The 288358-nt window shown below is 35.0% G+C and overlaps 17 protein-coding genes and 5 pseudogenes across 21 annotated transcripts; 13 read left to right on the top strand and 9 right to left on the bottom strand.

Moving 5' to 3' along the window:
* Positions 1-16625: 16625 nt before the first annotated feature.
* LOC114285494 (protein trichome birefringence-like 19) lies at positions 16626-18202 on the bottom strand. The gene is made up of 2 exons (XM_028228536.2): positions 17620-18202; positions 16626-17533 (listed from the first exon to the last, which is right to left on the bottom strand). Exons 1-2 carry the CDS (start codon positions 18094-18096, stop codon positions 16748-16750), a joined length of 1263 nt encoding a protein of 420 aa, XP_028084337.2. The 5' UTR covers positions 18097-18202; the 3' UTR covers positions 16626-16747.
* A 2648-nt stretch (positions 18203-20850) lies between these two features.
* Positions 20851-23752, bottom strand: LOC114285493 (protein trichome birefringence-like 19). The gene is made up of 2 exons (XM_028228535.2): positions 23167-23752; positions 20851-21963 (listed from the first exon to the last, which is right to left on the bottom strand). The coding sequence occupies exons 1-2, from the start codon at positions 23662-23664 to the stop codon at positions 21193-21195; spliced, it is 1269 nt and encodes a 422-aa protein (XP_028084336.2). The 5' UTR covers positions 23665-23752; the 3' UTR covers positions 20851-21192.
* A 981-nt stretch (positions 23753-24733) lies between these two features.
* LOC114285492 (protein trichome birefringence-like 19) lies at positions 24734-27032 on the top strand. The gene is made up of 2 exons (XM_028228534.2): positions 24734-25895; positions 26081-27032. The coding sequence occupies exons 1-2, from the start codon at positions 25431-25433 to the stop codon at positions 26852-26854; spliced, it is 1239 nt and encodes a 412-aa protein (XP_028084335.2). The 5' UTR covers positions 24734-25430; the 3' UTR covers positions 26855-27032.
* A 2284-nt stretch (positions 27033-29316) lies between these two features.
* LOC114285491 (protein trichome birefringence-like 19) lies at positions 29317-31513 on the top strand. The gene is made up of 2 exons (XM_028228533.2): positions 29317-30039; positions 30475-31513. Exons 1-2 carry the CDS (start codon positions 29503-29505, stop codon positions 31240-31242), a joined length of 1305 nt encoding a protein of 434 aa, XP_028084334.2. The 5' UTR covers positions 29317-29502; the 3' UTR covers positions 31243-31513.
* Positions 31514-33581: 2068 nt separating this feature from the next.
* Positions 33582-37777, bottom strand: LOC114285519 (golgin family A protein). The gene is made up of 6 exons (XM_028228560.2): positions 37382-37777; positions 36759-36881; positions 36382-36570; positions 36188-36269; positions 34120-34184; positions 33582-34025 (listed from the first exon to the last, which is right to left on the bottom strand). Exons 1-6 carry the CDS (start codon positions 37667-37669, stop codon positions 33729-33731), a joined length of 1044 nt encoding a protein of 347 aa, XP_028084361.2. The 5' UTR covers positions 37670-37777; the 3' UTR covers positions 33582-33728.
* A 1176-nt stretch (positions 37778-38953) lies between these two features.
* Positions 38954-41702, top strand: LOC114285518 (glucan endo-1,3-beta-D-glucosidase). Its single transcript, XM_082897482.1, has one exon. The coding sequence runs from the start codon at positions 39258-39260 to the stop codon at positions 41430-41432; it is 2175 nt and encodes a 724-aa protein (XP_082753608.1). The 5' UTR covers positions 38954-39257; the 3' UTR covers positions 41433-41702.
* Positions 41703-51731: 10029 nt separating this feature from the next.
* LOC114285517 (glucan endo-1,3-beta-D-glucosidase) lies at positions 51732-54499 on the top strand. Its single transcript, XM_028228558.2, has one exon. It carries the CDS (start codon positions 52018-52020, stop codon positions 54241-54243), a length of 2226 nt encoding a protein of 741 aa, XP_028084359.2. The 5' UTR covers positions 51732-52017; the 3' UTR covers positions 54244-54499.
* A 6936-nt stretch (positions 54500-61435) lies between these two features.
* On the top strand, positions 61436-63677 carry LOC114285513 (glucan endo-1,3-beta-D-glucosidase-like; annotated as a pseudogene).
* A 15126-nt stretch (positions 63678-78803) lies between these two features.
* LOC114285477 (thylakoid ADP,ATP carrier protein, chloroplastic-like) lies at positions 78804-131009 on the bottom strand (annotated as a pseudogene).
* LOC114285476 (uncharacterized) lies at positions 88726-93826 on the bottom strand (annotated as a pseudogene). The gene is made up of 5 exons (XR_014330129.1): positions 93635-93826; positions 92883-93005; positions 92385-92466; positions 89268-89332; positions 88726-89169 (listed from the first exon to the last, which is right to left on the bottom strand). The product of XR_014330129.1 is annotated as an uncharacterized LOC114285476 (transcript).
* Positions 97858-104186, top strand: LOC114285488 (glucan endo-1,3-beta-D-glucosidase-like; annotated as a pseudogene).
* A 329-nt stretch (positions 131010-131338) lies between the features above and the next one.
* On the top strand, positions 131339-133529 carry LOC114285474 (glucan endo-1,3-beta-D-glucosidase-like; annotated as a pseudogene).
* Positions 133530-151664: 18135 nt separating this feature from the next.
* PERK8 (Protein kinase superfamily protein) lies at positions 151665-157899 on the top strand. Of its 3 annotated transcripts, none has more exons than XM_028228552.2 (8): positions 151665-153535; positions 154349-154756; positions 155518-155607; positions 155990-156060; positions 156270-156346; positions 156684-156831; positions 157119-157280; positions 157438-157899. In XM_028228552.2, exons 1-8 carry the CDS (start codon positions 152545-152547, stop codon positions 157624-157626), a joined length of 2136 nt encoding a protein of 711 aa, XP_028084353.2. In that variant the 5' UTR covers positions 151665-152544; the 3' UTR covers positions 157627-157899. The 3 variants fall into 3 exon arrangements, with proteins under 3 accessions (XP_028084353.2, XP_028084354.2, XP_028084355.2); XM_028228553.2 differs by having other exon boundaries at positions 151695-153535; positions 155521-155607; XM_028228554.2 differs by lacking the exon at positions 154349-154756 and having other exon boundaries at positions 151695-153535; positions 155521-155607.
* A 2620-nt stretch (positions 157900-160519) lies between these two features.
* On the top strand, positions 160520-165339 carry LOC114285511 (cinnamoyl-CoA reductase-like SNL6). The gene is made up of 5 exons (XM_028228550.2): positions 160520-160886; positions 163485-163657; positions 164000-164185; positions 164451-164604; positions 164843-165339. Exons 1-5 carry the CDS (start codon positions 160646-160648, stop codon positions 165151-165153), a joined length of 1065 nt encoding a protein of 354 aa, XP_028084351.2. The 5' UTR covers positions 160520-160645; the 3' UTR covers positions 165154-165339.
* A 12066-nt stretch (positions 165340-177405) lies between these two features.
* Positions 177406-192135, top strand: LOC114307097 (uncharacterized). Of its 2 annotated transcripts, none has more exons than XM_028252454.2 (9): positions 177406-177830; positions 178956-179067; positions 188128-188228; positions 189563-189688; positions 189792-189912; positions 190014-190098; positions 191241-191354; positions 191457-191496; positions 191721-192135. In XM_028252454.2, the coding sequence occupies exons 1-9, from the start codon at positions 177657-177659 to the stop codon at positions 191871-191873; spliced, it is 1026 nt and encodes a 341-aa protein (XP_028108255.2). In that variant the 5' UTR covers positions 177406-177656; the 3' UTR covers positions 191874-192135. The 2 variants fall into 2 exon arrangements, 1 of the variants encoding a protein (XP_028108255.2); XR_014345602.1 differs by having other exon boundaries at positions 177415-177830; positions 191457-191632.
* A 267-nt stretch (positions 192136-192402) lies between these two features.
* GEX3 (gamete-expressed 3) lies at positions 192403-200295 on the top strand. Its single transcript, XM_028252453.2, has 10 exons — positions 192403-193987; positions 194077-194255; positions 196068-196394; positions 196786-197032; positions 197521-197805; positions 197960-198052; positions 198805-198837; positions 198915-198974; positions 199123-199262; positions 199532-200295. The coding sequence occupies exons 1-10, from the start codon at positions 193873-193875 to the stop codon at positions 200129-200131; spliced, it is 2079 nt and encodes a 692-aa protein (XP_028108254.2). The 5' UTR covers positions 192403-193872; the 3' UTR covers positions 200132-200295.
* Positions 200296-202302: 2007 nt separating this feature from the next.
* LOC114307098 (histone acetyltransferase HAC12) lies at positions 202303-221504 on the top strand. The gene is made up of 17 exons (XM_082897446.1): positions 202303-202429; positions 203464-203651; positions 203801-203903; positions 204242-204482; positions 204567-204839; positions 205546-206951; positions 210461-210748; positions 210868-211146; positions 212779-212907; positions 213322-213522; positions 213653-213795; positions 214102-214405; positions 218319-218458; positions 219045-219123; positions 219277-219669; positions 220544-220770; positions 220854-221504. Exons 2-17 carry the CDS (start codon positions 203479-203481, stop codon positions 220888-220890), a joined length of 4416 nt encoding a protein of 1471 aa, XP_082753572.1. The 5' UTR covers positions 202303-202429; positions 203464-203478; the 3' UTR covers positions 220891-221504.
* A 1915-nt stretch (positions 221505-223419) lies between these two features.
* LOC114307099 (nuclear matrix constituent protein 1) lies at positions 223420-236828 on the bottom strand. Its single transcript, XM_082897442.1, has 7 exons — positions 236672-236828; positions 236313-236587; positions 229221-229430; positions 228176-228429; positions 226975-227245; positions 226768-226851; positions 223420-226215 (listed from the first exon to the last, which is right to left on the bottom strand). Exons 2-7 carry the CDS (start codon positions 236565-236567, stop codon positions 224125-224127), a joined length of 3165 nt encoding a protein of 1054 aa, XP_082753568.1. The 5' UTR covers positions 236568-236587; positions 236672-236828; the 3' UTR covers positions 223420-224124.
* Positions 236829-244194: 7366 nt separating this feature from the next.
* On the top strand, positions 244195-247141 carry CYB-1 (cytochrome B561-1). Its single transcript, XM_028252459.2, has 4 exons — positions 244195-244524; positions 245282-245330; positions 246380-246579; positions 246677-247141. Exons 1-4 carry the CDS (start codon positions 244378-244380, stop codon positions 246980-246982), a joined length of 702 nt encoding a protein of 233 aa, XP_028108260.2. The 5' UTR covers positions 244195-244377; the 3' UTR covers positions 246983-247141.
* Positions 247142-248232: 1091 nt separating this feature from the next.
* Positions 248233-253113, bottom strand: LOC114307101 (NagB/RpiA/CoA transferase-like superfamily protein). Its single transcript, XM_082897426.1, has 7 exons — positions 252430-253113; positions 251642-251815; positions 250279-250646; positions 249214-249958; positions 249035-249131; positions 248893-248947; positions 248233-248598 (listed from the first exon to the last, which is right to left on the bottom strand). The coding sequence occupies exons 1-7, from the start codon at positions 252926-252928 to the stop codon at positions 248536-248538; spliced, it is 2001 nt and encodes a 666-aa protein (XP_082753552.1). The 5' UTR covers positions 252929-253113; the 3' UTR covers positions 248233-248535.
* A 1467-nt stretch (positions 253114-254580) lies between these two features.
* Positions 254581-260300, bottom strand: LOC114307102 (Proteasome maturation factor UMP1). The gene is made up of 4 exons (XM_028252461.2): positions 259954-260300; positions 259742-259842; positions 255953-256050; positions 254581-254958 (listed from the first exon to the last, which is right to left on the bottom strand). The coding sequence occupies exons 1-4, from the start codon at positions 260086-260088 to the stop codon at positions 254858-254860; spliced, it is 435 nt and encodes a 144-aa protein (XP_028108262.2). The 5' UTR covers positions 260089-260300; the 3' UTR covers positions 254581-254857.
* Positions 260301-268690: 8390 nt separating this feature from the next.
* On the bottom strand, positions 268691-271820 carry LOC114257769 (transcription factor DICHOTOMA). The gene is made up of 2 exons (XM_028197566.2): positions 270784-271820; positions 268691-268987 (listed from the first exon to the last, which is right to left on the bottom strand). Exons 1-2 carry the CDS (start codon positions 271690-271692, stop codon positions 268973-268975), a joined length of 924 nt encoding a protein of 307 aa, XP_028053367.2. The 5' UTR covers positions 271693-271820; the 3' UTR covers positions 268691-268972.
* Between the last annotated feature and the right edge of the window lie 16538 nt (positions 271821-288358).

Below are 288358 nucleotides of genomic sequence, written 5' to 3'. Positions count from 1 at the left end.
AAAAGATGGTTTTGAGGTCCAAAATGGGAGGGGGTGGTCCCCTTTTCTCTTGTCTTACTTGCTTGCCTTGTAGGCCTCATACTTAAGCATGTTTTTCTACTCTTTTGTGACTTAGCTCAATCATATTTTTGTGACTTTTTGGACCCTCCATAACTTTTTTTTGATTGGTTTGGTCATTGGTTGCTTGCATCTCATACTTGTAGTGTAATCATGCTCGTTGGCCTAACATGCTTCATGCTTTAGTTCATCATTCTAGCATGTGTTAGCTTTGCTCCAGCACATTTTTGCCACTGATTTAACATGTTTGAGGTCTTTTTTAAGTGGTCTTGGTCATGTATGGCTTGCTTTGTATAGCTATGGCATAGTTGGCTTCACTAGTCTTGAGTTTTGAGGCCCTTAGCATGCTATATTTGTGATGTTTGTGTGATACGGCATCATTTGATATGTAATTTCAGAGCATAAACTTCTGTCATACTCTCATGTTTATCACTCTTTCATTGTGTTTAAGAGTTGTGCCCTTATGCCTTGTTTGTGAGCCATCAAATGAGCATATTTTTTTAGCCATCTCTGCTGCAGGTCTAGCATGTTTTTGCTACTATTTCGACCTGCCTTAGGTCTGTTTTGAGTGGTTAAGGTCATTTGAGCATTGCTTAGTATGATTGTAGTGTAAAGGGCCTTGACTAGCTTTGAGCTTTGGGGCCTTTAGCATGTTGTGCATGTGATGTTTGCATAGTATGGCACCATTTGGCATGTAATTTCAGTGCATATAGTGTAGTCACACTCTCATGTACTTCACTTCTTCATAGCTTTTAAGGGTTGCGTATCATGCCTTGTTTGTGGCCTAACATGTATGCATGCTTGTCTAGCCCTTTGAGCTTCAATTTCAGCATGTTGTAGCCTCTGATGTGGCATGTTTGAGCTCCGTCCAGAGCTAGTGTGGTTATTTAGGCTATGTATTGCATGCCTCTTGTATGATGTTCTTCACTAGCCTTAGTGTTTTGGGCCCTTAACATGTCATGCATGCATTGCTTACATGATTGAGTTTTGTGCATGCCGCTTTAGCATTGAAAAATACACATGTTATTTGTATTGCATGGTGTTCAATCAGACGTCATATTGAACACTAGGTGAATTGGTCCATTTCATACTCGAAGTGATGAAAATGGGTCAATTCCCTTTGTCTCCATTGCCTTTGATCCTCTAATGATAAGGTCGTGGTCTTAAAGCCTTGTTTGCATTGCATTTATTGAATTTGTGCAAGATTGGATCTTTGGCCGTCATGCATTGCATGCTTGATTGATGGTCTTGGATTCAATTATGCAACTCCTTTGATGTTTTGAGGTGATAAGGAGGGGCATGGTACACACATGCCCTAGGGAGATCCTCTATTTCCTCTGTTTTTGTGCTCTGTTGCAGAATGGTGTCACAGCATACCAGTGGCCGGCACCCTTCCATCCTTGGCTGGTAGAGGCCCACTTTTGGTCGGCAGATGGCCGGCAACCATCTTTCATGGCCGGCAAGCCACTGGTGCACTCCCCAGCCTTGATTTGGTAAGATTCAGCAGCAAGTTCTCAAGGACACCCTGCAAAAGAGCCTCAAGAGAGCAACCAGAGAGCTTTTCGGGGCGGCAACCGAGCATACATCCTCTTCTTCTTCGAACAGAGCTGGAGCAGCTTAGTTTTATGCTTACTTGTTAGTTAGCATTGAATTTGTAATTAATTAATTTGTTAATTAGTTAAGTGTTGTAATAATTAGTAATTAGTTTGCTAGTTATTTGTCTAATTTGTAGTGATTAGTCTAATTAGTTTAATTAGATTAGTTAGCTAGTTAGCTTAGCTTAGATTAGCTTAGCTTATTCGGACCCTCCTGCGAGAGGGCGTATTGTTGTAATAAGGGTGCGTGTGTGTGTGCATGTCTTCCAACTCCATTTCTTTCTCCCTTTTACTTATCAGCTTTTGATGGTTAGTTTAGGGCATATTTCGATTAGCATACCTTATGCTTTGCATGAGTGCATCATTCATTTGTCTTGCATGCACCGGGCTCGGCGCATCATTCAAACTACATTGTATTTCAATACACTTTCTTGAATACGTGTTTCAAAGCATGTTATCAAGTGTTGCATTCATATGCCATTCTAGATAGCCGAGCCTATTTTAGTTGCATTTGTGCATGTGTTGCATTAGGCATCTTAACATTGCTAGGATCATGCATGATTTCTAACTAGCTTCTGTTTTGGCTCGGAGTACACTGTAAGTGTTTACGCTTTAGCATCCTTGCATGAGTATAAGTGATTGCCATGACAACATGTTTGCCATGAGGCTATTTGCTTAAATGATTAACTGCATGAATGCCTGTGGATACAGGCTTCATTACTTTAATTGGAACAATTCATCAAAATGTGAGTTTTAAGCCCACTTGAAGTGGCAAATCATCATGTTTTAAGCCCACCTTGTTTGGTGGAAAATCTGCGTTTTAGCCTACTTGCGAGTAGTATCTTCAAACCACTTTCAAAAAACAAACATGAGATGTTTTGTTCCAAATCGAGCGATTTAGCCTATACTTGTGTGTTGTGCGCATCACAAAGTAAGTTAGCTAATAATCGGGTAAGAACACATGTGTTTTCAAAACAAAATATCATGCTTAGTAGAGGCCGATCCTTTGATCAGGCGAGCGGGGGTGCTCATTTCTGGACCTTCACCTCTCATACCCAAGTTCCCGAGCCGAGGCAACTTTGGTGATGATGGACACGTGGCCTTTGGCACGAATCAGGGTTTTTTAAATTTTCTAAAAACAAAATATTTAGGTAGCGACTCTGTAATCTGGCAAAGCAGTCCATGTGTGGCGCTTTTTGATTGAAAATTGATTTCTCAAAACCAATTGCCAGATTTGGACTCTTTGGCGATTTATCAGTCTTACATTGTACTTTGTGAGATTAGATTTAGAACCGTGACAGGAGTCCAAACTATAGTAGCTAGAATACAATTCGCGCCCTCGTGCGCGGAGAGAGTTTGGGGCAGTCTGTAGCATACTTGCATGAGTGTGATTGCCATATTATCATGTTTCGCATACTTTCCATGAGGCTATTTGCTTAAATGATTAACTGCATGAATGCTTGTGGATGAAGGCTTTGTTGTTTGAATTGGAACAATTCAACGAACGTGTATTTTAAGCCCACTTTGCGAAGTGACAAATCATGTTTTAAGCCCATCTTGTTTGATGGCAAATCTGCGTTTTAAGCCCACTTGAGGGTGACAAATTCAAACCATTTTCAAAAATAAAACATGACTTAAAATGTTCCAATTCTTGCGACTAGTCTATACTTGCTTGTGCGCGTCACATAGTAATGTCAGCTAATAATCGAAATAAAAACGTATAATGTTTATAAAATGACATATCATGGTTAGTAGAGGCTGATCTTTGATCGGACGAGCGGGGGTGCTCAATTCATGACCTTCCCTCCTCGTACCTAAGTTTCCGAGCCAAAGCAACTTTGGTGATGACGGACACGTGGCCTTTGGCACGAATCAAGGTTTCCTAAATTTTCCAAAAAAAAAATATTTAGGTGGCGACTCTGTATCTGGCAAAGCAGTCCAATTTTGGCATTATTTGATTTAAAATCGATTTTCCAAAAAGATTTACCGGATATGAATTCTTTGGTATTTATCAGTTTCACATTGCACTTGTAAGACTAGATTCAGAACCGCGGGGGTCCGAACTGTGAGGCCTTCTTTTTAAACCCTTTTAGAAAGGCGGGGAGCGAAAAAAGGCGAGTCCACGGTTTTTGGCAACTCTACTGGGGATGTGCGAGATTCAGGGGATGTGCAGATTAATTGGTTTGATCTGAATGGATCAGTAAACAATTCAGGGTGGCTCAGTGACGAGCTTGATGTGGATGGGAGATTTTAACCAAAGTTGGAATAGCTGGAAACAGGAACTGCTACAAGGGCTGGAATGGCCGTGGACAAGGGGAAGTTGCCGGAGAGCACCGGTATTAAGAATTTCGCTCAGGAAATGAGCATCATTAGTACCGCTGATACTGAACAAGAAGTCGCACTGAAGTAGTTTGAACAGGAAAGAGATGGGAATAGTTAGGAAGAGCCGAACCTCCTACGGGGGATGACTGTGATGTAAGAGTAATCACGACGGAACCAGACAATTGCCTATCGGTTGTCGGAGGAGTATGGTGGGAATATGATGATCTCCATCTTGCCCATACTGATGAAGATTGGGGCCAAAACCTGCCAAACGACACCTGGTATTTTGAGGAAGTAGATCACATGACTAAGAGCGGGCGGTACTTCAGACCCCCATACTTAGACCAACTTGAAGCATCCGAAAAGGATACAAATTTAATGTTTTGAATATATATTAGTTTCATAATTTTGAATTTCTAATAAATAAATAAAATTAAAAATTTAACCATTGGATTAGATTTTGTGATTGATAAGATAGTGATAACATAGTTTCTTATTCCTTTTTCATTTATGTATAAAAAAAATAAAGATAGGACATAAGTATCCTTATATGTTATTTGACATTCATTTCATGCCCACTCTCCATTAATTTCATGTATAGTGCGAATTTAATTTAAACTTTGATTTACAATTCAAATGTTATAGGTTATTGGCTAATGCAGAGAGATAAAAAAGTTATAATAATTCATTGGAGGCAATTACTACATCAAGTAAGCTTTGACTACATGTTAGGGCATTTTTAATTTATTTAGAAAATTTTGGCACTTTATATATATATATATATATATATATATTAAATTTGTGGCTGTTAGAAGCTTCACATTTTTTATCTAATGTTTTGAGCATTCATGATATGACAAACACTTAGATGGCTCAAAGAACTATTTGACAGACATTACAATTTTTTTTTCACCCTTTACTCTAAATTGCATATTCTACTTGAATAGTAATTCTTGTTTATCACTTACTATTGTGATGTATCATTTGGTTGTGAAAGGGATGTGGAACCATAATCTTGTGGGGAACCAAAAGATATGGAACCATAATCTTGTAAATTCTCTAATTCAAAGGAATTTCACATAACCATGGCTTTGTAGGTGACCAAATATGGATAAGAGTTGGATGTTACTTAAGAATAGGATGAGTTCCCAGTATCGAGATGGGGTGAAGGCTTTTGTTCAATTTGCAATGATGAATGTAGGGCCAAATGATAAGATTCGTTGCCCTTGTATGGACTGTTTGAATTGTGAATGACATACTAGTAAAATTGTGGAGTATCATTTAGTTGTGAAAGGGATGTCCTTTTGTTATAAGACTTAGGTGCATCACGAGGAATCTGTTCCCATGAATCCATCTCATGCATTGAATGACTTTGGAAGTGTTGGGGATAGAATAAAAGCAGAGACAGGCGAAGATCTAGATGAAATCCTAAATTTGTTAGAAGATATTTACATGGGGACTATCATAAATGATGATGAAAATGAAGAGGATAAGGAGAATGATGATAATGACAATGACGATGATGCGGCTAACAATGTTGAAAAAAAGGGCGTGTCCAACTTTAACAAATCGTTGAATGATGCTCAAAGAGAGTTGTACCCTGGGTGTTGTAAGTTTTCTCTTTTATTATTTGTTGTTAAGATGCTTTATGTGAAGGTGTTGAATAAGTGGAGCAATAAGTCTTTCAACATGTTGTTGGGGATATTAAAGGACCTTATACTGGTAAGTGATCAAGTGATTCCATGGACTCTTTATGAAGCCAAAAAAATTCTTACATGACTTAGGTTTTGGATATGTGTTGATTCATGCATGCAAGTATGATTGTGCACTTTTCTGGAAAGAGAATGCAAATTTAAAGAATTGTCCGATTTGTCAAGAGTCCAGATACAAGTTGAATGATGAAAAAGGTAGAAAAATTCCTCACAAGATCTTAAGATACTTCCTATTGACATCAAGGTTGCAGAGATTATATATGTTGAGAAAAACAACAATAGATATAAGATGGCACAAAGAGAAACGAGTAGATGATGAGATATTGAGACACCCGGCTGATGGTGAGGCGTGGAAATATTTTGATAGGCAATATCCTTTGTTTTCCCAAGATACTCAAAATGTGAGGTTAGGGTTGGTCACTGATGGTTTCAATCCTTTTGGAAACATGAGTAACTCGTACAGTATGTGGCCTGTGATTGTTATGCCTTATAACTTGCCTCCTTGGAAATGTATGAAACAATTATTTAGTATGCTGTCATTGTTTATCCCTAGACCACAAGCACCAGGGAGAGATATCGATGTTTACATGCGACCATTAATTGATGAGTTGAAGGAGTTGTGGGAAGATGGTGTGCATACTTATGATGCCTCAACTGAATTAAGTTTTCAAATGCATGCAGCTGTTACGTGGACAATTAATGACTTTCCTGCATATAGAAACTTGTTAGGATGGAGTACGAAAGGTTATTTGGCTTGTCCCACCTGTAACAAAAATGTTTCCTCACAACGGTTGAGAGGTAAGATAGGGTACACAGACGCTCGTCGTTACTTGCCTGATGACCACCCTTGGCGAAGGAGTCAACTTTATAATGGTAAGACTGAGTTTGTGTCAAGACCTTTAGAGTTATCAAGGAAACAAATCTTAGAACAATTGGATTCAGGGACACTCAAACCATTTGGAAAGCATCCAACCAATAAGAAAAGAAAAAGGGAAAATCCAGTATTGAACTAGACAAAAAAAAACATCTTCTTTGAGTTGCCATATTGGAAAACACTTAAACTCCGACACAACCTCGATGTTATGCACATAGAGAAGAATATATGTTATAGTTTGCTTGGAACATTACTGAGTATAGATGGAAAGAACAAAGACACAGAAAAAGCACGCATGGATTTGGAAGATATGAAAATAAGGAAGGAGTTGCACTTAAAAAGCGTGCCGATGGGTCTTTTGAAAAGCCCCCAGCATTGTACACTTTATCCTCAAATGAAAGACATGGTTTTCTGTGAGTTTTTAAAGTCAATTAAGTATACTGATGGTTATGCAGCAAACATCTCAAGGTGTGTGAACACAAAAGGTGATAAGTTAACAAGCCCAAAAAATCATGATTGTTATGTCCTTATACAGCGACTTCTTCCCAGTGGAATGCGTGGATATCTTCACAATGATATTTGTGTCGCATTATTTGAGTTGGGAAATTTCTTCCAAGATCTTTGTTCGAAGACATTGAAGATGAAGAATTTGGAAAAATTAGAAGATCGCATAATACTCATACTATGCAAGTTAGAGAAAAAAATTTCACTAGCATTCTTTGATGTGATGGTCCATTTGGCGATTCATTTGCCGCGTGAAGCCATTCTTGGTGGGCTTGTGCAATATCGGTGGATGTACCCCATTGAAAGGCACTTACTAACTTATTAAAACACTATAATACTTAAATTGTAGCACAACCTGTATATATATTTATAAAAATATGAATGTGTGTGTAATAAGATTATTCTATTGTTTGTTTTATAGGCTACTTGGAACTTTAAAAGGATATGTTGCAAATCGAGCTCATCCAGAAGGTTCGATCATAGAAGCTTATGTTGTCAAGGAGTGTCTCACAATTTTCTCAATGTATCTGGGTGAGATTGAAATTGTATTTAATCGAGAGGAACGAAATGTTGATGTTAGTGTGCATGAGTCGGGGTTAGAGCTGTTCACACAAAATGTTTGTCCTTTTGGGCTAATTACAAGGGTTTCTAACGTGTCTCAGAAAGAACGTGAAATGGATCATTGGTTTATCTTGAATAATAGCCTCGAACTGGACCATTATCTAGAGTACGTTCTTAATATTGTTTTTTTTGTAGAATTATGTTTTCAATATAATATGTTACTTATGAATCATATGTTTGTAAGTAGGCAAACACAAGAATCTTTTAGAAAATCAAGGTACACGTGACATCACAAAGAGATAGAAAAAGGAATTCCCCAAGTGGTTCAAAGAACATGGAAGATATAATCCCAAACTATATTCAACTATACTTATATGAATACTAACCTAATGATTGAAATTGATGTCGTTGTGTAGATGAACCAATTACGAGCTCAAGGATTACCAGAAGCAACTGATGATTTGTGGTCATTAGCAAATGGTCCTAGTGTGAATGTTAATTTGTATTCAGCTTGCATTTCTAATGGTGTTCGATTGCATAGTAAGGATTGTGATAGTAGTCATAAATGCCAAAATAGTGGGTTAGTTGTGGAAGAAGAGCATGAGGGACAAACAATTGACTTTGATGGGTACTTGAATAGAATGTGGGAGATCCATTACATACTTGGATATCGAGTTGTTTTATTCCAATGTGAATGATTTAATACTGGTAGCAATAGAACATTACATATCGATACACATTGCACAAATATTGATGTAAGAAGTCGATGGTATAAAGATGATCAATTTGTTTTACCAAGTCATGTAAAACAAGTTTTCTACGTTGATGATACAAAGTTAAGTGAACATTGAAAAGTTGTAGAAAGACTACAACATCGAGGAATATGGGATGTACCAGAACAAGATGGCTTTGAACCTGATAATGTATTGCAACAAAATGAAACAACCGATGTTGTCCCAGTATGCGTTGAAAACCCCGTGACAATCTCACTTCATAGGAATGACATTGATCCTCAAATTATCCCAAGTGAGGTGGTTTTACAATCAATTAGTCGAGCACACAACGATGGTGTTGATGAGGAAGAGGGGTGCGATAATGAAAATGATTACTATGAGCATTGACTATTCAAGAAGATGAGTTACATAGTAATTTTGATTCTAATATAGATTTTGACATAGAACTTTAATTGTTATGCCACTGATGATTTTTATGACACTGTTGTTTAAGTGCCTCTGAGTTTGAGTACAATGATAATTCAAAAAGATTTTTTTTTTGTATGTGTGTTTGTGTGTGTCCCCCTCTCTCTGTGTGTGTGTGTGTGTGTGTCTATTTTTTTGTTTTGTTTTTTATGTCATGTTATTGTTTAGTTATCACTTATATTTTGATATTAATTCTATTATATAGACGTTGATGTTAATGTAATTGCTTATTTTACATATGTTTCACAAATGTAATTGTTGAGTTGTTGTGCTAGATGGCAAGCCCTGGTAAAGTTTGACATGTAGTATCATCCAAAGTTCCTTTACCTTCCCAACAAGCTGCAGCTAGAATTGCTGCCCCTACTCTGCATGCACCACCTAATTTAACCCCATCTACTCAGAGTGTACCATCTACAAATGCTCTAAGTATCCAACATGCACCATCTACAAATGCAATTACTACCCAGGTTGCACCATCTACAAATGCAACTACTACCTAGGCTGCACCATCTACAAATGCAAGTACTACTCAGGCTGCAGTATCTATAAATGCAACTACTACCCAGGATACACCATCTACAACTAGTTTGCGTACTCGTTCTAGACAAGTCATGGGTCAGACTCGAGGGAAGAGCATAGCACATCTCATAGCTAACAATGGTGGTGAAAAACTTCCTGTTTGGATCCCTGCAGATGCAAAGGTGCCAGTAGGGCCTTATGCCACGCCATTTGCAAATGAACTTGCTTACAGATAAGGATGGCTGCTCCAATCATTGGCATAAAAAAGTGGGACAAGATTGATGAGATTCATAAAGCCCTAATCATTCAAGTAGTTTGGGTACATGTATTTGCTGTTTTTCAGATAATTAGATTATCACCATTACTAGCATTTTGATATTAATAAAAGCATTCATTATATTTGCAGGATAAATTTGACATTGTTAATTATGATAAGGATGAAGAGATTCGGAAAGGAGTCAATAAAAAGTGTAAAACTCTTTACAAAGTTGGCGTAACAAGATGAAGACTCATTATTCGAAGTTAGTAGACGTTGGTGTTCACCCTTATAATAAACCATACAAAAGGGTCGATTATGAGGCTTGGGTATACATGATAGGTCATGTATACATGATCGATCATGTATGTCTTGATGGTGATTATCAAGTAAAATTTCCTAATTTAAAGAATCATCTTGTAATTTCAATTTAATTTTACTAATCATTTAATTTTGCAGAACTTGGCTAAAAAAGCAACGGATAGTCGATCGAGGTTACCAAATAATCATACAATGGGCTCCAAGTCATTTCAAGCTGTAATGTATAAACAGGCAATGCATTTATTATATTTAAAAGTGTAAATTAATTATGTATGCTTACTTTTAAATGGAATTAGGGTACCAAGAAGACTGACTTTGTAGACTTCTACAAAGATTCCCATTGGAGCAAGAGAAAGTCGGATTGGGTAGCCCCAATATGTGGTCAATTACATGTAAGTATGGCAATTAATAAAGTTACATAATTACGTAAATGGTGGTATTTGTTGAAGTTGTTTACAAATTGATAGGAAGCTTTGAAAAAGCGACGTGAAGAGTCTTTAGAGCCTGGGGCAGTACCTTTAACTCAGGAGCGGCTGTCAATTGAGATTCTTGGAAAGAAATCGGGATACTTAAAAGGCTTTGGAGTTGGTCCAAAACCATCATCATCTAGATCTTCTGTTACTGCACAAGCACTAGAGTCATTGAAGAATTTGTCCAAGGTCCAGCAATAATAAATTGCAGCCCAGAACCTGGTAGCACAAGAGCAAGCTAAAATGATTGAAATGCAAAACAAAAGATTTGAAGAGATTGAGAAGTTTATGAGGATGAGCAAGGATCAGGCAAGCATGCAGGTTGATGAAGATGATTATCCATCAGAGGAATCTTATTGGCAAACACTTTTGTAAGTATATTTTTTAGAATTTACTTTTCAAATCACTACAAGCATTTCATTTAATATGTATGGTTGTGTTGAACAAACTACAAAATAGTTTCGTTCAGAAGACTTAAAAGCCCTGTTCGGGAGGCAAAATTACGAAATGACTACTGCAACCATCGAAACTTAGCACGGACAGTTTGCTCAAGCCTAAATATACTTGTAGGAACAAAATGGACCTCGTTTGGATTTCTGGTTAGAACATTATAAGGAAAATTGTAAAACACAAAACTTAAAAGGCCCGTTCGGGGGCTGAAATTACGAAATGACCACCAAAACCACCGAAACTTCGCATAGATAGCTTGGTCAAACCTAAATAGACTTGTAGGAACAAACAGGATCTCGATTGGATTTCCGGTTAGAAAATTACAAGGAAAAATGTAAAACATAAGACTTAAAAGGCTCGTTCGGGGGCCAAAATTGCGAAATGACCACCGAAACCATTGAAACTTGGCACGGACAACTTGTTCAAGTGTAAATAGACTTGTAGGAAGAAACGGGACCTCGATTGGATTTCCGGTTAAAAAATTAGAAGGAAAATTGTAAAACACAAGGCTTAAAAGGCTCGTTTGGGGGTCGAAATTGCGAAATGACCATCGAAACCACCGAAACTTGGCACGGACAGCTTGTTCAAACCTAAATAGACTTGTAGGAACAAACGGGACCTCGTTTGGATTTTCAGTTAGAAAATTACAAGGAAAAATGTAAAACATGAGACTTAAAGGCCCATTCGAGGGCCGAAATTGCGAAATGACCACCAAAATCACCGAAACTTGGCACGAACAGCTTGTTCAAGCCTAAATAGACTTGTAGGACCAACAAGACCTTGATTGGATTTCCAGTTAGAAAATTACCACGAAAAATGTAAAACACAAGACTTAAAAGGCCCGTTCGGGAGTCGAAATTGCGAAATGACCACCGAAACCACTGAAGCTTGGCACGGACAGCTTGTTCAAACCTGTATAAACTTGTAGGAACAAACGAGACCTCGATTGGATTTTCAATTAGAAAATTACAAGGAAAAATGTAAAACACAAGATTTAAAAGGCCTGTTCAGGGGCCGAAATTGTGAAATGACCACCGAAACCACCGAAACATGGCACGAACAACTTGTTCAATCCTAAATAGACTTGTAGGAACAAGCGAGACATCGATTGGATTTCCGGTTAGAAAATTAGAAGAAAAATTATAAAACACAAGACTTAAAAGGCCCGTTCAGGGGCCGAAATTGCGAAATGACCACCGAAACTTGGCACAGACAGCTTGTTCAAACCTAAATAGACTTGTAGGAACAAACGATATCTCAATTGGATTTCCGGTTAGAAAATTACAAGTAAAAATGTAAAACAAAAGACTTAAAATGTCCGTTCGAGGGGTCGAAATTGCAAAATAACCACTGAAACCATTGAAACTTAGCACAGACAGCTTGTTCAAGCCTAAATAGACTTGTATGAGCAAACAGCACCCGATTGAACTTCCCGTTATAAAATTAAAATCAAAATTGTGAAATTCATATCGAGGTTTTTTTTTTTTTTTTTTTTGTCAATCTAATATTGTTTTTTTCTTTTTTCATGTGACAGATTGGCAATGGTGAAAAATAGTTCGGGCTGCATCAGAAGATTTGATTTTGTGTTTTTAGAAATATTTTGACATAGGATTTTGGTAAATGATTTATGGATAAAATGTTTAGCATCAAAATATTTGGTGTTGTGTTTTTGCAAATATTTTGACCTAGGATTTTGGTAAATGACTTGTTGGTTAGTTGTTTAGCATCAAAATATTTGGTTTTGTGTTTTTAAAAATATTTTGACGTAGGATTTGGTAATGTATTTATGGGTTTGATGTTAATAGTTTGTAAGTACTTTGGTATGAATGTTTTAGATTGTCAGAGAATTGTAATTATGTTTATTGGAATGTTTAGTAGCTATTAATTTTGAATTATTATGAATGTTTTGAACATGTGTATTATTATTTACATTACATTTGTGTATATATTGTGCACAGAAAAACATGTGTTTTGGATTATTTTGAACAGGAAAATTATTAAAATCAAAATTTGTGTAGTGAATTTTTAGTGATAGGTGGTATTTTGGTCGCTGTTAATATATTTGGCGACAACATATTATTTTTGTCGCTAAAAGTTAGTGGTTATTCCAAGAACTTTTAGCAACCAAAACATATTCGTCGCTAAAACTTGATTTTTAGCGACCAAACTAATTTTATCGTTAGATAGTACTTTTGGCGACACATTTATTTGTCACTAAAACTACATAGCCTATCCAAATTTTAACCTTTTAGCGACAAATTAGAATTTTATAGTGACAAAATATATGATTTTTGGCGACCAATTTTGTTTGTCGCTAAATGTCTACATACGGTGACAATTTCTGATTTGGTCGCCAATACTTTTAGTGACAGGTTTTTGGTGACCAATTGTGTACTTGTCGCCGATTCTTTTGGCGGCAAAATTTGTACTTTTGGCAACTAATTGTTTGGTCGCCAAATGTGCTTTTTGTTGTAGTGGGCAGCAACACCAAACGGTAGGCAACCTCCCAATCCACTCAAAGATCTCAAAAGTGCCAATAACATCTCTTACCGACCACGAACAGCTATCAAAGGCCAGGTTGTCGCTGACTTCATCTTGGAATCCACAAATCATACCCCACTCCGCCTCCCTCTCTACCTGCCTTTTGGCCTTATACTGCTCTGCCAACTCCACTCCATCATCCTCTTCCAGTGCATCCACTCCCATGGCTGGCGGTTTGTGTTTTGCCATCTCCTTCACGTTTCTCACTATTGCTTCGGTTGCGGGAGCCAGAAAATTTATAATATACCAGACAGGCGAATCTCTTGTGATGAAGTCACTTAAATCTGGAATGCGCTGGTTTTTTGCAAGCAAGTAAGTAAAACGCACAAGTCCAAAAGCCCAAGGTTTACCAATCCTCCAAGGATCGCGGTTAAAATTCGCCAATTTGAAATTTCGCACAACAATTAAACCCCCGCCTTTTCAACAACCCACTTTCCCGAACCCTTCCCCTCTTACACCCTATTCGTCTCCCTCATCAGCAATCCTTGTTGTACTACGTATACGGCCATGATCTTTTCCTCGTCCCACTAATTTTCTTTTCTCTTCCCCGTCTATTTCACTTCACATCAGTACGTACTTTTACACCCTCGAGCCCCGCGCGCCGTCACTCTTTTCTGGGCCCTCCTCCCACTCGGTCACCTTCGCGGTCAGCCCTCCTCCCAATCGGCCATCTCACTCGGCCACCTTCGCGGTCGCCCCGCCTCCCGGTCGGCTATTCAGCTCGACCACCTTCGCGGTTGGCCCTTTTCCCGATCGGCCATCCAGCTCGGCCACTTTCACGGTCGGCCCTCCTTTTGATCAGTCATCCCGCTCAGCCACTTTCGCGGTCAGCCCATCTCTCGTTCGGCCATCCTGATGGCCACATTCACGGTTAGCCTTTCTCCTAATCGGCCATCCCGTTCACCCACCCTCGCGGTCGGCCCTCCCTACTGTCGGCAACCTCACCGCTTGATTGCTCTCCACTCACCCACCCCGCTCCACCCCCCAAGCTTGACAGACTTCCTCCACCTTTCTTATTTCCTTCGTTGGACTAAAGCTGCACTCGGGAGTGGGGTACTACTGATACCGATCGGTACCTAGGAGGGCCCAACCCATGGATCAAGGCCCAGTCCACATTCCAGTTATCAAAGCCCAATAAAATCAATATTAGGCCAGGACCAATAACATTCAAATACTTGCCAAACAGGGGCCTAGACACATAAGCAGACAAAGATCCTACAAAGTTATTGCATCACACATCAGCCATTAATGAGACTTTCACGGCATTAAATGCGACAACCCCCTCATGCCGGAATATACAAACTCACCATGAACAATGCAAGCTAGAACATAGACTTTTGGCCAACATAACAGACTGGAATAGACAAGGAAATGATGAGCAAAAGATATAAGGAAGTTTCCGAGGCACAACAAAGGTTAAGTTTTTCATTCCTCATTTTCTCTCTCTCTCTCTCTCTCTCTCTCTCTCTCTCTCTACACAGTCAATCTCTTCTATTATAACTCGATTGTCGGAGGGTCTGCCGGGGGATTACCGCCCCCATTGGACCTTTTTGCAGGGACATTCCATAGACTTCAGGGCCAACAAACCTATTGGAAGCTTGGACCAGCCCGACCCATCTCTCGTTGGGAAAACTACATCATCAAACGTAATCCCGGAAATAAATTTGATTTATATATTTTATTTTTTAATAAATTTTTAAAACTATGTGGCATTGATGAAATCCAAACATAGATGGAAGATAAATGTGTGATAAATAATGGAATGTTAATTGTGATTGTCTCCTAATACGGATAACGATGTCTGATTCCATAGCAACCACATTTTAAAGGAAAGATAACAAAAAATAGCAATCTCCTTTTGAAAAAGTTAGACGTGAAAATGTTAGAGATTTTGAAAAAAATTATCAAACATTTTACGTAATGCTTATATGAGCGTGGGTTTTATGTACTGTAAATCTTACATCTATATCAATATTGTATAAAATTTTTAATAAAATTATTATGATCCCTAACATTGCTCTAAATGATCTGGATGATTGATTAATTTGGTCCATTCCTTAGATGGAAATAAAATAATTCATAATTTATATATGGAACTTGGTTATGTAAATTTTTGGTATATATTATATATTTTTGTGATAAATGTTATATATATATTTTTTTGTAGAGTTGTGATAATTTATTATTCGAAAATCAAGTTTTGTACTTTTTTGATAAAGTTATGTATTTTAAAGATAATTTTACATGTTTTTTCATCGAAACATTTTTGTACTACAAAATGTGTAACATTACTGTAAAAATACGTGACATTACTACAAAAATATATAACTTTATTTTTAAACCACAAATTATTGAAACTCTATCAAAATATTAACATTTGTCAAAAAACTGTGCCTTTGTTTGCGATGTGGGTTGGTTTTTTTATTTTTTGGCTATTTTTGCCTGAGATTAAAAAGCGTCATTTGAGATAGACTTTTTGACTTTTTTAGAAGAAAAAAATGAAATGATTATAATACGAATATGACATTTTGTCATATTTCACTAGAATAACTAATTTTGTCCTATATGACTATTTTAGCTCAAATGAACATGCAAACATAACCGGTATAGCATACAAAAAAAAATTTGTAACAAGGAATTCCCTTGTTTTTTTAAAAAAACATTTTGATACAAATTTCAATGTTTTTTTTGCCCGTTACCAAACAAAAATGAAGTGCACATTTTTGAGAAAGTGGTAACTTTATTAGTAAGGAAGAAATATAATTCAATAGAAGACACCAAACAACAACATAAGACTAAAATGAATACTATCAAATTCACAAACTCTAGAAACGATGAGAACCACGGAAATCCAGAGAAATCTTCTGTCAACATCTGCGAGTACCTACACAATGGACACATTAAAACAAAAAATCATACCTTGAAGATCAAGTCACTAATACAGAACGCCACCTAAGAAGGACTCAAAAAAGGCTGGAGTCTGTCCAACTATCTTCAATATCATTCTCTCTTTTTCGTTTTTTCTGATGAGTATTTCTTTTTTAACAGTTTCTCATTACAAACTCAAAATATAGGTACACAAAAGAAAAAGAGTCCAAATTGAATGATCTATTGCTCTACATGTTATGTGAATTAAAATTTAAGAAAGAGTGGTGTAATTATGTTAAAAGTGTGAAACTAATTGTATTATCTGACAATGTTTTATATGAACCGGGATTTGCTGAAATTGGGATTGAATCCAACAATTTGTTAAAGAATGAAAGACTAGGATGAAAAAAGAAAGGGAGGAATTGTGTTCATAATTTGCTAACATTATATTGTAATCCAAAGTTTTATCTGGTATAATTTGATGCACAACACATTTTATCAGAGTGTTGCATCAACTGATTCTTGTCCTTCCATATTCAACATGTGAAGCAAAAATTCATTCCATGAATCAATAGGACCAGGCAAGCACCAATGGAGACAATCAGCTATATGTTTCTCCTTATTTGGTGGGTGGCCATAGTGGTACGGGTGACCATCTGGCCTCATAACCATGGCTTCAGTAATGTCCAACCACCTAAATTTCAACCCTCTCGTCCCCGCTTCTCTCTCTGCCACCCTAAACTCGTCCACCTGAGTCAAGTAGAACTCTAGATTACTCTCATCCGATTCCATTTCTTGTTGCGGAAATGGCCTTGTCTGCGAGCAATTCCCTCCTTTCACCCAATCCTCACCCCCAAAGTGTGTCGGAGAGAATGACCTTAGAAATGTCACCCCCTTGAAGTTTGGTAAGCTCAGAATGGCCTTGAAGGCGGTTCTCAAGGCCATCCTGTATCCATAGTACCTCGAAAGACTGGTGATGGACTCGTTTTTGCATACGTGACACCCAACAATCTTACCATTTTCATGGTATATTAATGGCCTAGAGAACCATTGTCCGGCTGAGATGATCACATAATCAAAATGTTCAATTTGAGCTGCCCATGCCTCGTCGACTTTGTCTAAGTATAGATTCAGGACACCCACGATGGAGGAACCATTTTGGTTGGGAACAGATAGCTTGACCAAATTTGGGGACCATATGATTGCTAGTTTAAAATTGTAATCGATGTAGAGCCAGCATCTGATTGCTCCTCCCACACTTGGTGCATCTACAGGACTGGCCATCTGATAGAAAAATTACAATTAGCAAAGGTAGCTCATCCATCTCATTTAACATTATAATTTTATTAACGAGTTAGAGAACACTTAACAGTAGCCAACAGGCACATCAATGATTCAACTTGATTTCTTCCCACAGAGTCCCCAACGAAAACCATGGACTTGCCTCTCACAAGCTCCAAGAACTGAGCCGCGTCGAAGCGAGGCAGCTCACAACCATCTGGTTTCCACCTCCATTTCATGTATCCACTGTCTGGCCTTCCAAACTTTATGCAATTTTGTCGATCATCGACCACACACTTGTTTGAATTTGTGTAGTAATAAGGCCCCTCGGCGTATGGAACCCAGTTTCCTTTAAATATGTTGCATCTATTATGCTTCAATGTAAGTCTTGCTGAACCATTAGCGGAAATTACAGGGAACTGCAAAGAAAATGTCGACCAGTTGTTACAGAGATGGAGATGGACGATGGTGAAAAGAACGAAGGTTAGTACCACTAGGATCGCCTTTCTGAGGTCCTTGAGATGTGTCTTCTTTGCATTGTGAAGCTCTAAAACACTGACCTTCATTTAGTAATGATGTGTTCTGTTGGTTTAATTTGCTGGAACACATTGTTGATATGAAAATTGAACAAAACCAACCATAGGTTACTCAATATCATTATGATATGTACAATTAAATAGGCTAATAAAGAGTAATTCTTTTATTGCATTATTTCATCTGTTTGTATAACACATTCATATATTTAATATATTGTTCTAACAGTCATTAAATTCATTTAAATTTGATGTATGTAACAGCTAAAGCTAATGAACATTTATTGCAGGGTTAATTTCTTTCTTGTTATAATAGCTGAACAGGACAAACTGTCTTCTTTATTGTATTGTAAACCCAATACAACAATGAGTTATTACATAATGCATACTTGGGACAATACCCAGGTCACATGCATCAACCCTTGGTTTGCTAATTGGATTTAAAGGGTAAAACTTCACTAAAACTAGGATATTTTTTATTATTATTTATTTATGGAAGAACAAGTAGAGCTTGTATCCATTAGATGGAGGTAGAAACCAGATTGTTGTGAGCAACCCATTTTCAAACTTGTTTAGTTCCTACAAACTTGGTGGCTGCTAATTAGTAGTCATTTATATGTTAGAAGAAATTAAATGGATATGTGACAACCCTGGTCCACATCCCAACGATGTTTGCACTTTTTTTTTTGACACATTTCATCGAACATCTAATGGGCATCAAAATAATTCGAAGTTTCAACCAATAAGTGCAAGAGTTCAATTCTTGTTTCAGAGTTTGATCTTGAATTGTTTACTCTAAGGGAGAGTTCGAATGGAGAGAGGGACGAAAGAGAAGAGAAGACGACGAAAGATTGAGAGGAGAGAGCCTCTGGTTTTGCCGCTGGAGATCTCTGGTTCGCCGGAGAGAGACGCTAGAGTCACTGTTCTGTGTTTCCTTTTATTTTTTGGGTTGATTATATCAAGCCCTCTCATCAGCTGAATATCACTTTTATCTCTGTAGATCATATTTAAAAAGATTGTATTGGTATAATTTTCATAATTAAAAGGGTTTACATGTACAAATTCATAAATGAGAGAGGTTCAAAATGATATTTATTAATAGTTGAGGGGTTTTGGTGTGATTAAATCTGTGTGTTTTTTTTTTTTTAATCTTCAATAAGGAATTTACCAATTAAAATAAATAAATTAATTATATTAACCTCCTCAAAATTAGAAGAAAATACATCAAAATACATTAGACTTGTTAATTTGTATAATATTTTTTTTAGGGACATTTACGTATAAATATTAATTTATGAACTTATATTCTATTAAGTCCTAATTAAAATATTTTAGACTTTCAAGTCCCATTAATTTTTTAATAGTCAGAATTATCCTTCAAATAATAATTATTCATCATTTATGATTATCTATAAAGGAACATGATGATTTGATATTTATTTTGATTTTCAAAATTTTAAAACATCAACTTTCAAATTGGAAAAACTAAAAAAAATTATGTGCAAAAAAAAAAAAAAAAAAACCTACTATGTTTGTTTCCAGTTTTTTGAAAACACTTTTCAGAAAATTCTACTTTCTTATTTTTCGTATTTTTTTTTGTTTTTACTAAATTTTTTTAATATTTGAAGCAATTTTTTTTTTTGAATTTTTAGACACACCTAACATAAATACACTTAAAAAGTATAATTTTTGTAAAAAAATATTTAAAAAATTCACTAAATACTAAAAATAAAAAAAATTCAATACATTTTTCATATTTTTGTGTATTTATTAATTTTTAAAAATATTTTTTCACTAAAATTTTACTTTTTAGATGCATCTAAGTAAGATGCATCTAAAAAAGTTAAAAAAAATGCTTAAAATTTTAAAAATATTCACTAAAAATAGAAAAATGAAAAACACAAAAAATTAATTTTCAAAAAACTAAATTCAGAAAATTGAAACCAAACGCATTGAATTCTTTTTTTTTTTTTTTTTTGAAAAAAATGGAAAAACAAAATTATTTTTTTGTGCAAAACTAAAAAATTTGTGTCTGTAAAGGAGTATGATGTTGGAACATTGATGTGAAAAAAAAAAAAAAACTTTAAAATGAAAAAGCTGATAATGTTCTCAGTTTTAAAATTGAAAAAAAAAATGATAATATTCTCAGTTTTATTGGATAATTAAATCAAACCAATAAGTAGAAGGCAAAAACGTTTAATCTCATGCTCTATTTTTTTCATCAGTTAGTGAAACAATTATCTGAAACATTGTTATGTAAAATTGATAATGTTTTTAGTTTCAAAAATTGGAAAAACTGATAATATTTTCAGTTTTACTAATGTTGTGTTTAGTTGAAAAATTTGAAAAGAGATTTGAAAAGGAAAAAAGAACAGATATGTTAAATGTGAATTAAATATACCTACATTTCACATAGTTTCATACACTTTTTATCTTTTGCTTTCCAAATCATTTTCCAAATCTCTCAATCAAACACATCGTAAATAGGACTTATTAGTTCAAAAAATCTTAGATAAGACCTGAGCGACCATAATATTTATAAATAAAACTTTTAGGTAATTAACTCTTTTATTTATTTATTATTATGTGCCTAAATTATAGCTAGGGGATTATTTTTCGAGTTACAATTAGGGTAACTAATTTCAAGTTTTCCATTACAATTTCTACAACTTTTAGTGAAGATTTCAAATTTTCCCTCTTTTCTTTTTGGCCCTTTTTATTTTCCAAGAATTTCCCATTAAACAAACAGCATTTCAGCCATTAGCGCAGTGGTGAACAAATTAATAAGGAGAAAACTGTTAAAGAACCAAGAAAATATATACCCCTGCTACAATAAATCAAAGAGTTTATGTACATTGTTATAAATTTATCCAACTATTTATCTGATATTATCACTCAAAACAAACAATTATACGAATGTATTTCTCCAACCATCTGGCTATAAACAGCCTCACATGAATTGTAATTTGGAAAGCTTCATAGATTTATCCAAAATTAATTTGATTTTCGCCACTATAAACTACTTTCCCAAATACCAAATGACGTCTTTGCCCTCATTCCTCATTTTGGAATGCTTCATAGATTTATCCAAACCGTGAAAAACTTTTTATTAAACTACCGTTCCGTGTATCAAATGACATCTTGGCCCTCTTTCCTCATCATTATTTGAATCAAAAGCTCATTCCACATATCAATGGGTCCGGGCAAGCACCAATGCAGACAATCAGAATAAAGCATAAACCTCTCTTCCAACACATGCCCATAATGGTTCGGGTGACCATCTGGCCTCGGAGACATGGCTTCAGTAATATCCAACAACTCGAACTTTTTCCCTATCTTCTCCGCCTCCCTCTTCGCCGCCCAAAACTCCTCCACTTGAATCAAATAATATTGCCAAATATTCCAATCCAATTTTACTTCATCTCTCCTATACGGCCTCGTCCTCACGCAATTCCCTCTCCCTTCCGAATCCTCTTTTTCAAAGTGGGTTGGAGTGATCGTCCTCAAAATCACCGTCCCCTTAAACTTTTGACTGTCCAAAAACATCCTAAACGCCGTTCGAAAGACCTTTCTGTATCCTAAGTACTTGCCTTGGACCCTCACAGCCTCTTCGCTACATGTGTTGCAGCCAATGAACTTGCCCTTTTCATAGTACATTAAAGGCCTCGAAAACCAATGTCCCGATGAGATTAGGACGTAGTCGAAATCTTCAACCGGGGATGCCCACTCCTCGTCGACCTCGTCTAAGTAGAGCTCTAAGTTCATGGAAGAAGATGAGACGCCAAGGGCTTTGACTAGATGAGTGGTCATTAGAAGTGCTAGTGTGAAATTGTATTCTGGGTAGAACCATCTTCTGGATTTTGGGTACTTTGCATATGGTTTTTCTACTGCAGTGGCAACCTGATTTACAAATGTACAATCACAAATTTTTATAAGCAATTCTTGAAAAATAAATCTAGAGAGTTTATATATGTATATATATATATATATAAAAGTGTCCAGAGATTCAGAATGTAGTGTTGTCACACTCCATGCTTATTTTTTTTGTGAAAAAAGAAGAAGATAATATAGACTTAGAAAAATTTCCAAAATTTTTCAGAGTGATATGTTGGCAGTGTTACATTCATTTTGGATGGACTCATTTGCATGAAATCATTATTGTGTTGCCGCAGTATATTTTGGACACTTTTCTGTAAATTTTTTTTTTTAAATCTATATCATTACCGTTTTGGGTAGAGAAAATCATATGGACCTAAAAACAATCCAAGGATGGTGTGCTGACAACACTATATTTAAATTGTGTGAGCCCAAATTCCACCAGAATGAATGCAGTGTTGATACCACACTGCATTTTGTACACTTTCTTCCTTTTTGGGGATAAATTACATTTTTAATCTTTATAGTTTGATTTAAATTTTACTTTGATCCTTATTATTGCAATTTAAATAATTTAATCCATACACTATAAATCTTGTTTTAATTTGGTCATTTCATCCAAATTACCGTAATTTTTTTTTTACGTGTACATATGTTACAAAATTGTAAATTTTAAAATCTAATTTGGACCGAATAACCAAATTAAAACTGAAGTTAAAGAGTATGAACTAAAATAAAATTTGAGTCAAACTATGAAAAATGTCATTTACTTTTTTTTTTGAAAAATGCTTGTGACACCTAATTTATTACCCCTAATGATGTGCGTGACAAGTGTCAAATTTTGATTTGTTAAATATTCTATCATGTGGAGTCTAATCTCAATGCCATATCATTAAGATGGTAAGGGGTGATAAATTAGGAGATGCAGCATTGTTGTTGCTACAGAGTCCCAACAAAGGCCATAGTGAAGTTGTGATCCTTGTAAAACCAATGTCTGAACCTTGGGTCTTTGGTCTCGGACACGTCTAAAGGATAGACCACCTTAAAAAGCCCATAGAAGAGTTAACATCGTGTCAAGTATGAATAATGGTATACAAATGCCATAGAGTTCCCTGTTTTAAATTAAAATGCCATTCTGAATGAATTATTTGTGTTTAAAAATTATTATGTTTTGAGGATGATAATTGAATACTAGTAGTTACATTGGGTTATTTATATGAAACTTACATTGGCTAGGAGGCACAACAAGGATTGAGCTTGATTTCTTGCCACAGAGTCCCCAACAAAGGCCATAGACTTCCCTCTTACAAGCTCCATGAACTGAGCTGCATCAAATAGAGGTAGCTCACAATCATCTGGCCTCCACCTCCACTTCATGAACTCAGTGTCTGGTCTCCCAAACTTCATACAATTCTGTCCATCTGTAATATAACATCTAGTGTTGTTTGTGTAGTAAGGCCCTTTTGGATATGGAACCCATTTCCCACTAAACATGTTGCATTTGTTCCCTACCCTTCTCATTCCAATTCCATTCACCTTATCATGTTGCAAAGCCGAGGATGACTTGTTATTGCCTCCATGGAGAGGTCCTGAAATACCAGCATTAATCTTTGATGAATTGTCATGAATATAGTGAAGAACAATCAGAATGGCGAGAATTAGAGTTAGGATGAGAAGGATTGCGTTTTTGTAGCCATTGGGCGGTATTGAAATGTTAGTCCTCATTTGAGGAAATTGTGACCACAAAAGAAATTTTGCATTTGTGTTTTACATATAAGATGATAGTGTATTGTCGATGAAAATGGGCCTGATAGAGCCGAAGGTTACAATTACTTGTAATGTTAATTAATATGCGACATATATACATGCAAGAGTTCAATAACATCCTCATATTTAATTGGAGTTATTTCAAATTTTTTTTTTTTTTAGTTTCATTTCTCAAAAGTTAAATCAGTTAGCTTCAAACATTTAACATAGAATTAATTTTCAACATTCAATTTGATCTTTTGAGAGTAACCCACATCACGCTAAAGTAAATAACATCATCTAACTTGGAGCATTTCTTGCTTCTCCCACGATTCCCTTCTATAAATGAGGAAAGCAAAATAAAAGTTAAAGTAAAATCTTTTCTTTTTTTTTTGCGCTTTGTTTTTCTCTTTCTCTCTCTCCATCAATCTTTTCACAAATTTAAAATTCTGCCTTAAAATTTGAGAAATAAAATATATAAGAGTTAATATTGAAAGTAAAGATCATACTACGTGACATTATTATATGATATGCATAATTTTAATTAAAATCAATCTCATCTATTTAGTTGTCTTATAAGATGGTGTCATCATTGCAATTTGCAATAAATATTTGTTCATCTCATCACCCTCACCCAAGGCGAGAGTTGAGGGTATCTTATCTTTTATTGTTAAGTTAAAGGAGATTAAAATGCATACTTGTACATAATTTTTAATAAAAAGTTTCTAAAAAAATTTAAAAGGTGACAAATTTTCTTTTCATGCTTTCCTGCGATGATTTCACATAATGATGATTTAGTAAACGTTACTCAAAGTTTTTTTTTTTTTTTTTTTTCCCCAAAAAAAGAGAGCGTAGATGACACTCCCATTTATTTATTTTATTCTATTTTTTATCACGTTTTGCTTCAATAAGACCTCACAATGCCATCATTTTGTCCGGAAGATATTATAAAATTTTTGTCAAAACTATATTGATTTTTTATTCCTTCTTCATGGTTCAAAAAATAAAAAATAAAAAACATAAACGGAATCTAATCTTAACCAAGTACAATCCTTGCAGTGAACTTCTGACAATTGGTCTATGCCATCAAAATTTGTGGTGCACTTGATGAACGAGAGTGGGTGAACAAACACACTTTATCAGTGGCTGAAACAATGAGGTAATCTACAAAAAGTGTAAAAATTGATCAATAATGGAGTGTGTTTTGTTTACACTATGTAAACAAATTTACACTCTCCTTGATGAATGAGGCATGTAACAAGGAAAAAAATTGATTTAAAAAAATACAAGAAATGTTTTTAATTGTTTTTTGTGGACATATTGATAGTATTTATATAGAGAAAATTCTGTCTATTACAATATTCGAATCTTTAACTTCTCAGTGATGTATAGGAATTGTAGCCACTATGAATATTTATTTTTAGACAACATTATAAGTTACGGACTCAAATTTCATCCATGAAAATTTACTATGAAAAAATATTATCATGTCCGCATTCAACTACTATTTTATGATGAGATCGTGTACCTAAAATAAGTTTAGAAAACACATTAATTTGTCGGATAAATTTCTATGTATGAATTCTGAGAGTAGCGCGTTGCTCTTATAAATGCCAACTTGCCAAGGCCACGAAAAGACAACCATCCATCCACTAGTATACAAATAGAATAATTGTATAGTTTCCTAGGCAATCCTCACCCTCATTCTTCTGCTACTGTTCATCTCATTTGAGTTCTTCCCATCCATGAGAGGAAACCAAAAAACAATTCACACCACCTGCATAATAGTTCTTCTATCAACCCTAACCCTATATCTCTTGATCACCCTTGTCCCCGTCAACCTGCTCGAGATCTCACCAACACCATGGTCATGTTGGTCTCTCACTCTTACTGATCATAACAATGTGAAGAAGAACACAGAGTCAGGAGAGAGATGCGACATGTTTCATGGGAAGTGGGTTCAGTACCCAAATGGACCTTACTACACCAATGAGTCTTGCAATGTGATCTTTGATCAGCAAAACTGCATGAAGTTTGGGAGACCAGACAGAGAGTTCTTGAAGTGGAGGTGGAAACCAGACAACCACTGCGAGCTACCCATCTTTGACGCAGTTGGGTTCTTGGAGCTTGTAAGAGGGAAGTCTATGGCATTTGTTGGGGACTCTGTGGCAAGAAACCAAGCTCAATCCTTGTTGTGCCTCCTAGCCACAGTAAGTTTCAAATAAATAACTCAATGTAACTACTAGTATTCAATAATCATCCTCAAAACATAATAATTTTTAAACACAAAAAATTCATTCAGAATGGCATTTTAATTTAAACAGGGAACTCTGTGGCATTTGTATATCATTATTCATACTTGACACAATGTCAACTGTTTTATTGGCTTTTTAAGGTGGTCTATCCTTTAGATGTGTCCGAGACCAAAGACCCAAGGTTCAGGCATTGGCTATACAAGGATCACAACTTCACCTTGGCAACTTTCTGGTCACCATACTTGGTCAAGGCCATCAACACCTATCCCACAGGCCCAACCTATGACCGCCTTGTGAACCTCTATCTAGACCAGCCCAACGAGGACTGGGCCAACGAGATCGAATCATATGACTACGTTATCTTGTCGGCTTCCCAGTGGTTCTTCGGTCCACAAATATACTACGAAAACCACCACGTCATTGGGTGCTACAACTGCCACGTCAACAACCTAACAAGCCTCACCAAGTTCTACGGATACAGAAAGGCCTTTAGAACAGCTTTCCAAGCCCTGTGGAACAGTCAAAACTTCAAGGGAGTAACTTTTCTGAGGACTCTGTCGCCTGCGCATTTTGAGAATGGGGAATGGAACAGAGGGGGGAGGTGTTCGAGGACGAGGCCTGCTACGGGCCGGGAAATGAGGTTGGAGGGTGATAGCTTGAAGTTCTACCTGATTCAAGTGGACGAGATGAAAAGGGCAGTAGAACAAGGAGCGAGAAGGGGGTTGAAATTTAGGTTGTTGGATACAACTGAAGCTATGGTGTTGAGGCCAGATGGGCATCCGAACCATTTTGGGCATTGGCCACATGAAAATGTGACTATTGCTGACTGTGTCCATTGGTGCTTGCCTGGCCCCATTGACACTTGGAATGAGTTCTTGTTTCAAATGTTGAAAATGGAAATGCTTTCTAACTAAATGAAAATCATGTAAAGTCCTAATTGAACATGTCACACTTGTTCTTTTGCTTCCTTTTTTTTTTTTCCCCTCCATAACTTGTGAATTGGACTGTAGAACAAATCCAGTTACTTGAACTCGACTCATGTTCAACTCATTAAGAACTCGTTCAATATCAATTCGTTAAAAACTCGTTCAATATTAGCTCTTCATATAAACAAGTCAAGCTAAGTTTAAACAAATTATTAATCGCCTCAATAAACTTATGCGCATATAAAAATCCAAGCTACATGGGCAATTGTTACACAAAAACAGATGAATCTGAAAATTGTCTTCTTCACCACAGAAATAATATGATCATCTGTGTTGAAAGGCAAGTTATACAAGTTTTTGTTAAGATGGCAACTTGAAAATGACATCTATTTATCACTTGCATAAATCAATATTAAAATAATACTGGAAAGCATATCAAAAAATTATTGCGTTTTCTAAGGAGAAACCTTACCTATAAGGCTGAAATAACACCTAAGCAATTAGTCCTCCAAATGGTTTCATGGCTAAATTTGGAATTGAATTGATTGAACATTGGCATGAATCATTCATAGTAAAACTTCAACCCAATTGATCTTTGCTTAATCCATGATAGGTCAAGTGTACCAGAAATTAATTGATTGAGCAATTTGAGTGAATTCTCTTTCACTCAAGATTAAAAATTTGGTAAAATATATATGAACCTATTGACGTAGGTATTAAGGCACTGCCTCACTAAATGGAGAACATTGTGCTACACATACATACATTCATTTATTTTTTTGATAACCGACACATATTTTTTTTGGTGGTTGGTGTTTATTACACATACATACATTTGTGACTCGCTGTGTACAAGGTCATAGAATTCACATTAATAATTAAGAATTCTACTGACAGAATTGAACACGAAAAATAATGGTGGCCATACACATTAGATAGTGGCGCTTGCCAAGGAAGAGCCCGTTCCACTCACAGTGCTCAACTTGTATTTTATTATTAGTTCTATGTAGAAATCCACCTATTTGTGCCTATTGAATGAGAAATGTAGATACATCTAGCCAACATTGAACTTGGTAGATAAAATGATTGAATAATTGAAAAATGAGATTATTCAAGAATACATATTGAATTTCTAGTAGTAGATCTACAATGAAAAAAGTGTATGTGATTATTCTAGAAAAAATAAATGGAGTTTAGACAGTTATTGTATGAGATCTACCCAATCCTAGGTGTAGAGGCTTCATATTCAAATGGTAACCATAGTGTTAAATTGATGCCAATTTGGCATGCTATAGCTTCATTGGACAAATCATGATTATATTAACATTAAAAATTAATGTCGTAACCTTTAAAAAAAATGGTGGCCGAGGCATTGTAATGATCAACTACTTTGCCACCAAGTTACGCTATGTAGACAACACCACCAAAAAAACACCTTCAGATTATAGGACACATTGGCAATTCTAGCCATGAGGTGGACACAAAAATGATTGATGTCTGTAATAACTGCACAACAAAAAAGATGGACACAAAAATCTTGACTAATAATTAGTAGGTACACACTTCCATCATAATTCACTGCATTCACAGAACCTTGTTGTTTAATAAGTAAGAAATTAGGGCTCTTCATCATACATGTTCATACCTTATGTTGGGGACATCTCACCTGATCAGTGATCATAGAGGTTTACATAAAATCACATGCAATATACCTAATATTAGAATTAGTAAGCATCCCACTGCTTCAAATCTTGCTTCAAGAAAAATTTGAGAAACATCTTTGTTTGATAGAAAAATGATAGATATTGAACTGCAACCAGTAATACATGTTGTACATATAATGAAACCACTCAAGTATATGAATATTTTAATTTAAATGTCAATGAATGGATCAAATATTGAAATATCCATTTAATGGTATCAAGTATCAACATTACATTTAATCTTCTAGAGCATGCAAAGGTTTCTCTAGTTGGTTTTAGGGTTTCTAGTTGTAACTGGTTAACCAATAAGAAGACAAACAAAAAGGGAAAAAGGGTTAGTCAGTAGTACAATATTATGATCAGTTGGTTAGGAAAATGAGAAGAGAATGAATAGAAATTTATCAAAAATCTTTTCTTATCTTTTTTCTTTTTTTTGTTGTTTGTTTTTGGTTTAATTATCCATGAAAGTCATATATAAATAAATTCATTTTTCTTTCCATTAATAAAATCCAAGATCCAAACAAAACATCCAAGTCATTTGCTACAACATGTTAAAAAAAGAGTGTCAATTACACATATAGAAGTTTACCTCAATTATTATGTATGAATGACCAAAAACATAGATGAGCAATTTGGTAAATTACCTAGCTCAGATCCTTGAAAAAACTATGAACATACTATAATAAATTTCTAATGAACAGTGGGAAAGGAAGATGATGTCCAACTTTGCCTTCAATGATATATCATGATGACAATTGTTTGCTTTCACTCCAAACCAGCCTTGGAAAAAAATTCCAGGAGCACTTAACTTCATAACCTAGATGACATTTCATATAAAATACATTCCAAATTTCAACCATATAAACTCATCTCAGACATTAGTAAACCTATACATAGACCAAATGTAAAGCTTCTACTTCATACTATTCTCAGATGAAGATCAACACCATGGAGCTTCCCAGTGGGAAGAGCACCGCTCTCTACAGCTCCAAAAAGGCTATCCTACCAATGCTAACCCTAATTCTTCTCACCACAATCCCTCTCTATCTATATAACAACTCACCCTTCATTACACGGTCAGTAGAGATTAGGATCAATAGCTCAGTCCCTCTCTTTCAGAAAAACAATTTGTCCTTGGCTTTGCATTCTCCCCAGAATACAACCAATGATTCAACAAATGTTGAGTTGGATCAGAAGTGTGACATATTTAATGGAAACTGGGTTCCATATCCCAAGGAACCTTACTACACAAATGAGACTAAATGTGTGATTGATGATCGACAAAACTGCATGAAGTTTGGGAGACCAGACACAGAATTTATGAAATGGAGGTGGAAACCAGATGAATGTGAGTTACCTCTCTTCAACGCAGTTCAGTTCTTGGAGCTTGGTAGAGGTAAGACTTTGGCCTTTGTTGGGGACTCAGTGGGAAGAAACCAAATGCAATCATTGACATGCCTCTTGGCTAGTGTAAGTGCTCAGTAACTCATTATAGCATTATGTATAGATAGATATACCAAGTAATATTTCAACTTCAAGTCTAACAACCACCCTTTTCAGTTTTTGATATTATGTAGGTGCTATGTTACACAAGATCTAGCATAATCAATGGGTTTATTGCAGTGTATATGTATGCATAATATAATAAGATACATTTACACACTGCCTTCCCATCATGAAATCTTAATGCAAATGGTATGCAAATAGAACCCATCAACTGATAAGAAGATTAAGGTACATCTTGAGAACCCAACAAAATCCCCTGCTTTTATTTGAACATTTCTAGAGCTCACAAGTCCCATAATGAATAGCTGATAGTAGATTTAAAAATATAATTGAGGTGTGTCGTATGGATCAGAAAGTATTCATATTAGCTGTTAATCTTTTCATCTGTACTTTTTTCAGGCAGCCTATCCAGTAGATGTTTCTGAAGTGCAAGATACAAAATTCAGACGTTGGCTCTACACTGACTACGACTTCACTATGAAAGCACTTTGGTCCCCACTCTTGGTTAGAACCCGTGACGCTGACCCCAATGGATATTCCCTCAATAGCCGCATGAACCTATACTTGGATGAGGCTGATGAAGCCTGGGCAACTCAGATTGAAAATGTTGATATTGTGATCATATCAGCAGGTCAATGGTTCTTTAGACCATTCATATATTATGAAAAAGGTAAGGTCGTTGGATGTCATGTCTGCCATAGAAGGAACATCACAGACCTGACTAGGTACTATGGATACAGAATGGCCTTCCGTGCTGCCTTTAGGACCATTTTGAACCATCAAAACTTTAAGGGGCTGACCATTTTGAGGACATTCTCACCTGCACACTTTGAGAATGGGTATTGGAATGAAGGGGGGAATTGTGTGAGAACAAGGCCCCTTACAAAAGAAGAAATGAAGTTGGATGGGTATAATTTGGAGTTCTATTTGACTCAAGTGGAGGAGCTCAGGGCAGCAGAAATTGAAGGGAGAAAGAAGGGCTTGAAATTTAGGATACTAGATACTACAGAAGCAATGGCGATGAGGCCAGATGGTCACCCAAACCATTATGGGCACGGGCCAAATGAGAATAAGACCCTAGCTGACTGTGTCCACTGGTGCATGCCAGGCCCCATTGACACTTGGAATGAATTTTTGCTTCAGATGTTGAAGATAGAAGAAGACTAAGGAAGAACTGTCCGTGGGAATCTTCAGAAATATGCTTAGCTAGGAACTCAGTGAGACAATCTTGGATAAGCATATTTTTAATTATAAAGATATAGTTATATAGCCAACATTTATATTTATTTCAACAGTCCGAGTGGTTTTTAAGAATTTTTGCAGAGTCAAAACTGTGGATGTAATATTCTTTATTTATCAAATAAAAATGTGGATGTAATATTTTTTTTATATAAGAAAAAAGAAAAAAGAAAAAAATAATAATTATACCATATGAAAGCAAATTACTGTACAAAAAATTATGTCCTTTAATTTTTATAAGAATGTTGCATTTGTTTAAATCTATCCTATTTCGAAAGGGCTTTATTTAATCTAACACCTGAAATCATTGATCAAAAGCTCAAATCCATAAGTTATTCATTTCATGGAGCACCCGGATTTTTATTGGCATAAAGTTGGAAAAAGCTGCCAAGTATATGTCCAAGAAGAAAACATCCTAAACAGCATAACTAATTACACTTGGAAGGAGAATAATAACTATTGAAAATAAAATGATTCAGGGCCTATGTTTGCACATTTGATATTTCAGAGGAAAGTGTTGAGTATACGTTGAAGCCCTATTTTTTTTGCAGTACAAGAATCTACACAGTTCACTTCAGCAGGTCTTGAGGACCGTGTTACGTGTCCCATGTACATGGTGAACACGAAGCTTCACCTTTGAAACATGGAATGAATATTCAATAATTTCTGACCATGCTAAAGTCCCGTGTACATTTCTTATGTCCATGCGTCAGAAATTACACCACAGCATGAAAAAAATTACATCAAACAATTTATTTTCCTAATGTAACCATATAGAATTCTTAGATAGATATGTGAATAAACCCATATTTAATTTTCTCACCACAAATAAGATGGGTGCAAGAATTGAGCAATCATTAAACCTTGTTTGTCTAAAATGTGGTAACAAGATTTTAAAAAGCAGCGCAACCATTACGTAACACCGTCACGTAACGATTGTGGTAGTTTCCGTCACTCGTTATAGCCATTATAACGGTGTGATAGAAATTCACATGTGTAACGACCATTTCGGTGTTACATAATGGTCGTAACGGTCTGTTACACGCCGTTACACCTTTTTATAATATTCTGAATAACTTCTTTTTCTAAAAAAATAAAAAAAAATAAAAGCTTACAAAAAAGAACAAATACTCAAGTGATCCAAACCCAAAGAAAAAAATCTTATATAAATTTATTTTCTTCATAATTTTTGTTTATGGCACAATTTTTATTTTTATAATCATTTCATTTAATAATTGTGAATATTTTTTATTCAATTAGTGTAGGTATTGGTCAAAAATAATTTATAGATATTTAAAATCAATTATTCTTAAAATCATTAACTATTAAAATAAAATGTAAAAAACTCTTTTTATAGTGATTTGAAAATAAGAAATACATTTGATCATACTTAAAAATCAATAAAAATTTATCAAAATCTATTTTAAATCCTAATATATGTGATTCTAGAAAGAAAAAAATATGCTTAAAAATTTCAAATTATGCGAAAAATTAAAAAAATCACGGTTCCGATTACTGCAACCGTTACATTATGGCTTTTATACCTCGCCACCGCAATCGTTATGACGACCACAACCACTTTTTGAAACCTTGGGTAAAACACTTAAAAATTTACTTTCAAACTGGAAGGATGAAGCTCCTCCCCAAATGACCACATAGATGGGATTTGAGAATTAAGCCTCGGTTGGGAACATATTTTTTTAGCAATTTTTTAATTTTTTGACTAAAATATAGTATAAAAAAACTAATATGTTTGAGATGACTTTTTGATTTTTTTATAAAAAGATGTGCAAAAAATAAAAAGAAAAAAGAATCTTTAACTTTTTTATATAAGTTGTTAACTTTTTGATTTTTATAGTGACTTTTGGACTTCTAGGTTAAAAAGTGATGTTTCCAAACAAAACCTCGCTACAAAACCTTAAAAGAGTTCAGTGTTTAGGATTATTTCAAAAATCTCAAGATGAAAACTTCTTATAGTAACAAGTTATGATTCAACAACGAAAATTCATGAGTTTGGAGTCTCAGACACTAGATGAAATTAACAGCTTGATAGTATATAATGATATGCCTCAACCAACAAAAATGTAAGTTTTAACACAAGTCTACAAATGCCACCGAAATTTAATTGCCTAACTACCACAACCTGCGATTTGTAAATTATTTGTCTTTTGTGCACTTTGTGATCTACTCTATTGCCTTCTCTTCTCTTAATGCTAAGAGAAATTTACTGTCGACATATTAAAATAAAGCAGCAACTCATCTCACAGTTTTGACACAGTAAAAATAAAGTATTTCATTATATATACATGAAACATGTTTCTGGTTAAACCTGAAGTACAATAGAATGAAAAATCATATATATCAGGTTCAGCAGGTGAAGACATATTACAATATTTAATGGAACCAATACATTTTTAGAATGAAATTCTGATGAAGACCAAGATGTGCAGAGCTAGAATGTAGAGCACGAAAGCCGACCTGAGTAGCATGAGATTTTCAGTTCGGCCACCCAAGTGATAAGAAGGCCTGTGATGAGGGTCAACAATGTAATCAGAGGAAAGAGATCCCTTCTCAGAATTGCTTCTTCCAAACCGATTCCTAGCTGCATTGACCTCCGCTGTGCTGGTTTCAAGACTCCTCCACAGCCCATTTAACCTCTCTAGTTCCATCTCCTTCAGATGGATTTCACTGACCAGCCCCTCTGCTTGGGCCTACAAGGACACAACAAGATAAAAGGAATTCCCTCTCAAAGTCACATCAGCAAAAATCTTCATATAAAGCAAATTCACAATAGCTAAAGCACACCTGCTTGGTGGCTAGTTGTTCAATTAGGCTGTGTAGCTGTCTATCCAATATTTTCTCTCTCTGAGCTGAAGAAAATTGCATCACGTTAGGACAGCTTAAACAACAGAGATGGCCAAAGTAAAATATCTGTTATTACAGTGAACAATCTATTTCACTACATCGAGCAGGAAGCAATAGGTCAGTTTTCCTTATGGAAAGGATTTTTTCCAAAAGTCAACAGATTGTCAATGCAATAAATAAAAATAAAAACAAAAGTTATTGAAGTGCCAATCAAAGGTAGGGATACCATTTCCCCAAAAGCACACTTTAAAAGTGAGTAGCACTACATTTCCAAAGTTGTAGGGGAAACTAGTTCATTCAGAAGAGCACAAATCATACTAATCATACCCTTTCTCTTTTGAGGGTTTATGCTTCCAATTAGTTACAAATATGTTGTCAGTATTCAGAAGCTCCTCAAATTATTGAACCTAATTTCTCTCATTCAAATTATTAGTCTTTGTTAAATTATTTATCATATACTGCAAAGATATAAAGAGGCAATGATTTTTACTAGTAACCAGTCAGTTACAAACTTACTGTGGATGGATGGTAGTGAGGAGTCCTAGTGGGACCTTCTGGGAAGATGGAGGACACTTAGACGATGGGAGGGCATTGGAGGTGGCAGAGGTGAGAGAGCTCAATCAATCTTAGTTAGAGAGCAAGTCTGGCAGTGGAGGTGCCTGATGCTTGTCATGAGTGAGGAAGTTGGCTGATGATGCCTCGACGTTGGCATCGAGATCCCTAATATAGGATGGTCAAACCATGGAAGCCATCTCATCCTTGGACAAGTGACTGATCCTACTCTGCATTCTAGGATCAGACCTTGGGATCTATAAGATGGGAGCCTATGAAGCACTGACACTTCAAAAACAAGTGCCATATCCATGTCAAACACACGGACACTTCGGGGATAGGCAGACACATCGGGGACACGTATGGGACACGCCACATGGCGTGTACTCTTATTTAATTAATTTATTTTCAAGAGACACATTGGGAAATAGAATTAGAATTAATTTATTTAATTTATTTATTTATTTATAGAATTTGAGTTAATTTTTGTTAATATTGATTGTTCGTGGATGTAATATTAATTTAGATAGCAAATAAAAATTTATGAAAATATATTTTATTGCCGTATTCCCGCCGTGTCCGTGTTTCCATTTTTTTGAAATCGTTGTGTCCCATGTCCCATATCCGCATCTGTGTTCGTACTTCTTAGATGCAGAGGTAGGTATGAGAATGGTATCAAGGAAGGCTCTCCCACAAAGTTATTATTCTCATATTGTTGTTCACAACACTAGAAAGATCCCTTCTTTAGCCCCAAAACCTAACATATATATTCCCAATCAATTCTAACCCCTTCCCCCTTCTATTGATCCTCAACTACCCTTAAACCCCTGATTTAGCAGCTATTCAAGCCCTCAAACAGGGTCAAATCTCAGTCCTTTACCACTTCAAAACCTAGATTGTTTCTTTCCCCCATTAGAACCCTAATCTTGAAAACTTTCCATACCCAAAACCCACCACAATTCCTATTGTAGGCAGCCTTAGGACTTGATTTCTTTTTCCGTCCTATAGCATCCAACTCCTAGAAAATTGACAATGCATGCTGAATCAAATAGTTGAGACATCTCTACAGAGGAGACATGTCCATATAAAAAATTGATGATTATGACAGTCTTTTACTATGTTTGATTGACCACAGGGCAGCCATGTCCCAGATATGTCTAGAATCCTTAATAGTTAATATAGAACAAGCACAGTATTGAAAACAAATAAGTAAAGGGAGGGGAGTACAAGAGGTAAAAAGTAGTTGCAGTAGTAGCAAAATGGGGAACAGGAGGGCCCCAAAATCCTTCTAATATCATGTCCCTTCCATGTCTTTCTTCTACTTTCTCATATTTTCCATGTCAACAGTATATTCGCAACCTATCCACTTACCCAATCCATCCTCATTGCCTATCAATTATACAATAAAAGTTCAAAAAAGTTACACAAGCAGAAGTAAATGGATGATGTACAATACCTGGAGAAGGCTGCTTCAGTGCATTCTCTTGGACCTGTGCCCATTTTTTCTCCAAGACTTCAACCATCTCTTCCATTAAACTCTAAGAAGATAATAAAACGTTTTCAGAAACTAAAAATAAAAATGGAAAAAAAAAAAGAAAGAGAACAAAAACGAAAAAAGAATATCTGGATGAGGAGAAATAAGCAACAGACCAGTTCCTGCTTCTTGTTCTCTAACTTGTCCAGTACATCAGATTTTGAAGCTTCTATAACGTCTTGAGCTTCAACTGTAGTTTCAGAATCAATAGACAATTCACCTAATTTTCCAGATTGTCTGGCATGAAATGCAGCTAGCGCATTTTCCAACTTGTCCTTCAGATTTTTCTCAGTCAAGTCCATTTCCTGTAATATTTTTCCTCAGTGAAGATGCCAAGGATTAAACAAAAACAACGCTTTAGAAAGAGTTGAATGCAGAAGAGTGAGGAATCCTCCAACAGAAGGCTATGAGAGCAGCACTTAAAAAATCTAAAATTCCTTTCTTATCCAAAAAAATAAAATAAAAAAATAAATTTTAGTTGCTTAACTCTAACCTGTAACTTAGTCCGAAATAGATCTGCTTCTTTCAACTTCTCATGTATTTTATTATCACAATTGGATATAGCCTTTTCATATGCAGCATTTTCTTCTTGCAATGTAACCTCTCTCAGTTGTGCCTGGCCAAAAAGATCAGTGCCAAAGTGGTCAGACTTTGGACCAAAACTCATCCAACAACCAATTGTAACCATAAAACCAATGATGCAGAGCATGTGAAAAAAGAAAAGGTAATCTTGAATCCTATACAGTAGGAGCCATGGCAGACTACAATAATTTTAATTTGAAACGACTATGATCATGGACCGAATTCTGATACTTTGAATAGTTATTTGTCCCCCCAGCACACACAGAGATAACTTTTTAGATCCTTTCTCCTTTCCCAAAATCAATCCATTTGTTGAAGAATAAGGGAACCCAACATGGAACAGCAAAAAAACTGCATTATTATTAAACATTCTCAAAAGACTCTTAACACTAAAACCTATAAATTGAAAGAATCACAGCAATATGTACAATAATAAAGAAGAAATTGCAATTGAATTGAAATCAAATCAAATACCCATGTGAAGAAAAGTTGCTTGAAATTGAAAAAGCCACGTGAGTGGGAAATGAGTAGAACCTGTTCCTTGGTGGTGGAGTGAGCGTTCAATTGGAGAGCGAGGGCAGCGTTGGAGGCGAGGGAGTGGGCGTGGAGGTGGGGAAGACGTTGGGAGATGTCAGGGGGAGGGAGTCTAAGCCGTAGATCTTGGATCGAACGGTTGAGAGAAGATGCTTTGAGATCCAACTGTCTCGCGTATTGTTGCTGCTCTGGAGTGAAGGCTACTGGGATTGCATTGATATCGTCTTCGTCGTTGCTCTGCCCACCACCTCCCACCACATCTGCTGCCCATGCGAACAACCCAGCCATCTCTCTCTCTCTCTCTCTCTACTCTCTCTCTAAAACTTGTCCAGATTTTGAGATTATGCCAGGGGGCCGTTTTCAGACACCTACCCACCCTCTCCGGCTCCTGGTGTCGACCCGCTGGCGGCCCAATTTAGACTTACATTTTTAGTTTTGGAAATAGTATTCGGCCTCGTAAATTGGGCTGGACTAATGATTTAAACCCGTTTGATAATGATTCAACTTAAAATTAGCATAGGGATCTCGGCCCATTTTAACCCGATCCTATTTATAATAGTATACGAGTAAAACTAATAATAGGTATTAATAGTTTGTTTTAATTTTTATCAAATTTAAATAAATTTAAAAATTGATAATTAATGATTTTTTTTGTCACTAAATATATTTAGACATAATTTTTTGTGATGATTTTATACATGTCCTTCTAAAAATTAACAATTAGTGATTTTTTTTGTTACGATTTTTTAAATTGTCACTAAAACTTATAATTATTGATGCTTTTCTGTGGCAAATTTTTCAAATTGTCGCTAAGTTGAAAATTAGTGTCTTTTTGTAACGATTTTTTTAAATTGTAACCAAAACTTATAATTTGTGACAATTTTCAAATTGTCGCTGAAAACTAACAATTAATGATATTTTTTAATAGCGTTTGATGAAAAACAACAATAATTATCATCTAGAACTTATTGGATAATAAATCTATTTTTTTTTATTCAAATAAATTCATTTATTAGAATCTACATATAAGTCTCCCATAATATATTTAAATATAATTACTTTCTTTTTTGCATTACTCGAAAATTCTTTAATGTTAAATTTACATTGTTTTGAAGAAAAGAATCAAAAAATTAAAAATACTCTTTATTTTTTATGAAAATAATTTTTCAAATTTTATAAATATTTTTTTTTGCCAATAATTTTTTAAAATTCTAAAAATAAATTCTAAAATTTCAAACAAACATAACCTTAATTATTTTTTAATATAATCACAAGAGAATAAAATGTTTTTTTTTTTTTTTTTTTTGGTATGTTTGTGTTACACTAGCCCGAACAGAATAGGAACCATGGGAAAACTTGCAAAGTATCATAAGGCATTTGGGAACCAAATGAGAGGAGAGAACAACGCATGAATCCAGCAATCCAAAGCTCCTAAACCTCAAAAAAGAACCTTCATTCTATGACTTTCTTGATTCCCCAAACATATTCCAAGACCCCCCACCTTGTTATCCCTTCCTTCACCATCTAACTTGCATGCCTTTGATATATAATACCCCCACCTTCCTATTCTCAAAATACATCAAACTTCACTTCCAAACTGCAACCTTGTGTTTCTCATCCATTTTTCCCTTCACCACTCACTCACCATCCGTCAACCCAAATCACTTAATCTCCTCTCGCTCTACACGTGTGTCAAAATTCATTGTCTATTATTGAATTTCATTGTGTATTTTTTAATCAAATTTCTTTCATCTTTCACACGTATCGAGTTTCAGTATACATATATGTTTATTTTTATTTTATAAGTAGCGAAACATTTTCTTGCCCCAAAAGAAATATATTGAGCTAGGTCATCGTGAGGAATATTGGCAGAGAAATGTCTTGGATTTTCAAAAAAAAACGCAGGCCTCCTCCTCCTCCTCGTTCTCGTCCTTCCCTTCCCTCTCCTCCTCCTCCACCACCACGTGAGCCATCTCCGCCACCGCCGCCACCGCCAGAACCCTACAGACGACCGACCCATCCCTTCCTCTTCCCAAAAACCCAATCCACAGTCCTTCCTGACCCATCCCTCTTCTTCTCTCCCCACCTCCTCTCATCCCCTCTACCCACCAATTCCTTCTTCCAAAACTTCGTCCTAAAAAATGGTGATCAACCTGAATACATCCACCCTTATCTCATCAAGTTTTCTCTCTCCTCTCTCACTCTCTGTTACCCATCTCAGTTCTCCAACTCTTCCTTCATCTACCAGGTTTTCAACTCTGACCTCACCATCTTTGCATCAAACAACCCCAACCCAAATTCAACCCACATTGTTTCTTCATTCAGTGATCTCAGTGTCACTCTTGACCTTCCTTCTAGCAATCTCAGGTTCTTCCTCGTCAGAGGAAGCCCTTATTTGACCTGTGTTGCCACCAATGGTGTATCGCTTTCGATTTCTACAGTTCATGCCATTCTTCAAATCTCTCCCAATAGTTCTCTCACTAAATACACCATTAAGCTCAACAACAATCAGACATGGCTTCTCTACGCTTCTTCACCAATTAATCTGAGTCAGGACGTTTCTTCCATAACTTCCAATGGGTTTTCCGGCATTATTCGGATTACTATCGTACCAAATTCCAACCCACGACATGAATCGATCCTTGATCGGTTCAGCCATTGTCATCCGGTATCGGGCCATGCCCTGTTTTCCAATCCATTTTGTTTGGAATATAAATGGGACAAGAGAGGTTGGGGGGATTTGCTTATGCTTGCCCACCCTCTCCATCTTCAGCTTCTTTCAAGCAGTGATTGTAAAATCACTGTTTTGGATGATTTCAAATACAGAAGCATTGATGGAGACCTTGTGGGTGTTGTTGGAGATTCATGGGTATTGAAATCCAGCCCTGTTTCTGTAACTTGGCACTCAATTGGAGGCATCAATGAAGAATCATACCCTGAAATTGTTGCTGCACTAATCAAAGATGTTGAGGCTCTCAATCCAGCAACAACATCAACAACAACATCATCTTATTTTTATGGGAAACAGATTACCAGAGCAGCAAGATTAGCATTGATTGCTGAAGAAGTCGGTTGTTTCGATGCAATCCCGGGTATTCGAAAGTTCTTGAAGGACACAATTGAGCCATGGCTAGATGGAACTTTTAGCACAAATGGTTTCTTGTATGACGGGAAGTGGGGTGGCATTGTGACTAAACAAGGATCTTTGGATTCCGGGGCTGATTTCGGGTTTGGAATATACAATGATCACCATTACCATTTGGGGCTTTTTCTTTATGCAATTGCAGTGCTTGCAAAGATTGATCCAACTTGGGGGAGAAACTATAGGCCGCAAGCTTACTCGTTAATGGCGGATTTCATGAACTTGGGCAAGCGAGAAAATTCAAAATATCCGCGTTTGCGGTGTTTTGATCTATGGAAACTTCACTCTTGGGCCGGAGGGCTGACTGAATTTGCAGACGGGCGAAACCAAGAGAGCACGAGTGAGGCTGTGAACGCATACTATGCGGCAGCATTGATGGGATTGGCTTATGGAGATACACACCTTGTGACGACTGCTTCGACAATTGCAGCAATGGAAATTCATTCAGCTCAGACATGGTGGCATGTGAGAGAGGGAGGGACTATATATGCAGAGGAATTTACTAGACAGAATAGAGTTGTGGGTGTTTTGTGGGCTAATAAGAGGGACAATGGACTTTGGTTTGCACCAGCTGAGTGGAGGGAGTGCAGGGTTGGGATTCAGTTGTTGCCATTGTCGCCAATCACTGAGGTTTTGTTTTGTGAAAGTGGTTTTGTGAGGGATCTTGTGGCATGGGCGTCGACAGCGTTGGGGAGGGAGGGAGTTTTAGAAGGATGGAAGGGGTTTTTGCATGCGTTGGAAGGGGTTTATGACAAAGAGAACGCTTTGCGTAAGATTAGGAATTTGAATGGGTTTGATGATGGGAATTCACTCACAAATCTGTTATGGTGGATTCACAGTAGAGTTGATGAAGAAAAAGGGTATGAGGGAGGAGGGAAGAATTGCTGGTTTGGTCACTATTGTCATTGAAAATAATGGTAATCACACATATCAACCATATCTTACTGAAAGAATTGCTCCACTACATTGCTTCACGGTCGGTTATGTGACTAGTTCTGTATAATTATTGAATGATATTTTGTGTTGGTTGTTTGGTTTTGTGTGGGTTGAGGATGGTCTTGAATGGATTGGTAGGTTCAAGGTCAAAACCATTCTTAATCTTATTCGTATGTAAAAACAAAAATTAAAAATTAAAAAATTGACATATATATATACATATATATGATTGGATTGCTTTGCTCATTGTTACAGCTACTTACTTGTATATGAAATTGTATACATATATTGAAACAAGATATTAGTTATATTGGATTTGTTCTTAAGCATGTTAATCCTTGTGCATCTCTCGGTGACAACATTTTTTCCCAATAGATATCCCTATTGGTATGTAACTATAAATTAGATTGATTCATAATAAGAGAAAATTTTGGTGAGGATGGATCACATCACATTATAAGAGAGTGAACTTTGAATAGAAGGACAACAAATTGCTTGCATAAAGTTGAAGAAATGCTTAATTGATCACATCACATTAACAAAGCCTTACTCGCGCGACAAGGATGGCGACTTCTCAAGTACCCCAATTCTTTTGTAGCACGGTTCTTGAAGGGCATTTACTTTCCTAATTCAAATTTTTAAATGCTTCGAAAGGTGCCCGAGCTTCTTGGGCTTGGGCTAGTCTCCTTGAAGGCCGCAAGATTCTGCAGCAAGGGATTTGGTGGCAAATTTCCAATGGGGCCTTAGTCAATTTCTGGGAGGATAAATGGATTCCAACGAATAAGGATTTCCGTATCAATTCTTGCAAGCCCACTAGGTGCCCCATTTTGAAAGTTATAGATGCTATTAATCCGATAACTATATCATGGAATGAGGGGCTGCTGACAAATTTGGTCTCACGCCTGGACGTCCGCAATATCTATGCCATTCCCATTTCGATTGACAACACGGATGACACTCTTATTTGGCACCATGACTCTAAGGGCCTGTACAAGGACAAATCTGGGTATCAAGAGGAGATCATGTTTCAGCAAGCACAACTTCTTGACAGACCATCCACTTCCTTCCATGTCCCTGAACCGGTTTGGAAAATGATCTGGGGCCTTCCAGTACCTCCAAAACTTAAACATTTCTGGTGGCGTTGCTGTCACAATTCTTTGGCAACAAAACAAAATATCTATAGACGTCGATGTACACAGGATGGTGTTTGCCCAGTCTGTCTTGGTGTGCCTGAATCTATTGACCATTTACTGTACGGGTGTGCGTGGACAAAAGCTGTTTGGTTTGGCAGTGATTTGGGTTTGTTTCTCCAGGATGGAATTTCGTCTATCTCCAAATGGATGTGTGACTTGTACATTGCCTTCTCCAATAACAAGGATCGGGTGCCTTTTTTTAGTAAGGTTATGTGGGTGAGTTGGCATATCTGGAAGTCCAGGAATGATCTAGTTTTTAATGGACTGCCTGTGGATCCCATATCTACCATTTTTCAAGCTGCTCGGGGTAATATGGAGTTCATGTCAGTGGCTTTCCGAAATCATTCTGGGGCTCATGTCAATCCTGCATCAGTGGCAGTTTCCATTGGGGGCTGGACGGCTCCTTCACCTGGATGTTTTAAAGCTAACTGTGATGTGGCTATGTCTCCTGATTCAACCTCAGCTGCTATAGCGGTTTTACTTCGGAATTGGAAAGGTGAGCTAGTAGATGGAGTTGTACAGCGGCTAAAGGTTCACTCTGCTTTGCAAAGGGAGGCGTTTGCGATCCGCAAGGCTTGTCTTATGGCCAAAACTCTTAATCTCTCTCACATCGAAATTGAAGGGGATAACAAATCAGTCATCTCGCTTTGTATTTCCGAGGACGCTCCTCCCTGGACATGTGCCCCTCTCATTGCGGACATTAGAGCATTAGCTCGACGTTCTAATTTATCCTTCCACTGGTCACCTCAGATGGCTAACAGGGCTGCTCACTGGACTGCGAGAGCATCTCTTTCTGGTTCTTTGCCTATTAATTGGGTGCTACATCCACCTAAGCCTTTGGTGCAAGCTTTGAGCTAAGCTTGTTTCTTTTGTTTGTTTGTTTCCCCTGTTTTTCTTTAGTTTCTGTGTTAAAAAAAAAAAAAAAAAAAAAGTCGAAGAAATCATGTGATGAATATGACCATCGATTGTAACTATGTTTATATTATTGGATGTATAAATGTATACCAGTTACATAGTTTTGCTGCTATAAATATTTTCTTCCTATTTTTAATAGATAAAATTTACGTACATAGATAGGCAATTGTTATAATTTCCAAGGTTTTTTTTTTTTTTTTTTTTTTTTTTTTGCATGCCCTGCTATTGTGCTTTATATTTTTTCTTTTAATCCCTTTTTAAGAATTTCATGATTCAAGAATTGCAAGGAAAAAATTTAGGAACATAGAATGTAGCGATCCCAGTTTTGCCACTTTGCTGAGTATGTCGCGGGTCGAGCTGCCCAGTCAACTCGCAGGAGTCCAGGGGGCAGCGCCCCTTAGCGGGTCCTAAGGCAGCGCCCTGGCGGGGTTGAGGGGCAGTGCCCCCAAAACAAAAATGCAAAATGCATTCGAAGTTGCTTGTCTGCTCGAACGGGAGAGCAAGCCGCGCGTATGGATTTTAGGGGAGAGCACAGCTTGCACACTGCTAAAAAGGCAGGTGCAGGAGTGAGGTGCGGTGGGTTGGTGAGATCTGAAAATTTTTCCCTTTTCTTCTCTCCTTGGGTTGAAATTGAATCACTTTTGTATATCTCTCTCTTTCTAAAAACATTTCCTCTCCCTTCTCTCTACATTTCCTACCAAAAACCTCACAAGATCTTTGATTTCTTCAAATCCTTTGGGATTTGGACCTAAGTTCTTCATCAAAGTTGGTTAGCTCCTCAAGGGTTTCGTTGTGTGCGGTGAAGATTGAGTTTGGACACTGTTGATTTTGGGGGTGCATCTCATTTTTTCTTCAAAACTTGAGGTAGGGATTTTCTTAGAGTTATATATATATTTTTGCAAGATCTAGATATTTTTGAAATCATCATTCGATAGCTTTGAAAATTGATTGTTAATTCAAGAAGTTGAGCGATTTTGAAAGTGTGTTCGTCTCTTGTTCTTTTAAAATGATCTTATGAGTTTTGATCTTTGTTGATTGAAGAAAAAATGATTTTGAAAAGTTGCTTTTCAAAAGATTTGAGTTGTATAGTTTTGATAAGAAAACCTAGAATTTGAATTTTTTTTTTAAAGAGATTGAAAATCCATGAATGATATTGTTATATTTATTTTGTGTGTCAAAATAAATAGATGTTTAGAAAATTTCTTATTTATATTTATATAAATGATGAATTTTAGGGAATATGAGAATTGTTGTTCATTTTGAAAATTATTGTTCAAAACATTGAAATAGTCTTGAAATGACTAATTATTGAGGATACTTGAGAAAGTGGAATTGTGTTATTCCTTGAATGATGAATTGGAATAAAGGTATTTATATTCATCTTGTGTTATTGGCATATCAATTCATTTGATTACATTAAATTTTGAAAGTTGATTTGAAAACTTGCTTTGAGAAAAGAATGTTGAGAAATAAGTTTCCATGAATTGGTTTTGAGGTAAATACGGTTGTAAATCTTGACAGGTGGTGTAAATGAAATTGAATAGGTGTCGAGCCTTCCAGTTAATACTGGTAAAAATGACAGATTATAGGTATCGAGCCTTCCAGTCAATGCTGGTAAAAATGACATATTGGTAGTACTTGTATAGTCTACTTGCAAACACCGACCTAGGTATTACCAGAATCGTATTTACCGCCCTTGAAATAAATTGTTAAGTTTTGAACAATTGAAAATGCATGATATCATTGAGCATGATGATTTTCAAAAGATGAAAATGTAATTTATCTTCAAAAAGGGCATAGCATGACATGTGCATTTCATCTCTTGAGACTTGTATAAAATGTATATACTTTGTTAAGAATTTTCTAATGGGCTTTATGCTCACCCTACAGGATTTTTGTGCAGGAAAAGATGTGGTGATTCCACCCAACTAGGGTATGTGTGTTGGGAGTACAATGCTCTCATTTTGCTGTGACTCTGTGTGTAAGCCAAGGGCTGTGTTTGTGTGATTTTGAATAATCATTTTGTGTAACCAGGCTCAAGCCTTGGAAACTTGTAAACCCCTTGGGGGTATTTATTTGTTTATTTACTTGTTGTTGGATTAATGTATTGTTGCATGAAGAACTATTGTATCATGTAATGTAAATTTGGAGATTTATATTCGGTTTTCCTTGAAAGAGTCATGATTGTTGTATTATCATTTGGGCTAGAAATTTGGGGCATTACATAGAAAATTTTGCACACCGAATCATTAACGTCTTGTTATATGCAAATATTTTGAATTACATTTATTTCTTATTTTGTAAAAATAAAAAAATAAAATTGTGCACATAGCATAGTTGACCACAAAGATTAGGCATTACTACAACATGTTTAAACATCTTGCGCCTGAATGCAATATATTACAATCCAATCCAACCCGGTCACCTAGCCTATTCCCTTCCATTTGCAAAGTGCAAGAACAAAAAAAAAAAAGGCTAAATTCCATCATTAGTTCAACAAACCTCCAGAGGAATCTCCTCAAACTAACATAATTTAGTTTAGACTTCAAGAACACTATGTGATGTTTAGGAAGTTGGCTATTTTAATAGACTATTTTAGTTTTTGGCTATTTTAATATATTAAAATAATTGTGTTTGGGAAAATAGTTAAATTTTTTTGTAATTGGATGTGATATTTGTAAGAGAAAAAATGAAATGATTATAGATTTAATATGACAATTTGTCTTATTGACTATTTTGCTTCTCTGGAGTGAAGGCTACTAAGATTGAATTGATATCATCTTCGTCGTCGCTCTGGCCTCCACCTCTCACCACATCTGCTGCCCATGCCAACAACTCAACCATCTCTCTCTCTCTCTCGAACTTGTCCAGGTTTTGAGATTTGATTATGGCAGGAGGTTATTTTCAGACACTGTAACAACCCTCACCACTATTTACCGATAAACTACCGATTACTGCTAAATTGTGACTGATTATAATTGGTAATTGAACTGATTGAAATACTGGACTGACTGACTGGAATCTGAAACTGAATTGATTAAGTATACCTGTTATATTGCATTTCTATCTATTGCCTGTTTGATTATCTGTTCATGTTTTTATGTTTAAACTGCAAATTGAAGGCCTTAACGGCGGCCGAACCGGAAATTGATTAGTAATTGGGATTTATATGATTTTATGGTGTATTTATCTGAAATTCGATTTGGTATGGTTAAATTGGATTAAATAACATTGTATTACAAAGTACATGTATTTACCAATTTGCCATCCTTGGTGGCCCACTACCTCAACATATTGAACCTTGTACACACTTAGACAAACATTTTTTCTTCAGCCATTTTGAGAGTTCTAGCCGACCAAGAGTGAGTGAGGAAGAGAATTGAATTGTTCTAGAGAATTGGCTTGGTAGACTTGAAGAGATTGTAGGAGATTTGCCTAATTGAACTTCTACACTTGTAATTGAAGATCTAGGTAAGGAATTCAACCTCTTAATTGTGTCTTTAAGTTGATTCTTGCATGGTTCATGTCTAATTGAGGAGCCAAGTCATGATTTAGTTCTAACATGTCGAATTATAGCTGAATTCATGCATGCATGCCTATATTATTGAATTTTGAGTTGATTCCATGGAAAATTGTCACATGCATGCTCATATTTATGTTAAGTCCATGAATTCATCTTGTCTTTGAAGATATTAGCTCAATAGAGCATGTATTTGAGGCTTGCAAGCTGTTTAACTTCATGTATGTTGCATGTTCATCTTGTTCATGAAAATTGGTTTGAAATTGGATTTATTTGAACCACCTTTGGGCTTTGATTTTTATAATTGAGCTTTGAATCATGTTAAACTATGAGTTTTGAAGTGTTTTCCAGGAAATGGGTCCAAAGGAATCGAATTTGATACATTTGTAGTTGAATTTGAGCTTGAGGTTCAAATCTGGGAATTCCAGATTTTGAACTCACGCTCGAGCGGGGTGACTGGCGCTCGAGCGTGGAAATCGTGCTTCCAGCATTTTGTTCTGTTTTTAGGTTAGCTCGAGTGGGGTAATTTACGCTCGAGCGAGACCTTGTGTTTTACGCTCGAGCGAGTGTCGAGCGCCCAATCGAGCGTGAATTTCACCTATCCAGCACTTTTGACTGTTTTGAAGTAAGCTCAAGCGGTTGAGTCTACGCTCGAGCGGAAACCTTTGTCTGCATGTCCGCTCAAGCGAATTAACCTACGCTCGAGCGGGACCCCTGTTTTCTGAAAATGCTTTTGAAGTGCATCTTTGCATCCTCATTTCATCCTAGGCATTCTTAGGCCTAGTTTAAGGCATCTTAATGAAGGTATAGATGTAGAACCATATCGAGGCAAATTAGGGATTAAATTATTATCTTTTCCAACTGTGTAGCTTAGTGTGTGTTTAATCTGTAAATTGTGTAGGGTTGGCGACTAGGGACGCGCTCTAGCCTAACTATAGCCCAGAACTCTGTGAGTAACAACTGTGTAAAGATATGTTCAAAAATGATTATCTTCTGAACAATTGAACTGTACTGTTTTTGAATTGATACTGTTAATAGAATGAATGCATGTCCTCTATTCTGAACTGTATTGTGGCATCCTTAGCAACTACTGTTACTGACTGTTACTGTTACAGAGATCTCTGTTGGTTCCCTTGTTGGAACCACTACTGTTTACTGATTGATGGCCATCATTGACTGTTCGGTCTTTCTAGACCTACTGTTTACTGTACTGTTATGCTAATGGATGTACCACATATGACTGTACTGACTGAACGACTGAAATACTGATTTAACGAACTATTTCATTACTGTAAGGGCATTCATTCTAAACCTCTTTACGCATTATGCTATTCACTGGGCTTTAGCTCACTGCTTATATATATGTAGGTGTACAGGCACCAGACCGCGGCTAGAAGCGTCGGGGTAAGCTCCAGTTTTGTCAAGCCAACCACTGTGCCTCACTACGAGGTTCCGAGCCTGTCAAGCTATGGCTTAGGGGTGTTTTAATTTCCCCCGTCTGTCTCTGTAACTGTTTTGTAGACTGTATAGGCGGTATAGACTGTTACTGTACTGTTTAATAGGGATTAGGTCCCTAATCTGAATGTTTATAAATGTTGTACATACTGTTCTGCACTGTGTATATGTGTATATGAAAAGTCTTTTTGGCATACAGACTGTCACGGCTCATTGGACATTGTTTATTTACTGTATTGGCATCCGCCAGGCCCATGTACTCTGTTTTACTGTATTACTGTTAAGCAGGCCTTCGGTAATCTTGGATTACTGGCCGATTACGGTGCTAAACCCATAGGGGCGGGTTTGGGTCGTGACAGACACCTACTATCTCTGGCTCTGGGCATCGACCTATTGGCGGCCCAATTTAGATGTACATTTTTAGGTTTGGAAATAGTGTTTGGGCCCGTAAGTTGGGCTAGATTAATATTTTAAACTATAAATGGATTGAACTTAAAATTTGCATAGGTATCTCAGTCCATTTTAACATGATCCTAAAATAATATATGGGTAAACTATCATAGGTGTTAATAGTTAGATTTAATTTCTATCAAGTCCAATTGAAAATAAGTTCTAATAAAATCATTACTAAAAAAAAAAATTGAATAATTTTTTACATATATCACTAAAAATTGACAATTTGTAACTTTTTTTGGTCCCGATTTTTATAAATTGTCGCTAAAACTCACAATTAGTGATGTTTTTTGTGACGAATTTTTCAAATTTTTGTCGAAAGTTGAAAGTTAGTGGCTTTTTTTGTGACGATTTTTTTAAAATGTAGCTAAAACTTGTAGTTAGTGACAATTTTTTTTTTTGACAAAATTTGTAAATTGTCACTGAAAATTAACAATTAGTGACATTTTTAAATAATGTTTAATGGAAAACGCCATTAATTATCATAGGACCTATTAGATAATAAGTCCACATATTAAGACTTACACGTAAGTTTCCCAAAAAAAAAAAAAGATTAACCAATAAGTCTTATATTTTGACTTGTAATCCATGTAGTCCCATATTTTTTCTTGTGATCTATTTAGTCCTTTTGAATGTGTAATGACTAAGGGTGGGCAACGGTTTATTCGAACCGCTCAAACCGCCCAGCCCGCATATAAATGGGCAGTTTCGCAAACATAATGCGGGTGGATGCGGTTTGAAATATAACAAATTTGCGGGTTGCAGGCGGGTCGCGGGTTAAACCCGCAACCCACAAAAATCGTCCGCACTTTAATTGTTATTATTATTTTTTTTTTATATACCAACTTTGTAACTTTAACAGGAGCACCATTATGTTCTCTATGACACTAGGATCCTTAGTTTTAAGTATTTCTTAACTTTCTTAATCTCGTAAAATTATCAAGTCCTAAACTTGGTTTCATTGGTGACTCATCCACTTTTTCCTAATAAAATTTTCCTTCTGATGGTTGATGGAGCTTCTAGTTTAATTATTGATTACTGAACTGACAATTCTAATTGAGTAAAACCTTTAATGCATTGATATACATTTTTTTCATGGCAAAAATGTTAGTGTAGGGTCTCTTTGTTTTGGGTACTTTCATTTAATGCGCATTGATATTCAATTTTTATTTGTAAACTCATCAGAAAATTATTGTCAAATGATCACAAATATATAAAATGAATCTGATGCCTAAATTCGATGGGAAAAAAAAAAAACTCAAAAATTAATTTTTAAAGAAAAAAGTGTAAACTGCAAACCGCTCGCACATCTGCAAATCCTATCCGCACAAACCGCAAACCGCACTGCGGGCGGTTGTGGATTGACTTTTTCCCAAACCGCATAGATGCGGGCGGGTCAAAACCGAATCGCAAACCGCACAAAACCGATCCGCGAGCACCCCTAGTAATGACTCATTTGCCAATCACATTAGAGTGTCACACTTAAAAAAATACACTAAGGAGTTTTTTAGTGCCACATTATACCTGCCACGTTGGAGTGTCATATTTGAAAAAAGTATACTAAAGAATTTTTAATTTTTTTAGAATGTCACATCATACACGCTACGTTGCAGTGTCGCATGTCACATTTAGAAAAAATACACTAAAAAGTTTTATTTTTTTGGACTATCACATCATACACGTCACGTTATCATATTTGGAAAAAGTACACTAAGAAGCTTTTATTTTTTTTAGAGTGTTTTATCATTGTCATATTTGGAAAAAGTACACTAAGAAGTTTCTATTTTTTTTAGAGTGTCATATCATACCCACTACATTGTCACATTTGGAAGAAGAAAAAAATACACGAAGGAGTTTTTAATTTTTTTAGAGTAAAAGTCTTGGGGTGTCACATCGTACCGGCCATGTTATCACATTTGAGAAAAGTACACTAAGGAGTTTTTAATTTTTTTGGAGTGTCACATTGTTAGAGTATCACATTAATACCTATCACAATAGAGTATCACATCATACCTATTACATTAATAAAAAGATATAGTTGTCTACCAAAACACAACCAAAATAAAAAATAAGACTACACAAAAAGAAATTCTCCACTAATATGACTTAGTAGATCAATAAAAAAAACTTAAAACTAATTGAAATACTTGTTTGTTTGATGAAATTTATTGATAAATATAATTACTCCTATTTTTGCATTACTTGAAAATCCTTAAATGTTAAATAAATACACAATGTTTTGAAGAAAAGAATCAAAAAATTAAAATTACTCTTTATTTTTTATGAAAATAATTTTATAAATTTTAAATATATATATATATATATATATTTTTCCAATAATTTTATTAAATTCAGAAAATAAATTTTAAAATTTCAAACAAACATAACCTTCGTTATTTTTTAATATAATCACAAGGGAATAAAATGTTTCTTGTGTGTGTGTGTTACACTATCCCCAAAAGAATCAGGGACCATGGGAAAACTTGCAAGATATCATAAGGCATTTGGGAACCAATTGAGAGAGAACAACTCATGAATCCACCAATCCAAGGCTCCTAAACCCCAAAAAAGATCCTTCATTGTAAGACTTTCTTGATTCCCCAAACATATTCCATGACCTTTGTTTTTTGGGTGAATAACAAATTCCAAGACCCCCCACCTTGTTATCCCTTCCTTCACTGTCTTCACTTGCATGGCTTTGATATATACTCCATCCACCTTCCTATCCTCAGAATACATTAAACTTCACTTCCAAAACCACAACCTTGTGTTTCTCGTCCATTTTCCCCTTCACCATTCACCATCATTCAACCCAGATAATCTCCTCTACCTGCACGTGTGTCGAATTTCATTGTATATTCTTGAGTTTCATTGTGTATTTTCTTATCAAATTTCTTTCATCTTCTACACGTGTCAAGTTTCAATATATATTTATATATATATATATATATGTTTATTTATTTATTTATTTATTTAGTAGTGAAACATTTTCTTGCCCCAAAAGAAATATATTTAGACTTGTATGAGCTGTGTAATCATGAAGAAAATTGGCAGAGATGTCTCGAGGATTTTCAAAAAAAAGCGCAGGCGTCCTCCTTCACCACCACCGCCTCCTCCTCCACCACCACCGCCTCCTCCTCCTCCTTCTCCTCCTCCTCCTCCTCCTCCACGTGAGCCATCTCCGCCGCCACCAGAACCCTACAGACGACCAACCCATCCCTTCCTTTTCCCTCAAACCCAATCCACAGTCCTTCCTGACCCATCCCTCTTCTTCTCTCCCCACCTACTCTCTTCCCCTCTACCCACCAATTCCTACTTCCAAAACTTTGTTCTAAAAAACGGTGATCAACCCGAATACATCCACCCTTATCTCATCAAATCTTCTCTTTCCTCTCTCACTCTCTGCTACCCATCTCAGTCCTCTAACTCTTCCTTCATCTACCAGGTTTTCAATCCTGACCTCACCATCTCTACATCAAACAACCCCAACCCATATGCAACCCACATTGTTTCTTCATTCAGTGATCTTAGTGTCACTCTTGACCTTCCTTCTAGCAATCTCAGGTTCTTCCTCGTCAGAGGAAGCCCTTATTTGACCTGTGTTGCTACCAATGGTGTCTCGCTTTCGATTTCTACAGTTCATGCCATTCTTCAAATCTCTCCCGATAGTTCTCTCACTAAATACTCCATTAAGCTCAACAACAACCAGACATGGCTTCTCTACGCTTCTTCACCAATTAATCTGAGTCAGGACGTTTCTTCTATAACTTCTAATGGGTTTTCCGGCATTATTCGAATTGCTATTGTACCAAATTCTGACCCACGATACGAATCAATCCTTGATCGGTTCAGCCATTGTTATCCGGTATGTGGTGATGCCCTATTTTCCAATCCATTTTCTTTGGAGTATAAATGGGATAAGAGAGGTTGGGGAGATTTGCTCATGCTTGCCCACCCTCTTCATCTTCAGCTTCTTTCAAGCAGTGATAGTAAAATCACTGTTTTGGATGATTTCAGGTATAAAAGCATTGATGGAGACCTTGTGGGTGTTGTTGGAGATTCATGGGTATTGAAATCCAGCCCTGTTTCTGTAACTTGGCACTCAATTGGAGGCATCAATGAAGAATCATACCCTGAAATTGTTGCTGCACTAATCAAAGATGTTGAGGCTCTCAATCCAGCAACAACATCAACAACATCATCATCTTATTCTTATGGAAAACAGATTGCCAGAGCAGCAAGATTAGCATTGATTGCTGAAGAAGTCGGTTGTTTTGATGCAATCCCAGGTATTCGAAAGTTCTTGAAGGACACGATTGAGCCATGGCTAGATGGAACTTTTAGCACAAATGGTTTCTTGTACGACGGGAAGTGGGGTGGCATTGTGACTAAACAAGGATCTTCGGATTCCGGGGCTGATTTCGGGTTTGGAATATACAATGATCACCATTACCATTTGGGGCTTTTTCTTTATGCAATTGCAGTGCTTGCAAAGATTGATCCAAGTTGGGGGAGAAACTATAGGCCACAAGCTTACTCGTTAATGGCGGATTTCATGAACTTGGGCAAGCGAGAAAATTCAAAATATCCGCGTTTGCGGTGTTTTGATCTATGGAAACTTCATTCTTGGGCTGGAGGGCTGACTGAATTTGCAGACGGGCGAAACCAAGAGAGCACGAGCGAGGCTGTGAACGCATACTATTCGGCTGCATTGATGGGATTGGCTTATGGGGACACACACCTTGTCGCGACTGCTTCTACAATTGCAGCAATGGAGATTCATTCAGCTCAGACATGGTGGCATGTGAGAGAGGGAGGGACTATGTATGCAGAGGAATTTACTAGAGAGAATAGAGTTGTGGGTGTTTTATGGGCTAATAAAAGGGACAGTGGACTTTGGTTTGCACCAGCTGAATGGAGGGAGTGCAGGGTTGGGATTCAGTTGTTGCCACTGTTGCCAATCACTGAGGTTTTGTTTTGTGAAAGTGGTTTTGTGAGGGATCTTGTGGCATGGGCGTCGGCAGCGTTGGGGAGGGAGGGAGTTTTAGAGGGATGGAAGGGGTTTTTGCATGCATTGGAAGGGGTTTATGACAAAGAGAGTGCATTGGGTAAGATTAGGAATTTGAATGGGTTTGATGATGGGAATTCACTCACAAATCTTTTATGGTGGATTCACAGTAGAGTTGATGAAGAAAAAGGGTATGAGGGAGGAGGGAAGAATTGCTGGTTTGGTCACTATTGTCATTGAAACAATGGTAATCATACATATCACGGTAAGACCTATTATTGAAAAGACTGCTCCACTTACATTGCTTTACGATCGGTTATGTGATTAGTTCTGTATAATTATAGGATGATAATTTGTGTTGGTTGTTTGGTTTTGTGTATGTTGAGGATGGTCTTGAATGGATTGGTGGGTTCAAGGTCAAAACCATTCTTAATCTAACTAGTATGTAAAAGAAAAAATTGATGTATTTATGATTGGATTGCTTTGCTCATTGTTATAGCTACGTATCTGTATATGAAATTGTCTACATGTATTAATTGAAAACAATATTTTAATTATATTGGATTTGTTCATCTTTATATTTCTGCATCTCGGCGATATATAGCATTTTTTCCCCAATAGATATCCCTATTGGTATGCAACTATAAATTAGATTGATTCATAATGAAAATTCTGGTGTGAGTGCTTCACATCACATCAAAAGAGAGAGAATTTTTAATAGAGAGAGAATTTTGAACACGAGAAAAACAGATGTATAAAGTCAAAGAAATCATGTGATAAATATGACCCTCGATTATAACTATGTTTGTATTATTAGATATATAAATGTTTACCAGTTACACATCTTTGCAACTATAAATATTTTGTTCCTATTTTTAATAGATAAAATTTAAATACATAGGCAATTGTTATAAATTTCCAAGGGTTTATTTTTTGGCATGCACTGCCACTGTGCTTCACATTTTTTCTTTTAATCTCTTTTTAAGAATTTCATGATTCAAGACCTACAAGGAAAAAGTTTAGGAACATAGAAAATTCTGCACACCGAATCATAGATGTGCTGTTATATAGGCAAATATTTTGAATTAAATCTATTTCTTATTTTCCAAAATAAAACCATCATTAGTTCATTCCCTTCCATTTGCAAAGTGAAAAAAAAATTTTAGTTTAAACTTCAAGAATTCTATGTAAAGTTGCAAGCTACACATATATACTAATATATATATAATTACGGAGTGTCATTCACACAATCTTTGTTTCTAATCACACTTTATAATTAGTCATCTATAAATTATATAAAGAAAATGAGATTTCTCATGAGAAACTTCCTAAAAGTTTCAAACTCTTATTCTAAAATTATTGATTTTTCAATTTATAAAATATATTTAAAAAATTTATTAACTGATTTATTTATTTGATTATTTTAGAAATAATAATTATTCCTTAATTTATAAATTTCAAATGGAAAGATAGCAAAAATATTTTATAATCTGTCCATTCTAATCTCTCTCACCTTAATTTATGGCTTTCAAAAGAAAAGATTACAAAAAAAATTCATAATCTCTCCTTCCTAATCTCTCTCACCAATTTTCAAAAGAAAATATTAAAACTTGTCTTCCTTCCCTCTCTGTCCCAAAAAATCAGCTAATATTTTTCATGAGAGTTGTGGTAATCTATCTATATCTTATATATTATATTATAACATAACATAAAAAATTAAAAATTAGTTATACAAACAGATAAAATTAATAAATTTGATTTTTATTGAATCAGTTAAAATCTTTTTTTGCCTTTCAATATTCAATTTTAAATTTTAAAATTATTTAAAAGTCTATCAAAACAAATCTAATTTGCAAATATCTCTCACTATCATTCTTTAAATCAATAAAACTCATATGTCTATCACATATCTAACTCATACCATAACTTACCTAAATAATAATAATTAAAAAGAAATAGAAACCACGGATAAATTAATTTTTTTTAAAAAAAAAAATAGAAACCCACCACATCATCTTAAATAATTGAAAAAAAAATAGAAATAAAAACCACACAAAAAATAAAGAAGATAAGAATTTAGATATGGATCTCAAAAAAATATGACAATATTTAAATTTGAATCATGATTTAGTAATATAATTATCTTTTTTTATGTATATCTATCAAAATTTTAAATCACTTAATGGGACAAATTAATAAATTTTCAAGTCTTATTTAAAGAATGATCTGAATAGTCATCCCAACTCCTTGATTTCGCGGGTACTGAAGGAGGAGCTGACGGATTGGTCTGGGCGAGGTCTGAGTTGTTGGAGGTAACATCCTATCACTCCATAAATTTATTTTTAATTTTATTTTTTTTCCCTGTGTGATTCTCTTTATCAACTATTGGTTTAGTTTTGGTTTTGGTTTTGGTTTTGGTGAGATTTATGTGTTTGTTTATAGGTTTTGCATGGTGGAGAAGAATTATTGATGATGATGGCTGCAATCAAAGTATCTATGTCCGTTTTGTGCCAATGATTTTGATTGAATTTTGTCTTCTTCTATCAAGACCATAAAATTGAAATTAAAAAAAAAGGGTATTGAATTTTTTATTTTTTCTTGTCATTTTGTTTTATAAAAAAATGTAAAAATTTATTGGGAATTCAAGATTTACTATAACATTAGATTTTGTATAACTAGGTAAATTTAAAACTTTTAAATATCATTATGTTCTTTATTTTTATCCCATTAAACCATAATTGTTATATGTTAGTTTGTTAATTATAATTCAATTAATTGAAAATAAAAGCTTAGTATAACTTTTCATAAATATTGTAGTTAATTTGTTACCGCTATAGTTGTATATAATAGCATACTATATAAGGATAATCTCTAAATATAATTTTTATTTTTTTACGTAATTAAAACGGTCCATCTTAAATAGTATATAGAGGAGTTTAGATGGCTTCTTTTATTTCTAAAAAACCCAATCTATTTTTCTTTTTTACTTTTTAATTTTTTAAATTGAAACATCAGTTGTTTATGTCCACAAAACAAAACTAATAAAAACATATCCAAAAGCTACACTTTTTTTTTTTTGTAATAGGTAAGATATTTTACAAATGGAAAATGTTTAACATCTCAAAATTTTTTCCATAATCTGACTTATAATGATGTAGTCATAAGAGCATCTCCAACGGTAGTAGGCATTTTACTTATCTAAATATTACTATAAAGTATATATTTTATTTTGCCTATCAACTGTTTTATGTTTTTACTCCAATCATGCTCTTTATTTTAGCTATTAATCCAAATACTATTAATTTTATAGAATGCCACGTCAACAACAAAGATGGAGGGAAATGATCCTAATGATTGAATACATTTTGCCTAGCGTTGAAGGCTAGCTACATGTAGCTAGTGAATATGAGTTGAGCCAAAATGCCTAATCATATGCCTAGTGCGTTGGAATTGAAAAAAGTGAATCACACTAGGCATTTTAACTAACAAGTATTATATGCCTAGTGCATTGGAGATGCTCATGAGAAGAGAATTAATCAAATTATAAATTTCAACCAACCATATACTCAAACTCTCACTATTTCAAGATATTATTTTACTATAATTCCAATTAAGAGCCTCTTCAACCCTTAATATATATTTTTTTATCAAATTATAATTTTTTAAATATTTAAAAAGATGAAGCGTTGAAAATTATTGTTTTTTCCATCAAAATTGATGAAAAGAAAAAAAAAAATTGGGATGAGAATGAAAGTTCTTTTAAAATTGATACAAATTTAATGAAAAAGTTAAAATAATTCATATCAAATCAAATTTTTTAGTCAAATTTAAAATCAAATTAGATAAAAAAAAAATTAAAAGAAAATGTTGAAAGGTTGGAAATATTCTAAAACTTTTTTATTCTTAAAAATTAGAAATCCGTGTGTGCATTATATTCATATTGTAATTTTAGTTAAGAAATTGAAATAAAAAAAAAATGTAACTTAAATTATTGGATTAATAATAAAAATATCATATCAATTAGCGATAAATATCACTTCACTTCACATTTAATAATAAAATTATATATTTGTCTTAATTATAACTTTTAAATTTATATATTTTCATAATAAAAAGAGGTATATCATAACCCATTTAATCAGGTTTAACTTTTTTTTATTGTACTAAATAGATTTATATGTATATATATATTTTATTGCATTTATACCCGTCATCGGCGACCGCAACTGCTTTTTAAAACCTTGGGTAAAGCACTAAAAACTTTACTTACAAACTGGAGGGACGGAGCTCCTCCCCCAAAAGACCACATAGATGGGATTTGAAAATTAGTCACTACTAAACCTTAAAAGAAGTCTGTTTTTTAAGAGACATTTAACCAAGGTTAGGATTATTTCAAAAATCGCAAGATGAAAACTTCTTACAGTCACAAGTTATGATTCAAAAACGGAAATTCACATGCGTTTGGAGTCCAGACATTAGATGAAATTAACAGCTTGATAATATATAATGATATGCCTCAACCAACAAAAATGTAGGTTTTAACACAAGTCTACAATGCCACCGAAATTTAATTGCCTAACTTCCACAACCTGCAATTTGTAAATTATTTGTCTTTTGTGCACTTTGTGATTTGCTCTACTGCCTTCTCTTCTCTTATTGCTAAGAGAAATTCACTGTCGACATATTAAAATAAAGCAGCAACTCATCTCACAGTTTTGACACAGTAAAAATAAAGTATTTCATTATATATACATGAAACATGTTTCTGGTTACAAATACTTCTCTATTAGAATTTTTTATTTAACAGAATTAATTGAAAATGTGAAATTTCTAACTGTTCACCTATACAATAATAAAATTATCTGAATTATTAATTGAAAATTTTTTTTAACATTATTAAAAATTGTTAATTAACTTAATGATTTATTAATAAAAGGACCTATTTGTTATGAAATTAAAAACCTTAGGGGACATAATGTAATTTCTAGAACCACATGCAGTAATTTGTAATTTAAGTAAATCTCAGGGAGTGTGTTTGTAATTTATCCTAAAATTTACATAGGTATCTCGGCCCATTTTAACCTGAGCCTAAAATAATATATGGGTAAACTATAATAGGTGCTAATAGTTTGATTTAATTTTTATCAAGTCCAATTGAAAATAAGTCCTAATAAAATCATAACTAAATATATTTTTTTTAATGACTTTTTACATATGTCACTAAAAATTGACAATTAGTAACTTTTTTTTATCCCAATTTTTATAAATTGTCGCTAAAACTTAAAATTGGTGATATTTTTCTGTGACAAATTTTTCAAATTTTTCCTAAAAGTTGAAAATTAGTGACTTTTTTTGTAACGATTTTTTTAAGCAATAACTAAAACTTATAGTTAGTGACATTGTTTGTGACAAAATTTGTAAATTGTCACCGAAAATTAACAGTTAGTGACTTTTTTAATAGTGTTTGATGAAAAACGCCATTAATCATAAGACCTATTGGATAATAACTCCATATATTAAGACTTACACGTAAGCCTCCCCGAAAAAACAAGATTGACCAATAAGTCTCATATTTTGGACTTGTAATCCATATATTCTCATATTTTTTCTTGTGATCCATTTAGTCCTTTTAGATGTGTAATGACTCATTTGCCAACCGTATTAGAGTGTCACATTTGAAAAAAATATATTAAGGAGTTTTTTAATGTCACATCATACCCGCTACGTTGAAATGTCATATTTGAAAAAATTACACTAAAGAGTTTTTAATTTGTTTAGAGTGTTACATTATACATGCTATGTTGGAGTGTCACATGTCACATTTGGAAAAAAAAATACACTGAGGAGTTTTTATTTTTCTTGAACTGTCATCATACCCGCAACGTTATCATATTTGGGAAAAGTACATTAAGGAGCTTTCATTTTTTTAGAGTGTTACATCATACCCATCACGTTGTCACATTTGAGAAAAGTACATTAAGGAGTTTTTATTTTTTTTAAGTGTCACATCATACCTACCACGTTGTCACATTTGAAAAAAATACACTAAGGAGTTTTTTGTTTTTTTAGAGTAAAAGTCTTGGAGTGTCACATCATACCCGCCACATTATCATATTTAGAAAAAGTACACTAAAGAGTTTTTAATTTTTTTGGAATGTCACATCGTTGGAGTATCACATTAATACCTATCACAATAGAATATCACATCACACCTGTCATATTAATAAAAGAGTATAGTTGTCCACCAAAACACAACCAAAATAAAAAATAGGACTACATGGAAAGAAATTCTCCACTAATATGACTCAATAGATCAATAGAAAAAACTTAAAACTAATTGAAGTATTTGTTTGTAAGATGAGATTTATTGATAAATATAATTACTACTATTTTTGCATTACTCAAAAATCCTTTAATGTTAAATATACAATGTTTTGAAGAAAAGAATCAAAAAATTAAAAATACTCTTTATTTTTTATGAAAATAATTTTATAAATTTTAAAAATATATATATATATTTATTTTTCCAATATTTTTTTTTAAATTCAAAATATAATTTTTAAAATTTCAAACAAACATAACCTTAGTTATTTTTTAATATAATCACATGACAATAAAATGGTTCTTGTTTTTGTGTGCGTTACACTAACCCCAAGAGAATCGGGAACCATGGGAAAACTTGCAAGATATCATAAGGCATTTGGGAACCAATTGAGAGAGAACAACTCATAAATCCACCAATGCAAAGCTCCTAAACCTCAAAAAAGAACCTTCATTATATGACTTTCTGGATTCCCCAAACATATTCCAAGACCTTTTTTTTTTTTTTTTTTTTGGGAGGGAGGAGGGGAATAACATATTCCAAAAACCCCCCACCTTGTTATCCCTTCCTTCACCATCTTCACTTGCATGCCTTTGATATATACTCCATCCACCTTCCTATCCTCAAAATACATTAAATTTCACTTCCAAGCCACAACCTTGTGTTTCTCATCCGTTTTCCCCTTCACCATTCACCATTCACCATCCTTCAACCCAGACAATCTCCTCTACCTACAGGCATGTCGAATTTCATTGTATATTCTTGAGTTTCATTGTGTATTTTCTTATCAAATTTCTTTCATCTTCTACACGTGTTGAGTTTTAATATATATATATATATATGTTTATTTATTTATTTTTTTGGTAGTGAAACATTTTCTTGCCCCAAAAGAAATATGGGCTTCTTTGGTCTGTTTGGCAGAGAAATCTTGTCGATTTTCGAAAAAATAATCCCGCGTCCTCCTTCACCACCACCACGTCCTCCTCCTCCTCCTCCACGTGAGCCATCACCGCCACCGCCACCGCTACTGCCACCGCCACCGCCAAAACCCTACAGACGACCAACCCATCCCTTCATCTTCCCTCAAACCCAATCCACAATCCTTCCTGACCCATCCCTCTTTTTCTCTCCCCACCTACTCTCTTCCCTCTACCTACCAATTCCTTCTTCCAAAACTTTGTTCTAAAAAATGGTGATCAACCCGAATACATCCACCCTTATCTCATCAAATCTTCTCTTTCCTCTCTCACTCTATGCTACCCATCTCAGTCCTCTAACTCTTCCTTCATCTACCAGATTTTCAATCCTGACCTCACCATCTCTACATTAAACAACCCCAACCCATATGCAACCCACATTGTTTCTTCATTCAGTGATCTTAGTGTCACTCTTGACCTTCCTTCTAGCAATCTCAGGTTCTTCCTCGTTAGAGGAAGCCCTTATTTGACCTGTGTTGCTACCAATGGTGTTTCCCTTTCGATTTCTACAGTTCATGCCATTCTTCAAATCTCTCCCAACAGTTCTCTCACTAAATGCACCATTAAGCTCAACAACTTCCAGACATGGCTTCTCTACGCTTCTTCACCAATTAATCTGAGTCAGGACGTTTCTTCTATAATTTCTAATGGGTTTTCTGGCATAATTCGGATTGCTATTGTACCAAATTCTGACCCACGATACGAATCAATCCTTGATCGGTTCAGCCGTTGTTATCCGGTATGTGGTGATGCCCTATTTTCCAATCCATTTTCTTTGGAGTATAAATGGGATAAGAGAGGTTGGGGAGATTTGCTCATGCTTGCCCACCCTCTTCATCTTTAGCTTCTTTCAAGCAGTGATAGTAAAATCACTGTTTTGGATGATTTCAGGTATAAAAGCATTGATGGAGACCTTGTGGGTGTTGTTGGAGATTCATGGGTATTGAAATCCAGCCCTGTTTCTGTAACTTGGCACTCACTTGGAGGCATCAATGAAGAATCATACCTTGAAATTGTTGCTGCACTAATCAAAGATGTTGAGGCTCTCAATCCAGCAACAACATCAACAACATCATCATCTTATTCTTATGGAAAACAGATTGCCAGAGCAGCAAGATTAGCATTGATTGCTGAAGAAGTCGGTTGTTTTGATGCAATCCCGGGTATTCGAAAGTTCTTGAAGGACACAATTGAGCCATGGCTAGATGGAACTTTTAGCACAAATGGTTTCTTGTACGACGGGAAGTGGGGTGGCATTGTGACTAAACAAGGATCTTCGGATTCCGGGGCTGATTTCGGGTTTGGAATATACAATGATCACCATTACCATTTGGGGCTTTTTCTTTATGCAATTGCAGTGCTTGCAAAGATTGATCCAACTTGGGGGAGAAACTATAGGCCGCAAGCTTACTCGTTAATGGCAGATTTCATGAACTTGGGCAAGCGAGAAAATTCAAAATATCCGCGTTTGCGGTGTTTTGATCTATGGAAACTTCATTCTTGGGCTGGAGGGCTGACTAAATTTGCAGATGGGCGAAACCAAGAGAGCACGAGCGAGGCTGTGAACGCATACTATTCGGCTGCATTGATGGGATTGGCTTATGGGGACACACACCTTGTCGCGACTGCTTCTACAATTGCAGCAATGGAGATTCATTCAGCTCAAACATGGTGGCATGTGAGAGAGGGAGGGACTATGTATGCAGAGGAATTTACTAGAGAGAATAGAGTTGTAGGTGTTTTATGGGCTAATAAAAGGGACAGTGGACTTTGGTTTGCACCAGCTGAATGGAGGGAGTGCAGGGTTGGGATTCAGTTGTTGCCACTGTTGCCAATCACTGAGGTTTTGTTTTGTGAAAGTGGTTTTGTGAGGGATCTTGTGGCATGGGTGTCGGCTGCGTTAGGGAGGGAGGGAGTTTTAGAGGGATGGAAGGGGTTTTTGCATGCATTGGAAGGGGTTTATGACAAAGAGAGTGCTTTGGGTAAGATTAGGAATTTGAATGGGTTTGATGATGGGAATTCACTCACAAATCTTTTATGGTGGATTCACAGTAGAGTTGATGAAGAAAAAGGGTATGAGGGAGGAGGGAAGAATTGCTGGTTTGGTCACTATTGTCATTGAAAATAATGGTAATCATACATATCAACGATGGGACCTAGTACTGAAAAAATTGCTCCACTACATTGCTTCAGGGTCGGTTATGGGACTAGTTCTGTATAATTATTCAATGATAATTTTCGTTGTTTGTTTGGTTTTGTGTGGGTTGAGGACGGTCTTGAATAGATTGGTGGGTTCGAGGTCAAAACCATTCTTTCTTACTCGTATGTAAAAACAAAAATTAAAAATTAAAAAAATTGACATATATATACATATATATGATTGGATTGCTTTGCTCATTGTTACAGCTAACTTGTATATTAAGCCTGTGTTTGGGAAGGAGAAGCCGGGCTAAAATAGCCACGTCGCGACAAGATTGGCTATTTCAGCCACGTCCCGACAAAATGGCCTTCACGGGTATCCAACAAACCCTTACGCCTGTAAATTGACTCAAATGCCCCGAAGACCCTCTTCATTCATCTCAATCTGTATTCATCAAACAGGCGTCTTGCGCAGCACATACCCTTTCGAGTCGACAAAGACGAAGAGAAGAACCACCGACGCATCGGAGGACAGCTGACCAGGGACCCCCGCAGAGATAATTGCCACCGGAGTACCCATCCGCGGCGGCGAACACGAACCAAGCCTCTCAAACTCAAACCGATCTGATTCAGGTAATGCTTTATGGCCTATTGATTGATCTTTTTCTTCTTCCGATCTGCATTGTGTGGGTTTATAACGGCATCGGTTCATGACCGATCTGTTCATTTCCGATCGTGAATGGGTTGATTACGCTTACATTACACACATTTGGGGCACCGATCTGTCTCTGTGACAAATCTGGGTTGCGGATCTGTTCTTATGTTCAAACTCTGTCCGATTATCACAAATTTGGGGCTGATTTGTATACATACACATATATATATATGTATATATGTATATAAAATATGTATGTTCTTATTCAAATATCTGTTCTTAGTTATGAACACATGATCTGTTGATCACAAACCGTTGTTAATATCCATCTTTTATTGCAAATCTGTTCTTATCAGATATGTTCATAACTCTGTTCTTATAAAATATAAATGTTCTTATTGCTCAATTACCAGGTCTTGTATAACTCTGTTCTGTTCGGTTATCACAAAGTTGGGCCAGATTTGTTTTATTTTTTTTTTTTGTTCATACTCTGAATTGTTGCTAATAGAAATGCTCAATTCCCATTTGTATGGTTACATATGAATTACATATATTAACAACAAATTACAAAATATATAAAACTTATAGTTCAAATATATTACAAAAATTAGGTTTCTTAACCAACATATTTAAAATATATCTGAAATATATCTGAAAAACTATATTATTAAACATATATGACAAAATTTAATTGTGAAATATATCTGAAAAACTATATTATTCAAAATTTAGGTACACATATATGACACAATTTAATTATGAAAAACTATATTATTAAACATATATGACAAAATTTAATTATTAAAAAACAGTGTACAAATATATTCAAAAATATTTTTAAAATATCATATAAAATATATTACAAAATAAATGAATATTCAAAAATATTTTGTAACGATCATATAAAATATATTTAAAATATATTACAAAATAGATTTATTAATTTCAATTTATTTTTTTACTCAATACGAATTGCTTAATTCTCATTTCTGCACAATATATTAATTGCATAAAAAATTATTTCAAACTAAATTTGGGAAGGAAGGTAGATATATATTATCCATATATATTAACAACAAATTACAAAATATATAAAATTTATAGTACAAATATATTACAAAAACTGGGTTTATTAAGCAATATATTTAAAATATATCTGAAATATATCTGAAATATATATTACAAATTTAGATTGCAAACGGAAAGAGTGTCAAAATTTAGGTACACATATATGACCCAATTTAATTATGAAAAACTATATTATTAAACATATATGAAAAAATTTAATTATAAAAAAACAGTGTACAAATATATTCAAAAATATTTTTAAAATATCATATAAAATATATTACAAAATAGTACTATATTCAAAAATATTTTATAACAATCATATAAAATATATTTAAAATATATTACAAAATAGATTTATTAATTTCAATTTTTTTTTACTCAATACGAATTGCTCAATTCTCATTTCTGCACAATATATTAATTACATAAAAAATATTTCAAACTAAGTTTGGGAAGGAAGGTAGATATATATTATCCATATGTATTAACAACAAATTTTATCGAAAATATATTACAATTATATTACAAATATAATTACAAAATATGGTTTACTAAGAAATATATTACAAAGATATTAAAAATATATTAACATATATATGACAATTTTTTATTTCAAAAGTAAAGAGCGTGCAAATTGCATTAAACATATATGACAACATTTAATTATTAAACAATATAGTACAAATATATTCAAAAATATTTTTAAAGTATCATACGAAATATATTTTAAATATGTTACACAATAGATTTATTCATTTCAATATATTTTTTACTGAATACGAATTGCTCAATTCTCATTTCTGAACAATATATTAGTTGCACAAAAACCATTGTACAATTATCTTAAACAAATTTTCTTCAAAAATATGTTCAACATATGTCAGTAAAATTTTCAGTAAACATATATTAATTTAATAAATTATTAGAAAATATATTAACCACATATTCACAAATCTAATAAAAAATAAATTTCAAAATATATTACCAATATACCTAAATTCATGATGCACAATACTTTTACAAACAACGTAGTGAGTTCATGGAATAAAATATAAACTTGCGTTAGTCTTTGTATGTGTTCATGTTGGTTCATGTAAATTTATTTGCAATTTAAAGCGTACCATGGCGTCGTTCACCTCTACTGCAACTTCCAGTACATGGCCACGACAAATGTGTGCCTGTGGACATGGCCCCTGTATTGTTAAGATTTCCAGGTCCACCAAAAATCCAGGGCGTCCCTACTTTGTCTGTCCCCGCCCTGTGGTGAGTGACCCAATCTTTACCGATCATAACTGTATGAACATTACCAACCCATGAAACTAATAGTTCCGTAATTTCCACTCATCAGCCCTGTGTCAGTTGGATTGGTTGGTGTGAAGAACCAAGGCGAGAGAACCAAGGCTATGCGTCTCCCGGAGATGAAATTGCCATGCAATTGGGGGCTGATGTCATAGACATTCAACAATCCTTGCGTGTCCTTAAGACCATTGTGTATGTGCTCTGCATTGTGGTTGTCATTTTGTTGTGCCGTATGTAAGCACCGGTACCATGTTTGGGGGTATGTACAAAGACGTTAGTATGTTGTCAGTATGTTGTTACTATGTACGAAGACGTTAGTATGTTGTCAGTATGTTGTTAGTATGTAGTTAGTACGTTCGTAGTATGTTGGTAGTATGTTCTCGCATACTAGAGCCATAATACTAACTATCATATTTTTTGTGGCCACTACTAACTTCCATGGAACCTGTTTACGTACGTTAGTAATTTCCAATGGGTATATGCAAATTTAACTTTAGCATCATATATGTCTGTTTGTTGTTAATAATGTGTCATGGCTTATGCGTGTGTATGTAACAACCAAATTTGTGATGGTAATCTTTTGTAACCGTACATTAGTAATGGCTTCCACACATACTTCGCCACGTAACCACTCGAAAAGCAAAGGCATTCTCAGTGACAAGTCAAGCAGCCTTGAAGAGACACAAAATCAGTTAAGCCACAAGGCCTCATGGGACAGTAACTCAGTCCGAGTTTTCCTCCAGTTGATCGCAAATGAGATTAGTAAAGGAAATCGCCCATTCTTAGTCCTCAGCCAGGCAGGGTACAAGTCGTTTATCGCCCATTCTTAGTCCTCAGCCAGGCAGGGTACAAGTCGTTGTCAAGGAAATTTGAGAGAAAAACTGGAAAAAAAAACATGGACTAAAACAGTTGAAGAATAAGTACATGAGCTTGAAAAAAGAGTGGCAGGCGTGGACAAAGTTGATGGATTCAAGTAAGGGACTGTCCGGGATAGGCTTTGACTATGACACCGGTTTGTTTCAGGCACCTGACGAGTGGTGGGACAAGATGGAATCAGTAAGTACATGTACAAACAAGTTTCATATCTATCATTTACAAGTACATTTTTTAGTTCTTCATTTAACTGCAATACAATTTATTTATATGAAATATAACGTCTGCCTCTTTTATACATCTACATTTCTGCAGATCAACAAGGTGTGTGCGAAGTTCAGGAAAAAAACTTTGGAACATCGTGACTTGATGGAGACGGTTTTCATGGGGGCATCAGCTACTGGGAAGCACCATTGGACCGCAGGAGAGATCCTCCCTGAAGCTGATGAGGCCTCATCTGATTCAGTGCGTAGTTTGGGAGCGCAGCCATTTGCTGATCCGATACCCGCATGAGTACAAGACGTGGATTCCGATTCTTTACTCGAGCATGTTCCGATTGAAAGCCAAAAAGGAGAAAGACGCCATCAACAAGTGTTTCAAAGTCGAAGAAGGCAACAAGTGGTGCGTCCGTTATTGCGGAAAGCATGGACAGAATGACAGATGTGGTTCGTTCGAAGAATCAGCAGGTCACGGTTAGGCACCTCACAGGCAACAAATCGCTGTACACTATTTCCGAGTGCATGCATAAGCTGAGCAGTATTCCATCCATGATTGGTACGCCGTTATTCCACTTCGCCTCCACACTTATGGATAACGCCGATTACCGGGAGATCATGATGTGCCAGCCTGATGACGACCACATCATTGGATGGCTTACACAGAAACAGCTCCAGTGTACTGCGTCGGCGCCTTTTGCAAACCTGTTTGGGGGTCGCCGGATGTGATGTAGCGGTGTTACGAGTGTTTAAGATACATCTCCTTGTCTTCTTTTTTAAAATGTTGACTTATGGTATTGTTGGCAACGTACTAAAACAGGATAGTGCTGTGTGAATGTTTTTATTATGTCGTTTTTGTTTTTTTCTTGCTAGCTATGGGCAGCAACAGGTTTTAGGTAAGTGTATGGGTTGACGGACCGGAAGCATGGTTGTGCTTCGTTTTTGGGAAATGAATGGGATGTTTGTGTTTTAATATTTTGTGTGTCTACGTTTGAGACAGGGAATTACGTTTTACTTGCATGCTTGTGAATGCCTATATGTCTGAAGTTCATTTGTTAGTGTAGTTTGCTGGCTACTTTTGTGGTTGTTACCACCATGACCCCCCTGTAAAGCATAAGTTGAACATCTTGATTTTTTGTGTAATTTATATGAGCATGCGTTCCATATGACATTTGTGACGGCATTGCTTTTAATAAAAGACATTCTCGGAATTTTTTAATTGCAAACTTCAATATAATTTTAAGTCAGTGATTCACGTGCCAACTGAATGAAAGGCTGCCACTTTTGTAGGTTTCGCATGAACGAAGACGCGATGAATCCCTGGGATGGAAGCAACCATGATGACTTAACGGAAATGCTTAATCAAATGGCGGTCCAGGTGCAACAAGAACAGAATTGCACATTTGTACAAGCATGTCAGTGGGCGACAGAATGGTACGAGAAACACATGAATAAAACGCCGTGTCGCACTTCTATACTAACCGGGAATGCATGGATATGCGAACTATATACGGGGCCGATTTGAGGAAAATGTTTGCATGCCGAAGGAAGTTTTTGCCGCATTGTGTGAGATATTAGTAAATGATTTTGGGTTACAAGTCCCGCAACGTCCACATGGCTTAGCTGTTGAAGAAAGCGTTGCGATGTTTATCCATGTGTTGAAAGGGAAGCAAAATCGGGAAATCCAAGAACGGTTCCAACATTCCGGGGAGACTGTGTCGAGGCACGTGCATAACGTATTAACTTCCATGAAAGAGTTCACTGTTGTTCATTGCCGGCCCACATACAGTCAGCATCGTATACATCCATACGTGCGGTCTAGACGGAAATACCTACCGTTCAAGGTACTTCTAGACGGAAATACCTGATTGACATATAAATCAAGAAAATATATTTTGTTTTTGTTATTAACTACACTTGACGCTTGGCAAGAAGGAAACACTTGTTATTAATTTACGCAACAAAACAATTTATCCATGTTTGCAGGACTGCATTGGCGCAATAGACGGAACACATGTCAGTGCATGGGTTACGGGGCCAGATGCGGCAACATATTTCGGTAGGAAATACTGTCACACGCAAAATATAATGGCCGCTGTCGATTTTGACATGTGTTTCATATTCATTTCTTGCGGATGAGAAGGAAGTATGCATGATTGTCGCATATTCAACGAGATACTAACAAATGACAATGTCTCCTTCCCACATCCTGACGAAGGTAACACATGGTCATATTATTAGGTTTGTTAACAAATACTTTTTTCCTGACAAAGCGTTATATGAAAATGACGCAGAATGTTCGTTTTGGTGTCATACATTGTCGTCATATCTGCAGGCAAATATTATCTTGTCGATTCTGACTATGCAAACCGGATTGGTTACTTAGCACCATTCAAAGGCCACCGTTACCACCAACAAGAATTCCGGCGTATTGCACGGAACACGATGGCAAACACGCCAAGGGAATTATTTAACAAAGTGCACTCGTCCTTACGTAGTGTGGTGGAACGCACTTTCGGTACCTGGAAAAATCGATGGGGGTTTATTCGAGACATGCCTCGGTATGACTTTGCAAATGTGCAAGTTCAGTTAGTAGGTGCGTCAATGGCATTACATAATTATATACGGCGAAACACAGGTAACCCAACAACTGTTCAGCCAATCTATGATGAGGAAGAGGCTATGACAATAGTAACTGCCATACCAGAAGTTGAGCATGACGAGGATGGTTTAATGGTTGGAGATGAGGACCCCCATATGGCATTGGTCCGCCTTCACATACGTGACAAATTATGTTACATGCGTAATAACGGAATGTTAAGAAATATTTAGTAGTCGAAATAATTTTCGTATGGTTGTCCCGTAATGACACATGTGGAACAGACCCAATTCAAATATATTATCATGTACAATATGTATGAGTTGCCACGGGAATGTAACCCCTTCCAGTTGCTGACGTGCCTAACTTTAAAAAACAACAATCCATACGAATTTTGCTTTTGGAAAAACAAAAAAAGGTGAAACAAATAAAAACAAATGAAAAAGAAAACTAATACACAAATTGTCATGGGCGACGTAAATTACAAATAAATGAAACACATAAATATATTAAAAAAAAGTTATTGTATACCAATAAAAAAAAACAAGACATAGTTAAAAATAAAAATCCAAGACAAAAAAAAAAAACATAGTTAAAAAAAACGTAGTTATAGTAAAAAACAAAAAAATACAAAAGACTAAAACATAAATTCCCAAATAAAAATCAAAAAATTTAAGCAGAAAACCCCAAATCCAAACCCAAAATGCAAAAAAGTAACAGGATAAAAAATTAAGCATAATATGAAAAATCCAAGCGCAAAATAAAAAAATTTGAAACAGAAAAAAAAGTTAACGCAAAATCCGCCAAACTCAAAAAAAAAATACAAAATTTGGATTTGCAAAATTCGGGAGATTGAAACACAACATACAAAAATTGTCAACAAAAAAACATAAAGCAAAAAAAGCCAAAGCGAAACCCCCCCCCCCAAAAAAAAAAAAAAAAAGGCAAAATCGAAACCCCAACATAAAAAAATTAAAATAAAAAAGAAGAACCAAAATATGACAAATTCAAACCAAAAATAAAAAAAATAAAAAATAAGCAAATTAAGCAAAAGTCGGCAGATCAACACCCAACATAAAAAAAAATAAATAAATAAACACAAAAAAAAAAGCCAAATCCAAACCCCCAAAAATAAAAAATAAATTGCAAAATACGCGAAATCGAAAGATAACATAAAAAAATTTAAAAAAAAAAACCAAAATATGCCAAATCCAAAAATAAATAAATAAATAAATTTAAACAAAAATCCAAAATTGAAAAAAAAAACCAAAAAAAAAAAAAAAAATTTTTTTTTCCCAACCAAAAGCCAAAATTGTAAAAAAAATAAAAAAAAATAAAAAAAACCGAAAATATGCCAAATCCAAACCCAAATAAAAAAATGGAAAAGGGCAATTTCGTCATTTAACAATATGACACCTCACCAAAAAGCCAAAAAAGCCAAAAAGCCCTTCACAAACCAGGCTTTTTAGCCCCAGGCTAAAATAGCCAAAAAAACCAAAAAGCTAACCCACTTCCCAAACGGAGGCTAAATTGTATACATAAATTGAAGCAAGATATTAGTTATATTGGATTTGTTCTTGAGCATGTTGATCCTTATGTTTTGCATCTCTCAGTGACGTAGCATTTTTCCCCAATAGATATTCCTATGCTATGGTACATTTAGATGTACCATGCATCAGTTACGAGAACATGTGATTTTATATTATAATAATATCATAGATCATAACCATTATCATATTAACACATAACTTATTTATATTTAGTTATTCATACATACTATATTATCTCATAACTACCACATAACTAAATTATTTTAATAATTTAATTTTGAATTGGCAACCGGTGTAAACGGTTACCAAAAAGAGGGGCAAAGGAAATCAGAGGAGTCCAGGGTTCTCAACATCACATATCTCATAGCCACTAGTCACATATTTCATAGCCAACACTTTTTTTTTTTTCATAACCAACATCACATATCTTATAACCATTAGTCACATATCTCATAACCAACACCATTTTGCTCATAACCACACCACTTTGTTCATGACCAATATCACATATCTCATAACTATCGATCACATATCTCCTAACTATTACCCACATGAATCATAACCATATCTCATAACCAACCCCTTTGAGTCATAACCAACATCACATATCTCATAACCACTAGTCATATATCTTACAACCAATAACTCTTTTGCTCAAAACTATACCACTTTGATCATAACCAACATCTCATATCTCATATCTCATAACCACTAACACATATAGCATGACCAAACACCGTTTGACACCACTTTACTCATAACCAAAATCACATATCTTATAATCACTAATCAAATATCTCATAACCATTATCCACATATCTCATAACCAACATCACATATATCATAACCACAAATCACATATCTCATAACCACACCACTTTGATCATAACCAACATTACATATTTCATAACCACTAATCACATATCTCATAACCAAACATCCTTTGACTTGTAACTACATCACTTTGTTCATAACCAAAAATCGCATATCTAATAATCACTAATCATATATCTCATAACCTTTACCCACTTATGTTATAACCACATCTCATAACCAATACCGTTTGCCTCATAAACAACATCACATATATCATAACTACCAATCACATATCTCATAACCATTACTCATATATAGAGGTGTAAATTTGGCCCACGAGCTCGCGACACACCCCAAGTCCAGAAATTAGTCTCTCTCTCTCTCTCTCTCTCTCTCTCTCTCTCTCTCGTTTGGGCTAAAGAAAGGGTCTAAGTATCTGTCAAAAACAATTAATGAGGGAATTTTGATTTTGACAAAATTTGGATGTTTGTTTCAAATTTTTGGAGAAAATGGGGTCGAAATTATGTAATAATCATTATAAAAAACAACATTAAAACATTTATGAATAGTCTTATAATAAAATAAATTATTAATTTATAATTTTGTCAATTTATACTTAAATTTATTTTAATTTATTTTTAATATAAATCCTTCATCTATTTTTATTATGTAAAATTAATTAAAAAAAAAAGACTATTTCACTCATCAACTACAAAATGTATAATCACACCATTAATTGGCATAATAAAAATATTTAAAATTTTAGAAACCACAAATATCATAATTAAGTCACAAAGTTTTGCAATATAAAACACAAAATACATAACGCCATCACTAATTAGCGTAACAAAACTTGTTTAAAATTATAAAAAATCACAAATGTCATAACTAATTCCTAAAATTTTGTAACATTAACCAAAAATTATGTAACTATCCACTAATTGGTGTAACAAAAACATCAAAAAAATTTAATAACCACAAATGTCATAACCAACTCACAAAATTTAATAACATCAATTACAAAATGCGTAATTGCACCACTAATTGCCATAATAAAAATAATCAAAATTTTTACAAATCCCAATTGTCATAACCAACCCAAAAAATTTCATAACATCAATCACAAAATGCGTAACAACACAACTAATTGATGTAGCAAAAATATCCAAATTTTTTTATAAACCACAAATATTATAATCAAGCAACAAAGTTTCATAACGATTATCATAAAATGACTAAACAAACCACTAAAAATCTTAGAATCACCAATCGGGATCTCTCATAATACAGAGAAAACAAAATGTAATGACAATCATTAAATAATTTAATCAACGACTTAAAGCCATGGAACAGAAAATGAGAGTTAAAGAAGATTAGCTAGTAGAGCAAGAGGAAAGGGAAAATGAGAAAGAGAGACTAAATGGGCTTATCGCTTATGAAAATGACGTCAAATGTGTTGTCGTTTCTGATGAGGAACATCAGAGATATCTACAATGACAATAAAGAATGAGAGAGATGCTTGAGGGATGAAGAGGACTGAGATAGTAGAACAGTACAACAAAATGTGTAATATTCATTTTTCAACAGTTCTATAACACACATACAAATTGATGATAATAAAACCTTTCAAATCATAACTACGACCAAAGTTTTGTGTATGTATGACATATTAATGTGAAAGAGCTAGAGTTTCGAGATAGATGCATTTACTAGATAGAGAAATATCACTAGAATAAATAGTGTTGAAATAAACAAAGAGAGTAATGACGAGTTCAAGGATCTATAACAGAGACACAGGAGTAGAGAGAGGAAGAATCCAGAGAGGAAGAATCCAGTGAGAAAGAACTATCAACAATGGTCATTCGATAATTTGAGCGAAATAGAGAAGTTTGAGTAAGAAATAGAGAGAGCTCAGGCATAACTAGGACAAATAAAGGGAAATAAAACAGAGTAGAGAAAAAAAAAACGAAGAAAAGTTAGGGGAAAAAATTTAGGAGAAAATTTATTTAGTAGAACAAAAAAATAAATCACGTCATAGATAATTTTTTTCAACATATTTTTTATTAAAATTTAGTTAAATTATATATATATATATATATATATATGTCTATAAGTGTATATAGATATTTTAAAAAGTACATCGTTTGTACATTACTATTTCTATTATATTTAATGAAGATACTATGACTAAAAATAAATTTAAAATAGAGATAGGTGATCAATTGCAATTGTCACTTAGGGATGACACTTCAAAATTAATTGAGAGAGTTGAGAGTTCAAAGATAATGAGAGTTTGAGAGACAGATTTGTTTGTGAGAAATAAAATGAGGGAGGGGTGGTATTTATAGGACTTGGGAGGGAGAGGTTAATTTATATATATAAAAATAATAAAAAAAAATTGGTTGTTTGTGGAATTAACAGTTATATGACTGTTTCAAAATTTATTTATTTTTTTTTAGTTTTTGACTGTTGCACTAACAGGGGGCAGAGAGCCGTTGGGATTGGGTCGGGCCAGATGGGGAAAAAAATTTTGGGTCACGAGATGGGGCACACTCCATAACACACCAGAGTTGGGCCGAGCTCTAGAACACATAACCCAGGGTCTTAGGTTGGACTTAGGCTCAGGCTTAGTTGGGCCCACCCAGGGTGCGACTGGACTTGGGGTACGTCGCGAGCTCGTGGGCCAAATTTACACCCCTATATGTGGGTAGTGGTTATTGTAACGCCCTCAAAATAATATATAGGTCCCATCAATTTAGACATGCATTGATATAAAAGAAACCAACCATATTTCCATTAATCAGAGTAGTTCTTACAAAAGTATTACATGTTAACAACAAAAGGCAAATGCCCTACGGGCTTACAGCTTTCCAAGCTAACACTTAGTTACAAAAAGAAGAGTACTAACTCAATACATATTAAGCCCTTGGCTTGAATTTACATGTAATACATCAAAAGAAAACAACAACAAAAGCAGTCTGTCTGCCTCTAGCCTCCCAAGCTATGTCCTTGGAGGTGGCATGCTACCTGTACCTGAAAATAATGTCCCATAAAGGGTGAGCCACAGCCCAGCAGAGATACGCTAAACCAGCTATGAACAATGACTAAAAGATTAGCAGTTGATACATGGTCAACACTGATACACTCACTTATATCACATTCCGGTTTCATGACATTTAAGTCCATGTTACATTTCATTTCTCATTTCCTTTTCACCCTTGAGTTTGATAACAAGGCACAAAACTTAGCCAAATAACTTGATGAGAATAAGACTCATCTTAAAAATACTTTCGAAATTCATGGTGGATACACATTTTGATGCTGTATCAATAACACATAAGCCACTCCCATACTATACGAACGATACACATTGTGGTGCTGTATCAACATGACATAGAAACACTTCTATACTTCACAATTGATAACGATATACATTTTAGTGCTATATCAAATCAATCTAAACACTTCCATAATCAACACTTGATACACATTGTAGTGTTGTATCAATGTCACACACAACCCGGCTTAGAGGTCCATCCCCTATCTTCCCCTAAACCGTGGAGTACATCCCATATCTCCTCCCACACACACAATGCATATAAACATAGATCATATACATAAACAATCAATACATAAAGTCGATGTATTATTCCAACCGCTATATTCGGTAGCATACTCAATCGATTAGTTTTAGTTTGCCTAATCATCATGCATTGTCTACAACAATCAAGGCTATCCTCCACCGATAGCCCAAAGCAGTTATTTCTAAACAGGAAATAAATGTACCAAATGGATATATTATCAACATTCAACCTGGGTGAGCGATTAAATGAATCCAACTACACCCGTTAATCCCATAATCTTTTCAATTTGAATACTCTCAATTCAATTCTTCATTTCTCAAAATTATTTATACAAATTAATTTATCTAACTAATTAGGTCATTTTCCCATAATTAACATAACCATCCCAAGGTTCCACTTTTATCCATAGTTCATCATCTATATCATTTCTCTATGCCAAACATGCCAATAGGTTTAATTATAAATAAAACCCCATCTTTTGTAAAATTACACAAGACCCAAACTTTCTCAAAATTACCCAACAACCCCAACATATCAAAACGCTAAAATTCAAAGACAAAGCTCATAAAGAGGAGTAGGGTATCCCTACATCAATAGATGACACCCAAAGAAGAAGATGACGAAAACGAAGTTGCTCCAAATCACAAGTTTCTCGGATCAAAATGTAGCCCTCGACGATCAACCCAACTTTTACAAAGACCAAATGGGAGGGAAGCACTCTAACTAGATCAAACCCTAGAGAGAAGGGAGTTTCTAGAGAGTGAAGCACTCAAATGGCGATTTGAAAAAGTAAGAGAGAGAGAGAGAAAGTGTAGAAAAATGATTCAAAAATGCCCAACTGTCCTCTGTTATACGACATTCCCACTCGAGTGGAAAACACAAAGCTCGAGCGTCAATAACAAAAAACTAGGTCCGCTCGAGCGTAAGAAATCCAGCTCGAGCGCCAAGACACAAGAATAAAGTACATCCGCTCGAGCGCAAAAACCAGTCCGCTCGAGCGTAGATTTCCCCCTCCCAGAACCTACACCAAAAATGTACCACCCGCTCGAGCTCCAGAGTACCCGCTCGAGCGCGACCGCTCGAGCGTAAAGAAAGCCACTCGAGCGTGAAAAACATGCTTGCAGAAGTTTCGCAGAGCACCAAAATACTGAGAGTGTGCAATCTCCGCTCGAGAGCAAGAATACCCGCTCGAGCGGACCTCTTAAAAACTGGGCAACAAGGAATTGAAACCAAAGTCTAACCAACCTATAACAACTCTGCCCAATACATCCTAAAACTCAATCAAGCGGAATTAAAGGATGACAACCAGGTATACAACCACCAACATCACAGAACCAAAGTTTGAAAAACAACAGATATAGAAAGGGAAAACCGGGATCGCTATAGTTATGAGATGTTATTAGTGGTTATGATATATGTGATGTTGGTTATGAGTCAAATGGTATTGGTTATGAGATGTGGTTATGACATAAGTGGGTAAAGGTTATGAGATATATGATTAGTGATTATTGGATAAGTGATTTTGGTTATGAGCAGAGTGGTGTAGTTATAAGTTAAAGTGTGTTTGGTTATGAGATATATGATTAGTGGTTATGAGATATGTAATGTTGGTTATGATCAAAGTGGTGTAGTTATGAGATATGTGATTAGTAGTTATGATATATGTGATGTTAGTTATGAGATATGTGGGTAATGGTTATGAGATATTTGATTAATAATTATAAGATATGTGATGTTGGTTATGAGCAAAGTGGTGTCAAAAGCTGTTTGGTTATGCTATATGTGTTAGTGGTTATGAGATATGAGATATTGATTATGATCAAAGTGGTGTGGTTATGAGCAAAAGGGTTGTTAGTTATGAGATATGTGATGTTGATTATGACTCAAAAGGGTTGGTTATGAGATATGGTTATGATTCATGTGGGTAATAGTTATGAGATATGTGATATTGGTTATGATCAAAGTGGTGTAGTTATGAGTAAAAGAGTGTTAGTTATCAGATATGTGATTAATGGTTATAAGATATGTGGTGTTTGTTATGAAAAAAAAAAAGAAGTGTTGGTTATGAAATATATGACAAGTAGTTATGAGATATGTGATGTTGGTTATGACTCAAAGGGGCTAGTTATGAGATGTGGTTATGAATATGTAATATTAGTTATGAACAAAATGGTGTTGGTTATGAGATATGGTTATGACTAAGTTATGATCAATTTGATTATAGTTATAAAGAAATATGATTTTGGCTCATAATTTAGCAGGTCACTTTTAATGATATGGCTCAATCTTAGCCATTGATTTTCTATGTACCGTACATTTTTTAACAAAATGTACTAGTTACACAACTTTGCTTCTATAAATATTTTCTTCCTATTCTTAATAGATAAAATTTACATACATAGATAGGCAATTGTTGTTGCTGTTATTATTATTATTATTATTATTATTATTATTATTATTATTATTATTATTTGCATGCCCTGCTATTGTGCTTCACATTTTTTCTTTTAATCTCTTTTTAAGAATTTCATGATTCAAGAATTGCAAGGAAAAAATTTAGGAACATAGAAAATTCTGCACACCAAATCATCAATGTGTTGTTATATGCAAATATTTTGAATTACATCTATTTCTTATTTTTTAAAAATAAAAAAATAAAATTGTGCACATAGCACAGTTGGCCTCAAAGATTAGGCATTACTAGAACATGTTTAAACATCTTGCACCCAAATGCAATACATTATAATCCAATCCATCCCGGTCCATACCTAGCCTATTCCCTTCCATTTGCAAAGTGCAAGAAAAAAAATGGATAAATTCCATCATTAGTTCAACAAACCTCTACAGAAATCTCCTCAAACTGACATAATTTTTAGACTTCAAGAACACTATGTGGGTGTTTAGGAAGTTGGCTACTTTAATAGACTATTTTAGTTTTTAGCTTTTTTAATATGCTAAAATAGTTGTGTTTAGGAAAATGGTTGATTTTTTTTTGTCATTGGATGTGATGTTTGCAAGAGAAAAAAATAAAATGATTATGGATTTGATATGATATTTTATCTTATTGACTATTTTGCTGCTCTGGAGTGAAGGCTACTAGGATTGCATTGATATCATCTTCATCATTACTCTGCCCTCCACCTCCCACCACATCTGCTGCACATGCCAACAACCTAGCCATCTCTCTCTCTCTCTCTCTCTCTCTCTCTCTCAAACTTGTCCAGGTTTTGGGATTTGATTATGGTAGGAGGTTGTTTTCAGACACCGACCCTCTCTGACTCTGGGTATCGAACTATTGGCGGCCCAATTTAGTCCTACATTTTTAGGTTTGGAAATAGTGTTTGGGCTTGTAAGTTGGGCTGGACTAATATTTTAAACTCGTTTGATAAATGGATTGAAATTAAAATTTGTGGGTCACTCTCTGAGATTTGCTTAAAATACGAATTGTCCCTTGTGGTTTAAAAAATTACAAATACTTTCCTATCAGAATTTTTTATTTAACAGAATTAATTGAAAATGTGAAATTTCTAACTATTCACCTATACAATAATAAAATTATCTAAATTATTAATTAAAATAAAATTTTAACATTATTAAAAACTATTAATTAACTCAATGATTTATTAATAAAATGACGTATTTGTTATGAAATTAAAAACCTTAGGGGGCGTAACGTAATTTCTAGAACCATAGGGGGTAATTTGTTATTTAAGTAAATCTCAGGGATTATGTTTGTAATTTATCCTAAAATTTGCATTGGTATCTCGGCCCATCTTAAATTGATCCTAAAATAATATATGGGTAACACTACAAGAAAAGGCAGTATAAAACATGAAACTTTTTGCAACGGCGCGTTTCCCATCGCAAAAAATGATCTTTTGCGACGGCAGTTTAAACCGTCGCAAATAAATAGCTTTGCGGCGGTAGTCATCCCATCGCTAATAAACATACATGAAAAGGTGTGATAAAGACCGAAGTATTCGTGACGCCTTTGTGTACCGTCGCAAAAAGAATTTTTTTGAGATGGGAGAAATTTGCTATCGCAAATAGTGGACAATTTGCGACGGAAAATGTCCATCACAAAAAAAAAAAAAAAAACGTTAGTAAAATGGCGTCGTTTTACCTATTTTTATTTATCAATTGTGACGGTTTAAATATACCGTCGCAAAAAGTAATAAATTTTTTTTGTCCCGCTTCTCCTATTGTTTGGCGCTCGATCATTTTGATCCAAAATCCCTAAATCTTCGAAACAAGATCTTTTCCTCCAAAATCCTCAAACAAGCTCGAGTGTTCACCGACGATTTCTCTCTCGACAAGCGACGACAGCGAGCAGGCTCAATCGTTGTCGACGACGGCTAGTGGTGGTGCGGCGACAGCGTATTACGGCTAACGGTGGTGCAGGGTCTCTATCTTTCTCTCGTGCGAGCTCAGCCAATCTCAAGCGCTCCTCTCTCACTCACTCAGCGAGTGATGCCTATATGCTCTCTCTCTCTCTCTCTCTCTCTCTCTATATATATATATATATATATGTATTATATATGTCTCCTTAGAAGATGCACTCGGATTGTTGAAAGTAGAACATGTAAATCAGAAAGAGTGGAAGTGAGAGGGATGAGTGAGAGGGGATAGGGATCATCTGAGATGAAAGTCGTGAGAGATCTCCTATTACGTTTAGTTTATTGATAGTAGCGAACTGAATGTGTGTGCATGGTACATAAATACTTTCTTTACGCAAAGAAATGACTTGATTTTTATATATGTATGTATGTATATCAAGATATGCACCATATGACCTTATTAAGTCTATTCCCAATGTTGAGAATAAAGGCTTCCTCTGCTTTACTAATGACATATGAAAGCATAAATGAAATGCTTACAACTTTGGATATGTTATAGATAGAATTAACCAAGATTTATTATGATACGATTTGCATTAGTTTCTGTTGGTTTACAACAGTTGATAATTAAAAGAATTGAGTTACCTGAAAAGGCATCCAAAACTATCTTGTAAGGTGTACCCTTCATTTGCATTTGCCTTCTCATTGTATCCAAAGGAAAGCACATAATCATGGAAAGAGTAGCTGACAGCAAAGCTGTTACCATAGATGTTTCAGTCCTCTTTCGATACTTCTCTGGCAAAGACTTCTTCATCCTAATATATAGATCCAAATTTAAGAAATACAAATATTATATTTTTATATCATTTAATAAACAATAGAGAAAAATATATTACTGAAAGAGTAAGCTCACAAGTCAAAAACGCAAAAGTTCACAGCAATATAAGGTGTTATTGCAATTAGAGAAGGTCCAAGGCCAGTATAAAATGACCCAACTTCCTCCTCTCTTAGAATGTTCAAGGCAACCTGAAAACAATCCAATAAGACCCATGATATGTGGAGAAACTCCTTCAGAAATACAATTCAAATTGGTCAGTCTTACCTCAGACATTGTTTTATACCCAGGCTCAACAGGTAATCTTAACCTAAAGACATCAAGAGGCTATGTTACCTATAAAGAAACAAATATCAACGATTATGGGCTTAAATATTTGTTAATAGACATATATATAGGGTACTAATATAGAAAATACAAGATCCAATACAGATAATCACCCATAAAGTTAAGGTCAGAAGTGATCTCATTTGCTATATTACTCACAAAAGTTGAAGTCATGCCAGTAAAAGCACCAACAGTGAGTCTTTCGATAATAGAGAGCTCACCGCCTAGGCACGAGAGACTTGTGGGAGAAGACAAAGCTCGAATCGGGTTCCCGGTTTGGGAGTTAGAGCCGGATTTCACTCTAGGCAAACTAGTTCCTTAAGAAACTTGAATTCGAGGCGTTGACACCCCAAAATCACCAAACGGGGTTCGGATAAGCACAAAACTTGGCACACATGACCGCCTAGGCACGAGAGACATGCAGGAGAAGACGGGACTCCAATCGAGTTCCCGGTTTGGGAGTTAGAGCCGAATTTCGGTCTAGGCAAACTAGTTCATTAAGAAATTTCAATTGGAGGTGTTGACGCCCCAAAATCACCAAACGGCGTCGGTTTAGCACGAAACTTGGCAAACACGACCGCCTAGGCACGAGAGACTTGTGGGAGAAGATAGGGCTCAAATCGGGTTCCCGGTTTGGGAGTTAGAGCCGGATTTCACTCTAGGCAAACTAGTTCCTTAAGAAACTTGAATTTGAGGCGTTGACACCCCAAAATCACCAAACGGGGTTCGGATTAGCACAAAACTTGGCACACATGACCGCCTAGGCATGAGAGACTTGCAAGAGAAGACGGGACTCCAATCGGGTTCTCGGTTTGGGAGTTAGAGCCGAATTTCGGTCTAGGCAAACTAGTTCATTAAGAAATTTGAATTTGAGGTGTTGACGCCCCAAAATCACCAAACGGCATCGGTTTAGCACGAAACTCGGCACACACGACCGCCTAGGCACGAGAGACTTGTGGGAGAAGACAGTGCTCGAATCGGGTTCCTGGTTTGGGAGTTTCAGCTGGATTTCACTCTAGGCAAACTGGTTCCTTAAGAAACTTAAATTCGAGGCGTTGATGTCCCAAAATCACCAAACGGGGTTCGGATTAGCAGAAAACTTGGCATACATGACCGCTTAGGCACGAGAGACTTGTGGGAGAAGACGGGACTCCAATCGAGTTCCCGGTTTGGGAGTTAGAGCCGGATTTCAGTCTAGGCAAACTAGTTCATTAAGAAATTTGAATTTGAGGTGTTGACGCTCCAAAATCTCCGAACAACATCGGTTTAGCACAAAACTTGGCACACACAACCGCCTTGGCACGAGTGACTTGTGGGAGAAGATAGGACTCCAATTGGGTTCCTGGTTTGGGAGTTAGAGTCAGATTTCACTCTAGGCAAACTAGTTCATTAAAAAACTTGAATTCGAGGTGTTGACGCCCCAAAATCACCAAACGGAGTCGAATTAGCACGAAACTTGGTACACATGACCGCCTAGGCACGAGAGACTTGTGGGAGAAGACAGTGCTAGAATTGGGTTCCCAGTTTGGGAGTTAGAGCCGAATTTCACTCTAGGCAAACTAGTTCCTTAAGAAACTTGAATTCGAGGCATTGACGCCCCAAAATCACCAAACGGGGTTCGGATTAGCACAAAACTTGGCACACATGACCGCCTAGGCACGAGAGACTTGTGGGAGAAGACAGGACTCCAATCGGGTTCCCGGTTTGGGAGTTAGAGCCGGATTTCAATCTAGGCAAACTAGTTCATTAAGAAATTTGAATTTGAGGTGTTGACGCCCCAAAATCTCCAAACAGGGTCAGATTAGCACAAAATTTGTCACAAGCAACTGCCTAGGCACGAGAGACTTGTGGGCGAAGACGGGATTCAAATCGGGTTCTCGGTTTGGGAGTTAGAGCCAAATTTTGGTCTAGGCAAACTAGGTCACTAAGAAATTTGAATTCAAGGTGTTAACGCCCCAAAATCACCAAACGGCATCGATTTGGCACGAAACTTGGCACACATGACCGCCTAGGCATGAGAAACTTGTGGAAGAAGACGGGGCTTGAATCAGGTTCTCGGTTTGGGAGTTAGAACCAGATTTCACTCTAGGCAAGCTAGTTCCTTAATAAACTTGAATTCGAGGCGTTGACGCCCCGAAATCACCAAACGGGGTCGGATTAACACAAAACTTGGCACACATGACAGCATAGGTACGAGAGACTTTTGGGAGAAGACGGGACTTCAATCGGGTTCCCAGTTCGGGAGTTAGAGCCGGATTTCGGTCTAGGCAAACTAGTTCATTAAGAAATTTCAATTCGAGGTGGGACGCCCCAAAATCTCCAAACGGCGTTGGATTAGCATGAAATTTGGCACACACGACCACCTAGGCACGAGAGACTTGTGGGAGAAAACGGAACTCCAATCGGGTTCCTAGTTTGGGAGTTAGAGCCAAATTTCGTTCTAGGCAAAGTAGGTCATTCAGAAATTTGAATTCAAGGTGTTGATGCCCCAAAATTACCAAACGGCATCGGTTTAGCATGAAACTTGGCACACACGACTGCCTAGGCGAGAGAGACTTGTGGGAGAAGACGGGGCTCGAATCAAGTTTCCGGTTTGAGAGTTAGAGCCAGATTTCACTCTAGGCACACTAGTTCCTTAAGAAACTTGAATTCGAGGCATTGACGCCCCATAATCACCAAACGGGGTCGAGTTAGCACAAAACTTGGCACACATGACCACCTAAGCACGAGAGACTTGTGGAAGAAGACGGGACTCCAATCGGGTTCCCAGTTTGGGAGTTAGAGCCGGATTTCGGTCTAGGCAAACTAGTTCATTAAGAAATTTCAATTCGAGGTGTTGACGTCCCAAAATCTCCAAACGGCGTCAGATTAGCATGAAATTTGGCACACATGACCGCCTAGGCACGAGAGACTTGTGGGAGAAGACGGGACTCCAATTGGGTTCCCGGTTTGGGAGTTAGAGCCGGATTTCGGTCTATGCAAACTAGTTTATTAAGAAATTTTAATTCGAGGTGTTGACGCCCCGAAATCTCCAAACGGCGTCAGATTAGCACGAAACTTGGCACACACGACCGCCTAGGCACGAGAGACTTGTGGGAGAATACAAGACTCTAATCGGGTTCCCGATTTGGGTGTTAGAGCCGGATTTCACTCTAGGCAAACTAGTTTCTTAAGAAACTTGAATTCGAGGTGTTGACGCCCTAAAATCTCCAAACAACGTTTGTTTAGCACGAAACTTGGCACACACGACCGCCTTGGCACAAGAGACTTGTGGGAGAAGACGGGACTCCAATCGGGTTCCCGGTTTGGGAGTTAGAGCCAGATTTCACTCTAGGCAAACTAGTTCATTAAAAAACTTGAATTCGAGGTGTTGACGCCCCAAAATCACCAAACGGAGTCGGATTAGCACGAAACTTGGCACACATGACCGCTTTGGCACGAGAGATTTGTGGGAGAAAACGGGACTCCAATCGGGTTCTCGATTTGGGAGTTAGAACCGGATTTCACTTTAGGCAAACTAGTTCATTAAAAAACTTGAATTCGTGGTGTTGACGCCCCAAAATCACCAAACGGGGTCGAATTAGCACAAAACTTGGCACACACGACCGCCTAGGCACGAGAGACTTGTGGGAGAAGAGAATTAATCAAATTATAAATTTCAACCAACCATATACTCAAACTTTCACTATTTCAAGATATTATTTTACTATAATTCCAATTAAGAGACTCTTCAACACTTAATATATATATTTTTATTAAATTATAATTTTTTAAAAATTTAAAGAGATGAAGCATTGAATGTAACGCCCTCAAAATAATACATAAAACCCATCATTCTTGACATGCACAATATAAGAGAAATAAACATCTTTCTATTTATCAGAGCAGTTCTTACAAAAGTATTACATGTTGACAACAAAAGTAAACGCCCTATGGACTTACAACTTTCCAAGTCAACACTTGGTTACAAGAAGTGAGTACTAACTCATATACATATTAAGCCCTTGGCTTGAATTTACATGCAATACATCAAAGGAAAGCAAAGCAACCAAAAAGTCTGACTGCCTCTAGCCTCCCAAGCTATGTCCTTGGAGGTGGCATGCTACCTGTACCTGAAAATGATGTCCCATATAGGGTGAGCCACAACCCAGTAGAAATATACCAAACCAACCATAAAAAATGACTAAAATAACAGCATTCGATAGATGGTCCATACTTATATTCCCACTTATAACACATCACAGTTTCATGACATTCAAGTCCATGTTACATTTCATTTCCCACTTCTTTTCAACTTTGAGTTTGAGAACAAGGCTCAGAACCTAGCCAAATAACTTTATGAGATTATGACCCATCTTTAAAACACTTTTCAAATTCATGATGGATACACATTTTGGTGCTGTATCAATAACACATAAACCACTTCCATACTTCATGAAGAATACACATTTTGATGCTGTATCAATATAACATAGAAATACTTCTATACTTCACAATTGGTAACGATATACATTTTAGTGCTATATCACATCAATTCAAACACTTCCATAATCCACACTTGATACACATTGTAGTGCTGTATCAATGTCACACAAAATCCGGTTTAGAGATCCATCCCCTATCTTCCCCTAAACCGTGGAGTACATCCCTTATCTTCTCCCACACACAATGTATATAAACATAGATCATATACATAATCAATCAATACATAAAGTTAATGTATTATTCCAACCGCTATACTCGATAGCATACTCAATCGATTAGTTTTAGTTTTAGTTTGCCTAATCATCATGCATTGTCTACAACAATCAAGGCTATCCTCCACCGATAGCCCAAAGCAATTATTTCTAAACAGAAAATAAATGCACCAAATGGATAAAATATCAACATTTCAACTAGGTGAGTGATAAATGATCCTACTACACCCTTTAATCCCATACGTTCCCAATTTCAACATTCTCAATTCAACTTCTCATTTCTCAAAATTAATTTCACAAATTAATTCATCAATGTAATTAGAGCATTTCCCATAATTAACAAAACAACCCTAAGGTTCCATTTCTATCAATAACCCAACATTTATCTCATTTCTCCATGCTAAACATGCATATAGGCTTATATAAATAAAACCCCATCTTTTGTAAAGTTACACAAAGACCCAAACTTTCTCAAAATTACCCAACAATCCCCAACATATCAAAATGCTAAAATTTAAAGACAAAGCTCATAAGGAGGAGTAGGATATCTCTATCTCGAAGTTAGAGCTCAATCGGAGAAGATGAAGAAAATGAAAATGCTCCAAACACCAAGATTCTCGGATCAAAACGTAGCTCTCAACGATCAACGCACTTTTTACAAAGGCCGAAGGATAGGGAGACACTCTAACTAGATCAAACCCTAGAGAGAAGGGAGATCCTAGAGAGAGAGGCTCTCAAAAAAACAATTTTGGGAAAGTAAGAGAGAGAAAGGAAATGTAAAAAGTGACTTAAAATTACCCAGCAGATGATTCATATACGTATGACCCGCTCAAGCGGAGAATAGAACGCTCGAGCGTCAAGCACAAAAATCTGGACACGCTCGAGCTCAAGAAGGCCCGCTCGAGCACCAAGACACAAGAATAAAATACATCCGCTCGAGCGTGAAAACCAGTCCGCTCGAGCGTAAATTTCCCCCTCCTAGAACTTTCACAGACAAAGCACTGCACACTCGAGTGTTACCCGCTCGAGCGTAGAAAACCCGCTCGAGCGTGAAAAACACACCTATAGAAGTTTTGCAGAGACACAAGACACTGGGAGTGTGTAAACCACGCTCGAGCGCAAGAAGGCCCACTCGAGCGGACAACCAAAAACCAAACTCCGCTTGAGCGCAGAATGATCCGCTCGAGCGTAACACCAAAAACCTGGGCAACTACACTTGAGACCAAAACTCAACCTACCTGTCCAAAACACGCCCAACACATCCTATAACTCAAACACAAAGTGTGAAAGGATGTAAATAAGATATAAACAACTGCTAACATCCACGGAACCAAGTCCGGATCACTGTACAACAAGGGGTAAAACCCGGAATCGCTATATTGAAAATTATTGTTTTTTCCATCAAAATTGATGAAAAGAAAGAAGAAAAAAAAATTGGGATGAGAATGAAAGTTCTTTTAAAATTGATACAAATTTAATGAAAAAGTTAAAATAATTCATATGAAATCAATTTTTTTAGTCAAATTTAAAATCAAATTAGATAAAAAAAATTAAAAGAAAATGATAAAGGTTGGAAATATTCTAAAACGTTTTTTTTCTTAAAAATTAGAAATGCGTGTATGTATTATATTCATATCATATGTTTAGTTAAGAAATTGAAATCAAAGAAAATGTAACTTAAATTATTGGATTAATAATAAAAATATCATATCAATTGATGATAAATATCACTTCACTTCGCATTTAATAATAAAATTATACATTTGTCTTAATTATAACTTTTAAATTTATATATTTTCATAATAAAAAGAGGTATATCATAACTCATTTAATCAGGCTTAGCTTTTTTTTATTGCACTAAATAGATTTATATGTGTATATATATATATATATATTATTGCCTTTATATCCCGCCACCGTAACTGTTACGGCGACTGCAACCGCTTTTTAAAACCTTGGGTAAAACACTAAAAACTTTACTTTCAAACTAGAGGGATGGAGCTCCTCCCCAAAAGACCACATCGATGGGATTGGAAAATTAGTCACTACAAAACCTTAAAAGAAGTCTGTTTTTTAAGAGACATTTAACCAAGGTTAGGATTATTTCAAAAATCGCAAGATGAAAACTTCTTACAGTCACAAGTTATGATTCAACAACGGAAATTCACATGCGTTTGGAGTCCAGACACTAGATGAAATTAACAGCTTGATAGTATATAATGATATGCCTCAACCAACAAAAATGTAGGTTTTAACACAAGTCTACAATGCCACCGAAATTTAATTGCTTAACTTCCATAACCTGCAATTTGTAAATTATTTGTCTTTTGTGCACTTTGTGATTTGCTCTACTGCCTTCTCTTCTCTTATTGCTAAGAGAAATTCACTGTCGACATATTAAAATAAAGCAGCAACTCATCTCACAGTTTTGACACAGTAAAAATAAAGTATTTCATTATATATACATGAAACATGTTTCTGGTTAAACCTGAAGTACAACAGAATGAAAAATCATATATATCAGGTTCAGCAGGAGAAGACATATTACAACATTTAATGGAACCAATACATTTTTAGAATGAAATTCTGATGAAGACCAAGATGTGCAGAGCCAGAATGTAGAGCATGAAAGCCGACCTGAGTGGCATGAGATTTTCAGTTCGGCCACCCAAGTGATAAGAAGGCCTATGATGAGGGTCAACAATGTAATCAGAGGAAAGAGATCCCTTCTCAGAGTTGCTTCTTCCAAACCGATTCCTAGCAGCATTGACCTCCACTGTGCTGGTTTCAAGACTCCTCCACAACCCATTTAACCTTTCTAGTTCCATCTCCTTCAGATAGATTTCACTGACCAGACCCTCTGCTTGGGCCTACAAGGAAGGACAGAACAAGATAAAAAGAATTCCCTCTCAAAGTCACATCAGCAAAACTTTTCATATAAAGCAAATTCACAACAGCTAAAGTACACCTGCTTGGTGGCTAGTTATTCAATTAGTCTGTGTAGCTGTCTATCCAATATTTTCTCTCTCTGAGCTGAAGAAAATTGCATCACATTAGAACAACTTAAACAACAGAGATGGCCAAAGTAGAATATCTGTTATTACAGTGAATAACTTTTCACATATCTATTTCACTACATCGAGCAGGAAGCAATATGTCAGTTTTCCATGTGGAAAGGATTTTTTTCCAAAAGTCAACAGATTGTCAATGCAATAAACAAAAATAAGTGCCAATCAAAGGTAGGGATACCATTTTCCCAAACGCACATTTTAAAAGTGAGTAGCACTACATTTCCAAAGTTGTAGGGGAAACTAGTTCATTCAAAAGAGCACAAATCATACTAATCATACCCTTTCTCTTTTAAGGGTTTATGCTTCAAATTAGTTACAAATACGTTGTCAGTATTCAGAAGCTCCTCAAATTATTGAACCTAATTTCATTCATTACAAATTATTAGTCTTTGTTAAATTATTTATCATATACTACAAAGATATAAAGAGGCAATGATTTTTACTAGTAACCAGTCAGTTACAAACTGTTGATGGATGGGAGTGAGGAGTCCTAGTGAGACCTTCTGAGAAGATGGAGGGCACTTAGACGACGTGAGGGCATTGGAGGTGACAGAGGTGAGAGAGCTCAATCAATCTTAGTGAGAGAGCAAGTCTGGCAGTGGAGGTGTCTGATGCTAATCATGAGTGAGGACGTTGGCTGATAATGCCTCGACGTTGGCATCGAGATCCCCAATATAGGATGGTCAAACCATGGAGGCTATCTCATCCTTGGACAAGTGACTGATCCTACTTGGTTCGAGAAAATGGAGCTATCTCAACTACCTCTGCATCCTAGGATCAGACCTTGGGATCTATAAGATGGGAGCCTATGAAGCACTGACACTTCAAAAACAAGTGCCATATCCGTGTCAGACACATGGACACTTTAGAGACAGGCAGACATAGTGGGGACACAAATGGGACACACCACATGGCGTGTCCTCTTATTTAATTAATTTATTTTCAGAAGACACACTAGGGACATATCAAGTTGTCTTTTTTCTCATTTTGTTTAGTACTTTTGATGAATGCTGAATGTTTATTATTTTTTTTCTTACATTTAAATACTTAAGAGATCATCCATAAAAAAAGATATAAATTTTAAGTGTTAATTTAAAAGTACTTTTTTTAAAAAAAAAAAAAAAGAAGAAGAAGATAGAATTAGAGTTAGTTTTTGTTAATATTGATTGTTTGTGAATGTAATATTAATCTATATAGCAAATATTCCTGCCGTGTCCAAGTCTCCATTTTTTCGAAATCACTGTGTCCAAGGTTCTGAAAAGCGGTTGCGGTCACCGTAACGGTGGCGGTGACGCGGTTGCGGTTGCGGGGTGTAAAGGCCGTAGTGTAACGGTTGCGGTAACCGGAACCGTGAATTTTTTTATTTTTTGCACAATTTGAAAAAAATTTACCGATACGCATATTTTTTTTCCATCATATTTATTGGGTTAAAAATAAATATTGATCAATTTTTATAAATTTTTAAGTATGATGCAATATATTTCATATTTTTAAATCACTATAAACTGAGTTTTTTACATTTTATTTTAATAATTAATGACTTTATATTATACAAAAAATCAATCACTAACTATTATACATAAGATAAACAATGACAAAAGTAAGAGAATAAATAAGAGGCTAAATATATATATATATATATATACATATACATATTTTAACCAAGCCAAATAGATAATGACCACACTTATTATTATTATTATTATTATTTTATTTTATTATTTTTTTTTTTTTCAAACAATATATAGATAGACACACACAAACAAAATGGTTTAGTAATAGCAGCTGAATAGAATAGCATAGGTCTTACAGTTTCAACAAATTAATAACATGTTCTTCATCTTCCCTCTTCTCTCTCTCTATCTCTTGCTCCTCCATTTTCTCTCTTTATCTTCTCTCCCCATTTTTAGCTTTTTTTTTGTGTATTTTTTCGGAAGAAACAGTTTGGCACCGTTACGTAACGGTGCGTAACAGGCCGTTACGGCTGTTACAGCACCGTTACGACCGCTACGGCAGCCGCTACGGCCGACACACCTGTGAATCTCAATCACACTGCAAAAGCGGCCGTAACGGGTGGCGGTAACCGCCAAAACCGTTACGTAACGGCGTTACGTAACGGTTGCGGCCGCTTTTTAAAACCTTGACTGTGTCCCATATCCTCATCTGTGTCCGTGTCCACATTCATTTCCGTGTCCGTACTTCTTAGATGCAAAGGTAGGTATGAGAATGGTATCAAGGAAGGCTCCAATTCTCCCCCACAAAGTTATTATTCTCATATTGTTGTTCACAACACTAGAAAGGTCCCTTCTTTAGCCCCAAAACCTAACATATGTATTCCCAATCAATTCTAACCCATTCCCCCTTCTATTGACCCTCAACTACCCTTAAACCCCTGATTTAGCCTCTATTCAAGCATTCAAACAGTGTCAAATCTCAGTCCTTTCCCACTTCAAAACCTAGATTGTTTCTTTCCCCCATTAGAACCCTAATCTTGAAAACTTTCCATACCCAAAACCCACCACAATTCCTATTGTAGGCAGCCTTCGGATTTGGTTTCTTTTTCTGTCCTATAGCATCCAACTCCTAGAAAATTGACAATGCATGCTGAATCAAATAGTTGAGACAACTCTATAGAGGAGACATGTCCATGTCAAAAATTGATGATTATGACAGTCTTTTGCTATGTTTGATTGACCACATGGCAGCCATGTCCCAGATATGTCTAGAATCCTTAATATAGAACAAGCATAGTATTGAAAACAAATAAGTAAAGGGAGGGGAGTACAAGAGGTAAAAAGTAGTTGCAGTAGTTGCAAAATGGGGAACAGGAGGGCCCCAAAATCCTTCTAATGTCATGTCCCTTCCATGTCTTTCTCCTACTTTCTCATATTTTCCATGTCAACAGTATATTCGCAACCTATCCACTTACCCAATCCATCCGCATTGCCTATCAATTATACAATAACAGTTCAAAAAAGTTACACAATCAGAAGTAAATGGATGATGTACAATACCTGGAGAAGGCTGCTTCAGTGCATTCTCTTGGACCTGTGCCCATTTTTTCTCCAAGACTTCAACCACCTCTTCCATTAAACTCTAAGAAGATAATAAAATGTTTTCAGAAACCAAAAATAAAAATGGAAAAATAAGAAAGAGAACAAAAACGAAAAAAGAATATTTGGATGAGAAGAAATAAGCAACAGACCAACTGTAGTTTCAGAATCAATAGACAATTCACCTAATTTTCCAGATGGTCAGGCATGAAATGCAGCTAACACATTTTCCAACTTGTCCTTCAGATTTTTCTCAGTCAAGTCCAGTTCCTGTAATATTTTTCCTCAGTGAAGATGCCAAGGATTAAACAAAAACAACGCTTTAGAAAGAGTTGAATGCAGAGGAGTGAGGAATCCTCCAACAGAAGGCTATGAGAGCAGCACTTAAAATATCTAAAGTTTCTTTCTTATCCAAAAAAATAAAAATAAAAAAATAAATTTTAGGTGTTTAACTCTCACTTGTAACTTAGTCCGAAATAGATCTGCTTCTTTCAACTTCTCATGTATTTTATTATCACAATTGGATATAGCCTTTTCATACGCATCATTTTCTTCTTGCAATGCAACCTCTCTCAGTTGTGCCTGGCCAAAAAGATCAGTGCCAAAATGGTCTGACTTTGGACCAAAACTCATCCAACAACCAATTGCAACAATAAAACCAATGATGCAGAGCATGTTAAAACCATGGATAGTCTATAATAATTTTAATTCCAAACGACTATGATCATGGACTGATACTTTGAATAGTTATTTCTCCTCCCAATACACACACAGATAAGTATTTAGATCCTTTCTCCTTTCCCAAAATCAATCCATTTGTTAAAGAATAATGGAACCCAACATGCAACAGTAATGCTGTGTTTGGTTAGGAGATTTGAGGAGGGATTTGAAAAGGGAAATGGAAATGATAGGTGAAATGTGAATAAAAGATACCTATATTTCACCTAGTTTCACACACCTTTTCCCTTTCCCTTTCCAAATCCCTCCCCAAATCCTCCAACCAAACACAGCGTAAAAAACTGCATTATTATTAAACATTCTAAAAAAACTCTTGACACTAAAACGTAAAAATTGAAAGAATCACAGCAATATGTACAATAATAAAGAAGAAATTGCAATTGAATTCAAATCAAATCGAATCAAATACCCATGTGAAGAAAAGTTGCTTGAAATTGAAAAGGCCATGTGAGTGGAAAATAAGTAGGGCCAACCTGTTCCTTGGTGGTGGAGTGAGCGTTCAATTGGAGAGCGAGGGTGGCGTTGAAGGCGAGGGAGTGGGCGTGGAGGTGGGGAAGGCGTTTGGGAGATGTGGGCGTGGAGTCGTTGTGCTTCACATTTTTTCTTAACAACAATGATTCATCCCCCTTTTCCTCCCACCCCCTTTGACCCTCTCTCTCTCTCATTAGTTATATTTTTTTTTTTTCTTTTTTTTCCTGCTCCTCCAATCACCACCCGCCATATGGCAAGGGGGGGTGAGGGGATGACCTCTAAAAAGGAGTCCCAAGCATTATTCTTTTCTTAAACGAATTACGCTACCAGTACCTATAATTTGGGATTTGTGTTGCCTTTTCAATTATGACACATTTAATTTTAAATTTTAAATTTTATTCTAAATAAGAACAATTAAATATACAATTATTCAATTTTAAGGAAATAATCGTTAATTTGATAAAATATAAATTAATTTGACAAAAATAAATGTTAAAAAAATACTTTTGAATTTTTAAAAATAATTTCTACCCACCAAAGATAAAATTTTATAAAATTGATAAATCTTTTATTTATTTATTTATTTTATCAAATTAATTTTTATTATATGTTTGGATGATGATTATGTAATGTGTGGTTATTAGACTTTTAATGTGTAATCAATATGTTTAATATATGAAATATTTTTAGTTTTGAATTTTTTGATTTAATGGATTAGTTTAATAATGATATCAAAGTGGTCTCTATATTTGAGTTTTGGAAAAATAGAAGCTAATTTAATGAAAATAAAAATAATCATCCATTACATGATCATCATCCAAACACATAGTAAAAATCAATTTGGTAAAATAAATAAATGTGCAAAAGATTTTTCAATTTTACATAATTTTATCTTTGATGCGTAGAAATAAATTTAAAAATTTCAAAAATATTTTTTTGACATTTATTTTTGTCAAATTAGTTTATATTTTATCAAATTGACAATTTTGCCCTTGAAATTGAGTAATGGTATTTTCAATTGTCCTTATTCGGAACAAAATTTAAAATTCAGGGTCAAATGTTTCACAATTAAAAAGTCATGGACCAAAGTAACACAAACTCCAAACTATAGGGACCGTTAGTGTGATTTTCCCTTTTTTCTTTTAATCTCTTTTTAAGAATTTCATGATTCAAGAACTGCAAGGAAAAAATTTAGGAACATAGAAAATTCCGCACACTGAATCATTAATGTGTTGTTATATGCAAATATTTTGAATTACATTTATTTCTTATTTTGTAAAAATAAAAAAATAAAATTGTGCACATAGCACAGTTGGCCACAAAGATTAGGCATTACTAGAACATGTTTAAACATCTTGCACCCGAATGCAATACATTACAATCCAATCCAACCCAGTCCATACCTAGCCTATTCCTTCCATTTGCAAAGTGCAAGAAAAAAAAGGGCTAAATTCCATCATTAGTTCAACAAACCTCTAGAGGAATCTCCTTCAACTAACCTTATTTAGTTTAGACTTCAAGAACACTCTGTGGTTGTTTAGGAAGTTGGCTATTTTAATAGATTATTTTAGTTTTTAACTATTTTAATATGTTAAAATAGTTGTGTTTGGAAAAATGATTGAATTTTTTTATTATTGGATGTAATGTTTGTAAGAGAAAAAGTGAAATGATTATGAGTTTGATATGACATTTTATCTTATGAACTGTTTTGCTGCTCTAGAGTGAAGGCTACTGGGATTGCATTGATATCATCTTCATCGTTGCTCTACCCTCTACCTCCTACCACATCTGCTGTCCATGCCAACAACCCAGCCATCTCTCTCTCTCTCTCTCTCTCTCTCTCTCTCTCTCTCTCTCTCTCTCTCTCTCTCTCTCTCAAACTTGTCTAGGTTTTGGGATTTGATTATGGCAGGAAGTTGTTTTTAGACACCTACCATTTCTAACTCTAGGTATCGAACTGTTGGCGAGCCAATTTAGACCTACATTTTTAGGTTTGGAAATAGTGTTTGGGCTCGTAAGTTGGGCTCGTTTGATAAATGGATTGAAATTAAAATTTGCAAGTCAAATACACTCCCTCGTATTTGCTTAAAATACGAATTGTCCCCTATAGTTTGAAAAATTACAAATACTTCCCTATTAGAATTTTTTATTTAACAGAATTAATTGAAAATGTGAAATTTCTAACTGTTCACCTATACAATAATAAAATTATCTGAATTATTAATTGAAATAAAATTTTAACATTATTAAAAACTGTTAATTAACTTAATGATTTATTAATAAAAGGACCTATTTGTTATGAAATTAAAAACTTTCGGGGACATAATGTAATTTCTAGAACCACAGGAGGCAATTTGTAATTAAGGAAATCTCAGGGAATGTGTTTGTAATTTATCCTAAAATTTACATAGGTATCTCGGCCCATTTTAACTTGATCCTAAAATAATATATGGGTAAACTATCATAGCTGCTAATAGTTTGATTTAATTTTTATCAAGTCCAATTTAAAATAAGTCCTAATAAAATCATCACTAATTTTTTTTTTTTAATGATTTTTTGCATATGTCGCTAAAAATTGACAATTAGTAACTTTTTTTTTTGTCCCGATTTTTATAAATTGTCACTAAAACTTATAATTAGTAATATTTTTCTGTGACAAATTTTTCAAATTTTCGCTAAAAGTTGAAAATTAGCGACTTTTTTGTAACGATTTTTTTAAGCAATAGCTAAAACTTATAGTTAGTGACATTGTTTGTGACAAAATTTGTAAATTGTCACTGAAAATTAACAATTAGTGACGTTTTTTAATAGTGTTTGATGAAAAACGCCATTAATTATCATAGGACCTATTGGATAATAAGTCCACATATTAAGACTTACACGTAAGCCAGTCGGAAAAAAAAGATTGACCAATAAGTCTCATATTTTGGACTTGTAATCCATATATTCTCATATTTTTTCTTGTGATCTATTTAGTCCTTTTAGATGTGTAATGACTCATTTGCCAACCGCATTAGAGTGTCACATTTGAAAAAAAGTATACTAAGGAGTTTTTTAATGTCATATCATACCCGCTACGTTTGAGTATCATATTTGAAAAAAGTACATTAAAGAGTTTTTAATCTGTTTAGAGTGTTACATCATACACGCTATGGTAGAGTGTCACATGTCACATTTGGAAAAAAAAATACATTGAAGAGTTTTTCTTTTTTTTGAACTGTCATCATACCCGTCACGTTATCATATTTGAAAAAAGTACATTAAGGAGCTTTTATTTTTTTAGAGTGTTACATCATACCCGTCACGTTGTCACATTTGAGAAAAATACACTAAGGAGTTTTTATTTTTTTTAAGTGTCACATCATACCCACCACGTTGTCACATTTGAAAAAAATACACTAAGGAGTTTTTAGCTTTTTTAGAGTAAAAGGCTTAGAGTGTCACATCATACCCGCTACATTATCATATTTGGAAAAAGTAGACTAAAGAGTTTTTAGTTTTTTTGGAGTGTCTCATCGTTGGAGTATCACATTAATACCTATTACAATGGAATATCACATCATACCTGTCACATTAATGAAAGAGTATAGTTGTCCACCAAAACACAACCAAAATAAAAAAATAGGACTACATGGAAAGAAATTCTCCACTAATAGGACTTAATAGATCAATAGAAAAAACTTAAAACTAATTGAAGTATTTTTTTTGTGAGATGAGATTTATTGGTAAATATAATTACTACTATTTTTGCATTACTCGAAAATCCTTTAATGTTAAATATACAATGTTTTGAAGAAAAGAATCAAAAAATTAAAAATACTCATTATTTTTTATGAAAATAATTTTATAAATTTTAAAAATATATTTTTTTTTTGCCAATAATTTTTTTTTAAATTCAAAATATAAATTTTAAAATTTCAAACAAACATAACCTTAGTTATTTTTTAATATAATCACAAGACAATAAAATGTTTCTTGTTTTTGTGTGCGTTACACTAACCGCAAAAAGAATCAGGAACCATGGGAAAACTTGCAAGATATCATAAGGCATTTGGGAACCAAATGCAAAGCTCCTAAACCTCAAAAAAGAACGTTCATTCTATGACTTTCTGGATTCCCCAAACATATTCCAAGACCCCCTTTTTTTGTTGGAGGGGGAGGGGGGGAGGGGAATAACATATTCCAAGACCCCCCACCTTGTTATCCCTTCCTTCACCATCTTCGCTTGCATGCCTTTGATATATACTCCATCCACCTTCCTATCCTCAAAATACATTAAATTTCACTTCCAAACCATAACCTTGTGTTTCTCATCCATTTTCCCCTTCACCATTCACCATCCTTCAACCCAGACAATCTCCTCTACCTACAGGCATGTCGAATTTCATTATATATTCTTGAGTTTCATTGTGTATTTTCTTATCAAATTTCTTTCATCTTCTACACGTGTCGAGTTTTAATATATATATATATATATATATATATGTTTATTTATTTATTTTTTTGGTAGTGAAACATTTTCTTGCCCCAAAAGAAATATGGACTTGTTTGGTCTGTTTGGCAGAGAAATCTTGTCGATTTTCGCAAAAAAAATTCTCACGCATCCTCCTTCACCACCACCACTACCTCCTCTCCCTCCTCCTCCACGTGAGCCATCTCCGCCAGAACCCTACAGACGACCAACTCATCCCTTCCTCTTCCCTCAAACCCAATCCACAGTCTTTCCTGACCCATCTCACTTTTTCTGTCCCCACCTACTCTCTTCCCCTCTACCCACCAATTCCTTCTTCCAAAACTTTGTTCTAAAAAATGGTGATCAACCCGAATACATCCACCCTTATCTCATCAAATCTTCTCTTTCCTCTTTCACTTTCTGCTACCCATCTCAGTCCTCTAACTCTTCCTTCATCTACCAGATTTTCAATCCTGACCTCACCATCTTTACATCAAACAACCCCAACCCATATGCAACCCACATTATTTCTTCATTCAGTGATCTTAGTGTCACTCTTGACCTTCCTTCTAGCAATCAGGTTCTTCCTCGTTAGAGGAAGCCCTTATTTGACCTGTGTTGCTACCAAAGGTGTTTCGCTTCGATTTCTACAGTTCATGCCATTTTTCAAATCTCTCCCAACAGTTCTCTCACTAAATACATCATTAAGCTCAACAACAACCAGACATGGCTTCTCTACACTTCTTCACCAATTAATCTGAGTCAGGATGTTTCTTCTATAATTTCTAATGGGTTTTCCGACATAATTCGAATTGCTATTGTACCAAATTCTGACCCACGATACAAATCAATCTTGATCGGTTCAGCCGTTGTTATCCGGTATGTGGTGATGCCCTATTTTCCAACCCATTTTCTTTGGAGTATAAATGGGATAAGAGAGATTTGGGAGATTTGTTCATGCTTGCCCACCCTCTTCATCTTCAGCTTCTTTCAAGCAGTGATTGTAGAATCACTGTTTTGGATGATTTCAAGTATAAAAGCATTGATGGAGACCTTGTGGGTGTTGTTGGAGATTCATGGGTATTGAAATCCAGCCCTGCTTCTGTAACTTGGCACTCAATTGGAGGCATCAATGAAGAATCATACCCTGAAATTGTTGCTGCACTAATCAAAGATGTTGAGGCTCTCAATCCAGCAACAACATTAACAACATCATCATCATCATCTTATTCTTACGGAAAACAAATTGCCAGAGCAGCAAGATTAGCATTGATTGCTGAAGAAATCGATTGTTTCGATGCAATCCCAGGTATTCGAAAGTTCTTGAAGGACACAATTGAGCCATGGCTAGATGGAACTTTTAGCACAAATGGTTTCTTGTATGACGGGAAGTGGGGTGGCATTGTGACTAAACAAGGATCTTTAGATTCCGGGGCTGATTTCGGGTTTGGAATATACAATGATCACCATTACCATTCGGGGCTTTTTCTTTATGCAATTGTAGTGTGTAGCTCGGCTTTTCGCGCTCCCTTTCAGAAGAATGAAATAGCCCCTACAGTTCGGACTCCACTTGTGTTGGTTCTGAATTTGATTTCACAAGTGCAATGTGAAATAATGAAAACACAAAAAGAGTCCAAATCTGACAATTACTTTTGAAAAATCGATGTTTTGAATCAAATGCCAAAAATGGACTGCTTTGCCAGATATTAGAGTCGCCACCTAAATATTTATTTTGAAAAATTTAGGAAACCCGTGACTCGTGCCAAAGGCCATCAGTGCTTCATCACCAAAGTGACTTGGTTCGGGAACTTAGGTATGAGAGGGGAAGGTCAATAATGAGCACCCCACTCACCCGATCAAAAATCGGCCTCTACTAATTATGATGTGATTCTTATGTACAGTATATGTTCTTATTTTATTTTTAACATACAAGTATAGACTAATTTCACTAGAAGTTGGAACGTTTGATTTCATGTTTGTTTTGAAAAAGTGTTTTGAATATGTACCACTTGAAAAAGTGATCTCATATATATACATTTAATCAAAGTATCCCAATTTCAGTGAATAGCCTTCATCCACAGGCATTCAAGCAGTTTAACAATTAAGCATTTAGCCTCATGGTAGTATGTTTGATACGACAACAATCACACTTATGCAATATGCTAAAACATAAAAACTTACCTCGTACTCCAAGCTAAAAAAGGAACTAGTTAGAAAAATGCATGATCCAACTATGTAATATGGCTAATGCAACACATACAATATGCAATTAATAAGCTCGACTACTATAATGGCATGCGATTCAATTCAAGGCATGTGATAGCGCACATATTCAAGTAAAGAGTTTGAATTTGACATTTGAATAATATGATGAGCCGAACTTTTATGCATGCAATACAAATGGATGCAAACATGAGTATGCTAAATTAAACATGATGTCCTTAAACTAACCATCATAAGCTGGTAAATAAAAGGGAGAAAGACGTGGGGTTAGAAGACATACACATTATTACATATTTGTCCTCGCGAAGGAGGGTCCGAATGTCCAAGTGTCCGAATAAATAAATATTACAAATCCGAATGAATCATAATGAAAAGGGGCTGTCTAATTTATTACAACAAATAATATGTAATGATCGCGCGATGCTCCTCAGGAATTACTCTGTCTGCCTTGTTGAGATTTGTTCTGTTTCACCTTATCATTGCTTTCGACCAAAAGTGTATATTTATTGGAGCCTTGCCGAATCAAAACAAGACTTAGTCGAGCCCCAAATAAATCCAAGCATACCTTGTTTTCTTTGCAGAAATCTGTTTTTTTTTTTTTTGTGCCTGAGGTGAAACAGTGCAAACATGCAGACAGGGTATTCCTGGCCATATTTGTCTCTTCTACTCTTCTCTATCATGGAAAATACTCAAGAGATGAGCGAACTCGGTTCCCAAACCATCTATGGTTGCAAGTTAGTTTGCAAGATGATTTTGGACACGATAGGACAAAGATCAATAAATGTAATGCATAATGACCACCCCTCCCTACTATCATGAAGCAAATTCAAGAAGGAAAGTAGAGACGCTTCAAGATTCATCAAAACATTATGGACTAATGTAAGATAAGCCTTGACACAATAAATTCGGTATAACGTCCGACCGAATTCAATCAATCATATTGGTTCTTTATGTTGGTTGATTCATTTTAAGCTCAATTTTATTAACCTCTTTTATATTACCTTTCCTTTTCTTTAATCCATTAAGTCCACGGTGATATTTACATCCACTAAGTCTGAAATGCAATAAAGGAAAATAAGTGTCAACTTAACCCGAGGAAATAAACCTTATTTTATTTGGAGAAATTACAAAGAAAGAGTCAAACTCATTTACAAGCGATAAGGGATTTCAAGTCAAACTCAAGATGCGCAACAAGGATTAGCCAAACTCAAAAGAGTGATAATGACTTAGAAAAACCCACTGTGAGTAATAATGACTTGAAATCCAAACTTGATAATAAGTGATAATGATAGTTTCCTTGGTGATTTCCAATGGTCAATTAATCCCTTAAAAGTAAACACATTGATGATAAATTCTTCGGGGAAAATTACAAAAGAAAAGTCAAACTCATTTACAAGCGATAAGGGGTTTCAAGTCAAACTCACAATGCACAACAAGGACTAGTCAAACTTAAAAGAGTAATAATGACTTAGAAAAACCCACAGTGAGTGATAATGACTTGAAATCCAAACTTGATAATAGTGATAATGACACTTTCCTTAGTGATTTCCAAGGGTCAATTAATCCCTTAAAAGTAAACACACTGATGATAAATTCTTCGGGGGAAATTACAAAAGAAGAGTTAAACTCATTTACAAGCGATAAAGGGTTTCAAGTCAAACTCACGATGCGCAACAAGGACTAGTCAAACTCAAAAAAGTAATAATGACTTAGAAAAACGCACAGTGAGTGATAATGACTTGAAATCCAAACTTGATACTAAGTGATAATGACACTTTCCTTAGTGATTTCCAAGGGTCAATTAATCCCTTAAAAGTAAACACGCTGATGATAAAGAGAACTGAAAAATAAATGATTGTGTTTTAGCATAAGAAAGTTTTTATGCCTTTGATAGTAAACCTTCGAAGAGATTAAACCATTAAGCATGAGAAAAATTTCTTTTTTGTACTTGAACCACAATCTTAATTTTTCACAACTCTTTAATCAAAATAATTAAAGAATGGTAGGAGGTTGCAGAGATGATTATGCAAAATTTATTAATTGGTTAATATAACACAACATAATATTTAAAACAAAATTATTGAAATAAATTAAACAACCCCCCCCCCCCCCTAAATAGCATAAAATAGTGCTGAAATTAAGCTAACAAAAGTGAACAACTATGAATAGATTAAAGCTAGTGAACAAGTTTAAGGAAGGGTGGCTAACCCCTCCACTTTTGGGACTTCTAAACCATATTTTAGCCTTTGAAAATAGTCCAAAAGCAGCCCCAGAACAGTGTATAAAACAAGAAAAAGAGAGGACAAGAGTAAGAGAAAATTGTACCTTTGAAAGAGAGGTAAGCTCTTAATTAACAAACTTGATTCCAACACCCTCAAGCTTCTTTGAAGGAAATGATGAACTCCTTAGTTTACAAACTCTCTCTTGATCACCCTCAAGTATAGAAAGTGTGTTCTCAAATCCTCAGTAGCTATGGAAGTTTGGAAGTATTTTGGCTCAAAATTGAAATGTAAACAAAATTAATCTCCTTTCTCTCTAACTCACTTGAATCCTCTCTTATCATCCAAAAAAAAAAAAAAAACCTCTCTTATAATCAAAAAACCTCCCTGCTGATTACCACCTCCCCCTCTTTATATAGCCAAAAATATAGAATATAATAATATATAATAGAATATAATAATATATTCTTAATATAATACTATTATAATATATAATAATATATATAATATATATGTATATAATAACATATATAATCCTAAGGTTTGATGTCGGCAGCCGAGGGCTGACCGACATCAAACAATTTTTTTGTTATTTTATTTTATAATATATATAATATAATATATATAAAATATAAAATTTATACCAATTTATATAAAAACACCAAAAAAATATATGAACAAACACATAAAATTATGCAAAATTTCAAAATACTAAACAATAGAAATATTTAGTAGTTTAAAATAATTTGGCTATAATGGTAAAGGTTGGTATTCAAGTTCAAATTTTATCTCTCTTACTAAGGATTATGTGAGAAACACATTCTAATTGTCATCATTGGGTAATCAAAAAAAAGCGCCCAAGTCTTAGGGCCGGTCAAAATGGGGTGTCTACACAGTGCTTGCAAAGATTGATCCAACTTGGGGGAGAAACTATAGGCCGCAAGCTTACTCGTTAATGGAAGATTTCATGAACTTGGGCAGGCGAGAAAATTCAAAATATTCGCGTTTGCGGTGTTTTGATCTATGGAAACTTCATTCTTGGGCTGGAGGGCTGACTGAATTTGCAGATGGGCGAAACCAAGAGAGCACGAGCGAGGCTGTGAACGCATACTATTCGGCAGCATTGATGGGATTGGCTTATGGGGACACATGCCTTGTCGCAACTGCTTCTACAATTGCAGCAATGGAGATTCATTCAACTCAGACATGGTGGCATGTGAGAGAGGGAGGGACTATGTATGCAGAGGAATTTACTAGAGATAATAGAGTTGTGGGTGTTTTATGGGCTAATAAAAGGGACAGTGGACTTTGGTTTGCACCAGCTAAATAGAGGGAGTGCAGGGTTGGGATTCAGTTGTTGCCACTGTTGCCAATCACTGAGGTTTTGTTTTGTGAAAGTGGTTTTGTGAGGGATCTTGTGGCATGGGCATCGGCAGCGTTGGGAAGAGAGGGAGTTTTAGTGGATGGAAGGGCTTTTTGCATGCATTGGAAGGGGTTTATGACAAAGAGAGTGCTTTGGGTAAGATTAGGAATTTGAATGGGTTTGATGATGGGAATTCACTGACAAATCTTTTATGATGGATTCACAGTAGAGTAGATGAAGAAAAAGGGTATGAGGGCAGAGGGAAGAATTGCTGGTTTGGTCACTATTGTCATTGAAAATAATGGTAATCATACATATCAACGATGGGACCTATTACTAAAAAAATTGCTCCACTACATTGCTTCACGGTCGGTTATGTGACTAGTTCTGTATAATTATTGAATGATAATTTTCGCTATTTGTTTGGTTTTGTGTGGGTTGAGGACGGTCTTGAATGGATTGGTGGGTTCAAGGTCAAAACCATTCTATCTTACTCGTAAGTAAAAACAAAAATTAAAAATTAAAAAAATTGACATGTATATATGGGTGATGCTATGGTACATTTGGATGTACCATACATCAGTTACGAGAATATGTGATTTTATATTATAACTAATATCATATAGATCATAACCATTATCATATTAACTCATAACTTATTTATATTTAGTTATTCATACATACTATATTATCTCATAACTACGACATAACTAAATTATTTTAATAATTTAATTTTGCATTGGCAGACAACCAGTGTAATCGGTTACCAAAAAGAGGGGCAAAGGAAATCAAAGGAGTCCAGGGGTCCCAACATCACATATCTCATAACCACTAGTCACATATTTCATAACCAACACTTCTTCTTTTTTTCATAACCAACATCACATATCTTATAACCATTAGTCACATATCTCATAACTAACATCATTTTGCTCATAACCACACCACTTTGTTCATAACCAATATCACATATCTCATAACTATTGATCACATATCTCCTAACTATTACCCACATGAATCATAACCATATCTCATAACCAACGCCTTTGAGTCATAACCAACATCACATATCTCATAACCACTAGTCATATATCTCATAACTAACAACTCTTTTGCTCATAACTACACCACTTTGATCATAACCAACACCTCATATCTCATATCTCATAACCACTAACACATATAGCATAACCAAACACCCTTTGACACCACTTTACTCATAACCAAAATCACATATCTTATAATCACTAATCAAATATCTCGTAGCAATTACCCACATATCTCATAACCAACATCATATATATCATAACTACAAATCACATATCTCATAACCACACCACTTTGATCATAACCAACATTACATATTTCATAACCACTAACCACGTATCTCATAACCAAACACCCTTTGACTTATAACTACATCACTCTGTTCATAACCAAAATCGCATAGCTAATAATCACCAATCATATATCTCATAACCTTTACCCACTTATGTTATAACCACATCTCATAACCAACACCATTTGCCTCATAAACAACATCACATATATCATAATTACTAATCACATATCTCATAACCATTACTCATATATAGAGGTGTAAATTTGGGCCACGAGCTCGCGACACACCCCAAGCCCATAAATTACTCTCTCTCTCTCTCTCTCTCTCTCTCTCTCTCTCTCTCTCTCGTTTGGGCTAAAGAAAGGGTCTAGGGATCTGTCAAAAACAATTAATGAGGAAATTTTGATTTTGACAAAATTTGGATGTTTGTTTCAAATTTTTGGAGAAAATGGGGTCGAAATTATGTAATAATCATTATAAAAAAACAACATTAAAACATTTATGAATAGTCTTATAATAAAATAAATTATTAATTTATAATTTTGTCAATTTATAATTTTTTTAATTTATTTTTAATATAAATCCTTCATCTATTTTTATTAAGTAAAATTAATAAAAAAAAAGACTATTTTACTCATCAACTACAAAATGTATAATCACATCATTAACTGGCATAATAAAAATATTTAAAATTTTAGAAACCACAAATATCATAATCAAGTCACAAAGTTTTGTAATATAAAACACAAAACACATAACGCCGTCACTAATTAGCGTAACAAAACTTGTTTAAAATTATAAAAAATCACAAATGTCGTAACTAATTCCTAAAATTTTGTAACATTAACCAAAAATTATGTAACTATCCACTAATTGGTGTAACAAAAACATCAAAAAAATTTAATAACCACAAATGTCATAACCAACTCACAAAATTTAATAACATCAATTACAAAATGCGTAATTACACTACTAATAGCCATAATAAAAATAATCAAAAATTTTACAAATCACAATTGTCATAACCAACCCAAAAAATTTCATAACATCAATCACAAAATGCGTAACAACACAACTAATTGATGTAGCAAAAATATCCAAATTTTTTTATAAACCACAAATATCGTAATCAAGGAACAAAGTTTCATAACGATTATCATAAAATGACTAAATAAATCACTAAAAATCTTAGAATCACCAATCGGGATCTCTCATAATACAGAGAAAACAAAATGTAATGACAATCATTAAATAATTTAATGAACCACTTAAAGCCATGGAACAGAAAATGAGAGTTAAAGAAGATTAGTTAGTAGAGCAAGAGGAAAGGAAAAATGAGAAAGAGAGACTGAACGGGTGTAGACGTCCCCCGAACGCCCCGGGAGGAACGAGTCCCCCGTTCCGTTCGATATTGGGCTCACTACAGTTCAGGACTCTCAAATTGTCACGGTTCTAAGTCTGAACCAAAGAGTCCAAATCCGGCAAATCGTTTTGAGAAAACAGATTTTTAGAAAAGAAGTGCCAAACATGAACTGCTTTGCCAGATACAGAGTCGCCACCTAAATATTTTATTTTGGGAAAATTTAGGAAACCCTGACTCGTTTGCCTAAGGCCACGTGTCCGTCATCACCAAAGTTGCCTCGGCTCGGGAACTTGGGTACGATTGGGGAAGGTCACTTCGTGAGCACCCCCGCTCGCCCGATCAAAGATCGGCCTCTACTAACCATGATATCTATTTTTGAAAACATTATGCGTTCTTATTCTGGTTGTTAGCCTAGATTTACTATGTGATGCGCACAGCATACAAGTATAGACTGGATCGTCTGAATTGGAACAAAACATTTCGTGTTTGTTTATTTGAAAGTGGTTTGCTACTCGCAAGTAGGCTTAAAATGCAGGTTTTGCCACCCTCGGGTGGGCTTAAGAAAAGATGGTTTTGCCACTATCTAGTGGGCTTAAAACTCACAATTGATGATTTGTTCCAATCCAAATAACCCAACCTTCACCCACAGGCATTCAGGCAGTTATATCACATAAGCAGATAGCCTCATGGTAAGCATGCTATTCATGGCAGTCACTCACACGCATGCAAGGATGCTAAAGCATAAAAACTCACCGAGTACTCCAAGCCAAAACAAAAGCTAATTAGAAATCCATGCATGATCCTAATTATACAGAAATGCCTAATGCAACACATGCAAAAATGCAACTATAGCAGGCTCGGCTATTCTAAACATGGCATATGAAATGCTACAGCTAACATGTATTCAATTTGGAATTGAAAATACAATACAGTTAGTATGATGCGCCGAGCCCGGTGCATGCAAAACAGATGAATGAATGCAAACATGCTATCATACTTTATGCTAATTGAAACATGCCCTAATCTAACCATCATAAGCAGGTAAATAAAAGGGAGAAAGACGTGGGGTTGGAAGACATACAACACACACACGCACACTTATTACAGTTGTGCCCTCGCGAGAGGGTCCGAATAAATATACAGTCCCAAATAAATAATTACAGTCCCGAATAAATACAAAAATCCTAATTAATTTACAAATTAATCTAGGAAAGCTATAAACTGGCATGCAAGCCAGGGACTGCCTTGACTCTGATGAATGATGTATGTTTGGGCTGCCTTGCGCGGAAATCCACTGGGATGCCCCAATTAGCCTCTGTTTGCAATTTATTCTTGGAAAACGCGCCAAGCCCCGGAAGACTATTGATTCTTGATTTGATGCAATGTATTTTCACAAATGTATGCATGCCTTGATCCTCGTGCCACCAATCACGCATCTCGATGCATGATGGCCGAGGAGTCGATTTGCATTACTCAATATAGAATGAATGCACATGAAAACTTAACTAAAACCTAACTCCATCATGGATAGTCCGGAGTGTCGGTGACTGGGAATTGAGACACGTTCCGTCATTCGGAATACGAAACGTACCTCGTTTTCCGTGCTCGGGCTAACTCCTATCCCAAGCACAATGCAATATGCATGACATGCATGAATGCAACTAATATACAACCTAGCATGCGCAATGCTATGAAATGGCATACACGATGCACGAGATAACATGGCATACACAATGCGCTAACATACAACCTAGCATACGCAATGCTATGAAATGGAATGGCATACACAATGCACAATGGACTTACACCAACATGAGTGGACCTCAGCCACACTCACATAAGAGGCCATAAGATGAAAATGAGACAACTCGGAATACGTTCACACATGCACGCAAACCGAGGACCGTACCTAAGGCACAAAATGCCACTCTAACAAGACATGGCAAGGCATGGGATATGGCATACAAGCATGCAAATTTCAGCGCTAAAATATAACCCAAAACAGTCCCGAATCATAAAAGCATGGCTCCCGATGCATGGAATGAAACCAAAATGCAAAACTAGGCCCATACAATGGCCTATAGCTATACAAAACATGCATTATTTGCTTATTACATGTGAATACAGATTCAAGGCAGTCCCAAAATAAGCATGTTTACAGTTTTAATCAAGGCCAAACAGTAAACACAAATAGGGCAAAACTAGCATGCAAAAATGGCCCTAAATGTGAGATAAAGAAGCAACTCACAGCTGCTGACCCCAAACAGATTAAGGACCTTCAATAATGTTTAACAGGGGCCAAAAATATTTCACTTTACAGTTGATGTCCGGACCCAAAACAGTATGCATGCAAGTCTAAAATACTACCCAAAATAAGGCCAAAAAGAGAGATATAACCCAAAGTGTATAAAGGATGCCTCAAACCATGAAATACCCTTAATGAAACATGAAGAGGGGGTCAAAATAAGGCCATTTGTAGTTCGGACCACAGCCCAAAAACAGAAGCAAAAGAGGCTAACAAATCATGCAAAAATATGGCCAAAAGAGAGATATAAAGGCAAGTAGCAAATGGAGGCTACAAACGGTGATGAGCCCTTCAAAAATGTTGAATAAGGGCTCAAAATAAGCAACTTTACAGTTTATGACATGCCTCAAAACAGTCTACACGTAGGCCAAAAATACTACACAAGGAATAGGCATACAAGAGGGATAATGAAGCAAGTGCAACAAGGAGGCCTCAAACAGTGAGAGGCCCTTAAACAAACATGAATAATGGCTCAAAATAAGCCTAGTTCCAGTTAGGGTCGGAGTCCAAAACATCAAGCACAAGGAGCTAGAATAGCATGCAAAATATAGACCAAAAGGAGGGAAATAGAACTTACCCTTGAAGACCACTCTTTTGGAAACTCTTGGACCAAAATGCAGCACTCTTAGTCTCTGGAGAACACCCTCAAACTGCTAGAATGGAGGATGGAAGGGTGGGGCTATGGGTTGATGAAGAAAGGGGTATAGAACTTAAGGGTTTTGAGCTTGGGATGGAGAGGAAGAGAGATATAATGCAAGGGCCTTAGAGGGAATTTTTTTTAACCCTAAAATCAGAGCTAGAGCCCCTGTTATAAAGGCAAAAAGGGGGGGGAAAGGGGGGAAAATGGAGGGAAAACAATCCAAGTTTTCCTCCAAAAATGCACCCCCCGGATACACAATCTGGGGGGGAAAGAGATGCATATTTGAGATGTACCTGTAGCAAGGAATATGGCCGGCCAGTTTTCTTGGGCTTAGGTGGCCGGCCGACCACCCCCTATGGCCGGCCGGCCAAGGGTCAAAAGGGTCAATCAACATTAGTAGCTGACCACCCCGGATTGGTGGCCTCCCATGTGTGCACAACACAACCATGTGGTCAAAAACTGGAGAAAGTAAACCAGGAGAGAGAAAAGCCCACTTTTTGGAGCGGTTCAAAAGGGTCAAACATAATTAGTAGCCGACCATATGATATTGGTGGCCTCCCAGGTGTGTACAACACAAATATGTGGTTTAGAGCTAGAAAAAGTGGCCTTAAGGTGGTCAACATTGGCTTTCAAGTAAGAAAAACGGGCGACGGAGGGCGATGAGGAAATATAACTGGTTGCCGGAACAATTACTGGCCTCCCACCCTTCTACGACCTTCCTAATGATGAAACAGAGGTCCCTGCCAAAAATGAACCAAAACCGATGCAAAATGAAGGTTTGAAGGCCGAAACGCGCAGTCTGGGGGCCCCGAAAACTGACTGTCAGGCACCGGGAGTGGTGTTCGACCACGAAGTTGGTCTCTCGAATCACAGTGTCCCTCAAAAGGGAGCAAATAGGATGTATGCAAGAAACCGGAGCAAACGGAGATGGTTAAGCAGTCCCGAACCGAGGCGAACCGAGGCGAACCGAGGCACACGGCCAACGGCTCCGAAAAACCGGAAACCGGACTCCAAATGGGCAAAATGGCCTACGACCACGAAACGTAGCCTACGGCCACTGAGAGATGATCTACAAGACCTCTCCCTACCTTTGGGAAAAGAAAACAGGGAAAACAGAGCCTGGTTCGCAAACCGAGGCAAAGCACAGAAGAGCCCGGAAGTCCGGAGGCAAGGCTCGCAGCCGAGACTCTGAAACTTCTGAGCAAGCACAATATGCAATATCACCGAGTGCTCAACTGGTGACGTCTGAGTCTCAAGGTCGGTCAAAAATGGGGTGTCTACAACGGGCTTATCGCATATGAAAATGACGTCAAATGTGCGGTCGTTTCTGATAAGGAACATCAGAGATATCTACAATGACAATAAAGAATGAGAGAGATGCTTGAGGGATGAAGAGGACTGAGATAGCAGAACAGTACAACAAAATGTGTAATATTTATTTTTCAATAGTTCTATAACTCATGTACAAATTGATGATAATAAAACCTTTCAAATCATAACTACGGCCAAAGTTTTGTGCATGTATGACATATTAATGTGAAAGAGCTAGAGTTTCGAGATAGATGCATTTACTAGATAGAGAAATATCACTAGAATAAATAGTGTTGAAATAAACAAAGAGAGTAATGACGAGTTCAAGGATCTATAACAGAGACACAAGAGTAGAGAGAGGAAGAATACAGTGACAAAGAACTATCAACAATGGTGGTTCGATAATTTGAGCGAAATAGAGAAGTCTGAGTAAGAAATAGAGAGAGCTCAGGCATAATTAGGACAAATCATGGGAAAGAAAACAGAGTAGAGAAAAAAAACGAAGAAAAGTTAGGGAAAAAAATTTAGGAGAAAATTTATTTAGTAGAACAAAATAAAATTACGTCATAGATAATTTTTTTCAACATATTTTTTTATTAAAATTTAGTTAAATTATATATATATATATATATATATATGTCTATAGGTGTATATAGATATTTTAAAAAGTACATCGTTTGTACATTACTATTTCTATTATATTTAATGAAGATACTATGACTAAAAATAAATTTAAAATAGAGATAGGTGATCAATTGTAATTGTCACTTAGGGATGACACTTCAAAATTAATTGAGAGAGTTGAGAGTCAGAGATAATGAGAGTTTGAGAGACAGATTTGTTTGTGAGAAATAAAATGAGGGAGGGGTGGTATTTATAGGACTTGGGAGGGAGGGGTTAATTTATATATATAAAAATAAAAAATAAATAAAATTTGTTGTTTGTGGAATTAACGGTTATATGACTGTTTCAGTTTTTTTTTTTTTTAATTTTTGACTGTTGCACTAACAGGAGGGCAGAGAGCCGTTGGGATTGGGTCAGGCTAGATGGGGAAAAAAATTTCGGGTCACGAGATGGGGCACACTCCATAACACACCAGAGTCGGGCCAAGCTCTAGAACACATAACCCAGGGTCTTAGGTTGGACTTAGGCTCAGGCCTGGTTGGGCCCACCCAGGGCGCGACTAGACTTGGGGTATGTCGCGAGCTCGTGGGCCAAATTTACACCCCTATATGTGGGTAATGGTTATGAGATATGTTATTAGTGGTTATGATATATGTGATGTTGGTTATGAGGCAAATGGTGGTTATGAGATGTGGTTATGACATAAGTGGGTAAAGGTTGTGAGATATATGATTAGTGATTATTAGATATGTGATTTTGGTTATGAGCAGAGTGGTGTAGTTACAAGTCAAAGTGTGTTTGGTTATGAGATATATGATTAGTGGTTATGAGATATGTAATGTTGGTTATGATCAAAGTGGTGTAGTTATGAGATATGTGATTAGTAGTTATGATATATGTGATGTTGGTTATGTGATATGTGGGTAATGGTTATGAGATATTTGATTAATGATTATAAGATATGTGTTATTGGTTATGAGCAAAGTGGTGTCAAAGGCTGTTTGGTTATACTATATGTGTTAGTAGTTATGAGATATGAGATATTGGTTATGATCAAAGTGGTGTGGTTATGAGCAAAAGGGTAGTTAGTTATGAGATATGTGGCTAGTGGTTATGAGATATGTGATGTTGGTTATGACTAAAGGGGTTGGTTATGAGATATGGTTATGATTCATGTGGGTAATAGTTATGAGATATGTGATATTGGTTATGATCAAAGTGGTGTAGTTATGAGCAAAAGAGTGTTAGTTATGAGATATGTGACTAATGGTTATAAGATATGTGATGTTGGTTATGAAAAGAAAAAAAAAAGTGTTGGTTATGAAATATGTGACTACGAGTTATGAGATATGTGATGTTAGTTATGACTCAAAGAGGTTGGTTATGAGATGTGGTTATGAATATGTGATATTAGTTATGAACAAAATGGTGTTGGTTATGAGATATGATTATGACTACGTTATGATCAATTTGATTATAGTTATGAAGAAATATGGTTTTGGCTCATAACTATAAAAAGTGACATGTTTAGCAGGTCATTTTTAATGATGTGGCTCAATCTTAGCCATCGATTTTCTATGTACCATACATTTTTTTACAAAATGTACTAGTTACACAACTTTGATTCTATAAATATTTTCTTTCTATTTTTAATAGATAAAAATTACATACATAGACAGGCAATTGTTATTATTTATTTATTTTTATTTTTTTGCATACCCTGCTATTGTGCTTCACATTTTTTTCTTTTAATCTCTTTTTAAGAATTTCATGATTCAAGAACTGCGAGGAAGAAATTTAGGAACATAGAAAATTATGCACACCAAATCATTAATGTGTTGTTATATGCAAATATTTTGAATTACATCTATTTCTTATTTTGTAAAAATAAAAAAATAAAATTGTGCACATAGCACAGTTGGCCTCAAAGATTAGGCATTACTAGAACATGTTTAAACATCTTGCACCCGAATGCAATACATTACAATCCAATCCAACCCGGTCCATACCTAGCCTATTCCCTTCCATTTGCAAAGTGCAAGAAAAAAAAGGGATAAATTCCATCATTAGTTCAACAAACCTCTACAGAAATCTCCTCCAACTAACATAATTTTTAGACTTCAAGAACACTATGTGGGTGTTTAGGAAGTTGGCTATTTTAATAGACTATTTTAGTTTTTAGCTTTTTTAATATGCTAAAATAGTTGTGTTTAGGAAAATGGTTGGATTTTTTTGTCACTGGAAGTGATGTTTGTAAGAGAAAAAGTGAAATGATTATGAATTTGATATGACATTTTATCTTATTGACTATTTTGCTGCTCTAGAGTGAAAGCTACTAGGATTGCATTGATATCATCTTCGTCGTTACTCTGCCCTCTACCTCCCACCACATCTGTTGCCCATGCCAACAACCCAGCCATCTCTCTCTCTCTCTCTCTCTCTCTCTCTCTCTCTCTCTCAAACTTGTCCAAGTTTTGGGATTTGATTATGGCAGGAGGTTGTTTTGAGACATCGACCCTCTCTGACTCTGGGTATCGAACTATTGGCGACCCCAATTTAGACCTACATTTTTAGGTTTGGAAATAGTGTTTGGGCCCGTAAGTTGGGCTGGACTAATATTTTAAACTCGTTTGATAAATGGATTGAAATTAAAATTTTCAAGTAAATTACAAATACACTCTCTGAGATTTATTTAAAATACAAATTGTCCCTTGTGGTTTAAAAAATTACAAATACTTTCCTATCAGAATTTTTTATTCAACAAAATTAATTGAAAATGTGAAATTTCTAACTATTCACCTATACAATAATAAAATTATCTGATTTTTTAATTAAAATAAAATTTTAACATTATTAAAAATTGTTAATTAACTTAATGATTTATTAATAAAATGACATATTTGTTATGAAATTAAAAACCTTAGGGGGCGTAATGTAATTTCTAGAACCATTGGGGGTAATTTGTGATTTAAGTAAATCTCAGGGGTTGTGTTTGTAATTTATCCTAAAATTTGCATTGGTATCTCGGCCCATCTTAACCTGATCCTAAAATAATATATGGCTAACACTACAAGAAAAGGCAATATAAAACACGAGACTTTTTGTGACGGCGCGTTTCCCTTCGCAAAAAATGATCTTTTGCGACGGCAGTTTAAACCGTCGCAAATAAATAGCTTTTGCGACGGTAGTCATCCCATCGCTAATAAACATACACGAAAAGGTGTGATAAAAATGGAAGTATTCGCGACGCCTTTGTGTACCGTCGCAAAAAGAATTTTTTTGAGACAGGAGAAATTTGCCATCACAAATAGTGGACAATTTGCGACGGCAAATGTCCATCACAAAAAAAACATTAGTAAAACGGCGTCGTTTTACCTATTTTTATTTATCATTTGTGACAGTTTAAATATACCGTCACAAAAAGTAATAAAAAAATTTTGTCCCGCTTCTCCTATTGTTTGGCGCTCGATTATTTTGATCCAAAATCCCTAAATCTTTGAAACAAGATCTTTTTCCCCCAAAATCCCCAAACAAGCTCGAGTGTTCACCGACGATTTCTCTCTCGACGAGCGACGACTGCGAGCAGGCTCAATCGCCCTCGACGACGGCAAATGGTGGTGCGGCGACGGCGCATTACGGCTAGCAGTGGTGCGGGGTCTCTATCTTTCTCTCGCGCGAGCTCAATCCATCTCAAGCGCTCCTCTCTCACTCACTCAGCGAGTGACGCCTGTATGCTCTCTCTCTATATATATATGTATTATATATGTCTCCTTAGAAGATGCACTTGGATTGTTGAAAGTTGAACATGTAAATCAGAAAGAGTGGAAGAGAGAGGGATGGGTGAGAGGGGATGGGGATCATTTGAGATGAAAGTCGTGAGGGATCTCCTATTATGTTCAGTTTATTGATAGTAGCTAACTAAATGTGTGTGCATGGTACATAAATACTTTCTTTACGCAAAGAAATGACTTGATTTTTATATATGTATGTATATCAAGATACGCACCATATGACCTTATTAAGTCTATTCCCAATGTTGAGAATAAAGGCTTCCTCTGCTTTACTAAAGACATATGAAAGCATAAATGAAATGCTTACAACTTTGGATATGTTATAGATAGAATTAACCAAGGTTTATTATGATACGATTTGCATTAATTTCTGTTAGTTTACAACAGTTGATAATTAAAAGAATTGAGTTACCTGAAAAGGCATCCAAAACTATCTTGAAGGTGTACCCTTCATTTGCATTTGCCTTCTCATTGTATTCAAAGGAAAGCACATAACCGTGGAAAGAGTAGATGGCAGCAAAGTTGTTACCATAGATTTTTCAGTCCTCTTTCGATACTTCTCTGGCAAAGACTTCTTCATCCTAATATATAGATCCAAATTTAAGATATACAAATATTATATTTGTATATCATTTAATAAACAATAGAGAAAAATATATTGCTGAAAGAGTAAGCTCACAAGTCAAAATGCAAAAGTTCACAGCAATATAAGGTGATATTGCAATAAGAGAAGGCCCAAGGCCAGTATAAAAAGACCCAACTCCCTCCTCTCTTAGCATGTTCAAGGCAACCTGAAAACAATCCAATAAAACCCATGATATGTAGAGAAACTCCTTCAGAAATACAATTCAAATTGGTCAGTCTTACCTCAAACATTGTTTTATACCCAGGCTCATCAACTAATCTTAACCTGAAGACATCAAGAGGGTATGTTACCTATAAAGAAACAAATAGCAAGGATTATAGGCTTTAATATTTGTTAATAGACATACATATAGGGTACTAATATAGAAAATACAAGATCCAATACAGATAATCACCGATAAAGTTGAGTTCAGAAGCGATCTCATTTGCTATATTACTCACAAAAGTTGAAGTCATGCCAACAAAAGCACCAATAGTGAGTCTTTCAATAATAGAGAGCTCACCATCCTTCCCCCTAAGAAGTTTCTAGAAATTCGTAGGTAAAATACTAATCAAATGTTTGAAACAGTAAAGACCATAGATACATATAAGATGGAGTGTTAGGAATTTTTATTAAATAGTTTTGCTATTACCTTGTAGGTTTCATATGCAAACAGTTGGACTACACTATAAGGTATGACATGTATCACCTGGAATTGAAAAGGTTTAGAAATTGAAACTCAACAAAAACCTACGGGAATAGATTAGTATAAGAAAAAACCTTATCCATAGGAAAGTAAATGTGATTGGCTAATTTCTTTTCCCCTCTTTTGGGGCTCGTGATTTCTGTAATTCTTTAGCATATCCTTGATGTTTTTTCTTTAATAAATTTTATTTATCGAAAAAAAAGAAAAGAAGGAGAAGGGTGCAAGGGACCTGAGGAAGGTTGCCTTTCCAGTACCCTTTAAGCCCTTCTTGCTTTCCTATCATTGTAAAGGCCTGTAATTTGTGTCTAGATAAGCACCATCACTAAATTAAATAAGTTACTAGATAAGATTACTACACGAAATAAGATACTTGCAAGGGACCTGAGTGGGGTACTGGTACAAAATTGGACATACAATTTGATGAAAATTACTGTCCAATAGGGGATAACGTATCTAAGTTAACTACTCAACTTGGCATTATTGTGCAGAATGGTAACATTGTTCCTCTTACTTTTCTTGACTGGAACATTGTGCCTGATGATATTCTTGATACTATCTGGAAGGATGTGAAGGTAAAAGTATATTTTTGTCCAAAAATTCAAATTCCAAAATTGTGTTATTATTATTTAAACTTTGAAATTGTGTTTTATAGGACAATTTGAATATATGTCCAGAGGAGTATCAGCCAATCTGCATGAAAGCCTGCAACAGCATATGGAAGGATCACAAGAATAAGATTAAGACTAAGTATTTCAAACCTAGAAGTTCTGATCCTAATCTGAAGGATGATGTTCCTTTGCACATTGTACCAAGCCAGTGGGAAAAACTTGTGGAGTATTGGCGTACTTCCGATGCTGAGGTATACAAATAAGTTATATGTATGATATTTAAACATACAAATCATATTTATATACTTACATTTGTTGAACCTGTTATAGAAAATTGCAACTAAGAACGCTAAAAATCGGCGAGCTCACAGCATAACTCATACCACAAGGCGTACTACTTTCGCTCAGATAGGGCATGAGGTTTATATTTTATTATTTTTGTATATAAATAAACATTGAATTTTTGCAAATTATTTGGATTCTAATTTTCATATTTCTAAAAAAATCTAGATGACCATAAAAGGAGAGTCTACTAATAAAATGAATGTTTGGCTTATGGCACGTAGAGCAGATGGCCCTGGGGTTATCCAGACCTTGGTAGTTTCCAAACACCAAACATTGTATTTAAAGTTTATTTTTTATTTTTTGTGTGTCAACCATCTTAATTTGACATATACTTGTATGTCTTATTCAATACAGGATGAGTTTAATCGTCAACTCTCCATTCTACCTGAGGATTGTCTATCACGACCCGCTCCCCGTAACCAAGTGTTAAGCATCGTGATGGCCAGTAACTGAGGTTACCTACGGCCATCACGATACTTAACCCCTGGGTACGAGGAGCGGGTCGTGACAAGTGGTATCAGAGCAATGGTTTGTCAAAAAAAAAAAATCATCATTGGAGCATAGGACACATGCACATTTAAGAAGTGGGATAGCGGGTAATTAGTACCTAAATATTATATTTTGTTAGTCGATTTAATTATATTATAATTTTAAATGATTTTATATATATATATATATTAATTTTTTTTGTGTATAATTTGTAAAGGATAATAGATATAATTTATATTTGTTATAGCAACAGAAGGAAAAGAAACAAAGGATGTCGGGCTCAAGGACCCACAAAAATTATAACATAATTAAATATATATAATTTTCAGTTCAGTATTCAAGAAAAAAAAATTTATTTCGACTTTTTAAAAGTGAGTTCAAATTATAAAGATACTAATTTTGAAACTATTTCCCATCAATGAAAAATTCACCTCAATTTTTTTTTCAACTCTTACATATGATTCTGTCATTGTGTTCTCATTTTTTTTTTTTTTATCGTAAACAAAATGAGTGAAATTTTTTTTAAAGTCACCCATAATTTCTCATTTTGGCCCAAATCAATTTTGACAACTAGACAGTGAGTTGTTTTTGGAAAAAAATTTTGAGGTAATATTTTCTATCAGATTAATCATCTAATATTTTATCAGAGTGCATAGCGGATAGTTTACACACATGACAAATTTCAAGGACGACATTTTAAAAGGAGGGAAGATTGTAACAATCCAGATTTTTAATTATTCTGTAAAATTTATACTAATATTATTTAATCACAGTTAGGAAAATATATGATTTATTTTGTATTGGTTTGTGTAATTTTATAAAATAATATAATTATTAAGAATTTAGGGGTCAAACTATAAATAAATAATAATAATAATAGGTGTGATAATAAAATAAATAATTAATTTTCTGTGGGTATACGATAAAGTATAATTTAATTATGGATGTTTATATAATTATATTAAGAATTTAGGTCAAAGTGTAATTATCTTAATTATTTATATAAGATAAGGATCAATCCATGACATTTATGAACGAATCTGAGAAGAAGGATTCGGACTGCTACGTGATTGGCTCAAGAGGCTTCTGCCTCCTTATAAATAGGTGATTCACCTGGGAAAGAAAAGAAAGAAATGAAAGAAAGAATGAGAGAAAAGAAGGAGAAAGAAAAGAGAGAAGGAAGGAAAAAATAATGGAAGCTAAGAAGGTTCTTGATAGTGAAAAGAAAGAGTGAGGTATTAAAGTTAAAGTGAGTTATATTATACTTTGAGTCACCATAATATATTTTACATATGTTTTGACTTACCATATTTATTTTATGCAAGTTATGTTTTATAAGTTATTATAAACTATATTAATATTTCAGTTACATGGATTAATTTCTGAACCCTATTTGCTTAAAATGAAATCAATGGATATGTTTGTTTATATTTTAAAGAATGTTTGACTATAACCTTATAAACATTTATGTTTTATAAATACCACCACGGGAGTCCCACGCCTTGGGGGACTTAAATAACCATTGGCTTCTATTTGGTCACCTTGTGGCCCTCTGTCTGTCATGGATCTATTGACCTCTGTTCTGTGCGGAGCAAAGTGCTGTGCAGAGATAAGTGCTACACTATTGTGGAAGCCACTTCTATAATTCGTACGAGCCACCTCTTGAATCTGTACCTCTGTATTGTTATGAATCCATTAACCCTCTGATTTCTAGTGTGGAGCAAAGTGCTGTGCAGAGATAAGTGCTACACTATTGTGGGAGCCACCTCTATAATCTGTACGAGCCACCTCTTGAATCCATACCTCTGTTCTGACTGTCACTCCTGTGACCTATGTTCTGTTCTGTTTGGTACCATGGTTATGGTTATTTATTTATATAATTTTTGAATTTCAGTTTCTGCCACTTAAATGATTTATTTACCAAACTGAGTTATGTAAATGTTTTAGCCTAACTAACTATCCATGGTTATTTCGTGTCCCTTATACTCTTGGTATAATATTTCTTACTCTACCATGTGCTTATAGTTGTTTACAAATTTTCAGGAAATAATACGATTCAGAAATAGCTTTTGGAAGGTCTTAGATGCGGGGCTGCGGAATAGACACACACAGCACTTTTATGATATTTTTATATGTAAATATCGGCCTTTTTGGTTAATACATTTTGTAATAAAAATAAAAGCTCCGATGATTATTTTGGTATCCTCATTTAAATATTACTTCCGCTCGCGTTTATTGATTTGTTTAAGAATTGGCCGAAGGTAACCTCAGTTACTGACCATTACAATGCTTAACCCTAGGGTACGGGGAGCGGGTCGTGACATTGCCAGACTTTGGAGGATAGAAATGCCATTTTCCATGAGTTGATTGGTCATGACGGACATGGATATTGTCGCACATATGGGAGAACTATGCCTCGGAGAGTGGTGTATAAAGACGGGACGGGGCCATCACAGTCAACACCGCAGCCATCGACTATTGTTCAAATCACCCAGCAGGTTCGTGCGGAGCTAAGGGATGAGTTGAGGGAGGAGATGAGGGAGGAGATGCGAGTAGAGTTCTCTACACATTTACAGCAGATGAAAGCTGAGATGATGGCCTTTGTGTCACAAGGGGCGAGTGTGGATCCTAACAGACAAGTTTGATATAAATTAAATTGTTTGATAGTTAAATTTACACACAACATAAGTGTATATATGTATAATAAAATTCGAATATGATTAACACATTATGTATTGACTATCATAGATTCCTAATGCATCGAGTGGCCACTGGGCATTTAGGGAATCTGTAGGAGACGAAAATTCATATACACCACCACCAGAAGATCAGGTATAAAATGTATCTTTGCATTTTAAGCTAAGAATAACCATAAATTAACTATACACAGCCCAAAAGGATAGAGGCTAGGCACGAAACTTCACACACACGACCGCCTAGGCACGAGAGACTTGTGGGAGAAGACGGGACTCCAATCGGGTTCCCGGTTTGGGAGTTAGAGCCGAATTCGGTCTAAGCAAACTAGTTCATTAAGAAATTTGAATTAGAGGTGTTGACGCCCCAAAATCACCAAACGGCGTCGCTTTAGCACGAAACTTGGCACACACGACCGCCTAGGCACGAGAGACTAGAGGGAGAAGACAGGGCTCGAATCAGGTTCACGGTTTGGGAGTTAGAGCCGGATTTCACTCTAGGCAAACTACTTCCTTAAGAAACTTGAATACGAGGCTTTGACGACCCAAAATCACCAAACGCGATCGGATTAGCACAAAACAAGGCACACATGACTGCCTAGGCACGAGACACTTGTGGGAGAAGACGGGACTCCAGTCGGGTTCCCGGTTTGGGAGTTAGAGCCGGATTTTGGTCTAGGCAAACTAGTTCATTAAGAAATTTGAATTTCAGGTGTTGACGCCCCAAAATCTCCAAACGGCGTCAGATTAGCACAAAATTTGGCACACAAGACCGCCTAGGCACGAGAGACTTGTAGGAGAAGACGGGACTCCAATCGGGTTCCCGGTTTGGGAATTAGAGCCAAATTTCGGTCTAAGCAAACTAGGTCATTAAGAAATTTGAATTCCAGGTGTTAACGCCCAAAAATCACCCAACGGTGTCGGTTTAGCACGAAACTTGACACACACGACCGCCTAGGCATGAGAGACTTGTGGGAGAAGACGGAACTCCAATCGGGTTCCTGGTTTGGGATTTAGAGCCAAATTTCAGTTTAGGCAAACTAGGTCATTAAGAAATTTGAATTCAAGGTGTTGACGCCCCAAAATCACCAAACGATGTCGGTTTAGCATGAAACTTGGCATACCCGATCGCCTAGGAATGAGAGACTTGTAGGAGAAGACAGGGCTCGAATCGAGTTCCCGGTTTGGGAGTTAGAGCCGGATTTCACTGTAGGCAAGCTAGTTCCTTAAGAAACTTGAATTCGAGGCGTTGACTCCCCAAAATCACCAAACAGGGTCGGATTAGCACAAAACTTGGCACACATGACTGCCTAGGCACGAGAGACTTGTGGGAGAAGACGGGACTCCAATCAGATTCTCGGTTTGGGAGTTAGAGCCGGATTTCGGTCTAGGCAAACTAGTTCATTAAGAAATTTCAATTCGAGGTGTTGACGCCCCAAAATCTCCAAACGGCGTCGGATTAGCACAAAATTTGGCACACATGACTGCCTAGGCACGAGAGACTTGTGGGAGAAGACGGGACTCCAATCGAGTTCCCGGTTTGGGAGTTAGAGCCGGATTTCTGTCTAGGCAAATTAGTTCATTAAGAAATTTCAATTCGAGGTGTTGACGCCCCAAAATCTCCAAATGGCATCGGATTAGCACGAAATTTGGCACACAAGACCGCCTAGGCACGAGAGACTTGTGGGAGAAGACGGGACTCCAATCGGGTTCCCGATTTGGGAGTTAGAGCCAAATTTCGGTCTAGGCAAACTAGGTCATTAAGAAATTTGAATTCCAGGTGTTGACGCCCCAAAATCACCAAACGATGGCGGTTTATCACGAAACTTGGCACACACGACCGCCTAGGCATGAGAGACTTGTGAGAGAAGACGGAACTCCAATCGGGTTCCCGATTTGGGAGTTAGAGCCAAATTTCAGTCTAGGCAAACTAGGTCATTAAGAAATTTGAATTCAAGGTGTTGACGCCCCAAAATCACCAAACGATGTCGGTTTAGCACAAAACTTAGCACACACAATCGCCTAGGAATGAGAGGACTTGTGGGAGAAGACATGGCTCAAATCGGGTTCCCGGTTTGGGAGGTAGAGCTGGATTTCACTGTAGGCAAGCTAGTTCCTTAAGAAACTTGAATTCGAGGCGTTGACTTCCCAAAATCACCAAACAGGGTCGGATTAGCACAAAACTTGGCACACATGACTGCCTAGGCACGAGAGACTTGTGGGAGAAGACGGGACTCCAATCGGGTTCTCGATTTGGGAGTTAGAGTCGGATTTCGGTCTAGGCAAACTAGTTCATTAAGAAATTTCAATTCGAGGTGTTGACGCCCCAAAATCTCCAAACGGCGTCGGATTACCACAAAACTTGGCACACACGACTGCCTAGGCACGAGAGACTTGTGGGAGAAGACAGGACTCGAATCGGGTTCTCGGTTTGAGAGTTAGAGCCGGATTTCACTATAGGCAAACTAGTTCCTTAAGAAACTTGAATTTGAGGCATTGATGCCCCATAGTCACCAAACGAGGTCGGATTAGCACAAAACTTCGCACACATGACTGCCTAAACACAAGAGACTTGTGGGAGAAGACAGGACTCCAATCGGGTTCCCGGTTTGGGAGTTAGAGCCAGATTTCGATCTAGGCAAACTAGTTCATTAAGAAATTTCAATTCGAGGTGGTGACGCCCCAAAATCTCCAAACGGCGTTAGATTAGCCCGAAATTTGGCACACACGACCGCCTAGGCACGAGAGACTTGTGGGAGAAGACGGAACTACAATTGGGTTCCCGGTTTGGGAGTTAGAGCCGAATTTCGGTCTAGGCAAACTTGTTCATTAAGAAATTTGAATTCGAGGTGTTGACGCTCCAAAATCTCCAAACAACGTCGGATTAGCACGAAACTTGGCACACACGACCGCCTAGGCACGAGAGACTTGTGGGACAAGACAGGACTCCAATCGGGTTCCCAATTTGCGAGTTAGAGCCGGATTTCACTCTAGGCAAACTAGTTCTTTAAGAAACTTGAATTCGAGGTGTTGACGCCCTAAAATCTCCAAACAACGTCAGTTTAGCACGAAACTTGGCACACACGACTGCCTAGGCATGAGAGACTTGTGGGAGAAGACGGGACTCCAATCGGGTTCCCAATTTGGGAGTTAGAGCCGGATTTCACTCTAGGCAAACTAGTTCATTAAAAAACTTGAATTCGAGGTGTTGACGCCCCAAAATCACCAAACGGCGTCGGATTAGTATGAAACTTGGCACACACGACCGCTTAGGCAAGAGGGACTTGTGGGAAAAGACAGGACTCCAATCGGGTTCCCGATTTGGGAGTTAGAGCCGGATTTCACCCTAGGCAAACTAGTTCATTAAAAAACTTGAATTCGAGGTGTTGACGTCCTAAAATCACCAAACGGGGTCGGATTAGCACAAAACTTGGCACACACGACCGCCTAGGCACGAGAGACTTGTGGGAGAAGACAGTGCTCGAATCGGGTTCCCAGTTTGGGAGTTAGAGCCGGATTTAACTCTAGGCAAACTAGTTCCTTAGGAAACTTGAATTCGAGGCGTTGACACCCCAAAATCACCAAATGGGGTTCGAATTAGCACAAAACTTGGCACACATGACCGCCTAGGCACGAGAGACTTGTGGGAGAAGACGGAACTCCAATCTGGTTCCCGGTTTGGGAGTTAGAACCGAATTTCCATCTAGCCAAAATTATTTACTTAATTATCTTTGTAATTATATAGTAGTCAATTTTTTATGTTTTTTTGTAATTAAAATATTAACACATAATTATATTGTCATTAATTATTTTTATTTTTTGTTTTCAGATATTTCCCGAGTAACAGTTTGCTTCTTGTGGAATGGAGGCGTGTGAATATTGCGATTAACTTTTGTTTTTGTTACCCACGGAAGAATCATTAGGGAAACTTTTGTGTTTGATTTACGTTATTTTGAATTGTGAACAACATTATGTATTTAAACATTGTATATGTATTATGCAATATTATGTAGTGGGATAATTTTGCTAATTTGTTGTTATGAATGCAGTCGCAAATGATATTGGCAGAGTTGAGACAAAAACCTTTCGTGATGGTATTCTTTGCCGTCGCAAATAATCTTTTGGCGACGGCATGTCGTGCTGTCTCAAATAATTTTTTAGCGATAGTAGGTATCCCGTCGTAATAAAAACACTTTCGCGACGGCATTTTTGCCGCCGCAAATAACACTTTTAGCGAGTGCAACACAGTGCCGTCTAAAAAAATCTCAGATTTGTACATATTAATGGCGACGGCAGAATTCCGTCGCAAAAAGGCAACTTTGCCATCGCAATAAAAAGACGACGGCATTGTGCCGTCGCTAAAACCTTTTAGCAACGCCCTTTGTTGCGACCCCCCACTTGCCGTCGCTAAAAGTCATCTGTCATCACAAAAAAGCTTTTGAGATGGCATTTTGAGTATTTGCGACGGCATTTTGCCGTCAGAAAAAACTAAAATTTTTGTAGTGTAAACTATCATAAGTGCTAATAGTTTGATTTAATTTTCATCAAGCCCAATTGAAAATAAATCCTAATAAAATCATCACTAAAAATATTTTTTTTTATGATTTTTTGCATATGTCGCTAAAAATTGACAATTAGTAACCTTTTTTTATCCTGATTTTTATAAATTGTCGCTAAAACTTACAATTACTAATATTTTTCTATGATGAATTTTTCAAATTTTCGCTGAAAGTTGAAAATTAGTGACTTTTTTTGCAATGATTTTTTTAAACAGTAGCTAAAACTTATAGTTAGTGATATTGTTTGTGACAAAATTTGTAAATTGTCACTGAAAATTAACAATTAGTGACGTTTTTTAATAGTGTTTGATAAAAAACACCATTAATTATCATAGGACCAATTGGATAGTAAGTCCACATATTAGAACTTATACGTAAGTCTCCCAAAAAAATAAAAAAAATAAAAAAATTAACCAATAAGTCCCATATTTTGGACTTGTAATCCATATAGTCTCATATTTTTTCTTGTGATCCATTTAGTCCTTTTGGATGTGTAATGACTCATTTACCAACCACATTAGAGTGTCACATTTGAAAAAAGTTGTAACAACCTCGACCCATGATTAGCGCTAATTCAAGTTTAAGTATGCCTAACAAGTAATTAAGAAAAAATCCAGAGTTAATCACATGTTTGGTAACACTTACGTTTTCAGTTTTCTGTTTATATTTACAAAAATTTAAAAAACTCAAATAAAAACTTGTTTGGTAAAATTTTTGATTTATAAATCAGTGGTCTCAGTTTATAAATTTGGCCAAAAAATGAAAACACAAAAAATGTGTTTCCATTTTGAGTTTTCAGTTTTTTTTTTTTTTTTACCACCCAACACTAGCCACCACTCGCCACCATTTTCCACCACCGTCTTCCGCCACCACTACCCACCACCCGCCACCATTTTCCACCACCACCCACCCCCCACCACCACCTGTCACCACCACTCACCACCCACCTGCCACCACCCGCCACTACCACCCACCTGCCACCCACTCGCCACCATCACCACCCACCCCTTGCCACCACCACCACCCACCACCCACCTGCCATCCACCACCCGCCACTACCATCCACCGCCCGCCACCACCACCCGCCACCTACTTGCCATCACCACTCACCACCCACCTACCACCACCACCAACCACCACCAACACCAACCACCCACCACCACCACCACCACAATCACCCACCCGCCACCTACCTACCACCACTACTCACCACCACCCACTCGCTACCACCCACCCACCCACCCACCTACCCACCACCACCCGCCATCCGCCACCCACTTGCCACCGCCACCACCCGCCGCCGCCGCCGCCACCGCCACCACTACACACTCGCTACCACCCACCACCCGCCACCGTCACCCACCCAACCACCGTCACCACCCACCACCCACCCGCCACCACCCGCCATCCGCCACCCACCTGCCATAACCACCACCACCACTGCCGCCGCCACCCACTCGCCACCACCCATCACCCGCCACCCGCCACCGTCACCCACCCACCCACTACCACCACCTGCCACCTACCTGCCACCACAACCTACCCGCCACCACCCACCACCACCCGTCATCCGCCACCCACCTGCCACCACCACCCACCACCTGCCACCGCCACCGCCACCACCACCACCACCATCCACTCGCTACCACCCGCCACCATCACCCACCCACCTGCTACCATCACCCACCACCAGCTACCCACCACCCACCGTCACCACTTTCCACCACCGTCTTTCGCCGCCACTTGCCACCACTTGCCCTTTTTCACTCTTTTTTATATTTTTTAAATTTTTTAAACATTTTGTCAATTACCAAACACGTTTGTAGTTTATGTTTTTCTAAAAATAAACAAAAAATAAACAAAAACCAGTTTATAAAATTTTTGTAAATATAAACTGAAAACGTAAACGTTACCAAACACACCATTTGTGTTTATATCTGTTTAACGTAGAAAGATCTATTTATGTTTTTATACGGTTTACGAATTGAAGGCCTTATCAGCATCCAATTTAGAAATTGACTTGATTTATGTGCTATTTGGAATTTTTAGAATTTTATGGTAGGTTTAATTGAAATTCGATTCAGAACGATTAAATTAGATTAATTTAATGCCCATTTGATTAACTTTAATCAATTACCACCAAGTGAGCCTTTATAAACTCCCTACATACTCCACTCATCTCTTTCTTAAATTGTCAACCCATTTTTGAGTTTCCTCACACACAAACGAGAGAGAGAGTGAGAGGGAAGTGGACTTGAATTCAACCAAAGTGGGACTTGCAAGAGAATTGAAAAGAATTAGGGAAGATGAGCTTGATTACTCAAGAATTGGTCTACATGGAGCTCATTTGAGAAGTTTAAGTGAGAACTCAAGCTTTTGATAATATGATTAAGTTAGCCAATTCATGAATTCAAAAGAAATCCTATAGGAAGACAAGAATTGAGCTTAGATAGTTGATTTTGGGAGTGTATCATGCATGCACGCACAATTCTCATAACTTGATAAGTTGATTTCAAGAATTACCCCATGCATGTCTTGAATTCACCTTAATTTTGAGAAACCATCAAGTTTCATGTTGTTTTGTAGCATTTGATTATGTTTTGAGAAGATTAAGTTCAAAGAAAGTACATGAATGACGTTCATGGATCATCCATAAGTTTTAAGTTGAATTTTGCATAATTGGCAAGCCATTGAGCCATAATTGCTTGAAATGATCCTTAAATCATGTTGTTTTATGAGTTTCTATGTGTTTCCTAAAGTTTTTGGCCCAAAATGTTGAGCTTTGAAGTGTTTAATTCGAGTTTGAAGCTTGGAGATCAAATCTGAAATTTTCAGAATTTGTATCTACGCTCGAGTGTAGGAGTTCACACTCGAACGGCCACTCTAACTGTGTGCACTTCCGCTCGAGCGTCCTGAAGCCCGCTCGAGCGTAAAATGCATGTACCCAGAAGTTCATATGCTTTGCAGCACGCTCGAGCGACAAAATTCATGCTCAAGCGAGGGTCTGAGTCTCACACTCGAGCGGGGATCGAATGTCCGTCGAGCGTGAAAAACAAATAACTAGTACTTTTGTCAAAATTTACAGACCGCTCGAGCGAGAGAAGTTACGCTCGAGCGGACCTTCAGATTTTGCATATCCTCTCGAGTGAGGGAAACCACGCTCGAGCGGGGACCCTATTTTAAGGAAGTTTGGAAAAGTGTTTTCAAGTACATTTTTGCATGCTTATTCCATCCTAGGCATTCCTAGGCCACGATTAAGACACCGTAATGAGGATAATGAAGTAGAAACACACCAAGACAAGTAAGGGACTAAGTTAACACTTTCGGGTGTGTAATTCAGTATATGTACGTTCTGTAACTGTGTAGGTCACGCGCCACAAGGAAACTGAATTTGCCTACTCTGTTTATCTACTTGCAGCACCTGTTATCAGTGAGTAATAACTTAGTAAAACTATGTTCAAGTAAATTATTTTCTGCATACGGATTAAGAACTGTTCTATGAAATGTCATGTTTTATACTATGAATGATTGTCCAAGTCTAATAAGCACTTATGACATTATGCTATGATTCAAGTAATGCTATGATTCAAGTAATGCCATGATTCAAGTATGTGCAAGTTCCTGGTACCGGAGGTTCCTTATGGAATTGGCAAGCCATCTGTACCCGACTAGAGGTTCCTAGGTGGAACTGACAAGTTATCTGTTCCCAGTCCAGAGGTTCCTTTAAGGAACTGACAAGTTATTCTTACTCGGCTAGAGGTTCTTCTATAGAACTGACAAGTATGATTAAGATATTTTGTGTGTGATCTGTCAGCGCTAACGGATGTATTATGTAAGATTAAGCATGAACTCTGAATTCTATATATACTCAGAATGAGAATACGAACGTGAACTTTGGGTCAGAAATGATTATGGGACATCATTCATTTACCCCTTTACTTTGTTATTATTCACTGGGCCTCCGCTCACTAGTTATTTATTATGTATATAGGTGAGCAGGTTCATGATCAGGCCTAAGATGATGCTTGAAGCGTTTTGTGTTGTCAGCCACCTTTTGCGCCTCACGAGGAGGTTCCAGATCAAGTCATGTTTTGTGGCTGTGTTAATATGGATGTATAAGACTGTTCTTTTGCTCTATGAACAAGTTTTCTTTTTATGTACATGAAGTGATGTGTAAATGTTGCACCTATGATGTCACTCGTATGTTTATAAAAGTTTAAGATTATCAGTCTTATGTATGTCTGCACAGCTCGATGGATTATGTATATTTTATGTATTTACTTCCACAGCCCCTAATTACAAGTCTAATTGATAAGAGACCTTCGATAATCCAAGGATTACTGGCCGGTTACGTCGCTAAACCTTTAGGGGCGGGTTTAGGTCGTGACAAAAGTATACTAAGGTGTTTTTTAGTGTCACATCATACCTGCTATGTTGGAGTGTCATATTTGAAAAAAGTACACTAAAGAGTTTTTAATTTATTTAGAGTGTCACATCATACACGCTATGTTGGAGTGTCACATGTTACATTTGGAAAAAAAATACACTAAAAAGTTTTTTTTTTTTTTTGAACTGTCACATCATACCTGCCACGTTATCATATTTGGGAAAAGTACATCATATTTGGGAAAAGTACACTAAGGAGCTTTTATTTTTATTTTATTTTTGAGTGTTACATCATACCCGTCACATTGTCACATTTGAGAAAAATACACTACGGAGTTTTTAGTATTTTTAGAGTAAAAGTCTTGGAGTGTCACATCATACCTGCTATTATCATATTTTAGAAAAATACACCCGTCACATTTGAGAAAAATACATCATACCCTTGTCGTTATCATATTTTATTTTATTTTTTTAAGTGTCACATCATACCCGTCACGTTGTCATATTTGAAAAAAATACATTAAAGAGTTTTTAGTATTTTTAGAGTAAAAGTCTTGGAGTGTCACATCACACCCGCTATGTTAACACATTTGGAAAAAGTACACTAAGGAGTTTTTAATTTTTTTGAAGTGTCACATCGTTAGAATATCGCATTAATACATGTCACAATCGAATATCACATCATACTTGTCATATTAATAAAAGGGTATAGTTGTCTACCATAACACCCAAAATAAAAAATAGGACTAGGACTTAATAGATCAATAGAAAAAACTTAGAACTAATTGAAGTACTTGTTTGTGAGATGAGATTTATTGGTAAATATAATTACACCTACTTTTGCATAACTCGAAAATCCTTTAACGTTAAATATAAAATGTTTTGAAGAAAAGAATCAAAAAATTAAAAATACTCCTTATTTTTTATGAAAATAATTTTATAAATTTTTAAAATGTATATATATATATTTTGCCAATAATTTTTTTTAAATTCAAAAAATAAATTTAAAATTTCAAACAAACATAACCATAGTTATTTTTTAATATAATCACAAGAGAAGAAAATTTTTCTTGTTTTTGTGTGTGTTACACTAACCCCAAAAGAACCAAAAACCATGGGAAAACTTGCAAGATATCACAAGGCATTTGGCAATCAATTGAGAGAGAACAACTCATAAATCCACCAATCCAAAGCTCCTAAACCTCAAAAAAGAACCTTCATTCTATGACTTTCTTGATTCCCAAAACATATTCCAAGACCCTTTTTTTTGGGGAGGGGGGGGGTGAATAACATATTCCAAGACCCCCACCTTGTTATCCCTTCCTTTACCATCTTCACTTGCATGCCTTTGATATATACTCCATCCACCTTCATATCCTCAAAATACATTAATAAACTTCACTTCCAAACCACAACCTTGTGTTTCTCATCCATTTTCCCCTTCACCATTCACCATCCTTCAACCCAGATAATCTCCATACACGTGTGTCAAACTTCTTTGTATATTCTTGAGTTCCATTGTATCTTTTCTTATCAAATTTCTTTCATCTTCTACACGTGTCGAGTTTTAATATATAGATATATATATATATATATGTTCATTTATATATTTTTTTAGTAGTGAAACATTTGCTTGCCCCAAAAGAAATATATGTGTCATTATGAAGAAAATTGGTAGAGAAGTCTCGAGGGTTTTCAAAAAAAAAAGCAGGCGTCCTCCTTCACCACCACCACCACCTCCTCCTCCTCCTCCACCACATGAGCCATCTCCGTCACCGCCACCGCCACCGCCACCGCCAGAACCCTACAGACGACCAACCCATCCCTTTCTCTTCCCTCAAACCCAATCCACAGTCCTTCCTGACCCAACCCTATTTTTCTCTCCCTACCTACTCTCTTCTCCTCTATCCAACAATTCCTTCTTCCAAAACTTTGTTCTAAAAATGGTAATCAACCCGAATACATCCACCCTTATCTCATCAAATCTTTTGTTTCCTCTCTCACTCTCTGCTACCCATCTCAGTCGTCTAACTCTTCCTTCACCTACCAGATTTTCAATCCTGACCTCACCATCTCTACATCAAACAACCCCAACCCATATGCAACCCACATTGTTTCTTCATTCAGTGATCGTAGTGTCACTCTTGACCTTCCTTCTAGCAATCTCAGGTTCTTCCTCGTTAGAGGAAGCCCTTATTTGACCTGTGTTGCTACCAATGGTGTTTCCCTTTCGATTTCTACAGTTCATGCCATTCTTCAAATCTCTCCCAACAGTTCTCTCACTAAATACACCATTAAGCTCAACAACAACCAGACATGGCTTCTCTACGCTTCTTCACCAATTAATCTGAGTCTGGGCGTTTCTTCTATAATTTCTATTGGGTTTTCCGGCATAATTCGAATTGCTATTGTACCAAATTCTGACCCACGATACGAATCAATCCTTGATCAGTTTAGCCATTGTTATCCGGCATGTGGTGATGCCCTATTTTCCAATCCATTTTCTTTGGGGTATAAATGGGATAAGAGAGGTTATGGAGATTTGCTCATGCTTGCCCACCCTCTTCATCTTCAACTTCTTTCAAGCAGTGATTGTAAAATCACTGTTTTAGATGATTTCGAATATAAAAGTATTGATGGAGACCCTGTGGGTGTTGTTGGAGATTCATGGGTATTGAAATCCGACCCTGTTTCTGTAACTTGGCACTCAATTGGAGGCATCAATGAAGAATCATACCCTGAAATTGTTGTTACACTAATCAAAGATGTTAAGGCTCTCAACGCAGCAACAACATCAACAACATCATCGTCTTATTCTTATGGGAAATAGATTGTCAGAGCAGCAAGATTAGCAATGATTGTTGAAGAAGTCAGTTGTTTCGATGCAATCCCCGGTATTTGAAAGTTCTTGAAGGACACAATTAAGCCATGGCTAGATGGAACTTTTAGCACAAATGGTTTCTTGTATGACGAGAAGTGGGGTGGCATTTTGACTAAACAAGGATCTTTGGATTCCGGGGCTGATTTTGGGTTTGGAATATACAATGATCACCATTACCATTTGGGGCTTTTTCTTTATGCAATTGCGGTGCTTGCAAAGATTGATCCAACATGGGAGAGAAACTATAGGCCGCAAGCTTACTCGTTAATGGCAGATTTCATGAACTTGGGCAGGCGAGAAAATTCAAAATATCTGCATTTGCGGTGTTTTGATCTATAGAAACTTCATTCTTGGGCTGGAGGACTGACTGAATTTGCAGACGGGCGAACCAAGAGAGCACTAGCGAGGCTGTAAACGCATACTATTCAGCAGCATTGATGGGATTGGCTTATGGGGACACACACCTTGTCGCGACTGCTTCTACAATTGCAGCAATGGAGATTCATTCAGCTCAGACATTGTGGCATGTGAGAGAGGGAGGGACTATGTATGTAGAGGAATTTACTAGAGAGAATAGAGTTGTGGGTGTTTTATGGGCTAATAAAAGGGATAGTGGACTTTGGTTTGCACCAGTTGAATGGAGGGAGTACAGGGTTGGAATTCAGTTGTTGCCACTGTTGCCAATCACTGAGGTTTTGTTTTGTGAAAGTGGTTTTGTGAGGGATCTTATGGCATGGACATCGGTAGCGTTGGGGAGGGAGGGAGTTTTAGAGGGATGGAAGGGGTTTTTGCATGCATTGGAAGGGGTTTATGACAAAGAGAGTGCTTTGGGTAAGATTAGGAATTTAAATGGGTTTGATGATGGGAATTCACTCACAAATCTTTTATGGGGAATTCACAATAGAGTTGATGAAGAAAAAGGGTATGAGGGCGGAGGAAAGAATTTCTGGTTTGGTCACTATTGTCATTGAAAACAATGGTAATCATACATATCTCGATAAGACCTATCATTGAAAAGACTACTCCACTTACATTGCTTTGCAGTCGGTTATGCGATTAGTTCCATACAATTGTAGGATGATAATTTGTGTTGGTTGTTTGGTTTTGTGTGTGTTGAGGATGGTCTTGAATGGATTGGTGGGTTCAAGGTCAAAACCATTCTTAATCTAACCAGTATGTAAAAGAAAAAATTAATGTATTTATGATTGGATTGCTTTGCTCATTGTTATAGCTACGTATCTGTATATGAAATTGTCTACATGTATTGAAAACAATATTTTAATTATATTGGATTTGTTCTTGAGCATGTTAATCTTTATATTTCTGCATCTCGGCTATATATAGCATTTTTTTCCCAATAGATATCCCTATTGGTATGCAACTATAAATTAGATTGATTCATAATGAAAAATTCTGGTGCGAGTGCTTCACATCACATCAAAAGAGAGAGAATTTTGAATACGAAGGCAACAGATTATCTGCATAAAGTCAAAGAAATCACGTCATAAATATGACCCTCAATTGTGACTATGTTTATATTATTTGTGGGGATACATTTTTAGAGTACCAACACGTGGCCAAGGTGATGCCGACGTGTCAGCCGAGGTGCCACGTGTCCGAGTCATGACGCCGAGGTGATCTCGGCTAAGCCGAGGTTATCTCTGAAGATATGGGAATCTGAGATAAGCAGATAAGGCACAAGAATCCTAGAATGATGAGGGGACTCAGCCAAGATAAAAATAAAGCTCTTAGGGAGTTTATCTCTATCTATTGAAGAGTCCTGGACAAGCACTGAGCTAAAATCCCTTGAAGCTAGGCTTCTGATGGGACAAGGATTGAGTTGACTATAAAAGAAAGGCACCCCCGATAGTTCTGAGGTACACAATTTATATTCTGAACAGTGAGTTTAGCACTATTGATTATCTTTGAGAGATATATTGACTTGATCGTCAGAGTGTCCCTGGGTGGACGAACCACCATCGGAATCTACTCTTTCTGTTACAGGTCAGCCAGGTGCCATCTATTCTGCCAGTGCTCTCCAGCTAAATACTAAGTTGGCAGTGTGGTCGGAAAATCACTCACACAATTTGGCGCCGTCTGTGCGAAAGAAAGGAGAATAGATGGCCAGTGACAGACAGAAGGATAAGGTTGGGGACGAAATCTCTGCTGGGAGTGGAAAACACGTTGACCCAAACATGGAAGAAGATGGTCGCAATGAGGAGACTCAGAACCAAAATCACGGCAAGAAAGATGTCGGCCAAGATGGCGACGTGCCAAAGAAACCAGATCGAAGCGGATACTACAACGAGGACGACCTCCAGGTATGGAAGGATAGATGTCTGCGGAGGGACGAAGAAGTGAAAGAGATGGCAAACAAGTTGGCAGACTTGCAATCGGTCGTCAATTTTATGATGCAAAATAACGTCATGCAGCTACTATTCCCGCTGCAGGACACGCCGATTCCAGCGGCCAATGCCTAGAAGGGAGGGCAGAAACCAATCCCAATAGCCCCTTAGCACACCAGAAGTGAGAAACACTCTCACCGGCCTTCCAGGGAGGTCGGGCGAGGAGAGTCAAGGAGAGAAGGGTCACGAAGGACACATCGCACTAAAGAAGCAGACCCAAGAGAACATCGGCACGTTCAAAGGCAGGAGCTGTGCTTTGACACAACTCATGGAGAAAGGTCGAAAAGGGCCCATAATGAAGCTAAGAGTAGTATGCCGATAAAACTAAAGTCTGGAGATAGCCGAGCTCCTGGGCAGAGTAAGGAAGACCTGAGAGATTACCTCAAGAGGAAACAACATAATGCTGATGCCGAAGTAACTTCACCTGTTAAACCGAGAACACCATTCTCGGTAAAATTAGACAAATTTGAGACGCTGAAAAGATTCAGTATGCCGAGGTTCCAAATATACAATGGTAAGTCAAACCCCAACTTCCACGTTGGATTATACTTGAACTCAATGGCATTGTATAGTGGAAACGAGCCGTTGCTCTGCAAAGTGTTCCCCTCATCTTTCAGGGAGATTGCATCAGATTGGTTTCACAAACTACCGAAGGGAAGTGTGAAGACCTAGGAAGGCCTGGCCGAGATGTTTGTGGCCAGGTTCGTGACAAACAAGCTGCAGCCACTAAGGGTGGACGCATTGATGGCTCTAAAGATCAGTAAGGAAAAAGGCCTTAGGGCCTATGCAAAAAGGTACTATGAGGTGTTCAACCGAATACCATAGTGTAATCAAGAGGTGGCGGTCGTATCTTCAAGAACGGCCTAAAAGACGACTGTCCGCTGCGAAAATCTTTGGCAAAGACATTGCCAAAAAGCATGGAGGAGCTCATGGCTAGAATCGAGAAGTATGCTAGAGCTGAGGAAGATACATCGGGGACTAAGGAGACAAAGCAAGAAAAAGGAAACGGCTCGCCGAAGCAAGGCCAAGGTAACAATGGATCCAGCAAGCAAGAGATAGGACTAAGGGCTACTCAGGCAGTTACGACTGTGTTCCGAATCCCAATTCACAAAGTCCTGGATAAGATTCGGAACCAACCCTATTTCAGAGCACCATCGAGGGCACCAGGAGAGTTTATGGGAAGAAACCTCGGTAGACATTATGCTTACCACAATGAAGATGGGCACATGACTCAGGGTTATAGAGCCCTGAAAACACACTTAGAAGACCTGGTGAGGCAAGGCCATCTGAGAGACCTTTTCGATGAGGCCAGGACAAGGGAAGAACAGGCAAAATTGCCTCAGGCACCAGTAGCCCCACCTCCCCTAGCACAGCAACCTCAGGCAGGAGGACCTCGGGTAATTAATGTAATTCACTCGAAGGTCAACGAAAATGAGATTCGGGGGGAGACCCAGAAGGTAAAACACTTACAGCATGTTTACCAAGTCGACGAGAAGAGACATCGGGCAGAAGAGTGCCAAGGACCAGTAGTGTCCTTTACTGAAGCCGACCTTGAGATGGTGCAGCATCCACATAACGATGCCTTGGTAGTATCCCTCCAGGTTGGAGAATGCCAAGTGAAGCGCATCTTAATCGACAAAGGTAGCTCTTGTGACATCATGTACGTCAAATGTTACAAGGAGCTTGGCCTTCACCCAGACAATATGGAGCAATCCAATAGCCCAATGATTAGGTTCAATGGAACGCCGACATAGCCACTGGGAACGACGAGCTTGGAGGTGCAGGCTGGCACCAAGAAGATAAAGACAGAGTTCACCATAATCGACACACCCTCCCCTTACAATATCATCTTGGGAAGGCCATAGTTGCATGCGATGGGGGCTGTTCCCTCAACATTGCATCAACTATTGCGGTTCCCAACAGAACATGGGATAGAGGAGATCAGAGGAGATCAGCTGCAGGCAAAGAATTGCTCCATGACAGCAATGAAATCCACCTGCAATATACGAGAACCAGAGAAGACAGAGATCGAAGGCGAGGACGTAGAGGTCCTAGAGGATGTCAGCAAGGAGCCAGCCGAGAAGAGTGAAGAAACACTGAAGAAAATCCTCGTCCAGGAAGGGGATGAAGAACGCTTCTTTCTTCTTGGCTCGGGCTTAGCTGAAGGAGAGGAAAAAGAGTTGGAAGCTTTTTTGAGAGCAAATATTGAGGTGTTTGCTTGGACGCCTTACGAAATGCCTGGCATTGACCCTGAGGTCACTTGCCAAAAACTGAATGTTGATAGATCGACAAAACCCGTAATCCAACAAACAAGAAGACCGACGTTGATACACGTCAAAGCAGTGGAAGAGGAAGTAGATAGACTTCTGGAGGCCAGGGCCATTCGAGAGGTAAATTACTCGACATGGCTATCAAACACAGTGGTGGTGAAGAAAAAGAATGGTAAATGGTGAGTCTGCGTAGACTTTACCAGCCTGAACAAAGCCTGTCCCAAAGACAGTTTTCCTCTACCCAAGATTGACCAGCTGGTAGATGCCACTTCGGGGCATAGAAAGATGAGCTTCCTGGATCCCTCAGATGAGGAGAAGACTGCGTTTATCACCCAAAAAGGTCTGTACTACTACAGAGTGATGCCTTTTGGGTTGAAAAACGCAGGAGCAACTTACCAAAGACTGGTAACCAGGATGTTCAAACACCTGATTGTCGGAACGGTGGAAGTTTACATCGATGACATGTTCGTGAAGACCAAGGAACCTAAAGGTCATCTGGCCGACCTGAAAGCAGTCTTTGACATCCTTAAAACATATCGGCTCCGACTCAATGCAGCGAAGTATGCATTTGAAGTGGGATCTGGTAAGTTTTTGGGATACCTGGTGACTAGAAAGGGCATTGAGGCCAGCCCAAATCAGATTAAGGCCATCCTGGAATTGAAGAGCCCAACGTCGGCAAAACAGGTACAAATGTTGACTGAAAGGGCCGCAGCCCTGAATAGGTTCATAAGCAGAAGCTCAGACAAGTGCAAACCTTTCTTCAACCTAGTGAAGAAAGCCACAAATTTTTTATAGACAGAAGAATGCGAGGTCGCCCTGGCCGACTTGAAGAAGTATTTGACCACAGCTTCAGTTCTTTCAAATCCAGAACCTGGGGAGGAGTTGTTTTTGTACTTAGCAGTCTCAGAACATGCAGTAAGCGCAGTGGTAATCCGAGAAGAAAAAGGGGAGCAAAGGGCTGTTTATTATGTAAGCAAAACCCTGGCCGATGCAGAAACAAGGTATCTACCCTTTAGAGAAATTAGCACTGGCTTTAGTAATGGCTTCAAAGAAACTGAACCATTATTTCCAGGCCCATAAAATTGTGGTGCTAACAGAACACCCCTTGAAGTCCTTGCTGCAACAAGGAGACCTGACAGAAAGAATAGCCAGATGAGCAGTGACCTTGGGACAGTATGACTTGGAGTACAGACCCATAACAGCAATCAAAGGCCAAGTTTTGGCCAACTTTGTGGCCGAGTTCACACCAGAATCCATCGTACATCGGGCTCCGTTGAGCCGAGGTGAACGATGTCCAAGCAAGCTAGGAGAAGCCCAGCCGAATGGAACAGAACAAAGGAAAAAGGAAAAACTCAGACCTTGCAGCATTTACATCAGCGACTCCTTTCGACTGTTTGTCGATGGGAGCTCAAACCGACAAGGAGCAGAGGCAGGAGTAGTACTGGTATCTCCAGATGGAGAGATATTGGAACAGTCCATTCGATTGGGGTTCAAGGCCTCAAATAATGATGCAGAGTATGAAGCATTGATTGCAGGACTAAAGCTGGCGGTAGCAGCAGAAACATATGAAGTGATAGTCTTCTGTGACTCCCAGCTCATAGTCAACCAGACAACGGGCGAGTTTGCAGCCCGAGATGAAAGGATGTCAGCATATGCAAAGGAAGTCAACAGGTTAGTGGCCTTGTTTCAGAATTGCCGACTACATCAGGTTAGCCGAGATGATAATAGTCACACCGATGCACTGGCCAATCTGGCTAGTGCAATACAACCTGGAAAAGCAAGGACGATAATGGTCGAATACCTATCGGGCCCGAGCATTGAACCACCGATCGCAGAGCACGAAGCAACGTGTGTGGATATGGGACCAAGCTAGATGGATGCAATTGTAGCATTCTTAACGGAAGGGAAGCTGCCAGATGACCACAAGGAGGCACACAAGATCAGATTGAAGTCGGCAAGATTCAATCTGACAGCAGAAGGACATCTTTATAGAAGATCCTTCACTGGACCCCTTTTAAGGTGTGTACATCCCTCACAAGTTGAAGATTTTTTATATGAAATACACGAAGGAGTTTGTGGAAGCCACGCTGGGGGCAGATCACTAGCTCATAGGGCCATCACCCAGGGATATTGGTGGCCCTACATGCAGAAGGACGCAGAGGCCTATGTCAAGAAGTGTGAAAAATGCCAAAGGTTTGCACCACTGATACACCAACCAGCAGCAGACCTGAACCCAGTATCTAGTCCTTGGTCGTTTGCCCAATGGGGCATGGATCTCGTTGGAAAACTGCCCCAAGATGACTTGAGAAAAGTTTACAAGTTGAAGTTAAACCGAGATGACGTTTAACACTTGTTAAGACTTGAGAAAAGTTTACAAGTTGAAGTTAAACCGAGATGACGTTTAACACTTGTTAAGACTTGAGAAAAGTTTACAAGTTGAAGTTAAACCGAGATGAAGTTTAACACTTGTTGACACTTGAGAAAAGTTTACAAGTTGAAGTTAAACCGAGATGACGTTTAACACTTGTTGACACTTGAGAAAAGTTTACAAGTTGAAGTTAAACCGAGATGACGTTTAACACTTGTTGAAACTTGAGAAAAGTTTACAAGTTGAAGTTAAACCGAGATGATGTTTAACACTTGTTGAAACTTGAGAAAAGTTTACAAGTTGAAGTTAAACCGAGATGAGGTTTAACACTTGCTGAAACTTGAGAAAAGTTTACAAGTTGAAGTTAAACCGAGATGAGGTTTAACACTTGCTGAAACTTGAGAAAAGTTTACAAGTTGAAGTTAAACCGAGATAACGTTTAACACTTGTTGAAACTTGATAAAAGTTTACAAGTTAAAGTTAAACCGAGGTGATGTTTAACACTTGTTGAAGCATGAGAAAAAGTTTACAAGTTGAAGTTAGACTAAGGTGAAACACTTGTTGAAATTTTATGAAAAAATTTACAAGCTGAAACCAAGGTTATGCTAAGAAAGGTGCTTAGGTACTTGCCGAGGTAAATCATCAGTTTGTATAACCGAGGTGTTCCACCCCGAGAAGGTTGCACAAAGAGTGAAGTGTATATTAAAGATATGCAAAATATTCTAAGTATGGAATAACACAAGAGTAATACAGAGAAGACAAAGATACAAGCATTCAGAAAAGAGAGTTATATTAAAAAGCTGACATATTGGCCAGAGCTTACACTATTTTAAAAGAAAAACAAAAGTACAGAGCACAGAAGAAAGAAAAAAAACATGAAATTAAGACTCTTCAGCATCATTAGCAGGCTGGGTTTGGACCTCGAAGGACTGCTGAGAAGACATCTCGGCAGCCTTCTCAGCCGTAAACTCAGCGTCAATTTCTTGAAGGGTTACATCAAGGCTCTTGTCGGTGAAAGACACGTCAGATAATGCTTTCTCAGGAGTGGCATCCTTGGGGACTTCCTCACCCTCCTCATCTTGAGTCAAGTCCAGGACTTGCTCATTCAGAGAAGGGGACTTGGTCCCAGCAGCCTCCTTTGATTTCCTCACCAAGGTCTCCTCCTCGGACTCAAATTCGCCGTCGGATTGAGTTGGAGTTAGAGGGAATGGAAGAAGAATGACGTCGGCATTCCTGAGGGGCGAGTCCTCGGGGACTTCAAGCTTTTTTAGAAGAGACATCCAACCAAGGGTGAAACCCTTGTTGCATGCCTGCTTCACCTGCTTTTCATAGTCAGCCGTGACATCGGCCACCCCCTCATTATAGCCATTCTCATCGGCTGTCTGGAGCTTGGCGTCCTTCATGGCCAAGGCTTCTTGCAGTTCTTTTTGGGCCTGGGTCGTCTTTTCCTCGACCTCCTTCTTTTCGACCTCAAGGACCTTCTTGATAGCCTCAGCGGATTCCGCCTTTTCTTCGGCGTCGTTTTGAGCTTTGATGGCAGCCCGGCCTGATCCTCCAAAGTCTTCATCTTTGACTGCAGATTTTTGTTAGTCTTTTGCAAACTAGAGACCTCCCTCTTCTTGTCGGCCAGCTCCTGCCGACTCTCAAAGGCTTGCACTGAGAAGGAATGAGCATGCTGGATGGCCTGAAAGTGAACAGAAGTTATTAGAAAATATTATAAGTATGTAATGAAGAGAAAGAAAGAAAGAAAAATTACCCAATAAAGAGACTTACCTGAACAGAGTGCTGGAGCATCAGAGCATAGTTCTCATATTCGCTCATCTCGGCGTTTCGATCGAGATCGCTGGGAAGGAGCAAAGCGGTACTAAGGGCAACGGCGACATTAATGTCGTCAACACTGTTGCTAGCCTTAACTGGCTTATCTTCCAGTGTGATTTGGGGGGCCCAGGGGGCATCGTGCTTTGAAGACCCCGAGGTGGTTGTAACGGATGACCTCGGCCTCTTTGATCGGGTAGACTCGGATGGTTGGGCCTCGGCAGGCCTCTTCTCCACGACAGAGTAGGACTTATCACTCTCAGCCAGTTTGGAGATCGGCAAGGTGTCCTCAGTGTCAACTTGAGTCACCTTTGCCTTTAGCTGAGCCTTTTTTATCCTTTTTTGCTTTGGCTTTGGAGGTTGAGTTGGAGCTGGTTGAGCATCAACAGAGGATGGAATGTTGGCCAAAAGATCCTTGGCGACTGCTTTTTGGCGGCCCATTTCAGCAGCAAAAACTATTCGGCATCGTCGACAGCGCTAGAATATCGGGATCAGATATGGAGCCGAGGTAGACGGCTGCTCAGCCGGATCAGAGGTCGATCCTTGATCTGGCCGAGATGAGGAGGCTGCTTAAGGAGTTGTAGCGGAAGGTAGAGAAAGGTTTTTCTTTTTCTTCTTGGGGACGTCGAGAAAGGCTGATTTGTAGGTAGGAATGAAATTGAGTAGAAGAGGGGCCTTCCGTTTGTGGACTGGCAGATCCAGTAACTTCTTCAAGTTTTTACTAGGAAAGAAAGACTGGCGGAAGCCCTTTGGTGGCTTAGGAAGAGCTGCAAGAAAAACAGACATTAGGGCAAATAAAGTATTGAAGACTTTAAAACTGAATAAATGCAAACGCTGGGCTCTTACCATTACCCTCTACAAAAACTGTTCGAGAAAGAGGGTAGAGGTAGAGGTCCTCGTCTGGAACAAACTCCCAATTCCCCGAGGTAATGAAATAATCATCCCCTGCTCCCTTGTTGGAGTTAGGGAGGTCGGCAACGATTTTGTATTCTGTGGACCTCGGCTTTAGGTAGTAAACATAGCCTGTATCTTTTTTTAGGCCACACATGGTGTAGCAATATTGGATATCGGTTAAGGTAATCCTAGTATTTTCTTGTTTGGCTAAGGCTATTACGCCATTGATGACTCGGTAGGAGTTGATGGCAAGCTGCATTGGGTTCAACTTATAATAGTGAATGATCTCACAAAAAATGATATTAAGTGGGAGCCGAAGTCCGCACTCGATGAAAGCTACAACAGAGAGGGGCATCGAATCGGCTGTGGGCATAATAGAGTCATCCTCCCCAGTCAACCTCAGATGAACGTCAGCAGGGATGGAAAACTCTCGCCTAAAGTATTCTAATTTTGTTGGGGTGTCTACCCTATGCTTCCACATACCCATGATATCGGCTTAACTGAAGGGGTTTTATGGACCTCGGCTAAAGCTTGAAGATACACAATATCTGTGGGGAATCGTTTCAATTTTCCCTAACAATTGTTTTGAGTTCTACAAACAAATCCCAAACCTAGATCTATGGAAACGAAGATTGAAGGCACGAATCTGGAAAACAGAAAAGCAAGAACGCGCTTCAGAATCAAGAACAAAGATGGACTATCAAGAACATTGTAAAGTACAAAGGGTATAAGGTCAAGACATAGGCAAAGAGCAAAGTCATGAAATAAACACACTCAGATACATGATTCATAAATCAAATACTTGAGTAAAACAGCAATGGCGATTAATAATGAAGCAAAACTCCATGGAGAGCAACAAAAAACTGAAAGCAAAAGGAACAGTGGCTTACCAGAGAATGTCAGACCGGTGTGGGGATCGCCAAATTCAGACAACGATTGCAAAAGTGGCAGAACGGCGAAAACCTCATCGGAGGAGAGGAATGAAACAGTTATAGAGCTTGTAAGACTGGAACAATGGCGTATTTAGAAGCTAGAGAGAGTTAAGAGCTTGGGGATACAAAAGTGAGAAGACGGAGAGAGAGGAATTGATTTTTGTTAAAACACAAAAACGGCAGCAAAGAGGCCATTAATGTGCCTAGAAGAACGTATGCGTCAGACGGCGCATGTAAAAATGATTTGATTTACAGGCGCGTATCTAGTACGATCTAGTGAGAGAAAGACGCGTGGCTGAAACGGTTGAGTTGTTATGCACGACAGCTCATACGCATGAAAAAGCACTTGGAAATTCTTGTTCTGTAAAAGACATGTCGGCCTGAATGACAATCTCAGCTGAGATATGTTAAGCCGACATAATGATAGGAAGTATCAATGTAGGTTCCATCACCTCAGAATGCCGAGGTAATAGAACCTAGGAGGCAGTTGTGGGGATACATTTTTAGAGTACCAACACGTGGCCAAGGTGATGCCAACGTGTCAGCCAAGTTGCCACGTGTCCGGGTCATGACGCCGAGGTGATCTCGGCTAAGCCGAGGTTATCTCGAAAGATATCGGAATCCGAGATAAGCAGATAAGGCACAAGAATCCTAGAATGATGAGGGGACTCAGCCTGGATAAAGATAAAGCTCTTAGGGAGTTTATCTCTATGTATTGAAGAGTCCTAGACAAGCACTGAGCTAAAATCCCTTGAAGCTAGGCTTCTGATGGGACAAGGATTGAGTTAACTATAAAAGAAAGGCACCCCCGATGGGTCTAAGGTACACAATTTATATTCTGAACAGTGAGTTTAGCACTATTGATTATCTTTAAGAGATATACTGACTTGATCGTCGAAGTGCCCCCGGGTGGACGAACCACCGCCGGAATCTACTCTTTCTGTTACAGGGTAGCCAGGTGCCATCTATTCTGCCAGTGTTCTCCAACTGAATACTGAGTTGGCAGTGTGGTCGGAAAATTACTCACACATTATTGGATGTATAAATGTATGGGAAAGGTTAGGGATCATGAAATTTTTTTCATGAAAATGATCATGAAAGAGTTATGATTCTTGGATTACCTTGATTAGTGTGTGGTGCTTTATTCTAAGTGTAATCCAAGAGTCACAAAACTTTCATGATTATTTTCATGAAAGGTTTTTCATGATACCTAGCATTGCTGTGAATGTATACCAGTTACACATCTTTGCAACTATAAATATTTTGTTCCTATTTTTAATAGATAAAATTTACATACATACGCAATTGTTATAAATTTCCAAGGGTTTATTTGTGGGCCAACCGTGTTGGGGACCCCCAATGGGGGGTTACCCCCAGCACCCCCAGTCCACTTGGAGAGCTGCAAATGGCAGGAAAAAAAAAAATTTGACCAATTAGACCCCGCTGGGGTCCTAGGGGTCCTGGGGGTCACCCTAGTGGGGGTCTGATGCATTTTTCTTTTTGGGCATGCCCTGCTACTGTGCTTCACATTTTTTCTTTTAATCTCTTTTTCTTTTTAAGAATTTCATGATTCAAGAACTACAAGGAAAAAGTTTAGGAACATAGAAAATTCTGCACACCGAATCATAGATGTGCTTTTATATATGCAAATATTTTGAATTAAATCTATTTCTTATTTTGTAAAATAAAACCATCATTAGTTCATTCCCATCCATTTGCAAAGTGCAAGGAAAAAAAGAAAAAAAAAAAAGAGAGACTAAATTCATTAACAAACCTCAAGAGGAATCTCCTCCAACTAACATAATTTAGTTTAGACTTCAAGAATTCTATGTAAAGTTGCAAGCTACACACATATATATATATATATATATATATATATATATATATATATATAAAAGGAGTGTTATTCGCACAACCTTTGTTTGTAATCACACTTTATAATTAGTCATCTATAAATGATATAAAGAAAATGAGGTTTCCAAGGAGAAACTTCTTAAAAGTTTCAAATTTTTATTCTAAAATTATTGATTTTTTAATTTATAAAATAGATTAAAAAAAGGTTATTAGTTGATTTATTTATTTAATTTTAATTTATAGATTTCAAATGGAAAGATAACAAAAATATTTCATAATCTTTCCATCCTAATCTCTCTCACCCTAATTTATAGCTTTCAAATGAAAAGAAAACAAAAATATTTCATATTCTCTCCTTCCTAATCTCTCTCACCAATTTTCAAAAGAAAATATTAAAACTTGTCTTCCTCCTCTATCTCCCAAAAAATTAGATAATATTTTTCATAAGAGTTGTGGGAATCTATCTATATCTTATATATTATATTATAACATAACATAAAAAATTAAAAATTAGTTATACAAACAAATAAAATTAATAAATTTGATTTTTATTTATTCAGTTAAAATCTTTTTTTGCCTCTCAATATTCAATTTTAAATTTTAAAAAATTTTAAAGTCTATCTAAACAAATCTAATTTGAAAATATCTCTTACCAATCTATCACATATCTAACTCATACCATATCTTACCTAAATAATAATAATTAAAAACAAATAGAAACCACAGATAAATTAAATTTAAAAAAAAATAGAAACCCACAACATCCTCTTAAATAAATTGAAAAAAAATAAAAATAAAAATCATACAAAAATAAAGAAAATAAGAATCTTGGTATGGATCTCAAAAAGATATGACAATATCTAAATTTGAATTATGATTTAGTAATATAATTATCTCTTTTTTTTATGTATATCTATCAAAATTTTAAATCACTTAATGGGACAAATTAATCAATTTTCAAGTCTTATATAAAGAATAATCTGAATAGTCATCCCAACTCCTTGATTTCGCGGGTACGAGCTAACGGATTGGCTTGGGTGAGGTCTAAGTTGTTAGAGGTAACATCCTATCACTTCATAAATTTATTTTTAATTTTATTTTTTTTCCCTGTGTCATTATCTTTATCTACTGTTGGTTTAGTTTTGATTTCGGTTTTAGTGAGATTTATGTGTTTATTTATAGGTTTGCATGGTGGAAAAGAATTATTGGTGATGATGATTGTAATCGAAATATCTATGTCCGTTTTGTGCCAATGATTTTGATCAAATTTTGTTTTCTTGAATGAAAGCCGTAAAAATGAAGTAAAAAAATGGGTATCGAATTTTTTATTTTTATTGACGTTTTATTTTATAGAAAATGTGAAAATTTATTGGGAATTTAAGATTTACTATAACATTAGATTTTGTATAATTAGGTAAATTTAAAACTTTTAAATATCATTGTGTTCTTTATTTTTATCTGATTAAACCATTATTGTTATTTGTTAGTTTGTTAATTATAATTCAATTATTTGAATATAAAAGCTCAGTATAACTTTTCATATATATTATAGTTAATTTGTTACCACTATAGTTATTTATAATAGCATACTATATATGTATAATCTCTAAATATAATTTTTATTTTTTTATGTGATTAAAATAATCCATCTTAAATAGTATATAGAGAATTAGATGGCTTCTTTTAACTCCAAAAAATCCAATCTATTTTTTTTTTTTAACTTTTTTAATTTTTTAAATTGAAACATCAGTTGTTTATGTCCACAAAACAAAACTGATAAACACATAACCAAAAGTTAAACATTTTTTTCCTTTTTTTTTTTAATAGGTAGGATATTTTACAAATGGAAAATGTTTGACATCTCAAAATTATAATGATGTGGTCATAAGTATCAATTTTTATACAAATATGAGAAAAGAATTAATCAAATTATACATTTCAACCAACCATATACTCAAACTTTCACTATTTCAAGATATTATTTTACTATAATTCTAATTAAGAGACTCTTCAACCCTTAATATTTTTTTTATCAAATTATAATTTGTTAAAAATTTAAAAAGATGAACCATTGAAAATTATTGTTTTTTCCATCAAAATTGATGAAAAGAAGAAAAAAAAATTGGGATGAGAATGAAAGTTTTTTAAAATTGATACAAATTTAATGAAAAAATTAAAATAATTCATATCAAATCAAATTTTTTATTCAAATTTAAAATCAAATTAGATTAAAAAATTAAAAGAAAATGATGAAAGGTTGGAAATATTCTAATACTTTCTTATTCATTGTGTGTATTATATTCATATTGTATTTTTAGTTAAGAAATTGAAATCAAAAGAAATGTAACTTAAATTATTGGATTAATAATAAAAATATCATATCAATTATTACTAAATATTACTTCATTTCACATTTAATAATAAAATTATATATTTGTCTTAATTATAACTTTTAAATTTATATATTTTCATAATAAGAACAGATATATCATAACTCATATAATCTCATTTAATCAGGTTTAACTTTTTTATTGCACTAAATAGATTTATATATATTTTTTTTAATTTTTTTAAACTAATAATTTAAAAAATTATAAATATAAAAATTAACTTATAAATTTCATGTATATCACAAGACAAAATATTAAATAATTTCAAGATATAATTTCTTTTTTTTGTAATTTATAAAGTCCCCTACGGATTACCACTAATTTAGTATATATTAAAAATAGTGACATAAGTAATTTTTCATATACAAGAGAAAATATTATACATATAAAGAATGGGAGTGCAAGTAGCACTACTGATAAAAATAAATAAATAAATAAATTTATACATATATGTTTTTTTGTTAAGCCAAATCAAAACATTATTTTGTTTTGACATTTAAACATGATCGTGGGAGGAAAAGAATCCCACCCCTACCCCCGCACCCGCAATACTGCTGGGACCCCCAGTAGGGGTGAACCCCAGCACCCCTACTTCCACGTGGGGAGTTGTGATAGCAGGACTTAAAAAAAAAAAATTCACCAATCATAAAACAGTGGGGGTGGTGGGGGGTCTGAGCCATTTTCCTATCTTTATCAACAGTGTTGGGACCCCAGCACCCCTCACCTCCAGGTGGGAGGTTGTGAAAACAAGACTAAAAAAAATAAAAAATAAAAAAATAATAATAATTTTGAACCAATCAAAAAACAGTGGGGGTAGTGAGGGTCACCCCACTAGGGTCTAAGTCTTTTTCCTATCTCTATTTATAAGATTTCATTTTTTGGCCTGATTCTTATTTGGTTGGTTACTACTTGACAATAATGAGGACATCAATTTTTTGGATCCTCACTCAATTTATTCTGTGTATGGTTGATTGATTGATAGAAGAAATGGGGATGTGTGTGTTTTTACTGGGCACAAAAGGGGCAAATAGAACAACAATTATCACTTACAGAGGGAATTAACAAAAAACTGACCATTCCTAGTGCTCTCTCGATCAACACAATCAGCACCAATGCCGCTAGAACTGAAAATCAAATCTCCAAACAGGGCTTGGCAAATGAGGAACCACTCCTTCTTCCAAGCGTTCATTTTCTCCTTGCCTCTTACATTTAGCCATTTCAATTAGTCTCATTGGGCGTGCCAAAAATATATATTGGCTTTTTTGGCTTTCGAAGGTTATTTTGTAATTGTGAGTGTGCCAGCAAGGATCAATCAGTCCTTACAGAATGTTAATTGTCAGCCAATTATCAGACGATTGTGTTTTAGTTCTTTCAGCCTCAATGAAGAGGACTTTTGATAAGTGAGGTAATGAGTGAAAAATAATCCATTCAAAAATATTAAAAATCTTAAAAATTTTATTAAAATTTTTATCAAATATCTCACATAGGTGTGGGTTCTATATGGAACCCACATGGTATGAGTAGAGGTGCAACTTAGGCGGGCTCAACCCGAGCAATCCTAGCCTAGTCCAAATTTTTTTAGGGCTTGGACAAAATATTTTTAAATTCGGTACGGGCTTGGGCAAAAATTCAAAAGCCCGAATTAAATTTGAATGGGTTTAGGCAAAGATGTCAAACAACCCGAGTAACTCGAAACCCGAATTATATATATATATATATATATAAATATTAAATATACATATAAATTATTAGTCATTACATGATATTAAAGTAATTTATATTATTAAATCATATTGAATGTATATTATATATACAAATAAATCTTAATTTTTTTCTTTTTATTTTCACTCATAAATTGTGGACTACTATAATGGTATCTCTCTTACATTATATAAATTATTTGTTTTGATGGTATTAATGACTTTCTATATAATAAAAAAAATTATAAATAGAGTCAAATTTTAATAATTTAATAATGTAGCTGGGAAAAAAAATTGAAATTCATTTATAATTCGGGCAACTCGGACAATTCAGGTTTAACTCGGGTTGGGCTTGGGCAGACAATCGCAAGTTACAATTCGGACTTGGGCAGGTCTCAGCACAACTTGGGCTGGATTTGAACAACCTCTCAACTCTGCTAAATCCGCTCGAGTTGCACCCCTAGGTATGAGCGTCACACCTATGTGAAATCTTTGGTAGAAATCTTAACAGAACTTTTGAAATCTCTACCATTACTCTAATCCATTCGCTCCCACCCACTCTATCCTCTACCAAAAATATTTTTAAAAAAACTGATACAATGTAAAAAGATACACTTCAATTATAATTTGCCTACAAATTTAAAAAAAAATTAAAATAATGTACTAATACCCACTATAAGACTCAAGAAAAATCTAAGAAAAATTAGAGGCACTCTTTATTATTTTAAAGTATTTTTTACAAATTGAGAATTTTTTAATCTTTTTTCTAATTTTTAAAAAACAATTTTCATTAATGCAAAGTGGAAAGTACTTAGTTTGGGGTACACTATATAAATATATTTTTTATTTTTTTATCTTTTTTGAGTTATATCATCTTTTTATTTTTCTGTTCATCTTTTTGTAAAAAAGTAAAAAGTATACTTATTTAAATCATTCTAAATATATTTTTTTTTAGAATTAAATAATCAAGATGCGTATATTCAGACCAACAGTCATCTTATTTGCTTTTGATTATTTTTTTAAATTTTAATTATTATAATATTAAAAATTTTGACTAAAAATAAAAAATAGGAAAAAAAATTATATTTGGTTTAGTTTTGAAATTTATTTTGAAAGATAAGTTTTTGAAAATTTAAAACTTGTTTGGTTATGAATTTTGAAACTCATTTTTGAGTTATATATTTTGAAAGTAGATTTTAGAATTTGAAAATTGAAAACTTATTTGGTTAGGAATTTTTAAAATTAGTTTTTAATTAGAATTTTTTTAGGTCATGTGTTTTTTTGTTTTTTTTTTTGTTTTTAATTATCTTGTAGTCAATTTTTTTTTACAATATTATAGCCAATTTTGTTTACTTCTTTTACAATATTATAATCAATCTTATTTTTATTTTTTATCATTATGTATTTTTATTTAAAACTTTAACATACGTAATCTAAATGTATTTAGATCTAATATAATGTATAGGGTAAAGTTTCATACATATATATTAGTTTGTAAGAATGTTTTCAAAATTTTAAAATTGATTTTCTAATTTACATTCACTCAATTTACATACATTTAAAATGTTTAATATTTCTTATATTTGTTTTTCATTTCCTCACATTTTGTTTACTGTTTACGTATATTTTTTGAATTGCCCATATATATATCTAAAAAATAACAAATTATTTGACCAATACTTTAAAAAAAAAATTAGAAAAAATTGTAAAATCACTTTTCTTTCTACTACATATCAATCAATCATTTTTTCTATCTCATCTCTCTTTCCAATCACTTTTTTCCCACACACATCTATTCAACTACAAAAAAAAATCAAAAATCATCCAAAACTCTAAAACTATTTTTAAAATATACAATCAAACAAATTTTTAAATTTTCTAAACTCTTTCCAAAAAATTATTTTGGAAATAATATCTCAAAACACAAACTAAACAAGACCAAATTTAAAATTTGTTTGGTTTAAATTTTAAAAAGAACTTGAAATTTTAAAATTTGTTTGATTGTAAATTTAAAAAATTTAATTATGAATTTTAAAAAGAATTTTTAAATAGTTGAATTGAATATAAGTTTAAAAATTTTAAATCAAATGAAATCTTAATTTTTTAAAAAGTGAGTCCAATTTTCTCAAACGAAAGGTGTGTAATTTATATCCAAAAACAAAAAAGACAAAACAGTGGTTATAAACTCTGACAAAAAGAATGTGATATTAAAAAAAATACAAAAGTATTTTCAAGAACATGTGTATGTATGATAAAAGGTAACAACCAGAACAGAACAGGAGCCCCAACTCCCAAACATGGCCTCTAAAATGAGCAAGAATCTTCTAGAGTGATTTTTTTTTAAAGTTTTCTAGAGTGTTTCATTGTGTGGTTGAGATTTATTGGCAAGTCTGATGTGACTTGCCAATAAATCTCAACCACACAATGAAACACTCTAAGAAACTTTAGGAAAATTTCACTCTAGAAGATCCTTGGTGCTCTAAAATATCAAATGTTTTCCTTGACTTCGCTTCCTCTTAACGCTCTTGGCACTAAACTTACCTCCACTACTTTCAGATTACTACTACTATTTTTAATACGCGTATTCATATATGTATTTGTTTGTTTTTGTGATACAAACAGCTAATTTCTTGCAACTCTGGTCATGCTGAGACTTCCGTGATTGATTCTATTTTATACTCTCTCTCTCTCTCTCTCTCTCCCAACACATCGTGAGGACTCTCGAAGTCGCCCCCACGTTCCCTTGCACATTTCTTGGGTACACCTCTACCATTTTCTCTGAAAAAGAAAAGCTTCTTGGAAAAATACTCTGTATTTCGGAGATTCCAACTCCAGAGAGTGAGAGAGAGAGAAAGAGACAGAGGTAAGACTATTTTTTGAGTGTTTTTTCCTTTTCTTTGTCTATTTTGGTGACCTGGGTATGTTGCATTTGCACATGAAAGTTTGGGATTGTGTAGTTAATTTGTGAATCTGGGTAAAGTAGAGAATTTGACATCAGTTTAGGAATTCTGGGTTTTGCTCTTAGTGGATTTTGTTGATCTGTTTTTGGTTCAGATTTTGAAATTGGTGATCTGGGTTTTGCTCATATTAGGGTTTTCTCAACTCTTTTTTGCTTGATTTGAGTAAAGTTGCCTTTTTCTAAGTGAAAATCGAAGTTCATTGGAGTTATGTTTGGAGAATTTGGGTATTGATAGTGAAATTCTTCGGATAATTGGGATTTGCTATTGGATTTCTGGAATTATTTGTGAAAATTAGAAATTTGTTGAGACAGTTGTTGTTTATAATGCAACATGGATTTTATGGATAGATAGCTAGTTAGATCCATAGTTCATTGATTGGTAAATATTCATAGAAAGAGATGGCTACAACATCACCTCTAAACCCTTCTGTTCCCATACCTCCACCAACTTCCAGTATTACCCCACCAGGACCTCCTTCAAATTCTTCACCCACTACAGTTCCTCCCACAGTTTCTCAACCCAGTCAGACTTCTAATACACCAGCTCCTTCATCCCCTTCCACCCCTTCCAACTCTTTGGCCCCACCTCCTCAATCTCCTCCACCAGCAGTTCCTGCTGCCCCTCCTCCGTCTCCACCGCTTTCACCTCCACCAACAGCAACACCGCCACCTACTTCTTCACCGCCACCATTGCCTCCAACATCACCAACTCCTCCTCTACCATCTCAACCTCCATCACTGCCTGCCACCTCTCCTCCTCCTGTTGCCAATTCACCACCCCCTCCAATTTTGTCTCCACCACCGCCATTAGCAGTTTCTCCCCCCCAGTCATCTCCACCTCCCCCTTCAGCTTCTCCACCTCCCCCAACAAAAGCTCCATTGCCGCCTTCTGCCAATTCTCCACCTCCACCAGTTGCAAAGCCACCGCAAAATTCTCCTCCACCTCCTAGGGTAACACCTCCTTCTCCACCTGGTTCTCCACCAGCTCCCCCGCCCCCAACAAGTTCCCCCCCACCCCCGGATTCCACATCATCTCCTCCTCCTCCTCCTGTACCCTCGTCATCTTCACCAACTCCTGTTTCTCCTCCTGCTCCAACTAATTCATCGGTCAGTACAATCCCCCCTATCTCACCATTACCCTCTCTTCCTACGCAAAAACCAACTGCAAGATCAACTACACCTGGTTCAGGTGCAGGGGCCAATACCATATCAACAGGTAGTGGCAGTAATAAGGCTGGAGGTACCATGGCAATCGGCATTATTGTTGGGCTTTTGGCACTTAGTCTAGTTGTGATGGGTGTGTGGTTCACACGGAAACGAAAGAGAAGGGCAACTGGATTGAATGGTGGCTACATTATGTCTTCTCCATTTGCTTCTTCCCAACATTCAGGTAATTCTTTGTATGATGTTCATCTAGTACTACATTGTTTTCCTTCTGACCTCATATTGGGAATCTTAGATATTGAATTGTCTTCATTTAGCTTATGCTTAGATTTTTCTGGAATGCTCTAATAAATATCTGGTAGAGAATTAATGTATCCCATCCTGATATGATTCTCTTCTTGTTACAATCATACAAATTGGATGCATAGAATCACCTGCAGAACAGGCATGCTCTGCTTAAAGCAATTACATAATTGTCTAGTGCTGAATGCATAGAATCACCTGCAGTACAGGCATGCTTTTGATCCATGTTAAATTGTACCTCAGATTCACATATTAGTTCAATTCACCTAGACTTGTCAAAAGTGCAAATGATACAGCATCTGCTAAACTAAGCAGGACACAAAGAAATCTATTCAATCCAATAGTATTACCTGCTTAGATTTTGTTCCTCATTGCACTTCATTTAGGGCTGTATCTTTTGCTAATCTGCTTGTTCATATGTTTTTTGAGCGAGGTGAAGTTGATGAAGCATAAATGTTCTTCTCTGATTCTCTTTGGAAAAGCTCTGTTTATGAAATCAAGGAACCGCATGCTGCTTTGAGTTTTTTTGTTTCTGTTATACGATTTCAAATTATCTTTTATTTTCTAATAATTTGTTTGCAACCAAATGAATTTTAAAGCCCATTATAAGAATGAGATTCCACAATGCAACATTTACCATGAGCCATATTTTGAAGTTGGTTAGCGAACTACAAGGGATATTATATGACAATGAGGGCATGACAATAACATGATTGAATTTTCCTGTGCTCTCCAGATTCATCATTTCTAAGGCCCCCAAATTCAGTTCACGTAGCCCAAAGTGCTTCTGGAAGCAATTTCATGTACTCGCCAGAGCCTGGTGGAGTAGGCAATTCAAAGTCCTGGTTCACTTATGAAGAGCTATCCAAGGCTACAAATGGGTTTTCAGCGCAGAATCTTTTGGGCGAAGGTGGATTTGGTTGTGTATACAAAGGGTTCCTTGTAGACGGAAGAGAAGTTGCTGTTAAACAGCTAAAGATAGGTGGTGGACAAGGGGAGCGTGAGTTTAGAGCAGAAGTCGAGATTATCAGTCGGGTACACCACCGTCATTTGGTTTCTCTTGTGGGTTACTGTATATCTGAGCATCAAAGATTGCTTGTCTATGATTTTGTCCCGAATGACACCCTTCATTATCATCTCTATGGTAAGATATTGTTTTGAGTATCAATAAAATGGACCTTGACCTTCAGTGCTTTGACATCAAAAAGCAAACTTTTGCGTGCTCGTGTGTATTTGTTTGTAAATGATTTCAGGATTGAAGTACGTCACAGATCTCGTATATACATAATTATTTGGCCAATACAATCCCTTAAAAATGTTCTTATTGCAATGCGTCTGCTGGTGTTAACATGTATACGTAACCAGCTAAGAAGTTTAAGAGTTGAATCAATCATGGTCTAAGAAGCACTGACATGGACACGGAAATGAATTGAACCTGAGGAACACAAATTTTTAAAAAATGCAGGACACAACACACGTGGGACTCATGCAAAATATATAATTTTATATATTTATTATTTGTCAAATATTATTCTCATAAAATCATCAATCCTGGTTATGCTACTTCGATGAAGAAATTTTATTTTAAAAAATTTGGACACCACATGTCCTCAGTGTGTTCCCAACGTATCCCCAATGTGTCCATTGTGTGTCTGACTAAAAGGGACACTCCCTTCAGTGTGTCCAACACATGTTGGACACCAGTATGTGACCTCGAAGAGGTGTCTGTGATTCATATATTATGGTTTATTTTGCATTGACAAACCCATAAAAGATGCTTATGTTGTGATGTGACTTCTGCTGTTAAACATGTTTACTAACCAGTGGTTTGATGTTCAACTGAAAATTACCTTTCAAAGAAAATACAATGTCACTAATCCCAGCCCGCACTTTTCTTATATTTAGCAGGTGAAGGTAGGGCAGTCATGGATTGGGCAACCCGGGTTAAAGTTGCTGCTGGTGCAGCTCGTGGAATAGCTTACCTGCATGAAGACTGTAATTTCTTGCTTTTGTTTCTAGACTTGCCTATTTTTATTTGTTTGTCCTGTGATGCCTGTAGATTGTACACGCATGCATAGCTATCAGCACTAATTCATTATTATTTGGATGTCACACACTTACGCTTATTTAATCATTATTTGCTATTTAATTAAACTTTAATTTATCCTATGTTGTGAAAATGCAAGACATGCATGCTTGGGGTCACAAATATTCAAGTAACCAGAACCTTCTTATTTTTATCTAATGTTTGCAACATACAAAGTTCATTGTGGCAAAATTAAATGTGTTATGCTGTCCTTGTTAGATAATTTTCTCGAAGTCATTTATATCACTCACGCTTTCTATGACGTGTTTTTCCTGTTACTTTGTTTATCAGGTCATCCCCGAATTATTCACAGGGATATCAAGTCGTCGAACATTCTATTAGACAAAAACTTTGAAGCTCAGGTATGCCTTTTTCTGTAGCTGATCTTCGATTAAACAACATTTTTTCTCTGAACTCCTGTCGCATAATGCCTTTGGCTAATCTTTGTAATATGGTGTCATGTGTTGTGATTTAGCAGCATACATCAACTATCACAAATTCGCAATTTGAATCCAATATTCCATTTTGTTTGTGCACTTGTGCTTAGCATGGTGATTTGTCTGACTGACAGGTGGCAGATTTTGGTCTTGCAAAATTAGCTGCGGATGCAAATACACATGTGACAACTCGTGTGATGGGAACTTTTGGGTAGGTAATCTATATATGGTTAGCATTGATAGCTAATGAAGAAAATAGTACAATATATGGCGGCAAGTAGATCTTTTGGTTTATATACGGTGCTATATAACCACAATCATGTGTCAATGTTAGAGAATAAAAGGTATATTTGATGGCTTTACCGTCACAGCAATTGGATTTTGTTGGGAGCACGTAATTACTAATAAAAAAATGTCATATCAAGTAGAAATGTGTTGCATATTTTGTTTGAAAATATGGCAAGAAGAAGGCCTGTGACAATGGAGTTGTGAATGTGTCATATTTTCCTTTTCTTATTTGTATTGAATGGTCTCGGGTAATTTTCCAGATACATGGCTCCGGAGTACGCATCAAGTGGCAAATTGACTGAAAAATCTGATGTATATTCATTTGGGGTCGTGCTTCTAGAGCTCATTACTGGTCGCAAGCCTGTGGATGCATCTCAACCACTAGGTGATGAGAGCCTGGTTGAATGGGTAAGCTTCATAACCACGAATTTTGGGTTAATCAGAAAGAAAATGTATCAGTAAAGACACAGCTTTTGAAGTAGATGTTGCAACATTTGATTTTGGCTAATTGGAATATGGACACAAGTCAATGATTGTTTTATGTTTTTATTCATGCGTTAATCGGAATTTGTAATGATTAAACCATACCATTTGTTGCCTTTACTGATGCTCCTGCTAGGCTTGTGTGTGTAGTCACAGTCTCCAACTAGTTGTCAGACCATATCGTTTCATCAATATTCCAACTTTTCTTGTAGGCTCGACCATTGCTTAATCAAGCACTTGAAAGTGAACGGTTTGAAGAGTTGGCAGATCCAAGGCTGGAAAACAACTATGTTGAAACTGAGATGTTCCGGATGATTGAAGCAGCTGCAGCTTGTATACGGCATTTAGCCTCGAAGAGACCACGAATGAGTCAGGTAGTCACCAAAACCTTGATTTTTTTTATTTTTATTTTTTTTGTGCATAATTTCCTCTCTTTTTTTTTTTTTCTTTTTTTTCTTTTTAAATTTTAAACTTCAAGTGGACTAAACTTAAAAATTAATATATGACTCTTGTTCTTTACCCTGTTCTCAGGTGGTAAGAGCTCTAGACTCCATAGGTGAGTTCACAGATCTAACCAATGGGATGAAACCTGGACAAAGTGAAATTTTCAATTCAAGGGAACAATCTGCACAGATCAGAATGTTTCAGAGGATGGCATTTGGAAGTCAAGAGTACAGTTCGGAATTTTTTGATCATTCTCAGAGTAGCTGGAGGAGTTGAGTGTGCATCGAACTAGTATGGAGTAATCAAAACAAGTATAGGCCTTACTAGGCATACTGAACCCACCAGTGAATTTCTCTGTATGCCCGGAAACAACATATTAAAAGGTTGCAATTCTTTTATTGACATCAGAATTATTTTCCAGACCCTCCATTGAGAGTTGAGTTCTTGTAATTAGGTCCCCTTTGTGCCTCACATGTATAATCTTATGCATTTTTTCTTTAAAATTTTCCTGTAATTCTGTTTTTCTGCTAACATGGTTGCTTCTACGCATGAATCTCTCTCTCTCTCTCTCTCTCTCTCTCTCTCTGTGTTTTGGTTTTATTCTGTGTCGATATTCATTGATACAACTGTCTGTGTATTTAATTAACATATTAAGCCTTCAGTTGTTTTATTGCATACCCTTTTCCTCGTGTGTCAGTGGTTTATCTTTCTTAGTACCTGTTGCGATTCTACATCACCTAACGATAGACTTGGTAGCCATGTGAATACAAGTCTCTTGGGCACTCTTTCCTTACAAGATAAGTCAATTTTCAAATTCTACCCTCAAGGTATTTGTATAATTTCACATCAAGCCAGCCATCATAAGAAAACAATATTTTGGTTACTATTGTTTCTATTTAAAAGTCAACTTAAACCACTTTAAAAAATCATTAGAAGAGTTAACAAAAGTCAAAAGTATGCCCAGCTAATTAGTTTGGGAAAATTAGTCTAAAGTCACTTTTTTATTTTTAGTAATAAAAGAGATCCACAATATTATTTTATAATGTTTAAGGTCCTTCAATCCCATACCTCTATATCGGAGAGAGATTTCTCTCACATCAACTCTCTCTCTATCTGTTAGAAACTTACCAAGTCCGCTCCCCCTCTCTCTCTCTCTCTCCTCTCTTCTCTTCATCTGCCCAAACCAAACCCTAGCCTACTCACAATCTAGATTTGTACACACTCTCTCTCCTTCTCTCTCTCTCTCACATCACCAATACACAGACATACCACTGACAGCGAAGTATTTGGGTTGTCATCCGTCAGGTCTCAAGCATAGGTAGCGTGCTAGCAGATGAGAACATGAAGCATCGCGATCTGAGCACGATCTGAGCTGCAATTTCTTGCTTTCTTCTTTCTCTCTCTAGCAATTTGTCTCTGTCTCTGTCTCTCTCTCTCTCTCTCTCTTGTTCTCTCTCTCTCTCTACGCCATGGTGGAAGGGTTTGGTGGTGGTGGTGTACATGACGGCCTACTGTAAGTTGCCGGTAGAATCCCTAGCTGTGGCCTCAGTCATATGGCCGTCACTCCTCAGCTATGAAGGTAACTATCACTACTACTTCTCTAATTTTAATACTATCTTTGTTTAAACATTAAATTCAATTTAGGGAAAAAAACAAAATTGTAAAAAGCGTGTCTTGGATTGGAAAGACTACATTCATCTATCTATTTAGGTGGAATGTCAGATTTTGAACAAATAGCTGTCTAAGAGAGATAGAGGTTGTTGATTTGCATAACAGAGAGCATGTGAAGAGTTCAAATGGTTGTCTAAGAGAGGTAGAGCCAATGATGGGGCTTTCATGTTGGTTTGGAGAGAATTTCTCTGGTTTTGTTGAAGGTAGAGAAAATGATAAAAAAATCAGAGAAAATTATAAGTAAATCAAAGAGAATTTCTCTGGTTTGGAGAGAATTTTTCTGGTTTGGATTTTTTTTTTTTTTTTTTTGGTTTGGAGATTGAATTTTCTCTGGTTTGATTTGAGAGATCTTAGACATTATGAAAATATTGAATGTCCTTTATATTATAAAATCTTAATACCAGGGATTTTAAAAAAAAAATTCCCCATTAGTTTTTTAAGCACTTCCATATTGAGGGTTTTAAACCAAAAGGCTAACTTTTGGAAGTTTGCTAAAATATGATAGGCTATTTTAAGTCAGCAAAAAATAAAAAAAAAAATAAATAAATAACGCTAAAAAAAATAGTTTGTATGACATATTCATAGTTTTTTTTGGTTTTACTATGGACTTTTAAAATAAAATTAGTTTTTTGGGAAAAAAAAAAAAAGATTTGTCAAATGACTTAAACAAAAAAAGAGAAAAAATTAACATAATTTTTTTTTTAAACCAATAAGCTGACTTAAAGCCAATAACACTTTAATTAACCACCCCTAAGAAAAAACTTCAAAGTCAATCTTAAGATTGCGTCCTTCTGATTGTTTGACTGCATGAAAGATATATAATTTCTTGAATAATGCTTGGGACCCCTTTTGGGGGTCACCCCTCACCCCCTTTGTCACATGGCGGGTGGTGATTGGAGGAGCAGGAAAAAAAAAAAAAAAAATGTAACCAATGAGAGAAAGTATAGGACCCCGTCTAATCTATATATATAAAAAATGTTTTAAGATCCTCAAAAACATCTCACAATTTGATTTAGGATTGGTTTGGGATGTGAGTTGATTTTTTGATTTTTTAATTTTTTTAGTCTGTGACTAAAAAGTCTGGTTTAGAATAAGCTTTTTGATTTTATTGATATTTATAAGAGAAAAAATGAAATAATTATAGTTTGGATGTGACATTTTATTTTATTAGGTTAAAAAACTTATTTTGTCTTTTTTTGACTGCTTTAACCATAAAAAACCTCATTTTAGCTTATATACCAAACAAAGGCTCATATTGATTAACAAGATATACAACTTTTGATTCGTCATATATTTAACTGCCTAGGATTTACTTCTGTTTGCACATCATTGTAAATAAATTTATAAGAGATTTTTGTGGATTTCTAAGCTTACTCGTATAAAAATCTTATAAGCCTTCTAGAAGAGTTGTCTGAGTGGAGTAGTGGGGACAAAACGTGTAGTTTTTGACTCATAGATGGGAGAACATAAAAGCATGCAGCAGCCTCGTGCATTTCCCATCTAATGTTCTCCATCTACCACACCATTTGTACATAACTTCTTCATATGCAGCCCCAGCCCACTTTGTGTTCAATTCAAAGTTCATTAATCTGAAGCACAGAGAGAGAAAGAGAGAGAGATTGTGATGGTGATGGATGGTTACAGAGATGAAGTGGTGGTGTCAAAGCCACCAGCAGCAACAGCTTTGAGTAATGATGAAGAAAGGTGCGTTGACAACAGGAGTAACGGTTTTAGCTGCAGTTTCAGTGCTATTAAGGAGAGGGAACTTCTCTGTGTCACCAGTGGGAACACTTGCTTGGGTTCTCATCTTGTCAAGAAGCTCTTGTCTCGTGGTTACTTCATAAGAGTCACCATTCAAAACCAAGGTACCCCTCTCTCTCCCTCTGTGTGTGTGTGTAGGATAGAGGCACCCCTACCCTTAATGGCTTAGCCTCATAATGAAGGGGTCCTTTATTTTTTTTGGCATAGTACATGAGTTGGGACATGGTGGATTTAAACCATGAGAACTGATTCTACTCAAACCCCACAGTGTCAGTGGTCTTGTATGTGCATTGAACTTCCCTACACTCTTTAATTGCTCACAAAGCCTCAAACTACTTCAAAAGGTGAGCTGGTGTAATTACCAGTTTTTTGCATAGGCATATGTAGGACTTGGGTGTCATGTATTTAAACCACAAAATCAGCTGACTGTCTTCAAACATCAAAGTGTCAGGAGTTTCATGCATCCTTTACTGTTGGTATTTTTTCATAATAATACAAGAAAAATATATAAAACAAATTAAATAGAAATGATAAAATAGTTTTTTTATTAAAGAATGAAATACAAAATAAACGACACAAATAAATACAAAAATAAATTAAATTAAATTATTAAAAGAACAAATTATTAACATGGATAACTAAATATTAGAACTTGTCGGGGTAAACTAAATTCTGAAAAATTAAAGAACAAATAATAAGAAAAGAAACCGAACCCTGTGTGATACTGTAGTTTTCTTAAAATAGATTTACCGCCTCTCGATGGGTGCTGGAGGTATGCCGACGTCTGCCTTCCAGGATACGACGGTCGAAACCAGCAAATGTAGAAACACCTTCTTAATAGTTTCAACGAACTTGATAATGGTTGCACTCTCTCTAACAAGAACCAAAGAAGAGGCCAACAAAAAAAAAAAAATAGGAAAATTTTTCTTTGGTTTAAAAAATCATCTTCAACTTTTTAGTTCAAAACATCATCTCATTTTCCATAACAAAACCTCTCTAAAAACTACCTACTAAGTTAGAGGAGAAAGACCTCTATTTATACTAATAGAGGAGAACCTTAGCGATGAAGGCTAACTTCAATGAGGTCATCAAATGCCATCAACTCTAGCCATTAGGACCAGAGTTGCAAATGTTCAAAACTCTAAAACCATTATATAACTCATAATGTGTGTATAATGTATAAATTTTGATAATTAAACTAGATGGGTTGCAAAATGATACGGGTGTTGGGTCACAACCCGATCCAAATCCAATCTCAAACACATACACAAACTAAGCCCAAAGCTCAAGACTAGGTCCAAGTCTAAGACCAACCCTAGCACATGCACAAATTCAAGTCTAGGCCCAGTCCGAACTAAGATTGAGTTCAAATCTAAACCCAACTTTATAGATACCCACTTTATGAGACAATTCTCATTCACAACTCAATAGTTTCAGCTCATTATTTTTGTATTGTAATTTTCTCACTTAAGAGAATATAAAATCACTCAGACCCTCCTCAATCGGTGACTGAGTCTCACTTTAATTTCTAATTAAAATTGCCAAAAAACCCATTATTTTCCAACACTAACAAGCAAGATATTTATTGAGTTCTTGAGGAAACTGCTTGTAGTCACTAACAATGCTTCAAAGCAGGCGGAGCCTCTAAGGGCCTAGGGGGTCACGTGCCCCCCGTGGCATTTCAACTCTTTTTTTTTTTTTTTAAACTAACACACAGCGCAGCTTCAAACCAAATACTGCTTATTTTAAAAAAATATATATAAAGAAAATATTTTAAATAAAAAAATTTATAAAAATATTATTTGAAGTGAAATGTCAATGGTATTTTTAAAATTATGAGAACAATAATAATTATTTTGATTGAAAATATAGAAGTTATATTAAGTTATATATATTATTATTTATGAAAATTTTAATATAATGGTTATGTCTTTCATTATTGGCATGCAAACATAATTAATTTCAATGAAAATATGAAATTTATTGAAATTTCAAACAATAATAAATATGAAAATATTATTTGAAGTGAAATGTCAATGGTATTTTTAAAATTATGAGAACAATAATAATTATTTTGATTGAAAATATAGAAGTTATATTAAGTTATATTATTATTTATGAAAATTTCAATATAATGGTTATGTCTCTCATTATTGGCATGCAAACATAATTAATTTCAATTTTATTGTATTGTTAGTTGCATTTAACATGTGGAGTTTATCCTCCATGTATTTCTTTTCATTTATAACTAAAATGACCGCTATATAAATTATAATCAAGCAACACATTTTCAATTATTAAAAAAAATTATAATAGGTCATAACTAATATTAGAATGAGTCATAACTAACTATTACTTGATATATAGTCATAACCAAAATAACAAGCATAAGAAGTTATAACTAAATTATATCTAACACTATAATGTGTTATAACTAAAGACCACGAATATCATAATTGCGACACATGATAGACACTTTTTTGCGGCATATTTTATAGAATTTCTCCACTAAACTATATCATTTCTATTTCAACTTATCTTCTTTTTAAATTTTTCAATCTACCTATAAAATAGTTGCTCCCCAATATTTGTATAAAATTTAATCTCAATTCCTTTAATTTAAAATTCACATTTATCCAAATGACCTCATAACTATATCAATTTATATATGTATATATATATGTTTTTTCCCCTTTGAGCAGAGGATTTTGAGGACATGAAGGAGCTAATAAAACAAGAAGAGATGAATCTACTAGAGAGTGTTGTAGTAGCAAAGATGGGAGATTTGGACAGTCTGTGTGAAGCTTTTAGAGGCTGCCATGCTATTTTTCACACCTCCTCCTTCACCGATCCACATGGTGTTGCCGGATATACGGTTAGTTGGCTATACTCTTTTCACTCCACAAAACCTCAAAAGACCAAACTACTAGTTACCTAGCTCATTGATCTTTACTTTTGATGGGCATTTGGAATTTGCGTTCCACAGCATTTGAACTGAGAATTTTTCAACTTAAAAAAAACAAAACGGATCATGAAACACAAGAGGTTTCATTTTTCTTTTCTTTTTTTTCTTTTTTGTGTGTGTGTGTGTGTGTGTGTTTCAATGTCTCGGGTTCAATTCGTGATATATATGCTTGAGCTTTAATCCAAATACAAATTACTAGTATCTGAAAAATAAACTAAAATTTGAAGTGACAAAATGAGAGATTAATTTCAGGAGCGAACGGCATTTCTTGAGACCGAGGCAGCAAAGAATGTAATTGAAGCTTGTGCCAGGGCAGCATATGTGAAGAGATGTATCTTCACCTCTTCTCTCCTTGCTTCCATCTGGAACATCAACAATGCAGACAGGATTGTCGATGAAAGTTGTTGGAGCAACGAGGCATTCTGTAGAGAAAACAAGGTACTCCAATTCATTTTATTACTTATACTTCATCCTCGATTTTCATCTGTTAAAGAATCAAACTTTTCATATTCTATACGCATTAGAATTATTAAAGAAAGTCTTTTTTCAATTTATTTTTTTGTTTTCCCTCTCTTTTGAGCACTCTCTAAATCCTGATCGAATTAGTTGGAAGACGTGTGATATCATCTTGACCTCTTGTTGACCATTCTGTTTTTTGTTTTGTTTTGTTTTTATTTTATTTTTTATTTTTTGGGAAAAACAGCTTTGGCTTGCTTTGGGTAAGACTACAGCAGAGAAGGCGGCTTGGAGGAAATCGAGGGAATTGAAGGTGAAGCTTATTACCATTTGCCCTGCCCTTCTCATGGCACCATCTTTCCCAAATGCACACATTGAAACCTCACTACCATATCTTAAAGGTAATTATACTTTGTAGTTTGTTTTTTTTTTTTTTTTTTTGGTAACATGATCTATACTATGCACATATTTTAATCCAAAACAAAATATTTAGAAACTCCAAAATGCCAACTTTTCTTCAACAACTTGTCACATGTACAATCTTGTTGATTTCATTGCAATGTTTGCAACTCTAGAGGCGCAGACATTGACAAATGCTTGTTGAATTGCGATTTACCACGCTAAGGACTTTTTGCGTAGGTGGCCAAGTGATGCTACAAAGAAGCATCCTAGCGACTCAAGATGTAGGAAAGGCAGCAGAGGTACACATTCATGCGTATGAAGCCATGGATTATGGAGCCGGGGGGCGGTATCTATGCTTTGACAGAGTAGTACAGAGATTGGATGAGGCTATTCAACTTGAAAATTGGTTGAAGATGAAAGGTTTATTGTCTGGAGGAGGAAATGTGATGTCAGTGGAAGATGATGATGAAACGCCAAGCAGGATTAATAATTCAAGGGTTGCTAAATTAGTGTTTTGTGCTTCTCAGCGGTTATCTTGTAAACAATGACACCCCTATTGCACAGCATGATGGAAGGGATGCCTATCTCATACTAACTTGAGAGAGAGAGAGAGAGAGAGAGAGAGAGAGAACAACATTGTCAATAGGGTCCTAAATGTTGTAGCAGTTGTTGTAGGCAGTTGTGGTACTAAGTTTCATGATTTTGCAGTAAGAGCTGCAGAGAGCATTTGAATCTTTTCACTTGTTTTAATTCAAATGTATTGCTTGGATTGGATTGGGATTTTTTTATTTTTTGTGAACTAGATTGGATTTGGTTGAGGCCTAAAAACATTGTTTGAGAACATTTTTGTTAGGGAAAAACGATGATTCCGCACAAGTAAATCAATCAATGGGAATAAAAACTAATGCAGAAAAATTAAATCAAAGGCAACACAAGAATTTTTACGTGGTTCCCTCAATGTGAGGTACGTCTACGGGATCGAAATCCAATTCTACTATCAACCAAATAATTCCAAACGATTACAAAAGAGATACTAATGGTCTCACAAAATCACCCTTAGGTGAATTCCAAATAATCACAAATAAATAAGAGGAAAGACCTCACCAAATAGATGAACCAAAATCTTCAAAACCAAAGTTGTAGAAGATCCAAAATAACAACCCAAATCAATTCCACCAAAACAGCCGAAACGACGTGAAGAAAATTCCACACGCCAGCCACCGAATAATAGTGCTTTTGAAAGAACAAAACTTGAATCAATTTGTAGCACATGTACAGAGATTGAATAAACAAAATAGCTGCTCCTCACGTCCTTCGGAAAAAGGTAAAGAACCAACAATATATATATTAGTTATATTATATATGTTGTGAATCTTGGATTTTTATAATTAAATCTTAATTGTATCCAAATTGAATTGGGTCTCTTCAAATATAATATATAAAAATATATTATACTAAACCAAGCCAAATTAAACCTCTTTTAATAAATCAACTGGGTCCCACACTCCAATAAGGAGGTATATCCCAACAATTCTCCCCCTACCGACTTAGGTGGAGACATCAACCATACCCGCTAAAGTTCGACACTTTAAATGTTTGTCCTTCGATAAAGTCTTTGTCAACATATCTGAAATATTATCATCTGTGTGAACCTTTTCGAGTTGTAACAACTTCGAATCTAACACATCACGAATCCAGTGGTATCTCACATCAATGTGTTTCGATCTCGAATGAAAAGTAGAATTTTTACTCAAGTGAATAGCACTTTGACTATCACAATAAAGCACATACTTTTCTTGCTTCAAACCCAATTCTTGCAAAAAATTCTTTAACCATAACTCTTCTTTGCAAGCTTCCGTAATGGCAATAAATTCAGCTTCGGTAGTTGAGAGAGCAATACATTTTTGTAATTTAGACTGCCATGCCACAGCTCCCCCTGCAAAAGTCATCAAATACCCCGAAGTAGATTTCCGAGAATCAACATCACCAGCCATGTCAGAATCTGTGAACCCATCAAGCATCGGCTTACCATCCCCAAAACACAAACACACCTTCGAAGTCCCTCGAAGATACCTTAGAATCCATTTTACCGCTACCCAATGTTCTTTACCCGGATTAGAGAGAAACCGACTCACCACACCAACTGCGTGAGCAATATCCGGCCTTGTACAAACCATGGCGTACATCAAAGAACCAACTGCTGAAGCATAAGGAACTTTCAACATCTCTTCTTTGTTTTTCTCACTTATAGGACATTGATTCGAACTAAGCTTGAAGTGACCCGCAAGTGGACAACCAACCGGCTTCGCTTTATCCATATTGAACCTCTCAAGAACTTTCTCAATGTAGCTTTCTTGAGACAACCAAATCAGCCCCTCTTTGCGATCACGAACAATTTTCATACCAAGAATTTGCTTTGCCGGTCCCAAATCTTTCATAGCAAAAGACTTACTCAACTCCAATTTCAACCTATTTATCATGGTAGAATCTTGACCCACAATTAACATGTCATCAACATAAAGCAAAAGAATAATAAATTTACCATCTGGAAAATTTTTCACAAACACACAATGGTCCGAAGTGGTTTTAGAAAAACCATTATTCATCATGAAAGAGTCAAATTTTTTGTACCATTGCCGCGGGGCTTGCTTGAGGCCATACAAACTTTTCTTCAATTTGCAAACAAATTTCTCTTTCCCTTTTTCCACAAAGCCTTCCGGTTGCTCCATGTAAATTTCTTCTTCAAGGTCACCATGAAGAAATGCGGTCTTCACATCAAGTTGCTCAACTTCAAGGTTCATACTTGCAGCCATGCCAAGTACAACCCGAATAGAAGACATCTTTATAACCGGTGAGAAAATTTCATCAAAATCAATACCTTTCTTTTGCCCAAAGCCTTTCACAACAAGACGTGCCTTGTACCTCAGATTCTTGCCATCATTCTTCAATTTGAAAACCCACTTATTTTTCAGAATTTTCCTCCCCTTAGGCAACTTCACTAAATCATAAGTGTGATTTTCAACTAAGGAATTCATATCCTCTTCCATGGCCTTTTTCCAATCGCCTTTCTTTGCATGCTCAATTGCTTCTTGGTAGCTCTCAGGCTCCCCTTGATCAGAAATCAACACAAATTCATTGGGAGGATACTTTCTTGAAGGTTGTCGGTCCCTTGTAGATTTTCTTAACTCAAGTTGTGGTGGCGATTCTTGAGTTGGATGCCCTTCCTCAATTTCTGGCTCAAGTTCATTAGGATTAGCATCATCCTCTAACTCTTCAATAGGTGGCTGCACATCTCCCCCATTTTCATCATCAACTGAAGATGAAGGAGATAGATCCATGTCAATGAGATCACTAGTTTTTGGCTCCGGTTGATCACCTTTGCCAAAGTCTTCAATTGTTTGGTCTTCAAGAAACACAACATCACGACTTCGAATGACTTTCTTGTCGACCGGATCCCACAATCTATACCCAAACTCATCACGTCCATAGCCAAGAAAAATACATTGTCTTGACTTGCTATCAAGCTTGGACCTCTCGTCTTTTGGAATGTGAACAAAGGCTCGGCAACCAAACACTCTCAAGTGCTCATAAGATACATCTTTATCGGTCCAAACTCTTTCTGGAACATCACCATTCAAAGGATAGGAGGGTGACAAATTGATCACGTCAACCGCTGTTTTCAATGCCTCACCCCAAAAGGATCTTGGCAATTTAGCTTGTGAAAGCAAACACCTTGTTCTTTCCACAATGGTGCGGTTCATCCTCTCGGCAACTCCATTTTGTTGAGGAGTCTTCTTAACTGTCTTTTGATGCCGAATACCTTGGCTACGACAATACTCATCAAATGGCCCAATGTATTCACCACCATTGTCTGATCGGATGCACTTCAATTTCTGCCCTGTTTCTCTTTCAACCATGGCCTGAAAATGCTTAAATACTTCTAGAACTTGATCTTTAGTTTTTAGTAGAAAAGCCCAAACTTTCCTTGAATAATCATCAATGAAAGTAACAAAATAAAGTGCACCACTATGTGTTCTAACTTTTAAAGGACCACAAACATCCGAATGAATCAACTCCAAAACATTTTCTTTTCTAGAAGCAACATTTTTATGAAAAGAAACTCTATGTTGTTTACCCGCCAAACAATGAACACAAGTTTTAAGATGTGTACCTTTCAAACCGGGTAGAAGCTCTTTCTTGAACAATACTTGCAGCCCCTTTTCACTCATATGGCCAAGCCGCTTGTGCCATAATTCAGTAGAAGTATCTTCTTCAAGTGCATTGACAACACCTTTACAAATTTTTCCTTGCATCGAATAAAGTGTATGAGTCTTCTTACACTTAGCCACCACCAAGGAACCCTTTGTGAGCTTCCATATTCCATCACCAAATTTGTTGTTGAAGCCTTTATCATCTAGCTTCCCAGTAGAGATCAAATTGAGGCGAATGTCGGGAACATGCCTCACGTCTTTAAGCAATAACTTGCAGCCCAAATTTGTTTCCAAGCAAACATCACCCATACCTATAATCTTGGACAAACCTTCATTACCCATTCGAACAAAACCATAATCTCCTTCGGTGTAGGTAGTGAAGAAATCAACTCGAGAAGTCACATGAAAAGAAGCACCGGAATCAATCACCCAATTGCTCTCTTGGCCCACAAAATTGATACAATCATCTTCACAAACGACCATGAGATCAGCATTGGTAGTAACTGCCGTTGTGTCTTCTTGCTTCTTGTCCACACTTTTGTCACGCCTTTTCTCCTTATTCTTGAGCTTTCGGCATTCCCGCTTCATGTGCCCTTTCTCATGGCAATAATAGCACTCAATGTCTTTCTTTGAAAAAAAACCATATTTCGATTTGTCACGGCTTTGATCACGACCATGAGGAGTCTTACTCCTCCCCCTTGTTTTGCTTCGACCTCTCACAACGAATGCTTCCGAATGAGAGGAACCTGCTGATTTTCTTCTAGTTTCTTCATTCAACAGGCTACTAGTGACTTGGCCCATTGTGACAACTCCATCGGGCGCTGAATTACTGACGGTCACAACCAAAGTCTCCCAACTTTCGGGCAAAGAACTAAGTAGCATCAAAGCCTGCAACTCATCATCAAAAACAATTTTCATAGAAGCAAGTTGGTTAACAATACTCTTTATTTCATTCAGATGTTCCGGAATAGGGCTGCCCTCTTTATATTTTAAATTAACCAACTTACGAAACAGAAAGGCTTTATTTGTGGCTGATTTCCTATCATAAAGGCCCTCTAATTTTTTCCATAAATCATGTGCTGAAGTTTCAGTAGCAACATGATGAAACACACTGTCATCAATCCATTGACGGATAACACCAACGGCTTTTCGATTAAGCCTATTCCATTCATCATCTTTCATACCCTCGGGTTTGCCACTAGCACCCTCAATGGGTCCATACAAATCTTTACAAAATAATAGGTCCTCCATTTTAGTTTTCCAAGTTACCCAATTACTTCCATTGAAGCTAGACATACGACCCACATTCCCCTCCATTGATTTACACAAATAACTAAACCCAAATAAATCGTAAGCTCTGATACCAGTTGTTAGGGCAAAACGATGATTCCCCACAAGTAAATCAATCAATGGGAATAAAAACTAATGCAGAAAAATTAAATCAAAGGCAACACAAGAATTTTTACGTGGTTCCCTCAATGTGAGGTACGTCCACGGGATCGAAATCCAATTCTACTATCAACCAAATAATTCCAAACGATTACAAAAGAGACACTAATGGTCTCACAAAATCACCCTTAAGTGAATTCCAAATAATCACAAATAAATAAGAGGAAAGACCTCACCAAATAGATGAACCAAAATCTTCAAAACCAAAGTTGTAGAAGATCCAAAATAACAACCCAAATCAATTCCACCAAAACAGCCGAAACAACGTGAAGAAAATTCCACACGCCAGCCACCGAATAATAGTGCTTTTGAAAGAACAAAACTTGAATCAATTTGTAGCACATGTACAGAGATTGAATAAACAAAATAGCTGCTCCTCACGTCCTTCGGAAAAAGGTAAAGAACCAACAATATATATATTAGTTATATTATATATGTTGTGAATCTTGGATTTTTATAATTAAATCTTAATTGTATCCAAATTGAATTGAGTCTCTTCAAATATAATATATAAAAATATATTATACTAAACCAAGCCAAATTAAACCTCTTTTAATAAATCAACTGGGTCCCACACTCCAATAAGGAGGTATATCCCAACAATTTTAAAGCAACTTTTTATTTGTTAGTGAATTTGCCTTGGGCTTGTGTGTTGTTTCCCAAGTAATAGGGGAATGCTATTTTAACCCAAAATATATCTCAATTCATCCAATTTAAAGAGTGGTGTTATTAGCAGTCTATAAATTATTTTGAATCCTCCATTTTTTTGGACCCCTACTTATAAATTTTGAAACCCTTAAAATTTCTTTTCTCCCCCCAAATAATACCAAAATTATCCTTAAACATTCCATCCATTGAATGCACACCCCACACCCCTAAAAAAACCTCACTTCCAAAAAAACGCTAACAAAACCTACTAAGAAGACGAGGAGTCACATCTTTTTCAAAACCCACGAAGAAGAAGAAGAAGAAAAAAAATATATATATATTGTCTTTGCCAATTTAACCAACTTATCATCTGATATTTTTCATTGTTCTCAAATCCAAGCTCTTGATTTGAGCCACAATAATTTTTCAGGGGATGTTCAAATACAAAATTTGTCTATGATTGTCACTAACCTTACTTTAACCTATCATACAATCATTTCTCGAAAATAAAAATCTCCAATTCCCAGTTCTTAAAACGGTTCAGCTCTTCGAGTTTTCTTCATTCGAGACTCATCCCAGATCACAAAAAGTTCAAAATCAATGTTCGGTTACCGGTTCCAAAACAAATAAACAATGTTCAGGCCTATATTCCTGAATTTCGGTCATATGTTCGGGAGTTCAGTCCGAAAAAAATGATGAACATATTTTATTATTTTTTGTCATTTTTTTCAAGAAACTTATCCTTACAAGGCCAATCTCCTCAGAGTTAAGAACAACATCAAAGTTATGAACCTCCTCTAAGTTTTAATTGTTGTACTCCTCTCGTCTTATGGAGTTATGGTTACTAGAAAAATTTTCACTCATTGTCATAGTCGAAAAAGTATAGGTAATCAAATGGTTGCCACTATTATCGCCGGAATATTGCCATTAAAGGATTTTCAAGGTTTTGAGAGTGGATAGGTTTTGAAGGTAGGATTTGGAAAAGATGGATGGGTGGTGATGGAGGTGGGTGCTCTCATAAATCCTAATTCATGATGTAGTGGGTGTGTAGGTTTAATTGTGAGATGGGGTGTCTCAAAATAAATGATGTCCTTTGTAGTAATTTTATTTAAGGTTATTATTGTAATAAAAAAAAAAGCTGAAAATTGGGGGTCCAAAATAATTTATGAGGTGCTAATAGCATCACTCAATTTAAATTCATAAATTTTAATTCATATTATATCCTAATATGAATTTACTAATAAGGATAACACATATTAAACCCTAAAATAAAATATATGTTTTTTTCATGATACACTCTAATCAGTTATTTCTATTCAAATCTCTGTATCTTCTTCCCCAAGAGATCAAATTTATTTCTTCTTCTTTTTCTTCTTCTTCTTCTTCTTCTTCTTCCAAAACTCCAATCCACCCTACCAAAACTCAAAATCATTGTTTTTTTATTATTTTAAAACCTTAACCCTAGAAGAAAGTTTGAACAAAATCAAATAATGAATGAGAGTGATAATCAAAATAGTTTTTTGAAACAACCCATCAAAAAGAAGGTAAGTATTCATATAAAGAGGTTTCACAATTTTTGTAGAGCACTATAAATTATTTTTTATATTGTTTTTTTTGACAAAAATTAAAGGGTTCAATAATTAGATTAACAATAACATATTATTGAAATTGTTCTTATTTTATTATTTAAATAGTATATTATTTGAGAACTACTCTTTCTTGTTAGTGCCTGATACTTATGTGCTTATAAGTTTGGTTTTTACTTTTCTACGATCATTCTTGTGGATAATTTATAATGTAAAAGTTTGATTTTTTTTTCTGTATTTATAATGTTTATGTATTTATAAGTTTGGTTTTTTTTTTTCTATATTTGAGAATTATTTTCTGTATTGAAAAGTTTTTGAAATAATTTAGTTTTTTTAGTTTTATTATTTATTATTTGGGTTTACCTTGAGGGTAATTTGAGAAAAATAATAAGTTGTAATGAGAGTTAAATAAAATTTTAAATAATTAAATAAGGTGTGCTTAAAAATAGAGAATACTTAATGATTTTTTGAGTATAAATAAAATCCCCCAAGTCATAGTGCCAAGGATGATGGAGCAATGAGCTGACCCAAGTTACTAAACTCTCCCTATCTAGGCCCAACTCGAATTTAATTTGTGTTTGTAAATTTTTACGTAAATCAAACTCTAAAATTTCAAACACTAGTCCAAACTCGAAAGTTTTTCTGACATTGTATTTGATTAAGAGATTTGAGAAGGGATTTAAAAAGAGAAATAGAAAAAGTAAGTAAAAAGTGAATAAAATATACTCATATATCATATAGTTTCATACACATTTTTCATTTCCTTTTTCGAATTCTTTCTTAAATCTTTCAACTAAACACAGTAGGATTGGGCTTAGGTTCAACCCGTTGAAGTTGCACTATTAAAATAGAGAAATGTGAGAGTAGTTTGAATGGAGAGAGAATATATAAAAGAGATTTTTTAAAAGCAAAATAAATATTTAAATGACAAATTGCAATGATTTTATTAAAGAAAATAACAGGATAGCAGGTGCGTAAAATATATAAGAGACATGTACGAAATTTCCTATGAAATTGTAATTTTTGATTGATTCCTTTATCATATTAATGGTAATTGCAATGTAACAACTCAAAAATTTAAGTTATCCTTTAAATTTTATATTAGTATTATTTAATTATAAATGAAAAAACTTTAAATGTTTAATTAAATATTTTGTAAGAGTAAAATAAAATAAAGTATAATTTATTTACAGCAGAGTCATTGTAAAAAATAAAAAAAAAAAAAAAAATTACTTAAATTTATTCATTTGAGGACAAGCTTGAGTTTAGGATATAATAATGGCAAGGCGCCGTGGCGTGACTACGTGTCACTCAAAACTTGCTGAGCAAATAGTGTACCCTGGTATATAAAGAGGGGTGATGCTATGGATTGAACATGGAGAAACAAACAGAGAAGGGGGAAGAAAATACCGGGAGTAAAGAAGGCCTTTGATAGTGGAAAGAAAGAGTGAGGTATTAAAGTTAAGGTGAGTTATATTATATCTTGAGTCACCATAATATATTTTATGTATGTTTTGGCTTACCATAATTTATTTTACGTAAATTATATTTTATATATTATATTAGCATTTTTAATTATGTTATTTATTTTATAAATCTTATTTTATATACTAAGGAAAACCCTTGGATATAACTGTTTATTAAAATATGTTTTGAGTAATTATTTTATAAGTACCACCACAGAGGTCCCATGTCTTGAGGGACTTAAATAACCATTGGCCCTCTGATTAGTCACTTTGTGACCCTCTGTCCATCATGGATCCACTGACATTCTGATTTCTGGTGTGGAGCAAAGTACTGTACGGAACTAAGTGCTACACTATAGTGGAAGCCACTTCTAGAGTTCGTACGAACCACCTCTTGAGTTCGTACGAACCGCCTCTTGAGTCCATACATTTGTTCTGTTCCGTTATGTACCGTGGTTATGATTATTTTGTTTATATGATTTCTGTATTATATGTCAAATGATCTCCGTATTATATACTCTGTATTTTAATATCAAGTTTTGTTTAGCCAATAATTATCCATGGTAAATTTTATGCCCTTATGCTCTTAGTATAATATTTTCTCACTCTGCCATGAGCTTATAGCTGTTTACCAATTTTCAGGAAACAACGCAATTCAGAAATAACTTTTGGAAAGTCTTAGACGCGGAACTGCAGAATAGACACATACAACACTTTTATGATATTTTTATATGTAAATATCGACCTTTTTGGTCACTAAATTTTGTAAAAAAAATAGAAACTCGAATAATTATTTTGGTACCATCACTTAAATATTATTTCCGCTCGCATTTATTAATTTGTTCAAGAATTGGCCGGAGGTAATTTCAATTATTGGCCATTACGATACTTAACTCTTAGGTACGGGGAGCGGATCGTGACATGTAACCCCAATAATATTTAGAAAGGTGGAATTTGATGGAATTAATGTTTAAAATTGGATTTGCAATGTTTGATAATATGGGTTCAACGGAATTTTTTTTTATTTTTATAAAAAAAACTTAAAATCCAATAAAATTGTGAAATTTAAAATAAATAAATATTATAAAACCATAATCTAATACAATTATCCACATTGTCTTCCATTCAAGTTTTTCAAATCATTTAGAGCATCTAATCAATTTTTGACGTAAAAATAGCTATACGCATGTTCCAATCATTTCATCAAACTTGCATTAAATCAACATTCCATTTGGATTGTGAGGGGAGATGAAAAAAGAAATGATTGTGATTTCTCATCTAGGTGAGAAAAAAAAAACAAAGAAAAAAAGAAATGATCATGATTCGCCATCATTATATTTGGATAAATAAAAGAAAAGATAATGTGATTTCTCGCATATCTTGTTCAGATAGAATCTAAAATAACCTTCCATATTAACAAGTTATGTTTTTTTATGAGGGTAATTTTGGTATTTTAAAAAAAATTATTAAGCCTAATTCTTTTGTTACCAAATCTCACCAATTTTGGTGAGAAACAAAACTCAAGTTTGGTGAAAGTCACTTTATCACCATCTTTCACTATTTCTCACGCTTTCTCACTCTACTTAATCATCCAAACAAGTGAAGGGCTTTCCATTCTCACCATTTCTTTCTTTTTCTTTTCTCACCAAACCCCTCCATCCAAACAAAGTGCAAGAGAATCAACTTTTTTTACCAAACCAGAAATCAACCAATTCCTTCACTAAATTTTCAACAATTATATTTTATCTACTCAAATTTAATAGAATTTTTAAAAAGTAAGATTTTTTTTTTTGATCAAATTAAATTTTCATTAAAGTAAGAAGGTCAAACGACACTTACAAGGAGATCAATCCAACACAAAGCTTACAAAAAAATAAAGAAATTCTTATTTCAAAAACAAAGGAAAAATCTTCAAAATAAGCACGAAGGAGAAGCAATGTATGTATCAAGACACAAAATTCGTACTACAGACATAAAAGTTAAACAATAGAATTAGTCTATGATAAATACATAGGCTACATCCACATAGGGGGGCATAAGCAACAGTCACACCAAGACAAAGACAGGAAAACAAAAATAAAAAATAAAAACCAACCCAAAACGCCGAGGCAAAAGTGGCGGCAGATCCAGCAGTCGGAGGAAGAGGAGAATGAGTGGAACCAGATCTAATGGGGTTGGGAATATGGCAAATCTGGTGGGTAGTGACCGATTAGGAGGTGGTGTGGTAGTGGCAGTGCCAGAGTGAGGTGGAGAAGAAGAGAGAAGACGGATTTGGTGAAGACCACGGCAGCGGGTAGAGAACACCTCACAAGGAGGGAGAGAGTTGGAAAGGCAAAACTTCCATATTTATTTGAACAAAAAGTAAGGAAAAAAAAGAAGAAGAAAGAGGAGACAGAAAAGGGAGAGAAGAGGCTGGAAGCCACCAGAACCTTTCACCCCCACCCCAACCACAACTCACAAGAAACCTAGGGAAAGAAAGTCCTAGAGAGAGAGACTCTCAAGTGTAGAGATAGCGTCTTTTTTTTTTTATTTATTTAAAAAAAAGTAAGAATTAGACATGATTTTTTTCATAAAATGTGGGTAAAACAAGTTTTAGGATAAATTTATAATTTTTTTTTTTAAAAAGTAATGAAAAGAAGGAGGATTGGAGTGTTTTTAATATCAATTTAAATTTTTAATCAAATTTCCACTTAAATTTAATGAAAAAAAAGTGAAAACTCAAGATTATTACAATATTAGGCTGTTAATTTAAAAAAAAAATTCAAATCAATGATAATTTCACAAAATATTTATAAATTTGTAAAAAAACTTTATAATCTTAATTATTAAAATTAATAAAATTTATCACTAATTTAAATATATTTTTAAAAACATAATTTACATTTTTTCTAATTATTTTATATTCTTCAAATTTTCATCAAATTTTATTGGAGAAAAAAAAAAAGAAGTAAGAATCTTTCCCTTTTGCAATGTCCAAACTGCTGTTATTCACCCAAAAGAAAGTCCAAACTGCAAAGAAATGAGACGACCAATAATACAAGGTCCTGCAAGTAGTCCACGAAACGACGACTATCCGTCCATAATAGACTTGGAGCGTCTGCTTTCCGCCCAGCACAAACAGTAAGTACTATTGTGCGATTTTATAGACTTATTTTGAGATTTATTTTGATAATTTGAATTATTTATATTTTAAAACACATTAAATAAAATATACTTATAAAAATTAAGTTAATCGGATATCGTTAATCCTTTCAATCATTTATTTATTTTAATACTTTAAATCATAATATCATTTATTTTTTAAAATACATATATGAATAGATAAAAAAATTAACGATATCCGATTAACTTAAATTTTTATAAATATATTTTACTCAATATATTTTAAAATATAAACGATTCAAATTATCAAAAAAATACTAAAATAAACCCTTTGCTGAGGGCACAGCACGCCCCAACTCCGTCCATAATTCTCATCAATTATCATTTCTCGCAACCCCAAAAATCATAACAAATCTCACTTTCTCCCCCATCCATACCACGTACCGTACATAACCGTACTCGAAACTACTGAATAATCCCCCTTTCTTTAATCGATCGCGCATAGATAGAGAGAGATACTCCTTGATATTCGAGTGTTGTCTTGTGTTGTGTTGTGTGGATAGAGAATTGAGAAGAGCAGAGAGAAATAATGGGGGAAGAAGAAGATCCACAGAGGCTGAAGAGAATAGGTGCTTCTGCGTACGACTACGACAACGACCCAAGATGGGCTGGGTACTGGTCCAACATCCTCATCCCTCCTCACATGGCTTCTCGCTCCGACGTCGTTGACCACTTCAAGCACAAGTTCTACCAGCGTTACATCGTATGTCTTTATTCATTCTTTATTGATTTTCTTGAAATTCAATGCTACCCAAGTTGATTTCCTAGTTGCTTTGTGGGTTTCAATCACTTAATTCAATTGGGTTTTGTTTGTTTGCTTTCATAAGTTTTCATTATTGGTCTTGTTCTGTTGATTCTTTTATTCTTCTTCGCGTCAGAACTGGTATTTTGGGTTTTCTTGGTTCTGTACAACTAGGGTTTTGTGATTTTTTTTTTTTTGAGGGGGGGTGGGGGGTTTAAAACTTATTGAGTTCATCTTTATTGACTGTGATTCTATTGGTATCGAAACTCATATTGTGTTTCTGCATTTGATTCTTGGGATTATATTAGCGTTATTTTTTTTGCATTCTTCTTGCTTGTACAGTTTTGTTGGACTTAGAATTGAGACCTAAGAACATCTCCAACCCTTCACTACTTTTTTTTCTTCATCTAATTTGATTTCAAATTTGAGTAAAAAACTTGATTTGATATGATAGACTACCCTTTTATCAAATTCTTATCACAATCTTTTTAATAATTCCACTCTTATCCCAAATTTCCCTTTTCATCAAATTTGACGAAGAATTGGAGATAGTTTTTGAGCAGTTAAGGATTGGAGATGCTTTAAAGGATCTTGTTCGATCCTGTGTCTATGTTGGGTTTTAATGGTTTGGTTGTGGGATTCTTTTAAAGTGCATGTTTATACACAAATATGTGTCTATAAATGTATATTTCTGCTTATGTTAGTCATACTTATTTTTATCACTCTCTTTGAGTTTGAGTTGCATCTAGTAAATTTCAACTGGTCTTCAAGTGTTTTATAGTGGTGGATGTATGGCTGGTCTTTCAGTTTCTAGTCTGCATTATTCAAGATTGTGAACATCTTTTTTGAAATTTTGGGAATCGTTTCTTCTACTGATTATTTAGTTATCCTTTTGTTTCCTATATTTAGTTTACGGATTATTCATAGTTGATATATGTACCAGATATTTATCTGTCTATGTTTTTTTTGGTTGAATTTTCTCAGGGTTAGAAGTATACGTCATGTAACTGGGATTTTGGGCTTGGAATTTAGAATCTTAGTGTTTGATTTTCGTTGGTAATTGGGATTTTTTTTTTTTATGAGCAGGATCCTGATCTTGTTGTTGAGGCAATGCCTTCTAGCAATTCCTCTCAATCAACAAGGTCAATGCCATCGTCATCTTCAACTTCAAATGACCAAGCACGATCACATAACTCAGGTAGAAAATTTTGGGTTATTTTGTTAACATGAAAAAGATTAATGAAGAATTGCACATCTCAGTTTAGATACAGAAACAGGCAATTTCATTTGCCTTTCACTAGCCAGGTCTGCTGAAGTACCAGAATATCTTTTGTACCATAAAATAGCCTAGGAATGGAGTTATCTACTGGATTATTCATTCCATCATTGTTTATGAAGGATATAGTTTCTAATTGAGTTACCAAATTGTTTATTTGGGTTTTTGCTTCTTTGTTTAAGTCAACAGTTATTGGGGGCGTTTGGTAGAACTTATAAGCAGCTTGTTTCAGCTTTTAACTTAATTTAAACTAAAAACTTATATTTGGTTTAGCTTATTTGACCAACTTATAGCTTAAATGAAGCTAATTTTCAACTTATTTGAAAAGTTGGTCAGGGGATGATTATTATTTTAGCTAAAGCGTGTAGTTGCTGTGTGGGGGGTGAAATGACTTAAATGTCCCTCCTAATCTCCAGTATTTACAAAAATGCCACTATATAAACAACAATGAAAACACTGTTCACTCCTCTCAAAGAGTGATTGGCGATTTCTGGCGTGTGGAGGCGATTTCCAGCGTTGTGCTCTCTCTCTCTCTCTCTCTCTCTCTCTCTCTCTTTATCGTCTAGGAACACAATGAGCTTAGCACTCATCCAAAGCTATTCCTCTGCCGAAGAAGAAGAAGAAGAAGAATCAGCAGCAGAGAACCATCTTCACGACTCTTCAGATGATGAAGAACATAACCACCACGTCTCTGATTACGCCTCCAAACCCTTGTTCCAAGTCCCAAAACCCTTGAAATTGAAAGAGATTTACTTCGGCGAAAACGGAGATTCTTCTTCTTCTTCTTTTTCTTGGGACTTGGAACAAGGGTTTCTGCTTTTTGTTTAGGTCAGGAAAACTAACATCTCGTTCGTTTCGAATTTCTGGTAAATTTTGGAGATTTGGGGGCCGCCGGAGTTTCTGAACAATTGCGTTGAAGAATTGGCTTCGGCTGTAGACCACCGGTGGCGTACAGATGGCTCAGGAAGGAGGAGAAGGGAAAAAAAAAATTAAATAAATTAAACAAAAATAATAATTAAAAACAAAATAATAAAAATAATATTGAACAAAATAAATTGAAATAAATAAATAAATATAGCAAAATAATAATAAAAATAATTTATTAATATTGAAATAAATTGTGCAATTTATATCCATTAAATAAATTACACAATTTAATTGTAATGAAAAAGATAATAAATTAAAAAAATAACAATTGTTATATTATTAATTGTAATAAATTTTTTTAATAAAAACAGAATCAGAAATGTCAAAAAAAATTAATATTGTATATTTTTGTAATGAATTAATTATGAATTGATACTAATTAATAACAATTGTTGATTGTTAATATTATTTGATACTAATAAAAATTAATTGTTAATATTAATTGATACTAATTAATAATTTTAGTATTAATTTAGATTAATTAAGCCATTAATTGATACTAATTAATAATTTTAGTATTAATTGATACTGATTAAGCAATTAATTGATACTAATTAATTTAGAATGGAAAAAATTTATTACAATAATAATTCCATTACATATTTATCAAGTGTATCAATTTTTATATTAGTTGATACTAATTAATACTAATTATATTAACTTTTATTAATGAAATAATTTTTTTAAATTAAAATTGAAAAAAAATTGACAATTATCATTTTTATCATATAAGGGCAAAAAAGTCAATTATACAGAAAAAGCTATTTTACAGTTTATTTGCCAAACACTATTCTGCTACTTAAATCTATAATCCCATAGTTACACCAAACAGGTTACCAGCTTATGCTCACAGCTGTAAGTTATAATCTGTTAAGCTATAATCTATAATCACTTTCCCACAAGTCTACCAAACGGGGCCATTATAGAAGAACCTAAATTGTCTATTTTAAATTCTATAGACTCAACTTTGGATTCTAGATAGTTTTGATTTATATTTTGATTTTTATCTAATTTAGAAAACCAAGAACACATAATATCAGTAATATTATTTAAACTAGAAAACACACTATTTATATTTGCAGACTCTTTAGTAATATGCAAACTATGGTCATATTTATTATTGACATTATCTTTTGTATTTCCAAAGCATATTATATCTTCAGAGTTAATTGTCATTATAGATTGGTGTTGGTACCTAATACTCTCCTAGTGTATTTATCTGGTGCCTAAAATCTCTCTTTATGATCTTAAAGACTTAAAAATGCCTAATTATGGCTAATAGTCAAAAAATCTTAATGAGTATATGGGCTTTGACATACACTAAGCATATAGGTTTTACAGCAACTATTAATGAAACAAATAATTATGAAGATATAAAATACAAAGGATACACAATTAAAGACTAAACTTGACTAATTTGATTTTTTATTTTATTTTATATCATGTCATTAAGCACACCATACACACTTATATATATGTCAAAATTAATACATAGATAGAATACTTACACAGCTTGATCTTGCTTTCAAAAGCTCTTCACCAAGCTTTAATACCAATTACAATAGGAAATGAGTTTTCTACTATTTTTATTTTACTATTTTATTGAGTTATGGAGTTGAGAGAAGTTGGGCAAAGAAGTAGGCAACAAAGAGATTGTGAGAATTTATATTGCTTCATTTGTTGGCTTAAATGTCAATTTATAGAATACATCTTATAGATACAAACAAAAATTAAAAAGCTATTCTAATCCACAAAGTCTATCTAGAGTTATGGCGTATCTAATTTGTTGAAATTTACAACACCAATATGTCCAAAAACTTTGCAACTTTGTACAAAAGTCTACCAGTCTAGGCATAAACTTACGCCAAGTTTCCACAAAAATAAATACAAAGACAAAAAAAGTCTTTTGAAGCACAAATGAAAAACTACAATTATTTGTCATCTTCTGACAAACTACAATTATATACATTGTTTATGGTATAGAAGATATTTTGGTACTTTAAACCAATACCTATAATAGGACTGAATATGAAAAATATTGTTGAAATATTAGATTATTAGAGAAAATTATATAGACCCAAATTTAAGTATTGATGAAAGAAATAGGCTATTAGATCAGATAAGAGAAACTTATCTAGAATATGAAGCCCTTTTACAACACTTTAATTATGATATTAATATGTCAACTAATGATGATCATAGTCAATTATCCTCATCTGAAGAAACAATAGATCAAGATGTTTCACCAGAAATAAATAAGGGAAAAAGAAAGGCAGAAGAGTCGATTGATCCCGAATTGTTTGGCACATGTGGGGAGATGAAGAAAATTTTGACTTTATTCAAACAAATAAAGTTAAAAATGATACTAACACTGGAAGTACCTCCAATCCTACACCTGAGCCAATAACATCTAGAAAAGATAATAATCATAAGTATCCAATAGTTCAAAATGGTATTTATTTAGACTTGTCTCATGTTCCATTTAAGGACTAGCCATAGGCGATTGATGATTGGGCAAAATCATTGTCTATCATTATTATCAATTTTAAAAATAGTTGGTCAAAGAAAAAATCCCTTCATTATATTGCAGTAACTCTCCAGGGAGATGTGTTGCAATGGTTAAAATAGTGAGAAAAATCTGAAATTGGAAAAAGTCAAAAAACAGCTTTGTTGGCAAATTTTCTCACACTTGATACAATATTACCTGAGTTTGCAAAAATCATAAAAAAAAAATTTATGTGGTTTTGCAAGAGATACTAATTTGCAAGCAGATGCAAATTATATTTTAATTAAATTAGAATTATATAACATTTGTCTTTTTGAAGACTATGTTCAAACTTTTAAAAAATATTATTATCTTATTGATCTATCAGCAAATCAACCTTGATTAGATTAATTTTTCGATTAACTCCCTAATCCATGAGATGAGTTGCGTATTAAAACATATCCCGACTTTCTCAAAAAAATGGAGAAAGAAGAATATGATAATCTTGATTTTCGCTTTAATTATGTTCTAAGACTGATAGCAGATCGATGTCTAGAAGCAAAGGCGAAAAAACAAATAAAAATCAAATTTTCAACTCACAATATGGTCAAAAATGTTGTGATAATATTTTGAAAGAAAATTGAAAAATTGGTTGTAATACATTTACCAAGCGAAAAGGATTTTCTAAAAAATGCATAAAATATAAATGAAAACTTTGGAAAAAGAACAAAACTTTTTCAAAAAAGAAAAAGTATATTCGAAAAAAGAAACCAACAAGTGTTTCAAAAACGAAAACTTGTAAATGTTATATTTGTAACGAAGAGGGTCACTATGCACGCGAATGCCCAAAAAGGGGAAAAAGTGCAAAGAAAATTATCAAAGTTCTTGAAGAGTAAGATTTTGAAATAATATATGACGAAGAAATTTCTAGTGACGAAGAAAGTTCAGATGAAGAACTAATCTTTATGATGACTAATATAGATATAGTCAAGAAATATCTCAAGAAGAATTACAAGCCATTCAACTGGAGATGTAATCGGAGAAGAAAAAACTTTTACCGAAGAAGAATTAGCAAAATTTGAAAAAAATGCAAGTTGTGCCAGAAATTTACAAACTTTCAAAATTCAACTTCTTTTCAGCAAGAATGTTTGAACAATACAGTGGTAACACACACTCAAGCAAAATGGTCAGAAGAAGGAAGTATTGATATTCCTTTTTTTAATAAGAAAAAGGTTGCAAGATGGAAAAAGAAATATCCTGAGATTCAATATATTCATATTGGATTAATGCAAGTAACCATAACAGTCTTATTCCACCAAGGGATAACCAAAGGATCAAAATTCTTTAGCAAATTTGATTGTAAGAATGGATTTTAGTACATTTAGAGGACATTACCACTAGAATGTTATGTCTTTTGGGTTAAATATAGCACCACAAGTATTCCAACGGTGGATGGATACAATTTTTAAAGATCTTAAGGATTGTTGTATAGTTTATATTGATGATATACTTGTTTTCTCCAAAACCCAGGAGGAGCATAAGAAACATTTAAAATTACTTTGTGAAAAATTTCAAAAATATGGAATTATTTTGTCACCATAAAAGATTGAATTAGAAAAAGAATCAATTGAATTTTTGGGAATAATTTTAGACCAGAAAGGTTTAAAATTACAGGAATATATTTTGTCCAAAGTACGAGATTTTCCTGATACTCTTAAAAACATAACACAATTACAGAGTTTATTTGGTATTTTAAATTATGGAAGAAATTTTATCAAAAATCTATCAAAAATAGAAATTCCTTAGTTAACCAAATTAAGGAAAAATGTTATTTTCGAATGGACAGTCGAGAATGTTGCTTTAATTAAACAAATTAAAGAAAATGTTAAAACTTTACCAGACGTTTATCTACCTAAAATAGGTGATAAATTAATTTTAGAAACAGATGCCTTAAAAGCATGCTGGGGATGTGTTCTTAAAATGATACCAAGTAAATTATGGCATGATAAAGAAATACCTTTATCAGAAAATGGGATTAGACCAAGAAAAAATCTAATACCCATAAAATTACAAATGAAGAGCTATTTGTTTTTTTGATAAATAAAAAAGAATTAATTTGTGGATATAATTCTGGAACATTTAAACCAAATGAACAAAAATATATTATTTTTGAAAAAGAATTATTTACAATAAAATTGTCAATAAAAAGTTTCCATATTTATTTAGCCCCTAGAAAATTTTATTGTACGAACTATAATAAAGCAGTTAGAGATTTCTGATCAATAAAAAACCTATGAAGGAAGAAGATTAGCCTGGTATAATAAGATTTCAGAATATACTTCTGAGGTAGAACATCTTAGAGGTACTAACAATTTTCTTGCATATTTTCTTACTAGGAATTGTTTTTAAAAAATTAAGTAATTTTAATTTCTGCAGAAGATCTCTAGACCAAGAGAAAAAAATGAATAAGGGTAAACAACTCGCATAAGGAGATTGCGTGACAATTGTTAAAAAAGCAATCCCCATACAAGAAAAAGTTTGTGTTGTGTTTGCAGGAAGACAACCTGGAATTTACACTGAGTGGAATGATTGCAATAAGCAAGTTTGCGAATTTCCAAGAGCTAGTTTTAAATCCTATGATAGCATGACCAAAGCTAAAAAAAAATTTTACAGTGCACCAGCTATGCCTGTTTATCAAAATATTTTTTGTCAAATGAGAACTAACCCAGTTCCAACTAATATTCGGACATCTAAACCAGATGAATGTGAAATAAAAGATTTTTTCAACCCTGGTATATCCAGAGAAATTTATACAAAACTCTATGGAGTTTGAAGAATTCACGTTGTAGAGAACAAAGTGAAATTTCGAAAACACATGAGAGTTGTGGCCAACAAATTAGCTAAGTAAATAGCTAAGTTAAAAGATTTACAAAATCTTTGTTTCAATATCCTTAAACAAATGAATTGGAATGAAGATTTTAATTTCGAAAAAATAAACAATTTTCTTCAACTATCAGACCTCATATCAGATGAGTATTCTGATCTAGTTTTTGAACAAATAAAAAGAATGTCTTTTTGAAAAAGTAAGGACTTTGCTTCCAAAAGAAAATTTTCTTTTAATAAAAAAATCAAGTTGAGGATCATCGTGATAAGATTAGACAAATCTTAGAATGATTTGATAAATTAAATTTTAAAGATGGAATTCTCAAAATAACCATCCTGGCAAATCATGACATGTGGCTTTTTGAAGATATAGATTGGGAAATAATTAATTAAGTTATTTTTCAAATTTTAGATCCAATCCAGTGGATAGAATATCCAATGATTATAAAAGCAATGCTCTCATGGCTAGTAAAAGGCTTCCGATGGAGTAAATATTTTACTTTTTGAATCTCCAACACAATTGGTTGGCGAGAACAAGAACATTTTTTCCAACAATATCAAATTTGGTATCTTAAAGAAACTGAAGATTTCAAATTTGAAGATGACTATTTGGATGAAGAGCGCCGAAGGGAGAGATTGGAAAATATTCAAAAACTTCCTTTAACAGAATATTGGATAGACAGTCTAATAATTGTTTCACAAACTTCTAATAACCATAGCTCAACAAAGTTGCCATTCATGGTCACAGATGGTATGATATTATTTGTAACTCATTTTTCCCATAACATATCAAAGGTCTCCTTAACTTGTTATTAAATCTTAAAAAGAGAAATAATTTAGATCTTCCGTTAGAACTAGCCATTACTGCAGATGATGTAGAATAATTTTGAAATGAGCAATACAGTTAGGATCCTGATTCCCCTCTATTAGAGACTGATGAAAAATATCACAATCTCGTAAACAGGATGGAAGCATAGTGGACCCTACTATCACATGCAATTGTCTCATGATCGACTCCGACCTTATCCAGGGCACGTGGAGCAACTTGCATTATTAAACGGAAAGTGGTCAAACAAATCCTTTCACCCGACACTACACGACAAATAGATCAACCAAATATTATCTATATCAGTCTATTTCTTTGAACCACGGGGAGGGTAGGCTGTGTATATAACTGTAGTTTGTGTGAAGATGGCAAATAATTGTAGTTTTTTATTTATGCTTCCAAAGATTTTTTTGTCGATGTATTTATTTTTGTGGAAACTGTGTAAGCCTATGCCTAGGCTTGTAGACTTTTGTACAAAGTTGCAAAGTTTTTAGACGTATTGGTGTTGTAAATTTCAACAAATTAGATATGTAATAACTCTAGATAGACTTTTTAGATTAGGATAGTTTTTTGGTTTTTGTTTGTATCTACAAGATGTATTCTATAAATTGGCATTCAAGCCAACAAATGAAGCAATGTAAATTCTCACCATCTCTTTGTTGCCTACTTCTTTGCCTAACTTCTCCTAACTCTATAATTCCATAAAATAGTAAAATAAAAATAGTTTTCCAACGAATGGCCAAATCATTAGAGTAAGTTGAATATCAAATCATTGGTTTTACTCTAATCATTAGGTCGTGAATTGTTTTCCAACGAATGGCCAAATCATGGGAATTCGATTTCATTCCTAATCTTTATGTTTTAATTCTTATTCTAACTGTGTCTTTAAGATTAGAATCATTTATGGAAATAAAGAAATTTGATTTAACATTAAACCAAACTACTCCATTAGCCAAATTAGATTGAATTCCTCCAATGATTGCTTTCATTGGGTCGGAAAATCTTTTATTAAAAATTACTGTCAAAATAGGAGTATCAATCCCTTGGCGAAATAAGGCTGTTTTGGTTACCTGTATTAATCTAATATGAATATATTGAATCTCAGGATATTTCTTTTTCCATTTTGCAACATTTTTCTTATAAAAAAACGGAATATCAATATTTCCTTCTTCTGACCATTTTGCTTGAGTGTTACCACTGTATTGTTCAAACACTCTTGCTGAAAAGAAGTTGAATTTTAAAAGTTTGTAAATTTCTGGCACAGTAACTTCTTGCATTTTTTTGAATTTTGCTAATTCCTCTTTGATAAAAGTTTTTTCTTCTCCAATTACATCTCCAAGTCGAATGGCTTGTTATTCTTCTTGAGATATATTGTCTGCTTCTTGAGATATTTCTTGACTCTCTATATTAGTCATCATGAAGATTAGTTCTTCATCTGAACTTTCTTCATCATTAGAAATTTCGTACAAGATTTCTTTTTGATTAGAAATTTCTTCGCCATATATTATTTCAAAATCTTGTTCTTCAAGAACATAAATAATTTTCTTTGCACTTTTTTCCTTTTTTGGGCATTCGGGTGCATAGTGACCCTTTTCGTTACAAATGTCACATTTATAAGTTTTCTTTTTTAAAACACTTGTTGATTTCTTTTTTTGAATATATTTTTTCTTTTTTAAAAAAGTTTTTGTTCTTTTTCCAAGGTTTTCATTTATATTTTCTGCGTTTTTTGGAAAATCATTTTCGCTTGAGAAATGTATTACAACCAATTTTTCAATTTTCTTTCAAAATTTTGTTACAACATTTTTTACTATATTATGAGTTGGAAGGTTTAATTGAAATTGAACTTAACTCTATGCTGTAGGATCAACTACTAGAACATCAGGGTCATCAACAACTGCAGCTCCAAATCCAACTTCTTTGCGCTGGGATGGACAAACGATTCAATTTTTGATCAATGCCTGGGTATGATTCATAGATGGTAATAGTATACATTAATGAATGTACATTTGCACACACCAATGTCTGAATGGATTCCTTGACAAACTTTACCCTGGCACGGAACTAATTAGAAAACAATTGTTGGTGGTGTCTTTTAAAAAATTACCTTACTTTTGAACAATTACAAGAAGCTGTATGGTGTGAGTAAATAAGCACTGATTTCTATCCATAGGTGGCATTTTTTACAAGATTTTGGTATACTGCATTCTGGGGCCTCGTTGTGGCCCAACACTTGCATTTATCATGGTTACACTTCTAGTGGCAGTTTGGGCAACATGATTTAGTTACTGTGATTCAAGATTCATTGCCTGGTGCATGGCTAGAGTTACCTCTTTTCTTCACAGCATCAACTTAATTTGATATTTGCCTTTTGCTCGAGTGCAAACCTAAATTTTCTCAGAACTGACTATTCATTTTTTTATTATCATTGGAATTTGGTATAAGGTATATACAACCTGCGATGGATGCCTTAAAGTTTTACAGTAACACATTGTAACATCTTGTAGATCGAATCATCAGATGATGTTCTCAACTCAGCCTACTTATTCCATAATTCCATGTTTGCCATCCTTGTTCATCTTAGTGAATTTTATCCTATGTGGTTCTAAACGAGGATATTCTATAGTCCTCTTGGAAGCTAATGTTTCTGCTATTTTTGATTTGAGGCTCGCCAAAGCTGTATATTTTTCCTTTATGATTCTGCATTTTTCATTTGTATCACAATTCTTTTCATCTACTAAGGGTGCCAAAAAGAAAAAGAAAATAAGAAAAGAAAAGAAATGGAACCGAACTAACAAGACTTGAAAACTTCTCGACAACGCTTTATGAACTACTCAGTTCTTGATTTTGTCTAAATATCACGTACATTCTTGGTATTATAGTTTGGGTTGTACATCAATATGACACCAGAAACATTTATTTGAACTTGGCACCTTTTTCCTTATTTCCATTAGATTTTAGTATTTTTTTTTTTATTTTTTGACAGAAAATATGTAAGAGTGTGGTGATTTCAATTTAATGATCCCAAGAAAATAGTTACACACTCTTTTCAAGTGGTGTGAGTGAGTATATTCTTTGTAGTTAAGTTCATGATCCTGCCATCTGATTCATTCCAAATATTCAAGTTATTGTTAATCAGTTTTTGTTTTGGGATTGAGAGCTGTATTCATGACTGTAACCTCTTTTGGTTTTTGTTGCCTGCAGGGTAACCATTGAAATATCTTCTGGGTATATCAATCTTCTTTTTGTTTTTCACCTTGTCATTTGTTAATACTGTTTTCATGTTCTTTCTCAATCAGGTATTCGCAGTGGCTGTGCTTGTGATAATTCCTTTTGCACCTAGAAATCTTTCAAATAGGGCATACGGGCTTGCCTTTATGGGTTTTGCATGTTCTTCTCTGTATTCCGTGTACTCTCTATATGGGGTAACCTTGCTGTTCCAGTCTGAGTCCTTTCTGATCCTTTACTCATTTTGAGTTGCAATGGTTTTTACTCTTTTACTAACCTGTCCTCGTCTGTACTCCATAGAAACCTAGAGCATGGAATTTGCAGGCAGTGCAAGTGTGGTTCCAATCTGTGATTGCAACCAAGGATTTTATTTACTTCATCTACTGCCTTACTTTTGTCGCTTCACGTCTTTACCTCAAATGTTAGTGTCACTTGGCCTCTTGTGCTATTCCTTGCATTTTTTATTGTAAGTCGGTTTCTTTCCCTTAACTCCTTTGTATACTGGTGCTAAATTTCTTGCAGTTGCTTTACTTCCCATTTTATGCTGGGCTCTGGAACATGTTGCCAAGTTCCTTAGACGTAATTTTAGTCGTTCTTCCTTGTACAGGTAGGAAATTTCTAATTTTTTGCTGAAATGAATTGATTGTTTCTTGCTTGCAGCTTTTAATTTTTCTAATTGCTAGGATTATTAATGGTGTTAACTTTATTTGTGATTCATCTTGAATAATTGGTCTGGAGTCTTAGTGGGGTTTGACATGTTTAGGTCCTTATTTTCTTCTTGGATTATGTTATATTGAAGGTTTTGGCCTTGAATGAAAGGGTGAAAAGAAAAGTCCAGTTTTTTTTTTTTTTTTTTTTTTTTCCTCTTTCCTGGGCAATGGGGCCTCAAAAAAGCTCCAAGACCCCCATTTGTGCCCCAAAAACCTCTAGAAGGCCTCTGATGGCCCCATTCATATTTCTGATGAGAACTTCAAGGTATCCATTTTATTATGATTTGATTGTTTGATTAGATCTTATTCTATTTAATTCTCATATCTATCACATTTTTATAAAAGCCAAGATTTGCTTTTGTTTGTTTGTTTGTTATTATATAGTTGTTGTAGTTGCTATTTGACTTGACCCAATAGAATATAAGAATTACATAGATATTGATAAGCATTGTGATGTCGTGAGAGAGTCATGGAGTTTATTTTTTTCCATTTTTGTTATATATTGGGTTATGCCGGAATTGTTGCTTTAGGTGTAAAAGTTGGTCTGGTTGTTGTCATGGGAAGAGGATTAGATGCTTGGATGGCAGCATCCTTGATGTCATGTATCTAGAGGGAAAAGAACCCTAGTCTACTCTCCAAATTCAGAGTCCTGCTCGAAGTAGAAAAGGATCGGGGGATCTATTGATGAGTAGACCAATATTGAGAATTATATGGAGAGAGATTGTAGTGGAGACTTGAAATAGAGGAGGCCATTCAAAGAAGAAGGTGGTGTAGGAGGTGATAGTGTGGAATTGGTTTTGGGGGAAGGAGGCAGATGATCAGAGACAATGGCTTTGTAATTTTTGGGAATTTGAAGCCTTAACTTCCAATTTGTTTATGAATAGAGTTTTCTAAAATAGATAGAATTTTTTTTTTTTATTGACACTCATTTTCCAATATTTAGAATGTGAAAAATGATTTATTTCTATTTTGATTTAATAAATCAATATATTTATAATGTTTAGTTCCGTATTTGTTACTTTTCTGGGGTTGTTGACAGGAAGTACTTGGAAGAGCCATGTGTGTGGATAGAGTCAAATACAACTACCATTAGCATTCTTTCTTCGCAGGCTGAGATCGGACTTGGATTTCTTCTAATTCTTTCCCTTTTCTCGTCAGTAATTCATTTCCTTTTTATACCTGTTATTTCTGTCGATTTTTGTTTTATTATTATTTTTTATATATAATAAATTCACCTCATCATTTGAACATACAGGTCGCAGCGCAACATAATACTGACATTCATGTATTGGCAGGTTTGCTTTGCTTCTTATTATTAGTCTATGAAATTTTGAACTTTTGTTTACATTTCAGGGCTCATCATTGAAAAAAAGAACTTGTAACAGAGGTGACCAATTATGAAGTAAAAAAAGAAAAAAGAAAAATTGCATGGTTAGGGTTCAGGAAAGATTAACAATTGTTTTATGGAATCACACATCTTGTTATTCCTCATTTTCTTTTGTGCAATTCTTTTGGGCAGCTATTGAAGCTCATGTATCATGCCCCTGTGACTGGTGGTTACCACCAAAGCGTGTGGGCTAAGATTGGGAGGACTGTTAATCCACCGATCCACCGTTATGCACCGTTTTTAAACACTCCGATTTCTGCTGTTCAGAGATGGTGGTTCAGGTAAATGCCCAGTAGGTGGACGAACAGGAAGAACAAGCATCTGATAGAGTGGCATCTCAATGCAGGATTGAGTTTTGGAAATTTTAATGGAAAAATATACTGGTTTGTATGATGAAGCAGTTGTAGAATTGGTTGATTAAAACCTCTGCTTTGTTTCTTATTTTCACGTGTACAAACAAGTTGATCAGAGAGCTGTCTTTCCCACTTTGTTGTACTTTGCAATTAAAAAACCAGCAGGGGAAATATAAGATGAGAACCTTCGATCATTTTTTGGATGGTAGAGGTTCGTGGCTGCTGCAATATTTTCTGTGATGTGCAACGTGGGGCATTTGTTGGTTTGATCCTTTTTGCCCATAAAAGTATCATTTAGGGTTTTTGACTTTGTCTTAATTTAGTTTAATTGATTTTAACATTATTTTATGAAAAATAAGGAAATGAACAGGCATGTATTATACTCTCGCTAGGTAGCTCGAAAAAGTCATGATTCGAGCGGCTAGAGTTGTCAAAAAGACATTGTTTTGGCACCATTTTTTTTTTTTTTTTTTTACTCTTGCTCTCTGTCTCTGTTGTTTGTTGTTTGTTGTTTGTTGTTCTGTCTCTAGAAAGAAGACGGCAATGCTAGTTTTATGAGACAAAATCAAAATGATGGATTCTCTCTCCTCTCTTCTTCCTACCCAAATTCAAAATCAAAATCCAAAATCAAATCAAAACTAAACCTACAAAACCAAACCCAAAATCAAAATCAAAACCAAAACCAAAACCAAACATTTGGCAAATTTTTTTTTTCCCCTCTCTAAAACTTGTAACAGAGAGGCGAAAGAAAGAAAAGGGAGGAAGAGATAAGAAGAAAAAAAGAGAGGGGAACTGAGGAGAAAACCATCGGTTGGCCAAAAAAAATGTCGATATACACAAATCTATATATATATACAGATTTATATATATATGTACACACAACATGGGTTAACATATTTAACACACCTTGGCTGTTTAGATCTGTATATACACAAATCCGTATATATATATATATAAATATAAGAGAGAGAGAGAGAGCCCACCGTTGCAAACCCTTTAGGCGCCGCCATCACCGTTGCAGTTCAGAAGGAAGAAGAAAAAAAAGAAGACCAATAGGAGGAGGAGGAGGAGAGAGAGAGGGGTCAGGCCATTCGAGCCCCATTTTTTTTGAACTACAAAGCTTTATTTTATACTTTTAGAGATAAAATTGTAAATTTTATTAACTCGGTGAGTTAATTTTAACAAATTTAGTGATCATTCTTTGTTAGATTAAATTGACATAATTTAAAATAAGCAGTTAATTGAGTCAATAAAAAATATAGGGATCAAATAGACATAAAATAGCAAAATACAAGAATTACCAAATGATGTTTGGATGTAATGATTTTTCATTGATTTTGATGAATTAAAAACATATCTTTTCAATTTTATTTATTTAGTTCATATATTTGTTTCGCGTGTTTTTAAAAAGAATTTGATCTCTTTAATTTGAAAATAACGTCTAAATAATTGCGACCAATGAGTCAAATAGATTTAGAAGAAAGAGAGGAAGGTTAATATTACTGAGTTAAATAGATTGGAAAAAAAGATATTAAAGTCAGGTTACTAACAAATGATTAATAAAGTGTTATAAAATTTATATTTTAAAATAAATTGTATATAATTATATTAAAATCGTTAGATAATTTATATTATATTTTATTTTATTTTTGACACCGAAAAGAATCTATACTATATAACCTACTACCAAGGGAGTGAGTTGAATACTGGGTCAACCGAACCGGGTCTAAGCCGGCCAAGTTTTGTGCAAAACGTACAAAACTCCGGTTTTAGATAGACCAAACGAAGCAGAAGTCTTCCCGCCAATTGCACAGAGCGGTTAAGTAACCGTTTCTTATTATTTTGAAACGGAGAGAGAACCAAACCCTAGAAAATATGCGTGATCCAGTCACATTTATCTGTGTTTCAAAAAGTTTTAATCTCTGGAATCTATGCCGATCCAATCCATTCTCATCTTCTTCTTCATCATCGCCCTCCGATCTGCTTTGGTTGCTTCTCAGCCGCCGCAATTCCCGGAATACCCTTCGAATCCCCACCTATTTTCAGGTCTCTCTCTGTTTTTTCTAACTCCTTATGTTTTGCAATTTTCTCTCGGGGGGGTTCTAATAATGCGATGCGATTCCTTCAATTTTCAGTTAAAGGGCAAACTGCTCGTAGGCTTTCCAAACCTCTAATTCGAGATGATGGAAAAATTTACAGTTGTTCAGAGAGGAACTTGTTTGCGTTTGAAAGTAATGGTTCCATTGCTTGGACTGTCAATCTGAATTATATATGTAATGTTGGAATAGCTCCAATTCATGGTGGTTCAAGGAAGGTGAGACAATTGTCTTTTTTTTTTCTTTTTCTTTTTTTTTTAAATTTTATTTTTAAAGCTTAAATTAGCAAAGTTGTTGTAATGAAGGTTAGGAGCAGCAGTGTAGTAATCTATCATCCTTTGACTGCTAGATCTCTGTTAGTATATAAAAATACAAGTTATCAATTTAAAATAGCTGTGACTTTGAATTAATCGAGTTTGGTTTACTGATATTTTCTTTGTGGAGTTTGCCTTACTGATATGCATCGGTATTTCTTTGTTGATGCTTAGCATATTTGTCCTTTTCGGACTATCAACCTTGAGGTTGTGGGTTTGCACCTTAGTGCAGCTATTTTGTGCAAATTATGCCAAAAGATGGGTTTTTATCCAATCTAGCCCTTGTAGACGCTCATTCAATGGGGACTATACTGATGTACATTTAATTCTATTTCTGGGTAAAGTTATGTAATTTCCCGGTTCATGTTGTTAGAACAATCTTCTGTGTATAATAGATAAATTAAAACAAATTAAACAAATAAAAATAAATTACTTACGGAATTTATTTTACCGAAATGAATAAGTAATAAAAACGATCAACTCGAGTGTGTGACACTTTGTCCTTAAGATAGATTCTCCCTGCTTCGGTGCTTATGAATGAATGGCATCTATCTCTCAGGATACAATGATTTACAGAAATTGTATTAGCACTAAAAACAATCTGTTTCGACGAACTAAAACCTATGTTTTATACTCTCAAATATTTCTCTAAAAACTAGAATGAAGAATAATACAAAAAGAGAGCAAAACCAGGAAGACAAATGAATTTTCTGGATGTGAAAATCTGCTGGAAATGATCTCTATTTATAGGCAAAAGGTGACTGCTGGGACAGACCCAAACAGGTAGGATTTCAAACCTGAACAGGTTTGATTTCAATTTGAACAGATAAGGTTTCAATTTGAACAGGTGCAGACCTGTTTGAACCTGCTGGACAGTTAATCTGTCCGGTTTAACCGGTTTGATCTTGCTGAAAATTGGACTGAACAAGGGCACTGTTTGGATAGAAAAAAATTTTGGCGCAAAATATTAAATTAATTTCATTTAGAAATTCAAATAATTTTCCTGCAAGAATTTGAAAAAAATCAAATAAATCTTGTCCAAAAAATTAATGTCAGAACCGACCCACGCTGTCTGGACGGGCAGCAGCGTGTGCGCATGTGGTGGTTTGGGCTAAAGCCCACTTTGTCCATAACTTCTCCCTTCTACAAACTTGGGGTGCCCCTTGGGGCCCAACCGAAGTGCTGCCACGTAGAGCTTATATACATACACAAGCTCTCTTAAAGTTTCAATGTAGGACAAGCCTTACAAGGAAACTCACATTTTATTTTTTAATTGTCCATTCCATGAACCCGAAAATGACGTCAACTTCTCATTCACTCATAAATGATTTTAACGAACCGTTTGCACTGTGTGACTTGCCATACAATAAGGAACACGTCACCTCTTTGGGAGTGACTTGCCATACAACAAGGAACACGTCACCTCTTTGGACTCACCCAAAAGACGTGTGGAACCTACTCAAAGTTGGCCTAAAATAAACCTATAAAACCATTATTTCCAACACACGTTTGATGGTGGCTGTTGGGGTTTATGAAATGCTGCAATATTTTTCCAAAACCCACAACTGGAAAGTAGGGCAATTCTTTCTTTACATTTGGATTTGCTGCCTTTTGTTGTTTTAGTCATGGCCTTTCTATAATATATATATATATATATATTTTTGTTATCTGCATCATTCTGTGTTTATTGACTTGTGCAAGGCCAATTATTGGCAGATTTTTTTGGTTGCAGAAAACAAAGTGCTGAGAATCAATCCATTGAATATTGGAACTTCTGAATCTGCTGTAGAAGTTTTCTTTGGTTCAGAGGCGGGGGATGAGGAGGGTGAAATTATTGGGCTCTCTGTAAGCATGTTGAGTTCATCTGTGTTTATCAATGTTAAAAACAAGGGAATCTTTGCATACAGGTTGCAGGGCCAATTGCTCTGGATTGCCGGACCTCTGCTCTATCAATCTGGTTATCGCCAAGGTTGCAGGAAAAATGACAAAGATTGTTATTTTACTTCAACACCCGTGATTGACCAGTGTGAAGCTACCATATATGTATGGTCCACTCATCTCTAATTAGTTTTTTTTTTTTAAGATTTTAATTGGAGTATGTTCAATATACTTCTTGGGATCCGAAGTACAATAATCAATTTTTATATGCCAAATGATTTTTCCAATGCAGTCTTGATGTAGTGTTGGAGATTAATTTAGCAATATGATCTCCAATTTGACCTTGTTCCTCATTCCCTCTATAAATATTTCTTTAGCAAAGTCAGTTATTTTTGTCTTTTTATCCATTTGAAGAGTGTATCTTTAGATTCTCTTCCTAAAAGCTATTTTGAAGCTTTTCTTATAAGGTTAAACTATCTATGCTCACTGGGGTAGACCTTCTTCTTTCATTTTTGGTACACTTGATTTCACGAGATTTGTGTCTATGTTTTTACAGATCTCAAATACAGAAGGAGAACTCTATGCTTTGTTAGTTCGAAGTCCTCGTTTTAAATGGATCCAGGATTTTAGTTCGCTCGACAAGAGTTTTACTATTACTCCGGGAAACAATGGTCTCCTGTATGTTACTGTACCAGTTAGGGCTCTCGTGCTGGCACTAGATGTTTCTACTGGAACAGTTTTGTGGCAAAGAAGTATTGGGCCATTAAGTACGGCAGATTGTGCACCAGCTGTTGATTCTAATGGTGACTATATGACTTGAGTATGATTACGGTCATCAATGAAGTAAAGAAATGCTGAAGGCTAACTTAAACCTACATTTTAGAGTGACTGAGTTTTTCAGTCTATTTAGATTATGGATTTGGATAGGAATTTGGAAAGGAAAAAGGAAAAGGAGTGTGAAATGTAGTTATATTTCATTCACATTTCATCCACCTTTTCTCTTTCCCTTCCAAATTTTTACCCAAATTCGTGAACCAAACACAACCTTAATGCATTAGAAGCTAGAATTATTTTTTTTATTATATGTATAGCATGCATAATTCAGACTAAGAAAACAACAAACGTAAAAATTGTAGCAATCACAAGAAATGTAGTCAAATTATACACTATATTAGTCTAAGTACATAAGCATGATGCAAAAGTTTTAACTAATTCAGGCACTGTATCTGTAAATATTCAGAAGATTTCATCAATGAACTTAATTTTTGTTTCTTCCCCATCACTATAACAGGCTGGATATCTATTGGTTCATTGGATGGTTTTCTGTACTCATTCTCACCAATTGGGGTTCCCAAAAAATTCCCGAAAGCAGCTGCACTGGATTCTGTAGTTCAAGTTAGCCCACTTCTTGATTGCTCCGGGTATGCAGTTTATATATCTCAGACAGAAATGGAAGGAAAAATCAACCACACAATTGCGGAATACACTTACATCTCATCCATGAAACCAAGAAATGCAGTCTTCACTTTGCTTGTCCCAGCAACTGGGTCCATCTATTGGTCCGAAAGCTATTCTGGTAATTCTGACTTTTCGCAGGTTATGTTTATATGTATTTCTAATTTCTGCCTTTATTATTTTCAAATCCTCTTTTGTTTCATAATATAAGCTTCAAGTGAGATTTATCTGCAACATCAGAGAGTGATCTGTAATATTTTCATCCTTATTGTCAGCATCAGGTCAATTTTCATCCTTATTGTCAGAGAGTGATCTGCAACATTTTGTGCTGGATGAAAGGATGCTTCTTGCCTTTATTACTGCTTCAAGTGAGATTCTTTCAATAAACTTATATGCTTCTAAAATTGAGTTTATTGGATGCATCTTTTATGATTTGGAGCTTGAAAAACTGCATGTTTATGTTTATGAAGTTTATATAAATAAAATCAGAAGTGACGTCTGTTTGCCAATATATCAACAGGATTGGATGATTTTTTTGCCAAGAAACTCATAAGATACATAATTTATTGGATGACTTTGGACCCTTGATTAATTTGAATGGTTGTATGACTTCTTTTTCCTTTTAGAAAAAATGACATGTATTACAACTTCCTGACAAAAATTTACTATTGGAGGGTGCAAAATCATCTTGTTTTATGAAAGTTTTACACGGCAGTCTAAGTTTTGAGTCCTGATCCTCTTCTGCAAGCTGGATGGACAAAAATAGAGTTCTAGTGCCGTGGTTTTCTTCGTTCAAAAAATAAAAATAAAAATTAAGAATTTTCTGAAGTTGGTTTTTCTCCATTTATTGTCAGATACTAGAATAAATTACACGTTGGGTAAAGCTTAGGTAGAACTTGCAGTAAAATTGTGTTCTTTGAATCCTAGGTCACTATAATATTTGAGAAGTAATGGAGATTTTTGTTTATTTAAATATGCTATTTTTGCTAATTTTGGGGAGTCATAAAATGCCACTATTGGTGTGTCCTTTTGCGGAAATTTTTTTATTACATGCTGGTAAGTCTTAATTTAAACTCTCTCATGGTTGAGTTTTTAATTTCCATTTCCCCTTTTGATGCAGAGATTGACAATCCACTTCCTTGCCGTAGCACACGTAATCAATCTCCTAGCTACCTCAATAATTGCCTTACTTTAAACCATTATGCGTCTTAATAATTCAGTTATTACTAGGTCAGAAGCTTGCATCCAGCTGCTCCCATGCCGAGCCCAATCGTGTCAACATCCACACAGGTAACTTGTTAGTGTTGTTGAATATCGTATGGATGAATACATAACAATTGTGACCCGTCAAAATTTATATCTCCTTTTGTTATTTTCTTTTTTCATATCCATTTTGCTACAATGTTGAACATTTTGTTACATAAATAACTTCTTTCAGGAAACGCAAGGGTGGTTGTGTTCCTGCTATTCGAGTCTGTAATATTGATGGTACTAGTCACAGTTGTACGATTCTGTTGTTTATTTTGGAGGAAAAAGAAGCTTCAAGGTCAAGACCTTGGAAAATTCCTAGAAAAGAGAGTAAGTTTACCATCCTCTTCTTTCACATTTCCTGATTTTTTCAGTTAAAAGTTAAAAATATTTTGGACAAGATTTGTAAAGAAAATGAATTCTATGTTGCCAATACATTGGACTTAGGATAGGCTTGTTAAATGAGTTGGCAACTAACAAACTGAATCAAAAATTTCTTCCAGGAAAATGATTGATTAGGAAGGACACGAAACCTTGCGAATTGCAATATCAGACACTTTAGTAATTTGAACATGTTTCTTACATTATTTGCTTTTCAGCGTTTGCTTCAGCTCCAAAAGAAAGCATTTGATAGGACAATCACCGAGATTAAGCAAAAAACAGCAGAGGAAGCAGTGGAAAATGAAATGATAGAAAAACTGGGGGATTTGGTGAGAGACAAGCAAGACATAGAGAGGAAACTCTCAACAACCTACAGTTTGGGAAGGGATAGAACTGGCTCAAAATCGAAATCTCTCCTTCCGTTATACGATGGCAAAACAAAGAGCTATTCTTTTCAAGGTTCAAAGAAAGAGAATGTCACGATATTCCACACTCTGAGTGATACTTCCTCTGCAGATAGCAGCAGTGAAAAAGAAGTGGAATTAAATTTCTACGAAAACAAGGAATTAGCAGTAAAAGCAAAGACAAAGGCGCCTATGAAAGTTGACAGTGCCAGTGATGATGAGATTAAGGAGGAATGTGAGGGGACTCCATCAGGGTCAGCATCAGGATCAAAAGGATTTATGAACCCATTGTTTTTGGAGGATGCATTTGTTGAATCAAAGGAAGTGAAGAGGCACGGTGGAGCTGAGGTGAGGGAAGCCATGCACAGTGGTAATAGGAGCATAAGGAGGAGGACCTTGTCTTCAACTGATTAGAAATTGGAAATTGTGTCATTTTGTTGATTGTGTTTTTGTTTTGTTTTGGTTTTTTTTTTTTTTTTTTTTTTTTGTCTCGAAAAATACTCTACATTTCTGTAATCTTGGTGTAAATGAATTTTCAACACAGCTCAGGAAGTAAGTTCACATGATTTCAGGTTCAAGAGGTACATTTTCCGCCAATATATGTAAGGCAAGGTGACCCCCCTAAATGAATTGGTATTGTTGGCACCATAAATTTGTAATTTTATTATTTATTATTTATATAATTCTAGGGTATGTGGCACCCTCCTACTCATTTAGAAGTTATAAAATGTAGAAAGATGATGGAGAATATGGAGCATGAAGTTGATGTTGAAGGAAGTTATATGAAGATCACGAAAGATCATGGAATATGAAATGGAAGAGGTGGAAAAGTGGGTAGTTTTAGGTAGTTTTTTCCTACAAATGTTTGCCTATAAATAGCCATTCATGGCTACATTGTAAAGGATCCAGAACTCAAATCAAAGACAATTGATTTCTATTTTCTTGTCATTTATATTTCCTGCACTTAATTTTCTACACTTTATTTTATGCACTTCATTTTCAAAGCATAAGAGTAGAGGTAAGTTCTCTGTACTTTATTTTATGTACTTCATTTTCAAAGCATAAGAGTAAAGATAAATTAATGGTTAGTTTGATTGTTCACTCAATCATCTTTCTCCGTCTCCCTCTTTCTTCTTTTAATTTTTCTTTTCTCTACACTTGACAATTTTGAAGTCCTCTTCATTGAGGCAAAATAACCGTCAACACAGTCGCTTAATAATTGGCTTGAATCTAATTTGGCACACTCGCATTTATGATATTTTCCTTCGTAGGAAAAATAAGACAACAGGTATTTAAATCCTCTCCATTTCATATTTGTAATGGAGAGATTTTATTACATTATTTAATGGTGAGTGTAATAATTCTTTTTAATTTAGGCCTCGTTTGATAATATCACATTTTAGTCTAAAAGTTTAAAAATCATTAAAAAAATCTAAAAATTCAACAAACTATACAAAAAAAAGTCAAAAGATTATCTTTTCTATCTATTTTTTGCATATCTTTTCGTAAAAAAACTAAAAAGTCATCACAAACATACTATTTTTTATACCTCATATTTTAGCTAAAAAATCAAAAAGTTACTAAAATAGCCGATTCCCAAACGAGACCTTCAAATAATTATAAATTTACATTTCTATTTCATAACTGTTACATACATAGAATGGAGAGGATTGTGATTATTGAATGTATAATTTTGAATAAATTCGGAACGGATGAAAAAATTGATTTGATACCAACTAGACATAAGACTTGTATGTGGGTTTCATCACTTGAGATGGGATCCACCTAATATTATATGTATATGTAGTTAATATGAAGCAAGCCAAGTCGGGCTTTGCAAGGGCTTGAATGTGGCTCGTTTGTTTGTTGAGCTTGAAAATTAGCTCTAGTTCGAGTTCAACTCGACTCGTTAATATTAATAAAACTTGAGTTCGGCTTGAAACTCAATAGTGATTTTTTTGTTGCTATTATTTACATTATGTAATGTATAAATATAATATATTTATCCTATATTATTTGTACACATTTTTATATTATTTAATATATAAAAATATATTATTTAATTAATAAATAATAAACAAGTCGAACTTTTTATTTATTATGAGCATGAAAGTTTGGCTAACGAATCAAGTCCTTATCTAGTCGAGTTCGTGAACAACTCGATTTATTTGCAATCTTAGTTAAGATATTTCAGGATACATATTTGTTAGTGTTAAAAAAATGATTATCTTAAAATCTTATGAAACATAGTCAAATTTAATAAAAATTCAAATTAATAAAAATAGAATAAAATTACTCAATATTAATAAATATTTAAATATAAAAAATAATATATTAATTTCGTAACTATTATTGTAAAAGTAGTCAATGTAGTTTTATTAAAATTATGGTATAATTGTCATTTTTTTCATTAATCATCCTTGTAATTTATCCCAAAAAAAATTGAAATGTATTTTATTTCCTACCTCATTTAGAAATCCAATTTCTAGCAGGATTTGGTAAAATTCGTGTGAACCGGTGTCCGGTTCGACCTAGTACTGTCTATATGTGAACCGGATTACATAATGCCTTTGATATAAAACAACATTAGTGCAAAGTTGCCGAGGTTTAGGCCACAGCTGTTTGATTATTTTATCTCCCCCAGGTTTTCTCTCGTTGCTAGGTTCAAGATTTTCACGTTTCGACTGTTCGAGAATCACCGTTCTTCCTCAGGTCTCTCTCTCGATCTCGATCTCGAAACTCATGATCATAACTTCTCTACAATGTATTTGTAATATTTAATGTTGTCTCTGACTCTGATTCTCTCTATCATCGTTCAAGAATCTCTGTTTCTGAGCGATAGATAAAAATTCTAAGTTTTTTTTTAGTGGTTTGGGAATAATGAAGGAGAATTTAGCAATTGTGTTATACATTGTTGATTTCTTGTATAGTTTGTGTGCGCGCACTTTCATGTGATCAGTGATCAATTTTTCGAACAATGTCTTTGGTACAACACAATTATGTAGTAGTGAAGGCAATGGGAATTTTGTGGTACATTAAAATCTTGGTTATGTTGTATTTTATTACATATTTAAAATTGAGTTTGTTTATTGTATTTATGATATGAGTATGGAGTCATGGTTTGGTTTTGGTTAGCTTGGTTTATTCTCCGGTTTGTTGAACCGTCAGACACCAAGGTATTTTTTACCACTCTTAGGTGAAATTGTTATAAAGCAAAATTGGCAACGGTAGACCGAATTGAAAGGATTTTGGAGTTAGTGATATGAGATTGAACTAAGTTGTAACCTTGATGATAATGTAGCATCACATTGATAGTAACTGATGTTAGGAATGTTTAATCTTCATTTTTAGCACTCTCTTGGAGTTACTTAGGATACTATTTCCATTTTTCACTTCATTAAAAATAGTTTTTTTTTTTTTTTTTTTTTTTTTTTTTTTTTTTGTGTATAGATTTTGTTAATGTATTTATGAGATCACGGTTTGATTTGATTCATCTGACAGTTAAACCACTGATCCTTAGCATCATTTTGTATGCTGATATTGTTTCTACTTTTGAACTGTGAAAAGTTTGATATTTTTAACAGTCATTTTGACTTCCAAGTTTTGACATATTGTTTTTTAATTCTAGTTCTACTGTTCTTTGAAAGTTCTATAAGGATATGATGAATTCATCATGATCATGACTGGATCCTCTCTTATATTGTTATATTACCTATTTAATTTCCATTAAATTGCAACTTTTGCAGAATGAATAAATCTTCATGAACAGCATGATGGATGTAAATGCATACAAATTTATCCAGAATGTTTCACATCAACCCCAGATGCACGAGATGGGTTTACATCAAGGTTCCCTACAAGAAGGAGATTCTATAGATGCCTTGTACAAGGAGTCCAAAATGAGGTGTGCAAAAGATTTTCTCAGAAATAAGATGTAAGTTCTAAATGTTCACATGAATTGAATTATCAAAGTTCTCCTGTGAATGTCAAATCTTCTAAAAATAAATATGATAAAAATCTATATTTCAGTTTTAATTCTGTTTTATCTATTTACCTTTTCTATATTACCAAAATATTTTGCAGTGCCAAAAATTTGAATCAGAATACAAATCGTCAGTTGGGAGAGTTGACATCTGATTGTGTTCCTGACTTGCAAAGTCAACTATCTGTTAATGGTGCTTCAAAGGTATGTTTTTTAATAACAAACTGAACATTCAGCATAACAGGTTAATTTCATTTATCATGTAATGATTCACTTTTTATAACTTTTTTCTGTTTTTTTTTTTGTGTGTGTGCATGCGTGTGTGTTTTGTGCTTTCACATCTAAGATCATTGCATGCAATATCACACATCTTCAAATCATCTTTTAACATGTAACTTCTTCCTTCTAATATTTAGGTCAGCTGAAAATTAGTCAAGCCTTTTACACACTCAACCCCTTGGGTTAAATGAATTTTTTCAAGTCAATTGCTTATTAGTTGGTGTTCAAGTTTACTGACTCTTGTATTTTCTATTGGTTCTTAGGAATACATGAACCAGAAGATGCTAGCTTGTCAATTGCAAAACATGATCCAGCATGAAATACGTGATGGTTGCTTCTCCAGTCAACAGGTGGCCCGCCATGCTACATCCTCATTTGGCAACTTAAATTCACCACATGCTCTCATTGATTGCTCCATGTTTATTAGCACTGATTGTTCATTGAGGACCAACAGTGCTAATGATTCTAGCTTTTTCAACGATGGGTCGTTCGGCTTTTCCAAGGGTAACTAAGTTGAACAATCCTCATGTTGATGAATTATGACGTTCTATAATTATATGTCACAGTCTAATAAATACTTAATTGCAGGATCTGCCTGTGGTGATCATAACCAGGGAGTTGCCACTGCATTCATGGCTTTTGATGGAGCTAGAATGCTTTCACCTGCAGGCATAAGGCAGGTTTCTAGTGAGATGGTTCCTTCTTCTGAGCAGATTTCATCCATCACAGTATGTTCGGATACAGATGTGTATTCTAACGCTGTGCCTTTTGATGATGGACCAACTTTTCATGGTAATAGCTTGCAGCATTTATCTGGGTTGTTATCAGAAAACAATATCCCACAGCAACATCTCAATGAGCGTATGTTCTCCAACTCTTGTGCTAAATTTCCCCAAATTATTATGCCTGGAACAGTGCCCAACATTCTAATTAAATGTGTTTACCATAATTTAATTCTTATGCTTCTGTTATTTGTGAGATTATTTAAACCTTGTATGTGGTGAATGAGACCTAGCATTGGACAAATGTCTTCTTGTTTTTATTGTTTTTGCTGCAGGAGCAAAGTTAATTTTAACCTTTTTATTTTTGGTTTTTTCCCTGGCTGTTTCTCTGTTTATTACCTTGTGGACATAATGATGGTATCCTACTGTTTAGTCCATATATCCTAACTAAGTTTGAGCACCTCAATTCCTCCCATTACACAAATTATTTATGACAATGTACAATTGATCTATGATCACCGTCTCAAACTTGTATATATTATAGGTTCTTGAACCTGTTTAGAATCTGGATAGGCATAATCTTGTTGAAATTTGCTGATAAAAAATAATCTTGTTGAAATTTGGTTACCTCGAATGCTTTTAATTGACTCGTTTGACTGGGTTAAAATTGGGATTGGTGGCACCTATGTCCTCATGAATGTGGCACCAATACTTTATTGTTTCAACTGAGACCAACTCACCCATCCTTGGCATGCCTAATCCTTTTATCCCTTTTTTTTTAGTTTTATTTTCTTTCTCTGCATGCCCTTTCTCATGGCTTTATTCTGAATGATTAATTTGGTCAGGTGAGATGAATGTGATAAAACATGGACGTTTCCTGGAGAACAATCAGAATGTTTATACCGTGGGTGTTTCATCATTGTTGGGGGGAAATTTGGAGTTACCTTTTCCAAATTTCCAGAACTTGCAACAGGATCGACAGATGATTCCTGAAGCCTCTGGTATTTTGACTAGAGCAATTTTCAATACTCCCATGTCAACTTGTGAGGATTTATTGCAACCTAAACTGCTGATGCCAGGAACTCAGCTGTTCCATCAGCCGCAACAGCAGCCATATGTGCAGTTTGATGAGTCATCTGAGGACCAATCAAGAAATAGCCTGTTTGAAGATGATGAATGCATCAACAAGATAACAGGGAAGAAGGCATTTAATGTGTCCTCTCTTCCTTCAAAACAGTCACATGGTGTTCAATATGTTGCTTTAGAACGTTCTTCTATCCTTTTGGGTCCAACTGGAGCTGCCAAACCTGCGCATTCAAGTGATCTCATGTTTAGATTTCTTCTTTCTTATATGAACTATAAGACAACACATGTAGATGGAAGCCAAGTTTCCTTTATCAAACATATGCATTCAACAGTATGTAATGACTGCACATGCAACTGTGACCAATATTTTATGTTTCTTTCCCATTTCGATAACTGTCATTGTTGGGAGTGCAACATATGCAGGCTTGTCAGAAGGTCTTGTGTTACTGGTAAACCTCCCCAGAGATCTGGAAAACAAGAAAATGGTCGCTTAAATGCTTTCTGTGATAATGATTTTAGTTGCACCAGTCCTCACCCTAGTGAAGATATTCAGCATCCATCAAAACGTCTGAAGATGGGGAATCACGTTTCCATTGAAATTGGGGTTTCTGACGTAGTTGCTTGTTCAATGACTCAACCTTGTGAACCTCAACAACTCCCACACTTGCAGCAATGGCCTGAAGCTTGTGCATCTGATAATTTAGATGCAACAAAGGTTAACATGGAAGTGTCAACTCCCCTTTGGGAATCCACAAGCACTAGTTCAACTGGGAATAATGTTACAGAAACTGCACAGATGTCCAACTTGAAGAGTATTCCCATTCATCCTCAAGAACTCATTTGTTGTTCTAAAGAAGAGGAGACAGTACCCACATGCACAAGTGAGGTTCGAAATAATGTGGCAGATAATTTTCGAATTTTTAATTCTTGCAGTGTGCCTGTTCCTTCTGAAGAACTCACTGCTGATCATAAAGAGGAGAAGAAAGAAGTCAGGACCAAGTCTGACAAAGCAAAACTAGAGGCAAAAAGTGATTTTATTGCACTATCAGCAGATTCAGGAATGAAGTCAGTGGAGCCAAAGATATTGGGTGAGTCTTTGATCAATTCTTTCACAGTAGAAGAAATGAAAGAACATTTATCCAGTCTCAGGCAGTTTATTGGTCAGGTTTGTACATCACCTTTTAGTTGCTGCTGTTTATGGTTTGCTTCTTTCTGTCCATTAAAGCCTTTTGATCATGTTTGTTCTCACAACCTTCATTCATATGTTGTTGGTTTATCTCTTGTCCTTGAAGCACATTCAAATCGAATAAATCCTCCACCTTAGTGGTGCTGTCCTTGTTTTTTTCCACCAATATTTAAATTTATGTTAGCCAAGTTGCCAACCAATTATGTTAGAATTTACCTTCACCTACACCACTACCACCTCACCTACTACCACTACCACCTCACCTACTCCACTAAACCTAACCCACTACACCACTACCACCTCCACTTCACCTACACCACTACCACCTCCACTTCACCTACTACACCTATATCTCCTATATAAGGAGCCTCTCACATTTGTACTAATAAAATCAAATCAATAACATCAATCATAATACATACAATTTCTCTCTATATCAATTTTTCTTACATGGTATCAGAGCAGTGTTAAGAACCTGATCATTCTGCTTCACCGGCGGGCGGCAGCCTCGCCTTGGCCGCCCGCCGGACCTCTACACATACCTTCACTACTCTACTAGAAAGTCATAGCTGACCTCTTCTCTGACCTCCTCACCTTTTGAGTATCAACTTCAGGATCACCTTTTACCAAACTTTTCCACCATTCCATATGGTTCTGTTTGGTCAGAAGTACAGAGATGGATTTCTGATCCTCTAAGCTCCAGAAGCAGTCTTCAACCTTGATAGACTGAAACAGTTCACCATCAATTATTGGAGGTTGACCCTTAAGTCCAACTTTCAGATGGTTCTTCTTCATCTCACATGCAATCTCCCTCGATTTTGTTCCAGGAGGGACTGGAATATTAATTGTAACTTCTTGCAAGGTTTGAACCCGAGAGTACTTATCCAGATCAAGACCATTGCCTTTATTGGGGGCTCGCTTGCCGTCAGTCTCCTTCCCATCCTCCGTCATCTCTTCCAAGTACCCACGAAGTTCTGGATCAAAACTTTCATGGGCGTCGGGTACGGTTCCCTCTCGGATTTCGTCCTACAAGGCTTCGGCACATCTGCATATACAGGATCATCTTCTTCTTCCACCCGTAGGGTTAGGGTTCTTCTTGCAGTGACAAAATGAAAACCTAGGTACATTCGACTATTCAGTACCTTGAAGCCATGAATTTCTGATAGTCTCTTTCGCTGCATGTGTTTTGTTTTTCCGAACCCTAGTTGAATTTGATTAATATGGTCGGTAACCCAGGAGAGAACCAGGTCGAACAACAGATCTAGATCTGAAGCTTTTATTTTCATATAATATTTATATAATATTATAATATCACCCACCCTCTTTTCATGATGAAAACATATTTTTTACTTAACCCACTCTCTCTCTCTCTTTCTTTTTGGCAGTTTGAAATCACATGGGATTGTTCCCATTCCACTCAACTTTCTTTCTTTTATTTTATTTTATTTTTTTTATTTATTTATTTTATTTAAAAAAAAAAAAAAAAAAAAAAAAAAAAAAAACAACAACAACAACAACAACACAAGAGGCAGAACTGCACACCAAATTTTATTCATGTCGGGACTCTCCCCGATAAAAAAAAAAAAAAAAAAAAAAAAAAAAAAAAACAACAACAACAACAACAACAACCAACCACACCAACACCACTCGTCACAGTGGGATTTTTCTTCTCTACTCTGCCGCCGGTCTCTTCTTTTTGCCTCCGTCCTGGGCGGTCCTTGCCGGTGCTGCCTCCGTGTTTCCCACTCCACTGGGCACGATCACTACTCCCTGCTCCTCCACTGCAGCATATGGCGGCCCTCCAAATCGGAACATCACGGTGGCCTTCCGCTTCAGCTCCTTATTTTCTGCTTTCAGCACACTTATCTCTGCTCGCGCATCCTTATACATGCGTTGGAGCAGAGCCAGCTGGGCGGTTAACTGCTGCACCTCATTTGTCCTACTCTGCAGCCGGTTCGACAAGTTTGTGACCGCCGTCATGCTTTCCACACATACCTTCAGAGTATACTGATTAGCCTCAATATCAGTTTGCACCGCCATTTTTTGCTCCACCGACCGCATCGGAAAGTTCAATGGAGCAAAACCAGAGGTGTTTGGTTGAGGTTCACTGACCACCGCACCAGTTATTTCTCCTGTGGGCTCGTTCAGTTCTGGAAAGAGAGTGAGCAGGTTCTGGGTAGCTGGACGGGAAGAAGAGGCCATGTTTTGGGTTGCTAAGTATTTCCGAGCAGGGTTTACAGAGTATTTCAGACTGCCAAAATTCAGAGGTTTCAAACTGGTTTGCACAGCCTCTGCCTTCGTCTTGGTTATATAGCCAAGGCAGCCACGCGCATCGCGCGCCTCTTGACGCCCGACAAACTGGCACGCCTTTTCATGGCACATCTTTTGATAAAGTGGACACGCCTTTTGATGAATTGGGCACGCCTTTTGACAAAATTAGGCACACCTTTTGAGGATGCGACTTTTTATGGGTCCGACAAGACTCTATAAACTGTCCCGACATTTGATACCGGTTAGCTTTTTCAAGGGTCCGACAAGACTCTGTAAACTGTCCCGACATTGATTCCGGTTAGTTTCTACAAGGGTCCGACAAGACTCTGTAAACTGTCCCGACATAGATTCCGGTTAGTTTCTACAAGGGTCCGACAAGACTCTGTAAACTGTCCCGACATTGATTCCGGTTAGTTTCTACAAGGGTCCAGCAAGACTCCGTAAACTGTCACAACATGTCCTGCTACAACGGTCCGACATGACCCCGTAAACTATCCTGCTACAACGGTCCGACATGACCCCATAAACTGTCTTCTACAACGGTCCGACATGACCCCATAAACTGTCTTCTACATCGGTCTGACACCGCCATCCAGTGTCCTCTACAACGTTATGACACCACCATACAGTGTCCTCTACAACGTTATGACACCACCATACAGTGTCTTCACCAACGGTCTAACACGACCATACAGTGTCTCCTATCCTTTTTTTATGTATTTTCTTGTTTTGTTCCTCTCTTCAAACTCAAGTTGGTTAGTTTCTATCCTCCTTGAGTTTGCGGGGGGCTGTTAGAATTTACCTTCACCTACACCACTACCACCTCACCTACTACCACTACCACCTCACCTACTCCACTAAACCTAACCCACTACACCACTACCACCTCCACTTCACCTACACCACTACCACCTCCACTTCACCTACTACACCTATATCTCCTATATAAGGAGCCTCTCACATTTGTACTAATAAAATCAAATCAATAACATCAATCATAATACATACAATTTCTCTCTATATCAATTTTTCTTACAAATTATGTCTTATCTTCACTTGTAGATTAGGGACTGTATTGATTCCTAAAAGAATTAATACATCTGTCAGATTTTTTTATTCAAATTCAGCATGTTGTTTTTACTTGCCTAAAGATGATGTTAAATAGATGTGACCATTATTATTGGTATTGCTATAATAATGATCGAGAAATTATGCAGGAAATGAAAGGAAACACAAAAGCACATTCTGTTGGTGAAAAGTCATGCCAGTTATGTTCTATGGACAAGCTTGTGTTTGCCCCTGCACCAATATATTGCTCATCTTGTGGTGCTCGTATCAAGCTCAATTTGATTTATCATTGTGCACTTGACAAAATGGGTACACAGCATTGTTTTTGTAACTCATGCTTCAAGGGATCTCATGGTCGTGAGATCTCATTCCATGGGATTTCTATTTCCAAGGCAAAATTTCATAAGGAAAGGATTAACCATGAAGATGAAGAATCGGTAAGCTTTGTCATTTTTCACTCTGAGATATCAATTTCAGCAAATGGTTAAATACTTAAATCTCTTTGACCAACAAAAATGTTAAATACTCAATCCATTCGGACATTTTGTTCTTGCAGTGGGTTCAATGTGATAAATGCAGAGGCTGGCAACACCAGATATGCGCTCTTTACAATGATAAAAGTAATTTGGGGGGGAAATCAGAATATGTTTGTCCAAAATGTTACTTGGAAGGAATAGAAGTTGGAGAGCATGTGCCCTTACCAAAGACTGTTGCTTTTGGAGCAAAAGATTTGCCAACTACTACACTCAGTGATTACATTGAGCAAAGGCTCTTTAGATGTCTCATGCAAGACAGTGAAGAGAGGGCAAAGGCTTTACAAAAGAAACTTGATGAGGTATGATGCAAATACTGTTTATAGACCCTTTTTTTTTTTTTTTTCCATCTATTATTATTTTTTTAATCATTTTTGACACGTGAATACATGCGTGCATACATCTAGGTAGTCCTTATCACAAGTTACTTTATTTCAAAATATGATATTTTATCCACTTCGTAGTGAATGTATTGTAAAAGTTTTGTTGATTGATTTATGAAGACCAGGGGAAAAAAGGGATAGAAGCATGAACTGTTAAGGAATGATCAAATTATAACTGGTCTAGAACAGTTAAATTGTGGTACCACACTGAAGATAGCATGTTGGTCATGCTCACTATTAGCTTTGATACCTCTTCATGCATAGTAAAAATTTCGAATGTACGATATCTTTAGCCACGTAATAGAACTTATCCTTTGATCAATTTGATATTTTGCATGCATGGCAAACATGGGAAGCACATGCTATCCAACAGTGGGCTTGAACAAATACAATTGTAGGACAACTTTGGAAATTCATATGGCCGCCCTATGAATGGTTTCATATTGGGGGGGGGGGGGAGGGGGGGGGGTTGTTTAGGATATTGAATGATAGAAGGACAGGTTTTGGATTCTAATGAGGGTGGCAACTACTAATTTAAGGGTTTTGGAGGTAACTCGTTGTTTGAAGGGTAGGGAAAGAGGTTACGATTTATTAGGTCTTAATATGGGAGAGTTCTGGGATTAGAGTTTAGGCTATTTTGGGGTTATAGATAGATATTAACCTGATATTGATACCTTTCCTTTCATGTAGAGATTGATTGCCTGACTGAAGGGTGATTTTAGGGTTGTAGATATTAGTGTTAGAAATTCACTAGAAAGAAAGAAGTGTAGGAATCTTGCCTGGAATCGTTGGGCTTCATCACACAATACACAGTATCTATGTCTCCAAACTCTAGTCTTATTAGGTTTGTGTCCAAATTCCAATCCTACTTCTGCTATGACCTGGACTTTAAAATTGGAAACCTGGACTTCTTTGACTATTAAGATTGTTTTTGTTTAACCAAAAAAAAAAGATTGAAAATAAAAGGAAAAAGAACAATAAAGATAAGGGGGGACAACCAGTCCACCAAAAAGAAAAGGAAAAAACAAAGTTACAAATGGCATATGACCTTCCATTAAAAAAACAACGCCCAATTAGTACACATTAATGTGTGTTTGGGAGGGAAAAGATTGAGTACACACCTAACCTTTTAGCATAATGCACAAAGTGGTGGCCCCAAGACTTGAAACCATAACCTTAAGGTTATTAGGCCAAGTCTTAACCATGACCTTCCATTAACTAGATATTATAAACAAAGGAATTCCATTGAAACGAATATGTTGAGCAAAGTAATGGATATCACAAGAAATAAATTTCCGTGGAGACCGAGTGTTTACTCTTGATTACAAAATGCCAAAGAGAATTGTTCTCAATGGGAAACCAAGCAACGCAATGTTCTTAGGCTAATTTTGTCAACAATGCTGCTTTGACTTAGTTCTCTGTGCTCTTTTTCTTTCTTCATTTTAATTTTTTTTTCTTTTTAAATTTTACCTCAGCAAGAGTATATCTAATGTTTTATGTTTCAGCATCCTACTACAATTGCTTGATATAAGATGTTCAACCTATTTCTAGGTACCTAGAGCAGCGAATCTTGCTGTCAGAGTGGTGCTATCTGTCAAAAAACTACTGAAAGTGAAGCAGCAATTTTTAGATATCTTCCATAATGAGAAATACCCAACAGAGTTCCCATACAGATCGAAGGTAACAGAAATTCTAGTGGTTTGTGCTTAAGCAATTTTCTTTTGTTTGATCTTAGTTGAGGCAACTATAAGAATTTCACCTGGGACTTGTGAAAAGACCAAAAATCTCCTTTTAATTGCTGAAACACCACCACCTCCTTCTAGATTTTGGGTTGACTTATAGTTAACACATTTCCTTATTCAACTTCAGTATTGCATTGCTCAGTCTTGGTTAATGAATATGCTATGATAAATGCCATACAATTCATTAAAGTGCTTTTATCATTTGAAAAGAGAAAAGACATGAGGTGAGCACATTTTGATAACCACAGGGTAGATTGTTGGTGTTACAAAGTCTTCAATGAAATCTATTATTAACTACTACTCTTAGTTGTTTTATATTTTCAGGAATTCTGACATATCCTTTCTCAATTAGGTGATACTTCTGTTTCAAAGAATTGAAGGTGTAGATGTATGCCTCTTTGGAATGTATGTCCAGGAGTATGGTTCAGAATGTAGTCACCCAAATCAACGTTGTGTATATATCTCGTATCTTGATTCTGTGAAGTACTTTAGACCGGAGATAAAAACTGCATCTGGTGAAGCTCTTCGTACCTTTGTTTACCATCAAATATTGGTAATTATCCTTGTTTAGTTTTATTTGTTTAATCTCTGTTATCTCAACATCAAATGAGCATTTAAAGATTCTATAATAAAATAAAGTAACAAAATTGGCTCCTTGCCTTTTCCTTTGTTGTCATTATCAGATAGGATACCTTGATTATTGCAAGAAACGAGGTTTTGCAACCTGCTATATATGGGCATGTCCACCTGTGAGAGGAGAAGATTATATTTTTTATTGCCATCCAGAGACTCAGAAAACACCAAAGTCCGATAAGCTCCGCCAGTGGTACCTCTTTTTCCCCCACACATTCACATGTTTACATTTAAGCGTTATTTGTGTGAATAAGATTTGTGCAATACCTTCACTTTCTCTCCTTCCATACCTTCACATGCTTACATGTATGCAACTCTGCATGTATTAATCCTTGTTAATTCCCCTTTTGGGAAGATAGTATCAAGTCCTCGACATACCTAAGTCAGACTGATTGATCTGCTTCAGATTTTGATCTTTGCAGTTTGCTGCTCTTATTTCCATGTCTGCAGTTTTTGTTGTGCATGCATATGTCTTGACTTGAAGATGTTCCATGTGCAGGTACAAATCAATGCTAAGAAAAGCAGTAAAAGAGAATATAGTGGTGGATTGCACTAATTTATATGATCATTTCTTTGTTCCTACTGGGAAACACAACATGAAGATAACAGCAGCTCGTTTGCCATATTTTGATGGTGACTATTTGTCAGGTGCTGCTGTAGATATGATAAAAAATATTGAACAAAGGAGTCAAGTTGGTTCACAGAGCAAGGTGAAAAAAGCTCTGACAAAGAGAACTTTAAAAGCTATGGGACATACCAGTCTTTCTGATGATGCAACCAAAGATATTCTACTGATGAAAAAAGTAACTTCTGCTCATCTTTCCTATCCTAGTCTCTATTAATCTTTGCAGATGTCACTGGAAGTTACACAGATTTCTTATCATATTCATTTTTTACCTGAATAATGCAAATCATGTTCTCAAATACCTACTCTCCACCTACTTCACCCACTTAAACCTACTCCACTAAACCTAACCCACTACACCACTACCACCTCACCTACTCCACTAAACCTAACCCACTACACCACTACCACCTCACCTACTCCACTAAACCTAACCCACTACACCACTACCACCTCCACTTCACCTACTCCTTACCTACTACACACTCACCCTCTTCTATATATAGGAATCATGAATCATTGTAATAGACATCAATATATCAATCAATAATAATACATACAATTTATTCTCTCTCTTTCTCTATACATTATTTCTTACATGGTATCAGAGCTGGTTTAAAACCTAGTATTTTCGCTTCCCCGGCGGGCGGCAACCTCACCTTAGCCGCCCGCCGGACCTCAACCTATTCCGCTGATAAAATCAACAAAGATTTGTGCAACTGTAGTCATGTGTGAGGCTGATGGAGAAGAATTCTTCACCTCATATGACGAGACAGTCTGGAACTGGAAACACTGCAACATTCTGCTCTGGAATTCTGCAGCAGCTAGATTATAGCTTGGTTGAGTGCCAAGCTTTGGTTCTTCCACCCACTCTTGAACTTGCCCAGCAAAGTGTGAAGGTTCATGCTTGTGTTGGAGGGACTAGTGTGCGCGAAGATCAGCGCATTCTCTCCAGTGGGGTTCATGTTGTTGTTGGTACTCCTGGTCGTGTGTTTGACATGTTGCGGAGACAATCACTTCGCCCTGTTTACATCAAAATGTTTGTCTTGGATGAAGCTGATGAAATGCTGTCACGAGGTTTTTAAAAATCAGATCTATGATATTTTCCAGTTGCTGCCACCCAAAATCCAGGTTGGGGTGTTCTCAGTTGCTGCCACCCAAAATCCAGGTTGGGGTGTTCTCTGCCACAATGCCACCGGAGGCTCTTGAAATCACCAGGAAATTCATGAATAAGCCTGGAAAGAGAAAAAGCTCATGCTAGGATTTGCGAAGTGATTCGCTGCAGGAATTTTGGCTTTGGATGAAACCCTTACCATACTCCACTCATTCTCTCCAACTGTTCGAACTTTTTATTTTTATTATTATTATTATTATATCAAATAATCAATGCACTCATGTTCCCCACTAACAGTGTCCACTTTTGACCCAAACCATTTTCAATCCATCATTTCTCCTTCACCTTTTGCACCCCACTCACCGACTCTCTCTCCACTTTATCACATGGGTTTGTCCCTCTCTCTCCTCCATTTGATTTCAAAAATCACTTATTTTTATTTATTTTTTCCAAGTCACTTTTCCTCTTTTTTAAATACCCCACTTTATTTTGAAACAATCGCACTGATGTTTTTCATATAATCCATCTATAAATATTTTTTATCTATTTTCTTTCTCCCTTGTTTTCTTTCATTTTATTTTTATTTTTTCAACAAAACACTCCCAAAAAAAAAAAAAACAACATTTTACAAACTTGTCATTTCTTCATGTCGGGGATCAACCCCGATCAGCATTTTACACCATAAAAAAAAAAAATAAAAATAAAAATAAAAATAAAAAAAACACAAAACAAAACAAAACACAACCAACACAAATCGGAACAGTGGGATTTTTCTTCTCGCCTATTCCGCCGGTCTTTTCTTCTTGCCACCGTCTTGGGCGGCCCTTGCCGGTGTTGCCTCCGTGTTTCCCACTCCACTGGGCATGATCACTACTCCCTGCTCCTCCACTGCAGCATATGGCGGCCCTCCAAATCGGAACATAAAACTGGCCTTCCGCTTCAGTTCCTTGTTTTCCGCCTTAAGCACACTTATCTCTGCTCGCGCATCCTTATACATGCGTTGGAGCAGAGCCAGCTGGGAGTTTAAATGCTGCACCTCATTTGTCCTACTCTGCAGCCGGTTCGACAAGTTTGTGACCGCTGTCATGCTTTCCACACATGCCTTCAGAGTATACTGATTGGCCTCCACATCCGACTGCACTGCCATTCTTTGCTCCACCGACCGCATCGGAAAGTTCAACGGAGTAAACTCCGGGGCGTTTGGTTGAGTTTCCAGTGCCACCGCACCAGTTCTCTCTCTTGTTGACTCGTTGAGGTCGGGAAAGAGGGTGAGCAACCCGCGGGAAGACGATGAAGCCATTTTCTGGGCAACAGAGTGTTACAGAATATTACAGAGTTTTTCTCTCAGAACTCTCTCAGCCACACGAAGGATTTTTCAGAGGTTTCTCTCAGTTTTTCTCTGCCTCAGCCTCTGCCTTCGTCTTGGTTATATAGCCAAGGCAGCCACGCGCATCGCGCGCCTCTTGACGCCCGACAAACTGGCACGCCTTTTCATGGCACATTTTTTGATAAAGTGGACACGCCTTTTGATGGCACGCCTTTTGATGAATTGGGCACACTTTTTGATGGCACGCCTTTTGACAAAATTAGGCACGCCTTTTGAGGGTGCAACTTTTTCAACGGTCCGACAAGACCCCATAAACTGTCTTGACATTAATTCCGGTTAGCTCCTTTATGGGTCCGACAAGACTCTGTAAACTGTCCCGACATTGATTCCGGTTAGCTCCTTTAAGGGTCCGACAAGACTCTGTAAACTGTCCCGACATTGATTCCGGTTAGTTTCTACAAGGGTCCAGCAAGACTCCGTAAACTGTCACAACAACTGTCACCACATTGTCTGCTACAACGGTCCGACATGACCCCATAAACTGTCTTCTACATCGGTCTGACACCGCCATCCAGTGTCCTCTACACCGTTATGACACCACCATACAGTATCCTCTACATGGTTATGACACCCCCATACAGTGTCCTCTACAACGTTATGACACCACCATCCAGTGTCTTCACCAATGGTCTGACACGACCATACAGTGTCTCTTATCCTCTTTTATTTTTATGTATTTTCTTGTTTTGTTACTCTCTCCAAACTCAAGTTGGTTAGTTCCTATCCCCCTTGAGTTTGCGGGGGGCTGTTAAAATCCACCTACTCTCCACCTACTTCACCCACTTAAACCTACTCCACTAAACCTAACCCACTACACCACTACCACCTCACCTACTCCACTAAACCTAACCCACTACACCACTACCACCTCACCTACTCCACTAAACCTAACCCACTACACCACTACCACCTCCACTTCACCTACTCCTTACCTACTACACACTCACCCTCTTCTATATATAGGAATCATGAATCATTGTAATAGACATCAATATATCAATCAATAATAATACATACAATTTATTCTCTCTCTTTCTCTATACATTATTTCTTACATTCTCAAATAACAATTTTATGCTACATAAACACATCATTTGACAATAATAAGGTATAGAAAACAAGGAGTGAAAAGTTTTAGAAATTCAACAGTATGTAGCTCATTTTTCCAATATTTTCCATGGAAACCTTGAAAATTACATGAAGGAAAATTTTATTCATGCGTGAGTACACATATCAACAGAGATGCATAGCTCTTAATATCCTTTTATTGGGCTTTGAAGGTTTGATCTCACTCACCAGTGGCCAGAAATCTCCGTTTGGTTTCATGTTTAGAATCTGTTTTTTGAATTTTTTAAAAATATAAATTAGTTTGACAAAATCAACACCAAAAATATTTTTTTAAAATTATTTTTGCCTCCAAAAAAGATAGAACCATGTGAAAATGATGAGCATTCTTTATACCAAATTAGTTTTTAGTTTTTTCAGAAATTTTTTAGAAAACAGATTCTGAAAATTCGCATCGTTTTTCTTTCTATGTGGTGACTCCATCTGTTAATTCTTGGTTATCCTCTTGTTCTCTTTCTTTGATAGCTGGAGCAAACCATCTCTCCTGTGAAGGAGGACTTTATTATGGTCCACTTACAGTTTACTTGCACGTGCTGCCATGAAGTGATACTATCTGGAAGCCAATGGATTTGCAACGAATGCAAAAACTTTCAACTATGTGCAAGGTAAATTTTGTATCAAATCATGATTTATTTGGTTTTTGCTTCGCCTCCTTTTGGTGGCTATGGTACTAATAATATGATGTATTTCTTGAATCCCACTTATTTTTGTAGTTAGCTTTATTATAATCTGGAAGAAGAAGAATACAAAGTGATTGAAATCACGTTTACTTGCACGTATGGAATTCTCCTATTTTTTGCATATGAAGATTGGCATGTCATCCTTATAGTTGATGGTGCCAGTTTGGTATTTGAGATAGATCTAATCCTTAATGAGCTCTGTTCATTGATTGAAGTTTCATCCTTATTGTTGGTGGTGCCAGTTTGGTATTTGAGATAGATCTAATCCTATTTAAGATCCATTCTTTGATTGAAGTCAATTTTCTTTGCTATTTCTTCCTCATGGTAGCAATATAATAGTTTTATCATTCATGATCATTTATTGATATCTTCTTACCGGGTTCGCTTTACCTGTTGCAAGAAGATGTCATTTTTCTAAAGTTTTGTGCTGGAGATACATTTTCTACTTCCTATTGTTGATTGCAAGTCTTAGAATGTTTAATTCTTATTTACCTTCTCATATATATTGTAGATGCCATGATGTGGAGCAAACTCTCAATGAGGGGAATACACACACTTCAAGTAGCGGGGAAAAACATTCTCTCTCTCAGGTGATTCCTATAAACTCAAAGATTATGTTGCTTTCTATATCCAAACTGAAAACAAAAAAATTTCCATGCATACTCTAGTTAATAAAGCACTTTTGGTACATGGTCTTGTTCAGTTAGATTCCGCTTTTACATATATGCTCCTATTCTCTTCAGGTTGTAGTGAAGGATGTGCCTGTTAATACAGAGGATACAGATGTTATTATAGATAATGGTTACTTTGAGAATCGGCACTATTTCTTAAGCTTCTGTCAAGGAAATCATTATCAGTTTGATACCCTTCGCCATGTCAAGCATTCCTCAATGATGATCCTTTATCATCTCCATAATCCAACCAAGCAAAGTGTTGGGACCAGCTGCTGCATTTGCCATCAGGATATTGTGGTGAATCAGGGATGGCACTGTGAGATCTGTCCAAGGTTTGATGCTTGTGATGGATGCTATCATAGAAAAGGTGATGATTGTCATATTCATAAATTAAGTCAATGTTCATCCGTTGTAAGTTGTGGGTCAAAGAATGGACAGACTCAGCAGCAGAAATCTACGCAGGTATGGAGAAATATTTAAATATGCATTTCAACTTTTAAAGAAAAAGCTTAATCACAAGATTATAGAAGTTAAAACCCTGATGTCAGATTTTAATGCTTCTCACTTGCCCAGAGTCTATTCTTGGGTTCAAACAAAATATCAATCTTTTGACCTTCTAGTGGTTGCAGAGGCAAGGGGTTATTGTTTTAGAGGCACATGTCAAAGCTTTTAAAGTATTTAAAAAAAGATCCAGTTTCCTATATTTTTCCAAATTTTTTCTGTCAGCATCTTGTAGCTAATTGTTTGAGTTTCTTTTCCTTTGGGTTCAAAGATTCGATCTTTCAGTCTTGCAGTACAAAAAATTAATACCACAAGGGGTCAGTTATTTCCACACCACGTGTAGAAGTTTTTGAAGCATTTCTTAAATGAAAACTGTTAAATTTTAATTCTGGTACTACAACTTTTTTGCAATTTTCTATATTACACCTTAAAAGTTAGGGCCCTGCTGGAGGTTGTGCTTGGATTGTGCCTCATTGCTCTTGGCTCTACACGTGTTGAGTTTTACCATATCAACAACATTTTCAATTTTATATTTTCTACTTTGAATAGTCTCTAAGTGCTTCCTTGGTCACTTGTTGCTCACTTCCTCTGGTTGAAGAATATCACATGGGTTTTCTAGTTCATATTTTCTACTTTGAATAGTCTCCAAGTGCTTCCTTGGTCACTTGTTGCTCACTTCCTCTGGTTGAAGAATATCACATGGGTTTTCTAGTTTATATTTTCTACTTTGAATAGTCTCCAAGTGCTTCCTTGGTCACTTGTTGCTCACTTCCTCTGGTTGGAGAATATCACATGGGTTTTCTAGATTTAACAACTTTATAATCTGGTGGTGCAGATGAGGGAAATACTGGATGTTCTGATGCATGCCTCCCAATGTAATGTGACCAAAAGCAGCATCTGCTCCTATCCAAACTGCGTTCTGGTAAGAAGGCTTTTCCACCATTCACATCAATGCAATCTTCGGTTTGCTGGGGGCTGTCTGACCTGTCAGAAAACCTGGATGCTGCTGGCATTGCACTCAAAAGATTGCAGAGATTGTAATTGCCGGGTACCACGCTGCATGTATGTTACACAAACATTTATAATTTTTTACTTTTGTTTCTTCCATTTGGAAATTGTTGTAATAATGCACTTCCAATGTGCAGGGATCTTAAGAAGCATGCTGAAATGCTTGCGTTGTAGTCTGAAACCCAGCAAAGGGCTGAGTAGTAAGGTCATTAAGAGGTTTCTGAGAAGATATCGTTATGGATGGATCATCAACATTCAACAGCAGCCATTTGTACAGTTAAACACAGTGACAATTGTACAGTCAAACACAGCAACAATTGTACTGTAAGCTAGTGGGCTAGACAAAAGTATGCTTAAGCTACAGAATGCAAAGAGTTTAAGACAGAAGATATTGTTACGGGTTAGACAGAAGTATGTGTAGTGAACATTTATGCCGGTTGTGCGCTAAGAGTTCCATTTTGTTTTCACTAGGACATCCTTCTTTCTGTAAAGGTAAGAATCACCCATTTTTATCAGAGATTGAGATGGATTCAAGCTTAGCCTTAGCTTGCAATATCCAAATAGTGGATTGGTTCATTGAATTGGTGCACGAATGAAAAGAAATAATGATTATTTGGTTTTGCACCAAGTTGCATGTCATGTAAGAAGACCATTCAGAGAAGTTTGTAAATACTCCCTATATTTTTGCATTCTAGATTTTTCTCTTGGTTTGGTTGTATTGGTTATTTAGGTGCACATTTCGATGTATACATATGGAATAATGAATTTGATTTTTAATTTTGGACAAATCCATTTTTGTCATATGAAGTCGTCTACTGTCTACCATCTTGAAATTTTTTTACGTCATCTTGTCCTCAGGTAACAGCCGTCTTTGGGGCTGTTATGGGAAATACAATCTTCTTCTTCTTGAATATAGCCTATTCAGCAGGTATGACAGCAGATAAAAGTCCCTATTCATGATTTGGTTCAGGTGTTGAGGGGTTGTAGGGTTAGCTTCAGAAAGAATTACAGCAACAACCCCTGGCTGGCTAAAAATGTTTTGTGTTCAATCGAAGTCTGAGGACAGCCAAGTTAAGTGGAAGACCAAAAGATGCTATGAAACCCCTAGGGCACCTGGAGGCAGGTCTACCGTTGAAGAGATCCATTTTATCATATGAACAGTGAGAAATCTACTGATTTCCATCTTGAAAATGTTAAGTTGCTTAATCCTATCCTATACAGGTAGGCAGTTCTTAACTTTGTTTGCTGGTGATTTGATCATATTGCTAGAGATTGGTAGTCTCAATTTATTATTATTTTTGTATTAATTTCAGCAGAGATTTAAATGGGTAAGCTGTGCTGAAGCTGTGGATGATAATCCTCAAGTACAAGGTTTAAGCTTGAGCAACGTGTGAGAGGTAGTAGGTAATGCAACTTGATCCATACTCTTTCCTTTTTTTGTTTTTTTTTTGGGTGAAGAGATTGATTTCCATGACTTGAACCCCCGTCATAAGGTTGGTAGATCACTGCAACAGTGTTCAACTATCTGCACCACAGCAAAGAAGGCACTCTCAATAAGATATAGGTAAACATGGTTGAACGATATTTGGAGATTTGCTACTTTGTTATTTTTCAAATGCCAATCCCACTTCCCATGTAACATTTAATGTACTCCTTAACTGTAACCAAGCCATATCATGTTAAATCATTCACACCTGACACCTCTTGGTACCTGCCAATTCTTTACTCGAGGAATTTGGATATGAATTTAAATGCAATGTAACAGCAAGAAAGAACATGGCATGTATAGATCTTTTTATTGTTTCAAAACATGTACTTGTAGATTAAATTTGCCTGAATGTGTTTGGACCTTGATAACATCTATATGTTTAAATTAAATTTGCCTGAATGTGTTTGGACCTTATCTCTAAAAGCCTGTCATGTTTCCATTTGAATCACATATTCTTCCAATAATACCATTTATAGGACTTCGACAAAAATTAGGAAATGAGAAAAAATAACTATGGAGGGGGGGATGGCAATGTAAAACATATTTGATCTGTGAATTGACAGTACCTTAATTATGTTTGGAGGGAAAGAATTACATAGATTCCTATTCATATGATGTTCTTACCTTGCATCCCAAAAAAAATTAAAAAAAAATTATTCACAAGTTGTTCACCTATCACAGTGATGAACAAGAGCAGTTGCTGAAAGAGCTTCTTCAGAGTCTATTGCTCAAGTGGTAAAACCGATCTGCTTAATCCATGAAGGGGAGGGGGATGTTCAAATAACAGTTGCTGAATGAGCTTATTATGGAACAGCTGTTTTGTTTTATATTGCATATGTATTTTACTTGTTTCCTAACATTAATTTGTAATTCACCCAGTTTTGGCATTATTTCAAAGCTCTTGATAATTTTGGAGTAGATTTTACATTCTCATTCTTATTCCAGGAAACGAAAACATTGATGATTTTGGGCAAACTTTTGAAAGTGAAGTTTTAGGATAAATTACACTGGCCTCCCTTAAGTAACGAAAAAATTATAGTAGCTCCATAATTTTGATAAAATTAAAATGCCATCTCCTATAGTAACGACAACTTTCACAATGTCAGTGGAGCTGATGAAATTATTATATTATTCATATTTAAATATATAATGATGCCAAGTGATACAATAACATCAAGGATATGGAGAGAGGGAGAGAGAGCAAACCATGGATATGAAGAAAAAGTATTAACAATTTTATTGATAAAAATTCACGCATATGCTTCGGCAACCCAGTAAAAAGTCAGTTTTTAACTTTTTACCTATTTTGAGTCATAATATCACCTCTTATATTTTTTACTCATAAAAAGACAAAATATATTAAAAAAGCCAAAAAGTCAGTTTTTTATCAACTTTTCAAAACACCACACAGAATATTCTGCCATCATCCCACCTCCTTCCACACCTTTGTTGTGGTCAGACAATGCTCCATTAGCCACTGCCTGCAGACTTAGTCATAAAATGTAGGTACTTGAAATTCCCAAAAACATCCGAAGGAAACCAAAACAAAACAACAGGTTGTGGCTCAGCCAGCAAATTTACGTGCAGCAATTGGTCAGTGTGCAACCAAATGTTCATTGATTTATTGTACCTGATATTTCAATTTGAAGGCCTGCTCTCTTGAACAGCTTCCACCCTTCTAAATGTAGAAAGCATTGCATACCATAACTAAACAAAATAAAAGGCACTATTTACCTCCAAAAAAATCACTGACATTCATTAATCCCATTGCTACTTGAACAGGTTTATGAAGCACGATGACTCAGTCTAACCATCGTGCTGGTAGGTAAGAGCATCAGTCCTGCGGACAAGTCAGGCCCTCAATCATCTCTGGGTGCTCAACAGCTTCTTTTACCCTATACACCACTTTCCCGAGACTTTTATGTTTTGCGTCTCCGAAGGTTGTGTTGTACTTCACTGGGAATTTGCACAGCTTGAGCAGCTTTTTGTCTCCTCTTGCGACGACTTGCACTGACACTATCAGAACGACCTTCACTGTGATTGCCATCCTGCTCGCTCACTGTGTTTAGAGAGCTGTGAGCACGCTTTCGTGCATTTCTTGGTTTTTGCCTGTCCATGATACTAGATTCTCCATGGCCTTCCTCATTCATTTTTGCAGAATCCTCGGCATTACCCTTATGTTCAAAGGCATCACCAAGTATAGACTTGGCCTCTGAAAAAACCACCTTCACAGAGCATGTTCTATTAACTCTCTTATCTCTCCTGCCAGGTTTCTGGTGAACCCCTTTCAAATCAGAATTCTGCAAATCTTCTGGAATTTCTTGTATCCTACTATTCATGTCACTTTGATCATCGACAGATTGATCCTGCCCAAAACTCACCTCTCCGATGCTGTTGTAAGATTGAATCCTCTGAACATCGAAAGAATCGGTAGCAACCCCAAAGGATTCTGGTCCATCTTCAGTGCTCAATAACCGTATTTGTGGTTCTTCTACACTAATATGCTTTCCAAACATAGGGTTCTCAGTCAGATTATGAGGACCATCAATTTCATTCTTTTCAACTGGAGACAAATTGAATAACTTCGAGGTGCATTTCCGGAGCCAGGATATATTTCCCCCAGATGCTGGAAGCGCTGACTGAATCACGCCTCTGGATATCCCACTATTTTGCCTCTCAAAAGTGACCACATTACCCCGAACAGCCTCCTTCAGATAATCATCAGCTAGTCTTGGCAAAGGAAGTTCCTCTGCATTGTCCATTTCAGGTGAAGATTGAAGATCAGAAGCCATGAACTCACAAGTAATCTTCCCACAGGCATTGCAACTTCTGAATTTCTCAACAAATGCATTGAAACGTTCTCTTTCCTTCATAAATTGTTCTCGCTGGTCCTTCAACTTCTTGCTAAGATTAACAAGTTCATCAATGTCTTTCTGCATTTCATGCTGCTGTCCAACAAGTTGCTTCTGGTTTTCAGCTATTTCTTTTTCCTCTTTCTCTATCCTTGGTCTTTCTAGTTTCATTTCTTCCATTTCTCTTCGGGCTACTTCCCTCAAGTAATTAATATTGTTTAGTTCCTTCTCCCTTTCCTCCTCAAATAACTTCTCCCTTTGATGCAGATGGTTCTCCATCTCCTCCCGCCTGTTCTGCATTTCAGTCTCGAGTTCTCTTTTCTGCACCTCAAAATCGTGAAGCATTCGGGCTGTCTCACTCTGAGTTTTCTCAGCCATCAATGAATTCTCATACTCCATGCTAGCTGCAAATGAAGCTTTAGCCAGGTTAAGAGCTTCTAACTCTCTCTGAACGTAATCCCGTGTTGCCAGCTTCTCATTCTCTAACCTTTCCTCTTCAGACCTTTCCAGTTTTGCTAACTTTTCCTTTTGTTTAGTGACATCTTCTAGCTCCTTCTTACTCTCAGCTCTTTTTTCATCCAGCTCTTCCCACTCTTTCTCAAATTTCTCCCTTTCTTGCTTCAACTCCTCACTGTCCTTCATCAGCTGTTCCCTCTGTTGTCTACAATTATCTATCTCCTGTTTCAGTTCTGATTGTAGACGGACATATTCTGTCCTCTCTTCTTTAGTAACTTCCAGACATTCCATCTCTTGATTAATCTTCAATTGCTGTTCTTCAATCTCAGCCCTCGTCTTCTCAAGCTCATCATTGAGATTAAGCAACTTCTCCTTATCAAGAAGAATTAGTTTCCTTTCATTCTTCAGCTTTTTCTCGTCAACTTTAATGGACTTCTCTCTTTCTTTCAGATCTTTTAATTTTGCTTCAACATCCTTCTCTTTCTCTATAAATTTCTCCATTTTCTTTGCATATGCCTGTTCATGTTTTGCAACCTTTTCTTCCATGTGGTTGAGTACAGCTTCCTTATTCTCCACTTCAATTTCCTTGCTTTTCAAGTCCTCATGAAAAGCTTTCCTCTGTTGTTCCATGTCCAACTCAAGCTCATGTTTCTTTGTATCCAGGATGGTCTTGTGTTCATCAAGAAGTTTCTGAATTTCAACCTGCAGGAATCCCATGTAGAGGACAACTGTCAGCATCATAATCATGATTTCCAAAGATACGAATCTACAGACAATCTTTTTTTTTTCTTTCTCGGCACAAGGTGTAGTTTTATTGGTAGCTTGTCCATCTTTTGGGTCTTGCATCTCCTTGCTCCACCAGTTGAGAGAGAGAGTAAAACAAAAGTGATACAGAAAATAGAAGAAAATCGATCCTGAGTGGAATCAATTACTTAGAACAGGCATACATTCTTAAAAATTAATTGAACTAACACTAGTCACTGAATCGTACCCTCCAGGGCCTGTACAAGGAGAATACAAACTCCAACCTGGTGCCTGGATTCACAATTTATAGATGTATATATTACATACATACACATATGTGAATATAGATGCAACTCATAAGAGAATTGAAGTAACTGAATCGGGCGGAGACAAAGAAGACAGGTGTATATCTTTTTTTCGCTTTCTTTGATACCTGTCACCATCTTCACTGGGACCAATTAAATGTACTATTAAAAAGTGGATATATTTATACTAGTTGTAAGGACTTACTCTTTCCCTTGCATCAAGCTTTTCCTCTAACGCAAGCAATTCTTTATCTTTCATCTCTAAACTGTTTCTCATAGCATCAGCTTCCTGCTTTAAAAGAAGAAATATATAGACATAAAACATCAATTATGTACTTAACTAGAGTTTCATTTAGCCAAATAATAAAATAAACAAAAAAAACCAAAGGTAAAAATAAAATTAAAATACTGCCTTCTCTTTAACAGATAGCTCTGCCACCCTCCTGCTTATATCATCTTCTTTCTTTTTCAAAGTTGATTTAGCCATGAAAATCTTCTTCTGTGCCTCTTCAAGGTCATTCTGTCTCTGCTTAAAAAGTGTGTCATGCTCATTGGCCTTCTCCTCTCTTTGATTGAGCAATCTTCTAACCTCAGCCAACCTTTCTTCTCCATCTTGTAATTTTCTTTCCCATTCTCGCAAGTCTTCTCTTTGCTTTGATAACGTACTCTCACGCGCTTCTTGCCTGAGAAAAATTGAATAAAAAAACTTTTAGCAGTTGGAATAAAATTGATAATTTATCATAACCAATGTTTTAAAAACCGGACCGGTGAATGAACCGGAAAAATGATCGGGTGGACGGGTCACCGGTTCAACCGTCGGGTTGAACCGGAATCGAACCGTGACGTCATAAATATATTAAAATTATATTTAAATAAAAATATAAGTAATAAAATTATAAATTAAAAATTTTAATAATCTTAAATATTTCTCTTAATACTTTTTTTATTAAAAAATATAAAAATATATTTAAAAATATTATTAATTTTCATTTTGGAAGAAGAATTTAAATATTTAATATTCCTTCCATATGATTTTAATTCAAACACTTTGATTGAAAGAAGAGCAAAATTTTTGGAGGGATATCAAATTTTAAGTTTCCCTCCAATGAATTTGATTGAATCCCACATAGATTTCTTGAGTTTTTTGGAAGAATTTTTTTCTTATAAATAGATAGAAGATTTCACAATAATTTCAAGCTCTCAATGGGATTCCTCACAAGAGGAGACCCTTAAAAGAGAGTTTCCAATTAAATTTTTATTATATATATAATATATAATATATATAATATATATATATAAAATAAGAAAGAAAAGAAAGAAAGAAAATAGAAAAACAGGAAAAAAAAAAAAAAAAAAAGAGGCCGGACCGGTTCAATCAACCCGTGGCCGGGTCGACCGGTTCACCGGTTTTCAAAAAATAGGCCGGTTTTTTCAAATGACTGGTTTAAGAGGGTCGACCGGACCGGAACCCCATCCGGTCACCAGTTCAACCGGTTGAACCGGCCGGTCCGGTCCGGTTTTTAAAACCATGATCATAACCTTTTATATTCTTACTCAAGGGATTGCAAGATAAAGACAATAAAGATAAAAGGGATCATGGGCCATAAGCATACTCTGCATTGAATGATATGCACTCCCTTCGAAGTGCGTCTTCTCGAATTGCCACCTCATGTGATTTTCTTTTGATCTCTGAACTCTTTCTGCTCACCTCAGCAAGCTTCGCATCAGAAGCATTAAACTTTGTTTCCACCTCTAAAGATTTCTCTTCAATGCTGGTAATGAGACCATTTGCTTCAGCCAACTTTAAATCAGATGTAAACTTGATTTCTGCATATTCTGAACGCATCTCACGCAAAGTCTTCTCTAGCTGCAGCAACCACAATAACAACAGAAGAACAAAACCACAAGAAAATTATATTTGTTCCAAGGATACCCAACAAACCAAGTGTTATATTTGTTCCAAGGATACCCAACAAACCAAGTGTATTCTTACCTGCAACCAATAAAACAGAATAACTAGCTACTGCTAAGCCTCTTAAATGTTTGAAACAAGAGACTGATAAAACAAATCAGTAACTTTTTGTTACACTTACTCAGATACAGAAATAGAACTGAAGAAACAAATATACAATATCAATCACATCACTCTTTCAATCATCAGACATCTTTGTTAGTTAATTCAACTTCGGCTCCGAATCAGGATAAGTAACCATAACCAGGCATTAAAATCACAAAGAAATTTAGAACGAGCAAAAAGGTATGCTTTGATCTTTGGAAGGATAGATTTGTAGAATAGCTGATACAGATTGCTTAAATCATATTGTTCCATAATGCATTGCCTCAATTCCATATCAATATGATTTTTGCACATATTGCTATCCATTAAGAGGCTTCCAAAAACTCATCCTACACATTGCTTTTCCAATTAAAAAATGAAGTCTGTATCACAAATTTATATTCAAATTAAAGAAAGCATGTAGTGCAGACTAAACAATGTACATCTACATCCTTTAAATCATGCATCACATTCCTACAATCTGCAATTGATATCAATAAAAAAAATATTATTAAAAAAAAAAGATCACAACATGCAATTTCTCATATTGAAAGTAAAAGAGATTCAAAAAACTGAGAAACTAAGATAAGAAGGAATCATACATCAAGCACACACTGCTTCTCAACACCCAAGGCCTTCCTCAAATTCTCTTCTTGCTGCTCGATCTCAGACATTGCAATTAAATGTGAAACGTGTTCTCGTTTAAGGGCATCCTTTGCTTCTGCTAGAGCTTGCACAGTCTCTTCATACTTTGAAGTCCATTCCTTTTTCTCAATCAGGAGAAGGCCCATATTGTACTGGTATTCAAAAAGCTGCTCAAAAATGAATTTAGCCATATAAGAACACCAAGCTGTATTAAATTCAACAAATGTAACCTTACCATTCAATCACTATATTTGACGTATTTTATCGGCTTTGCAGTGGGCATTTATATCAGAATTCAACATACTCTACTACAATGAAAGTAATGGTCAACCAAATCTTTTATATCCCCATTTGCTAAAACTCTCCCGGTGTAATAAGAAATTTTTTTTTTTTTAATAACCGGTGTCCAGGCCAGCTTGTACACACTAAATGGTGGTTCTAAATCTCCAAAATTTTAAAAACTCGCCTCATAGAGTTATAGAATTGGAAGTTACTATATATTCTTTCACCACTCTTCCATCCAATATTTAACAGTACAATTCCGTCAAAGTTATCAACATTCGATACTAGATCTCAAAGTTTCAAGGCACCCAAACCCAAAAACCATCCACGTTCCTAGTGCTCCAACAACAACTCTACCATCTGCCTCCCAATTAAGCTCATTCTGTTCTCAAAAGTAATCAACATGGAGATCTCGAGTTATTGAAAGATATATTTTCATCAACATGATGTAGCAAAAAAATTTCATTTAAGAAGTACAAATTGCACTTGGTTATAATCCAAGAACTGAGAACTAAGCAAGTTTTGGGTACCATGTAGACATTTACCACTATTGATTTACATGGTGGGACCAATCACATTTATATTGATGTTTTGTCTATAAATATTAGGGTGGCAATTTGTTGTTCCAACCCACATGCATGAAAAACATGGGAAGGCAACCAACCAAGTCAAGCTTGGCAGCCACCAACCATAGCAAAGGTCAAGAATGGAGGCTACCCAAGTCAAGAATGAAGGCTCTCCCACCTACTCCTTTTGTGTATAAATAGAGATGGGAGGGAGAGGATGAGAGATATCAGAAATTGGAGAGTGAGAGCTGTGAGTTGAGTGAGTTTCATCTTCTCCTCTATATTTTGTATTTTGCTCCATTATAGTGAAAATTCTCATTTCTGTCCGTGGATGTAGGCATTGGGCCGAACCACGTAAATATTGTGTTCTCTGTGTGTGTGTGATATTTTTCTGAGTGTGTATTTGATCCTAACAAAGTGGTATCAGAGCCAAATTATACGTTTTTCGGAAAAACAGAGGTAGTGTTTGGTAGAGTTTTGTAAATGTGATTTGAGAGTATGAGTTGTATTTTGAGTTTGTGTGTTGTGGAATTATGATTTGAGTGTAGAAAATTTGTTTGGTAAAGAGTTTTGAAAATAGTTTTGGAAAAGAGGTTTGATTTGAGTGGGAAATTATTGATGTGACATTTGATATGTGATACAAAAATTTACAACTCATAACTAAACATACAATTCAAAATTATTTTAAAGCACATAAAAAATTTAAAAATTTTCAGAAAATATTTGTCCCGATTATATAAATCAATTGCAAAAAAAAAAAAAAAAAAAAAAAAAAAAAAAAAAAAATCTGGAACCAGCCGGACATCCGGGTGGTCATCCGGGTGGTCTACCGGGTGGTCATCCGGGTGGACAAAAAAGGCACCTGTGCATCAGAGTTCTCTCTGCAGAGTGTAGAAAATTGATTTGAAAACGAAACCAAACATCATACTCCAACACACGGGTAGAAAATTGATTTCAGAGCACAACCAAACAGAGCCAGAGTATTGTTTCGAAACTGCCCAGAAATCGTATTGCTCGAAATCCGATTTTGAGCATACCAGGAGCAAGGACTCGACGAGAGGAGTCCAGAAATATAAAACAGACACCAAACGGAGGCCGCACGCGCTCCCACGCGCCCCTGGAAGTTGGCGCGTGAATCCCACTCTCATCACGCGCTCACACGCGCCGTTCAGGCACCCGGCGCGTGATCCCACTCGCGACACGCGCTCCACGCGCGGTTCAAGGAGGAAGACGACTGAGGGAACAGCGCGTGCCTTACACGCGCCATCAGCACGCGCGCGCCAAGCCGAGCCGGAGCCGAGTTGACCAAGCCGCTGACTGAGCCGCTGACGTCAGCAGAACCGGAGAAATAATCTGGTGCTTCGCAGGCGCACCAGATTCTGCCGATCTGAACCATTCAATCTGTTTTGGCTTGATCTAAGCCATTTGAGATCCGATTTGGGTGATCCAATAGTGGTTTCCGACTATTTGGAGTATTCCGGACACATCCGTACGGTCAGATTTTGCAAATAAGTTTTGAAAAATTTTGAAGTTTTTATTTTGGCAATCCGAAGTGCTTTTCCGGCTAATTTGACCAGTCCGGACTCCACAGCAAAACTTGTTTTTCAGCCAACGATCATTATTGTATGATGGAGGAATCAACGTCGACTTCAGGTTCTATGATAAAGTTAAATGCTTCCAATTATGTCATTTGGAAGCCTAGAATGGAAGATGTCTTGTATTGCCGAGATTTGTTTAACCCCATTGAGCTTAATGGAGTTAAACCACCAACGGAAAAAGACGAAGACTGGAAGCGGAAGAACCGAAAGACCATTGGCCAGATCAGACAATGGATTGATCACAGTGTCTTCCACCATGTCGCCCAGGAGACTGATGCCTACGCTCTCTGGATAAAGTTAGAAGGCATGTACCAGTCGAAGACTGCTCGGAACAAAGCCCTCCTGATGAGGAGACTTGTGAATTTGAAGTTGAAAGGCGGTATCTCTGTTGCTGAACATACCAGTGAGTTTCAAAATTTGGTGAACCAACTAACAACTGTCAAAATGGAGTTAGATGATGAAATGCAGGCCCTATTGCTGCTCAGTTCTTTGCCAGACAGTTGGGAGACATTGGTGGTGTCTCTCAGCAACTCTGCCCCAGAAGGGAAACTGACCATGAGCATGGTTACAGATGCCTTATTTAGTGAAGAGGCAAGAAAGAAAGAAATGGGTGGAGATCAATCCCATGCCCTCGTCACAGAAAATAAAAGCAGAGGCAGGGGCAGGGGAAGAAGCAAAAGTAGAGGACGCAGCAGAGGAAGATCTCAAGACAGAGGGAAATTCAAAGAAGGAACGAGCCGGCCAAGGTTCAAATGTTACCATTGTGGCCAGGAGGGTCACATAAAGAAGTATTGCTATGCCTTGAAGGGAGAACAACAACAAGGCAATAGACAGCCAAAGACCGAAGATGGGACCACTGCAGTTTCTGTCTCAGAGGATATTGCATTATTCTCTGTTGAAGAAGAAGAATGCCTCCATATGTCAGACAACGACACCGAGTGGGTGGTAGATACAGCAGCTTCCTACCACGCTACATCCCAGAAGGAGTTCTTCAGTACGTACCAAGCTGGAGATTTTGGTACAGTGAAAATGGGTAACTCCAATTTTTCAAAAATTGTGGGAATTGGTGATGTTCATATCCAAACCAAAGTTGGGTGCACGATGGTGTTGAAAGATGTCAGGCATGTTCCCGATTTACGCCTGAATCTTATTTCAGGGATAGCCTTAGATCAACAAGGCTATGAGAACTACTTTGGCAAAGGCATATGGAAGTTGAAAAAGGGATCTCTCGTGGTAGCCAAAGGACAGGCAATTGGCACACTATACAAGACTCATGTGGAGGTGAATTCAAATAGTCTCAACGCAGCAGAAGATGAGACGTCACCAAATTTGTGGCACAAAAGGCTCGGTCACATGAGTGAGAAAGGGTTACAGATTTTGGCAAAGAAGTCACTTATTCCCTTTGCCAAAGATGCAAAATTAAATCCTTGTGACAACTGCTTGTTTGGGAAGCATCATAGAGTAGCTTTCCATTCATCATCCAGAAGACAATCAGAGTTGTTGAGCAGAGTATACTCTGATGTTTGCGGTCCCATTGAAGTGGAATCTTTGGGTGGTAGAAAATACTTTCTGACATTCATTGATGATGCATCACGGAAGGTATGGGTTTATGTCTTAAAGACCAAAGCTGAGGTGTTCCAGCATTTTCAGACATTCCATGCTATGGTGGAAAGGGAGACTGAAAAGAAGCTGAAATGTCTCCGAACAGACAATGGAGGCGAGTACACATCAAAGGAATTTAAAGCCTACTGTGCTACTCACGGCATCCGGCATGAGAAGACTGTTCCTGGAACCCCACAACACAATGGTATAGCCGAGAGAATGAACCGAACCATTGTGGAGAAGGTCAGATGTATGCTCAAAATGGCAAAGCTACCAAAGCCATTTTGGGGAGAAGCTGTTCGTGTTGCTTGCTATTTGATCAACAGATCGCCATCAGTTCCACTGAATTTTCAGATTCCAGAAGAAGTATGGTCTGGAAGGGAGATTTCTTACTCTCACTTGAGAGTGTTTGGGTGCAAAGCATTTGCACATGTATCCAAAGAGCACAGACAGAAGCTGGATGACAAAGCCACTCCATGCATCTTTATTGGCTATGGAGATGAAGAATTTGGATACAGATTGTGGGATCCGAAACACAAAAAGGTCATTCGAAGCCGAGATGTGGTGTTTCAAGAAGGCCAGACCTTTGAAGACTTTGGGCAACCAGCCAAACCCAAAGTTGATGATGTTTCAGAAATTATTCCAAACCCTGCACCATCACAGCATGCCACTGATGAAGAAGAGTTACCGCAGCATGCAGTCAATAATGTAGAGTTGCAGGATGGATTTCTAGAAGAAGAAGATCCAGAAGTAGAGGGTGTTGAGCAGGGGGAGCCACAACCCCCTCTACCAGAGACTGTTGGTCCACAGTTACGAAGATCAACAAGAGAATTTAAGCCGTCAACCAAATACCCTGCTTCTGAATATATTTTGCTTACCGATGAGGGGGAGCCAGAAAGTTTTCAAGAAGCTCAAAATCATAAGGAGAAGAGTAGCTGGCAGCAATCTATGCAAGAAGAGATGCAATCCTTGCAGAAGAATCAGACTTATGATTTGGTGAAACTTCCCCAGGGTCGAAAAGCATTGCAGAACAAATGGGTGTTCAAGTTGAAGAAAGATGGCAGCGGAAAGCTAGTCAAGTATAAGGCTCGATTGGTTGTCAAAGGTTTTGGGCAGAAGAAAGGTATTGATTTTGATGAAATCTTCTCGCCAGTTGTGAAAATGACATCCATTCGAGTAGTTTTGGGACTAGCAGCTAGTTTGAATTTGGAACTTGAACAAATGGATGTGAAGACAGCATTTCTCCATGGTGATCTGAAGGAAGAAATTTACATGGAGCAGCCAGAAGGTTTTGAAGTCAAAGGGAAAGAAAACTTAGTCTGCAGATTGAAGAAGAGTCTCTACGGCCTCAAACAAGCGCCGAGACAGTGGTACAAGAAGTTTGACTCATTCATGGTAGGTCATGAGTACAAGAGAACTGTTGCAGACCAGTGTGTTTATGTCAGGACATTTCCCGGTGGAAACTTTATCATACTTCTACTCTATGTTGATGACATGTTGATCGTTGGACAAGATGCCACAACAATCAGATCACTGAAGAAGGAGTTATTACAGTCCTTTGACATGAAGGACCTAGGCCCTGCACAGCAAATTTTGGGCATGAATATTGTGCGTGACAGGAAAGCCAAGAAGTTGTGGCTGTCACAGGAGAAGTACATTGAACGAGTAATTGAGAAGTTCAACATGAAAGATGCCAAGCCAGTCAGTACTCCGCTGGCTAATCATTTCAAGCTGAGCAAGAATTCTTGTCCCTCATCTACAAAGGAAAGACAAGAGATGGAGGCGATTCCCTACTCATCCGCTGTAGGGAGTTTGATGTATGCAATGGTGTCCACCCGACCAGATATTGCTCATGCGGTTGGAGTTGTAAGCAGATTCCTTTCCAATCCAGGAAAAGAGCATTGGGAAGCAGTCAAGTGGATTCTGAGGTACCTCAAGGGTACAGCAAAAATGTGTTTGTGCTTTAGAGATGCTAAACCAGTCTTGGAAGGCTATACTGATTCAGATATGGCAGGCGATCTTGATGGTAGGAAATCTACATCAGGATTGCTGTTCACTTTCGCAGGGGGAGCTGTGTCTTGGCAGTCCAAGCTGCAAAAATGTGTTGCTTTATCCACAACTGAGGCAGAGTATATTGCCGCAGCGGAAGCCGGGAAAGAAATGTTGTGGTTGAAACGGTTTCTCCAAGAATTGGGATTAAAGCAAGAAAAGTTCACAGTACATTGTGATAGTCAGAGTGCCATAGACCTGAGCAAGAATTCAATGTACCATTCTCGCACAAAGCACATTGATGTTCGGTATCATTGGATACGCGAAGTGATGGACAAGCAGTTATTGGAACTGACCAAGATTCACACAGATAAGAATCCAGCTGACATGCTTACAAAGGTGGTCTCGAGAGACAAACTCGAAATTTGCAGAGACATTGCCGGGATGGACTTCAAGTGAGAAGTCAGTCATGCATATGGGTATGGAGGGGGAGAATTGTTGTTCCAACCCACATGCATGAAAAACATGGGAAGGCAACCAACCAAGTCAAGCTTGGCAGCCACCAACCATAGCAAAGGTCAAGAATGGAGGCTACCCAAGTCAAGAATGAAGGCTCTCCCACCTACTCCTTTTGTGTATAAATAGAGATGGGAGGGAGAGGATGAGAGATATCAGAAATTGGAGAGTGAGAGCTGTGAGTTGAGTGAGTTTCATCTTCTCCTCTATATTTTGTATTTTGCTCCATTATAGTGAAAATTCTCATTTCTGTCCGTGGATGTAGGCATTGGGCCGAACCACGTAAATATTGTGTTCTCTGTGTGTGTGATATTTTTCTGAGTGTGTATTTGATCCTAACACAATTGAGGTAGGGTACAACATAGAAATGTCAAAAGTAATGGCCTATGTGAGGGCCCCCAATAATTTTTCCCAATTGCCATGTTTCACAAACAAAGTAGGCCTCAGTGTTCTAAACCCATACAGATAAAAGACTAAAAATGGGTTATCCAGTCACCTCGTTTTCGAGCTTTGAAAGTTTCTCAACAATTGCTACCTTCGTCCCACCATTTTCGCCCAACGAACCCAGCGGTGGAGGCGGCGTGGTGGACTCCACAAAAGCGACAGTTTTTCTACCCTTGACGACCGTCTCGACGTTCCTAGGGTTTAAAACAGGGTCCGAACCAGACACATAACCGTTCTTCTGGACCGGGTCAGTCCTGGGCGTGAGTGACCAACCAGACCAGACCTTTCTCTGCGGCGTAAACATCATGGAAGTTTCCCAAATAGACCCTTCAAATAAAAAACAAAAATAAAGTTAAAGAACAGATCCCAAGTCCAGAGTCAGATGAACAACGAGATCGAAGTAGTACTCACAGAAAACAGTCGCCAATAAGAAACCCTAAATGGTGGAGTTAAGAGGGAAGAATAGGATAGAGGGGGAGAGAGAGAGTAGCCGTAGGTGAATCGAATTTCCGAAATTCGAGTATTTGAAACGATGCCTACTTTCGAATGGAACGCGAAATGTCCTTTCAGTTATGGCGGGTTGGAGTGAAGCTTTATAAAGTTGAAAAGGTAAATTACCTACGCGCCCCTTAGATTTAGCTAAAATTATAAAAAGAAAAATTTGAGATTTTAAAAATTACATCTATCTTGTTACAGTTACGCTTGGTTTGGGAAGCGGATTGATTTTTTTAACTTTTTTTTAAGAGAAATAATATAATAATTATGAATTGAACGTAATATTTTATCTTATTAGACTAAAAATCTATTTTGTTTTTTGTGACTATTTTTGTCCCAAACCCACTTCCCAAACAATGGCTTAGGGTTTGTTTGGGATGACCTAAATAAGTGTACTTTTTGTCTTTTTACGAAAAGATGTGCACAAAAGTAGAGAGGTGATATGATGAAAAAAAAAAAAAAAAGATAAAAAGATGGATTATTTTGGTATTGCCAAACTTGGCCTTAATGTCGTTAACAGATATAGTAAATTGATTAAAATGCTCATAATTGTGTTATATAGAAAAATGATAATATTTGGCTGATATATTATGTCAAATCAATCAATAGTTGCTCAGTATTTGTTTTTGAATTTTGTTTTTAAAAAGTTAAAAAATAATTTAGTTAAGAAATAAAAAATAAAAAATTATTATTATTGATTACAATATTTTTTATTATGTCAATTTATAGTAAAATTATGTACTTTGTGATTGATATTACAAAATTTTATAATTCAATTATGTTAATTTATGATATGGTACATATGATACACACCCTTAAAGAGATGTGTATCATAAGATTTTCCATCTTTCTCTCTATTTCAATATAATCTCAATTATTAAATTATATAAAATTTTCGATACACAAAAATTCAAAGCATGATTCAAGGATGCGAAATACATTAGTGGACATTTGGGATTGATATTTTTTTTTTTCGAGAGAGATTATAAATAATTTTTACAAACTAAATATATTTTTATTAAATTAGTTTCTTTTTTTCAAAAAAAATATTTTAATTTTTTTTTCTAAACAGCAAATTAAACATGGTTTCAAAAACTTAAGTTGCGTTTGGTTTAGAACTCAAATCAGGATTTGAATAAAAAAATTTCAAAACTCATAACTACAATATTTACAGAACTCCATTTAAAAAAAACAAATTCAAAAAAATATATTTTTATTTTGTTCTTTACATTATTTTTTATTTATGATTTTTTTCAAAAAAATTTTTTTTTTTGATGAAAAATATTTTTTATTCTTTTATTTTTTCAAAAAAAAATATTTTATTATTTTTTAAGTATTGGTCAAATAATTTGTTATAATTTAGATATATATGAGCGATTCAAAAAAATTTAAAATTTTTAAAAAAAAAATATTCAAAAAACATTAAAAAAATATTTTACTAATAAATATTTAAGATAAATATTTAAAATGAAAATTATATATTTAAAATAAAAAATATTTTAAATATTTTAAAAAATACAGTGCACAAGTGTAGTAATTACAGCATACATTAAAAAAAAATTACAATAAAAAAATATTTGTGACACCCGAACGTTTAATTAGGTACCACATAAATATTTAGAGTTATATATAATTATGGTTGCATGTGATGATAGACTATTAAATAAATAAAAATATAAACCTAATTTGACATTAGGTTATCAAATATAGAATTAAGTAAAAAAATATATATTTGGGAATTAGTATTTGGGAGCAATTAACACACTTATGGAATTGTAATATTAATTGGATCAAACTAAAAATAGTAATAAATGATAACTTAACACCAAAACAAATAAATAAATGAATAAAAAAAAAGGAAAAAAAATGTTATAAACTAGTTGCCCAGCAAGGTTGTGAACTTCGGCCCAAAATAAAATAAAAATAAAAATAAATAATAAAAGTCTAAGTTAGTGTTGGCCCAGCAAAACCCTTGCAAATATTGGCCCAAGCAAAATAAAGGCCCAAGTATATATAGATATATCAAATATTGGCCCAAGCAAAACAAAGGCCCAAGTATATATAGATATATATTGAGGAGATTTAAACTTATCTAAATCTGTGAATTTGATCTACAATTAATGCTCAAATCTACTAGCTTAATGATGGCCCCATATAGAGAGGATACGTGGCACTCACATCAAGGCTCGGGTTGCTGTATAAATAGGAGCAAATGTGTTGTAAATAAGAGAAGGAATAAAAAAAAAACAAACGACGGAAAATAAAGGAAAGGAAGAGTGAAAAATCGAGAGGAAGAAACTTATAGTAGTGAAGTTCTGATAGTAAAGTAAGGCTAAGGGTTATAATTAAGGTGAGTTATGATATACCTTGATTTACCATTATATGTTTTACGAATGTTTTGAATTATCATAACTTATTTTATACAAGTTATATTTAAGTTATACAAATAAAAGTTATGTTTTATAAATATTTTAGTCACGTGAGTTACTTTCTAAACTCTATTTGCTTAAAAAGAAATCTATGGATATGTTTGTTTAAATTTTAAAATATATTTGACTATAACCTTATAAACAATTATGTTTTGTAAGTATCACCACACGGGAGTCCCATGCCTTGGGGGACTTAAATAACCACTGGCCTCTGTTTGACCACTTTGTGGTCCTCTGTTTGTCATGAATCCATTGACCTCTGTTCTGACTGTCACTTCTGTGACCTCTGCTCTGTTCTGTTTCATACCATGGTTGTAATTATTTATTTACATGATTTCTGTATTCTGCTGCGTTAAATAAATTGTCATTTAAATTAAATTATGCAAATATTTTAGCCTAACCAGTTATCCATGGTTATTTTGTATTCTCTACACTCTTGACATAATATTTCTCACTCTGCTATGTGCTTATAACTGTTACCCTTTCAGGTGACGAGATGTAAGGAAAATCCATAACCCCACAAAATGGAACCTGCACATGGACTGATGTTGAATCACTATTTTATCTTTCTTTTTTTTATATTTTTGCTCCCTTTTGTTTCTATTCGGGGCTGGTCACTGAATAATAAAATAATGAAAGCCCTAGAAATGTATTTCCCCTTTCTTAAATAGTAACATGACGTAAAATTTCTGTTTACTTATTTTTATTTTCGCTTGTGCAGCTTAATTTGCTACGAATAAGAATAAGTTAGTAAGTTGCGATTCAAATCCTAAGCCCCTAGGGTTGGGTCGTGACAATATTTACCGTAAAAAAATAAAATTAAGAAAATTTTTGAATATTAAAAAATATAAACTCAAAAAATTTTAAAATACAACTCAAAACTCAAAACCAAACAATTTTTCTTTCTTCAAAATTCAAATCATAATTCAAAAATTAAATCAAACAAAACCTTAATTTCTTTTTTCATTTAACGTAATTCTTTTGTAAATTTTGTTGGTTTACCAAAAGGATTTCAGGTTAAATCAGGTTATTCGATGTTTTGGAAAGGTATCAGGAGCAATATCATCCTTCAATAATAATTCCTAATGTTTACTTAGCGTGAGGGGTAAATTGTTATGCAAATATAAATCTCGAGAGGTAAAATGTAATTTTTGAATACTCAAGAAAAAATCTGCAATATAGCTAAATCTCAAGGAGGGTGTAGGTAGTCTGCCGAAGTTGAAATGTTGTATATAAACGAATTTTTTATTATTATGTTTAATTAAAAATAATAACAGTAATTTTTAATGTATAATTATTCTTCATATATCTTTGAGTGACTTATTTTGATAATACACAACTTTTATATAATTTTGTCTTCAGGGGCATTGCCTTAACAAACAAACGAACAAACAAACAAAAACCTAATAATTCGAACCATTTTCAATCAGTTGAAATTTTAATTTTCAACATATTTTTCATAATGTGTGGTCTATTTTAGTTTTAAAATTGTGTGTATTATATAAATTTTATCAATAATACACGTTACATATAGTAAAAGTTATTGAGAAAATCTTTATAAAATAAAATTTATTTATTTTTCCTTTTTATGTGAAAATATTCTAATTTAAAAAAAAAATTATATCAATTATTCCTTTACACTAAACCAATAAAATTAAGGGTGAAATACCAATAAATTTAAAAATGTGATCTTATGAACTATTTAGTTATCATTTTTTTCTTATGAACCTAAAAGTCTCATTAAATAATAAATTATATAAAAGGGTAGTCACTTACACGTTTGGGTTTAATTTTTGAGGAATGATAGTAGGTTTCTCCAAATGTAAAATTACACATTTGGACAATCTACAGTATAGAAGTTTTGAATTTTCCTGCCTTCTATAACAAATCTCACATTACCAATAAGAACGTAACACTTTAAATAACATTCTAATAACGTAACACTTCAATATAATATATTAAAAAACTCCTTAATGTACTTTTCTTATACGTAACAATGTAACCCCTCCGAATTTTTTCCAAACGTAACACTTCGATGTAACACACAAAAAACCCCCTTAGTGTACTTTTTACAAATATAACCTTCAATCAATGCAATCTCAAATGTTATACTCCAATGTAACACACATAAAAACACTAAAAAAGTGCATAATGTAATTTTTTTAAATGTAGTACTCACAGCTTAAAATTATACATTTATCCAAAACTTACTAAGAAATTTTTGTACTCCTTTTTGAATGGTTTGAAAAATCTCACATCATTTTTTTAAGTGTTACATTAAAATATTACGTTTAGAAAAAATACACTAAGAAATTCTTTTGTGTGTTATATTGAAGTGTTACACAAATGAATTTTTTTAAAGTATTATGTTTGGAAAAAGTATAATAAGGAGTTTTTTTAGAAGTGTTACGTTTGAGTGTTATATTAGAGTGTTACAGATTGAAATTATATATTTGCTCAAAGTTTACTAAGGAGTTTTTGTACTCCTTTTGAAATATTTGAACAATCTCACATCCTTTTGAAATATTTGAAGAATTTCATATCTGAAGTCATTCTAAAAATATATATATATATATTAGTAATGCTGGGGACCCCAGTGGAGGTGACTCCCAGCACCCCCACCTCCACGTGGGGGGCTGTGAAGCAAGACAGAAAAAAAAAAAAAAATTCAGCCAATGAAAAACTAGTGGGGGTGCTGGGGGTCCAGACCATTTTCCTATATATATAAATAAATAAAAAGATTCTCATATAAAAATTCATTCCAAATTTGATTATCACAGGTTGTGTATCCTAACTTCTTCTTTTTTTTTAAAAAAAAAAAAAACATAATAGATGAGATTTATAGGTAAATTTTTCTAAAATTAAACCATAACATGCAACTTATTTTATTTTTTAATCAATAAAACAAAATGTTGAATTACCATTCCTCAAGATGAGATTTATAGGTAAATATTTCTAAAATTAAACCATAACATGCAATTTGTTTTGATTTTTTAATCAATAAAACGAAATGTTGATTATGCTAAACTTTCCCTCTCCAACTAAGTTGAATCACTTAGACCATCTTTAATTCATATTTAAATCTTTTATCAAATTTAAATTTAATAAAAATTGGGTGAAAATAATGTTTTTAACTGTTTCATAAAATTAGTATCAAATGAAAAAAAGTTTTACTTTTTTATCAAATCAAAAGACTATTTAATGTTTCATAAAATCTTGCTGGTGATCGTTGGTAGATGATCGGATGAATGACTGGCTGGTCTACCAGGTGGACGACCAGCCGAATAATTGGGTGGATGACTGGATTAGAAAAAATTTGAAGATAATTTACATTAGGTTGGATGACCGCCTGAACTTCCTCCTAATCGACTAGTTGTTGGATGAAAATTGAAAATTTAATGTTTGAACGCTTAGGCCTCGTTTGGAAATAAACTATTTTAGTAACTTTTTGCTAAAATATAAAGTAAAAAAAACTAATATGTTTGGAATGACTTTTTGATTTTTTACAAAAAGATGTGCAAAAAGTAGAAAGAAAAAAAGAATATTTGATTTTTTTATATAAAGTTATAGATTTTTTAGTTATTTTAGTAAATTTTTGGCTTTTAAACTAATATCAGATGAATTTTTTAACCAAAATGTTTACTCAAATTTAATGGGGGAAAAAAAAAAAACAATAGAGACACTATCACACCATAATCTCATCATATTCTTATCCTTACAATGGCCCCGTTTGGTAGAGCTGTGGAAAAGTGACTTATAACTGTGAACATAAGTTAATTTTTGACTTATAAATTAAGTTTCTCCTACCCCTCTCGAAGAATAAGTTGATTTTTGACTTATAAAAAGTTATAAGTTGTATTGTTAAACTGAACCAAACACATCAAAATAGTTTAAATTAAACTAAAAATTGAAATAAGATGAAAATAAGTCCTACCAAACAGGGTCAATCAAGCGCCAATCGATTTGCAAAATTATATGGTAGTTCTACAGTAATTTAACTTTCATTGAGTAGAATTTTATTTTAAGTGATATTGAAAATAGGAAAAAAAAAAATTTGATGTGTAATATATACCGTATACAATTCTATCACAAAATTATTTAAGCTTTCATAAATTTACATAAGTAGTTTTATAAAAATGTATAAGTTGAATAAAAATTTGTATAAATTCACAAAATACTGTAAATTTTCATGAAGTTGTTCAAATTTGTGTTTAATTTATATATTTTTATAAGATCATTTATGAAAATTTATAGAACTTATATAATTTTATATTAAGATTACATTCCGTGAATTGCACAGCAGGTCATTTCTCATATAGCACTTGTCACACAATGAGCCGTATAAATATTAGATAACGTCATGTTTGATTCACAAGATTAATAGTAAAAGTATTAATAATTCTATCAAATCAGTGTAATATTCACTATCTAATTAGATTAGTAAGATAAATTATCCATTATCCATTGTTTGATTTGTAATGGATAAGAAAATATATGAAGATAAAAAAATATTTTTATTTTATTTTCCAACTTAGGGTATATAATCTCACCCCTACCTCATTATTAATAATCCTACAAATTTATTAGATTAATTATCTATTAGATTAATAATTTTGAAACAAAATTTCAAAATAAACACAAAATTATTGGATCCATAAATTAATATTATTTTTATTTCATACTCTAATCCTCAATCAAATATACCCGGATAGTATTACTCTAACAACAATGATTCATCCCACTAAAAATATCACCACTAATAGCACTAATACATTAAAAAAATAAAAAATAAATAAAAAAAATACAATTCCAAGTCCAAAACATCACATCATTAATGGCGGGACCCACTGCCACCTAATTAGTGGGAGCACTAATTAGTGCTCCCAAGCATTTTTCTTACTCTAAAATCACTTGATAATTTCTCTTTTTCCAACTGTTCAGAGGAAAGACACGTGGATTGAGAAAGCACGTGATTTGGGCGTCTGACTTGGCAGAAACGCATCTATTTGACCCGGGGAGATCCGAGTTTAATGAACTCCTTAATTACGAATTGTCTAAAGTGATCAGAGTCTCACATCACACCGTGAATCGCCATTGAAAAACCCTCATTCTCTCTCTCTCTCTCTCTCTCTCTCTCTTCACACACACATACGTGTATTTGTATTTGTATTTGTATTTGTATAGATAGAGTTGATGATGGCGGTTCCTGTGGTTCAACTCCCGATCTTTCTTCTGGTGAGGATTATCGGAGTCATAGTGGCAGCTCTCGTCCTTACCTGGACTCTGCATTACAGAGGAGGATTAGCTCTCATCTCCGATAACAAAGATCTCATCTTCAATGTATTTTTCTCCATTCTCTCTTGTACTGTACCCTAAATTCTCCATTTTTCACATTTTCATCTATTAAATCCCACTTTTTGACAATTTTATTCCTCTATTAAACGCGACTATGTATTCAAGTGGGTAATTGTTGATTTTTGTCACTGTGGTTATGGTTTCATTGTCCCGTGGAATTTGACTGGATCCTTCATGTGTTATATTGGATTTTATTTTGCAAATTTTACCTTTTTGTGTTGGGCTTTTAGGATTAGTTTGACTATGGATCAAGTTTAGGATCTCACAAGTTTGTGCCACGTTACCACTTCAAAATTTTGCTCGATTGCTTTGATGGCGGTCATTATGTACAATGAATTAATCACAGCGATAGGTTATTACACAAGGTTTCATTTTCTGTGGGCCAGTGAAGAACCCTTTTGGCCTATTACTTCATATATTACTTCATGCGCTAAAATTATGTTTTTATTAAGAATTTTGAGTTTAGCAACTTGGTGAAATTTACCAGGTCCGTAGTTTCTTCATTTTCTGGGTGGTGGAGGTGAAGTCAATGTTGTAGTTGAAATGTGTACCTTTCTGCTACAGGCAGGGGATATTTGCTCTTCTCTTTTGCATTTTCATTGTCTGCATTCACATTTGTGCTGGTCTGTGTTGCAAAGCTGGTTAACACAAGCTGTTGTGAACCTTCTTTGGTCTTAGTATTTAGCATATCTCCCTGTGGATGTGAAGCATCTTTCTTAATCTATTTCGTAATTTTTGACAGGTCCATCCTGTATTAATGGTGGTTGGTCTAGTACTTCTGAATGGTGAAGGTAAATAGTGGTTCTTTACTCATGATTCAGTTATATTTATCTCAATATACCACCGGGAAAGTTCTTGACCATAGTTTGGAGAGTGCAGTGATTTATTCATGTGCTTGCTATCTATGGTTTTTGGATACTGTTCTGGTATTGTTTCTAATGCAATAATTGTGACAGTAAAAAAATGCCTTTTTTAAAAAAAAATTATTTACTTATTTATTTTTAAAGATTTCAGGTTATGGTGGAGTTGTTAGATATTTGTATTTAGTTGTATAAGTGGTCATGCTTGCTTGATATTAAAATTAATTATTGTTTTCTTTGTAATCATATCCTAAGTTTATCAACAGTAATTTTGTTTCATTGTATATATGAACTTCCTTCAAGATTGTTATTTGGGATGTCGAGTTAGGCAGCCTTGCATGAGGTGTTATTTGTTATGGCTATCAGATAGGGAGGACTAGAACACTAACTTTTACCATTGTTTCTTGGTGGAAATAATTGGAAAATTTTGTTGCAATGAAAGGAAATGGATGTGATGTGATGGCAGACAACTTAGGTAATAGTTAAATCCACACTTATTTTTGTTGGATCTGTAGCACCCTTTGTGACACTGTAGGACCCACACATTGCGGAATTGGAGGGTTATGGATATAACAGTCTCCACTGGTAACTATGAATGTTTAGATGCACGATTTCTCCGGTGGCCACAGTAGCCCTTATGCACTTAGATTGATGCAACTTTTTAGTCAATGACAATATTCTTTTTCTTCTTTTTTTTTCCCCCTCTTAGAATACCACACTTGATTTGTTGCATCGTTTACTGTCACTGTACACCTTAGGCTTAGGAAATGTTCAACTGATAACTGAAAACTTTTTATGCACACTCAGAAATAAATATAAATGGATTTATGAACGGAAAAAAAAGAAAAGAACGAGAAATAAATATAAATGGGTTGTCCTACACTGACAAGTTTTCTGGTATTTATCCCTTCATTTGGTTCTAAGTCCTCTTCTGTATTATAAAAAACCTTCTTATAATTTCTTGATGTGAATTTATGCAGCTATGATTGCCTACAAGACTGTTTCAGGAACAAAGAGCTTCAAAAAATTAGTTCATCTCTCAGTGCAATTCGTGGCTTTCTGTTTGAGCATAATTGGTGTATGGGCTGCTTTGAAATTCCACATCGATAAGGGCATTGACAATTTCTACAGTCTGCATTCATGGTTGGGCCTCACTTGCCTTATACTATTTGCTATCCAGGTCTTTTTCTTAACAGCCCTATATTTTGTTGGGGATGATGAGAAGCTTAAAATCACACAATTTAATTTCAAGTTTTGCAATGATTCCTTGTGAACAGTGGACTGTTGGATTTGCAACCTTTTGGTACCCGGGTGGTTCAAGAAACAGCAGAGCTACCCTGTTGCCATGGCATGTATATTTCGGGGTTTATATTTATGCCCTCGCTATCGTTACTTGCACTACTGGTATCCTAGAAAAAGCCACATTCCTTCAAACAAACCAGGTTATAACGCGCTATTCTACAGAGGCTTTGTTAGTGAACTGTTTGGGAGTCTTGATTGTTGTTCTAGGTGGGTTTGTTGTTCTGGCAGTTATTTCTCCTGTGAATGGGAAAGATGAAATTCTCAGGGGATCAATAGAATAGGATGAGTAATATCTGTTTGAAATCCGGTATGACTAGGAGAGAGGCTTATCCTTTGTTAGGAATTGCAGTTTTTTTTTACATACATGTGAAGAATTGGATGACTGAAGTAAAACTCAAAAACTCAATAAATTTTCCTCAATTGGCTGTTTGATTTCCAAATGAGTATAGGAAATTAATGAAAACTTGATTCTTATATCATTTTGGCCATTTGACTTCTATGACTGGTTTGACTTCAGGATTCTTCTCAGTGAGCTCGTGTGATGAGCATACACTTTGTTTTGGCATTTCAGACGTCAATATGTTTTGTTTTTGCTTTTTGTTTTGGCATTTCAAACATTATTATGTTCTGTTTTTGGTTTTTTGAATTGCGTTGAGAGAGCAAGTAGCTTCCTATATCTGTCCAGTCTTCCACCAAGTGCTTGTTTTAGTTCTTCCATTCTCACAGAAGAAGAAACTTAGGTTCTGTTTTATTGTGAAGCTGAGCAAATTCTTCTTTTTTATTTTTATTTTTATTACACTTTGGATATGGTTACAAACTTTTATCTGTGCATGCACACAATATTTTCCAACAGGCCATTGCATAAGGTTTAGATCTTGATTTCTCTTCGCAAATGCAAAATCCAAACACAACCTAAAATTCACTCTATGAAATGAGCCATGCATTTTTCAGCTAAAATATGGTGCTGCAACCTAAAATCCGCCCTCTCCCCTCTGTCCCGACTCCATCCGAAGTCGGCCATCATTGCTAGATTTGTCGCCCTTCATCGTCTTATCTGCTGCCTTATCTTGGCCTGCTGGACGCCGCCTCCCTTCCCCTGCTTTACCACCTCCTTCCCCGCCGGATTTGCTTTGCTGTTGCTGAAGTTTTGATTTTGTAGGTTTGTTTTTGCCTTTGCTCTCCTGGCTTGCCTTGCTGTTTTGTTGCTTTATTTTATGGTTTGTTTGTGGGTTTGTTTTTCTGTTTTTTGGTGGGGGGGCTAGAAATTATTCCAGACATACTTTATTGTTGAACTCTTATGATCGGTTCTGTTTCGCAGTACGAGCACGAAATGTGCGTCTAAATATTTTTATAAGTTCTTTCCTTTGTGCTACTTGCTATATTTTTTCTTTGTTTGGTATAAGTTTTGAGTTAGATGGACTCTAGTAAGTGTCGTTTGGCTTTCCTTAATGGATTTTTTTCAAATAAAAAAAAAGGAAAAGAAAGATAGCTAATAATGTCAAAAAGTATCTACTGTCTAAAATCAGAAACCTTGAAACAAAGAAAATTGTCAAATTTGTTCAAGAAATTGTCATTGTGACATAGGTGAAGAAAAAGAGGCCAACCACAACATCAAAAATGCAATCCTAAAACTGCTCGGAGAGGCGTGTAAATTGCACTCTTCACTGAGTCGGGTGAAAAATAAGAATCCAAAATAATAGAGAATTGACTGGGCCATATAAGCATTATTCTAGAAGATCCCATTGTTCAGTTCCCATCTGCCAGAGTACCAATGCGATATTCGTCCAAGCATGGAAAAAATTTAAGAATCCTCCATGATTCATGAATGAAACCTCTATATCCACAAGTGTTCCTTCCGATATTCTCGAACAATGACGGGAACACTTGTTGGTGGGACCTGGTCGAACCACAAAAACAATAAAAACTTATTGAATTGACCAGCGAGTAAATAAATAGATTAACAAGAAACAGGTATTGAATTGACTAACATCCACAGAATCTACAGTCTCAAGCTTCCAAGTAGGTGTTACAAGCCATGTCATTTGATTCTTTTGCAAATCGCATGCTAGGATATAAACACCCACTCATTCATGCATTTTTGTTGGTGAAATCTAAAATTATATATATATATAGCTCAATACACCTAGAATATGAAGCACCACACTACTTCTAAAACCAGAATCAGACTTACCATGCCATAATCTGTGATAATCATCGAGACATAATCTGAAGGAGTTGCATCATAACTGTCACGATGAAAAGGGAAACTATGAGGCTACATTGTCAATTGGGGTAAACTAATAATTATGGATTAATCATACTATACAGCTTACATCAGATTCAGAAGCTGAAGATTTTCATTAGTAGCCCAATCATCCAAATGGTTAATTTCCTTTCTACCAAAAACCGTTGAAATGGCATCCGGATCACCTGCAAGACAGATAAAAACTTAACTGTTAAGTGATGAAGAACACATTTACTGTTTATTCTCAATTACTAACAGAAAGCATACCAAGTTCATTAGCGCAAATTGAATCAAGTTGCACGGACTCATGAAATTTATACGCTTCACAACATACTAAGACTGGAACATGGTATTCATGAGCAACCATGGCAACACATGCAGTCCCAACCCTCGAGTAAACTGTTCCATTAGACAATACCGAGGAAGCCCCCAAAAGAACTCGAGTGACTTCGTGCATGATATAAGAAACAGCATTTATGTGAGTGTATGTACAGCTCAGACCCTTTCCCATCAACCTATGAAGTAATAGTCGCCCTTCAAGCTTTGGACGCGAATCAACCACCACAACACGGAACTGTTTACCAAGCTCATGGGCATATAATAGAATCATTTCCACAGCAGAGGATGACCCATATGTGAGAAGAACATCCCCATCCCTGATTTTTGTTACAGCATGCCTGACTATCACCTTATCTGCTAGAATTATCTTCTCATTTATAAAATGATCAATATCTGATAGAAGCATTCCTTTTGCTTCTGATTCAGAGAGAGTCAAAGGTAATTGGGCAATTCTAGTCTTAAGAAACCTAATTGCATTCCCCATGCTGATTGAAAGGGGTCTGCATTCAATAAGAAATGAAACATAACAGTTAACTTTTGCAGTTAAGTCTCTAACAAGAGCCTTTTCGGGTGGCGTTGAATAGTCTTTAATTGACTCCTGGAATGCTTGAAGCATTGCAATACAACGAGCATTGCCACCAGATATTTGCCCAGCTAAATACCTTAATCCAACCTGATAACACATACAAATAACTATTGTTAGAATGATGCACATAAAATATAAAAAAATTTCATTTACAGATTATGGCTAGATCTAAGCTACATACATTTTTTGGGAAGAGCCTTCAGTCCCCAATTAGTTTCAAGATGGAATGAAATAATTGAACAGAGTTTGGACGGCAACAACGTACAATTTGAGCAAAACATAGCTGAGTTAACTGAGTTAAAATGTTTGAAGATTGATAGCTGCTTGAAGTATTTACTGGCTTCTGAATTATCATAATACTTGAGTGAATGTATTTGATGATGAAAATGACTATCGCTAAAAAATACCTTGTAAATGGAGGGATGGACTGGATCAAGTTGAAAGAACTTTGATTCAAGATCAGGTAGCCGTGTTCCATGCTCATATTGAGGCAAATGCCTAAACAGTTCAACTCTGTTCCTAGCTTCAGTTTGTTTAACGACTGCCCGCTTTTTGGCCTTTTCCACACGACTCTTATCATCAAATTGCAAGCGTGGATGGGGGACATCTTTCTTCCTGTCTTTGTCTGGTGCACGATCACCTCCTTTTTTCTCAGGAGCTACAACCGGAGAACTGTTATTCTTTTGTGGAGGAGGAGCCTTTGCAGATTTAGCTGGCTTTACATTCACTGCATTCACTACCGCAGAAGCAGCCACAGGTGCCTTACTTCCTTCAGCTAGATAAACATATTTTTGAAAAGCATGCATAAAGAAAGGGTTATCATAATCCATTCAATGATAATATACATGCTATATCCAATGAAAATGATTGATAACAACAATTGTATTGCCATTAGTGCCAAAAGAAACATAAAGTGTGTCTGAATTTAGGCAGGTCTAAAAATCCATTTAGTACCTTCCAAAAAAAAAAAAAAAAGAAAGAAAGAAAGAAAGTTAAGAAACTAGATGGCCATTCTCATGAGTTAAGTTTCTCCATTCTCAGGGTATTTCCATCAAAGTCCTCCCCCTTTGGGACCAAAAACTTCAAATAACAGTTGTGTCCCACAACTAAGACAGGAACTTCTAATGAAAATCAATCAAGAAACAAACTTTTTTTAAACAAGATTTCTCTATTTCTATCTTCACTTAGTGTGTCCAAACTTTCCCCAAAGTAAGGAAAAATACTTTAAATACTCTAGACATTTACCAAACCAAGAAAGAATTGAAAACTTCATAACAAACTCAAATGAAAAATCTCTTAAATTGATAAGATGTTTGACAATGATAACTGATAATTTCTTAAATTGACAAGAAGCTCAACAAATGATCATCTTATCAAAGGGAATAAATATGACATGCTCAAAATCAAAATGCATACATCGGTTCTCGAATGCTTTCCCCTGAACCTGGCTTGTTCTTCTATATATAATAACAAAATGATTCCCACAAACTACATAGTGACGTGCAGACCAATTTAGACAACAAAACAAAAAAAGATTGAAAGGAAACAGTGGCATGACCATGAAAAGTTAGGAATGCTACTTAAAAAGCAGAATTCCTATCTCACTGGCCAAGATACAGATATTACCAACAATTTTTTTTTGTTGCCATCATTATGAAATCTATATATTCAATTGAAGGCTACAATTCCACATTCAATCACGAAAGCACTACAAAGGCATTGACATATATTAATAATTTATTAGAAAAAAAATAAAAAATAAAAAGGCACCTTTTGCAGCAGCTTTAGCAGCTCGTTGAGCCTCTTGAAGGGCACGTCTTTCAGCCTTGGAGGTTTTTTCTTTTAGTGACTTTGAATTCACAGATCGTTCGTTTTGCATTTCAACTGATGGCCCACCATCTTTTTCTGCAAATGAAGCTTTTGAATCCTTTTTATCAGGGAACGCTGCATTCACCCAAAAAGATCAAAATCAAGAGTGTCAAATGGTAATGGGTCCACTTTAGTTAAAGCAGTAAGCCGAGACTAAATTTAAGAATGCTCGATGCTCTGTCCAGTTTAGTGGTGGGTCTGAAGCACAATATACACAACATAATCCTTAGATGTTAGAAATGTTGTTTTCTGCCACATTTTCTTTTATTTTACAAAGAACTACTCAAACGACGTAAAGCATTTGCAAATGCCCATTTCATATCTTTAACAAATAGCAGACACAACTTTTGTTCTGTTTCAGAGATGGCACATTCAACACTCAATCTTTTAGCTTCTTCCATTGCATAAACAAGAGTAAGATATTGAAAATCCAAAGGCGGAGAGCAAGAGCAAAAACTCAAATTCAAAACTGCAATCAAATATCTAACTTTAGCCATTCAACTGATTCAATGAATCCTTCTCCTTCATTTTCATCAAAAAATTGTCACTCTCTCTCTCTCTCCTCTTCAACACTAGTCAATTTCTATATAGAAATTATTTTGCAATCAATCCAATGCTAATATTTTTCAAAAAATCAGTAAGCTCGCAAATTCATAAATATAAAATGATTGAGAGAAGCTCTTGAGTACCAGATATACCGGGAGGCATGTTGACCACCGACACCGTCGTCAAACAACTCGCCGGAAAATTATTGGCCTTGGCAGCTGCGAAATCGATGCCGCCACTAGGGAGCGAGGAAGCGAATTTTCCAGAATTGCTTCTGTGAGGAAATCTCGGTGACGGTGAGTCCTCTGAGATTTCTCCAAACGGCGCCGTAAGGGAGGCGAATTCGGAGGGGTTGTAGCTGCCGGCGGGTATAGACTCGCCGGCGGAGGGACGGCGGAGGGGAGAGAGGGGAACCGTAGGGAAAGGAACCTGACGGGAGAGGTCGGAGAGGTGGCGAGGAGGGGGGATCATGACCGGAGAGAGAGTGTTACCGGAGGGAGAGAGGTCGGAGACCGGAGGGGAAGATGAGGATGGGTCAGGTGGGGTGGAGTGGGACCGGGTAGGTGGGCCTCCGGGGGCGAAGAACCCTACCTGGCGGACTTTGGGGTCGATGACAGTGCGGGGAACACGGCGGGAGTCCATGGGAGGGGGGTTTAGGGTGATGGTATTTTAGGGTTTTCAGAGCTTGGTGTAGAGCAGCGTCTCGTCCATAGAGGAGGTGGAGGGGGGTTGTTTGGGTGCAAGGAAAATTACGCTGTGTTAACGTTTGGTTTTGATTGAGGAAAGTAAGGGGAGAATAAACTTATTCCACTCTGAGTTTTTTAGACAGATTTCATTTTGCCTTTTTTAATTTAAAATAATTATAAATTTATATTATTATTTTATAATCATTAGATATATAATTAAAAAAATAAAAATTATCCAAGAATTTCTACTGCAATGATAAAATATACAGTAAAAAAAAAGTGTCCATAGTTAGAACTCTTAATTATATTAAAAAACAAAAAATTAAACAAAATTTTGAAAAAAGGAATAAAACTTCTTCCATTTTAGAGATTCCTTATTTCAGTTTAATTGGTGAGTAATTCAAATTATTCATTCTGATTATTTAATCATATAATTATCAATATATCTGTTTACATAAATAATTTACAAAGAATTATACACCCATAAGAAAAAATATACAAAAAATAAATAAATTTTATAAATATTAATAATTAAAATCTTTAACTTTTTTACTGTTGTGTAATACTTTTTCCCTTTTCAAAACTCTTGAATAGTAATTTTCTCAATAATTTACTTGAAAGACTATCAACAGATATATATATATATATATTATGTATATAATTTACTTAGTGAGATGAGGCTGAAGTGAGCCACAGCCCATCAATTAGACCCTCCAATTCCATTATTGAATTGAAGGACAACCTGATATAATTCTTAGTGGAAGGTAAACAGTACACTCCATTAGGAGATGCAATAAACAGAATTGAGCACACACAGGCTCCTTCAGTTTTTTTTGTGCCATATTCGAGTATAGAAAGGCTATTCGGTTATGCAGCTGCTAATCCCTAGCTTCCAAAGGCCCCGTTTGGTGTAGCTGTTAAAATAGATTATAGATTATAGCTTAACAGATTATAGATTATGACTTTAATCAGAAACTGTTAATCTGTGTTTGGTGTAACTGTTGAATTATAGATTTAAGTTGCTAACTAGTGTTTGTTAAATAAGCTGTGAAGTAACTTTTTCAATTAATTTTTATTTTTTATTATTCACTATTTGTTTATATTTCTCATAAAAAAAATAATAATAATATTCTATAGTCCATTTGAGTCTTTTTCTATTTTTAAAAAAATAAAAAATAAAAAAATTTAAGAGTATAACCGTAAATTAACATGTCCATAGCAGAAGCTGATAATCAGAAGCAAGGGGTGAACAACTTTTCAGAATCAGCTTTTTTGACTTAAAATAAATTGTTAGAATCAGAAACTGTTTGAAATAAGTTTAACCAAACAGTCCAAAATAACTTTTCAAAAGCCACAAGCCATAAATTGGCTCAAAAAAGCCCAAACAAACACCACCAAAGAAGTTATTCTTTTTGCAAAAGATGATATTCTCCAACAGACAACAACTTATCAGAACTAGTTGTAAAAGCAACCACCTTTGTTCCTTCTTTTTCTTTAACACATAAGTAGAAATGGAGTTGCAACATCAATAATTCAGCAAAATGAACTTGGAAGTTTTGGCAAAAGTTCCCCTTATTGGCATCCAAAAGTGGGGAACCTCCACAAAGGTTGAACAACAAAAATATGCTTCTATAAACTTCCACATATAAGAAATCTAAAATATTTCAGAGCTACTAGTTATATATGCTTATACCCTTATTTTAAACTCATTACCAACATACCATTTTTGAAAGGAAAAATGCCCCGCCATCAGGTTAACAGTCTAATATATATTTGAATTAAAACTTAACCAATCACTGCATATTTGTAGAGAGAAACATAAGTATCCATGAAACAGCAACACAAAGTAGAACTTAAATTTCTCCCGCCAGCATGGCACAATGCTTCAGATAAAACTGGGGCAGGCTTGTCCCTTGGAGAGTCCAAGTCGAACTTCCATTCCATGATGCATGTCCATGGGACGAAATGTTTCAGACTCGTGTGGGTCTGCAAGAAGAATGAAATTAAATGTAAGAAACCAAAACAAATCAACACTGGCCAGAATCAGATCTAATTCAATCATTTGCTCATCAGCAAGACACTACAATACACTAACTACCCAGCACGGGAACCAAATCAAATCGAGCACAATTTAGATAGTCTAATTTGGCCAATTCGTATGTCAAGTTTGTGTCAAATTAAGTTTGAGAAAAGAAACCAAAAAATCTCGGCTATTTTTTCCCCACAACATCTGGGTTCGAAGGAAACCAAAAAATAACGCCTAATTAGTACACATTAATGTGTGTTTAGGAGGGGTAAGATTGAGTACACGCCTAACCTTTGGCATAATACACAAAGTGGTAGCCACAAGACTTGAATCCATAACCTTAAGGTTATTAGGCCAAGTCTTAGCCATTGAACCAATGGTACCAAATAGTTCAAAATTCATAACTTATTGTCAGCCATATCTGGCTAACCGCATTCAGGAATAGGTAGTAAATTTGGACAAGTAAATTAAAATTTAACCTGTTTATCACTGTGGCAATGATAACTGAAGAGTTATTCTCATAGCTTTTATTAAATATTACACTAAATAAAAGAACAGATCGAAGTGATTACTAATGTTGTCAAAACCTGAATCCTTATTTTTGTCGCCATCAAGTTGGAAGGAAAAGATGAGATACTGACTCATACAACCAAACCCTTTTTTTGGTAGGACGCATAACACCCAACCCAAAAAATCAGTTGTCAAAAACATGATTTCATGCAACCATCTTGGTAAAAATATATTAACACGAGGAATGAATCAACTTAAAACATTTAGTTAACTAAGCATAGCTGAGGGATGCAGATAATTCCAAAGATAGGCTCAAACAAAGATAAAGAGGTAAGGAGAAGTTTCAGACCACTATGGTACTTCAAACAAAGTCAAGTCTAAAATTTACATGCAACACAAAACTAAAAATAATATTTAGTTGATTTTTTTTAAATATTTCATTACCACTGAGGTAATCTTCAAAACCAAAGCCATCCAAACTTCCAGTCAGTGCCTCCAAACCTAGCATGGAAGATGGTATTGGACCTGGAGGCCTTTGGAATCTGCAAAGTTTTGGAGGAAAAAAGAAAAAGAAAAATTAGTACAGTTTTTTTGGTCCCAACTCCCACACAAATAAGCAAGATAAATAGTTCCCACATTACATGCAACAATTATTATAACATGTACAACATTGTTACAATTCCAAAACAATTTCCTCAAAAAAAGGAAAAATATATGAAAGCAATGTGAAAAACATGTTTCAGACAGCATCTTTCATAAATAAGTTTGCAAAAATTCTCCTGCAAATGGCTGTTTTCAAGAAACTATTTAAAATAGTTTTCCGCATATTTGAAAACCAAACCAAACCTTAAGGCCCATCAAATGGGGTCGGCTACATGAATCCTTCTTCTCCATTCGACTCTATTCAAGGCCATATCGTTAGTCAAATTAAGGAGATTTATATCTCTATTTAGTACTCTAGGCCAGGTTAATCTAAGTCAGACTCTTTCCCTAACACTTCCATCTACCGTCACTGTATCGCATATTTTCACTACTGCCTCTATTGGTCTTCGTTGTATATGACCAAACCATCTCAATCTATTCTTTCTCAACTTATCTTCTATAGGTATTACTCCTACCCGTTCTCGAATATACTCATTCCTAATTCTGTCTTTTCTAGTCTTGCCACACATTCACCTAAACATCCTCATCTCAGCAATACTCATCTTATCAACATGTTGTTTCTTAGTTGCCTAACATTCCGTCCCACATAACATCGTTAGTCTAATAACTGTTCTATAGAACTTCCCTTTTAGTGTAGTGGGTACTCGTTTATCGTACAGTACCCCAGACACATTCCTCCACTTAAACTATCCCGCCTTAATTCTATGGACCACATTCGTTCCAATCTCTTAAGCTGTTGTGATAATTAATTCTAAATAACAAAAATGTTCACTCTTAGGTAGTGCTTAGTCCTCAGTCTTCACTTCTCCTCTACTTCCATTATTACTGTTACTAAAATTACACTCCATGTATTCTGTCTTAATTCTACTTATCTTAAATCCTTTAGATTCAAGTGTTTCTCTCCAAGTCTCCAACTTAGTATTAACTCCTTCTCTAGTCTCATCCACTAACACAATATCATCTGCAAAAAGCATACACCATGGCACATCATCCTGAATATCTCTAAGTCTCCAACTTAGTATTAATTCTTTCTCTAGTCTCATCCACTAACAAGATATCATCTACAAAAAGCATACACCATGACACATCATCCTAAATATTGCTCGCCAACTTATCCATAACTAAAGCCAAAAGATAAGGACTTAAGGTTGATCCTTAATGTAACCCTACAGTAATTGAAAATTCACTTGTCTCTCTAATTGGCGATCTAATAGTAGTCATCACACCTTCATGCATATCCCTAATCACATCAATGTAACATTTTGTTACCATTTTCTTCTATATCACGCACCAGATTATATCTCGAGATACGCTATTAAAAACTATATGGATGTTTATTTTCTTTTCTCCATACTTTTCTATTACTCTCCTCAAAAGATAGATCGCTTCCATTGTTGAATTACCAAGCATAAACCCAAATTGATTCTCTGACACCTCTGTTATATCTCGCTTATAGATTGGAACTAAGATACTCTTTCTCCACTCTGGCATTTTCCTAGTCAACAAAATCTTACTAAATAACCTAGTTAACCAAGCCACTCCCTTCTTACCCAAACATTTCCAAGCTTCAATAGGAATATCATCCGGCCATAAAACTTTATTTGATTTCATCTTCTTACGTGCAATCTCCACTTTAAAGTTCTTAATCCTACGATAGAATTTGTAGTCCTGGTTCTTCTTATTACTGCCTACTTCATCTCCTTTTGATCTACCTCCATGTTCCTCATTTAATAACTTCTCAAAATAATTCTTTCACCTCTCCTTAATCTTTTCATCCTTCACCAACACCTTAGAGTCTCTTGTTTTATTTTCTCTTATCCTAACAAGTTTGTATATCATCTTCTCACCTTCCTTACTATCTAGTCTGGTGTATAAGTCATCATAGGCCTTCTCTCTCACTACTTTTCTGATCTTCTTATTAGCCAATCTCTAACTCTTAAGGTTTTCCTCAGTTCTATCATTCTGTCACTTTTTAAAGCATTTTTTTTTCGTCTCTACTAGCGCTTGAACCTCCTCTCTCCATCACAAAGTTTCTCTAGAGTTGAGTCCCTTTCCTTTCGACTCTCTAAGAACTTCTCTTGAGATTCTCCTCATACAATTGGTGATTGAGTTCCACATAGTGCTAGCATCATCTTCCAAATCTCAAGTATCTTCTTTATTCATTTTATTTTTAAATATTTCTAATTTATCCCTTTTTAGATCCCACCATTTCGTCCTACAACGCCCACTATCCTTCCTAACTTAGTATTGTCCTTTAAGGCATAAACCTAGTACCAAAATTCTATGTTGAGACATCAGGCTCTCTCTAGGAATTACCTTACAGTCGCTACATTTCAGACAATCCACTTTTCTTACTAAAAAGTAATTTATTTGGCTTCTAATTGACCCACTCTTAAATGTTATCAAATGTTCCTCTCTCTTCTTATACATAGAATTGGCCACCACCAAGTCAAAAGCCAATGCAAAATCTAAAATATTCTCTCCAGTCTCGTTTCTATCACCAAAATCATACCCACCATGTATCATTTCATATCCTAGTTTATCTATTCCTACATAGCCTAGTTTATCTATTCCTACATAGCTATTGAAATCACCTCCTATAACTAGATTCTCTCCTATTGGTATCTCCTATATAATACATCATCCATTTGGTCCAAAAAATTTCACTTAGTCTGATCATCTAATCCTACTTGAGGGACGTATGCACTAATAATGTTCATTATATTCTCTCCAATAACTAGTTTAACTAACATATTCCTATCACCTTACCTAATGACAGCAACTACATCTTTTACAAGACCCTTGGCAACTATTATTCCTAACCCATTCATGTGTCTATTCTTGTCACTATAATATAGTTCAATACCGGTATCCTTTATTTCCCTAACTTTCTCACCCATCCACTTAGTTTCTTGTACGCAAGCTATACTAACTCTCCTCATAATCATGACATCTACCAATTCCATAATCTTACCAATTAAAATTCCTACATTCCATGTGGCTACCCTAAACCTATAGTCTTAGACTAACTTCTTTATCCGCGCTTGTCCAAAACCTAACAATCGTGATTAGGATTTAACGTATTCTTTCAAGCTCAAACTCAATCTGATTTTTGGTTGCCTAGTAAACTAAACATCATGTTGTTTCAATTTTCTTCTTCTTTTCAACCTCACAGAAATGAAAACCCTAAGAGCGTGTTGATTAGTAGTATTGTAGCATATGATTGGGATTGTTACTACGTTTGATTGCAAATTTTATTAATCGGATTACATGAACGGCATACATTCAATTTGACAAAATTAACGAATTTTTAATATTGAGTGTGGTTGGCATCATAATTTCAAGTATGAAAGAAAAGAGAGAAAAAAAAATACATAAATACATAATAAATGGTATCTCACTAATTTAATTGGATAACTAATCCTACACTAATTCATGGATTATTAATCCTTCTGTTTGGCCTAAAAGAGAAAGCCCTAATTTGCAGCTAAAATCCACCCACCTATTTTTCAATAAATCAAAAAGAATCATAACGAGTGTATAAAAATTGAAGTAAATAGGTTCATATACCTCGAAAGCATTTGGCGATCGAGGTCCATCTTCAACGGAAGTGCCGACCCGTACGTGTTCAAAAGAATTCTCCTTCTCATCTGTTCCTGCACCTCCTTCGTCTGATCACCATACAAATAGATACAGATAAATCACACAAATATAAAACTATCTATTCATATCTACATATATATATATATATATATACATAGAGAGACAGAGAGAGAAAATACAGATTGATAAGCAGATTGAAGGGGGTGAGATCCAACGATGTCGCTCTTGACACTGTGGAGTCCAAAACGAAATGTATCATTTTGGATTCCTCCAATTTCATGCGCTATTGCCTTCTCTGTATTCGCAGCTTCCATTGTTCTTATTCTTCTTCGTTCCTCTCTGTGACAGAACTGACTGTATAGAGAGAGAGAGGGAGAGGCGAAGCCTGGCCAAGAAGACAACAATACGGCACCGTCTCAAGCGCAATTTACCTGGGTCTTGATTGATAACAAGCCCATTTTCTTTACCAACAAAAGCCCACTCCCTAAGTTAATGGATCTCTAGTTCGAAGCACTTCCTCTTCATTATTCGAACGTTTCTCGGCTCCGATTATTTTAGGGGTGTTTTGAGAAGTTGGTAAAAAGTTAATTTTTACTTTTTTTTATCAAATTTTTTAACTTTTTAAAAAGTGATTTAGAAAGTTGGTAAAAAGTTGATTTTTGACTTTTTAATTTAATATTTGTTTATAGTGTCAAATCAAATTAAAATGACCAAAATACCCTTACCCAATATAAGAATTTTATTTTATTATTTTTTGTCATAGGCCTCAATTCATAATTTCACACTTGCGTTTTTGGCACTTCCCAAACCAATTTTATTGCGTTTTTGCCACTTACATTTTTGAACATTTTAACAAAAACATGACTTTTTATTTTGGTTCCCAAAACAACACTCAATAGGCCCAAGGTCAAGACTCTATCTAATACAGCATCACTTTCTTCATTTTTTAGGGCGGGCTTGGTTTGTATCAAAAGATATATGGGTGTGTTTGGTTTGTGTTTGTAGAGTAATTTTTGAGATAAAAATTACGAAAATTTGTTTAATTTGTCTTTTTTCAGAAATGATTTTGAAAAATTATTTTGGGAAAAAAGTATTAAAAAAAGTGATTGATTTGATGTGTATAAGAGAGAAAGTGATTTTGAAAAGTAGGTAACCAAACAAAATTTTGAGATTTTTTTAAAAAAATTTGTTTGGTTTGATTACTCTTGAAAATTTGTTTGTAGAGAAATTTTTCTAAATTTTTTTTCTGAAAAACAAACCAAACAAAATTTCTTAGCATAATTTTAAAAATTTTGTTTGGTTCGATTTTTTTTTAAAAAAATTCAAAATTATTTTTTCTCCCCTACACATTAATCAATCACTTTTTCTCTCTTCTCTCTCATTCTCAATCATTTTTTCTCTCACATACATTTACTCAGTTACAATAAAATATCAAGTCATCCCAAGCTTTCAAACTCTAAAATTATTTTCAAAATATACAACCAAACAAACTAAAAAAATTTATAAACTCTCTTTCAAAATTTTTTTTAAAAAAATTTATCTCAAAACACAAACCAAACACACCCTTAACTTTTTTACTTGATGACCCTTCACTTATAATGATTGATTGATTAATAATAATTTTATTTATGATATATTTTCTATCATTATTCTAGCAAAACCAAACACGTGAATCAACATTCTACTGAAATAATCATTTTATAAATTATATTGATTTCTCTTGAAATTTTAAGAAAATATAACAATTTTTACGGACTTGGCATAATTATATTAAATTCATTTAAGATTTTAAGGCCAAGTTTGGCAATCAAAAAATAATCTATCTTTTTATCTTTTTTTCATTACATCACCTCTCTACTTTTCTGCACATCTTTTCGTAAAAAGATAAAATGTGCGGTCATCACAAACAACCCCTAATTCATATAACACGTAATTTTATTTTTATTAACAATTCATGAGTCATATAAAAAAAAAAATATTATTATATTTTTTATATTGAAATATATATATTTTTATTTTTCTTTATGTCTTCATGTAATTTGTGTTAATTTTAATCACTTTAATCTTATTAAACAGAGATTAATGTAATTATTTAGAAACTATAAAGGTATTTGTATTTTTTTTAAATTTTTTAAAAAAAATAAATAAATAAAAGGAGGAGAGAGTAGGAAAAGCAGCATTATCCTAGATAGAGGCAAATCTCCTTTATTATAATTAATGTAATCGAGATGTACTTTGACATGAGAGGTACTGAGGTTGAAGATTTGGGTTGTATTATGATTGAAATTGGATTTTGATTTCTGAGGAATTCTTGGTGATGATGACAGGTCATGTAGCCGGAAGAGTTTTAAATTATATAATCTGAGTCAGTAGTGAGTAGTGCCGTACGTACTACTATAACATCCTATATATTTCAATAATATAATAATAATTATTATTATACGGAATTGTAAAGGCAGGTTAGATATTTGACAGGGGCAAGCGGCTGAGGATCCCCGGTACACTCCCCTCGTCATCATCATAATAATCTCAATTTTAAAAAACTTTCGCTTTACGTAAATTCATTTATAAAGTTTGAGCAAAACATGTTCTTTGGTCTCTTATGGCAAAGGAATTAAAAGTAGGTTTTTTTTTGATCAATTACTTCTTTATTTATTACATATTATTTTAAAAAAAATCATAAAAAATTAACTTTTAAATTACTTCTCAGAACAATCCATTAGTTAATTCAAAAAAACATTTGTTAGAACACTTTATTAATTCAGCCGATGCAAGAGTGTGTTTAAGGTTTGAGTAGTCCTTGTCCAACCATCTAAACAAATAATAATAATAAGAAGTTTGAGCAGTCTCACAAAAACTGTAAAATTAGGTCGTGTGTGTTTTTGTACACGGGAAAGACTACTATTATATATATTTTTGTGTATTATATACTTTACAATTATAGAAAAAAATAATATAATTTTGTACTCTCTAAGTCTAATTAAAAAAAATCATAACCAAATATAAAAAATCATAATTAAATATTTCAAAATAATGTTATAACTAAAAAAGAAAATAACGTAATTAAGAGTACATATGATATGGGGTGTAGGGGTGTTCAAATTATCCAGCGAATCGAATAAGGGGCACTTTGGGAAGAGGCTAAAAAAGTTAGTTTTTTGACTTTTTAACTTTTTTAGCCAAAAAAATCAAATTTTTTACCCAAAAGAACCCAATTTTTTGCCAAAAAAATCAACAAAAAAATCAAAAATTCAAAAAGTCAATTTTTTACCAATTTTTCAAAATACCACTAATTGAACCGAACTGACCTATTTAGGTTGGGTTGGGTTGGGTCTTGAGTGCATTTGTTTAATTCTGAGTTTTCAAATCATCAAATCAATGGAATTGGATTGATTCTTCATTTAAGCCTTTCTTATATTGATTCAACTCGAGAACTGAACCTATTTATATATATATATTTTTTAAAATTTTACATATATTCACATATCTTTACGCAATTGGTCTATCACAATAGACTTGATTGCACGTAATAATTTTCTACATAAAAGAATTATTAAGTGAATGAAGGAATTGCTAGAAGCTTGAGTTGAATTTCACTGTTGATTTAATTTGTATTAGTTATGTTTAAGCTTGAATGTAATTTAATTTGTATTAGTTTACATTAAATAATATTTTGCTCTTTGTTTGTGTAGTGTTCAAATGTTAAAGATTTGTTTATTTTAATTATTTATTATTAATTAATTCACTTATTTTTAATATACTTCGAATCAACCCAAACTACATTGGGTTGGGTTGGTTTTAATATATGATTGGTTTGATTCAATCTAAAAATTTGAAACCGATAATAATTGGATTGATTCTGAATTTAATATCAAATCAAATCAAATCAAACCATAAACACCCTAATGAAGTGTATATAATATATTTTTTTTTTATTTAGGGATTGTTTGAGGTGTTATAAATAAGTGCATTTTTTATCTTTTTAGACTAAAAAATTAAGGAAAAAAATATAGATGTTTGGGTTAACTTTTTGACTTTTTATGGAAAAATGTGTATTAAAAAATTATATAAATTCGTGTGTAGGGAAGAATTAGGATTGAGAGTTGTGTAGTCGTAATTTTTAATTTTTGATAAATAGTAATAACTTTTTAACTTTTTGAATAATTTTTTAATTTTTTGACTTTTTTTCAACTTGCCAAATTTTATCTTAATCAACAAAAAGAAGGGACTTTATTAATGAAACAACATAGACAATAGATGAATATATCAATGAAAGGAGACAAAAACAAAAAGCATTACTTCCTAATCCAACTAAGTAGGTGTTTGGGGGAAATTAAAAAAGTCTTTTTTTTATTTATATATATTTATTTTGGTCACATCAATTAACATCTATCAACATATTCTCTTAATTTTTCTAATCATTTTCTCCATTTTCTTACATATTTTTTTTTATTAGAAAAACAAAAAAATGTACTTATTTAAAACATCTCAAACTACTCCTAAGTGGTGTTTTAAAAAGTTGGTAAAAAATTAACTTTTTATAATTTTTTTGTGTTAAAAAAATAAAGAGATGGTGAGACTAAAAAAAAGTTAAAAAGTCAAAAAATTAACTTTTTATCATAAGAATATTTTGAAAACATGGTTAAAAATTATTTTTAATTTTTTTTTTTAAAACTTTTTTTTATAAGAGGAAAGTGAATTATTTTTCAAAATATTGGTTTCCAAAACGCCGCTAAGTCGGCACGGTTAACAACACCCAATCATCTAATAGAATTCTCCTTTGTACACACAAATTCACACTCTCTCTCCACTCCAAGTCTTGATCTGCGGCAGCAAATTGGATCAAATATCAACATGTCTATGATTTCTTTACATATATAACAGCTTTATTATGTGCTGTGAAAAAGTTGAAACAGAAGGTAACAGTTGTTGTTTCTCTCTCTCTCTCTCTCTCTCTCTCTCTCTCTCTATCTTGTCTTTCTGCTCCAGGATGCACTCCACTGTACACTGGAAGGTGTTGAGGTATTATCACTTTGTTATTCTGTTATGGTGTTAAAAATACTGTTACTTTTTGCAAAGTCTTAATGAGCAAATCATAGTATGTAGCTCCCCCACAGTATTCCAGAATCCAATCCTTCCTTTTGCATGCAAAAAGAAAAAAAGTCATGTTAGGCTGCTCAGAAAAATGCTGAGAATTGCTAGCAAATCAAACAAAATTTCTAATCCTTTTGTTTTTCTTTTCTACTTCTATATTTTGTGTGGAGGGGGAACGAAGTGGTTTTTACAGGAAAGTTCTTTGTTTGTTCTGTATCTACGTCTATATATATATAATTTTTATTGCTCTATTTTTTTGTAGTTTAAAAAGGTGTTTGGATGATCTAAATAAGTAGTAGATTATTTCAAATAGTGCCTAAATCTCATTTAATTATCCATTTTCTATGTAGCCAAACAGGGTGTGCATGTTGAATTGGGTATGTCTTAAGAAAAAAACATAAGTCAAATCATGTTTGATGGAGTGATAAATTTTTTACCACTTTAGCCAAACCATCCTTATATTTGACAAATTGATTGAATATTTTTGGAAGCTCCTACATGGTCTGTGTCTCTACTATTCTAAAATATTTATACACAAGGATAGGATTACATATCAGTTGTGGTTTGAATTTTTAGGATTCATTTTTTAAAAAATTAATTTTTTTTTTATTTTTCGTATTTTTTTTTTTATTTTTTCTGATTTTTTTTAATATTCTAAGTAATTTTTAAAATTTTTAATACACCTAATATAAATGCACCTAAAAAGCATAATATTTGTAAAAAAAAAAAAAAAAAAAAAAACTTTACAAAATTCACAAAATATCAAAAATATAAAAATATATGAGAATTCAATACATTTTTTGTATTCTTGTGTATTTATTTTTTTTAAATATTTTTTTATAGATATTTTACTTTTTAAATACATCTAAGTAAGGTGCATTTAAAAAAGAAAAAAAATTACTTAAAATTTAAAAAATATTCACTAAAAATAAAAAAAATAAAAAATCAATTTTCAAAAAATTAAATCCAGAAAATTAAAATTAAACACACTGAATAAAATCTTAAAGTTTAAGAATTCTTAGACATAATAATATTCAATTATTATGGTGATTGTTTTGGCCAATGGTCATTTCAATTTTCAGCGAAAATTCAAACTATGTTGATGTGGCTTGCTGTTGGTGGACAAGGGAACTGACAAAGTAAAAGCAATTTTCTTGCCATTATTCCAGGTGAGTAAAGTTGCAGTTAATTTCTTGCAACTCTATAATTTATTTTCTTCATGGATTTTGTTTTTTTATTTTTAAATTACCTTGCACATTTAACTTGTACCAAAGCATACAGAAGTTGTCAATGTTAACTCTCAGTAATTACTATCCCTTAATATGTTAGTTGCTGTTATTGTAGGGAGAAATTTCCTTTAATGAAAGTTTTTAAGCTTAAATATTAGATGTACCGTAATCGTATCAATGTTCAATGAGTGTTCTGATTTATGATAATGACCATAATATTGTTGAATTAGTGGGAGGCAAAAGTAAACTACTTAACACATTTGAAACTTTTTATCAATCAATAACATTATGTAAGATAATATCACTGTTACATTCAATATATTTTCTTGGTGTGGTAGCTTGGTTTGAATCAGAGACGGTGATAAATAAAATATCGTGTTAGTTGCTAGGTGTTTTTCTTAGTTTGATGATGAAAATAAGACTTGCTCAAAGAATTGACTATTTTAGTGGTGTTTTATTTTTTAATTTTTTACAAAAAAAAAAATATGTGAAAAAACAAAGGAAAGATTAGGGGTTCGTTTGGTTTGTATTTCTGAAAAAATTTTGGGAAATTTTCTCTACAAATAAGTTTTTAAAAGTAATCAAACCAAACAAATTTTCCCAAAAAAATATCTCAAAACTTGTAAACCAAACAAGTTTTTCAAACAAATCTCTCTCTCACACACATCAAATCAATCACTTTTTTCAAAACTCTTCCTCAAAATAATTTTCCAAAACATCTTTTGAAAAAAACCAAACCAAACAACTTTTCGTACTTTTTATCTCTAAAACACATCTCTCAAACACAAACCAAACATACCCTAGCTTTTTTGTAATAGTTTTTTAGATATTTGACTATTTTAGTCTATTGCCAAAACAGTCCTGGATATTAAAATAATGTTTTTTAAATTTTAAACTCATTTTTGACACCAAAAACAAAAAAAAAACAAAAATCATATAAAAATAATAAATATTTTGATTTTTTTTACCAAATCAATCAAATTTTTGTGTTTTTCAAAAAACAAAACAGTTTTTTTTTTCATTGAAATTTTTGAAAAATTATTAATTTATTGTGGAGGCATATATATATATATAATAAACCGAAGTGGATTAGAAGTTGAAAAAATTATGTCAGTGGTTATTTTATAAATAATTACACATTCATAACAAAATATAATTTTAATTATTAATATTTATAAAATTTATTATTTATTTGAAATTATTTTTACAAAATTACATTGAAGTGTAATTCCCCCCTTTTAAGTTTGACTGATATCATTAGGTGTCAAGGGATGGGATAGGAAGCTGTCACGGAAGTAGCAGAGGTCAAATCCTGGTCAAAGTTTAATACAAGTGGTCTGAATAATATTGTGCTTGTATAAGAGGGAACTATCTAATTTAGATAATAACATGGTATTATGGGTGTTTTGAAAAATTAGTTAAAAATTAATTTTTTGAATTTTTATTTTTTTTTTTTGCTTTTTAGTGGGTAAAAAATATGAGAGGTGATGTGATCAAAAAAAAATTAAAAACTAAGAGTTGGCTTTTAACCAACTTCCCAAATAAACCCTATCTATGTGGTTTCTAATAGAAAAAGTGCAAGGATAATGGATGTTATTATTAGGAAAATACAAAGCAATTCTAAGAATTCGTTTGGGAAGTAAGTAAATTTTTTGATTATTTTAACTTGAGACTAAAAAGTCTCGTTTAGAAAGGACTTTTTGACTTTTTGTAAAAAAAAGAATGTAATGATTATGGATTAGATGCAATATTTTGTCTTATTAGGCTAAAAAACTTGTTTTGCCTTTTTGTGATTAAAATAGTCTCAAACCCAACCCAACCTATCTTCCCAAACAAAGGCTAAATATTCTTTTTCGTATTGAAAAAATATTAAAATATGTAAAAATAATTTAAAATGTATTAAAATTATATTTTGACAAATTGAGATGGCTTTTAACTAAGACTGTCATTAAGAGAACCCCATTATTATAAATTATGTGCATTTCTAATTGGACAAGAATCCTAGCACTTGTATATAAGGCGTACGCCCAAAGTTGATGTTTGAGTTTTTATCTATCAATAGTATGAAGTGTGTATGTGAATTTTATTGTTCTTTTCAGTAGTTGGTTTTATAAATGGAATGCCTTCCGATAAACATGTATTGGGGGAGAAGTAGTTAAAGTTGAAATAAAGTCTCGTATAAATTGATCTTAAGAAATTATTTATATTTAAAAGATTTTGAACTCAAAATCTTAGAGTGAGCACACACTCACACCCGGAGCCCGGATCACCTACAAGGTAATGGTTGCTCACATAACATTTGTGCAATGGTATATGACAAGAATTACCTTGTCAGAGTAGAGATATTGTGATTATTTAACCTTAGGAGATGATACGTAATGTGTAACCTTTGCCTTACTTGTTTGGCATAAAAAATGTGGTTTGACTAAAATGCATATTAAATACAATATAAAAAGCTTATTAAAAATACTTTTACTTTCATTATTAATTGCATAAGGAAATGGAGGTTACGATCATTTAATGACAAAATTAATAGATTAAGAAACAAACTGAATATTTTAAATATTATGAATTAAAATGACACAGCACACAAAAGAAACAAAAAGAAAGGATAATATATATTCTTTTAACTAAAATGCAAACTGATCTAGTTATATATACATGGACAAAGTAAGATACTACTGTGAGTTCTTGGTATTAAAAACACATGATGAAACTGTATACACAAGATGAATCCTGTTTATTTGGTAGAAGATAGCAGCATATATGAAACAATATTTACTTACACAGGCAGTAAAAACTTGAATCTTCATATCTGAAGAATCTGCAAAATGACTCCTGACTCACACACATGGTCTTTTACATTCCCAGTGGACTATGAATATGATACCTGTAAAATTTAAATAATCAAACATGAAAGGTTAAGATAGGATGACTAAAATTTGGTAAAGTCCCCCTATAAATCTCCCTAATGAACTCTCAGCTCTAAAGATAGAATATACACAGGTGTATTATTTTGTAGATGCAGACACACAAGTAATTATATAATGCATGATGAATGAAGAGCAAACATTTTCATCTATATCTTGTTTAGGAGCAGAAATTAGAATGAGATTTTAGATTAATTTTAAAAATTGTTTATAAAATAAGATTATTTAAGGATTTCAACAAGGTTCTCTCCCGAGCCAGCGGTGCAGTAGTAAGAACTTGATGTGCAACTCATGACGTCGGGATTTCCAATCCCAACTCCCCTTCTCCCCCTAGGTAAGATGATAATTGTTGTTAAAAAAAAAAAAAAAAACCAGAACATACAAATATATCCATGGAAGAATGCAAATTAGGTAAGCTCTAAGGTAAGCAAACAGTTGGCACACACAAAAAACAAAAATTATAAAGTTCTATTATATCCATGATCATAATTGATAGGGTGGGTTTTACCTATCTACCTATATTCTCCTGAGGCTTCTATTTTTTGTTTTTTAGTGCTCTGAAATGTAGCGTCTATTGAGGGACAGAAATTTTCTGGTTATCTTTTCAACTTCTAAAATCTCCCTACTACCCTCGTGAAATTATTTAAGGTTTCATTCGGTTGCATGCATATTCATAGTGTTTCGTGTTGAAAAATACATGTTTAATGAGCTAGCTATCACCAATCATATTAGTGTAGCTCTTAATTTTATTAATTTGAATATGTAATTTTGTTGTAAATTGAACTATAAATATTTCCGAATGGAAACAGAAAGATACTTATCTGTTCATGGACAAACACTTCTGCAATGAATGCTTTCAAGACATATAGATAGATAGATATGTTCTTCATTTCATTATCCTAGATAACAAATTGTCATGGCAGGCTCTTACATAGTAGGATTTCATTATCCTAGATTTCTATCACTGTCATAAATTTTTTAAAAGGTTTGCTATATTTAGGAAATGAATTATTCTGGACTCTTTTATAGCATCTCAACCATGTGGTTTGCTTTGAAGTTACTCTCCTAGACAAACTGAAATTGTTTAATTTCAGACTTCGCGAGGTCAAAAATTTTTCAATTTGAAATCCATTACTATTAAGAAGTAATCTATTTCCATGGATTTTTATATGTAGTTGTTAAATTCTGTACAAACATGGTAATTGAATTGGGACAAAAGTCACTTACTTGCAAACTTTAGATTCAAAGCATACAGTGTTACAAACCAACACAAGAATTGGTGTGTTTCTGATAGCTACTGGCTGCTTAGAGGCAATAGCAGCGAAAAAAACAAGAGAAAAGAAAATAGATAATATTAAGTGAAAACCCTGATGTATCTAGATAAATAGAAATAATTAACATTTTCCTCAAAATTCCAACTGGAGATACTTATAGATTGTAGACACTTAAATATTCACCCATTTGCTGTTTGAAAATTATGAAATTTCAATACAATTATATTATACACCACTTTAGCATTGATTGTGGTTGTTGCAGTCCTTCCAAGATTTGCTACATATTTGAAATTCTGCTAGATTAAAACTGAAATTAATAGCCAAATTCATTCAGAAAATTGACGTTAGGTCTTTGTCCTTGAAAACAATAGCTGGCAATAAATTAATGTTGGTCTTAGTCATAGAGCACAAGGGCTAGCTTGAGTGTATGATAGTTGCCAACATTAATGTCCCAATTTTTAGGGTTATTTTGGAAAACTTACATCTTTTTGTCCATTGAAAACTGAAGATGGCTTCACAACAGAATCCTCAGTTAAGCCGCTTCGCAACACCATATGATTGTTGGAATCCATTCCCTTATAAGCTTCAATTTGACTCAAGCAAGTAGATCGGTTCAAGATCGGAGGGCTTGAATCGTTGACAACTTCTTTCGGATCATTAAGCCTTCTTGTGCACATCTTTTCTCTTGTTCTTTCCCTTGCTCTCGCTCTAGCCATTGCCCTAGACTCCCTCGAAAGGAGATGAAATGCCGCTCTGTGTTGCTGTTGTTGGACCTTTTTGTCCTTTTCAACATTCATCAATGGCTTTATCTTAGAAACTGTATCCTTTATGCCTCCATTGTCATCAGAATTTTCATTGGTTCCTCCTGATACTTGTTCACATTCAGAAGTAGGAGAAGACATTAACAGACTGTGTTTCTTCTGCATTAGCTTTACCTCATTAATTGCTGTTTTAGACTTTGTAAGCAACCAATCTAGGGCTTTGCTTGGTTTGTCAAACCCTAGCATGTCTTGAAGACCAAAGAACTTACTAGCAATATCAATGGAAAGCCTCACTCTCCGATCCCTCAGGCCTCGAGCGGTACGAATCTTGCTGTGCCGGTCTTTCTTCCCAGCTCTCTTCCTAGGAAGCACATTCTGAGGAGGAGGAAAAGAACTACAATGGTGTACAGTGGTTTCTTGTTTTGAAGCTGCTATGGTGGAACTGGAGATTGTATCAATGACTGGAAAATTGTCCCAAAGCCAGTCACCCAAGAGCGGATCGGGGTGGTGGTGGTGGTGGTGTAAGAGGAAAATGTCAGGTCCATCGTGGCCGACAAAGTGTGGAGGAGAGAGGTGGTGGTGGAAAGATGGAGGAAAAGGATTGGTACAACTGTTGTTTGAAGAGAACATTTGTGGTTTAGCAAGTTAATTGACATAGACAAACCCTAGATTCCAAAAGGAAATTACTGGGAACTTAATATGCTGTGTTGAAAGACCTTTACAGTTTTTAGATTAAACTATGAGAAGTGATTCAGAGCTCTATTATTAGAGTTCTGACCAAAATATCACATTAGATAGTGACGTTAGATAATAAGATCTACAGTTCAGAACTCTTTTCGAACTCACAATTTAGTGGTTTCAATCATTTTACTTAAACTATTTGATAGCAAGGTTTAAAATAAAAGATTGAGAAAGACATATGTGCTTGATTAATCAGAAGGCAATAACTGGTGGGTGGATGCAAATCATGTTCTTTCCTTATCTTGGTAAAGCTTGAGAGAGACAGCCCTAGCTTTATGTCCTCACACAGAGAGAGGATTAATTTGATTGATCAGAGACACTATCTATATATCTGGTATTAATTGGAGACAAAAAGTGCTCCGTTTTCTTTTCATATATCTAAAAAAAAGTTGCTCCCTCACAAATCTTAAATTAGAATTCTCTTGTCAGCAAACGCATATGTTGAAGTCACGAATCACAAGACATAAATGCTATTTCAAAAGTCTTATTCAAACGGTATACGCATAACATTGCCTAATATACCTTACATAAAATACATGTATATATATATATATATCCAAAAAAACTGCTTGGTTTTCTTGAAGAAAATCTTTAGGGCAAAAGTTAGCTTACAGTACTATTGGAGAGGGGAAGCAGTGACTGGGTGTGAATCGAAACACTTGTACCACTCTTCACATGGGAGGGCCAGAAAAGTGATTGATGGCTACCCTTCCTACCTTCGAAAAAATTGATAAATTTATATTTCTATAATATGAAACGAAAGAATATCAAAATTCTGAAAGAATGTTTTAAAATTACTCCCAAACAAATCGTATAGTATAAATTTAAAAATTTATCCCACAATAAATTAGATGATATTGAATTTCAGATAAGATTTCATTCAGGCCTCGTTTGGAAACAGGCTAATTTAGTAATTTTTTGATTATTTGGTTAAAAAAGTAGGTAAAAAAAACTTATATGTTTGAGATAACTTTTTAGCTAATTACGAAAAGATGTGCAAAAAGTAGAGAGAAAAGAGAATCTTTGACTTTTTAGTATGAATTGTTGACTTTTTGACTAAAAAAATAACTTTTTGACTTTTTTACTAAAAAGATAAATCCCCAAACAGGGCCTCACTGGTGAACAAAACACTTCCTATGTTTGATTAAAATAGTCGAGTGCTCTCAATTAAATTGAATTCATTACTTAATTTTAAATGAGATTTATTATACTATTTTAATTGATTAAAATATCAAATAAAATCATGTACTCACAAAAAAAATATAAGGCTCCGTTTGGTAGAGCTTTGTAACTATGATTTGAGAATATGAGTTGTATTTTGAGTTTGTGTGTTTTAGAATTATGATTTGAGTGTAGAAAATTTGTTTGGTTATGGTTTTTGAATAAAGTGTTGAATTGAGTGTGGAATTGAGTGTAGAATTGAGTTTTGAAAATTTGATTTGACATGTGAAGTAAGAAAATTTGTTTGGTTATGAGTCTTTAAAAGAGTTTTCAAAACTTAATTCAAATTGCTATAACTCATAACAAAACATATTACTTTCACATTATTGAAAATTTTGATCAATACTCATAACCAAACTCTTTTTAAAATTCAATTAAAAAAATTTATTATTAACAAAAAATAACATTAATCAATTTTTTAATTGAAAATACTACAAAGGAAATAATTTTTTTTCAAAATAAATATTCAAAAAATTTAAATAATAAATATTTAAATAATTTAAATAATCTAAAAAATTTAATAAGTAAAAAATTAAAATAAATATTCAAAAATTTTAAATCGTAAAAATTTAAATAATTTAAATATTCAAAAAATTAAAATAATTTAAAATTTTAATATTTTAAATTTAAAAATAACTCTACATTCAAATCGTAACCAAACACATAAAACAAAACTCAATTAAAAAATTATTTTTAAAACTCATAACCAAACACATAACTCGAAACTCCATGCTACTTTCACAACTCTACACTCAAATCGTAACCAAATACATAACAAAAAAATTAAAATATTTAAAAATGTTTTTATAAAATAGAGTTTGAATTTATTTTTATAAAATATTTTAAAATTTAAAAAATTAAAATCGTAATATTTAAAAATTAAAATATTTAAAAATATTCAAAAAATTAAAAATATTCAAAAAATTAAAAAAATTAAAAAATTAAAAAAATCGTAACATATTTAAATATTAAAATATTTAAAATCTTAACAAAATTAAAATATTTTTAAAATATTGATTTGAATGGAGTTTTGAAAAGAGTTTTGAATTATGTGTTTGGTTATGAGTTTTGAAAAGTAATGATTATGTTTTGAATTGAGTTTTGAAAAATGAGTGTAGAATTATGATTTGAAAACCCTAAACAAACATCATACTCAAAAGTGAGTGTGGAACTAGATTTTGAAAACTCTACTAAACGGAGCCTAAGAGTTTTTTTAATAAATTCCCTTTCTAAGAGTCTTATTCTATCGAACCCATATTCTTTTTTACTATTTCATTAGGTCATATTTGAGGTAAAAAGAATAAAATACCCTAAATCTCTCTTGTCCCTATTAATATTGATATTTAATTTTGATTGTCATTATATTTTCGCTCCAAAAAAATACATTAACTATACATCACTATTTAATGTTAATATATATATATATTACACACAAAAAATTAAAAATGGTTCTTTATTGATTGTCATTGGTAGTTCCATGCATCATTGATTGTCAATATGTTTTGACAGTTTCCATGCATTCAAATGTTGACTGCACGTGATGACGTGAATGTGAATGTTCATATCAGATGACGTCATGATGAAGGTGATTTAAGGTTCATATCAGCACTGCATCAAATTACACAATCACAAGCATCAACTTTCATTTGAATATAAACATGACGTGAATGTTCACACTAAAACATATGAATGTAAATGTTTACATGAATTCTGGAATGTAGATATTAACATTATGAACATTAACATTTGTATTTACATTCATATATTTAAGTGTGAACATTCGCGTCATCTGATATTAACATTATGAACATTAACATTTGTATTAATATTCATGTGTTTTAATGTGAATATTTACGTCATCTGATGTGAATATTCATATTTACGTTATCACGTACAGTCAACATTTGAATGTATGGTTGCTGTATACTGGGTGTATTCATCATCAGAGGACAATGTGCTCCTATCTTCATAGCGGTGTTGATGGGAGCTTTTGGTTTTTGTGCAAAGTTGTCTTCGGGGCTGTATAGTCTTGGTTTTATTTGATTCGTTCTGTAGTTTTTTTTCTGCTCTTTTTGTCGGTTTAGTCTTGTTTTTCTTGCTTTTCTCTGTTTGGTGGTTTCTCACCAACTAGGAGGTTGGAGCTTGTTCTAGCTCCAAGATCTTCTTTATTGATGTCTTCCTTTGTTCTTTCTATGTGCTTTATCAATAAAGTTTTCTTTGCCGATCAAAAAAAAAAAAAATGAATACATGGAAACTATCAAAACATAATGACAATCAATAAAGAACCATGTTCATTTTTTTGTGTGTAATGTATATCAATATTAAATAGTGGTGTATAGTTAATGCATATCAACATTAAATATAAGGGTATAAAAGTCTAAGAAAATAGTGTAAATAAAAAAAAATGACCCTATGAAATAAAAGTATAAATCATGGGACTAAGTGGGTTACAATTTCCTTCATGGACTTCTTATAAGTTAGAACACTTCTAAATAGGATTTATCAATAAAAACCCCAAAAACTATTTAGAAAGCATTTAGTAGTAAAATTTTGCAAATTAAATTCATTATGAGCATACACAACACCAAATTTAAATTGACAATACAAATTTAATGAGTGCTTTTGGTTTAGTTTTAGACTTATAATTTGAGTGCGAAGTTGTAATTTAAATGTAGAGTTGTGAGTTGAGTTTTGAAAAGAGAAAATTTGGTTGCGTTTGGTGTGCAACTCTAATCAATTTTTCACCCTCAGATTTGAATGCTATGTTTAGTAGAGGTTTTCAAATCAATTCCAAAACACATTTTGAAAACATGTTTGGTAAGTTGAGAAGTTTTTGAAATTTTGGTCTACCCGGTTGTCCGCCAGGGCATCCTCTCGAATGTCCGGAATAGTACTTTTTTATTTTTTGTAATTGCCAAAAAAAATTATGTTTAGTTTTGATATTTTTTAAATATAGAAATTATTTTTTTAGACCAAAATGACAAATTATTTTTTTGAATTGAATTTTAAAAAGAGTTTGTTTATGAGTTTTGAATAGAGTTTTCAATACATTTTGAGTTGTGTGTTTGGTTTAGGTTTTGAAAACTCTTTTCAAAACTCATAATCAAACAACTTTTCTCATTTCATATATCACATAAAAAATTCAAAACTCATGACTAAACAAATTTTCTCCTTTTAAATCATAATTTCAGAACTCACAAACTCACAATACAACTCTATTATCAAATCATAATTCTTAAACTCTACCAAACACTACCTTTGTTTGGTTATAAGTTTTGAGAAGAGTTTTGAATTTTGAAAAGAGTTTTGAGTTGAATTTTGAGTTTTAAGAAAAAATTATTTTTTATTTTAAATATATAATTGTTATTTAAATATTTTTTAATTTTAATATTTTATTTTAATATCTAAATATTTTAAATTCAAAATACAACTCCACACTCAAATCATAACTAAACACATAACTCAAAACTCAATTCAAAAACTATTTTTAAAAGCGGCTAGCGTCCCTCTAGTTCGATCACAGATTGGAGGGTATTGTTGGGCCCATGGAGGCCCACCATGGGTCCCGTTTCAATAATTTGAACCGTTCAATCTGTAAAACTTGTCGAGTATTATATGTTTATAAAAAATTACGTTCATCAGTTATTAGTAGTTACGTGATCAAATCAATTTTGTAAAAAAAAAAATGGACGCTGAAAAAATAAACAGTTAATAGAAATCTGATCCGATGAGATAGCTATCAATATTTGTTCAATGTAATTTTTTATAGACATATAGTACACAACGAGTTCTACACATTAAACGGCTCGAATTATTGAAACGAAACCCCTGGTAGGCCCTCAAAAGCCCAACAGTACCTTCCAGTCCAATCAAGGACTTGAGAGAAGCCCAGCCCTTTTTAAAATTCATAACCGAATATATAACTTAAAACTCAAAACCAAACTCTTTTCAAAACTCTATTAAAAAAATTCCAAAAAATATTTTTCATTTTTGTCTTTAAAATTATTTTTTTTTTATTTTTTTTCCAAAACATATTTTGTTTATTTTTTTTGAAGAAAAATATTTTCTTATTTTTCAAAAAATAATTTTTGTTATTTTTTTAAGTATTGGCAAAATAATTTGTTATGATTTAGATATATATGGTGATCCAATTTTTTTTTTAAAAATAAATATTTAAAAAAGAGTTTAAAAATTTAAAAATTAAAATATTTAAAAATATATTATCAAATAAAATAAAGTATTTAAAATAAAAATTATATATTTAAAATAAAAAAAATATAATTTTATAAATTTTTAAATATTAAAAAAATATTTTTTAAAAAATACAACACCCAAATGTACGAAATACAATGCACATTAAAATAAGTAAATATTGAAAATATAAATATTCACCCTAAAAAAATAAAATTAAGAAAAATTTTAAATTTTTTAAAAAATAAAAATTTCAAAATACAACTCAAAACTTAAAATATAACTCAAAATTCTTTTCAAAACTTATAACCAAAATTTTTTTCTCTTTTCAAAACTCAACTCTAATCTCATAACTCAAAATATGATTCTATACTCAAATCATGATTCTAAAAATAATTTTAATAATCAAAATAAAAAAATATTTTTTTAATTTTTTTTTAAAAAGAGTTTGGTTTTGAGTTTTGAGAAGAATTTTGAATTCATAAGTTTTGAGTTGTGTGTTTAGTTATGAATTTTGAAAATAATTTTTAAATTGAATTTTAAGTAGTTTTGAATTGTATGTTTAATTATGAATTTTGAAAAGAGTTTTGAAATTTTTTTATTGGAATCACAATTCCAAACTAAACCAAATGCAAGCATTTATAGATATATATATCATTACAATATGACATATACAAACATGAGTAGTGCTATACAAATAAAATTTTTTAAAAAAATTATTTAAAAAATAATACAAAGTTATTTTGATGAATTTTTTTCAACAATGTTACATCCTCTAATTTATCACCCTTAATGATTTGGCATTGAGGTTAGATATCTCATCATGCAATGTTCGACAAATCAAAATTCGACATTTATCAAACACATCACTAAGGGTTATGTTTAGAATAAACTACTAATAGGTCATAATAATTGTACTTAATTCACATCAAGTCTTATTGAAAATAAGTCATAGTAAAATCCTCGATAAAAATAATTTCTTGTGACCATTTTTTGCATGACACAAAAAATTGATAATCAGTTACTTTTTGTAACAATTTTTATAAACTGTTGCTAAAACTTACAATTAATGATTTTTTCTGTAATGCATTTCTCAAACTATCATTGAAAGTTAATAATTAATGACATTTTTTATGACAAATTTCAAATTGTCTATGAAAATTAACAATTAGTGACATTTTTTTAATAATATTTAATAAAAAAATGTCATTAATTCTCATATGAACTACTGAATAATAAATTCATCTATTAATAGTTACACGTAAGTCTCTCTTATTTTAAAAATAATAAATAAAATATCTCAAATATTTATTTTTTATGATCACTTGATATACAACTCAACAAGCCAACTAATTTGGCGTCCAATTAAAATTGGGTCAAAACCGGTATGAAATGAAGCCAAGAAATTATTTGCCAACTACAAAGGGAGCATACCCAGACATAGGTTTTGACCAGCCAGCCAACCTCTTGAAATTAACAAATTACCCCATTAAAACAAAAGGCTCGTTAAATTTATATTTTCAAAAGGGTTAGATGATTTATTATTATTATCATTTTTTTGTATGGGTATAGAACTTAGGGTTCATTTGGGATGTGAGTTAATTTTTTAACTTTTTTAGTTATTTTAGCTTAGGATTAAAAAGTTTCGTTTATGATGAATTTTTTAATTTTTTAACTTTTATAAGAGAAAAAATAAAATGATTGTAATTTCGATATGACATTTTATCTTATTGACTTTTTAATCTATTTTTTTTTACTATTTTAATCAAAAAAATCCAAAACTTTTTCTTTCCAAACGAGGTCTCTTACACATAAATTTATGGGTCATTATTCAAACCCCCTCAAACTCTCCAAACCCTCCCCCCTCCCCCAACACGTGGGGATTGGTGATAGAGGGAGAAGAAAATAAATAAATAAATAAATAAATAAAATTTGACCAATCAAAGGCAAAGGGAGGTCAAGGGGGTGACCGATTCGGATCTTTATTGTAAATTTATATGAACTCTATACACATATAAAAAATTTGATAATAATAAATTATTTATGATTCATAATATTTTTGTTTTCGCAATGTAGTCATAGGACAACATTATTTCTAGTTTAAAAGTTAAAAATTATTAAAAAAAAATCAAAAAATCAATAACTTATATAAAAAAAATAAAAAAACTTCTCTTTTTCTTATTTTTTACATATTTTTTTATAAAAAATTAAAAATTCATTTTAAATATACTAATTTTTTCATATCAAATTTTAATTAAAAATGTAAAAAATTACTAAAAAAAATCTGCTCCCCACGGGACCATAATAGAAGTTCTGTACGCGTAAAGATGTTGAGACACTCGGTCATATCTATAGTACAGAAAACGTAGTACCTAACTTTACATAGGCGTTCTTTTAGTATTGGGCGGCGTAGGGTTGGTTAATAGCGATTAGGGTTTCCTAGAGACCGTGAGCTATATGCGGTGCGCTGACTGTTCTTTTAAATTTTAATTAATGTTAACAATATTAAATTTTTTATTAAATAAATAATTAAATGCGACTATAAAATTAATAATTTTATAAATTTTACATTTTGGTGAAATATTTAATTATTTATTTAATAAAAAATTTAAATTATATAACATTTTTCTTAATTTTTTTTTCTTTGAGTTTTTGGCTCAATTTGGGAAGAAGGTTATAAGTGGTGTTTTGGCTTTTTGCCAAGACGCAGAAAGTGACTTTTTTTAGCCGTAAATTGATTTGGGATGTTGGTTATAAGCCAACAGAAAAATTACGAAATTACCCTCTATAGATGGAAAATGAAAGGGTAAAAATGTGTAATTTTTCAATTGGCTAGGGATACTTTGGTCATTTCATTATGATTTGACATTATAAACAAATATTAATGAAAAAAGTCAAAAGTCACTTTTTACCAACTTCCCAAATCATTTATCTAAAAAAATCAAAAGCTTGATTAAAAGTTAAAAAATCACTTTTTACCATCTTCCCAAAATAAGCCTTTGTCTTCTTTCTTTACACCTCTCTTACCAATAAAATAAATAATAATAAAAAGGACATCAAACTGTGCCTCTCTATCTCTTGTCCCTTTCGCCGAAAATACTTTATAACAGTACACAAAAAAAAAAAGAAAAAAAAAAGAGTACACAAAAGAAAATACGAGGTGTGTTTAATTTGTGTTTTAAAATAAATTTTCAAAAAAAAATAAAATTTGAGAGATAATTTAGAATTTTTTTTAATTTGTTTGGTTGTATTGTATATTTTGAAAATACTTTTGAAGTTTTGGATGATTTGATATTTTATTGTAATTAAGTAAATGTACGTGAAAAAAAGTGATTGAGAATGAGAGAAGGGAGAGATAAAGTGATTAATTGATGTATAATAGAAAAAGAAATAATTTTGAAATTTCTTTAAAAAAATTTGTAACTAAACATGTTTTTGGAAATTTGCATCCAAAAACATGTTTCAAAACACAAACCAAACACATCCATGATCTTTAATTTTCCTAATTAGCTTAATTAGCATGTATTTCAATTATATTTTTTTTTTTATTTTAACTAATCAATCAAATTAAATTAACTAATCTTTTAAAAAAAATACTATAAACATAAATAAAAATTATAATCTTTTTATGATATTTTATTGATGCATCTAGTGTTGATGTGGCATTTATAAATATTTAATTTTTAAAAAGTATATAATTAAATTATTTTTTTAAATAATATTTTTATATGATCATATTTTTAAAAATAACAATGGGCTGAAACAAGCAGAGACGCAATAAATATTGAGGGAGCAAGCAAATATGGAGACCTCAAAACAGCAAGAAAACCCTTTTACCTAATAATGGAGGCTGGCTAGATGTTGGGGACGAAAATAAAAATGGCCTCTTTTGATACTGTTACCAAAAATCTAGCTTGGGTCAAATTGATAGGGAAAAGTCAACAGGAAAAATCAATTTTTACAGACAAAAATGCAATGAAACAATGTGATTAATATCCTATGCCTTGACAGATTCAAGAGTTTCTTTGAAGGTTGTAATGTGAAGAAACAAGTATAAACAAATTAAAATTTAATTGAATAACACTTAAACTTATCGCTTAATTACAATAATCAAATTACAAATTTAAATAAAATTACAATCAACACGGCCAAATTAGATACAAAAACTGAATTACAAATGAACTATTCTTAAATACGAGAATTACTCCTAAATAAATTACACTGCTCTTAAATTTCACATGATTTGTTTTTGGCCTATTTATAGGCTTAGGCAAGCCCAAAACCATGTTGATGGCAGTTTACGTCGTCTCACTTTATGTCCAACGTTGGCCACTTTTCCTTACTTCATGAGCACCATGACCCATCATGCCTTGAATTATTCCATAACCTATCATTTTGCACCTCCATCAAGCCACGTTTTCACCATACTTGGTGCCCATTATACCATGAACACCCATGATCCTTTACATGCTTTGAGGTTGCACAAAACAGTAACAGAAACAACAATAATAATAATATAAACTAAAAATAATATAATTATGGCTATAGTAATTTTTTTTAAATGGTCATGATCTGAATCGATCAATCAAAATTGGCAGATCACAATTAATGAAATTAGATTTAACCATAATTAACAAGTCACAATCAATTAAATAATCAACAGAAAATTATTTTTTGGTTTTAACAGATACAAAGCCTGTTAGAAAAAAAACAAAACTAGTTTCACTTGCAAAAATGCCTTATGTGGCCCTTTTACCTCCTTCCTTGGAGATGTTCTCAAACAAATATTTGAAGATCTCTTTTTTTGTTAGTGAGTTTTGTTGGAACAATCTTCTGTGTAAATAAAATAAATTGAAACAACTTCAAACAAAATAAAATAAAATTTACAGAATTTATTTTATTGATCCAAATAAAATCAAAAGACCAAGTCGAGTGTGTGACACTCTGTCCTTAAGACAGATTCGCCCCGCTACGGTACTTACGGTTGAGTGGCGTCTATCTCCCAGGATACAATGATCTTCACATATTTGTAGAAGTATTTCAAACAAATTTGTTCGGCGAACCAAACCTGTGTTCTATACTCTTTTTAATTTATTCTAAATCTAATATGAAGAATATATGCACTAAATGAGAATTGGACAGCGGTGAGACAATAATTTCAGACTGAATTTTCGGGCCCTCGACTGCTGGAATTTATGGCTGTATTTATAGGCATAAAATGCTAACCAAAAATCTGTCTGAACAGGTGTAAACACTGCCGAACAGATGCAACCTGTTTTTGAACTCAAAAATAAGTTCTGACCGTTAGCACGTTGAATACTTATATTCAAACAATTTTGAAAAGTTGTCCGTTGGTGGGCAAACATAAAAAACAGTTGGAATATATTTTTTTATTTAAACTATTTGAATAGTTTAATAAAGCCGTTAGTGGAATGGTGTTTCAAACTATTTGGACTATATATATTTTAAACTAATTGAATATATATATATATATATTAAACTATTTGAATAGTTTAATAAATAAAGGAAGAGGTACAAACTTTAGGAAATCACTTAGGAACCCAAAATTTGAATTTAGAATTAAATTAAATTCTCACAATTACAAATTTTAAGAAACCACTTAGGAACCCAAAATTTGAATTTAGAATTAAATTAAATTTCCATAATAATTTTTTATTGAAAAAATTCAAATGAATTTTATCTAAAAAATTAATGTTAGTCCCGAAAACAACGTCAACTTTCCATTCACTCATAAATGGTTTTGACGTTCCGTCTTCACCGTGTGACTTACCACGCAGCAAAGGACACTTCATCTCTTCGGACCCACCCCAAAAGACGTTTGGGACCCACTCAAATTTGGGCTAAAAAATATGCCTATATTAAACCATTTAATTGGAAATATTCTGCAAAGAATATGTAGCTTTTGGCTTTGAACCTTCCCTTGTGAGACACTATCGGATTTACTAGCTAACCAGTGAACATGATGTCTTGAACTGTTCAGCCGTTTGTGTAAATCAAGACAATAAAACTCACACAGTATATCCCCAGACACAGTTTAGTTCTCACTATTGTGCTCATTTTGGCCTTGAATAACTTGATCTTTCATGAGTACTCTAGAGAATTGTAGCCCTTCACAAATCTCACAGAACCGGCCCAGTTCACACTTACATAGGTGATGCTTATGAAGAGTATCCTGCCATACTCCACTAGGTTCATGTCACGACCCAAACCGCCCCTATGTGTTTAGCACCGTAACTGGCCAGTAATCTGTGATTACCAATGACCTACTTAACAGTAATAACAATAATACAGAGTACAAGGGCTGGCGGAAGCCAAAACAGTAATTAAAAGATATCCAATGAGCTGTGACAGTCTGTATGCAAAAGACTTTTTTAAAACATATTCACATTTAGAACAAAACAATACTATACATACATATACAAACATTCGGGTTAGGGATCAAGTCCCTACCATAATAGTACAGTACAGGTCTATACAGTCGATACAAAATAGATACAGAAAGGGGGAAATCTAAAACACCCCGAAGCAGCCTTAGCTTGGCAGCACTTGGAACCTCAAGGTGAGGCTCGATGGTTGGCTTGACAAAACAAGAGCTAATCCGACGCTCCTAACTCCGGTCCGGTGCCTGAACACCTACATATATATATATAAACAGTAAGCTAAAGCCCAGTGAATAACATATGCGTAAAGAGATTAAGAATGAATATCCTTTCAGTATTGAAAACAGTCATTTATCAGTACATCAGTCATTCAGTTTGTGGCTCATAATTCATGCCATAACAGTCATTCAGAAACTATAATAGTCATATGTGGTACATCCAATAGCAAAATAGTACAGTAGGTCTTAACAGACCGAGCAGTCAATGATAGTCATCATATCAGTAAACAATAGTGGTCCCAAACATGGGAACCGACAAAGATCTCTGTAACAGTAGCAGTAACAGTTCAGTAACAGTAAATTGCTATGGATGCCACGAATACAGTTCACAAATAGGACAAACATTCATTCAGTAAACAGTGTCATTTCATAAAGCAGTACAGTCATTTGTTCAGAAATAATCTCAATTGAACATATCTTTACAATATTGTTACTCACAGAGTTATGGGCTACAGATAAGCTAGTACGCCTCCTTGGATGCCAACCCTACACAGTTACAGAATGAACACACACTAAGCTACACAGTTGGGAAATAATAACTTAATCTCTAATTTGCCTCGGTGTGGTTCTATATCAATATCCTCATTAAGATGCCTTAAACTAGGCCTTTGAGTGCCTAGGATGGAATAAGGATGCAAAGATGCACTTTAAAACACTTTTCAGAATTTTCAGAAAACAGGGGTCTCGCTCAAGCGTGGCTTTCTACGCTCGAGCAGACATGCAGAAAAATGAGCTCCGCTCGAGCGTGACTTCCGTCGCTCGAGCGGACTATAAGCTACAGTAAAAATACTAGATGCACAAAAATCACGCTCGACGGGCGCTCGATCCACGCTCGAGCGTGAGACACAAGTCCTCGCTCGAGCGTGAACTATCTCGCTCTAGCGGACAGTAAACACATGTAAAGTACTGGATACACGCATTTCACGCTTGAGCGCCACTTTCCTCGCTCGAGCGGACTACATGAAAACAAGGCGTAGCGTGGAGTTCCTCGCTCGAGCGTAAGTCCAAAATCTGAAATTTCCAGATTTGAACCTCAAGCTCAAAACTCAACTTTAATGCATCAAAACTCAACCACTTGGGCCCATTTTCTGGAAAAACACTTTAAACCCATAATATGACATGTTTCAAAGATCAATTTGAGAAATCAAAGCCCAAAGGTAGTTCAATTAAACACAATTTTTAAATAAACTTCAAGAACATGAAGAACAATGCAAATTCAACACATGCATGGGTTCCTTGAAACTCCAATGTTCTAAAACAAGATCAAATGCAAGATTTAACTTCAAAACATGGTGAGTTCATGGACTATAACAAAAATGTGGACATGCATGCAAGAATTTTCATGAAAACAACTCTAAACTTCAAGATATACACATGCATGCATGATTCAAGTTTCAATTCAACAATTTAAGACCAATTTATGACCTTAGGCTCCTATCTACCATGAACCATGCAAGAACTAACTTGAATTCACAAATAAGAAGGTAAAAGTCCTACCTTAGGTCCCCAATTTCAAATGTAGAAGCTCAAATATGCAATCTCACTTCAAAATCTTCAAGACTCCAAGCAAATATGAAGAACTCAAGCTCTTCTCCAACTCTCTAGCTCTCTCTCATGTTTGGTCTCTTAAGAAGGATGATGAAAAGTGAGGCCAACACATGTAAAGCAAGACTAAACATTTGGTCTAGCAAAGTCCACCTAATGGCACTAAGGTAAATAAGTCCAGCTATTGTAATTCAACACTATTTAATCCAATTTAATCATACAAAATCACATTTCAATTAAATATATCATAAAATCACATAAATTCCAATTAGTATAAAATACTAATCAATTTCGGGTTCGGCCGCCGATAAAGCCTTCAATTTGCAGTTTAAACATAAAACATGAATAGATCATTTAGCAGTCAAACAAATAGATTTGCATTTAAACTAATACACTCAATCAATCAGTTTAGAATTTCAGTCAATCAGTCACTTAACATGCTTAATCATAGATTAGCACTAATCAGTGGTGAGGGTTGTCACAGTTTACCTAGATATAAGAATCATTAAAATTTTACTTAACCTCAAACGCTGCAGTCATCACTATTTCATCAAAGAAATGGGTAGGAGCTAGACTCCCCAGTGATCCTTCTGAGTCATTCACAACTCGGTTGTCCCTTTAAACCTAGATCTTGGGATCTCCAGTCAACAAGGTTGGGTTGCCGTTGTGGTAACTCTTATTTAATAAGCTTTAGTCCCATTCCCCTCGATGAATTCTCAACTAGCTCTCTTGCTAACCCTTTGGTTAGTGGATCGACTATGTTGTCTTTAGACTTCACATATTCAATGGAAATAATTCCATTAGAGAGTAGTTTCTTACGGTATTATGTCGACGACGAATGTGTCTAGACTTACCGTTATACATATAACTCTGTGCTCCACCTATTGCTGATTAACTATCGCAATGTATGAATATAGCAGGCACCAGTTTTGGCCATATTGGAATATCTTCAAGGAAGTGGCGAAGCCATTCTGCCTCTTCCCCAGCTTTGTCTAAAGTTATGAATTCTGATTCCATAGTAGACCTAGCAATACAAGTCTGTTTGGAAGATTTCCAAGATACAGCCGCTCCACCAAGAGTAAAGACATACCCACTGGTGGACTTTGAGTCTTTAGTATCCGATATCCAATTTGTATCACAGTATCCTTCAAGCACTGCTGGATATCTAGTATAATTAAGCCCAATGTTACGAGTAAATCAGAGATATCTTAGAACCCTTATAATTGCTTTCCAGTGTTCTACTCTCGGATTACTCGTATATCTACTTAATTTACTTACTACATAAGCTATATCTGGGCGAGTGTTGTTCATCAAATACATTAAGCTTCCAATAATTTGGGTATACTCTAATTGAGAAATATTTTCCTATACATTCTTAGAAAGATACAAATTAACATTTACAGGTGTTCTAGCAAGATGATCATCATCTTTGCTGAATTTGTTAAGTATTTTCTCAATGTAATGAGATTGTGACAAAGCATATCATTATGATGTTTTGGTAATTTTCATACCAAGAATTACATCAGCAATGCCCATGTTCTTCATCTCAAAATGTTTATTCAATATTTTCTTGGTAGTTTTAATCATGTCATTATTATTACCTATGATGAGCATATCATCTACATAAAGACATACAATGACATAACATTTGTCTGTGTTTTTAATATAAACGCATTTGTCACATTCATTAATTTTAAATCCATTTGACATCATTGCCTTGTCAAATTTCTCATGCCATTGCTTTGGCGCTTGTTTTAAACCATATAATGATTTAACCAATTTACACACTTTCTTTTCTTTTCCTAGAACAAAAAAACTTTCTGGTTGTTCCATGTAAATTTCTTCATTTAACTCACCATTTAAGAAAGCGGTCTTCATATCCATTTGATGAATTTCTAGATTGTATAGAGATGCAATAGCAATTAGCATTCTAATGGATGTTATTCTAGTAACCGATGAGTATGTGTCAAAGTAATCAAGACCTTCTTTTTGTCTAAATCCTTTGACCACAAGTCTTGCCTTGTATTTATCAATTGATCCATCCGCTTTCAATTTTCTTTTGAAAATCCACTTGTACCCAAGAGGTTTACAACCTGGTGGTAAATCCACAAATTCCCAAGTGTAATTTTGCAAGATGGATTCAACTTCACTATTGATAGCTTCTTTCCACAAAGGAGCTTCAGGACTAGACATAGCCTCTTTAAAAGTTAAAGGCTCATTTTCTAACAAAAATGTTAGAAAATCTGGACCAAAAGATTTTGAGGTTCTAGCACGTTTATTATGCCTAGGTTCCTCTTCCTCATTTTGATCTAACTCTTGTTCTTGATCATGTTCTTGATCCTGACTAATAATAGCATCATGAGATCTTTTATTGTTACTAGTCTCTTGTGTTCAAAGAAAGATGCATTCTGAGATTCAATAATAGTATTTATATGCATTTCAGAATGTTCTGATTTATGAATCAAAAACCGATATGCACTACTATTCTTGGCACAAACAATAAAAATACAATCAATGGTCTTAGGACCTATCTTAGTCTTTTTAGGACTAGGAATAGCCACTTTAACCAAACACCCTCACACTTTTAAGTATTTGTAAGATGCTACTCTTCCATGCCACAATTCATAAGTGTCACGACCCAAACCCGCCCCTATGGGTTTAGCACCGTAACCGGCCAGTAATCCGAGATTACCGAAGGCCTGCTTAACAGTAAAACAGTAATACAGAGTATAGGGGCTGGCGGAAGCCAAAATAGTAATTAAAAGATGTCCAATGAGCTGTGACAGTTTGTATGCAAAAAGACTTTTCATAACATATTCACATTCAGAATAAAATAGTATATACATACATCATATACAATCATTCAGGTTAGGGACCAAGTCCCTACCATAACAGTACAGTACAAGACTATACGGTCTA

Source organism: Camellia sinensis, chromosome 1 (assembly GCF_055761805.1).
Source record: "Camellia sinensis isolate YWXY chromosome 1, ASM5576180v1, whole genome shotgun sequence".
NCBI classification, from domain to species: Eukaryota; Viridiplantae; Streptophyta; class Magnoliopsida; order Ericales; family Theaceae; genus Camellia; species Camellia sinensis.
This window is presented reverse-complemented; position numbering and strand designations above follow the sequence as displayed.

Bases quoted from the DNA above. Each gene is read 5' to 3' on its own strand.
- LOC114307099 (XM_082897442.1), bottom strand. From the start codon at position 236,567: ATGATGTTTACGCCGCAGAGAAAGGTCTGGTCTGGTTGGTCACTCACG. The intron at 228,430-229,220 runs GTATGATTCCTT...TGGTTGCTGCAG, and splicing joins AGAAGCAGTGTGTGCTTGAT to CTAGAGAAGACTTTGCGTGA. The intron at 226,852-226,974 runs GCAGTATTTTAA...CTTTTAAAGCAG, and splicing joins AGCTATCTGTTAAAGAGAAG to GAAGCTGATGCTATGAGAAA.
- LOC114285491 (XM_028228533.2), top strand. From the start codon at position 29,503: ATGAAGATCAACACCATGGAGCTTCCCAGTGGGAAGAGCACCGCTCTC. The intron at 30,040-30,474 runs GTAAGTGCTCAG...TACTTTTTTCAG, and splicing joins TGACATGCCTCTTGGCTAGT to GCAGCCTATCCAGTAGATGT.
- CYB-1 (XM_028252459.2), top strand. From the start codon at position 244,378: ATGATGGCGGTTCCTGTGGTTCAACTCCCGATCTTTCTTCTGGTGAGG. The intron at 244,525-245,281 runs GTATTTTTCTCC...AATTTTTGACAG, and splicing joins ACAAAGATCTCATCTTCAAT to GTCCATCCTGTATTAATGGT. The intron at 245,331-246,379 runs GTAAATAGTGGT...GAATTTATGCAG, and splicing joins AGTACTTCTGAATGGTGAAG to CTATGATTGCCTACAAGACT.
- LOC114257769 (XM_028197566.2), bottom strand. From the start codon at position 271,692: ATGTTCTCTTCAAACAACAGTTGTACCAATCCTTTTCCTCCATCTTTC.
- PERK8 (XM_028228552.2), top strand. From the start codon at position 152,545: ATGGCTACAACATCACCTCTAAACCCTTCTGTTCCCATACCTCCACCA. The intron at 153,536-154,348 runs GTAATTCTTTGT...TGTGCTCTCCAG, and splicing joins TGCTTCTTCCCAACATTCAG to ATTCATCATTTCTAAGGCCC. The intron at 156,832-157,118 runs GTAAGCTTCATA...CTTTTCTTGTAG, and splicing joins ATGAGAGCCTGGTTGAATGG to GCTCGACCATTGCTTAATCA.
- LOC114307098 (XM_082897446.1), top strand. From the start codon at position 203,479: ATGAACAGCATGATGGATGTAAATGCATACAAATTTATCCAGAATGTT. The intron at 203,904-204,241 runs GTATGTTTTTTA...ATTGGTTCTTAG, and splicing joins CTGTTAATGGTGCTTCAAAG to GAATACATGAACCAGAAGAT. The intron at 211,147-212,778 runs GTATGATGCAAA...ACCTATTTCTAG, and splicing joins TACAAAAGAAACTTGATGAG to GTACCTAGAGCAGCGAATCT.
- LOC114285519 (XM_028228560.2), bottom strand. From the start codon at position 37,669: ATGGCTGGGTTGTTCGCATGGGCAGCAGATGTGGTGGGAGGTGGTGGG. The intron at 36,270-36,381 runs GTCTGTTGCTTA...TTATCTTCTTAG, and splicing joins AGAACAAGAAGCAGGAACTG to AGTTTAATGGAAGAGATGGT. The intron at 34,185-36,187 runs GTATTGTACATC...AATTTTCTTCAG, and splicing joins ACTGAAGCAGCCTTCTCCAG to CTCAGAGAGAGAAAATATTG.
- LOC114285518 (XM_082897482.1), top strand. From the start codon at position 39,258: ATGTCTTGGATTTTCAAAAAAAAACGCAGGCCTCCTCCTCCTCCTCGT.
- LOC114285494 (XM_028228536.2), bottom strand. From the start codon at position 18,096: ATGAAGGTCAGTGTTTTAGAGCTTCACAATGCAAAGAAGACACATCTC. The intron at 17,534-17,619 runs GTTAAGTGTTCT...TTTTTCTATCAG, and splicing joins TGATGTGCCTGTTGGCTACT to ATGGCCAGTCCTGTAGATGC.
- GEX3 (XM_028252453.2), top strand. From the start codon at position 193,873: ATGCCGATCCAATCCATTCTCATCTTCTTCTTCATCATCGCCCTCCGA. The intron at 193,988-194,076 runs GTCTCTCTCTGT...TTCAATTTTCAG, and splicing joins GAATCCCCACCTATTTTCAG to TTAAAGGGCAAACTGCTCGT. The intron at 198,053-198,804 runs GTGAGATTCTTT...CTTTTGATGCAG, and splicing joins TGCCTTTATTACTGCTTCAA to AGATTGACAATCCACTTCCT.
- LOC114285492 (XM_028228534.2), top strand. From the start codon at position 25,431: ATGAGAGGAAACCAAAAAACAATTCACACCACCTGCATAATAGTTCTT. The intron at 25,896-26,080 runs GTAAGTTTCAAA...TGGCTTTTTAAG, and splicing joins TGTTGTGCCTCCTAGCCACA to GTGGTCTATCCTTTAGATGT.
- LOC114285511 (XM_028228550.2), top strand. From the start codon at position 160,646: ATGGTGATGGATGGTTACAGAGATGAAGTGGTGGTGTCAAAGCCACCA. The intron at 160,887-163,484 runs GTACCCCTCTCT...CCCTTTGAGCAG, and splicing joins AGTCACCATTCAAAACCAAG to AGGATTTTGAGGACATGAAG. The intron at 164,186-164,450 runs GTACTCCAATTC...TGGGAAAAACAG, and splicing joins CATTCTGTAGAGAAAACAAG to CTTTGGCTTGCTTTGGGTAA.
- LOC114285517 (XM_028228558.2), top strand. From the start codon at position 52,018: ATGAGCTGTGTAATCATGAAGAAAATTGGCAGAGATGTCTCGAGGATT.
- LOC114307097 (XM_028252454.2), top strand. From the start codon at position 177,657: ATGGGGGAAGAAGAAGATCCACAGAGGCTGAAGAGAATAGGTGCTTCT. The intron at 179,068-188,127 runs GTAGAAAATTTT...TCTATGCTGTAG, and splicing joins AGCACGATCACATAACTCAG to GATCAACTACTAGAACATCA. The intron at 189,913-190,013 runs GTTAGTGTCACT...AATTTCTTGCAG, and splicing joins TTCACGTCTTTACCTCAAAT to TTGCTTTACTTCCCATTTTA.
- LOC114285493 (XM_028228535.2), bottom strand. From the start codon at position 23,664: ATGAGGACTAACATTTCAATACCGCCCAATGGCTACAAAAACGCAATC. The intron at 21,964-23,166 runs GTAAGTTTCATA...TTTGTAAATCAG, and splicing joins TGTTGTGCCTCCTAGCCAAT to GTTGCCACTGCAGTAGAAAA.
- LOC114307102 (XM_028252461.2), bottom strand. From the start codon at position 260,088: ATGGAAGCTGCGAATACAGAGAAGGCAATAGCGCATGAAATTGGAGGA. The intron at 259,843-259,953 runs GTATTTTCTCTC...TATGGTGATCAG, and splicing joins TTCAATCTGCTTATCAATCT to ACGAAGGAGGTGCAGGAACA. The intron at 254,959-255,952 runs GTAATGAAATAT...TTCTTCTTGCAG, and splicing joins TTTTGAAGATTACCTCAGTG to ACCCACACGAGTCTGAAACA.
- LOC114307101 (XM_082897426.1), bottom strand. From the start codon at position 252,928: ATGGACTCCCGCCGTGTTCCCCGCACTGTCATCGACCCCAAAGTCCGC. The intron at 249,959-250,278 runs GTATTTTTTAGC...ATGTGTTATCAG, and splicing joins TCCATCCCTCCATTTACAAG to GTTGGATTAAGGTATTTAGC. The intron at 248,948-249,034 runs GTAAGCTGTATA...TCATCGTGACAG, and splicing joins CTTCAGCTTCTGAATCTGAT to TTATGATGCAACTCCTTCAG.